Genomic DNA, 252357 nt, shown 5'->3' with positions numbered 1-252357 from the left:
ATGAGGTCTTCCTGGACCAGGGCTTGAACCCATGTCCCCTGGATTGGCAGGCAGATTCTTAACCACTGTGCCGCCAAGGAAGTCCCTGCCCCCTTGTTGTGAGAGATGATTTTGACAGATATAGAATTCTCGGTTGGCAAGTTTGTTCTTTCAGCACTTGGAATATGTCATACCACCACCTTCTGGCCTCCATGGTTTCTGGTATGAAATCTTCTGTTAATTTTATTGAGGACCACTTATATGTGATGAGTCACTTCTCTCTTGCTGCTTTCAAGATTCCTTTTCTTTGCTTTTCAACAATGTATAATGTGTACAGGTGTGGACCTCTTTTACTTCATCCTGCTTGGAGTTTTTTAACTTCCTGGATGTGTAGATCCATGTTTTTCATCAAATTTGGAAAATTTTCAGTCACAATTTCTTCAAATATTCTTTTTGCCCCTCTTTCTCCTCTGCTCCTGAGAATTATGTATAGGTTGGTATGCTTAATGGTGTCCCACAGGTCTCTGGGGCGCTGTTAATTTTTCTCTCTATTTTTTTTTTCTGTTTTGCAGACCAGACAATCTCAACCGACCTAACTTCAAGTTTGCTAATTCTTTCTTCTACCTGCTCAAATCTGCAGTAGAACCCCATAAGTAAAAATTTTCAATTGCATTATTGTACATTTCAACTCCATAATTTCCATTTGGATCCTGTTTATAATTTCTTTTTACTGACATTCTCTATTTGATGAGATATTATTCTCATACTTTCCTCTAGTTCTTTAGACATAATGGTTTCCTTTAGCTCTTTGAACATATTTTTAAATTTAATTGTTTTTTATTAAAATTTTTTATTATTTTTTAAATTTTTATTGGAGTATAGTTGATTTACAATATTGTGTTAGCTTCTGCTGCACAGCAAAGTGAATCAGTTATACATATACACATATCCACTCTTTTGTAGATTCTTTTCCCGTATAGGTCATTACAGAGTATTGAGTAGAGTTCCCTGTGCTATACAGTAGGTCCTCAGTCCTCATTAATTATCTATTTTATACATAGTAGTATGTATATGTCAATCTCAATCTTCCAGTTTATCCCCCCAAACATATTTAAATAGTTAAGATTCCCTAGAGATAGTTTCTATTGATTGGTTCTTTTTTCCCTATTTATAGGCCAGACCTTCTTGTTTCTTTGGATGTCTCATAATTTTTTGTTGAAAACTAGACATTTTCAATGATATAATGTGGCATTTCTGGAAATCAGGTTCCAGGTTTTGTTGCTGTTGCTGCTATGGTAGTTGTGTTTGTGTATTGGCTTTTCTGAACTAATTCTGTCAAGTCTATTATTTGTCATGGGTAGCCACTGAAGTCTCTACCTGGTTAGCTTAGTGGTCAGATAAATGATTGGACAGAAATTTCCTTAAGTGTCTGGAACCAATAAATCTCTGTCATTCCCAAGTGGCTCTGTGTGTATGTGGGACATGCTCTCGGAATTCAGCCAGGCAGTTTACAACTCTGCTTTAGGCTTCACCTGTGCACAGAGACTCAAGGTCAGGTCTTTCATGAGTATATGCACAGCCCTTACTTATGTTTTTGACCAACGGTATTCCGGAAGTTTGTAGGGCTTTTCAACGCCCCTGTGGACAATGTATTCCCCAGTTCTTCCTTTTAAGCTTTTTGGTTAGTCTGTTATTTGCCCCAGCTGTTCTCCATTGCCTCAGGGAGATTACAGCTTTGAAACTACAACACTTGCCAGTAATTGCCTTCAACAGCCTCGGGGAATAGGCTACTAGCACTGGGCAAGTTGAGTGGGCTCGGCGAGAGGGGCCTTCCAGGGGATCACCTGACTGGTTAAGTAATATCAGTGCTTTGCAGTGAGGGTGTTCTGCCACTGAGCCAGGTCTGGAAATGTTGCTGGACGAAAGCGTGCGATGCCTTCGAAAAGCGGTGGATTCCGGGTTGGGGGCGTCCGGGCGTGGGGGGCGCAGCACCGCTGAGCCCCGGAGACCAGCGGCGGGATCAGGGAAACCAGGGTTGTTGGGAGTTGTCACGGCAACAGAGAGACGCAACGAGGACCCGCCCAACCGCTGGTTTCCACGACGACCGGAGTAGCGCGGCGAGGCGGTGCCCGGCCCTGACTGACAGAGCCCCGCCTCGCCCCCGCCCCGCGCCCTCCCACGCTCCCCGGTTCTCGCGATGTTTAAGCTCTTTCGGCGCCGCAGAGGCCCACGGTAGCGGCGGCCGCGCTGAAGAGGGGCAATATGGCGGCAGCGGCGGTGGCTTCGCTTCGCGGGTTAGGGCTGGGCCCGCGGGGCGCGGGGCTGCCGGGCGCGCGGTCCCGGGGTCTGCTGAGCGGTGCGCGGCCCGGGCAGCTCCCACTGCGAACACCCCAGGTGAGAGCTGGTCTTAACCCTGGCCGCCGCGCGGACCCGCAGGCCGGTGAAGGTCACCGCTGGGAGGCTCCGGGCGCGGGCCGGGCAGCGCGGGAGCAGCCTTCGCACCCGGCCCCCCGCCCCGGCCGGACCCCCGCTGCCTGCCGACCTTGGGAGCAGGGCTGCGCTCCCACCCCTCCGAGCAGCACAGGCACCTGGTGCCGAGCGTGGGGGGCGGCGGGGCGGGCTCGCTGCCGGCTCGGGACTGGGCGCTTCCCCGGGGGGCGCGCCCAGGCCCGCTCCCCTCTCCGGCCTTCCAGACTGGGCCCGCGTCCTAAAGTGACCTCAGCCTGATCTCGGCCAGCTGCTTGTGACCTTGGCCTGCCCCAGCACCCTTGCTCACTTCGGCCCGATTCCTGGCGCAGGATCTAAGAACACGCCTCACAACCCCCCCCCCCCGCCCTCAGGGCAGAATTCCGGTCGAGGGGTCCGCAGCGGGGAGGGTGGGGAGGGCAGTGGCGCGGGAGGTGGCCGGTGCTGGGTGCCTGAGTTGGGAGAGGTAGGCGCTGAGAGTCAGATCCCCAGGTAGGGCTGGGTGGTGTTCTGGCAGGCGCTGAGCGGGACTCTTGCAGGCAGTGTCCCTGTCGTCGAAGTCTGGCCCGTCCCGGGGCCGGAAAGTGATTCTGTCAGCGCTTGGCATGCTGGCGGCAGGGGGTGCAGGGCTGGCTGTGGCTCTGCATTCAGCGGTGAGTGCCAGTGACCTGGAGTTGCACCCTCCCAGCTATCCGTGGTCCCACCGCGGCCTCCTCTCCTCCCTGGACCACACCAGGTGTGTGGCTGGCTGGGGGAATTTCTGGGTGGGCCGGGTGGGGTGGAATCCTCGGCGCCCTTAACCCTTTCTATGTCTCTAGCATCCGGAGGGGTTTCCAGGTGTACAAGCAGGTGTGCTCCTCCTGCCACAGCATGGACTACGTGGCTTACCGCCACCTGGTGGGCGTGTGCTACACAGAGGATGAAGCTAAGGCGCTGGCTGAGGAGGTGGGGACGTGGGGATGCCGACGACCCACAGATCGGGGCTCCTGCTGTGCTGGACAGCAGGGTTGTGATGGGGCTCTTGGTGGCAGGTGGAGGTTGAGGACGGCCCCAACGAGAACGGGGAGATGTTCATGCGGCCGGGGAAGCTGTCTGACTACTTCCCCAAACCATACCCCAACCCTGAGGCTGCACGAGCGGCCAACAACGGAGCACTGCCCCCTGACCTCAGCTACGTCGTGCGAGCTAGGTACTGGCCTGCGGTGGCCGGGTGTGTGTGTGGCGGGGGACGGCGGGAAGGGCTGCCTCATGCCAGGGGCTGAGGAGACCCCAATCTGGTCCCAGGCACGGTGGTGAGGACTACGTCTTCTCCCTACTCACGGGCTACTGTGAGCCACCCACTGGGGTGTCGCTGCGAGAAGGCCTCCACTTCAATCCCTATTTTCCTGGCCAGGCCATTGGCATGGCGCCTCCCATCTACAATGAAGTCTTGGAGTTTGACGACGGTGAGAGGCCCCCACGCTGGGGGTGGGCAAGCTGGGTCCTACTTTCCCCACTGCCAGGGATGCTCTCCTGGTGTTCTTGGCCCAAGAGTGCCTGCACCTTCCTTGGCTGGGACACTGTGTGTTTCTGAGGAGGCTCATGGGCAGCCTTGAGGCCATCTGTGTGCTGGCTGGTGGTAGGGTGGGTCCCATCCCTTTTGAAGCTGTGGGCAGGAACCCGTCTCTGCCCCATGGTGGAGGATGCAATTTGGGGTAGCCCAAATTGGGCAGGGACCCCCACGGGCAGCTCGTACCACTTGTCCTTGGTCCAGGCACCCCAGCTACCATGTCCCAGGTAGCCAAGGACGTGAGTACCTTCCTGCGCTGGACATCTGAACCAGAACATGACCATCGCAAACGCATGGGGCTCAAGGTGAGAGGGCTGGGCGGAGGGGCACAGTGGGCCTGGGGGAGGGGCTGGGAGCTGGGCAGGGCTCCTTCCTGCCTCCCTCCTCTGAGCCTGCCTCCCCCCCCAGATGTTGATGATGATGGGCTTGCTTTTGCCCCTGGTCTATGCCATGAAGCGGCATAAGTGGTCAGTCCTGAAGAGCCGGAAGCTGGCATATCGGCCACCCAAGTGACCCTGCCCAGTGTCTGCTTGCTGTCCTGCCTGAATGGGTCCTCAAGCCAAGGAGCCACCCTGGGCCTGTTCAGGTCCCAGCTGGCCCTCCTGGCCAAGCCCCTCTTCCTCTGGGACAGAGAGGAAGGGGCAGGAGACGGGGTTCCAGCTCCAGATCGTTCAGCGCCCATCATGGAAATAAATTAAGTTTCTCAATATACCCATTTGAGCTATTGTGTGATGGGAATACAGGTTTGCAGAGGACTCTGGGACGAAGATCCCTGCCCTCAGAGCTCCCGGGGTGTCCAGTGCAGTGTGGTCAACATTGCCCTGAATGCTGGGAGTCCAGCCAGCAGTGAACGTGGGACAGGAAGCAGAGAACTAGCTGTTAGAGAAAGCGGCAACACTGACCGGAGTGGAGAGAACCTGGTTCCAGGTGGAAAGGGCTTCGCTTGGCCGGACACGGCCCAGGGACCCAGGGCCCTGCTGCAGTAACCCACCAGAGTCCGTGTATTGAACCACTTGGCCTTCATCCTGCAGGCGGCAGGGAACCCTGCATAGCATTTCAACCAGGGAGAGGCTGGCCTAAAGTAGGAGCTGCAGGAGCTGTTCCTGGGGCTCAGGGGCAGGCAGGGCTGGGCGGTGGCCGGGAGAGGAGGGGCAGCGCTCAACCTCACCAAGGAAGCAGAGAGGCAGGCGGAGGCCACCCAGAGGTGCTTCTGGTCTCTTGGCTGGGCAGCTGGAGGTGCTGTTGACTCAAGGGTCACGGTCTTTGTGAGGGGACAGCACCTCCTAGCAGTCTACAGGGCGGCTGGGAGTGGGCTCAGGCCACACGGCCAGACAGTGGCTGGGCTAACACAGCCATGGACCTGTCAGTAGCAAGAGGGCCATGGCGGTGTTTTCTTAGTAGTAGCCCTGGGCCCTGGCTTGGGGCTCTTATCCTCTGAGCTTTTCTTGTCCCCAAGCAGGGAATGTAAGGGCAGCCTGGTGGGAATAGCCCAGAGGAGTGGGGACCAGCGTGGGGAGGGCAAGAGCAGAGAGGAGAAAGGCAGAGGGAGGGTGTGTGCCTGAAAAACTCTGGTTGGAAAAGGAGGGCCAGTCAGCTGAGGGCTGGGTGGGGCTCAGAGGGCCCAGCCCAGTGGTCAGCAGGCAGGGGGTGTCCTAAGCACCCTTGGGGCCTGGGAGACTTCAGGGGACTTGCGTCCCAAGTATGCTCTTCAGTAGCCACCTGGGCCCAGCTCGGGAGCCGCCACCCCTGCCTCTGCCACTCAGTTTCATCTGAGTGGGGCTGCACCCTGCTCTGCATTCTCCCAGCAGCCCAGTCTGCACAAGGGCACAGTAAAGGGGCACCCAGCTGGCTCACAAGTGTATTTAATGACTCCAGCTCACAGCCCCTCCCTGGCAGCCCCGGTTTTGTCTCCAGCGAGCGGTCAGTCAGCAGAGGTTCCCTGAGAGGTTCAGGAGGGGGTCCAGGGACCTTGGGCCTGGAAGGGAAGGGCCATCCTCTCTCCTTGTGACCTGGGGGCAGGGGCAGAAGATGGGTCATTCTGCTTGTTTTGCCCCCCTGCCCCCATCCCCTCCCCTGCCTCTGCCTCTGCCCCTGGTACCTTTGGTAGCTGCTGGGTGGAGGCTGTGGGAAGGGGGTCCCAAGCACAGGGCCTCTGGGTGCTGCACATCTCACAGCCGGGTCGGCTTGGGGCATTGATGAAGGTGCAGGAAGGGCAGGGCCAGCCGGGCTGGGGAGGTGAGGACACAGTTACTGCTTACCCATTCCTTCAATGCCCACAGCCTCCTAGGCCCTCCCTGCCCAGTCCCTTGCCCACCTGAAGGGGGTTGGGCAGGCTGGAGCCAGCTGGCTGAGGGGCTTGGGGCAGCCCCAGTGACTGAGGAAACAGGCGGCCTAGTTCCCCATCCATCTTCTGGGGGTGCTGAGGATTGCGTCCTGCCATAGAGGGAATGAGGCTCAGGACCATGTCAGGCTGCACCCCACCTTCCTCATCCCACTCCAATCAAGGACTGACCTGGGGCCTCTCGGGGGGCTGAGAGCAGGTAGAGGAAAGCAGGATCCCCATCCCGCCGGACCCCATAGAAAGCAAGGCTGTATTCGGGGACACACAGGCACCTCCCGATGACCCAGCGCTGCACAGCCGGTGGGAAGCCAAACTCCGAGAATACCTGGGGCCAGAGTGTCGGAATGTCACTCAGGTCCCCCCAGCAGGGCTCCCCAGACCCCGTGCTCACCTGCTCCTGGAGGGCCCCGATGGTGGAGTGGGGGTGGACTGCCAGCGAGATGTGGGCAGAGGACGCAGCATCTTCAACTGTAACCTGTAGCCTGGGCCAGAGTGTAGGTCAGCGGTAAAGACCGGGGACCTGACAGGACTGGGAGGGCGGGTGAGATGGAAGCCCCAGGCCTTACCTGATGGGGCCGGGAGGGAAGCAGGCCTCCTGGAGCTGGATGCTGAGGGCCACGTGATGCTGGGCCAGGATGGCTGCTGCGTGGGCTGCCCGCTTCTCATCCCCACCCTCTATGGCCCGGGTCAGGTGCCCTGCTAGGTCCTCTACAGGGGAGAGAGGGCCGTCACAGCCCCCCGCGGGCTGCCCCCCAGCCCCTCCAGCCCCCTGCCCTTACCTTTCTCCATCAAGTCTCCAGGGCGCCAAGGAAGATCCACCTTGGGCTTGGGGGCCTTGGTTGCAGGTACTTCAAGGAGACTGGGCGGGGAAACAGGGCACGTTTCTGAGCCTAGGGCTGGGGTCAGGCTGTCACTGCCTAGGAGGGAAGATGTGGGGTGGGCTGGTGGTCTGAGCTCTAGCCCCCAGCTGAGTACTCACCCAGGCCTCTGCTCTCTGACCTCAGGTTTCCAGTACCTTTGTCTCCTCCCTCCTCAGCTCAGCCCCTGCCAGGGCCCCGCCTTGGCCACACTTAAAGCCAGGCCTTTTCCCCAGCCTTGGCCCTTGCAAACTCCAGAGGTCCCAGCTGACTCCACTCAGAGCTGCACCTGGCTCTTCCTTGGGCTCTGGAGTCCTTTTGGTCCCTTCTGCTGCCCAGTCCCACCCGTGCCCCTCCTCCACAGAGGCCGGGCCCCTTCTCTTGGCCTGTACAGGCCCTCTCAGCCAGCCAGGAGGCTCCCTGGCCTCGCAGCAGAACCAAAGGAGGTCCTCAGAAGGAGCCCACCCCATACTGCTCACCAGGAGCCCTGGAGTCAAGATGGCCTCTTTTTTTTTTTTTTTTTTTTTTTTTTGCGGTACGCGGGCCTCTCTCACTGCTGTGGCCTCTCCCGTTGTGGAGCACAGGCTCCGGACGCGCAGGCCCAGCGGCCATGGCTCACGGGCCCAGCCGCTCCGCGGCATGTGGGATCTTCCGGGACCGGGGCACGAACCCGTGTCCCCTGCATCGGCAGGCGGACTCCCAACCACTGCGCCACCAGAGAAGCCCCAAGATGGCCTCTTTGTTGTCCTCGGGGACCTCCATCCCCTCTCTTGGCTCTACCATCGTCACAGAACACCTTGGGCTGCCCCCATGCCAAACCCTCTCCAGCCGATGCCTGCCCTGGGCATGCTGCCATCTCTGCTTCTTACCACCCACTTGAGGCCCTGCCCACGCGGTGCTGATGCAGCTCCTGTGGTGGCCTCAGTATTCTGAGCTGTCCTCCCACCGAGATAAGCAGGGCTCCCGAGCACCGAGCCCGAAAGATGTCATGCATACTGTTGCCTTGGGGCTTCTGTACCTGCTGCTCCCAGGACACATGGTTCACCCCATGATCTTTAAATTTCACTCAAGGGTCACCTTAATGAGGATTTCCCTGCCACCCTATTTTAAATTGCAAACCCCTCCCTTCCAGCGCTCCCATCCTTTCCACCATCTGGCAGAATTTATTTTACTTATTTCATACGTCTGTCTCCTCTCTGGAAATGCCAGCTCCGAGAGAGCAGGGATTTAAAGTGTTGTTCATGCTGAATCTCTAAGGCCTTAAAAGAGCGCTTCCTACAGGTGCTGGACACACATTTGCTGAGCCAACGGGCAACGAGTGAACGAAAACAAAGGCCTTTCCTTCTCTGCAGATGCTGTCGTCTGGACCTCTCTTCATCTCAGTGTATGGTTTTCTTCTCACCTCTGACGGCTGTTCTGATGCATCTGTGGACTTTTCCTGGTGCACTGTCTGCCTTCCCGACCCTCTTCTCTTCCCACTTCTCTCTTCTGGTGACCTTGGTTGACCTTTTCTACCCCCAACCTTTACCTCTTTAGAGCCCCAGCCCCAGTCCAGATCCACCTATCTCCCTTCCCTCCCACATGTTTAAGAACTTGACCACCTCTGTGCCCTCCCAAAAAGGTCCTCTATCTGGGAGCTCCCCAGTGTCTGTTCCTTGCAGCTTTCTGTCTCAACCACTCACTCTTCCATTTAAACCTCAAGGAAATCCAGCCAATTCCATCTCCTAAGCATCTCTGAAACATCCTTCTTCTCTCCGGCCCTATCTGCACCACTCACACGAATGCAGGTCTCAACCAGTCTTAAGTAGCTCGAATCTGAGCCTGTCACTCTCCCACTGAATACCTTCCCAAAGCTTTTCATATAGTCCGTCTTCTCACCCAGGTCCTGAGGGCCTGCGTGCTCTGCCCCTCCACATTGTCTGGCACTCCAGGCTCCAGCTCTTCGGTCTCTGTTCCTTTTCTCTACTTCCTCCCTCCTGGGAGTCCTCCCAGAACCCCAGCAGTGGGTAAGGTGGGCTCAGCTTTCCCCACTACTCCCCCCATCGAGACCTGGGGGGTCGGGGCTACTCCTGTTCTCTTGCAGAACTAACACTATCCCGGTCCCAGTGAATCTTCACTCCAGGGCACTGACCATTCTGTCCTTCCACGGTGGCACCTCGGACCAGGGCTGCCCACCGCCGAGCTTCCTGAGGGTTGGCGAAGTGCAGGCTGAGAGTCCCAGGCCCTCCTGGTGGAGGCTGCAGCTCATGCTGGCTGGGGCCTCGGACGGTGTAGGAGACGGACTCCAAGGGCCACTCCAAACCGACCTGAGGAGGGGGAGAGTCCGGGCTCAGTGCCTCCCCCAGCACATACTGCATGATGATCAAAGGAACACGAGGTAACATTTGCAGGCCACTTTCACTGTCCTAAGCCCTTTACACGTATTACCTTATGAAACTCTCACACTAGTCCTACGAAGGGAGGTACCAGCATTATCCCCATTTAACACACAAGGAAACAGAAGCAAAGAAAAGGTAACTGCTCAAGAGCACGCAGCTGGCGAATGGAAGGGCATGGCCTCGGGTTCAGCGGCCAGCCCCCGCCGCCCCCACTCACCGCCCCGGGCCCCGCGCCAAGCAGCTCCAGCCGGAAGCGCCCTGGTCGCTCGGGGTCCGCGCTCAGCTGCAGCCTCCGCAGCTGCGCCTCTGCGTCCGGCCCCGCGCCCAGCGGCCTCACCGCGGCGTGCACGGCCAGGAGCACCGCAGCCGAGCCAGCGTCGGAGGCCGCAGCCGCGCCGTCCGCCGGCGGCGCCATCTCCGGTCCGGTCCCGGCCCGGCCCCACGAGCCCGCTTCCGTGGCCTCGGGCCGCTGAGCGCCTCCACCGGCCGGAAACTGGGACCGCGAGCCTGGGGTTCCGGGCGCCGCCCGAGCGTTGGAGCCGTCTGACCCTCCCGCTTCGCCCACGATGGACATGGCCAGAGGGTCTTCGGACTCCGGCGGGCGAGGCTGGGCTTGGAGGCCTGTATTCTGGGCAAAGCGTCAGGGACTGAAGCACCTGCCACAACTGGAAGGCCCTAGAGGCTCGGCTGGGGGCTGCAGCCCGGCGGCCCTGTCGACCCCCGCGTCTGGCGGGAGCCGGACGCGCTCCTAGGCTCCTTCTGGGCCGCCGCCCGCCTCTCGCCGCCCACCGAACACTCAGTTGCCCCCTCTCGCCCACACCTACAGCACCCGGGGCGGAGCCGGCGAGGGGCCGCGACCAATGAGCGCCAGGGAGGAAGGCGGGTTCGCACGGCCGAGAAGATGACGGACATGCGCCACAGCCAGTAGGAGTGGAAGACGGGACTGAGCGGCGGGTACTGCCCCCAATGGCTCTGCGAGCTCCCGGTCCCGGCGTCTGGAGCGGGCCATTCAGACGCGTGGGGCCGGGCCTGGCGGACGCTTGTTGTTGTCCGGCCCGGGGAGGTAGAGGTCGTTCGCTCGCTTGCTCGGGCCTTCTGTGGCGGTCGGCGGGCTGGTCGGTCGCGATAGTCGGGCGCCGTGCACGGGCGAGGCTATGTCGCGGTGGCAGCTCGGATGGGCCGGCGGGGCCGGGAGTAACGGGACGTCGCTGCGGAGCTTCTTTCCCCGGATACAGTGCGGCCCGAGCGGAGGCCGCGGCGCCGCACTCCGGTCCTGAGGCGTCCGCGCTACCCGGGGCCCGCACCGCCTTCTCACCCGCACCGACGCCAATCGACCTGACCCTGCCTGGTCCGGTCCGGCCCGATTGAGCGCAGAGTAAGCAGGTAGGGGTACGCCCTGTGCCCGGCGCCGACTCGGGCCCTCCAGAACTACAGCCCCCAGCAGGCTTCGCGCTGGAGCGCACGCGCGCCTCCCAAGGCGCACGGCTTCCTGGGACTTGTAGTTCGCGCGGCTTGGCTGGGGTTCCCCTTAGACCCGGCAGACGCTGTAGCGCCCTAGCTGCCCGGCTGACAGGCCCTCCGGGGGCCGCGGGGCCTCCCTCCGCTCCCTGTCGTACTTTCGGAGAAAAACGGAGGCGCTCACTAGAAAGCAGCCTGTAGAACAGGAAAGAGCGCCGCGTCCAGGTGACGGCAGGGCCGAGCCCCAGGTGATCTGGTTCCTAACTGGGTGCGGTTCTTACCCGGGCTGAGGATCCCGGCCGGAGGGGCACCGCAGGAGTCACGTCCCTTCGCGGGCTCGCAGGGCCCCCCTTGGTGGGTAGGGCTCTTGTGTCGGGATGGGGGCTGTTGAGGGAGAGACTAACCCAGCAGCCCCGGGGTTAGCAGGATCCCCGGTGGGTCCCCCAGCCTGGCCCAAGAGCTCCTGTGAGGTGCAAGAGGTGTGGCTGATCTGGGGCCTGGACGTGCCGCTCTCATCACCTCTCCCGCCAGTGCTGAAGGCCTGGGAGCAGGCTGCAGGAGGGACCCAAGTTGTTTGCAGCGGCGCCACTTACTGGGAGGAGGGCTGAAGGTGGAGCCCCAAGGGCCAGACACCCATGGACTGACCTGCATCCTCAGGCAGCAGTAGCCCTTTGGAGCACAGGACCTCCTCCCCGAGGACATGAAGCTGTTGGAGAACTCCAGCTTCGAGGCCATCAACTCGCAGCTGACCGTGGAGACGGGAGATGCCCACATCATTGGCAGGTGAGGCCGGGGCTCTGGGGCTGGCGTCTCAGAGGTCACTCTGCCCTGTCTCTGGGTTGAGCCTGCGGGGGTGGCGTGCTTCATGGTTGTGCCTGCGTCTCTAGGATTGAGAGCTACTCGTGTAAGATGGCGGGCGATGACAAGCACATGTTCAAGCAGTTCTGCCAGGAGGGCCAGCCACATGTGCTGGAGGCGCTGTCCCCACCCCAGACCTCGGGCCTCAGCCCCAGCAGGTGAGCCGGGCAGGGCCTGCCCACTGTGCACTGGCAAACGGGGCAGTGCCAGGCTGACGCTTCTCTCTGTGCAGACTGAGTAAGAGCCAGGGTGGCGAGGATGAGGGCCCCCTCAGCGACAAGTGCAGCCGCAAGACCCTCTTCTACCTGATCGCCACGCTCAACGAGTCCTTCCGGCCGGACTACGACTTCAGCAGAGCCCGGAGCCACGAGTTCAGCCGAGAGCCCAGCCTCAGCTGGGTGAGGGTCGGGTCGGGGAAGGGACCTGTAGGCCCACAGCCATCCTTGGCATCCTCCCTTACTCACTGGGGCTCGGCCCGGTTCACGCCTGCTGCCCTGGGTCCTCGTCAGCCCTGACTGTGACCATCCTAGGTGGTGAACGCAGTCAACTGCAGCCTGTTCTCCGCTGTTCGGGAGGACTTCAAGGCCCTGAAGCCACAGCTGTGGAACGCGGTGGATGAGGAGATCTGCTTGGCTGAGTGCGACATCTACAGGTGAGCTGGCGTCCCTGCAGGTGGGTCCTGGGCGGGTGGCACTTGGGACCTAACACCACATCTCGCCCCACACACCCCAGCTACAACCCAGACCTGGACTCAGATCCCTTCGGGGAAGATGGCAGCCTCTGGTCCTTCAACTACTTCTTCTACAACAAGCGGCTGAAACGGATCGTGTTCTTCAGCTGCCGCTCTATCAGGTTGGCCGGCACCTGTCCACCTCCCTTCCTTTACCTCCCTGTTTGGCTCACACACCGTTTCCCCAGCCTGGCCCACCCCATTCCTAACTTTGTCCTCCCCAGACACCCTCCCTGGGGTTAGCACCAGGCTGGGGGTAGGCGGTTTTAAGACTGGTCCCCCCACCCCCAGTGGATCCACCTACACTCCGTCGGAGGCAGGCAATGAGCTGGACATGGAGCTCGGGGGAGAGGAGGAGGAGGAGAGTGGAGGTGGAGGCCGCGAGGGCGGCCACGAGGAGACCAGCACCATGGAAGAGGACAGGTGCGTGACGGTTGCAGTGGCCTCCCTCCCTTCAGCCTGGGGTGTGCAGGGCAGGGTGGGGCCCCCTCTGCCTGGTCTCCTGAGTGTGGGCTCCTCAGAACTCACTGTGTGCCACCCGTTGCCCAGGGTTCCGGTGATCTGTATGTGAAGAGGAGGAACAGAGGCCCTCGCTTCACCCAGCTTCAAACAGTGCCTGGACCTGCCCACCTGAGGGGCCGCAGGGCCTCCACAGCTGCTGGCCAGATCCTGGCGCTACCACAGCACCAGCGCCACTCCAGGCCACACCTGCCTAGCCCTTTGGCTGTAGCCTGTGGACGTCCCCTCAGCCCCACAGGCTCCCGCTGCCCACGCTGTGGCTGGACTGGACAGCAACGGTACAGGGCCTGGTGGGAAGAGCCACTGCCCCGCCCAAACGAACTGACACGGGCAGGGACAGCTGGACCACAGAGTTTATTTTTGTATTTTGTGCAGGGTCAGGCCTGGACCTGCACACTCCAGCCCAAAGGGCCGGAGACCCAGCAGGCGGTCCCCAGGGGTCATCCGCCCACTTGTACTCCCCACCTTGCCCATCGGGCAGCGTGCACTGAGTGTCACTTTGCTGCAGCTGGTTTGCTTCCAATAAAAGTTTCTGTGACTCAGTGCGCACGGAGGCTCATGAGGCGTGGGGGCGGGGCCTGCGTCGAGGGCGGGGCCTGCTGCGTTCGGTATCCTAGCAACGGTCCTAGAGGGCTGTTGAGCCGCCTGGACCCCGCGGCTCCTGAAATGGAGCCAGAAGTGTGGGACGCAAGCAAGCCCTTTACCATAGAAGGCGACCACCTGATTCCAGACCTGGACCTGTATGATGCCGACATCTACGACGTCCCGGACCCGGGACTGCTCAACGAAGAGGATGGTGAGGTGTCCTGGCCTCGACCCCCAGATGGCCGGCTTGGCCGCAGGCCTCACTCAAGCTCTGGTTCTGTCCTCTGGGAATGCAGCACTCCCCGGGCAGTCCCCTAACCTGGCAGGGCCCTCAGGAGGGGCCTTGGCTGCCCACGACCTCCAGGGTTAGGGGCCCAAAGGCCACACCGACAGGGCTTCTGCTGCCGGTTCGCAGAGCCATCGTTTAAGGAGGCGGCCCCACGGCTTTTTATCAGCAACTCTCGGTGGCAGAATGTGACCCCGAGCGCCCGTGCCCGCCAGCTGTGGCTGCTCCTGCGCACAGGCCTCCAGACTTTGGTGGAAAAGGTGCGGCTTGCCCGTGGCATCCGTCTCAAGGCCTCTTTCCGGCCCAGCCCTTCCCCTAGGGGTCCCCTGCAGGACCCCAGCCCAGATCCTCTTGGCTCCGCTAGGTGGGTGCCGCCTACAGCCCCGCCCCCCAACCCCTGGCCCCCGCCAAGTTTACGGCAGGCTTGCTGGTCCCGGTCCGCAGGAAAAGAGAGCCGAGCTGCACGTGGCGCGCTTGACGCACGGGCTAGAGCTGCTGCGGCGCCTGGAGGTGGCAGCCGGGCTGTGTTCGGTGGCACAGGACCCCATGGGCAGACGCTTCGTGGTGCTGGACGGTGCCGGCCGCCTGCACCTGCGCAGAGAGGATGGCTGGGCACAAGAGAAGCTGCTAGCTCCGGTCGCGCTTACAGGGCTGGTGGCAGTGCCGGGCGAGCTGGGCACTGTGGGCCGCTTTGTGGGCTGGGGCCCAGCGGGGTTGGCCATCCTAAGGTCCGACCTCAGCCTGCTGTGGCAGAGTAAGCCAGTGGAGCGCAGGGTGCCGGGCCGCGAGCCAGTCTGCTGCCTGCCGGTGCCCGACGCCGGGCTGCTGCTGGTGGCGGAGGCGGGCAGAAGCCTGGTGCTCTGGAGGTTCCGTGCAGGGGGTCGCTGCCTGGTTCCCCATGGGTCCCCTCTGTGGCTGCCGCCAAACCTCTCGGGTGCGCTTGCGCGTCTGGCTCTCGGGCCTCAGCATCCCCCTCACGTCCCACGCTGCTGCGCAGCCTACGGCTCAGCCGTGCTCACCTTTGATCTGCACACCTGGGCTGTCACAGATGTGCGTCGGGATCTGCACAAAACGTGAGGAGGGGCCCAGGGGCTGGTGGGAAAGGGGAAATCATGAGGTGAGTCCGCGACACAAATCCGGTCGTGGTAGGGGTGCCGGCGCGTGCGCACGCGCGCACACACACACACACACAGCAGTCCTGAGTCCACGGGCCTCCCTCTCCCCCCTCAGCACCATCTCCGACCTGGTGTACTGTAGAGAGGTGGGGGCCATGGTGACAGCTTCCCGGGACAGCACGGTGAAGGTGTGGGAGGCTGACTGGCAGATCCGGATGGTGTTCGTGGGACACACAGGTGCGCCGTGTGTGGCTATTGAGGCCTGGTCTCCCCTCACTCTGGGCACAGCCCTGCCTTTGAGAGCTCCGGGCACAGGATCTCCACGGGCTTCTGGCCAAGCTTCTCCGCCCTGGTCATGACCCTGACCGACGGCTCCCCTTCCCTCAGTCCCTGGTGCTCAGGAGTGACCCGAGCCCCTCCCGCAGGCCCGGTGACTGCGGTGGCCGTGCTCCCGAACACGGCCCTTGTGCTGTCGGCTTCTCAAGACGGGACGCTGCGCACGTGGGACCTGCAGGCAGCGGCGCAGGTGGGTGAGGTGGCGCCGAGCCGCCGGGGCCCGAGCGTGCCGTCGGAGACCGTGAGGCATCTGCTGGCTCCCGCCGGCCCCGGCTGGCCCTTGCTCGCCTTGCGCTCCCGCAGCGTGGAGCTGTGGCGCGTGCGGGAGCTCTACTCGCCATTGGCCCAGTTGTCGGCGCCGGTGCTCCACCTGCAGGTGGCGCCGGCGCTGCCCTCGCCCATGGCCCCGCAAGCGCAGCTGCCCACGCGCCTCGTGTGCGCCTGCGCCGACGGCTCGGTCTACCTGGTGTCGGTCTCCAGCGGACGCACCGTGAGCGCGCTTCTGCTGGAGCCTGAGGACTGCGCGGCCGCCGTGGCCTACTGCCTGCCCCGCGAGGTGCTGTGGCTGATGACGCGCGCCGGGCACCTGCTGTGTGCCAACGCAGCACGCTGCCCCATGCGCGTGCTGCACCGCCTGTGCCCGCCGCCGCCCCCGGCGCCCCGGCCTTGCTGCCTGCACCTCTACAGCCACCTCACGGACCCCGGGAGCGCGTTTGCCGCCTGGGAGATAGTGCGCCAGTACAAGGGCGAGCTGTGCCGCAGTGACGTGGCCGGGGCCTGGAAGGACAAGAACCGGTGGGTGCCGGAGCCAGCCAGGGTTGGGCAAGGCGGCCGGGTCCACACCAACAGGCTGTGGTCACCCATAGGTACCTGCTCGTGGTGGGGCACACTGATGGCACCCTGTCCGTACTTGAGTTGCGCTCCTCGAAGACGGTCTTCCGTACGGAGGCGCACGGCCCAGGCCCCGTCACCGCCATTGCGTCCACCTGGAACAGCATCGTGTCCTCCGGTGGGTACCTCTCCTCCCTCCACGGCCGGCCTGGGAACCCCTTCCCTCCCCAAAGGCCCCACTGTGGCTCCCGTCCCCACAGGGGGAGACTTGACCGTGAAGATGTGGCGCGTCTTCCCGTATGCCGAGGAGAGCCTGAGCCTCGTGCGCACCTTCTCCTGCTGCCGCCCGGCGCTGGTGCTCTGCGCCCTCGGGAATCGCATCACCGTGGGCTTCGAGGACCTGAACAGCGCCACCTATGGCTTGGTGCAGTTTGGCCTGGGCAACAGCCCTCGCTTTGATCACCGGCCCCAGGACGACCCCACGGACCACATCACCGGTGAGCGGGCAGGGCAGAGGTGAAGTCCAGGCCGCCAGATGGCTCTGGCCCCTGACCCTGAGTCCTGGCCCCCCAGGCCTGTGCTGCTGTCCCACACTCAAGCTGTACGCCTGCTCCAGCCTGGACGGCACCATCCGCATCTGGACCGCGGAGAACCGCCTGCTGCGGTGGGCTGGGGGTGGGAGAGGGTTGGGGGCTTGCCTCTGCTGCTGCCTCCGTGTTCTGTTCCAAGGAGCAGGGCCAGACTGTCGGTCTGAACAACCCTCCAGGCTCCTGCAGCTGAACGGTGCCCCTCAGGCCCTGAGCTTCTGCAGTAACAGTGGGGACCTGGTGCTGGCCCTGGGCTCCTGCCTCTGCCTGGTGGCCCACAGGCTCTACCTGCCCACATCTTACCTGATTAAGGTGTGCACTGAGCACAGGTAGGCAGGGTGGGGCTGCTGTGGGCAGACCAGCCACCGAGGCCAGGGCTCCAGGCTCCTTTCCCCCGCTCAGAAGCTGTGCCAGGATGTCCCTGATGTGGTGGATGACCCTCCACTGCCGCTGACCAGCCAGGAGTCGCTGACCTCAGCCCAGCTGCAGAGGCTCGCCAGCCTGCGCGGGGTGGCCAGCCTCAGGTCTGCCAGCAGGCCCAACCGAGCCATCCCGGAGGCCCCGACCTGGCTCCCCTGGGTCAGGGCCTGGCCGAGTGCTCCCAACCTGAGACCCCAGAGCTCCCAGGCCCCTTGGCCACCCACCGCAAGCCCGTCCCAGTGCCGGCCTTCCCACTCGTGGCTGTTTGTGGTTCCCCGCCAGGGGCCTGGCCACCACCCCAGGTCCCTGGCCCAGCCTCTGCCCTATCCCACTGGTAATGCCACCCAGTGTCCCACCTGTGTCCTTCCCTGTCTGCAGCGCAGCCTCGTCTTTCATCCACTGCCCGACGGCCACGCCTCAGCAGCCAGTGTTGGAGAAGGTGGGGTGGCTCCTGACCCCTTCTCCACCTCAGTGGCCCAGCCCTGCCCCCCGACCCCGGCTCAGGCCCTTCCCCTTCAGTCCCTGGGCCAGGCCTGGGATCCCTGTGCTTGTCTAGGGGCACGCAGCAAGGCTCAAGGAAGAATGCGCTGACCCCTGACCCTCACCCCAGGACTTGGAAGCCTTCATTGCCCGGGACCAAGACCTTCAGCAGCTGAAACTGGGGCTGGTGGGCCCTGCAGCCCGGCCCTCACCCTCCTGGCAGCAGTGCCAGGAGGCCTTTGATAACTACCTCCGTCTGATTTATGGCCCTGGTCTGCTGGTGAGTGTGGGGCCTCCCCAGTCCCTCCCTTCACCCGGAGCCTCTGACACTGCCCGTCTGCCCTGCCCTCCCTGCCAGGGCAGGTATTCCGGAGGAGAGTCCCAGCAGTGGAGCACCGTGACCCTCACAGTGGAGAGACAGACCTGGGACGTGTGCGCCCTGCCCAGAGACGTCCCCGATCTCGGGGGCGTTGAAGCCTCGCCACCACAGGATCTTGGGACCCTGGGCCAGCGCTTTGCCCGACCACCTCAAGTCCCCTTGCCTCCCCCCACCACCCACCGGAGGTTGCACAGCAGAGCACCCCAGGTGAGGCTTACCACCACTCCCACCCCTCTGCCTTCACCTCATGGTCCCCACCCCACCCCCTGACGACTCCTTCCACCCCAGCTGCTGGCCCGCTCCTCCCCGAGCCACGAACTGGGCCTTAGTCTGCAACTGCAGCTGCAGTTGGAGCGGCTCCACGGGGAGAAGCCTGTGGCCCCGGATCCACTGTCCTCCCACCTGCAGCGCAGGGTGAGGGGCCCAGGTGGGTGGAGGCTGCCGCCCGAAGGCAGAACTGCAGGGACACTGGAGTCCAAACTCGGCTCTGATCCCTGTCCCATCCCCAGATCCCCCTGCTGCTGAAGAGGCGGCCCCAGGAGCATCTCTCCAACCCCAGGGGCTTCTTCCCTGCCGCTGTTCAGCCCTATGAGGTGAGACCCCTCGCTGTCCTGAGGCCCTTCCCTCCCCGGGGGGGCCCTCCTTATGTACCCCATGTCCCCTTTGCTGTAAGCCTTTGTGCCCAGCTCTGACCCGAGGGCCAGGCCCACCTGCACCCCTCACCCCGGGCCTGGTTTTGCCACTGCTGCTCTCCGTGTGCCCTAACTCCTCACTCCGGGAACTGGCTGCCAGAGGGCCAGGGACTTCGGAGCTGGAGCCAGGCGAAGCCAGAGCCTCTGCCAGCGGTCGCTCCTGCAGCCACTCCCTAGCGCGAGGGTCGGGGGGCTGGGGCCTCTGTGCACTTTGTCTGCGAGACCAGAGTCCCCTCCCTTGAGGGGAGCAGAGTCGGTGGGAGCCGGCCTTCCCACTCTCTCCCCCTCCAGATGCCCAGACAGGCCCAGCCCCTTCTCCCCACACATCTGGCACTCTTACCTTCCCAGGTGGGTAACGGATCCTTCCAGCTGCTGCTCCATCTACCCAAGCCCCCAGTAACACCCCCTCGAGCTCCCATTGTCCCCTTCTTTTTTTTTATTTTTTGGCCGCGCCGCGTGCCTTGTGCAATCTTCGTTCCCCGACCGGGGATTGAACCCCGGCCCAGCAGTGAAAGCACGGAGTCCTAACCACTGGACCGCCGAGGGAGTCCCTCCTACTGCCCCCTTCTTATCAGCGTCTCTGCTCCAGGACCGGGGGCTGAGTCCTGTGGAGACCATGTGGGTGTCAGGGCTCCCCAAAGGCCGGCTGTTACCCAGATCTCCGTCCTCAGTTACCACAGCTGATGCCACACTCACTGCCTGCCCTTCGGCCTGATTTCTAGAGATTCTCTCTTCCTGTCTGTGTGTCGTGGGCAGGGCGTGTGAGCCCCACTCAGCTCTTGGACGTCAGGCGGGCAGAGCTGGGCTGGTGGCGGGGGTGCCCTGCCAGCGTGGTCTCTGGGGCAGGTGGAGTCCAGGCCCTCAACCTGCCCCGCTGTGCTCCACCTGCAGTACTGGCGGCGGCCCATCCGCTTCCCGGGCTGCGTGCCCAACTCGGTGGTGCTGCAGCAGATGTGGCTGCCTGTGGAGGTCAGCGGCCTCGGAGCCCTGGGCCCGCGCCGCTGCGAGAGCAAGGCAAGGGGCGGGGCGAGGCGGGGCGGGGTCTGCAGGGGGCGGGGCCGGATCCCTGCCGCGCCCGTGGCCACGCCTCGCTCTCCACTTCGCAGCCTGGAGGGAGCCGGGACGACCCGTGGCTGCCGCGGCAGGAGAAGCTGACCCAGTTGTTGGGAGGGGAGGGGGAGGAGGAGGGCGAGCAGGGTCTGGACTGGGCCTCGGACTCGCAGCGCCGCCACACGCAGCTCTCCGACCAGCTGCCGGAGCAGGAAGCTCAGGTGGGCGTCCGGGGCTGGGCTGGGCAGCGGCGCAGGAGCTGCCTGAGGCGGGCAGGGTCTGCAGCTGCTGCCGCTGCCCCTAGAGCCCCGAGGGTCGCATCCCGAAGCCCATGGGCTCCCGCGAGGACACCGCCAGGGCCGAGACCTGTCTTCACTGCCCCCAGTTCCACTATGGGCACTCGCTCTGGGAAGAGCGCTGCGGGCATCTGCCTAGGTTCCTGCTTTTTTTCGTCGGCCAGAACTGGTTCAGAAAGCTCTTCCCTATCTTCACTCTGCAGGTTCGGGGGAGTTTGGGAGGCACGGGCTCAGGTACGGGAGGGGGAGGCTGGAGCGCCCGGGTGCGGCGCAGGGGGCCAGGCCTCAGCACCAGATCCCTGCAGGCGTACCCCGAGGTGGGCACGGTGGAGGGCCTGGCCTCGCTGTTCATGGACCTGCTGGACGAGGCCTCTTGGGCAGACCGTGTGCACATCCTGCACGCGCTGCTGAGGCTGCTGCCCGACGTCAGCAGAGACCTCTGTAGCCGGCTGCACGGCATCCTCGTGCGCTTGCTCAACCTGGACCAGCCCCCCAGCCTCCAGGTGAGCCCCTAGTCCCGAGACCCGCCCCGCCCCGCCCCACCCCAGGCCTCGGGCCCCAGTGTCGCTCCCCCTGCGCTCAGGACAGGATGCAGAAGCAGTTTGTGATGCTGGCGCTGCAGCTGCTCCGGGCCTGCTCCCTGGAGTCCCGCGAGGTGGTGCTGGAGCTCCTGTGCTACGTCCTTTACTCGCCAGCCTCCTGCTGGTGAGTTCCGCTCCCTTCCCTCCCTCCTCCCCGCTGCTGCCAGGGAGGCCGCCCAGAAGCCTCCCACGCCTGTACACCTGTCCCAGGCCGGACCTCAGGAAGCTGCTGGAAGGACTCGGCCTTCAGGACCCGCACGGCCTCCTGTTCAAGGAGATGATGACCTGGGTCCAGGGCCCGGAGCGCGCCTCCAAGGCCGCACTGCGCAAGCGCTGCTGCCAGAAGCTGGAGGAGATGGTCGGGCAGCTGAAGGTCTGGGCGGGGGCGGGAGTGGGGGCGGGGCGGGGGCGGGCCACCTGCCCGCAGAGCCTCTCGCCTTCTCCCCAGGCTTTTCCCAAGTGCAGAGGGGAGAGCCAGGTGAGGCCAGCGGGCTCCTTGCCCCGCTCTGGCTCTGCGCCTCTTCCATCCTCCCCCATCCCTCACCCCTCCCCCATCTCCCGGGATCTTCCTGCGTCTCCCCAGGAGGGAGTCTGGGATGGGGTCTCAGGCTTGGAGCCATGGGCAGCACCTCTCCAGCCTCCACTGGCCAACTCCCCAGCAGATGGAAACTGTGCCGCCATCTGTAGACAAGTCGTCAGAGATGCTGCCCGAGGTCTCAGAGACCTCAGCACTTCACCCTCCTTCGAAGGAGACCCTGTCGCAGATTTCCATGGTCTCTGGGGCAACTGTTCATATCTCTGTGATGCCCTCAAGCGTCTCCCGGACGCCCTCACCGGTGGTCTCACCCGGAGAGCCGGACTTGGCCGCCCTGGAGTTGCAGGCCCAGCAGACGCTTGCACAGATGCGCTTTGGGGGGACCCAACGTGCACTGTCTGGGACACTGACGCACTTCTGCCCCTTGCCTGAGGCCCACTTGGGATCCTCCGCGCCAGCTGCACTGCCTGATGAGCCACTGCCTCTGGAGCAGACGACCTGGTCACAGTCAAAAATGCTGGACCTGGGGCCCATCAACGCACTCAACTTCTTCTGCGAGCAGCGTGGGGCTCCGCAGCAGGACCCCCTGCAGGAGGAGCCCAAGACCCCGTCCCCTCGCCCGTCCCCACGGACGCCCAGCATGGTGGTGCCACAGCCCCGGGAACCCCGGTGAGCACGCCACGGGTCCCTGGAAGAGGCTGGGGCAGAGCCTGTGTGGAACAGCTGAGGCGTGGGCTTAGCCAAACCCGCTTCCTTATCCTTCAGGCACTACTCCATCCTCCGGCTTCAGGAGGCCAAGGTCCAGAGGTCTCCAATGAAACTGAGGGGTGAGTAGGGACAGGGGTAGAAATCGGACCTGACCTCTACCCCACCCCAGCCCAGTTCCCGCGGAGCACTGACCCCACCCCAAGGCCTCACTATACTGCTGGCCCCCAGGCCGAATGCTGTCCCGGCTCTGGGCGGGCCGCACCCTGGATGGTGCCGTCCGGACGCTGAAGCTGCCACTGCCCCGGGTGGAACTGCAGCCTTTCCCCCCAGACTGGCCCAGGCCGGCCCATCCGCTGCCCCCGCAGCTCCTGCAGACTGCCCTGCAACGCTACTTTCTGCCAGATGACGCGGACCCTGACAGCTACAGCTGAGCTGGCTGGTGACCCTGGCCTGACCTTGCCTCCCCCTTTTCCCTCCAGCGTGGAGTCAGGACATGGCTCTCCAGCCGGCTGTTCACCCCAGCCAAGGCCCAGGGCCCGAATAAAGTCCAGAGGCCACGGCCAGCTCACTTTCACCTTTGGGGGCCCCTGATGTGGGCGAGGGGGGGGTCTGGCTGGTGTGTCACGAACCTGCTGGTGGCCAGCTGCATGTGTGAGGCAGGAGCTGGGGGACTGGTGGGGTCTGGGATGGGACAGGGTCTGGGCTCGGGTCAGCACGTGGTAGAGCAGCGTTCTCGGTGCGGGAGGGCCTGTCTGCCCAGAGAGGGAACCTGCCGCACGGGCGTGGCCCTGCTCAGGCACTCAGCCACGGTGCTCAGGAGGGGAGGGGGAGACTAACGGGTGGGCCGGGGAGAGGGGAGGGTCTGGGTGGTCGCAGGTGTGTGGGGAGGAGCTTGCAGTCATTTGATGCAGGTGAAACCAGGAGTCGGTCGGAGCTTCGCTACCTTTAGGCTGGAAAGGAGAAAAATTAATGAAGAGGCCCCGTCTGCTTTATCCGAGAAGCAGTAAAGGGGCAGTGTTCTCTGGACCTTTCAACCTAAAAGTCACCAGGAGATTCACCTTGTCTGTGAAGCACGGGGTCTCGGGGCCTCGGCCTTCTTCTGAACTGCCGTGACCTCAACGGGCACTGACCCAACCACACGTGGAGCCCACGTGCGCACTTACTAGGACGGCTTTTGTGACGGGCCTGTTCTAGCTTTCTGTATCCTGCTGCTGGGTTGCCTGAGCAGCGATCTCTTTCCTGTATTTTCAGCCTCTGACTTTGCGCATTTCTGCTCAATGGCTTTGTGGTTAAAATTGGTCTCCCACACCTTTCCCACAGCCCCTGACCTGCGCAGGGGCTCTTGTCACAGGGCCGCTGAGTGGGCCGCTCTTTCCTAGGCCAAGGAGGGCCAGCAGTGCCAGGTCCAGATAACTGAAAAACTTGACGTTTTTATAAAAGGAACTGTACCTGCTACAACAAGGACTGAGGCCCATAGTAGTCTGCATCTACTGGTGTTTCTATGTTTCGAATTACAGAAGCAATAAATGCTTTAAAAAATACAGACATGGGAATTCCCTGGCAGTCCAGTGGTTAGGACTCTGCGCTTTTACTGCCGAGGACTCAGGTTCGATCCCTGGCTGGGGAACTAAGATTCCGCAAGCCACGCGGTGCAGCCAAAAAAAACCACCAACATACAAGCGTGAGAAAGTAGGGCAAGAGTTTAAACAGGTCCAAATCCCCGCTAATCGTGAAGGAAAACACTAATATATTTATTAATACGTATTAATATATAACTTTTAAAATTAGGAAATATATTAATGAAAATATACCATTAAGAGAGTAAAAAGTCAGGCCACAGAGTGGGAGAACATATTTGAAATACATGTAACTAAAAATGGCTTGTCTCCAAAATATATAAAGAAGTTCTACAAATTAATAAAAAAAAATCACACAACCCAATTAAATGTACAAAAAGCTAGAATGGGATTTCCACTACAGATGTTAAAATACCAAATATATATATAGCAAACATAAATACATATTTTTTTCCACTTCCTGACTGTGTGACGTTAAACAAGTTACCTGTGTTCTCTAAGCCTCAGTTTCCAATCTATGAAATGTGGATAATAATGCTATGACACCTCACAGGACTGCTGTGAGGATTAAATGAATTGTTATATCTAAAGAACTTAGGAACAGTGCTGAGCACAGCGTAGGTAGATAGAAAACAAAGCCGGAACCCTTCCTCACATCATTTATGAGAGTAATTTTCAGATGAAGATTGTAATGCAGAAAATAAAACTATAAATATATCAGAAGGTAATTTAGAAAAATAATTAACTTAGAACACTCAGAAAAGACAGATATATTTGCTGATTAAAAAAAAAAGTTATGGCAAAGACAAAACTCAAAGCAGATCATACATGTAAATGTAAAATTATAAAAATTTAGCCTTAGAAAACAGGCAAAAGAAACAAAACAGACATTTCACCCAAGAGAAGATGAAGATGGCAAACGAGCACATGAGAAGATGCTCCACACACCATCCATTAGGGAAGTGTAAATTAAGAATGGCTCAGATTTAAAAAGGGACGCCACCAGATGCTGGAGATGTGGAGCAGCTGGATCTGTGTACGATGCTGGCGGGAATGTAAAATGGTCCAGACGCTGGAAAGCAGTTTGGCAACTTCTTGAAAAGCAGGACTCAGCAATCACACTGCTGGGCATTTATCCCAGAGAAATGAGGACTTACGTCCACACGAAACCATACTATGCACCACTGTTTACAGCAGCTTTATTTGTAACAGCCCCAAACTGGCGATGACACAAAGGTCCTCAACAGGTGAATGGCTGGCCAATCTGTGGCACATCCACACCATGGAATACTTCTCAGCAATAAAAATAAATTATTAACGCAACAACCTGGACGAATCTCCAGATAATTACGCTGAGTGAAAAAAGCCAATCTCAAAACATTCCATTTAGATAACGTTCCTGAGATGACAAAATTATAGAGGTGAAGAACAGACTAGTGGTTGCCTGGGGTTAAGGACGGGCAGGAGAGGGCAGAGCAGGAGGGAGATCTCTGTGGTGATGAAGCTATTCTCTATTTTGACTGTGATATTGGTTACACGAATCTACACAAGGGATAAAGAGGCATGGAAGGACTTCCCTGGTGGTCCAGTGGTAAAGAATCCGCCTTACAATGCGGGGAACGTGGGTTCGACCCCTGGTCAGGGAACTAAGATCCCACACGCCGCAGGGCAGCTAAGCCCGTGCGCCACAACTACTGAGCTCGCGCGCCTCAACTAGAACCCGCGTGCCGCAAACTACAGAGCCCGTGCACCCTGGAGCCTGTGTGCCACAGCTAGAGAAGAGAAAACCCGCATGCCACAACTAGAGAGAAGCCAGCACACCACAACGAACAGCCCGCATGCCGCAACTAAGACCCGATGCATCCAAACATAAATAAAATAATTAAATAATAAATCTTTAAAAAACAAAAAAAAGAGGCACGAATCTACACACACAATTTCATTTTGACACTGTATTATAGCCTCATAAGAGTGACCACTGAAGAACCTAGAACAGGCAGCTTTGTAGAGACAGAAAATAGCCATGAGGTCACTGGAGGGGTTGGGAGGTTAGAGTTTCTGCTCTGGGGGGTGAAAATGTTTTGGAAATACACAGTGGTGATGGTGGCAGAATGTTGTGGTGGTGATTAATGCCACTAATTATACACTTAAAAATAATTAAATGGGGAATTCCCTGTTGGTCCAGTGGTTAGGACTTGGCGCTCTCGCTGCCGAGGGCAAGGGTTCAATCCCTGGTTGGGGAACTAAGATCCCACAAGCCGTGCAGCACAGCCCAAAAAATGGTCAATTTTGTTACATGTATTTTACAACCGTTTACAACAGTTAATGTAACACACCAGAAACCACTGAATTTAAATGGATGATCTGTACTGTATGTGGATTACATCTCAATATGCTACCGAACGGAACTTGGGTCTGCCTGCCTGATGCACAGTGAAACCAATCTGCTGACACTGGGCTGTAGTGAAGGAGGGTACAGCGTTTATTGCAGGCGCCAATCAAGAAGAGCTGGCAGCTCATATTCAAAAGACCTGAACTCCCCAGTGGCTTTCAGGGAATGGCTTTTAATGACAGTGTGAGGGAGAGTGTCATGGGTTTTGTGATCAGCTCGTGCACAGTTCTCTGGTTGGTTGATGGTGAGGTAACAGGGTACTAGGTATTTCGGAAATCTCAATTATCAGTTTTCTGCGGTCTAAGTGCTGGTGGTCAGCATGCAGTTAACTTCTTCCACCTGCTGGGGGCTTTAGTATCTGCAAAACCACTCAAGGATATGGCTCAGGATATTATCTGTAGCCTTCAAGTACAGCTAAAGGTCCTTGACTTTGTTTTATGGCTAAACTATTATTACTTTGTCTAGACTGCTCTCTCTTTTTTGCTACCTTTTCCCACTTCTCTGATTCAATTTGCTCTTTGGAACTCAGGGACAGCCTAGGAGGCTAGAGGTGGTGGGACGTGGCGGGTGTCTCTCCCCAGGAAGGCCCTGCAGGGTCCTGTTTGGTTTCAAATAAAGCTATTTTAAAAAACATGCAGAAGGGACTTCCCTGGTGGCACAGAGGTTAAGAATCCGCCTGCCAATGCAGGGGACACGGGTTTGAGCCCTGGTCCGGGAAGATCCCACATGCCGCATTGCAGCTAAGCCTGTGCACCACAACTACTGAGCCTGCACTCTAGAGCCCACAAGCCACAACTACTGAGCCCACGTGCCACAACTACCGAAGCCCGCGTGCCTAGAGCCCATGCTCCACAAGAGAAGCCACCGCAATGAGAAACCCACGCACCACAACAAAGAGTAGCCCCCGCTCGCCACAACTAGAGAAAGCCCACGCACAGCAACAAAGACCCAACGCAGCCAAAAATAAATAAATAAAAATAAAACAAAATTTAAAAATTAAAAAAAAAAACAAAAAAACAGAGAAGGGCTTCCCTGGTGGCACAGTGGTTAAGAATCTGCCTGCCAATACAAGGGACACAGGTTCCAGCCCTGGTCCGGGAAGATCCCACATGCCACGGAGCCACTAAGCCCGTGCGCCACAACTACTGAGCCTGAGCTCTAGAGCTCGCCACAACTACTGAGCCCACATGCCACAACTACTGAAGCCTGCATGCCTAGAGCCTGTGGTCCGCAACGAGAAGCCACCACAATGAGAAGGCCGCACATCGCAACCAAGAGTAGCCCCTGCTGGCCGCAACTAGAGAAAACCCACGCACGGCAACGAAGACCCAACACAGCCAAAAATAAATAAATAAATAAATTTTAAAAATAAATAAATAAAAACACACAGGAGCCTCCTTAAAGGGGCTTCCACTGGCCAAACTGAGGATCAAAATAATGACAGTAAAGTATTATATTTCTATGAATAAACTAGGAATCCATGAGACTTCATTGACATAAATAGGTAAAGAGAAAGCTTTTTTCCCTACAATAAATGATAAAATTAGAAAATAGCCATTTGGAAACCATCACAGTAATAACTAATTCAGAGAAAAAAAACAATACATGCAAAAACTAGGGAGTGAAAGGTGGATGAGGAACGGAGTGTTTACATAGCCTCAAAGTATCCCCCCATAAAATACTTATTAAATACAAGATGAAAAAGAGTAACCTGACAGGGAAGAAGCTTAGGCCACTCCATCATAATTAAGTAATCAAAATAAGCCTCTCCCGCGCTGAGACACACTGACGTTGTGCCACCTGATTGGACAGGATGAAAAGAACCCAGGATTTCCTCCAGAGCATTCCTGCCAGAAATGTACAACCTGAATCTAATCAGGAGCCAACCAGACAAATACAAATCGAGGAACGTGCTCCACAATAGCTGGCCGGTGGTCTGTGTCAAGGGCATGAAGAGCTGTTCCCACCTGGACACAAAAGGTGAGACAAAGGTCATTACAGGGGTGACCTGGGAATTTGAGGTCTCTGGGTCAAGGCTATAAGGGGGTTCTTTGTACAGTTCATGTACCTTTAACTTTGAAATCACTTCCAAACACTTTGGATCTTTTAATTCACCGTGGGCATATTTAAGGCTCCCTAGCTGCTGATTACTGTAAACACATCCTTGATGCAGTCAAATCACGGGCCTGCTCATTAGTCCCCTGCTCACGCAAGTGGGCCCTGAAGGTGCACATTTCTGTCTCAGTCAAAAGTACCCACCAGAGGGCATCATTTACCTAGGTTATCCACAATATTCTAATTCCATACCTTGAGGAATTTTCAACTCTTATGGCCTGGCCGGGATCTGTGTGTCCCGAGCATGTGGTTGCCTTGGAGAGGTGGCACGTCCTTGGACTCATCCATCCTCTTCCTCAATTTCCATGGGACTTTCAGGAAAGTTTAGGTTGGGATTGAGGCTATGGGTCTCAGGCGGGGCAAGTCCCGGCTCTTGGACGTTATGACCTCCTGACTTCAGGGCCATATTTTTCCCTGTAAGTGGCTCTTCTGGGCATCGCTGCCCCTAGAGGCTTTGTCCTAGCCCTTAGTGTGAAACAAAAATAATATCTATTAAGAGGCTTATAACCTATGTAAAAGTAAAGTACATAACAAATAACCCATGAGTCAGGTAATAATTGTGGGGAAACCCCTATATTAGAAAAGAAGAAAGGTTTCAAATCAATGACCTCAGCTTCTACCTTAAGAAACTAGAAAAAGAACAGTAAATTAAACTCAAAGTAACCAGAAGAAAGGAAACAGTAAGGTCAAAGTAGAAATCAATAAACTTGAAAAAGAAAACAATAAAGAAATGAATCCAAAAGGTGGTTCTTTAACAAGACCAATAAGGTCTTCCGTGGTGGCGCAGTGGTTAAGAAGCCGCGTGCCAATGAAAGGGACACGGGTTCGAGCCCTGGTCCGGGAAGATTCCCACATGCCGCAGATGCAACTAAGCCCGTGCGCCACAGCTACTGAGCCCGCGCGCCTAGAGCCCGCGCACCGAGACGGAGAAACCATCGCAATGAGAAGCCCGCGCACCCGGACGAAGAGTAGCCCCCGCGCGCAGCAACAAAGACCCAACACAGCCAAAAATTAAAAAAAATTTTTTTTTTCTTAAACTGAATACAACCACATATAAAACCGAAAATATATCACGATCAAAGGGAGAGTATGCCAGGGATACACTAGAAAGGCAATCACTGTAATTGATCCTGCTTTTCTTCCCGCGAAGACGGATGTTTGCCAATCATGAAGGAAGAGGGAATGTAATCGGTCTGCTATCAGCGGCTGGCAGGACCCCCAAGGGACGGTGCCATGCCGGGGCCCAAAGCTTGTCCCTGCACGACCCCCACCACCGCGCAGAGCCCGAAGTCCCCGGCTTCTGGCCGGCAACCAATCCCACAATCCCCCAGGCCTTGGCGTGGCCCCGCCTCCGCGCGCCGGTCCCGCCCCTTGCGCGGAGTCGGTAGCCTCGGATTGGTCACCGGGGCTTCCGGTACCCTGGTGAGCGGGGCCGCTGCCCACCTGCAGGCGCATCGCAAAGCTGAGCTTGCGCAGCGGAGCACGCCGACAAGCATGCGGGAGGACGAAGGGGTCGTGGGTGGGTCAGCCGGTGGCCTCGCCTCCGTAGGGTCGCCGATAGTGGAGGCCGGCCCGAAGGCGGAGGCGGCGAAGCTGCTGCCTTTCCTGGCGCTCGGGGCGCGGGCTGACCTGCAGGCGGCGGCGGCGCAGCATGTGCTGGCGCTGACCGGCTCGGGGCCCGGCCGCACGCTGCTGGCCGGCCAGGCGGCACTGCTGCGGGCTCTGGTCGAGCTGGCGGTGGCCCCTCCTCCCGCCCCGGCCCGAGACGCCGCTCGCGCGCTAGTCAATTTGGCCGCCGACCCTGGTCTGCACGAGCCGCTGCTGGCGGCCGAGCCCGGACTACCTGCCCGCCTGCTGGGCTGCGCTTTGGACCCACAGTGGCCCTGGGCCGAGGAGGCGGCCGCCGTGCTGGCTAACCTCAGCCGCGAGCCGGTGCCATGTACTGCGCTGATGGCGGCGCTGGCGGCCGCTGAGCCCGGGGAGTCGGGCCTGGAGCGGCTGGTGCTCGCGCTGTGCACTCCCGGCTACAACGCCCGCGCGCCCCTGCACTACTTGGGGCCGATGCTCTCCAACCTCAGCCAGCGTCCTGCGACGCGCGCTTTCCTGCTGAATCACGACAGGTGAAGCCCAGGGCGCTCGCGGGGAGGGCGTGGAAATGAGCAGGGACGGCACTGAGTGGTTTTTCCCTCCAGGTGCGTGGTCCAGCGGCTGCTGCCCCTTACCCAATACCCGGACTCCTCGGTGCGCAGGGGCGGGGTGGTGGGGACACTGCGAAACTGCTGCTTCGAGCACCGTGAGTGGTGGTGAGGAAGTTGCCGTGTCGGGGAGTGGGAGGAATAGACGACCCTGGGGCCCCCCTGGACTGGCCTCCATTCCTGTTTCTCCCCAGGACACCATGAGTGGTTGCTTGGGCCTGAGGTGGACATTCTCCCCTACTTGCTACTGCCCCTGGCTGGGCCTGAGGACTTCTCCGAGGAGGAGATGGAGCGTGAGTGGCTTGGGTCGAGCCTCAGGGTTGGTCTGGCAGGAGGGGAGGCCACTGGGGGAGAGGCAGAAGGAAGTGTCCAGATCAGGGCCCCTTCTGAAACCTTCTAGCAGGGAGTTGCTGAACACAGATGGGCCTTACAATGGCAGGGTCTTGCCTAGCAGACCAGGGGCCAGCATAGGGACCCAGTGAATTCACTCCTAGGGCTGCCCGTTGACCTGCAATACCTGCCACAAGACAAGCAGCGAGACCCTGACGCCGACATCCGCAAGATGCTCATTGAGGCCATCATGCTGGTGAGCCGGCGTGCTGCTACATTAATGTCACCCCCACACACTTACATATTAGCACACTGACGTCTGGATAATCTCTGCCCTCTCCCAGCTGACGGCCACGGCACCTGGTCGGAAGCAGGTGAGGGACCAGGGAGCCTACTTGATCCTGCGCGAGCTGCACAACTGGGAGCCAGAGCCCGATGTGCGGGTGACTTGTGAGAAACTCATCCAGGTGGGTGCAGGGTTGGGGGAGTGGTGGATGTCCACAGTGTGCCAGCCAGCTGCTCACCTGCTTCCCCTGCCTGCCCTGCTGGCAGGTTCTCATTGGGGATGAGCCAGAGCATGGCATGGAAAACCTGCTGGAGGTGCAAGTACCTGAGGATATTGAGCGACAGCTGCAGCAGCAGGACCGCCAGGAGCAGAGCAGCGCGAGCGGTGCGGCAGCAGCTGGAGCTGTGGCCCCAGAGACGCGCGCAGAGGGAGCTGCACCCACCTGAGGCCCGCGAAGCCTGCCGCCAGCCCTGGGCCCACCTCTGCTCGCCATCCGTCCAGGCCTCCCAGACCGGGTCTGTGTGCAGCCGCCCGCAGGCCTCTGGGTCCCCTGGCTCTGAGGGTGCGCCTTGCTGAGAAGCAGAGCTGTTCTTAAGCTCCAGGTCTTTGCTGAGGGTTGAGGGTGCCTCCCTGTGCCCTGTTGGCTCCAGCAAGAAGGCTGGTTGCTCAGAGGAGGACTGTTCAGCCAGAGCTGGCCCAACCCTGTGACTTGCTCAGGTATCTCCACGGGGATGGCCAGCAGGGCCGGACAGAAAAACACTGCAAGCCCGAGGGGCTAGCTGGAGCTTCCCAGTCCCAACGGTGCTACGGGGCTCTGGGCATAGGGGGGCACCCAGGTGCTTGCAGTGCCCCTTGGTACCAGTCCCACCCCAGGCCCCTCCATCCTGGGGCCCTGCCGGAGACCCAGCCTCAAAGGGCTCACCTGTTGAGGTTTTCACCAGCCACAGCCTGTCGTGGGGTCTAGCCAGGGCTGCACCCCTGTGGCCTGTCCTCGGAGCACTTGCTGGGCGTTGCCTCCCCTTCATGCTCCCCACCTTTCTACTTGACCTGTGCCCAAACCTGCCCTCCGCTCTTTGCAAGCTCCTCAAGTCCTATTTCCCAGTCCTGGACTGAGCTGATGCCCTCGCTCTCCCCCGCTAGCTGGGCCCTCTCGCTGGTCAGCCTGCCTGAGCCTCAGCTCCCCAGAGCCCCTCGCCTGCCGAGCTGAGAGCCTCCCTGCTGTGCCTGCAGCCTTGCCCTGGGCTCTTCTTTCCCCTGACCACCCTCCAAAGCTGGAGACCGTCCCCTGGCACGCCCATCAAGGCTGGCTTCTTCATGGGTGCCGGGTGCCTCCCTCCTCTGCGGTCCCCTCTCTCTTCCCTCCCTCCCCCCAGATAAGTGAAAGCTCTGGCCTGGAGGTGTGTGGACTGTTTTCCAGATGCCCCAAGGCCCGCGGCCCTCTTCCCGCGTTGAGAAGTCCACACCGTTGGCTCCACAGAATAAACGCTCTGTTTGGCCTTGCCCCCACCGTCCCGCCCGCCCTCAGTTAACCAAGTAGTGTCCAGGCACGGTCCGGATGGCAGACATGGAGCGTGGCGACAGCGGACGCCTGGAGGGGCTCACCGCGCGACTGGCCGTCTCCGTGCTCCAGAGTCCCAGCCCGGCAGGGTCGCACCTCGTCTCGGGGGAGACTCCGTGGGCTCGGGCGCCGGACCAGAGGCACTCTCAAGGGGGGTGCACTGTTGCTGGGGTCGCCGCAGGTGCAGGAGCGGCCTTGGGGGATCTGAGTCCGCGCTGGGCTCCACGTTGTCCGGGGACGTTGGGAGCTCACACTCCTCGGGCTTCTTTGCAACTGACCAGAGTAGGAGGGTCAGGTGGGGCGCTGAGGAGCCGCCCACCTGCCCACACTGGTGGGCATGCAGCACCTGGTGTGACGCCGCCGAGCACGGTGCGGAAGAGCGTATGTGTGGCGGGCAGCCTCCCGTGCTGCGCGGCCACCTGCTGCAGGCCCAGGCGCGCTCGCGGGCGCAGCTGGCGCAGGCCTCGGATCAGGTCCTGGCACTCTGCGGGTGAGGGCTCAAGGATGTGGCCTACAGGTGCCACTGCCCTCTCGCGCCCCAGCCCGCAGCCATCACGGCCAACAATGCTGGCAGCTTGGAGGTGTCATCCCGTTCAGTCTTCCCAAACGGCCGTAGGGTGTCCGTGTTTCACACGTGGGGAGACAGGCAGAGAGAGGTGAGGCGCCCTGCCCTGGGCTAGCGCAGGGTTCAGGCTTAGCGGGGCCACCAACACATTTCCACCTCTCTGGACCCAGCTCTCTCTTGCCGCCCACCTGGGTGCGGGCTGGGACCGGGGAGGGACACAGGGTGGAGGCGCTCACCTGGGGACAGCCCTGGCCGTAAGGTGGGGCCCTGGCGCATCAGGTACCGCATGCGGTGGGGCTGGCGCTCCTTGAAGGGCAGGTTCCCGGTCACCATGGCGTAGAGGACGACACCTCTGGGGGCGTGGGCTTCCCAGGGCGTGCCCCCTCCCCTCCCCTCCCCTCCCCTCCCCTCCCTAGGGGTCCTGGAGCCTGTGAGGTGGTGCTCCCCGGCTCCACGGGTCAGCCTGGTCCCCGCTGTACTTGCTTGTGAGGACCTCCAGGGCTGTGTAGGCCACAGAGCCGCAGAAGGTGCTCAGCCGCGAGTTCTTAAGCCCCTACCGATTGGCAAAGCCGAAGTCTGCAGGGGGCATACAGGGAGGGCGGGGGGGGGCGGGGTGTAAGTGGGCTCCTGTGGTGGGCATGGGGTGTGTGGGGTGACTGCAAGTGTGGCTCTGGGCGAGGGTGGGGTGTAGGCCTCCTAGGGGGATTGAAGGACAAGGCAGGCTGGGGTCAGAAGTTTGGAGCAAGCAGTGTAGACACTGGGTGCCTGGCTGGGGCGAGAGTGGGGAATGTGGCCCGCAGAAGTCGAAGACCTCAGTCAGTTGGCGCAGGCTGGGGGCAGGGTTGCGGGCTGGGCCGCAGGCTCACCGCTCAGCTTTAGGAAGCCTCGGTCATCTAGCAGGACGTTCTCACACTTTAGGTCCCTGCATGGGGAAGCGGAGGTGAGGCTGGGCCTGAGCTCAGGCGGCTCTCTCCATGTGGTGGGCGGGTGGGCTGGGCGGCGCCCTCAACTGCCATGCCTGAGCTGGGGCAGTGCGCCGCAGCACTGGCTAGCTGCCGGCACAGCCTGTGGGCCCCCTGCTCCAGCCCCGGGCAGCGGCAGTCGTCGGACACGGCATTGATGTGCTCCGGCAGGTCACCACGGGCCGCTGGCTCCAGCACCAAGTAGGCGCGCCAGCTGTTCCGGTAGGTCTCGTAGAGCTGCACCTACTGGATCCCGCCCGCCTGCCATCACCCCGAGGAGGGGCCGTCAGGTGCACTGGATTGGGGTCTCAGGATGGGGCTGGGCTCGAGCGTAAGGGTCCCAGGAGGGGAAGGCGGCAGGCCTGGGCTGGGCAGGAGGGGACCAGGATGTCTTGGGGTCTCTGCCCACCACGTTCAGGTGCTTGTAGGTAGCACTGAGTGACGAGATCTCACAGGGCAGGAACTTGCAGGAGAACTCCACAGAGGCCTCAGCGGTGGAGACGATCTTGATAGCCACCTGCGGGAGTGGAGGGTGGCCACTGTGCGAAGACCACAGCCCCTCAGGGGCGGGATGTGGCAGAACAGGCCCTGTGGCCTTTGTGCATGTTGCTGAACTTGGCCGGGGCAAGGCTCGGTGAGCAGCGTCCTTGGGGGGCAGCTCTGGTCTCCTGCTCACTCCTGTCCCAGGCACTTATGTGTTCAAGGGGTCCAGGAACTGGGAGTGATCAGCCTGCCCGAGCCTTGGCCTTCAGGGAGGATGCAGGACCAGGAGGGGGCCAGAGCACCTGGAAAGTGCCTGAGTGGGGTTAGGACAGGGGCCTCAGGGCTGGGCTGGAGGGTGAACCACGGATCCCCCACCCCATGGGGAGGAGGTGGCCTGCCTCTCTGTGGTGTGGCACGTACCCCGCAGGTCAGAGGCCAGCTTGGAGTTGTGCTGTGTGCGCTCCTGCGTGGCATAGGCCAGGCGGACTTTGGAGAAGGCCCCAGAGCCGGTCTTGGAGGAAGGCAGGTAGCTGTTGTCTCTGCATTCGCATACCTGCTCCACGAAGGCTCTCTGGTCCGTGAAGGTCTGGTCTGACCTTCCGGAGGTCAGGGCACTGCGGAAGGGGTTGGGGCCATCCAGCTCACCGCAGGGCCTTGGGGATGGGGGGCGGGAGGCGTGACTGAGGCCTGACCTGTTAGCGGGACAGGGGTGATGGGACTGCAGGAGGCCAGCTGGGACCTGCGCCCCCTCAAGGCTGCAGCCGAGTTTCTGAAGTCTTCCTGGGACTGGGGCAGAGACACGGGAGGGCCCAGGACTGAGAACTCGGGGTGGGAGGCTAACACAGCTGCACAACCATAGACTGGCACGGGGAAGGCAGGCTCTGGGATAGCGGGGGCAGATTCTAGAGTGGAAGGTTCTATAGCTGCACCTGCAGTGCGCCCTCGAAGGGGGTGTCCTATCCCCCAGGACTTGCTTGCCCTAAGAACATCTTGCTGGAACCAGCCCTGCCCTGCCTGAGGCCCATTCTCTGGGGTGAGAACCCCAAGGGCCAAAAGAGGCGTTTTTTGGACGGTGCTGTGAGGCTTGCAGGATCTTATTTCCCTGACCAGGGATTGAATCCAGGCCTTTGGCAGTGAAAGTGCCAAGTCACATCCACTGGCCTGGGGACTTCCCTGGTGGCACAGCGGTTGAGAATCCGCCTGCCAATGCAGGGGACCCCGGTTCAATCTCTGGTCCAGGAAGATCCCACATGCCACGGAGCAACTAAGCCCGTGCGCCATAACTACTGAGCCTGTGTTCTAGAGCCCACGAACCACCACTACTGAAGCCCACACGCCTAGAGTCTGTTCCCCAATTAGAGAAGCCACTGCAATGAGAAGCCCACGCACTGCAACGAAGAGTAGTCCCTGCTCGCCGCAACTAGAGGAAGCCCACATGCAACACTGAAGACCCAACGCAGCCAAAAAACAAAAACAAACAAACAAAAAAACCACTGGCCAGCCAGAGAATTCCCAAAGCCACCCAGCCTTCCTCTGCTCAGGCCTGGAAGCTTCTGCTCAGGCCAAGACCTGCTGCAGAGGCCTTTCCCCCAGAGCTGTCTACACACTTGATGACACATTCCCAAGCAAGCAAGTAACCCTCGCCCCCGCCTGGGTCCACCTCAAACCCCAGCTCCAGGAGAGATGCGCCAGCATGGTCCCTCCCTTCTCCTGGCCCCTGGAGTCTTCTGTGAGTGCCTTTACCATGGGGAGCCAATGTTTCCTAAGTGCCTGCTGTGAGCCAGGTGCTGTTCTAAGGGGCAACTACCAGCTCCCAGAGTCCTGCTCCTGTGCACAGACCGCACCCGATGTGCCTGTCCTGTGGCAGGCAGTTCACACCCAGGATTTCAAATCTGAGTAACACCAAGCGATGCCCCCTTTCCAGACGACACTACTGAGGCCCAAGTCGTAGTCTCTCTTCTGTGAGCTGGACGGCACAGTGGCTGGGGGCTGCCGTCCTGGCAGTGGCTGGGGACTGGGCTTGTCCCCGCCGGGATCCACGGTCCACAGGGTGCTCCCACTGCAGGGAGAGCCTCGGAATGCTCGGAATTGAACTGCTGCGGCACGTTTTGTCATCCCTGTTGGACTGTGAGCTGCTTGAGAACAAGGCTGGTGTTTGATATTCCGTTGCTCACCCACAACCCTTGTCTAGCAAACTGCCTGGAGTATAGAAAATCTGGGCAAACTAACTGGTTTGCTACTGACCTGGGGGTTAGGAAAAGAGAAGCTGAGTCAGGTATTTCAAGGGGAGGGCAACGTTATACTTGTCTTCCTCTTTCTGACTTACTTCACTTAGCATGATAATCTCTAGGTCCATCCATGTCCCTGCAAATGCCATTATTTCATCCTTTTTTATGGTTGAATAGTATTCCATTGTATACATGTGCCACATCTTCTTTATCCACTCATCTGTCAGTGGACACTTAGGATGCTTCCATGTCTTGGCTGTTGTAAATAGTGCTGCTATTAACACTGAGGTGCATGTATCTTTTCAACTTATAGTTTACTCCAGATATATGCCCAAGAGTGGGATTGCTGGCTCATATGGCAACTCTATTTTGGGTTTTTTGAGGAACCCCCATACTGTTTGCCATAGTGGCTGCACCACTTCACATTCACACCAACAGTGTAGGAGGGTTCCCTTTTCTCCACACCCTCTCCAGCATTTGTTATTTGTAGACTTTTTAATGATGGCCATTCTGACTGGTGTCAGGTGGTACCTTATTGCAGTTTTGATTTGCATTTCTCTAATAATTAGCAATGTTGAGTATCTTTTCATGTGCCTATTGGCCATCTGTATGTCTTTGGAGAAACGTCTTCTGTGCATTTGAAAAAAATAAGTGTATTTATTTTATTTATTTTACTTTTGACTGAGTTGGGTCTTCGTTGCTGCCTGCAGGCTTTCTCTAGTTGTGGTGAGCCAGGGCTACTCTTCCTTGTGGTGTGCAGGCTTCTCATTGCAGTGGCTTCTCTTATTGCAGAGCATGGGCTCTAGGCATGCTGGCTTCAGTAGTTGTGGCACGTGGGCTCAGTAGTTGTGGCTTGCGGACTCTGGAGCACAGCCTCAGTAGTTGTGGTGCACGGGCTTAGTTGCTCCGCAGCATGTGGCATCTTCCCGGACCAGGGCTCGAACCCATGTCCCCTGCATTGGCAGGCGGATTCTTTTTTTTTTTTTTTTTTGTACCCTTGTCCAAAGAGGTGTGCCCACAGGGGTATCACATTTGTAGTGAGGATGTGGCTTTCCCTCTTTGTGAATTCAAAGCTTCTACTGTTTGCAGAACCTAGTACTTTTTTTATAAATTTATTTATTTATTTATTTTTGGCTGTGTTGGGTCTTCGTTTCTGTGCGAGGGCTTTCTCTAGCTGCGGCGAGTGGGGGCCACTCCTCATCGCGGTGCGCAGGCCTCTCACTGTCGTGGCCTTCTCCTGTCGCAGAGCACAGGCTCCAGTCGCGCAGGCTCAGTAGCTGTGGCGCACGGGCTCAGCCGCTCCGTGGCATGTGGGATCCTCCCAGACCAGGGCTCGAACCCGTGTCCCCTGCATTGGCAGGCAGACTCCCAACCACTGCGCCACCAGGGAAGCCCGGCAGGCGGATTCTTAACCACTGCGCCACCAGGGATGTCCTTTCTGTGCATTTTTCGATTGGGGTTTTTTTTTTATGGATTTCTATGAGCTGTTTGTATGTTCTGGAAATAAAGCCCTTGTTGGTCGCATCATTTGCAAATATTTTCTGCCATTCCATAGGATGTCTTTTTGTTTTGTTTATGGTTTCAAAGCTTTTAAGTTTGATTAGGTCCCATTTATTTATTTTTGCTTTTACTTTTTTTTTTTTTTTTTTGTGGTACGCGGGCCTCTCACTGTCATGGCCTCTCCCGTTGCGGAGCACAGGCTCCAGACGCGCAGGCTCAGCGGCCATGGCTCACGGGCCCAGCCGCTCCGCGGCACGTGGGATCCTCCCGGACCGGGACACGAACCCGTGTCCCCTGCATCAGCAGGCGGACTCTCAACCGCTGCGCCACCAGGGAAGCCCTGCTTTTACTTTTATTGCCTTGGAAGACTGACCTAAGAAAACATTGGTACGATTTATGTCAGAGAATGTTTTGCCTATGTTCTCTTCTAGGAGTTTTATTTTTTAAAATAAATAAATAAATTTATTTAATTTATTTATTTTTGGCTGCGCTGGGTCTTTGTTGCTGGGCCTGGGCTTTTCTCTAGTTGTGGGAGCGAGGGCTACTCTTGGTTGTGGTGCACAGGCTTCTCATTGTGGTGGCTTCTCTTTGTTGCGGAGCATGGGCTCTAGGTGCTTGGTTTCAGTAGTTGCAGCTTGCGGGCTCAGTAGTTGTGGCTTGCGGGCTCTGGGGTGCAGGCTCAGTAGTTGTGGTGCACGGGCTTAGTTGCTCCGCTGCATGTGGGATCTTCCCGGATCAGGGCTGAAACCCGGAACCCGTGTCTCCTGCATTGGCAGGTGGGTTCTTAACCATTGGGCCACCGGGGAAGTCCCTAGGAGTTTCATTGATGCCTGCTCATCTTTTTTTTTTTTTTTTTTTTTTGCGGTACGCGGGCCTCTCATTGTCATGGCCTCTCCCGTTGCGTAGCACAGGCTCCGGACGCGCAGGCTCAGCGGCCATGGCTCACGGGCCCAGCCGCGGCATGTGGGATCCCCCCGGACCGGGGCACGAACCCGTGTCCCCTGCATCGGCAGGCGGACTCTCAACCACTGCGCCACCAGGGAAGCCCTATGGCTGCTCATCTTGATTCCCACGGTCTGTTGGCATACTGGACGTGTGCCTCCAGTTTGCGTGTGTGTACCTTTTTGCGGAGGGTTCCTCGGCCCTGGGTCTCTCGGGTGTTGGTTGGGTGTTCAGTGTGTGTGCATGTGTGAGAGATATAGGGCATGACAGTGCCTGTGTGTGTCCCGGTCAGGCCCACCTGGCGTGCGTACCTGGACAGGTATGTGCTTGTGAGAGGACCGGCTTTGGGCGCACTGACGCGCCGAGCCGGCGTCGCCGATGCCTCTCCCGGTATGTGGGGCGGTGTCTGTGTGCCGGGATCATCGCGGTGTAAATGTCGTACGAGGACACAGCAGAGTGGGAAGGGAGCCGCGTCCTGCGCCTGCGCAGTGGCCGGCCGCACGCCTTGAGGCCGACAGGGCTGCCCTACTGGCGCCCAACAGTCAGGTGTGGCGGTCACGGGGCGGCAGGGGGCGGGGCCGAGCGCGAGGCGGAGTTTGCGCACTCTCACTCTCTGGGGTTCGGGGGACCGGGTGGAGAGGGCGAGAGGGACGCACCTCCGACCAGTGAGCGCAGAGATCGCTTGGGGGCGGGGCCGGGCTGCCGCGCGCCGGGCCACGGTTGGCGGGGGGGGCGGTGGCCTCGCCGCGTGGCCCCGCCCACTCCGGTCAGCGGCAGGCGGGAGGGCGGATGCCGGGCTGCGGCTGCCGCGGCTCCTCAGGTAAATGGGGTCGGGGCCCGGGATTGGGGCTGGCGGCGGTAACTCGGCGAGGCGCCCCTCGGGGAAGCCTGGGCTGCGGACTCTCGGGCCGCCCCCTTGGCCAGGCCGCCGCGGGAAACCGAGTCAGGGGGCGCCTCTCCAAGGTCACCGGGCGAGCGCGGAAAGGGTCCCGGGCGTCGCGGGGCCGAGCCCACCCCCTTCCCCGGGCTCAGGTGCGCCCAGCTGCGCGCGGAGCCGCATTTGCCGCGTCACAACCCGGAAGAGCGCCCTGGGAGCCGAGCCGCTCACATTCTTCGTCGCAACGGCATGGGGAGCCCGGCCCCCGTGCCCGTCCCCTCCCAGGGTGGGACTCGGAGTACCTGGTCTCTGTGCCCGTCTCCTCCCTGGGGGGCGCTCGGTCCCCAGTCCTAGCGCCTGTCACTCCGGAGGCGTGTGGTTCACGCCCTTGCTTCCCCGGGGGGAAAACGGGGTCCTCCCTATGGGAAGCTAAGCCTAAACCCGAGAGTCCCAACGCGCAGGGGCCGTTGTATTCGTTCCATTTTCTCTTTGACTGTAGAGCAGGGAGGTACTTTGTCCACAGTCCTGAGGATTACTGGTCATGTAAGGTAGGCGTGAAGCTGGAGGGCTGCAGGACGCCCCGCTCTCAATCCAGGTGAGAGCTCCGTGGTGCTAGGCCAGGGCTGGCTCCCAGTCAGCCCCTGGGCCCTTAGGCCCAAGTTTGGGTTCTGGTTTTCCTGGAGCGCCAGCACAGCTAGGGCCTGAGGTTCCCCGTTGCCGGCCCAGCCGGGGTGGGGGCGGGGCTGCCTGGTAAGCTCAAGGGCAGTGAGGCACAAAAGGGTGCGGGGGGCAGAGGGGGCGGGTGTGGGGATGTAAGCGGGAGCGGCTGCCTGGTGCGAGGGGCAGGTGGGGTTGGGGTGGAGGCTGGCTGAGGGGACCACCCTGGAAAGGGATGGTGGTAGAGGTGGGGAAGAAGGTGGTCAGTGAGTCACTGTAGGGTGTGGGAAGGGAGATAGAGGAACAGGAGGGGGTGATGCTGACCTCTGACCCACGTAGCTGAGTGCACGATGACACAGGAAAAGAGGCAGTTGAGGTGGGGGTCGGGGAGAAGTCGGGGTGACGATGGTGTTAGAGCCGTTGAGTGTGCGTGGCGATGGTGGTCCAGATGGAGAAGGCCAGCAGGCGCTGGGCCCCAGGAGACCCATGCGGGAATCATCAGTGTGGGACACTTGAGTGGTGGCATGATTGTGACGTGGTTGCCCCTGTGGTCCTGGCAGCCAAAGGGCCTGGGGATGCTGTTGTCAGCAGGGTCTTCGGCCATCATGGCTCACGCAAGCACGTGTCTCTCGTCTCTCTTTGGTGTCAGAATAGGATCACCTGGAGTTGAGCTGTCTTGGTTACCTTGACACCGACGTCCATGCTGCGGTGGATTGTTTGGACCTGCGTCTTGCAGTTTCTCACTCCTCCAGGGCTGTTTGCTGCCTGCTGAGGGCCCTCAGGGGATCAGAGGTGGAGCCCGTGGCTGCTTGCCGGCTCCCTCACCTTCACAGCTGCCGCCTGTGCCTGGAAGCAGGTGTCTGTGCTTAGTTCGGACCAGGGTCCACCGAGGCCCAGGTGGGCAGCCGGCTCGCTGCTTGTCTGTGATCAGCAGCCCCAGATCTCGTGAGCCCCTTTGTGGAGCTGAGTTACTTGATCTTCTCGAGGTAGGGCCCCAGGAAGGCTCCTGCTCGGTGCTCAAGGAATGGTGGCTGCTGGACGTCGTGAGAAACGTGCTTTCTCCACTGAGCTGGAGGGCCACCCAGTTCTGGGGGGACACCGCTTGGCATGGCTTATGTTGAGAAACGGTGTTCTCAAAGGACTGTGCTTCCTGGGTCATCTGCCCAGGTTCTTGTCGGTGACTCTGGAAGCTGATTCCTTCTCTAGCTCCTGTGCTAAGAGGGGAAGACCCTGGGCCTTGTGCGTGGGTGGGGGTGGGGAGTTCCTGCGACCCCCCAGGGCCTCCTGACTTCCCAGTCTCCCCTCACACACCTACCCTCCAGACCAGCTCCTGGCTGCCTCTGGGCTGGGCTGTGTGTGGCCTCCTTGGCCTCCCACACCCACTTCTGACCCCTCTCCGGCTCAGCAAAGTTGGCCCAGCACCTCTGTTAGCGTGTGCCAGTTCATGTGGCAGCCATAATACAAGTGGGCATCTTTCAGGCCAGGGGCTCTGTGGGTGGGGGCAGCACCTAGTGGGCATTACTAAATGCCATTGAATGAATGCTGAGTACAGGTGAGCGAGGAGGAGGGGTGGGAGAGGGAGGAGGGAGCTGCTTCCGCGCTCACCCACAGCGCGTCCAGCGTGGGAAGGAGGACCCTGTTGGCCCTGCTCCGTGCCCTGTGCTGGGAGCATCTGGGCAGGTGTGGAGGAGGGCAGTGCAGGAGCCAGTCCCGGCGGAAGTCCCGCCCCATCGCTGACCAGCTGCTGACAGCACGTGCCTCGCAGACCTGCTTGGCCGTGCAGATTAAAGGAGATGGTGCCTCTTCAGTGCATCCTGTGGGACGCGGGGAGCCTCCCAGACTCGTCCCCGTCTCTGCACCCCCTTCCCCTGCAGCGTGTTCACCTCGATCTGCCGTCAGCTCTGTGCTCACAGGTCTGTCTGCTCCACAGACCTCCTGGCCTGGGGCAGGGGCAGCAGGTGGAAACTTACAAAACCGGTCAAGCCCGGCTCTTCCACCAGCCAGGTAGTTTATACTTACTTGACAGCCACCTTTTTCCAGTGCTTGTTTTTTAAAAAGTCTAACCAGATCCCTGATTGACACGTGTGTTTTCTAACATCTGCACTCACGGGAGGGCTTCTGTAGACGGATGTCGAGAGGTGGATGATCCCGTCACGCAGCGCGACCATTTGGGCTTGTGGGGGACACTCCACAGGCTCTGCTGGTTGTCCGCACCTGTGTGGTGGCCACAGCACTGACAACGTCTGGTGCTGGCAGAGCGCAGCTGTGTGCAGGCCTCACTCCCAGCGGCTCACTCGTGACGCGGGCAGAGCCCAGTCCTGGACTGGCCGTCTGCATACCGCCCTCCTTCTTGTTCGTCTTGTTGGTGCGGATGGGCTCCTTTGCGTGTTAGTAGGAGACAGATTCGCCTCTTGATTATGAACGGTTATGAACGGTTGGACCTGCTTTGTCTTTTAGTTACTTTATGCTCCACTGAGGATGGGGTGAGTTGTGAGAGTGTGGGGTTGTGGGCTTAGGTGTATGTGTATGGATGTGGTCTTCAATTTATGTGTGTTTTTGACTTTCAGAAATTAAAAAATTTTATATAGTCCAACTGAACAACATTCATCAAGGTGTGTGGGTTTTTGTGTCTGGCTTAGGAAGTCCTTTCCTACTCCAAGACTCTAAAATGTGTACTTGTATTTTCTACTTAGGACTTACATTTCATTTTTACATGTAACACTTATATCCATCTAGCATTTATTTTGGGGTAAGGAAAGATGTAGGGAAGACTAATTTTTTTCCCCAAGTGCCTAACTAGCTGTTCCAACACTATTGGCTAATCTGTCTTCATTATTTAAAATCCTCCTTTTCTTCCTTATTGGTGTTTATTTCTGGACTTTCTGTACAGTCCTGTTGATCTGTTCACCTCTTCTTAGAACAATAGCATAGTTTTAATTACGGTAGCCTTTTAATACGTTTTAACATAACATAGGACAAATCCTGTTCACATACTTTTCAGAATTTAGTTGGCTACTTTTGTCTGTTGATTCTTCCATATGAACTTTGGAACCATTTTATCAAGTACCCTCCAGTAGCCCGACTCACATATTTGTAGATGAAGGAAAATTGACAGTTGTATAATACAGAGTCTTATGGGAGGATTTTGGGTCTTTTCCTTCAATGAACAGCTTTTGTTTGTTTTTTGAAATTGCGTGCATATTCAGGATATAAACCACAACTTTTCTCCCCACTCACAGTGCGCTGGAGTGGACTGGCACGCACAACTGTCACTGTTTGGAACTGATGCCACAGTCCCCGTAGGAGCCAGGGCCGCAGGAACACTGGGTCACCCGCTGGAGGGGTGCGCTAAGGGACTGGCCCTTGAGGAATGAGTGGGTTTCCCGGGGTGGAGGGGGCAGGGCGGGGCAGGGTACTCGTAGGGACCAACAGAAGCAGAGGTGCGAGAGCCGAAGCCCTGGCCCAGGGCGTTCAGGTGCTGGACGCCTGCAGCGTGAGGGGCGAGAGAGAAGCAGAGAGGGGCTTGGGTCTAGGTTGCGACAGCCCTCGTTGAAGGTGTTGGTTTGATTCTGTGGGCAACAGTGAAGATCAGTGAGAAGTGGTGTGACGTGATGTGACCTGCGTTTGACAAAGGCCAGCACTCAGCGTGGAGGAAGTGGCCAAAGGCAGGGTTAGGTGAGGCGGCCGCCAGGGATCAGCTCTCAGAGAAGGAGCAGGGCATCTGCTGTCTGATGTGCAGTGTGGGGGTGGAGTGAGGAGGGTGGGGGGGCGCTGACGTTGATCATGGCATGTCTGTCACTGAGTGGTGGCCTTAGAGGTGTTCACTCGTTCAGTTGCCACTCCCTTAGTAGCATATTCAAAGAGCAGTGCTTGGACAAATGTCAGTTTATCAAGTTTTTCTTTTATAGATTTTGCTTTTGGTGTCAGTCATGGATATTTTCTTCTATGTTTCTTTCCAGAAGTTTTATAGTTTTAAGTTTCACATTTAGGTCTGTGGGTCATTTGGAGTTTTTGTGTGTGGTGTGAGGTATAGATTGGAGTTTACTTATTGTATGTGGGTGTCCAGTTGTTCAGTACTGTTTGTTGAAAGACTGTCTCTTCACTCAGTTGCCTTTGTACCTTTGTTGAAAACTGGACGTATAAGTCCTGAAGCCAGGTAGTGTAAGTTCTCCAGTTTAGTTTTGGTTTGCTTTTTTTCAGAGTTGTCTTGGCTAGTCTAGGTCCTTTGCATTTCCATATGAGTTTAGAATCAGTCTGTCAATTTCTACAAAAAACATTCTGGGATTTTGATTGGGAATGCCTTCAATCCGTAGATGCATTTGTAAAAAGTTGATATCCTTGTACCGTATTTCTCTCCATTTATTTAAGTTTTCTTTACTATCTCTCACCAGGTCCACCTTTTGTCAAATTTATCCCCAAATATTTCATATAATTTTTGCTCAGTGGCAAATGGTGTGGCTTTTTCAATTTTTGTTTATTGTTAGTATATGGAAATACAGTTGCTTTATTGTTCTTAATTTTTTTTAAATTTATTTATTTTTGCCTGTGTTGGGTCTTTGTTGCTGTGCGCAGGCTTTCTCTAGTTGAGGCGAGTGGGAGCTACTCTTCATTATGGTGCGTGGGCTCCTCACTGCGGTGGCTTCTCTTGCTGCGGAGCACGGGCTCTAGGTGTGCGGGCTTCAGTAGTTGTGGCACGTGGGCTCAGTAGTTGTGGCTTGCGGGCTCAGTAGTTGTGGCTCGTGGACTCTAGAGTGCAGGCTCAGTAGTTGTGGTGCACAGGCTTAGTTACTCTGTGGCATGTGGGATCTTCCCAGACCAGGGATCGAACCCGTGTCCCCTGCATTGGCAGGTGGATTCTTAACCACTGCGCCACCAAGGAAGCCCCATACGTTGCTTTTTTAATGTTAATTTTATATCCTGTGATCTTGCTAGCTGACTTATTGATCTGGTCCCACTTGTAGGTTCTGTAGGATTTTCTGCATAGATGGCCACATCATCTGTGAATAAAAACAGTTTTACTTCTTTTTCAATTTGGATGCCTTATAGTATTGTTTTCCTTACCTTGTTGCATAGGCTAGAGCCTCCAGTATGATAGTGAATAGAATGGGTGAGAGCAGACATCCTTGCCTTGTCCCCCATCTTACAGGGATTGCATTTAGTCTTTTACCATTAAGGATGTTCTTATAGGTTTCCCTTAGGTGCTCTTTGTCAGGTTGTGGAAGTTCCCTTCTATTCCTGTTTGTTGGTAATTTTTATTATAAGTGGATGTTGGATTGTGGCAAATGCTTTTTCTGCATTTATTGAGATGATTATATGGTTTTTATTTTTTGGTCTGTTAATGTGACTTACATCGGCTGCACTTAAAATACTCAACCAACCTTGCATTCATAGGATAAACCCAATTTAGTCATGATGTATTATCCTTTTTACATGTTGGATATGATTTGATAAAATATTGTCAAGAAATTTGTGTCTATGAGGGGTATTGGTCTATAGTTTTCATTATTTGTAGTATCTGTGTCTGGTTTTGTTATCAGAGTTATGCTGGCCTCAGAGAATCAGTTGGTAAGTGTTTTTATTTAGTTCGTTATTTAGTTTTGGCCGCATTGAGTCTTCGTTGCTGGGCGTGGGCTTTTTGCTAGTTGCGGTGCGCGGGCTTATTGTGGTGGCTTCTCTTGTTGCAGAGCACGGGCCCTAGGTGTGCGGGCTTCAGTAGTTGTGGTGTGCGGGCTCAGTAGTTGTGGCTCGTGGGCTCTAGAGCGCAGGCTCAGTAGTTGTTGTGCACAGGCTTAGTTGCTCCGTGGCATGTGGAATCTTCCTGGACCAGGGCTCGAACCCGTGTCCCTTGCATTGGCAGGTGGATTCTTAACCACTGTGCCACCAGGGAAGTCTTGGTAAGTGCTTTTTATTTTCAGTTTTCCTGGAAGAATTTGTATATAGTTGGTATTGTTTCTTCCTTAAATGTTTGACAGAATTCCCCAGGGAAGTCATCTAGGCCTAGAGTTTTCTCTGTGGGAAGGCTTTTAACTACAAGTTCAATTTCTTTATTAGATATAGGGCTATTTAGGTTATCTGTTTTTTCTTGAGTGAGGTTTGATAGTCTGTCTTTCAAGGAACTTGTCTATTTCTCTTATTTACTTATTTTTTGCGGTACGTGGGCCTGTCACTGCTGTGGCCTCTCTCGTTGCAGAGCACAGGCTCCGGACGCGCAGGCTCAGTGGCCATGGCTCACGGGCCCAGCCGCTCTGCGGCATGTGGGATCTTTCCGGACCGGGGCACTAACCCACGTCCCCTGCATCGGCAGGCGGACCCCCAACCACTGTGCCACCAGGGAAGCCCTATTTCTCTTATTTTTTAAATTTTTATAATTTTTTATTGAGATATAATTGACTTGTCTATTTCTTTTAAGTTGTCCAATTTACTGGCAAAAAGTTATTCAGAATATATTCTTACTATCCTTTTAATATCTGTAGAATCTGTAGTGATGTCACCGTTCTCATTCATAAGATTGGTAATTTGTGTTTTCTCTCTTTTTCCTGATCAGTCAGGCTGGAGGTTATCAAATTTATTGATCTTCTCAAATAACTAGCCTTTGGTACTTTGATTTTTTTTCTGTTCTTTGTTTTTTATTTCTTTGATTTATGTACTGATACTTATTATTTCCTTTTGCTTCTTTTGAGTGTCTAGTTTCTTAAGGTGGAATTTTTTTTTTAATAAATTTATTTATTTATTTGGCTGTGTTGTGTCTTCGTTGCTGCACGTGGGCTTTCTCTAGTTGCGGCGAGCGGGAGCTACTCTTCATTGCGGCACGCAGGCTTCTCATTGTGGTGGCTTCTCTTGTTGTGGAGCACTGGGTCTAGGCACACGGGCTTCAGTAGTTGTGGCATGCGGGCTTAGTAGTTGTGACTCGCAGGCTCTAGAGTGCAGGCTTAGTAGTTGTGGTGCATGGGCTTAGTTGCTCCGTGGCATGTGGAATCTTCCCGGACCAGGGCTCGAACCCGTGTCCCCTGCATCGGCAGGCGGACTCTCAACCACTGCGCCACCAGGGAAGCCCCGAGCAGGCAGATTCTTAACCGCTGCGCCACGAGGGGAGTCCCTTAAGGTGGAATTTGATGTTGTTGACCTTAAAACTAAAACAGCCAGTTATTTTACCAGCAAAATGTGTTTATTTGGGAATAGCAGAGAATTGCAGCCATGGTATAGCAAAAACTATAGGCTAGTCCAGCAAACAAAGGAGAGGAAGTTACTTTGCAGAGAAAAAGGAGGAAGTTGGGAGGGGCTGCTCTGAAGGAAAGTCCACCAGAGGGATGGGAGAGTTGAGGATGGTGATGGCTTCCCAGTGCCTGAGCTGAGAGGGTTCCCATCTGCTGGGCTTGTTGCCGGGCAAGGAGAGATCTTCCTTCCTCTTGCCAGTGTCCTAAAGTAGAGACATCTTCCTGCGGGGAATGCAAGTCATGACTCTTCCTGTTGGGTCTGTGATTCACCTGGAGTGGCAGTGCACAGGAGCTCCCACTCTGGCCTCCGCACTCCCTGCTAAATTAGGTTTCTTTTATTCAAATTCACAAAGTCATTCTTCTTTTCTAATACAGACATTTAGTGCTATACATTTCCCACAAATTTTGATGTCTTCATTTTCATTCACTTCAAAATGCTTTCTAATTTCATTTTTGATTTCTTTTTTGACTCATGCATTATTTTGAAGCATATTAAGCAGTTTCTAAATACTTGGGGATTTCTCAGATAGCTTTCTCTTATTGATTTCAAATTTAACTCCATGTGCTCAGAGAGCATACTTTGTATGACTCGAATTCTTTTAGGCTTATTGAGACTTGTTTTATTGCTCAGAATATGGTCAGTCTTGGTAAATGTTTCATGTGATTTTGGAAAAAATACATATTCTACTGTTAATGAATACAGTGTTCTATAAATACTACTTAAGTTGGTTGACGGTATTGTTCAGGTCTCCTGTACCTTTAGCAATTTTCTGTACACTTGTTCTGACAATTACAGACAGAGGGGTGCTGAATTTCTACTGTATTTTGGATTTGTCTCTTTCTCCTTGCATTTTTATTAGGTTTGATTTTGTGTATTTTGAAGCTCTGTTATTAGGTGCATAAATGCTTAGAATTGTTGTGTCTCTGTAATCCACTTTGTCTACTATTAATATAGTCACTCCAGCTTTTTTATGACTAGTTGTCAGCCTTGTTTTTCTTTTCCCATTCTTGTACTTTAGCCTCTTTATGTTAACATACTCAGTGTTCCCTGTGGTTTCTTGAATATATGAAATGCAATTATAATCTAAATGTCCTTAACTACTAATTCTTTCCTCTGCATCATTTCTGGGTCAGTGTCTATTGATTGATTCATCCTCATTATGGGTTGAGTTTTCTTGCCTGTTTGCATGTCTGGTAATTTCTTTTCTTTAATAAATTTATTTATTTATTTATTTACTTTTGGCTGCGTTGGGTCTGCGTTGCTCTGCGCAGGCTTTCTCTAGTTGCGGCGAGTGGGGGCTACTCTTCGTTGCGGTGCACGGGCTTCTCATTGCGGTGGCTTCTCTTGTTGCGGAGCACAGGCTCTAGGCGTGCAGGCTTCAGTAGTTGTGGCACGCAGGCTCAGTAGTTGTGGCACGTGGGCTCAGTAGTTGTGGCGCACCGGCTTAGCTGCTCCGTGGCATGTGGGATCTTCCCGGACGAGGGATTGAACCCGTGTCCCCTGCATTGGCAGGAGGATTCTTAACCACTGCACCACCAGGGAAGTCCCTGCCTGGTAATTTTTGATTGGATGACAGACATTGTAATTTTACTTTGTTAGTGCTAGATGTTTTTGTGTTCCTATTACTATTCTCAAGCTTTGTGCTGGGTTGTGGCTAAGTTATTTGGGAACAGTTTGATCTTTTCAGGTCTTGCTTTTAGCTTTGTTAGGTGAAACCAGAATGGCATTTAGCGTCAGGCTAATCTTACTTGTTTTTTTTCTTTGTCTTTTTTTGGCTGCATGGCACAGTTTGCGGGATTGAACCCGGGCCGTGGCAGCGAAAGCCTGGAATCCTAACCACTAGGCCATCAAGGAACTCCCTAATTTTACTTCTTTACTGAGCTGAAATCTTTTTTAGTGCCCTTCCCAGAACCCTGTGAGTTGTGGTGTTTCCCCCGATTGCTGGGAGCAGGCCCATTCCTGCCTCATTGTGAGCTCCAGGGATTATTTGCTGCTAATCCTTTTGGGTGGCTCCTTTCCTGGCCTTGTGTAATTTCTTCTTCTTTTTTTTTTAAAAATAAATTTATTTATTTATTTTTGGCTGCATTGGGTCTTCGTTGCTGCGCGCAGCTTTCTCTAGTTGAGGCGAGCGGGGGCTACTCTTCGTTGCAGTGCACAGGCTTCTCATTGTGGTGGCTTTTCTTGTTGCAGAGCTCGGGCTCTAGGCACGTGGCCTTCAGTAGTTGTGGCACACGGGCTCAGTAGTTGTGGCACGCGGGCTCAGTAGTTGTGCCTCGCGGGCTCTAGAGCACAGGCTCAGTAGTTGTGGCGCACGGGCATAGTTGCTCCACGGGATGTGGGATCTTCCCGGACCAGGGCTCGAACCCGTGTGCCCTGCATTGGCAGGCGGATTCTTAACCACTGCGCCACCAGGGAAGCCCCCGTAATGTCTTCTTAAACATCGTGCTTGTATTGGTTTTCTATTGCTGTTGTAACAAATTACTACAAACTTAGTGGCTTAAACAACACATATTCATTATCTTAAAGTTCTTAAGATCAGAAGGCTGACGTGGATCTCATGGGGCTCTAATTGGGTTGCTAGGGCTGTGCTCCTTTCTGGGGACTCTGGGGAGGATCTGTTTCCTGCTGTTTCAGATTGTTGGCAGAATTTGGTTCTTTATGGCTGTAGGACCAAAGTCCGTGTCTTCTTGCTGACTGTAAGCTGAGGGTTGTTCCCAGCTTCTATAGGTGCCCACATTCGTTGGCTCAGAGCCTCCTTCCTCCATCTTCAAAGCCAGCCATGGTGGGTTTTCTTCCCATGCTTTGATTTTCTCCCCCTTTTTCCATCTCAGCTCTCTGACACAGCTGGGAAAGGTTCTCTGCTTTTAAGAACTTAGGCTGGTCTCACCCACATAATCCAGGGTAATTTCTCCACCTCAAGGTCTGTACCCTTAATCCCATCTGCTAAGTCCCTTTGCCAGATAAGGTAACATATTCACATTCTGGGGATGAGGGCATGGGCATCTTTGGGGACATTATTCTGTTGCCCCTGTGCTGGCCAGTAAGTCAACTGAGTGACCAGGAGACCCTCTGCAGGTCTCTGGACTTCTCTCTGGCACTAGACCCTCCAAACTCCAGCAAGACTCAGGCCTCCCAAGATGCTCCCCGTCCTAACTCTGGGCCTTCCTGAGTGTCCTCAGCTGGATGTGCCCTATAGGTGACGAGCTGGAGTGACCTCAGGGTTTCCTGCCCTTCGTTTCCTGTTGACCAACAGCCTGAGAACTATGGCTTCACGTGTTTTGTTCAGTTTCTTAGTTGTTTTGGTTGAGATGGCAAACGGGTCCATCCCTCCCAGGTGGGCTGGGGGCTGACGTCTCTTATGCTTGTTTGCGTTTGCTGCGACTCGAGCCGAGTGAGCACAGCTGTCTGCACTTGTGTGAAGGATGTTCCAGCTGGAGCTGGTTAGCCCCTTTGCTCTGAGGCGTGGACATAGCTGTATCTTTCCACAGGGCAAAGCCTCTGCCCCAGGAACTGGCTGCTTGCCTTGTAAACTCAGACCGGTTCTGGGAACTCAGGATGTGGGTTCCATGTGCGGGGGTGCCTGCCTCTGAGAAGTGTCCTGTGGGCTTTCTGAAGCCTGTGGCCGGTGCACCTCACACCTGCCTGCTGGCTGTGGCGCTTCCGCCTTTCAGCTTTTCAGGGGGGCGGTTTCTGCCACCTTCTTGCTGTGCTGCCAGTGGAACATGTGTTTTTATTTCTTGTTTTCCTTGTTATTTTCAGATGCTTTCCAGAAAGGGGAAACACCTTGCTGATGCCACCAGCTTCAAACCAGTCCTCTCCATCTGCTTTCTGTCTGCCTGGGATTCCTGGAAGCTTCTGGTCTGCTAATTTTATCTTTTCTTGTTTTCTAGTGCTCTTGTGGGTTTGTTCTTTTAAAACATGCATCTTTTCTGTCATTTCACTGAGGTTTTGGTGGGATGGGTGAATGCTTAGGACCAGTGTGCCTTCTTGATCTAGAATTCTCACTTATTTTTTAAAAATTAATTAATTAATTAATTAATTTTTGGTTGCATTGGGTCTTCGTTGCTGTGCGCGGGATTTCTCTAGTTGCAGAGAGCCGGGGCTACTCTTCATTGTGGTGCATGGGCTTCTCATTGCAGTGGCTTCTCTCCTTGCGGAGCACGGGCTCTAGGTGCGCAGGCTCAGTAGTTGCAGCATGCAGGCTCAGTAGTTGTGGCTCACGGGCTCTAGGCGCACAGGCTCAGTAGTTGTGGCGCACGGGCTTAGTTGCTCTGCGGCATGTGGGATCTTCCCGGACCAGGGATCGAACCCGTGTCCCCTGCCTTGGCAGGCGGACTCTCAACCACTGCGCCACCAGGGAAGCCCTCTCACTTATTTTTAATTCCACCCCCTAACCCTGTCCCCGCATTAGGTGACTTCTCACTGCCCCCTTCCCGTGTGGCTGCAACCACATGAGCATATCCTCCATGCTCGGGAGCAAGGCCAGGCGTCTCTCCTTTGCTGCCTCCACCTTCAGCCTTTTCTGAATCGGTGGTGACTGGGGAATGAAGGGTGGTGACCAGCAAATCGAGAACACTAGTGTGAGAAAGCAGCACCGTACAGGTCCTCGGAGAGTGTGCCGTAGGGCAGAGCATGTGGCCACGTGCTGAAGTGGGGGCCGCTTGCGCATTTCATGGGCTTTATCCTTTGGGCCCATCTGTTGCAAGTGGCGCTTCGAGGCGTGTGGTGTTTGGATCCCGTGTGCTGTTTGGATGGTTGGTTTCAGGCGCCAGGGAGCCCACCAGGTCCCTGTGCTGCCCACCCAGTCTCTCGGCCAGCAGGAGGCTCATTTAACGTTGTGCTAGGATCTCAGGCATGGGGAGTCCCAGCCCCGCAGCCACCAAGGCTGTTGCTCTTGGCTCTCAGGGAGGGTGTCCCTGCTCCGCACAGGCCGCCAGCGACACCAGACCTGATGCGCACGGAGTGAAGGGAGATGCTGTAGCTGGGGGTGGTAACACGCTTGCCCAGGCCACCGTGGGCCAATCAGGACCAGCCCTGGTGGGCCGGCCACGCATCGGCGGGGCTGACAGCTGCTGGGGTGGAGGAGAGCCGGTGACCATTGAGGGGACGGTGCCTCCCGTCCTCCACACGCCTTTCAGCCAAACTGTGGCAGAGACAGTTCCCCCAGGGCGAAATTGTTTAAACCTTGTGTTTTACACAAACACAGTAACTGCTCAAAAACTGAGGAGGCTTATGACTTAAATGTTGCGCGTCTGGTTGCTCCAGGTTTGAAGACAGCTGTCCATGTTCACACCGGGCGAGAGGAAGCCACGGCCACAGCAATGAGCGAGTCATACGTGAAGAGTGAGTGTGTGGGGCTCTTGGCAGGTCTCCACGTCATGCCTGCCGGTTTCTGAGTTTGGGACACAGAGGAGCCCGTGGCATTGAGTAAATGTGCTTGGAAGGAATGACGCTTGCACGAACACACTTTCTCTAAGTTTCCATTAGAAAAAAAAAAGAAAACAAAGCTCTCGTCTCTGCAGATGCTGACGCAGAGGTCCAGATCTGGCCACAGGCTCAGTCTGGCGTGGGGGACGGCGTTTGCCTGGCACAGGGGGCTTCGTGCTCCATGTGGGAGGGTCCCTGAGCCTTCGTCCCTTCTTACAGAAGCCCCAGGGCCGGCATCCACTCTGGCTGGCCGCTCTGCTTGCAGCCAGGGCCAGCTGTTTGCTGAGGGCATGGCCCCGGGCGGGGCAGAGGCTGGGAGTGGTGTTCCTGCCCCACAGCTTCCACCCCCAGGGTGAGGGTCTGCGAACCGCTGGCGGGCACACGCCCGGAGCTCTCGGGGCACTGAGGATGGGGGGTCCTGTCCGTGGGGCGGAGGCCTGGATCTGAGTGTGGGGAGTTGCCAGGGTGAGGAGTCTGCGAAAGCAGCTGGTGGGACTGAGGTGCCGCCTGGCAAGCACAGGGCAGAGTGTGGGCCAGAGGGCCACCTGGGGCAGCTTCCGAAGGGGCCCTGAGTCTGCACCGCCTGCCTTTTATAGGAGCTCGGATCCAGCGGGGCCGGAGACGTGGAGCAGACGTGGCCTGGGCTGGAAGGTCGGGGTACAGGTGGCTGGAGTGACCTCAGAGCAGGCGGCCAGTGGGTCCCAGAGATCCCGGCCAGCGCAGTGGAGGCTGCAAAGCGGCCAGGCCGGCGCGGCGGTCTCCTCCAGCTGTGGGGCCGAGTCCTCAGAGGCTGAGCGTAGCGATGGTGGGGTCAGGGCCGGGCCTGACTACGCCACTGGGCTTTGTCACGGCAGGGCTGTTCACCATTCTGCTGGACGCTGTCACCGACAAGGACCCTCAGGTGCAGGAGCAGGTGTGTGGCGCCCTGTGCGCCCTCGGAGAGTCACAGCCTGAGGAGGCTCTCCGTGCCTGCGAGGAGCACCTGCGGCTGCATGACAAGGTATTGCTGCTCCTGCCGGGCGGGTCTGCGGGGCGGGGCCTGCGGGGCGGGGTCTGCGCCAGGGGTCTGCCGGCTGGCTGGGTCCGGAGTGCAGAGCCGTGCTGCTGTGGGCAGAAAATCGTACCTGCGAGTCCAAGCCCCCTCGAGGCGGGCAAGTCCAGCATAGATGACCCTCTTTGCCTCGTGGCCTGTGGGCTGGTCCTGTCGTGGAGGGACCGGGTGGTGAGCACTGCAGCGTCCAGCCGCTCGCTCGCAGGCCCAGTGCCGCCATCCCCTTTCGCTGACCCGCTGGAGCCTGGACAGCCGTCCTTGCCGATGAGAGAGGGCAGCTCGCGTCCACCGCGGTAACGGGAACACGTGGACAGGCCTTGGAGAGGGGCTGTGGCTGGGTGGGCGCGCCGACTGGACTCTGCAGAGATGGCTCAAGGCTCTGCAGAGATGGCTCAGAAGGGGCTCTGCCAGCTCCCCCTCTCCTGGGTCTCGGCTCCACGGTTCTGTGACGCTCTCAGCTCCCTGTGGTGGGAAATTATTTCAGTTTTCCCCAGTGCGTGTTTTAGGCTCATTCCTGGGAGTTAGACTTTCGGTCTCAAAAGACCATTTTTCTTTTTGTTTTTGCCATTTGATCAGTAAAAGAGGATCCCTATACAATATAAGTTATTTCTCTCTCATCTGTCAACTGCCCTCTCCTGGGGGAAAGAGCCGCGTCCTGCTGAGCGGCCTGTGCTGTGGCTTGATGGCCTCTCCTCTCGTGGGGAGGGTCCCCTGCCCCCACCCCGCTGTCCTAGCTGTTCTGGGCCTTTTACGTGTTCGTGGACTGCTGTTGGGACTGGGGGTACACAGGACGGGAAGGGCACCCTCACGCTTGGGCACGTGTGTGTCTACCCAGGCTCCTCGGCTCACGGAGCTTCACGGTGCGTGCACGCTGGGCGTCAGGGCCCTTCTCTTCGTGGCCGAAAGGCTCCATCAGCGTGACCTGCTGAATTTAGACAAAGCTTAGGGCTGCCCTGGCTGTTTGAGGAGATGGCCTGAGAGTACTAGAGGTGGCTAAAAGCCTTTGTTGTTTCTAACAGTTCACAGCAGAATTTACGTGTGCTTCACACTTGCCATTTTCTGGCTCATTTATGATTTTACCCCTTTTCTAGCCTTTTTAGTTTCTTCAACCAACTGTAAAAACCAGCTTCCTTCACAGTGGCCCTTTACAGTAAGCGTGTCTGGAGTTGGAAGCCCTGTCCCTCGCAGTGGAGCCCTTCCTAGCGCCTCTCCCCCACCAGCCACCGCCCCGTCCACACCCTGCTGCCGGCAGCTTTGTGCCACTCACTCGTGTTTCTTTCACTCACTCGTGTGCCACTCACTCGTTGGGCTGCATCTTAGCATGTACATTTCGAATCCCCTTGACTCTCTCTCCAAAAAGATGGGGGCTAGCAGAAGAAAGGTGTACAGCACTATCTGGTCAGCGTAGGTCGGTGCAGCGTTTTGAGATGCGTGCCATACTTTGTAGATATCAGCTTCTCGAGGCTTCCGTGTGCCTGGGGCGCTGGGGCATGTTCGCTGCTCCTCCAGCTGGTCCTGGTCTGTGTTCCTGGACGGTGGGGGGCCGCACGGTTTTAGACAGATCCAGTCTCCTTCCTGTTGGCCAAGTCTCAGCATAGGAAAGGTGAACACAGGGGCAAGCAGGCTCCTTCGCAAGGGCTGTCAGGCCAGTGGGCAGGGAAGTGATTTGGGGAAGAGAGGCAGAAATAGTTGTCTTAGCCCCCTCTGGCTCCTAGGACAAAATGCCACAGACTGGGCGGCTCTGAGACAGCAGACTTGTGTCTCCCACAGTTCTGGAGGCTGGAGGTCTTAGGATCAAGGTGCTGGTGGGTTCGGTGCCTGGTGAGCGCTTGCTTCTTGGTTTATAGGTGGATGTGTCCTCCCTTTGTCCTCACCTGGCAGAAGGGATGAGGGAGCTCTCTGGGGTCTCTTCTATAGGGGCACAAATTCCATTCATGAGGGCTGCACCCTCGTGGCCTAATCACATCCCAAAGGCCCTGCCTCCTAACGTCGTCCTGCCCGCAGGTAGCCTAGTCATCCAGTTCGTCCATTTAGTGGACTCAGTCAGTCCTGGGGGTGGGGGAAGGGCAGCAGGCCACCCGCCAACACATCAGAACGGTTGAGCCGGAAATCTCACACACTCCTGCCAAGGGCAGGTAGCATCAGAGAGCTGCCCCCACCCCCCCAGCCCCGTTCCCTTCCCAGTGTGCTACCTGACGGGGCTGCGGCTACATCATCCTGCGTGAGGGCCTGGGCGAAACCCCCTCCCTCAGAGGGAGTGCTGCACATCTTCCTTTGACGTGGTTACTGCTCTGCTCATTGAACTCTCAAGAGCAACGTAAAGTGGAAATAAAATCTTAAAAAATAAGCAGCGGTTGCAACTTTGTAGAAGTAGAAGAACCCATCCTAAAATTCATAGGGAATCTCGAGGGATCCTGAATAGCCAGAACATTCCTAAAGAAGAAGAACGAAGCCGGAGGCCTCCCAATTCCTGATTCCAAAATTGACCAGGAAAGCTACGGTAATCAAGCCAGTGTGGCACTGGCGTAGACAGACGCATAGACAATGGAGTAGAATAGAGCCTAGAAATAAACTCACATATACGGTCAAACGCTTTTCAACAGGGGTGCCAAGATAATTGAACGCGGAAAGGATAGTCTTTTCAACAAATGATACTGGGAAAACTGGATCTCCATTTGCAAAAGAATGAAGTTAGACTGCTACCTCACATCATACACAAAAATTAACTCAAGGGGTCAAAGACCTAAACGTAAAACCTAAAACTGTAAAACTCTTAGAAGAAAACATAGGACAGAAGCTCCTGGACGTTGGACTTGGCAATGATTTCTTGGATATGACACCAAAGGGACAGGCAACCCACGGCATGGGAGAAAATGTTTGCAAATCATATATCCAATAAGGAATTAATATCCAGGATATATAGAGAACTCTGAAAACTGAGCAACAAAATACCAAACTACTCAATTCAAAAATAGGCAAGGGACTTGAATAGACATTTCTCCAAAAAAGATACACAAATGGCCACTAAGAACATGAAAAGGTGGTCAGCATCCCTAATCATTAGGGAAATGCAAATCAAAACTACAGTGAAATACCACCTCACATCCATTGCAATGGATACTATCAAAAAAAGAGAAAATAACAAGTGTTGGTGAAAACGTGGAGAAACGGGAAACCTTGTGCAGTGGTGGTGGGAGTGTTAAATGGTGCAATGGCTATGGAAAACATTATGGAGGTTCCTCAAAAAATAAAAATAGAATTATCATATGACCCAGCAGTTCCACTTCTGGGCATATACCCAAAAGATTGAAAGCAGAGTCTCAAAGAGATATTTGCACACCCATGTTCATAGCAGCATTAATCACATTAGTCAAAAGGTGGAGGCAGCCCAAGTGCCCATCAGTGGGTGATGGATAAGCCAGATGTGGTCCATCCACACAACGGAATATTCAGCCTTAAAAAGGAAGTGAATTCTGGAAACTCCCTGGCGGTCCTGTGGTTAGGACTCAGCCCTGTCACTGCTAAGGGCCCAGGTTCAATCCCTGGTCGGGGAACTAAGATCCCACAAGCTGTGGTGCTGCAAAAAAAAAAAAAAAAAAGGGAATTCTCACACATGCTACAACATGGAGGAACCTCTTTTTAAAAAAAAAAATATTTTTATCTAGGGATACATATGACTTTTAAAAAATAAATTTATTTTATTTTATTTATTGTTTTTGGCTACATTGGGTCTTTGTTGCTGTGCGCGGGCCTTTCTCTAGTTGTGGCGAGCGGGGGCTACTCTTTGTTGCGGTGCGCGGGCTTCCCATTGCGGTGGCTTCTCTTGTTGCGGAGCCTGGGCTCTAGGCGCACGGGCTTCAGTAGTTGTGGCTTGAGGGCTCTAGAGCACAGACTCAGTAGTTATGGCACATGGGCTTAGGTGCTCCATGGCATGTGGGATCTTCCCGGACCAGAACTCGAACCTGTGTCCCCTGCATTGGCAGGTGGATTCCCAACCACTGCGCCACCAGGGAAGCCCCTGAATGAACCTCCTTGAGGACATTTTGCTCAGTGAAATAAGCCAGTCACTAAAGGACAAATACTGTATACTTCTACTTCTGTGAAGTGTCTAGAATAGTCAAATTCAGATACAGAAAGTAGAAAGGTGGGTGGCAGGGGCTGAGGGGATGGGAATGGAGAGTTAGGGTTTAATGGGACAGGGTTTCAGTTTTATAAGATGGAAAGAGCTATGGGGAGGGATGGTACTGACGGCCACACCACCAGCTGAATGTATTTAATACCACTGCACTGTATGCTTGAGAATGGTTAAGATGGTAAACTTTGTTATGTGTATTTTAACACAATTTAAAAAAGCGAAAAACAGAACAAAACAAACCAGTAGGGCTTCCCTGGTGGCACAGTGGTTGAGAATCCGCCTGCCAATGCAGGGGACACAGGTTCGAGCCCTGGTCTGGGAAGATCCCACATGCCACGGAGCACCTAAGCCTGTGCGCCACAACTGCTGAGCCTGCGCTCTAGAGCCCGCGAGCCACAACTACTGAAGCCCGCGTGCCTAGAGCCCATGCTCTGCAACAAGAGAAGCCACCGCAGTGAGAAGCCCGCGCACCGCAACAAAGAGGAGCCCCCGCTCACCGCAACTAGAGAAAGCCCGCGCGCAGCAATGAAGACCCAACGCAACCAAAGATAAATAAATAAATTTTAAAAAACCCAGCAGCTGTGAATGACCCCATTAGTAGGACATTGTACTTTCCCCAGGTATAAGCTGTATGTTTCTACTTGAAATAGAGGGGTTCCTGCCCTCCCCTCTCGCATGCAGGGCTGAGTGACCGGGTAGTGTGGGCCACCCCCGTGAGGGCTGCTAGCAGCCTCTGCAGGAGGGAGCGTGGTGGGGACGTCGTTGGTGGGGGGCCCGAGGGTCACGAGCACCTTTTCTCAGGCCTGAGCAGCTCTGCAGAGTGCAAGCAGCTCTGCAGAGTGCAGCCAGCCTGAGTCGCGCCCTTTCTTGCCCTCTTTGCTCCCGTCACGTGGCCTGGGCACTCCAGCTGCACTGAGGTTGTGCCCCCTGGTCTGCACCCGCTGTCTGGACGCTGCATTCCCAGGAGGAGGGGGGAGGGTCCTCAGGGAGCAGCGGGTCTTGGTCTTTCCTGGCTCCCTGAGTATTTCCTGTCCTCGCCGCCGGTCTCTGTGACGCCCGGGACTCCCGCAGGATGAAGCCCTTCCCTTGGCTGGGCTCTGCTCACGTCGCGGGGTTTTCTGTCATCACCGTGACATGCCCCCCACCTGTCACGGCCTCCGCTGTGGTCTGCGTGTCCTCAGTGAAGGCAAGGATGATGCGTGCTGGACGGGGGCGCTGCAGGGACATGGCTGAGGAGAGGGCTGCACCAGGACATATGGAGAGCTCCCCAGGAGGCGGGCCACCCAGAGCGACGCCGTCAGGAGACCAGGGCTCTTTCTTAAGCTCAGAGAGGAGCCGTGAGAGACAAGCAGGTCCTGGCCCTTCCTCCATGGTTCTCTCCTCAGCTGGCGCATCCGTACCGGACGATGATCCTGAGGGTCATGGAGACGGTCGTGAGCAGTCACCTCGGCGAGCTGGACAAGGGCTTGGCCAGGGCCAGCATCCTCCTGGCCTCCAGCGAGATGACCAAAGTGAAGGTCCGTGGGGCTGAGCAGGCCCTGGCTTGGGAGGGAAGCTGCCTTCCGAGACCTTTCCTCCCAGGTGCCTTAAGGGTGTGGGTTTGTGTCCGGCTGCCTCAGCTTGGCCCCTGGGTCCTGTGCACTGACTGCCCTCCTGGGGTGGGGAGGGTCACCCCACAATGGAAACTGACGCAGAGAGCAAACTCCCCGAACCCTCAGGGCAGACGCGGGGGCGGTGGTGCCCGGTGTGTGGAGGCGCTGAGAGCAAACTCCCCGAACCCTCAGGGCACACGCAGGGGCGGTGGTGCCCGGTGTGTGGAGGCGCTGAGAGCAAACTCCCCGAACCCTCAGGGCACACGCAGGGGCGGTGGTGCCCGGTGTGTGGAGGCGCTGGGCTCAGCAGGGAGCCCTGCTCCCAGCAGCAGCAGCGTGTCCCCTGGCGTGACTGAGGGCAGAGTGTCTCGTTTCGCTTCCTGGGCGGTTTCAGGGAGAGGTCTGCCTCCTTCAGTCTGGGTGCCAGTTCAGGTCTTTTGGGGGGATAGGAACTGGTTTGTGACTGGCAGCAGGCCGCCAGCAACGTCCTGGTGGCTTTGGGAAAGCGTTTCATCAGCAGCGTGATGGAGGAGATACTGAGCAAGTTCCAGCCCGGGGTCCTGCCGCACCATTTTGTCGTGCAGACGCTCGCCAACCTCTCAGTTTCCAATGGTAGGTGGTGGCCCGGCCCCTTCGACCCGTGCTCTGAGCGGTCGTGAAGACCTCTGAGAGCCCGCCGGCCTCGGTTCCTTGTGTCCCAGCAGTTCCACCGTGAGCCCCAGGCTGTGCAGAAGGAGCTCAAGGCGTGTGGCCGGGGTGCCCTCTGCCTCCCCTGGGGCACAGGGCCCGAGGGAAGGACAGGCTGGGTGGGGATGGCAGTGGGGCCCCCGTGACGTACCCCTCTTGCAGTGTTCGGCGTGGTGCCCTTCCTGACGTCCATCCTGAGCACCATGCTGCCCATGCTGAGTGCAGCCAAGCCCGACTCGATGAGGGTGGTGTTCTGCTGTGGTAAGACGGGCCTCCGCGGGCAGGGGGGCCTCCGCGGGCAGGGGGGCCTCCGCGGGCAGGGGGACCTCCGTGGGCAGGGGTGCCTCCGAGGGCAGGGGGGCCTCTGCGGGCAGGGGGGCCTCCGCGGGCAGGGGGGCCTCTGAGGGGCAGGGGGGCCTCCGCAGGCAGGTGGACCTCCGCGGGCAGGGGGGCCTCCGCGGGCAGGGGGCCTCCGCGGGCAGGTGGGTCTCTGCGGGCAGGTGGGCCTCCGCGGGCAGGGGGGCCTCCGCGGGCAGGTGGGTCTCTGCGGGGCGGGTGGGTCTCTGCGGGCAGGTGGGCCTCCGCGGGCAGGTGGGCCTCCGAGGGCAGGTGGGTCTCTGCGGGGCAGGGGCTGGGTGCAGCCTGTCCACTCCTGGACCTTTTGTCTCCGGTGCCCCTTTGTGGGGCTGTGGGTCCCCCAGGCTGCAGGAAGAGGGCGGGACATTTAGAGGAAGGGTGACTGCAGGCGCGGGCTGGGTGGGCACTGCTGCAGATAGAGACCTGGCCTCTGCCGTCTGAGTGCTTTTCTCTGCTGCTGGGGGCCCCCTGCCCAGGACTCCACACTGCAGTCCCTGAGCCCCGGACGCTTGATGTGGGGCGGGAAGAGACTTACCCAAGGCTGCAGCTGCTTCCCATTTCTCTCCCTGCCCCGTGCTGGGAGCGTGACTGTTCCCTGGGCATCTTGGGATGGGGCATTCACTCTCCGACCTTCTGTGTGCGGCCCTCCGCGTGCCTGGCCAGGGGACGGTGCCTTGCGGCATGACTCTTGGGGGAGAGGAGGGCACTCGTGTGGGAGGGAAGCAGAGGGTCCTGAGACCCGGGGGCTGAGGGGTCCTGGGCCTCTTCTAGCAGCCACCACGTTGCCCTTGTCCTTCAGCTTCCTGGTGTCCCTAGTGTCCCCACCAGGCTCAGGGAGACGCTGGCCGGTACTGAGGGGAGGGAGAGGGAGCAGCTAGGCCCGCATGAGGACTGGACCCTTTTTAACCCGCAGCCCAGCCTGTTAGCAGGTGCTGGGCTTCCACCCCAGGCTGCCAGCTAGGGAGCATGTGGTGAGGGCGTGGCCGCACTGGGCAGGGCTCAGGGTTGGGGTTGGGGGCTGGTAGCTAGAGGATTGGTGTCTGGGGAGGGTTCCTAGGGAAGCTGCGTATCTTGCACACACCTGGGGACTTTCCTAGCCAGGGCCTAGAGCTTTGGGCCCCAGGCCTCCCTGTTCACAGTGGCTTTGGGTTCAGGGTTCCCCTGCTTTCAGGGGGCCCTAGGAGGGGCTCCAGCCCCTGCCAGCCCCCCTCACAGCCCCCCGCGTTCCCCATTCTCTCCATTCCCTGCCATGGTCTCTTTGGTGCCTCTTGCAGGCTCCTCCCAACTGTGCGTGATTGGCAGCCTGCGTGGGCTGAAGGGCAGAACCCTCCTTGACCTAGTTTTGGCTGAAAAGGGGAATTGTGACAGGATCCCCGATCAGCTGGGTGGGAATCACCGCTGAGCTGGGAATGCAGGAGCAGGTCACAGAAGGGGCCGAGGCAGAGCTGAGGGGCTGGGGCTGTACCTCAGGTGCGCCGCACACGGGGAGAAGACCAGCCTAGGACAGAGCCCGTGTCGGAGCCGAGGGCTTAGGTACCGGCCCCAGGCAGCTCCTCTGGGAGGCACTGGCCTCGCTCCGGGAGGTGCAGGGCCCTGCACAGAGAGCTGACTCGCGCTTCTCAGGCGCTCTGGTCCCAGCCCTTCACGGGCCAAAGGCCCCTGCAGTTCCCACCTGTTGGTATGTCGTGTATGAAGCAAGTGCGTGGGCCAAGAGACCTGCCCGCAGGCCGCCCTCCTGCTGAGGTGTGCGCCCCTCACCGCAGACAGAATGTTCAGGGTCTGCAGTTGGAGGGAAGAGTGGTCCTGCCTGCTGGAGGGGCCTCAGTCGGGCCAGGAGGGTCCACAACAGCCCATCAGCGGCCTGGGTGGGCCACGAGAGGGCTGGGGCCTCCTGTCCTTCCAGACAGCCTCTGGTTCTGGGCAGATGTCTGTGTCCACTGCCGGAAGGCGGCACAAGTGGGCAGCGGTGCTGGGCCAAGAACAGGAGCACGTGCACACTTGAAGCTTCTCGTCCAGTTTGCAGTACGCTGTGGCCAGGGAGACCCAGAGACCGTGTTGACATGCCCCAGACAGCAGGGTGCACGGCTGGCCTGGCCACACTGTCCAGCACCAGTAGCGGCCAAAAATCACTGCCCACGAGGAAAGTCTCTGATAGGAAAGGTGGCCGCAAAATAAGCAGAAACCGAGACTTGGGGAAAGCCGACGGTTCAGGGAGGAGAAGACAGGCAGGAAAGGAAGTCTGTGGTTAATGTCCTCTGGGAGCTAAGGGAAGATGCGTTCAGGAAACGAGCGTGTGGCTGTGAAGAAGCTACATTCGGAGAATAAAATTAAGCTTCTGGGAATTAAAAACATGATGAAAATGGAAGGCAGAAATGGAACAGAAAGTTGAGGAAATCCTCCAGAAAGTAGAGCAAAAATGCAAATATATGGAAAATAGGAGAGAAAAGAATTAGCAGGCTAGGCCATGAAGCCAGCATTCGATTGAGACAACCTGGAAAGAACGAACGGAGAGAGTGGAGTGGGGGCGTCGTGCAGTAATCCCCGAACCTGTCCTGCAGCAGGAGCTGTTCCTGGTGGAGACGCCCTCCAGGCACCGCACCAGGAAGACTTTGCAGGGGGGTGGGCAGGGATGGGCCAAGGGGAGGCTGAGGAGATAGGTGGCCTTGCCTTCTCTCGCTCAAGTGAGAGTGCCAGAAAGCTCCGGTGGAAGGCACCCTCTGAGAATCAGAGCCCTGCCCAGATGCTGCTTGAGCAGGAGGTAAAGGCTCTTGTGGAGAAGCCAGGATCAGGAAGGGTGCGGTCCCACGTGGGGCCGGGGGAGCCCCAGGGTGTGCGGCAAGAGATGTGGAGGTCGCCTTGGTGACTCGTGCCTGGAGAGCCAAGGAGACTCAAACCGCAGGTGGTCGGTGACTCTGGGAAACAAAGCTGCTCATGGACGGAGTGGGTGGGCTCTGGCGGCGTGGGTCTGGAGGGATGGACGGGAAGGACGGGCCCCGTCCTTGCGGGGAGTGGGTGAGGAACACCGTGGACGCGTTATTTATCGAGAGAGAGATCAAACCCCATGTTTGCTTCTGGAGCAAGGGAGGTTGGGCTGGCGGAGGGTGTGTGAGGAGTGCCCTTTACTCTGTGCCCGTGTGTGTACCTGATGGAACACTCAAGCCTAGTAACAGGTCGGGGGATGGGCTTCTGCTTCTGGCCGTATGGTAGCCTGTTACCCTGAAAGACCTTCCCACGCAAAATACCTAGGATCCCTGATCAGTTTGACCAACAGCCTGACTGAACAGCTCAAGGAGGCAAAAGAGTGGGGGGACGAAGGGGCCGTGGAGGAGTGGGGGGTTGAGAGAGGAGCTGAGGGTTCTCGGGGCACCTGCAGCCCCGGTTTTAGCAGCCGTGTGGCAGGGAGGGGACCAGAGCCCACCTCGCCAGACCCTCCAGGGGCCCATCCTCAGTGGAAGGACTGCCCATGACACAGAAACCTTCCCCCAGGAGGTAGTTTTCTTTGAGAATTTCTTTATGTTCTGTCTTGAGCACGTGTGAACATGGCTGCCCTCCTGTAGATGGAGGGTTAGGGTTAGTCTTTCTGCTGGGCTGCAAAGCCCAGGCTAAGAAATTAGCCTTACAAGTGGGCCAGGTTTGAGGTTGTGAGCTGGAGCAAGTAAAGACCCCCGGGGCAGCTGCTGCAGCCCCTGCCTGGGCGCCGGGCTCTGCCCTCGGGAGGCCCGGCCGGGAGCCGCCGCCTCTCCGGGCCATTGCATCCTCATCTCCCCCTCCACTGCCCAGGCCCGTGGCCAGGGCCTGGCCTCCGACTCTCCTTCGTGGCCCCATCGTCTCCCCTGACCCAGAGTCCAGGTCCTGCTGACCACTCGCAGGTCTGCAGCAAAGCGAGTCCCCAGGCTTACCCGCCTGGTGTCCACAGCACAGTCCCTTCCACAGACACAGACCCCCAGGCCAGCGCTCCCCACCCTCGGCACCCCGCCACCGTGCCCCCAGGTCTTCTTCCTACACGTGTCCTGGGGGGCCCACGCCTGCCCAGCACAGCGGCCCTTGAAAGCGTGTGGCACGCATCTCTGTGAGGGGGGAGGTGGGCACAGCAGACTGGAGTGGGCCAGACGTGGTAGCCTGGGGGCATTTTGGGGAGGTTGGTGCCTGTACTGGTTTCCTTGGACCACCTCAACGAAAGACCACAAATTGGGGGGGTTAAAACAACAGAAATGTGTTCTCTACGGCTCAGGAGGCCAGGATTCCGAGAGCAGGGTGTTGACAGGGCCGTGCGCCCTCTGCAGCTCTGGAGAGAAACCTTCCAGGCCCCCTGGCGTCTGGAGGTGCCTGTGCATCCTGGCGCGTTGGCTCGAGGCTGCAGCAGTGCAGCTCTGCCTCCGTTGTCCCCGCGTGTCTGTCTCTCTTCTTGTGAGGACACGGTCCTGTTGGAGTTGCCCCCCACCCACTGTGACCTCGTCTTGACTCATTGCATCTGCAAAGACCCTATTTCCGAAAAAGGTCACGTTCTGAGCTTCTGCGAAGCATGCGAGTTGGGGGACCCTTGACGCCCGCACAGCGCTTTGGTCCCGAGCCTGGCCGGGTGCTCTGGAGGGTGTCTCGCAGGCAGCATGGCATGTTAGAAGGGGCAGGTGTCGCGCGGAAGCTGTGCGGCCATGGGCCGGCCGCCGCTTACCGCATGGGTCGCCACAGCTCTGCAGCGCTTTAGCGAGAGCACCCTGGAGTACCTGGCCGACCTGGACCAGGCCCCCGACCCCACGGTCAGGAAGGATGCCTTCGCCACTGACATCTTCAGCGCCTACGACATCCTCTTCCACCACTGGCTGCAGAGCCGGGAAGCCAAGGTATGTGTGGCCCTTAGGGACCTGTGGCCTCACCTAGCTGGCTTTCCTCTCCCACTCCCAGCCTGGAGGTACTGCTCCAGTCACCTGGGCCTCTTCTGGGGTCCTGCGGGTTCTCGGGTGTGGGGGGGAGATCTGTCTACATGTGCTCCTCCCTCCCCCGCCCCACAGGTCCTCACAGAGTAGGGCTAGTTTTCTGGGGCCCCAGCGCTGGACCTCTCCCTGTAGGCCCACTCCCTCCACCCCTTTAGGACCCCCGCTCGCGGTAACCCGGGTCTTCGATTCCAACTGTGGGGTCCTTGGGGAAGGGCTCTTTGCACATCTCTGCCCCGGGCTGACGGGCGTTGCCGGCCGGTCCGCACGCGAGCGCCTGTCCCTGTGTCCCCCCAGCTGCGGCTCGCTGTGGTGGAGGCCCTGGGGCCCATGAGCCACCTGCTGCCCAGCGAGAAGCTGGAGGAGCAGCTCCCCAAGCTGCTGCCTGGAGTCCTCGGCCTCTACAAGAAGCACGCCGAGACTGTCCACGTGTCCAGGGTGCGTTCAGGAGTTCAGCTGCAGGGGGCACGGGGTCGGGGGGAAGCCCTGGGGGCAGCCAGCCTCAGTGGGGGGCGCGGACAGGAGCCGGGGAGCCAGGCCCACCTGGCCTTGCCGCGCGCCCCCTTCCCGGCCCTTCCCCACGAGCGAGCGCTGGGGTGGAGGGCTGGGAGACTCCCGCAGCCAGCAGGGGTGGGGCTGGGCCAGGAGGAGGCCCTGACGGCCCCTCTCCTCCCTCCTCGAGCAGAGCCTGGGCCAGATCCTCGAGGCGGCCGCAAGCGTGGGCAGTCGCACGCTGGACGTCCAGCTTGACTCACTCCTGGCTGCCCTGCATGCTCAGGTGGGCTGGGGGCCCAGGGAGGGGTGGGAGCACGCTGGGAGGTGCCTGCTGAGGGTCAGGGAGCAGGAGGCGGGGCTGAAGCGCCGTCTGCCCAGCGCTGGGGCTCGGGCCGCGCGACACAGCACAGCCCCGCCGTGCAGGGGCCGGAGCGGGCAGCCAGCAGGCCAGGGGCAGCTCTGGGGCCATCTGCACTGGCCGTGCGTCCCGAGGGCCCGGGCTCAGGTGGAGACCCCCTCCAGCGGTCTTGATGGCTTTGATGGAGAAAGGGCTTCGAGGAGGCTCCGCAGCCGTGCACACCCTGCCCCCCCAGGTCAGATGAGGGGCATGGAGGTCACGGGGAGCTCTGGGGGGACGTTGCGTCCGTGGGACTTTCTGAGTGGGAGAGAAGAGGGCCGGAAAACTAGAGAGAGCGTGGGCAGGCGGCTCTGTGAGAAAGAGAAGCAGGGAGAGTGGACTTACTTCCTTGCTCCCCCCACCCCCTGGGGCATCTCTGGGCCTGCTCCACTCCCACACCTGCTGGGATGCCAGCCTGGCCCGCCGGCCTGAGCCCTCACCTGCCACACACACGGACAGCGCCCTGCGAGGGCCAGGGGTCGGGCTATGGTAGAGAGATTAAATAGTAATTTTAGTGTGTGAGCAATGGTAATGAACCTGAAAAACTGTATGAAGTGGATAGATTCCTAGAAAAATCTTAAAAATGTCAAAATTGGCAGAGAAGAAATAGAAAACTTGACTAAACCAGTAAAGAAATGGAAACAACATTCCAAGCCCTTCCTTTCTGAAAGCAAACCCAGGACCCACGTGGTTTGAAGGTTGCGTTCTTCCAAACTTTTGAGGGACAGCTAATTTCCACCATACACAGGTGGGCTTGGAAATGAGAAAAGGATCCAGAGCTGCCTGACGGATTCTTTGAGGCTGGTCTTGATTCCAAATCCAAGTCAGGACCACACAGAAAAATCTAGGTCTACTACTGTGAGGCTGGATGTGAGAATCGTGTGCTCAGTGAAGGGAGTTGCCCCGCACTGCGCTCCCAGCACTGCACCCTCAGCACTGAGCTCCCAGCACTGCACCCTCAGCACTGCGCCCTCAGTGCTGTTCCCTCAGCACTGCACCCTCAGCACTGAGCTCCCAGCACTGCTCTCCCAGCACTGCGCCCTCAGCACTGCGCCCTCAGCACTGTACCCTCAGCACTGTGCCCTCAGTACTGCTCTCCCAGCACTGCACCCTCAGCACTGCGCCCTCAGCACTGCGCTCCCAGCACTGCACCCTCAGCACTGAGCTCCCAGCACTGGGCCCTCAGCACTGCGCCCTCAGCAACGTTCCCTCAGCACTGCACCCTCAGCACTGAGCTCCCAGCACTGTTCCCTCAGCACTGCACCCTCAGCACCATTCCCTCAGCACCGAGCTCCCAGCACTGTTCCCTCAGCACTGCGCCCTCAGCACTGCGCCCTCAGCACTGCGCCCTTAGCACCATTCCCTCAGCACCGTTCCCTCAGCACTGCACCCTCAGCACTGCGCCCTCAGCACTGTGCTCCCAGCACTGCACCCTCAGCACTGAGCTCCCAGCACTGCACACTCAGCACTACACCCTCAGCGCTGCGCCCTCAGCACTGCGCCCTCAGCACCGTTCCCTCAGCACTGCACCCTCAGTACTGCTCTCCCAGCACTGCAACCTCAGCACTGCACCCTCAGCACCGTTCCCTCAGCACTGCACCCTCAGCACCGTTCCCTCAGCACTGCACCCTCAGTACTGCTCTCCCAGCACTGCAACCTCAGCACTGCACCCTCAGCACCGTTCCCTCAGCACTGCACCCTCAGCACTGCACCCTCAGCACCGTTCCCTCAGCACTGTACCCTGAGCACTGCGCCCTCAGCACTGCGCCCTCAGCACTGCACCCTCAGCACCGTTCCCTCAGCACTGCACCCTCAGTACTGCTCTCCCAGCACTGCGCCCTCAGCACTGCACCCTCAGCACCGTTCCCTCAGCACTGCACCCTCAGCACTGCGCCCTCACCACCGTTCCCTCAGCACTGCACTCCCAGCACTGCGCTCCCAGTACACGAGGGGTGTAGGGCCCAGCCAGGGGGGCTGCACAGCGCTGAGGCCAGTCAGCTCACCTCACCATGGAACGAGATTCCCGAAAATATTCTCTGATATCAGTCAATGCAGAAAAAGCTTTTGATAAAGTTCAACACCTATTTGTCGCTAAAGCTCTTAGCAACCAGGATCAGAAAGGAACTCCTCTAACTTGGCGCAGTTTAAATGCCCAGGCCCTCCGCGTGCATCATGGTGAACGGGAGACAGGTGCGCTTCCTCTAGTGTCAGGACCAGAAAGGAACTCCTCTAACTTGGCGCAGTTTAAATGCCCAGGCCCTCCGCGTGCATCATGGTGAACGGGAGACAGGTGCGCTTCCTCTAGTGTCAGGACCAGAAAGGAACTCCTCTAACTTGGCGCAGTTTAAATGCCCAGGCCCTCCGCGCACATCATAGTGAGTGGGAGACAGGTACGCTTCCTCTAGTGTCAGGATCAGAAAGGAACTCCTCTAACTTGGCGCAGTTTAAATGCCCAGGCCCTCCGCGTGCATCATGGTGAACGGGAGACAGGTGCGCTTCCTCTAGTGTCAGGATCAGAAAGGAACTCCTCTAACTTGGCGCAGTTTAAATGCCCAGGCCCTCCGCGTGCATCATGGTGAACGGGAGACAGGTGCGCTTCCTCTAGTGTCAGGATCAGAAAGGAACTTCTCTAACTTGGCGCAGTTTAAATGCCCAGGCCCTCCGCGCACATCATAGTGAGTGGGAGACAGGTACGCTTCCTCTAGTGTCAGGATCAGAAAGGAACTCCTCTAACTTGGCGCAGTTTAAATGCCCAGGCCCTCCGCGTGCATCATGGTGAACGGGAGACAGGTGCGCTTCCTCTAGTGTCAGGATCAGAAAGGAACTCCTCTAACTTGACGAAGTTTAAATGCCCAGGCCCTCCGCGTGCATCATGGTGAACGGGAGACAGGTACGCTTCCTCTAGTGTCAGGAGCAGGAAGCAGCCCCACTCTCAGTGTTAACGGGGAAAGGAACAGAAATGGGGGGCGTGAGGACCGACCTGTCGTTTATCTTCTCCCGGCCACCCACCCTCTGTCCCGGTCCCCTCTTTGCCTTTCCCGAGGCCCCGAGCTCCTCTTAATACACTTAGCGACGGGTGGGTTGCCACTCGGGTCTCCCGAGCGAGAAGGCACAGGCCTGAGGGGGAGGGTTCGCTCTGTTCCGTTCCCTGCTGTCCCAGCACCGGTGCATGTTACCCGTGAGCACTCAGTAGATGTTTGTTTTATGGATGGTTGATTTATTCATCCAGAAATGCACTCATTTATGAACTGAGTCGGTTCACAAATACTAGAACTAAGTTCAGCAAGGTTGCCGGTTACAAGACCACCCTGTAAAAATCAGGAGCGTTCTTCTCCGTCAGTAGTGACCAAGCACAAAAAAACGAGCCTTTACAACAGCAACAGAAACTTATCGTGAAGTGTCTGGGAATTCACCTAACGAAGAATGCCTAAGATCTCTATGGAGAAAAAGCTTACAACTCTGAAAAAAAGTGAGAGATGTAGCACAATATCATTTACTTAATATAAAAGTGATTGCGTTAAACTGTAAAAACAAACAATGATTATCTATGGGATGGGGGTGGGGTTTAACGGGAAAATAAATATATAAAAGCTGAAAAGGCAGGAAAAATGTGATATTTCCTTCTCTTAGAGCTTTCCATTCATGTCTTTTGTTTTTCTATTGGTTTTTAGAGGTTTTTTTTCATATTGATGTGTAGCAGTTATTTATAGTCTCATATCATGTATGTATAAATGTTTGTTTCTACTTTGTCCGTTATCTGTGGCTCTGTTTATGGTTTTTTGTTTGTTTGTTTGTTTTGCGGTACGCGGACCTCTCACTGTTGTGGCCTCTCCCGTTGCGGAGCACAGGCTCCGGACGCGCAGGCTCAGCAGCCATGGCTCACGGGCGCTGCGCGGCATGTGGGATCTTCCCGGACCGGGGCACGAACCCGCGTCCCCTGCATTGGCAGGCGGACCCTCAACCACTGCGCCACCAGGGAAGCCCTGTTTATGGTATTTTTTGCCATGCAAAATTATTTAGTTTTTACACCATCATTTATTCATCTTTTATGTTACAGTTCAGCTTTTGCTATACTTGGAAAAGGCTTTCGAGTTCTGCAATTAATTTTTAGCTTCTCTCATTTTCCCCTATACTTTTACTGTTTAATCCGTTTGGAGTTTATTTTAGGGAAAGAGTGAGAATCTAGTTTTATCTTTTTTCCAGATGACTACCCATTTGCACTAGTTATCTATTGCCCTTTGACCGATCACTCCAAAACTTAGTACGTGAAAACAGCAGCGGTTTACTCTCTCCGAGTCACTGCGGAGTCCTGAGCAGCTCAGGCTTCCGCGTGGTCACGGTCACGCATCTTCTGAAGGCTCCCCGGGGGGCGGGGGTTCTGCTTCCAAGCCGGCTCCCTGCTCCGAGCGGCTGAGCGAGCCCGGGAGCAGGTAGGAAGCCGCGGTGCCTTTTATGGCCAGGTTCGGTCTTTGCAGTGGAAGTGACAAGCAGCACCCTGGGGGCCTGGAGCAGAACCCGGCCGCCTGGCACTCACCTGGTCCTGCACTCACCGCTGGTCACTTCTCACCTTAGAGCCCTGTGCCTGGAGGCCCTGTGGGTGTCCTTTGTTGTGACCTTGAGGGGTTGAGTGGGGACTGGGGTGCCACCCAGAGCTCAGCCCCCGGTGAGTGTCACCCGCTGAGGTGCAGTGGAGCCCAGGGACACATGTGCCAACAGCCTCTGTTTTTACTTTTACCAGTGCAGCTCCTTTTTCTTTTACAATTTTGAACGAATGGACTCGAGGTATTTTGGTTTCCAGTGCTTTCTGCATTCTAGAGGTCCGCGGTTTCCAGCCCAGGATGTCATGCCCAGGAAAGCGGGAAAGTGTCTCCTTTCTCGTCAGGGAATGTGTTTTGGGAGTTTGTTTTCCTGGCTGGTGGTGGGAGGGGTGGGGTGTAGACGGAGCCAGGACTCTTTTCCCTTGAGAGGGCCAACTGTAAGGTGTGGGCTGAGGTCCCCAGGGCGCTTCCAGCCACAGGCGAGGGGCTCCTGCCCCCAGGTGAGAGAGCGCCTGAGGGACCTGCCCTCCCATGGCCTTGCTGGGCCCCGTGACTGTGCCCTCTGTTCCCGGAGCAGTGCCCCTGGGCCCAGCATCGTCAGGGGGCCTGCCCCTCCCGTGGCCTTGCTGGGCCCCGTGACTGTGCCCTCTGTTCCCGAGCAGATCTGCGTGCCCGTGGAGTCCTCGAGCCCCCTGGTGATGAGCAACCAGAAGGAGGTGCTGCGCTGCTTCACGGTGCTGGGTACGAGGCCGGCGGCCTGGCTGCTCTGGGGGGCGGGGGGCCCTTTGTCTCGTGTGCTGCCCGCCCGTGTCTCTGGGGAGCACACAGCCAAGACCTGGCTGGGCCGCAGCCCCGAGCGTCTGGCCTCCCTGGCCGCCGGGCCTAGCTTGTCTTGGAGGTGCAGACAGCCAGCAGGGAGCATAGGACAGCTCGTTACAAACAGTTCTTTGATGAGCGCTTGCCCTGCAGCCTGCTGTTCGCCTGACCGCCTGCTGGCCTTCCTGCTGCCCAAGCTGGACACCAGCAACGAGAGGACCCGTGTGGGCACCCTCCAGGTCGTGAGGCACATCATCAACTCGGCCGGTAAGTGCCCTTTGTGACGCAGAGATGGAAAAGGCAGACATTGTCCAGCTTTTAGGTGAAAAGGAACATCTTGCTTTGAATTCTTTAAATATTTTCCCCAACTTTCTAGTTTGCAAAATTCCAAACTTTTTGAAAAGTTGCAGCAGTAGTGCTCATCTGCCTCCCAGCAGGCGTCCATCGCTGACCTTTGCCCTTGACAGCTGGCTGTGGACGGTGGGACACGGCGCCCCTGACCCTGGGCCCGGCAGCTGCCACATGCCCGCCGGTCGGGTGGCTCAGTCCCGCTGCCCCGTCACGCTGTCTGCCGCAGCTGCCCCTCAGTGTGGGGTCTGTGCACGGGCATATGTTGCCTAGTTGTGTCTTAGACGTGGACCTTTGAGAAGAGTTGAGGCCGGTTCTGTAGACAGTCCCTCCATTTCCGTGTGTCTGATGATTTCCTCACAATTGGATGGAAGAATTCGGGTTACTTGCTTTTAAGGCTAATTTAATCAGCAATAGGCTTGAACAGTTTTCGCACTTAAGTCTGTTTTTTCCGGTGAGCTTGGTTGCTAAACAGTGGCCGTGGCCGTGGGCCACGCCAGGCCTGCAGCCTGCTTCGGTACAGTCCTGAGCTGAGAGTGGTTTTCACATGGCAACGGGCCGTACAAGCAAACAAAGAAGAAGATGTGACGGAGGCCGCTTGTGGCCCTGGAAGCCCAAGTGTTCTCTGTCTGACCCTCTATGGAACGAGCATGTGGACCAGGTGGCACCTGTGGACTCGGCAGCTCTCGGGTTTGGGGAGTGAGGGGGCAGCACTCGGCGGGCAGGGCCGGATCCTGCCGTGAGCCCAGGAGCACGTGGCTGGTGGCTGCTGGGGAAGGGTGGTGCTGGGACAGAGAGCAAGGTCTCTCACCTGAGCCACAGCGCCCTTGGGAGCCCAGGTGCCTGCGGGCCTCGGCTGGGCCTTCGCTTCCTCTCTGATCTGCTGTTTGTGGTCATTAGCGGCGCTGGACGTTTTTTACGCGGTTCATGGTCATTAGCGGCGCTGAACGTTTTTTACGCGGTTTAGCCTCGCTTGCCTCTCCTTTGTTAATTCTTCTCTCACGATGATGTTCCAGAGTCACTTCGTATCCACTTGTCTTTCATTTTTTCCTTTAAGTTCTTTCTCTGGCCATAAGTGTATATACGTATATATGGTTAGGACTCGGTGCTCTCACTGCCCAGGCCCCGGGTTCAATCCCTGCTCAGGGAACTAAGATCCTGCAAGCCACGCGGCGTGGCCAAAAGAAAGATGTTGTACATATAAAAAATGGAATGCTACTCGGCCATAAAAAGAATGAAGTAATGCCATTGCAGCAACATGGGTGGACCTAGAGATTATCATACTAAGTGAAGTAAGTCAGAAAGAAGACATACAATATATCACTTTTATGTGGAACCTAAAATATGACAGAAATGAACTTACTTACAAAATAGAAACATACAGACAGAAAATTGTTACCAAAGGGGAAAATTGGGGGGAAGAGATAAATTCGGAGTTTGGGATTAACAGATACTACTATATATAAAATAGATAAACAACATACTCAGTATCTTGTAATAAACTATAATGGAAAACAATCTGAAAAAGAATAGATACATAGGGCTTCCCTGGTGGCACGGTGTTTAAGAACCCGCCTGCCGATGCAGGGGACACGGGTTCGAGCCCTGATCTGGGAAGATCCCACATGCCGTGGAGCAACTGAGCCCGTGTGCCACAACTACTGAGCCTGCGCTCTAGAATCCATGAGCCACAACTACTGAGCCCACACACCTAGAGCCCGTGCTCCACAACAAGAGAAGCCCCCACGATGAGAAACCCGCGCACCGCAGGGAAGGGTAGTCCCTGATCACCACAGCTAGAGAAAGCCTGCGCGCAGCAACGAATGCAATGCAGTCAAAAAAAAAAAAAAAAAGAATAGATACGTTTATGTATAACTGGACCACTTTGCTGAACACCAGCAACACTGTAAGTAAGCTCTACTTCAGTAAAAAAGTAAAATTTTTTAAAATTATATATATATAGATAGATTTAAATCTCTCCCTTTTGGGGGGCTTGGCCCTGGGTGGTTTACTTTGCTTGTTTACAATTGTGGTAAAATACACATAACATAAAATTTTCCACGCTCGTCGTAGGTGCACACTCAGCAGCGTTAAGTACGTTCACATGGCTGTGCAGCCGCCTCCAGGACCCTTTTCATCCTGCAAACCTGAAACTCTGTCCCCACTAAACAACACTCCCCACATTTCGGTCCCTTTTAAACCGCAGGTCTCCTGTGCTCTTTTCTTTCCCTTGTAATTTATCTGTGGAAGAGCCTAGGCCATTGGACCTGTGGAGTTTCACACGGTCAGCTTGGTGGGCTGTGTTCTCGAGGTGCAGACTGAGGTTTCCTCGTCCGTCTGGATTTCTTGCAAATTGGCAAGAACTCAGACTCCAGTCGAGTCCCTTTGGCAAGACTGTAGGGGGCACAGTGTGTACCGGGCGGCCTTGGCAGCGCTGCCGCTCGCCGCCTGGGGCACAGCTTGTGCTGCGCCGATTCGCTGGGTGCCGTGATGAAGAGACGCTCTTCACCTGCCGCTCAGCCATGCAGAAGTGTGGCTCATGCAGGAACTGCAGGCTCAGCTGTTGGCTCCTTTGTTTTGTCAGTTTTCAAGATAATACACTGGTCCCCTGTCATCTTCTAAAGGTGACCATTGCTCTCTAAAAATATCATAGGGACTCATGAATTCAAACATATTTGAGAAATTTCAGTTCATTGCAGTTATCACCATTATTTTTTAATTAACTTTTATTGGAGTATAGTTGATTTACAGTGTCATTTTAGATTCTGCTGTACAGCAAAGTGAATCAGCAGCATGTATCCATATATCCCCTGTTTTTTAGATTATATTCCCATCTAGGTCACCACAGAGCACTGAGTAGAGTTCCCTGTGCTAGACAGTGGGTCCTTATTCGTTATCTATAGTTGTTACCATTATTGGAGCTCAAATTGTGTCACCTCCGGGGAGTGGGGAGACTTCTTCAAGTTCCGAGTCCTTTGATGATGAACTAAGCTCGTTGTGTATATTTCTTGCCCCAGACCTGGAATCAGCCATTCCAGGCTGTGAGGCCTCCAGTTCCCTGCGGGAGGTGGGATCATGACACACCCCTCCCCTGGGGCTGTCCTTGGAGTGACAGCGCCATCACTGTGCTCCCAGTCTCTGTTTTCATTAAAAAAAATTGTTTTTGGCCGCACCACGTGGCTTGCAGGATCTTAGTTCCCGACCAGGGATCAAACCCGGGCCCTCGGCAGTGAGAGCGTGGAGTCCTAACCACTGGTCCACCAGGAGGTCCCTCTTTGTTTTTATTTTTATTAATCTCATGACCACTTCTTGGTATTCACTTTTTACCCCCATTTAAATGTCAGAATGCGACTTCCCTGGCGGTCCAGTGGTTAGGACTCCTCACTCTCACTGCCGAGGGTCCGGGTTCGATCCGTGGTCCCGGAACTAAGATCCCACGTGCGGCGTGGTGCGGCGCCCCCCCCCCCGAAAAAAACCTAAAATAAATAAATATCAGGAAAGGAAGGGTTATACAGCTGGTTCTCAAAGTGGGGTCCTCAGCACCAGCTCACCTGGGAATGTGTGAAAAGTGAACGCCTGAGCCCACCTGGGCCTGCAGGTTGGAGTGGGGAGAGGGGACAGCGGCTGGTGGTGCTTAACGAGCCTGCTGTGATTCTGATGCCCCAGGAGACCCCCTGACCCTTGCACTTGAACTGGGATACCTGCTCAGCCCGCTCTTTCTCTGCTGCCCTAAACTACAAACCTCCTAGCTTTTTAATTGGGTGAAATAATGTTATTTGCTGAAAAAGGTCATTTCCCCCTCCCGCCCACCGGAGAGAAATGGGTGGGCCTGTGCGTATGCGGCCCCCCCCTGCCACGTGGAGGGCCACACTGAGGCCAGAACCCCAGCAGTGTGGCCTTGGGCCTTGTGGTGGGGGGCGGCCTGAGCCATCTCTCTGTTTCCTGCAGCTGCGCAGATGGAAGTCAAGCAACCCTTTATTCTCTCCTCCATGAAGCTTCCTCTTCTGGACACCAACAGCAAGGTAGGTCAGCGGGCAGCCCTAGCTCCGCTGTGAGCAGCTGCGGGCAGTGTGGCCACCAGGGACCCGGCAGCCACCTCTCAGCCAGGCCAGACCTCAGTGGGCGCGTGCAGGCCTGGGCATCTGGGACCCCCAGCTTCCTCCTGACGCAGTTAACCAAGTATGAAGTTAGGAAGTGGTCCCCCAAACCACCCTGGGGTTCAATCGTTCTCTAGAAGAACCCCCAAGCTCACAAGAGTCGTCATACCCACGTTATGGTTTACTACACCAAAAAGACACAGGCTAACATCGGCCACAGAAGAGGCACGAGGGGCAGGAGGCCCAGGAGGGTCTGAAGTCGGAGCCCCGCTGTCCTCTCCCCGTGGAGCCGTGGGCAGCCTGGGCTCCCTGGCAGTGCTGTGCCGGCTGCCCCCCAGGGAAGCCCCCAGCCTTGTGTCAGGGGTCTCTGTCGGTCCTCCATCGTGGAGACCTCAGAGTCCAGCCCCTCCTGGCCCGAAGCCCCCACCCTCAACCATCAGGTGGTTAGGTGATTCAGCGTGGCTGAAGCCTCAGGGAAGCGAGGACCCGGGGCTCAGGTGGGACATCCAAGGCCTTGGGGGTGACGCCCAGAGCTGGGGGCAGGGCTGCTCCTCCCTCCTGGGCTCAGCGGCAGCAGGGCCCCTCGGCTCTGTCCTGGGGCTGCCCCAGCCTTTGTGCTCATCCTGGGGCCCTGTTCTTTGGGACCTTCTGTGAGAGTTGCAGAAGCTACTGAAATGGACCTCAAACCACCTGCATCTGTTTCAGGGCCCCCGTGCCCTGGGTCACCCCCAAGGGGCCGCACCGCGTGCCTCCAACAGTGTCAGTGGCCAGACGCACTCAGCCTGAGCGGCCCTCGTGCTACCACATCGCTCACTCCCTCCAGACCTGTCAGCCCCACGGTCCCTCAGGACACACGTGTAGCTGGGGGCACAGGGCAGCGATGTGCGACCTGAGATCCGGGGGAGGAGAGGCGTCACCGGGACACAGGGAAGGGTCCCCAGGGAGGGGCATCGGGCCGGCGTCTGATGGAGCGTGGGAGCAGGGGGCCCTGGAGGGGGCGCCAGCCCCGGGAAGAGGGTGCTGCTTCCGGCCGCGACGGCCCAGCCATTCCTTGGAGCCGCCAGACAGAGTTATCGAAGGGGCTGGACAGCAGGACACTCAGAACTCTCAGGAGTGTTTGGGTGACAAGTGCAGACCCAGGGCCCTTGCCCAGAAGGGCAAAACGGGGTCGGGAGATGCCCAAGGAGGCGCCGGGAGGGGAGGGGCTGCGGGAAAGAGGAGGAAGAGGCCTTCCCCTGGGGGTGTGGGCATGGCTGCAGGCTGGCCTTCGTAGCAGGCGTCTGGGGAGAAGGTGGGGGCAGGTGCAGGCGCAGGCAGAGGGAAGGGTGAGATTCCACCGCCCAGCTGGGCCGGCGTGCTGTCCGGCGGTTCTCTGAGGCCCTTGCCGCTCTCCCTTGGTCCGGGCAGGTGAAGCGGGCTGTGGTGCAGGTGATCAGTGCCATGGCCCATCACGGCTACCTGGAGCAGCCTGGAGGCGAGGCCATGATCGAGTACATCGTGCAGCAGTGCGCGCTGCCCCCCGAGGCGGAGGTAAGGGCGCGGCCTCACCCTCCTGCTCCTGGGCCCCTGATTCCCCACTTCCGTCGGGGGCGTTGTCACATGTGCCAGTGATTGGTTCTCTTACTGCTGAGTAGCATTCCGTGGTACGGACGTGCCAGTCTGTTCTCCACTCTCTAGAGGAAGGAGACTCCAGTTGTTTGCAGTGTGGCAGTTACGAAAAAAGCCACTGTGATCGTGTGGGTACAGGTTTCTGTGGGAGCATGCGTTTGTACACCTGGGTAAGCGCGAATGGAGAGTGTGCATTTAATTTCATAAGAAATTTCCAAACGGTTTTCTGAAGCGGCTGTGCGGTCTCATGGCCCCAGCAGCAGCGGGTGAGAGGCCCTGTGGGTACTTGCAGGCTCGGGTCCAGGCTGGTTGTTTCTCAAGCTGTCCTGACGGGCTGGCATCTCACCAACGACCAATGTTTGCCATCCCCATGTCTTCCTTAAGTGTCTGTTCACAGCTTTTGCCTATTCTTGAGTTGTGTACTTTCCTATTATTGAGTGCAGAATGTTCTTTATATATGTCGGATGCAAGTCCTTTATCAGATTTATGGCTTGTAAATATTTTCTGACAAGTGTGTTGCGTCATACTTATCTTTTTATTTTCTTCAAAAGGTGGATATTTTAATATTTTAGAAGTCCACTTTATCAGGTTTTTATTTATAGCTCTTGCTTTTGGTGTTCTAGCTAGTAAATCCTCTCTTAACCCAAGGTCACAAAGATGTTCTCCTCTGTTTTCTTCTAGAAGCTTTAACTTCGAGGTTTTACATATAGGTTTGTGATCCACTTTGAGTGAATATTGTTTAATGGGAGGTGTGGTTGTTGTTACGGCTCATTATTTTGCACGTGGATGTCCAGTTGTCCTAGCACCATCTGCTGAAAAACTCTTCTTTCCACGTGGATGAGTTGCCTTTGCATCTTTGTCAAAATCAAGTGACTGTGGACTCTGTTTCGCTCCACTGTCTGCGTCTGTCCTTTTGTCGGGACCACGCTGTCTTGCCTGAAGCTTTACAGTAAACTCTGGAGCGAAGTAGCATGAGTCCTCTAACTTCAGTCTTCTTTTCTAATTCGTTTGGCTATTATAGTTCCTTCACTTATCCATATAAATTTTAGAATCATCTTGTTGATTTCTACAAAAATAAACCTATTAGAATTTTATTTGTTGGTTTATTTATTTGTTTTTATTTTTGGCTGCATTGGATCTTCATTGCTGCATGCGGGCTTTCTCTAGTTGCGGCGAGCAGGGGCTACTCTTCGTTGCAGTGCGTGGGCTTCTCATTGCAGTGGCTTCTCTTGTTGCAGAGCATGGGCTCTAGGCGCGCGGGCTTCAGTAGTTGTGGCGCACGGGCTCAGGAGTTGTGGCTCACAGGCTCTAAAGCGCAGGCTCTGTAGTTGTGGCACACAGGCTTAGTTGCTCCGCGGCATGTGGGATCTTCCCGGACCAGGGCTCGAACCCGTGTCCCCTGCATCGGCAGGCGGATTCTTAACCACTGCACCACCAGGGAAGCCCAGCTATTATAATTTTGACTGGGATTGTGTTGAATCTGTAGACTCTTCGGGAAGAATTGATATCTTTTGATGAATTGATGTTGTCTTCCCATCTATGAAAATGGTGCATTACATTTACTTAGGTCATCTTTGATTTCTTTCGTCAGTACTTCATAATTTTAAGCATATAGATTCTGCACATATTTTGTTAGATTTGTAACTATGGTTTTAGTGCTATTGTAGTAGTATCGTTTTGTTAATTTCAATTTCCAATTGTTCATTGCTAGTGTGTAGAAATACAGTTGATTTTTGCATATTGACCTTGTATCCTGTGGCCTTACTTTTTATAGATTCTTTGAGGTCTTCTACATGGAACATCATGTTTTCCAATAGACAGCTCAGTCTTCCTTTCCGATCTGAATGCCTTTTATTTCTTTTTCTGGCCTTACTGCCTCGGTTAGAATCTCCATTACAATGCTGAATACAAGTGATGAGTGCAGACATCCTTACTTTGTTTCCGTTCTAAGGGGAACGCGTTCAGTCTTTTAACATTCAGGATTCTGCTTTCAATTCTTTTCAATTTGAAATGGGCATAAGTGATTGCTTTTTAGGTGTTGAACTCCTCGCAGCGCCAAGATAAGCCATGCTTGGCCATGATTTATAATGCTCTCAATACATTGCTGGACTTGATTTCCCGGTGCTTTGCTGCGGGATTTTGCGCCTCTTCACGAGTGTTATGGGCCTGTACTTTCCTGTAATGTCTCTCTGGTGGTCCTTCACTAGGTGAGTTTGGACGCGTCCCTTCCTCTTCTAACTTACGGAAGAGTTTGTGAAGATTTGGTATTTTTTCCTTAAATCTTTGGTAGAATCCCTCAGTGGAACTACATAGGCCTGGAGGTTTCTTTGTTGAAAAGCTTTTAGCCCTGAATTGTTTACTAGACAAAGAACTATTTAGGTTGTCTGTTTTCTTGAGTAAGCTTTGATGGTTTGTCTCTGGGTAAAGGGTCCTAAGACCACCTACATGCTTGCTGGTTCACTAGAAGGACTTGTAGGACTCAGAGGTAACTGTACTCATAGCTAAAATCCCTGTGCAGGTTTCCTGTGTGCTCCCAGGAGGGGCCACACAGAGCACACTCCCTCCTGCATCAGAGAGGTGCAGCCCAGGGAAGCCCATCTGACAGCCTGAGTCACGGCTGTCACTGGAGGTGGGCGCCTTCTGCCACAGCCAGCCTCCCCGGGGGAGCCTGTGTTCGCTGCTCAGGCAGCCAGAACAGCCTTACTTCTCACTTAGGGAAGTTTCAAAAGATGAGCTCCCGGATGTAAAGTGTTTCAGGTGCTGTGGACAGAATTACCATATGATCCGGCAATTCCACTTCTGGGTATTTACCCAAGAGAAATGAAAGCGGGATCTTGAAGAGATACTTACACGCCCATGTTTGTAGCAGCGTCATTCACAATAGCCAAGAGGTAGAAGCAGCCAAGTGTCCATCAGGGGATGACTGGGTGAACGCGGTCTGCTCTCTCTCTATAGTAGAATGTTACTCAACCTTAAAAAGGAAGGGGATTGGGACACGTGTTACAACACGTGTAAACTTTGATAACTTGCTGATTAAAGTTTTCCCTACTAGTTTTAGCATCAGTTGTTCATTTTCTAACTCCATTAATTCTCTATACTTATTTTTTTGGCCTTCTGTTGTAACAAAGAGCTTTTTGCTAGTTTTTTTTTTTTTTTTTTTTTTTTTGCGGTACACGGGCCTCTCACTGTTGTGGCCTCTCCCGTTGCAGAGCACAGCCTCCGGACGCGCAGGCCCAGCGGCATGTGGGATCTTCCCGGACCGGGGCATGAACCCGTGTCCCCTGCATCGGCAGGCGGACTCTCACCCACTGCGCCACCAGGGAAGCCCCGGCTTTTTGCTATTTTTATGTTCATATATAATATCTCAGTGCGGATTCATGGGTTACTCTTTCATGCATTTCTGCCATTGGTTTTGGTGGTCAAATTGTTCTGAGTTTGGCCTGTGGGAGCCCCCGTGGAGCGGGCTCCTGTGTCCTTGAGGCAAGGTACGTCTCCATCATTTTTTGAGTGAGCCTTTCCTTGTTTTCTGGCACAAGAAGATGTTCCAGGCTCACCTGACCTGTCCTTACCTCTAGCTCTGTGGACACTTTTCAGATGAGCTCTTTTTCTCTTTTATTTCTGGGGGGAATTAGTCTCCTTTATCTCTTTAATTTTTTCTTGTTCTCCGTTTTTCTGTCTCTCTCGTTCCGGCACTTCTGTTATCTGAATGTTGCACTTTAATATCTTTCTTCTTCATTTCCCTGAAGTCTTCAATCTGTTCTTCCACGTCAGTGATTTCTTTCTTAACTATTTCACTATTAATTTCTTGAATCACATTCTGTGTTTAATTGTTACACTCTTTCACATGCTTTTCTTGTTCTTGGTTCATATTAATATTTTCCCACCGATAGTATTTTTCAGGTTCAGTTGATGTTCTTGGTCTGTGGGTCCCGGTAGTTGCGCCTTTGTTGGGCTTTGTATGCGTCCTCAGCGTTCACTCTTGGGTAGTTTGCGGTTTCTGTGTGGATTCTTTATTAACCCAAGGTTTCTTTTAGGATGTTTAAAGTTTTCTAGGTGACTCGCTTTTCGTGGCTACTGTGGGTTTGTAATTTTATTGCGTTCTCTACGTTGAATCTGGCCACAGGTTTATTTTTGCTTCTGAGAGTTTGTTGAGATCTTCTTTTTAGCCTAATAGGTGGTCAGACTTTCCAGTTGTTTGTGTGTATTTGGTATTAAGATTTATCTATATTTTTAGAGCATGCTTTAAAAATTGCTGTTTAGGCCCTATTAAATACCTCTATTTTTTCTACTCCATCTTTGATTTCTCAGGGAGAGGTGTTAAATGTCTCCTACAGTCATTGCAGTTTTCCCAATTTCTCTTGGTTTTCAGTGTTTGCTTTTTGGTATTTCAAAGCGTGAGTTGAAGACTCAGAGTGTTTGGAGAGCAGAGTCCTTTTCCGCGTGGAAGGTTCCCGGGGAGCCGGGCCCTGGAACACTGTCTGCTCAGGTCTGAGAGAAGCCACTGGCCCAGCGGGTTCCAGAGCTTGTCTCTGTTCTTCGTAGAAAATGCCATTTTCTCAGCCTATTATCAGGTCCACAAAGGGCCTCCGGTTTCTGTGGACGTCGGCATTGCCCATCAGGACGGAGTCAAGGTTCCCTCTGTTCTGGTGGCTGAACCGAGCCTGGTGAGCCGGCTTCCTTGGGTGATTTTGGTGCAGAGTGACAGGTGGCATGGGCGTCCCCTCAGCGGGGGCTGGCAGGGTCTGTCCTGCTTCGCTCAGGCCGTGTCCTCAGGGCCAGAGCTCACGATGGTGTAACCTGGAGAGCAGAGAGCACACCCTCCGCCCTCCCCTCCTGCAGCCTCAGAAGCTGGGCGCCAACAGCGAGGCCCTGGCGGCAGACAGCGTGCGGGCCATCAGTGTCAGCACCCTCTACCTGGTCAGCACCACTGTGGACAGGATGGGCGATGTGAGTGCCGCCCACCCACCCCCTGGGACCCACCGCGCCCCTCCTGACCCCTCGGCCCCGGGGGTCTGCTGCCCGCCCACCTGGGAGCAGACTCCCATGCCGCTGCCCCCAGGTCCTCTGGCCATACCTGTTCGAGTTCCTCGTTCCCGTGCGCTTCACCGGGGCGCTGACCCCGCTCTGCAGGAGCCTCGTGCACCTGGCCCAGAAGAGGCAGGAGGCAGGGGCCCACGCCCTCCTCATTCAGTACAACGGCAACGGTGCGCCCCCGGCCCTGGCCCGGCCCCCCAGCCCACCTTGACCCCAGGGCGCGGGCGGCCCTGAGTGTTGCATGTCTGTCTCCCCCGCAGTGACCCTTCCATCTCCCTACGCCATGGCCACCAGGCTCCTGGTAAGCAGCGCACTGGGGGCTTGCCTTCCCAGAAGCATCACGTCCCCAGGCAGGTGGCCGCTGGGCAGCCGCACTCTGGGGATGGCGGGGAGGAGTGGGCTCTTGCCTTTGTCCCCGTCCTCACGCTGTCACTGCTGTGAGAAGGACACTGTCTCGCAGTGGGAACTGTCAGGTGCTCCAGGCGGAGTTTTGGGGAGCTGCATCTCTGGGGGCTTCTTGCCCCACCTGGGAGGCCGTGCTCGGCCTCATGTGGGGCGTTGGGGCGCTGTGGCCCTGGGCGCCGGTGGAGAACCCACTTCTGGCTCCTCCAGGCCGTGTCTTCCAGCCCCTACCTGGGGGACGGTCGCGGGGCGGCCTCACTGCGCCTCCTGAGCGTCCTTCACCGGGACATCCATCCTATGCTGGGTCAGCGGTGGGCGACCGCCATCCCCCTGCTGCTGGAGCACCTGGACGGTGAGGCCCAGAGCGGGGCGGCGCCACTCGTCCTCTGGTCGCGTTTTTTCAGCCAGTCGGCACCAAGCCTGGCCAGTGGGGACCAGGGTTTTGAAAGTTGGAAGAAATGGCCTCTGCTGTGGTTCAGGAAAGGGCCTGGACAGTGGGGCTGAAAAGATGCCCCCTGCTGGTTGTCACCTGGGAGCACACTGGATGTGGGCGCAGCCCTTTCTTCCTCTGTGCTAGCGTTGATGGGCCAGGCTGGGGGCGGGGCTCTGAGCACTGCACTCCTGCCTGTGGGCATGGGTCTGTCTGCTGGGCTGAGTGAATGACTGGTCGTTTCAGGATATACGGAGGAAACCCTGTCGCGGAAGGAATGGGAGGAGAAGCTGCTGATGGTGAGAGAAGGGAGAGGAGGTGGGAGCGTAGCCTGTCTTGGACCCAGGGGCCCTTTCTGGCCTGGGCGGGGAGAGCTTGGGGCAGCCACGCTAGGGGAACTGTACCTTCCCAGGGCTGTGATGTTTGCCTTGGCCTAACGGTGTGGCTGGGGGAGGGGCAGAGGGACAGGTGGGTGTCTCTGGGGGGGAGCCCTGCCTACTGGCCTCACAGATTGTCACCCTGCTGTGATGGAGTCAAATTACAGGGGCTTTGAGCTGCTCTGGCCACTGGAGCCTTCTCTCCTCTCCCCTGCTTGGCTCAGAGCTGTCTGTGCCCCTGTGTGGTGCGTGTCTGACCCCCCAGAATTTGTTTTGTCTGGGCTCGAAAGTGATCCACAACCCTTCAGAGCCATGGCACAGGGCCCTGAGGTCCGTGCCTGTGACACCGCCAGGCATTGGGTCCCTCCCCGGCCAGCGCGGTGAGAGGCCGAGCTCCGGCCCCTCACTGGTAGAGCTCCTGCCCACAGTTCCTTCGCGACACTCTAGCTGTTGTGTCTGACAACACGTGGATTTGCCAGCTGAGCCTGGAGATGTGCAAGCAGCTACCCAGCTACAACGGGACGCCCCTGGAGAAGGTGCAGGGGGAGGGGGAACGCCCCAGGAGGAGATGCAGGGGGAGGTGTGGGAGGACAACCCGCGGGGCGCTGTGGGCGTGGCCCTCAGCTCCTGTTCCTTGGTGCTGTCACTCGCTCCCTGCGCCTGTCTCTGGTGGCCCCTGTGGTCCTGGCAGAGGCTGGACGGGAAGGCCTGGGAGCCTCCTCGTAGTGGCTGACGGCTGGGAGATGCAGGGGCTCCGCACCCACCTCCTACTCCTCAGACACCGCCCAGAGCTCGTCTGGTCCTTGCGGCGGTCAGTGTCGTGGGTTCCCGCGTCCGCTGGCAGCGCGTACTCTGCCAGGGGCGTACTCTGAGTACTCAGGGCGTACTCTGCCGGGGGCAGCGCTTTGGTAGTGCTGGGCACCCCTCTACTCGGGAGCCAGGCACAGCCCTGTTCTCTGACTTCGTTGCAGAACTTCCTGTATAAATGCATAGGAACTACCCTGGGTGCTGCTTCAAGTAAGGAGGTGGTGAGAAAGCATCTGCAGGAGCTGCTGGAAACCGCCAGATACCAGGAGGAGAGCGAGCGTGAGGTGGCCGCCCCTTCCCCACGGGAAGCCCGGGTGCCCACAGGCTTGCTGGCAGTGGTCACTCTCTGTCCTCTCAGACGTGTAGCCAGCGTGTGTACCTGTGTGTGTGTGTGGTGTGCACAGATGCACCGGATGGTGTGCGCATGCGTGTGTACTCTCTCCGTCCCCGACCTTGCCCAGGTGTGAGTGCACCTGTGTACCTCCCCAGGGCCTTGCCTGTTGCTTTGGGATCTGTGCCAGCTCCCACCTGGATGACACCCTGGCCCAGCTGGAGGACTTCGTAAAGTCAGATGTGTTCAGAAAATCCGCCGGCATTTTCAACATTTTTAAGGTACAAAGGTCAGGCTGACAGCTGAAGGGGAGGTCTGGGGTGGGCCTGGCCTGTGATTTGGTCTTAGCCGTGGTACCTGCATTTCGAGGTTCTGTGGGGTGGAGGGTTGGGCCTGGCGCTTCCTGGGCTTTGGTGCCTCGCACGTTGGGGGTGGGTCAGGGAGCTGGCGTCCGGTCGTGGGCGGGGCTGGCGGATGAGGGCTCCCTCCCAGCTGCTGACTGGGGCAATGAGAGGGTCTCTGGGCAGCAGGGATGGGGCGGCCACCTTCCTGTCCCACCGCCTATCTGTGCGTCTTCTGCCCCCTGGTGGCCAGTGGAGGCTGTGTGCTCGCTGAAGCCCCGCTGGGGGCTGGACCCCCGCTGTGGGCCTCCACCCCAGCCCTTGTCCCTAGGTTTTCAGTCTCCCTGTGCCTGGGTCAGCCAGTGACAGAGTCTCAGGGCTGTGTAGTGTGAACAGGCCCTGAGGACGGAGGGGGGCTCCTGGGCAGCCCCCAAGCGAAGGCAGGGACCCCACCTCTGGCCCTTCCGTTGCTCTCAGCCCCCCAGCTCTTCCTCCTGCGTGCCCCTCCCACCTTGGTCCCCACCAGGCCCGAGCCTGCCCAGTCCTATCCTGTCCTGCTGTTCCCGACCTTGGGGCTCTCTGGGTGGGGTGGCGCCTTCCTCCCAACCAGCTGTGCCCTTCTTCCCGCGCACGTGGGGTTGGAGTGCTGGGCTGCTGCTGGGGGGCGTGACTGTGTCACAGCCCCGCTGGTTCCTCCGGCCTCTCAGGATCGGAGTGAGAACGAGGTGGAGAAAGTGAAGAGCGCGCTGATCCTGTGTTACGGGCACGTGGCAGCGCGGGCCCCCCGCGAGCTGCTGCTGGCCAGGGTGGAGTCGGACATCTTCCGGAACATGTCCCAGTGCTTCAGCACCAAGGTGGGTGCCCGGCCGTGGCACGGGGAGGGAGAGAGGGAGGGGTGCCGCCACTGGGGCCTCACGCGCTAACTCATGTCACCTCTGTCGTTCAGGTTCTGGGGATAAAGGTAGAGACCAAGGTACAGTGTGCAGGAGTGGAGCGGGGCTCTGCTTTCCTCTCTCCTCCGGGCTGGGCCGTGAGCTGCCGGGGCGGCAGCCAGGAGTGCTCACTGGGGCTCCCTGGTCCCAGTGCAAGGGCAGAGCATTCGGGACATCCCTCCGGGGCCTGTCCCCACCGCCTCGGAGCAGAATGGGGGCCCAGGAGCTCCTTCTCTGGCCCAGGCCCCGGACGGTGGGTGGGAAGGAGGGGGAGGTGAGGGCTCGCAGGCGGGGCGCGGGGCCTTGGCCGCAGCCCCTCTCCTGGCTCTGCTCCCTGACGCCCACGGCTGCCCTCTTGGCAGCGCCGGGGAGGGGTGCGTTCTGCAGCCAGTGACAGTGGCCTCTGGCCTCACTAACGTGTTTCCCTCTGGACTCTCCGGCACTAACCTGGAAGCCCCCTCTGGAGCGGCTGGGTCTCCCCTTAAAGAGCAGACCCTCCACCCCGGGTCTCCTGCAGTCTGCCGGGTGGTGGGGCTGTGCTGAGAGTGGTCGCTCTGACTGAGTGGGGGGCAGCCCCCCTCTGCCGGGGCTCTTCTTGGGCAGCAGGCTTCCCCTCCACCTTGGGAGCATCTCCAGCCACCCCACTGGTGGATGGAGTGGGCGTCTGCCTACTGCGTCTGCCCGGGGCTGTGACCCGGGGCCCCCCAGGCCCAGGCCGGGCAGACAGCCGAGGGCCCCGGGTTCCCTCACAGACCCCCCGTGGCCCACGTGCGGGGCTGGCCAAGAGCCCCAGAGTGGAGGGGAGCGTTTCTGGCTTTGGAGGGAAGAGCGGGCCGGTGGTCTGGTCTCGCTGCTGTGGGCAGCCCCCATCCTGGCTCAGCCCCACGGGCCTAGAGGGAGCGGCTGCTGCCTCGGGCCTTGGTGCCTTCCTGCAGCCCAGCGTCCCCGCAGGACCTGGGCCTGAGGCTGTGCCTCGCGCAGAGCGTTTGCATGGCCAGCCAGGCCGTCCGCAGCAGCTCCCACGGCAGCTCCTTCCAGCTCCTGAGGAAGCCGGAGCTGGTGGCGCAGATGATGGTGAGCGCCGGCGGGGCCTGGGGAGGGGCCTGAGTTCCCCAGCGGGTGAGGGGCGGCAGCTGACTGGGAGGCAAGCCAGTGCTGTGGCCAAGGGCCATCCCGCGGCTGCTCCCCCAGGAGTTCATCAAGGCCGAGCCCTCGGACTCCCTGAGGACGCCCATGCGGAAGAAGGCCATGCTCGCCTGCACTTACCTGGCGTATCCTTTCCTCCGGGGCCTGGGGGCCCGGCCGGGGGGCCCCTCTGCGTGAGTGCTGGGCCCTTAACTCGAGACTCAGCTCCCTGGAGCCGGCGCTGGAGGGGCAGGCGCAGGCGGACCTCATCCACAGCTGCCTACACAGCATTATGGCCGTGCTGCCTGAGCCCGAGGGGGTGGACAGCCACCAGGAGGTATGAGCATGGCCCTGGCCGCGTGGGTGCCCGTGCGCGGGTGGCAGGGTCACGGCGGGACCGGCCGCTTCTCTCGTTCCAGCCCCTGTACCTGGACACCATGCAGGCCCTCAAGGACTTACTGACAAGCCTCCTTCAGCGAAACATGACCCCCCAGGGCCTGCAGGTCATGGTGGAGGTGTGCGGTGGGTGTGCGCTTCCCCGGGGCAGGGGCGCCGTGGGGACCCTGTGGTGTGCTATGCAAGGAGGTGGGGGGGGGGTTCTGTGAGCGGCGGGGGGACCCCATCCTGCCTGGGCAGGTATGCAGATGGGTGCAGTCCCCGACCCAGATGGGGGCCCCAAGCTGGTTCTCCCCGCCCCCCCATCACATGGTGCCGGGATGGAGAGACCCTGAGGTGCCCCGGACATGCCCTCCTGGCCTGCAGTGGCCTGCGGCATGGCTTCCTGCCCTTTGCAGTACTGCGGTGGGCTGGTGCAGGGCCGACCCACTCCTAGGAACACCCTGTCCCTCTGTATGCCTGGCTTGCTCTGGGTGGCCGTGGCCATGAGCCAGGCCAGCAGGACGGAGTGACGGGGCGGGGTGCACTGCACAGGGGGCTTGCTCTGACCTGGCACGCTGGCCCCCCCACCCAGAAGGGTGGCTGTAGGCAGGGCACCTATATGAAGCCCCCTCTTCCCCAGCACCTGAGCCCATGGATCAAGTCCCCGAGGGGCCACGAGCGGGTGCGGGCGCTTGGCCTAAGCGCCTGCCTGCTTCAGCACTTCCTGAAGCACCTGCACATCAGCGTGAGTACCAGGTGGCGACCCGCATGGCCACTCCCTTGCCCTGTCCCCGTCCTGGCCCCTCGGCTTGGGGACCACTGCCTGCGGCCCTTGCGTCTCTGAATGCCAGCACGCTCTCTGCCCTTCGCCCAGCTGCTGCCTGGGCTCATCCCGCGTCCCAGCGAGTGCCACCGTCCTCTTCCTGAGCCGTGGACGGAGAGCCATGAGGGCCAGGAACTGTCCTCAGGGCTGGCCACCCGGTGTCGATCTGATGGGCACCCTCGTCCTTGGGAGCGGGATCATGGGCCGGGACTGGCGCCTGACGTGCTCCCCGGAGGAGGGAACGGGTGATGGGGACCTGGGTGTGAAAGGAGAGAAGGAGGGCGTTCGCGGCAGAAGCAGCAGTTTGGGCAAAGGCAGGGGGATGTGAACCCACGAAATGCTGCGGAAAAGGCAAGTATTATTCGGTGGTTGGAGCGGGGGAGAAGGAGCTTGGTCCAAGAACCGCGCGGTTATTATGCGTTTTAATATTTGCTAAGAGTAAGCAGCTTTTTACGTTTTCAGAACTTCACGGTTCTTTCAAGGCCATTAATCAGGGGGTTTTAGGGTAGATTGGACGCAGTCCTCAGATGCTCCCAGCGCGGCTTTGTGGGGGCACGCACCCCACATTTTCGTGTGTTGAGCAGTAACATCTTTTAATAATGGACCTTTCCATCCAGGTCCCCCTGGGCCCCTCAGAAGCAGGTTCTGGGTCGCAGGTTCTGTTGCCGTTGTCAGCGTAACTTTTTCTTCCACTGTATTTAATAATTTGCTGATTGCTGGTAGGCAGGAAAACTATGGACTATTGGGTATTTAGGAACTGGCTAGTTTATAAGATTCCGTTGTTGTTTCTAGTGAATTTTTGGTTAGTTCTCTGTACTCCTCAGATACAGTCATCATAGTTTACAAATGCCGCGACTTTGGCCTTTCTCCCCCGATGTTGATGCACGTTAGTCCGTGCTGAAGATGAAAGCTGGCGGCAGCCCCGAGCCTTTACGGTCTCACTCTTAAGCGCGATGCTTGATTTGGTTGGCAGTATTTCTTTTTCGTCGTGTTCCAGAAGCATCTGTTTGCTCGCTTACACGGCTTTTCCCACCCAGGTTCCCCTGTGGCCTGTTTTTCATGTAACCCTGGTCCAACCAGAGTTCATGTTTGTTTGTGATGAGACAGAGCTCTGCCCTCTCTAAGAGAACAGCAGCTGGGGGGTCCTCTGTCCAGCGCTCCAGCCTCCCTGCCTTGTGCAGGTCCCCTCTAGTGACTTCTGGGAGAGCAGCAGCCTGGGAGCCCTGCACGTCCTTAGGAGCCCGTGCAGGGCGGGGGCGGGGCGGGCTGCTTCCCTGGGGAGGCCTCTCGTGTGGGGGGCTGACAGCAGGGTGGTGGGGCCGGGAAGGCCGAGGGCTGAGTGATGGCGGGGGCGGAAGTTGACATCCCCAGGTCCAGGGCATAGGAAACAAGGCCCTTTGCTAAGAGCAGGGTCGGGAAGGCTTAGTATTTGAGGAGAGCAGGAAAGGCTCTGAAAGGTGGGACCAGGACCCAGTTAGGAGGAGAGGGGTCTCACGCAGCAGCCCCCTTACCTGACGGGGGCCTTGCCTTCTGGGGCGGGGGCTTCCCATGTGTCTGCCGAGGCAGCAGAGCCCGACCGTCCCTCTGCCTGCACACACCTACTCGCCCGGCCCTCCTCCCCTCTTAGGGACCTGCACTTGGGGGGTGGGGCTCGCCATGCAGGAGGAGGAGCTTGACAGGGGCCCTGCTGGCCACAGGGGTGGACAGGGGCTGCCCTGCTGCTCACACCCCTGCCCGAATCTGGGTGTGGGTGGCACCTGCCCACCGCAGCATCTCCAGAGCTCCAGCCCCCATCTCTGGACCTCTGCCCCCGTGCCCCTCCAGCACCCGCACATCTGCCTCTCCAGGCCCTGGTGCCCTTCCACAACCTGGGCCTCCTCCTCGGCCTCTTCTCCCCACGGTGCGCGGACCTATGGCCTGCCACCCGCCAGGAGGCTGTGAGCTGTGTCTACTCCCTGCTCTACCTCCAGCTGGGCTACGAGGGTGAGCCCCTGGCTGGGCAGAGGTGCAGGGGGTGTGGTGAGGGAGCAGAGTCTGGGCCTCTGGAGGCCAGGGGAGGCCTCCACCCAGCCCTGCGCTCCCTCCCGCCTCTGCAGGCTTCTCCCGCGATTATCAGGACGATGTGGTTGAGCAGCTCCTCACCCTCAAGGACGGCCTGGGGCACCCTGACCCCGCCATCCTCTTCCACACCTGCCACAGCGTAGCCCAGGTACCTGCCAGGGCCTCTGCGAGGGAAGGAGGGGCCGCACCGTCGGGGCCCAGGGGGCCTCTGCGGCAGCTCCTCTCTTGCATGGGCTCCACGGGTGCCGGGCCGGGCACGCGGACGGGTCTCACTCAGAGAGTTCGGTGTCCAGCACCACCTCCCCCCCACTCCTGTGCTTGCTGGGGTCCCCCCTCCCTCCGAGGCCCAGCGGGGAGGGTGTGGGCAGGAGCTCAGCTCCGGCCCCAGAGGGTTGAGAAAGCTGCCCCTAGCCCACCCGTGAGCCCCCAAGCCAGGGCGGCGCTGTTATCCCACTTGGTGACTGGAAATGGCCCACAGGGGTCAGGAGGCTTTCTCTCCAGCCAAAGAAGGAAGGGGAGGGGGTCAACAGGGCCCTTTGTCGGGTGGGGGCGGGCTCAGACACTGGGAAGCGGAGGCCCCGCCCTGGGCGAGTCCAGGCACAGCGGAACTCTGTGTTTGGGATCAGACTTCATGGGTATTAAACCACTTTTATTTCTTCTTTGTACAAAGTTCATCTGCTTTAACTTCTGGTTGCTCTCTTTTATGTGGAGGGAAGGACAGGGGCTGCAGGGGGAGCTGAAGGTCCGTAGAGTCTTGGTGGCCGGGCGGTCCAGGGTGGAACATGCCACCATCTACCCTTGACTCTCTGCATTCTAGAGAGTTCTAGAGAGGCTGCACCACCAGGGCCACTCCCAGCCCACCCCACCGGTCAGGAGGAGCCTCAGGGAGGGCACACTGACCTGGGCCCTGCAGCTGCCCAGGGACCCCCCCCTTCCAGGGGCCTGGGCCTGGAGGCCCTGGAGGCTGCCTCCGGGACCTGGCCAGGCTTCAGTCTGGGGACAGGGGCTCCCGTGCATGGGCCACCGCACCCTTGCACTGGCAGGAGCTCCCGAAGGCGTACAGGGCTTGTATGAGGGTGGGAAAGGCTGGAGGAGGGATTTGAGAGGCGGAAATGTCAGCCCTTCCCAGGAAACTCGAGCCCCTGGGATGTTACGCCTGGAAGGTGTGCTGACGCTGTGCTCTCAAGTCTTCCTGACGCAACTGTCCTCCTAGATTATTGGCAAGCGCCTCCCGCCAGATCAGCTCATCAGCCTCTTGCTAACGCTGTTTGAGGGCCTGGGAGACCCCGACCAGAACTGTTCCCGAGCCGCTGCAGTGATCGTCAACTGCCTGCTGAAGGAGCGGGGCCACGTGCTCCTGGAGAAGGTGGGGCTGGGCGGGGCTGGGGCTCGGATGGGCGGGGGCGGTCAGGGGCGTGGCCGGCGCGGGGCTCGTCAGGGGCCAGGCGTGGGCGTGGTCTTGTCTGGGACAGGCCAAGAGTGTGGGTGGGCGGGGCTGGGTAACTTGGGGCGCCCCACCCCACTCCCTCACCCCCAACCCGTGCCCTGTGGAGGTTTGGCCCTCAGTGCTCAGCTCCTTTTCCCTGTGGGCCTGATTTGGACAAATCTTTCTCTTCTCTTTGAAGACAGAATTAAGTGAAAGTAACTGCTGAGAACTTAAGGGTAGAAAAGGCAATCGAGAGGGCAATGTCAGTGCTAGGGGCTATCACTTGGCGCCGAGCCAGCACTGGCTGAGCTCCCTGCTTCACCTGCTGGTGAAGACGCAGGTCCAGAGGGTCCCCAGGTGCCTGCACAAAGGGTTCCACGGCGGGTCTGGCCCAGAGCAGAGGTGCCCGGGACACTCAGGTGCTGCCCTGCCCATCGCCTCTGAGTCCTTCTGGCCGTGAGCTCACGTGGCTGTCCACATAGTTCCCAGACATGCATCGGCAACCACCATGACAGACGTGCCCAGGTCCTCGTAGGTGTAGGTCTGAGGCAGGCTCCGAGGATCAGGGGATTTCTAGAACGCGTGTCTTTGAATCCTGGAGAGCCGGTGGCCTGGCAGGTGGGGTCCCATGTGCCTAGAGGGAGAGTTAAGCTCCCCATTAAAGTGAAGCATAGCAGCAGAAAAGGGGGTTTGTCCTAAGTGCATGGCCTTGGGGGCTCGCACAGGCAGGAGCAGAGGTCCTACCCACTCCAGAGTCCCTTATACCCCAGCAGACGCTCTGCAGCACAGACCGTGCCTCGGCGCGCACCTCATGTAGAGGGGCCTCACGTCTGCCCCACATGGCGGTAGCCTGTGAGACGGCGCGTCTCCCGGCCTGGCCCGAGCGTTGCTCCTCCCCGCCGTGAGGGCAACGTCACGCACCCACCCACCTCCGTGAGCGCTTGGGCAGTTCCCAGTCTGAGCACTGAGAGTGCTGCCAGAGCGCGGGTCCGTTGGACCTGAGGGTACATTTTGGTTGGAGACACACCCAGGAGAGCGACTGGGGCCTGCAGGAGAGGGCCCCCCGCCCCCCCCCCCCCGTGCAGCTGTCCCAGGGCTGTCAGATGGCGCTCCGGGCCGTTCAGCTCCCGCATGCCACGCCCCTGCCGACGCCGTTTCTGTCCCTTCTGGTGGGTGTGTAACGGCTTCCTGGTTGGGTTTTGTTCGCGTTTCTCTGGCGGCTTATGCAGTGGCACGCTTTGGCACACTTCCTGGCTGTTCAGACGTCGTCTGCTGTGAGGACACCAGCCTTGCCCATCTTTCTTCCGGCTTGTCTGTGCTTTGCTTATTGATTTGCAGACGCACTTTGTATATTCTGGGTGCAGGGCCTGTACTGGGTGGATCCCAGGGAGCGGGGGAGGGGCCGCAGTGCACGGCGCGGCGCCGGGAGGGGAGCGTGCCATCGTGGCGCACTCCTCCTGGGAGTGGAAGCGGGCTGGGGGAGGAGGAGGGCGGCACAGGGCACGGCCGTGAGTCCTCGTCGGGGTTTGATGGGCCAAGGTTTGGATCTTATCTTGCACTCAGTGGGGCTTCCGGGTCAGGCTGGAGTGGTAGAGAGGTGCCCTGGAGGCTCTGTGTGGGGGGAGGGGACAGACCAGGCCGCAGGCAGTGGCCGCCGGTGGTCCTGGTGTGTGTGTACACACGGCGCATTTTGTCTGCTTGTTCATCTGTGGATGGACACTTGGGCCGCTTTCGCCTCTTGGCTACTGTGAATAATGCTGCTATGAACGTGGGTGTAATACATATCCCTTCAAGGTCCTGTTTCCTTTTGGGTAAATACCCAGAAGTGGATTTGCAGGATCATAGGGTAGTTCTATTTTGAATGTTTTGAGGAACTGCCGTACTGTTTTCCTTAGTGGCTGCACCAGTTTACATCCCCACCAGCAGCACACAGGGGTTCCAGTTTCTCCACATCCTCACCAGCACTTGTTAATACCTGTTTTCTCCTTTTTTAATGTTTATATGTATATATATATATATATATATTTTACATAACGAAAGTTCTTCAGGAATGGACATTTTCCCCTAAGCCTCAGAAGTACAATATGGCATATTATTTTAATTAGCTAAAAGAGGAAATGAACAGACCTCTATAATTATTAATATTGGTAATATTCTTTCATTTAATATTTTTGTATATCAAGTGTCTCTGTGTTAACTTGTATTCTATTTCTCTAATCACGGTTTCCTTTAAATACCTGTTGGTTCGATAGCCGCCACCCTGATGGGTGTGACGTGGTATGTCATGTTGGTTTTGATTTGCACGTCCCACGTAATTAGTGTTGTTGAGCGTCTTTTGATATGCTTGTTGGCCATTTGTATGTCTTCTTTGGAGAAGTTTGCGTCCTTTGCCCATTTTTAAATCAGATTATTTGATTTTTTTGTTGTTGTTGAATTGTAGGAGTTCTTTATATATTCTGGATATTAACCCATTATTGGATATATGATTTGCAGATATTTTTCCCATTCCATAGGTTGTCTTTTCACACTCATGACCGTGTCCTTTGATGCATAAAAGTTTTAAAGTTTGATATAGTTCCACATGCCTGTGTTTGCTTTTGTTGCCTGTGCTTTGGGCATCACATCCAAGAAATCATTGCCAAACCTAATGTCCTGAAGATTTCCCCCTGTTTTCTTCTAGGAGTTCCTTAATAGTTTCGGGTCCCACCCGTCCTTGATAAATCCAGGTGCCTCTCCTTGGGCCCAACACACCGAGCCTGCTCCTGGCCTCTCAGGGAGCTGCTGGGCTGTCTCCTCCTGGCTCAGGCTCCCAGACACACTCAGCACACCCACCCCGGGTGCTGTGTTCCTGACTTAAACCTTCAGCCTGTCTGCGACGTGCCACCTCTGTCTCATGTGGCATGGTCACTGGTATCGGTACCCATGGGGGCCGTGGGGCCACCCTTTTCTTTCCTGCCCTGAGAGCCTGGCAGGGGGACCCCCTAGAGACACCTGGACACTGTTGGACTTTGAGTTTCTCTGACACTAAATCAGAAAAAGTGGTCCTAGCAGGTGACCCGTGACCGGGCTGAGCCCCTCCGCCAGCAAGCCAGGCTGGTCAGGTGGAGGGCAGGACGGACATGCCGGGAAAGAACAGACTTCTCTTAATAAACAGCGGGCGTGGGAAGTGAAGCCGCTGCTGCAGAGAAGCCCGGCAGGCGTTAGACACAGAAGCGCCGCCCAACCCAGCAGTTCCACTGCTAGGCGTGTACCCGAGAGAGGTGGGCCCATGCCCATGGGAACCTGTACCGACACGTGCCTGGCAGCCCAACCATGGCAACAACGTAGACGCCCATCAGTTAGTAGCTGGATCTGTCCGTTCAGTGAAACATTACTCAGCAGCAGGAAGGAGTGACGGCTGATTCCTGCCGCAGCATGGAGGAGCCTGGAAAACACTTGGCAAAGTGAAAGAAGCTGGTCACAAAAGGCCCCATAGAGTGTGATTCCATTTCTCTGAAATGTTCAGAAGAGGCAAATCCAGACACGGAAAGTGGATTCGTGGTTGCCGGGGTGGGGCGGGGGAACTGGGGAGTGACTGCTGGTGGAAATGAGGTTTCTTTTCGGGTGATAGAAATACTCTAAAATCGTGGCTGCACAACCCTGTGAATATACGAAAACCACTGACTTGTACACTTAGAATGGGCGAAGTCTGTGGTGCGCAGTTACAGCTCCGTGAGGCTATTGCGAGGAAACAGCCTAGACCAGGTGTGAGGGGAGGTTAAAGGGCCCCCACGGGGCTTGCCACCGAGAGGCGCGGGAGCAGCCCTGCAGGCCTAGGGTGCGGCTCCTGCTCACCAGTCCTGGGAAGCCGAGAACCCGGTGCCGATGCAGCCCCAGAGCCCGCCACGCCTGAGCGCCCGGGCGCTGCCATCAGGGTTCGCAGGAAGCAGATTCAAGCTGCTCACGGGCGCCAGCGGGTACAGCTGCTGAGAAGCACATGCAACAGCGAGGACGACGTTAGAGAAGAAGATGGATGAGCCCAGGGAAACGATTAGGGAGGAAGCTCTGTCAAGACAAGCCACAGAAGGAGAACCAACGTCCAAGAAGGCGAAGTGAGGAAGCGGAACATTACGTAAGAGGCTCCACGTACCGCGAAGCATATCTACGGGCAACTGTACTCCAACGCTTGAGAACCTGGGGCGACAGGGACAGGCTTCTGCAGGGAGGCCGCTCTCTCCGCGTCTGCGCAGGAACCGCACAAGTGCGCGAGTCCGCCAGGCCTGCACATCTTCAGGCGACCAAGAAAGAGCCCGGGAGACTGGAGAGGAGCCGTGCCCCTCGCCCCAGAGACGGGCTGGCCTGTTTCAGTGGCAGCCGTGGACTGGAACGTCCCGGCGCATCTGTCTGCGAACGTCGCTGTGCCCACGGCTGGCGGGGGGCACCGGCCCAGCGGCGGCGAAGGCTGCTCCACTAAAGCACCACTTGCCCGCCCAGGTCCCCAGGCAGGAACACGGGGAGGCTCCTTAGTGCGGCGGCCTGTCTCGCCAGGGAGACGCGGCTGGGCCGGCCGAGGGGCTGGGCAGGCGGGCGGGGGCAAAGCAAAGAGGTTCAGGTCCTTAGAAGGAGGTGCGGATGCCTGTGAGCGGGGTTATCAACCTTCTGGACTCGAGGTCATAAAAAGAAAACAGCCTCGTTACGCTTACAAGTCCTTCGAGAAATGGCGGCGGCAGTGCCCCTCCCTGAGGCCCAGCCCAGGCAGCACTGGGCACGCAGCGCCGCCTCCCCTGCCGAGGACCACGCCCCGTGCCCCCGCGCCAGTCCCTTCCCGCTGCTCCTGCGGCCCAGGTCCCCGGGCAGGTTCCTCAGCCAGCCCTGCCCAGGAGCCCAGGGTTGGCGGAGCCCAAGGACTGCCAGCTGCCCGTCCCGGGGACCATGTCCCTGGGGCCGTGTCCAGTGCTGTCATCAGCTTTCACCTTGCACCAGGGTGCTTCCCAGCTGCGCAGCCCAGACCGTCGTGGGCAGCACCCCCGTGGCGCGGGGCCCACGCTGGCGACCGTGCCCTGGGTGCCCGTCTGTGGCCTCTGCAGCAGCTGCAGCCCATGAAGCCTGCCTGAGGCTGCCGGCCCTCTCCCGGCCCAGCTGTGGCCTCAGTCTAGGCACAGGGCTGCACGGGAGGTGGTGTGGGGCCGCGCAGCCCGTGTGTGTCCTGCCTCCAGGGACAGGCTGGGTCACCCCGTCAGCTTCAGCACTCACCCCGGGGCCTTCCCGTCCCGATATGCCCTGCACACGCCTGTGTGTGTCTCAGTGCCTCCTCCCGGCCGGCCCCTCTTGGGTCCCCGTCGCTTCCCGTGTGGAATGTGGGATTGGCTCTCTCGGCCCCGAGGGCTCTGGGCTCCGGCTCTCCATCGGGTGCCGGCAGCAGGGAGCTCTGATCTCACAGGACTTCCCTCCCCCCACCTTGGCCAGCCAGTCTCCCCGGGGCCCCTGCACCCTGGCCACGGGGGACTGGCCCCTGGTGTGGGCGTGTCCCCGCTGTAGGCCTAACCGCGGTTTCCTCGCCCACAGGTGCCCGAGATTGTGAGCGTGCTGTGCTCCAAGCTGCAGGAGACCCACGGGGAGCACGTCCTGCAGGCCGCACAGCACAGCGTGTACGTCCTGGCGGCCCGGCACCATGCTGCCGTGGTGTCCAGCCTTCTGGGCAGCCCCCTGCCCTTTGACAGGTACGTGGTGCCCACTAGCCTGCGGGGGCGGACGGGGCTCCAGCCACCTGGGCTCCACGTTCCGGGGTCACTCCCACCCTGGTGTGGTGTTCACGGGCCCCAGCCCCTCTGCATGGGAGCCTGGAGACCCCGGCCCTGGACTGGGTAGAGACAGGCTCACTCTCATGGGCTGTGCTGGCCAGTCCTCAGGGCTGGTTCTCTGGAGGGCGTCCACCATCATCTGTGAGCAGACCCCTGGGGCCAGGCCCCCTCCTTGAGCCAGGAAGGGGGAATTCATGGTTGCCAGGGGCGGGGCGAAGTGTGGGACCTCTGACCCGCCCCCCACTCGCACCCCGGTCCCCGAGCTCCCATCGGTGACCCTCAAGTCGCCATCCTCGGGCTCTCAGGGCAGGACTTCTCCGCGCCAGGGCCTGTGCCCGGCCCCGCCTGTGGACCACAGCCCCTGGGGTCCCTCCCCTCCTGCTCCGAGGCCTCCAGGTGGCCGTTGCTGTGGTCCCAGTGCTTCCAGAGCTCAGGGCCCGCTGCTCCTGCCTTGGTTTGCTGTCCACGGCGTGGGTGGAGGCCGGCACCCGTGGCCTCCTGGAGGCCCCTGTGCGGGGAGGCAGCACAGCCCTTCCCCGTGGCCACGGCCCGGGTGGCCGGACGCGCCTGCACCTGCCGTCAAGACGTGGGCTCGCGCTGCCTGCTCTGCTCTCACTTAGATGCCGGCGCCGCTCTGGGCCCCCGGTTCCAAGGTGTGTGGCTTCTCCCCAGGTCACGCCTGTCAGCGTCTGCCGCTGTCACCTCTCCGGCCCGTCACTGTCAGCCTTTCTTTGCCCTCGCAGTTTAGGTGTGTTCCTTTTCCAGGGTAAATAGACGCTCTCGGTTGCTGAGGTAGTTGGGGTTAAACTCACTGTCTTATTTTGTGTCTTCTCTTGGTCTTTTTTCTTTATCGTCTTCATTGTCCTTTTTAGATTGACAGGGTCTTTTTTACAATTTCATCTTCCACTCAGTTAGTCTGGAAGTTGCACACTCTGTGTTCTCCAGCGGTGGCCCTGAGAACGACCGCGTGGGCACAGCGTCCCTGGGCAGTGCAGGCCTCTGCAGGGGCGGCCCCCTGCCCTGCCCGTCATCGTCATGGCTGCTCTGCGCGGGCAGTGTGTCTGCCCACGCACCCGCCCCTCGGCTCTGCGTCCCTGCCTTTCATGGGTGCGGCTCACGCAGAGGAGCACGCACACGGCCACAGGCCCTGAGGGGGCCTCAGCCGCACGCAGCGGGAGATGGGGCAGGCATCCAGCCCCTACTGGGCTCCGTGCCTGCTCGGTGGAAACTCCCTGAAAGGTCGCCGCTGTCTGACTGCTGTTGCCAGAGGTGTGTTTTGCCTGACCTTGAACGTGGCGTCAGTGGAGCCCTCTGGACTTTCTCCTGCTTCTTTTGCTGTCCTCGGGGTGCAGGGTGCTGCTGTCCCTCCTTTCCTGCTGTGCCAGTGCTTTGCGTGTTCATAGGAGCGGGGTCGTCAGGGCAGGGTGGGCACAGTGCGGCCAGGGCCGAATCTGCCCACCACCCGCTGCCTCTGAGCCAACGATGGGCTTTACACTTGTAAACGGTTGGGGAAAAGTCCAAAGAATTATATTTCATGTCCAGAAAGTCACATGCAACCGGAACGTCCGTGTCCGGGGTGGCGTTCCGGGAGCGAGCACACCTTCGTTTCCTTGTCCGTGCCCGTGGCTGCCGTCGCCGCGTCACAGCAGAGCTGCCTGGTGTGCAGAGGCTGGGCGGCGAGGGGCCCTGGTGCCCTCCCGCTGGAGCGCACCCCCCAGAGCCCCGTGCGGCTCCTGGGGGCGACAAGCCCCACTTCGTGCGTCTGAACATGCATTTATTCAGCTGTCCTTCTCGGAGGTTATTTGCCAGAGTTTGGGACTCGAGCTGGGCGCGTGCTTTCTTTGAGTCTGAGTAAGAGGACGTGTCCTTTTCTGGCTCCTGTGAGTCCAGGTAGTGCCGAGGTCGTGAGGGACACACACCAGGTGCCCCTTGTCTATGGCGCTCTGCACCTTTGGGGGGTGGGGGTGGGTGGGTGTCCATTCCTTGTCCTGCCAGGTGGCTACCGGGCTTATTGAACCTGTGAGTTGGTGTCTGTCATCAGCTCTGACCGGTTTTCAGCCCTCCTCTTCAGACACTCTCTCGAATGTCTGCCAGACCTTTTCGTCCCACCCCCTACATGTCTGTTTCTGAATTTCCGCCGTGATTGTTATCTGCCGGGTTCTGGGTAACTCCCTCCATTTATCTTCCAGTTCATTGTTTCTCTCTCCTGCTGTATCCAGGCTGGTGCCAAATATGTCACTGAGTGCAGGATTAGGTGTCTCAATTCTTTTTTTTTTTTTTTGTCTTTTTGGCCACACCGCGTAGCATGTGGGATCTAGTCCCCCGACCAGGGATCGACCCCGGGCCCCCTGCATTGGGAGTGCAGAGTCTTGACCACTGGACCGCCAGGGAAGTCCCCGTGTCTCACTTCTAGAGGGCTGTTGGCTGGCTTCCAAATGTGCGCTATTTTTAGAATTTCCGGGTCCAGTTAGGTATCTGGAGTCGGTCACTTCTCTCCGTAAACGTGACGCACAGCCGCCTCCCGTGTGTCTGAGCACCCGGGGTCTGCAGGCTGCTCGGGCCTCCCGCAGCCTCCGCCTGACCTCACTCACATGCCTGCCTGCCTTGGCCACGTGCTGCTCGGTGCGGGAAAAGTGACTTGTAGGCGCCCCCGCGGCCTGGGGTGGCGCTGCCCCCCTCCAAGGAAGTCCAGTGTCTGCTCTGGCAGCTCCGGGGACGCCTCCTCTCCCTGGCCCTGTACCACCCTTTCTTGCCAGCTCTGCTCACCCCCGGGCCGCCTGATTGCAGGCCACTGGGTCAGAGGAAGGGGTGAGTTCGGGTCTGAGGTCAGGGTGCCGCTCGTGGCCTGGCTGGAGCTGAGGCTGCTGGGCACGACAGGGGCCGGCAGTGGCCTCGGGGTGACCGTCCTCCTGCCCCGCTCCAGCCACACCTGCACCCTGTGGAGGGCGCTGGCCGTGGAGCCCGGCCTCGCCACACAGGTCCTGGGGCTGCTCCTGGAGAAGATGAGCGGGGACGTGCCGTTCAAGGAGAGCCGGGCCTTCCTGCTGAGCAGCGCACCCGACCGCGTGGCCACCCTGCCGCCCCTTGCGGTGAGTGAGCTCTGGGGCGGCACGCCTGGCCCCTCCCCCATCCCCCCTCCCCGCTGCCGGTCCAGGAGGCTGGTACGGGGCCGCGTGGCCGCTGCGGGAGGGCCCCTGGGGGGGTGGGCCTGGGTGGCACCCTGCAGGCACCTGGCGGCTGACTGGGGCACCGGAGCAGGCAAGCTTGGAGCCCAGGCTCGTAAAGGCCCCGCAGGTGTCGGTCCCCGAGGGAGCGCCCTCTGTTTCACCCTGTGGAAAAAGAATAAACCCAGCTTGGCAGCGTGTCCACAGTACAGCAGCTGTGAGAGTTTCCTCCCCCTCCTGCTGAAGCACCGAGAGCAGATGCTGGGAGCCCGGCCCCCCGCGGCCACACTGCCCTGGGCCCGCCTCCTGCCCCAGTGCTGAGCTCCTCGTCCCGCCCACCCGGCCGCCCCTCAGGCGCCTCCTGCTGCTCCCAGGGCCCAAGACTTCTGGGGACACGGGGTACCTGCTAAGGAAGTGGGGCTTCAGGCTAGCTTGGGTCCTGGGGTGCAGGGTCCAGCCTTCGCTGTGGCCGGCCTCATTAGACCTGGCCTGGGGCGGGGAGGACTGAGGCTGAGGTGGCACCGTCCCCAGGCCACCTGTGCACTGTACGAGGTTGCGTCTGCCCCGGCGTCTGGGCCGGCGGTGCTGGAGCTCTACCCCCAGCTGTTTGCGGCGCTGCTGCTGCGGGTCAGCTGCACCGTGGGTGTCCAGCTGCCCAGGAACCTGCAGGCCAAGGAGAGGAAGAGCGCCAGCTCAGGCCTGGCCTCGCGGAGCCTCGAACCCTGCAGGTAAGCGGGCCCCGCCTTCCGCCCCTGGCACCCTCGTCTGTGGGCTGCTGTCCCTGCTGGGGGTGCAGCTTCCCTGGGCTGCAGGAGGGATGGGGACAGTCGGGGCGGGGCTTCCTGGGGACATCAGATGGGTTGTGAGCTGCGCCTTCTTTGGGAGGGCGGAGTGCGAGGAACGCTTGGGCACGGCAGGGTCTGCGCGAGCCCGCTCTGTGTTTGCGACCTCAGTCTTCAGCTCCAAATTCTGGCTCTTCCTACACTTGACTGGGGCCCCCCATCTTCGGACAGAAACTCCGCAGCAGCCTCCCTGCCTCCCCAGAGCGGCCTCTCACCTGGGTTGGCCCCGGCCCCCAGCCCTGTTGGGGAGGGCCCAGCTGCCACACGGGTGATGCCAGGTTGGCTCAGAGCCAGGCCCCTGGTGCCACCGGCCTGTGCAGGCACCTTCCCCTTGCCTCTCGTTGGGGTTTGGGGCCCTGGGTCCTGGGTCCTGGGGCAGGAGCCTGGGGACGGCAGGGTGGAGCTGTTTCAGCTCCTGGGGACATTCCTGGTCCCCCTGGTGGCTCTTCGGGGCTCCAAACAGCTGTCTGGGGCCACAGGATGAGCAGAGGAAGCTGACGCCCCGGGGCCACCGGAGCCTGAGTGACTGTCAGCCTGGCCGCCTCCCCACCCTTCCCCAGTGTCTGGCTGGGGACACACGAGGGACAGAGTCAGCTCTCCCCGCCCCACTGCGGGGCTGCCCCACCGCAGAACTAACGCGTCCACTCCAGCGAAGGCTGTGTGTCAGGAGGCCTGGACTGACTGTGCAGACCGGGTGGAAATGTGAACGGCCCAGCAGACACGGCCCAAGCAACCCCGGGCCTAGCACACCGGCTCCAGCACCGTGGTCTGAGCTGTGGGGCCTACAGCCCCATGGCCCAAAGAGGGGTTCTGGGGGGCCACCCCTGAGCCAGGATGCGTGCAGTGCCAGGCACAGGCCTTGGCTCTGACGGAGGCCATTCGTCAGCAAGTCAGACCCTTGCAAACGCCACACCCCCGGCAAGTCTGGGCAGTAGGGTGAACAGGCAGGGGAGGAACCTCCTCTGAATCGTCGACCTGCTCCTCGGCCAGACCTGCCCCTCACCACTGCCCGTTCGCTGGAGCCAGGGGCACCTCTTCTGGGCCTTGAGGCCTGGAGCAGGGTGTGGAGCCAGGGGCAGAGCTGCTGGGCCCTAGCTGTGGCCCGGCCCTGCCCACACCGTGCGGGACTCCTTGGCAGGCACCGTGGGCATCTGCCCGGTGACCGCGTGGCTGGAATGGTTTTCTGTGCCTGCAGTCGGTGTGGGCGCCCCACATCCAGGGCCCCCCCCCCCCCCCGTGTCTGGGCCTTTGCTGGGATTGCAGAGCTCCTGGGACAGTGGGAGCCACCTTCCAGTATCTTCCCTGGGGTGGGGACCCAGCTGGGTATAGTCTGTGGACGCACAGCCGGGGAGACTGTCCAGCTGTCGGTGGACACCAGATCCCTCCCCGCCCCCACCAGGGGCACCCCCACAGCCCTCATTCCACCCCGGGACGACCATGAGGCTGGAGCTGGGCCCAGGTGGGGGCAGGGGGTTGTGTGCATACGGCGGGCTTGGGGGAGTCTACCAGCATCTGCTTCCTGGGCTGCCGGGACCCCTGGGCCAGGACCAGTCACGGGGCCTCCAAAAGCGCGTCAGATGCCCCCACAGCCACCCCCGCCCCTCCCCAGATGTGAGGCCTGTGCTGCGCAGCTGGCGAGGCCTGGCCCTCACGCTCCAAGCGCCTAGGCCCCTGGCTGCCCCTGCACCCCAGCGGCTGAGCCGTCGAGGTCACAGGAAGACCCCGTGCAGCTGACGCCTGACCGCCCCGAGGACGGTCCAGCGCACTGCCCTGGGGTGGGCACGTGCCCTTGGGCCAGGAGCCCCGGGGACGGCGCCTACGTTGATGCGCTCACGTCTGAGGGCCCACACGGGCCCTGACACGGGAGGTGGTCGATGTCAGGAGAGAGGGGGTCAGCACGGGGCTGGGGGCACGGCCCTGAGGCCCTCCCTGTGCGGCCCTGGGGACCCTGACGTGCTGTCTCTCCGGGCCGCAGGTCGTGGTGTGAGTCTCTGCCAGGTCCATGTTGGGCCAGCACTGCTGTCCCCAGTGCTGTCTGGGGTCCTGCCCCTGCTGCCTGCTCACTGGCAGCCCTGCACCCTCTGCCTGAGCTGGGGAAGGGTTCATCAAATGAGGGGGGTGGACGCGCAATTCCAGCTGGTTTCTGCCTCCTTGGGCCCCTCCTACGAGAGAGAGGGCCAGCGGGGCGTGGCAGACGGGGCTGCCTGGCCCAGGCAGGAGTCAGGCTCTGGTCTGCCTCTTGAATTCATTTTTATGAAGGGTTTTCTCTATTTTCTTTTCACCTTTTTTTTTTTTTTAATTAAATGAAGGTCTTTAAGGCAGGTGAAGACAGCTGATTGTTACCCTAAAATTAACCTGAGGGCCTTAACTGCTCCAGGGGCCTTGGGGACACTACCTGCAGAGCCCCCAGCTGCCCCTCATGGGGGTTGGGGAGACAGGAGCAGTCTGCCTGAGACCAGAGGGTCCACAGTGGTGCCCAGATGAGGGGGAGGGGAGAGCCCAGAGCCTGCGCCCCACAGGATCCTGCTGGTAGGGAGCAGGCTGGGTAGCCCCGGGGCATGTCTGCCAGCAGGACAGGTGTGTGCCTGAGCTGGGAGCCCTGCCAGCCGCACCCGTGTCTCCGCAGCTCCGCAGTGGATGCGCTGCAGGCCGTGCTTCTCCGAGGCGGCAACGATGACGTGGTGCAGCGCATGGAACTGGAGGGGGGCTGGCAGCTGCTCAGGACCTCGGCTGGGCACGAGGAGGGCGTCACCCGGCTGGCCAGGTGAGCAGGCGCGGCCCGCGCACCCCAGTTCTGGTGCTGGCTGGGCTCTAACAAGCCAGGTACTGTTCAGGTACCATCCGGGGGCCCCCAGTGGCGCCTGGGAGGGGGCCCAGCATGAGGAGCAGGTGCGTGGGGGCAGCTGTGGTCTCTAGGCCCGGCGGGCTGGGAGGGGCGTGTCTGGAGGGGGAGGACGTGCAGGGCCCGGCAGCGGGCGGGGGGCTCACGGGCTGGAGGGCGCAGACAGTGCAGGCTGGGAGGCGGAAGTGCCCCCAGGCCCACATGGGAGTGGGACGTGCTCGGGGGAGGCCTGAGGCCCCAGCCCTGCCCAGTGTAGCCTCCTTCCCAGCGCCATGGCCAAGTTCGCGGGCCCCCGGCTGCCCCTGATGATGAAGGCGCTCTTCGCCACACAGAGCAGCGTGTACGAGATGCAGAGGGTCAGCTCCACAGCCTTCCTGGCCGAGGTAGGAGCCACGTGCTCTAGATCACGAATAGAGGCAGCGGGGACCCCTCCCCGACAGGCAGGCTCAGGCCTCCCCCTGGAAAACCTGCCCCAGGCCATGGCAGCAGGGGCCAGGGTGGGGCTGGGTCAGGAGTTCCGGGGAGGCCAGGAGCTCAGGCTTGGCATACAGGCCTCAGCTGGCCTTCGCCACGTCCCCTCCTCAAAGTGACCTGCGACTGGGAGGGCTGCCCAGTGCAGTGGTGGGGAGGGGGCGGGGCGAGCCTGGGGTTAGTGGGGCAAGGGCGGTCAGAGCACCTCTGCCCCCAGCTGCTTAGCAGCAACACGGTGAACGACCTGATGCTCCTGGAGTCCCTGCTGGACAACCTGCTGGCGCGGCAGAAGGACACGTGCGCCCGTGTGCGGAGACTGGTGCTCCGGGGCCTGGCCAACGTCGCCTCGGGCTCCCCGGATAAGGTGAGGGGCTGGCCAGCCCTCTGGGGCCCCGTCCCCGGGAGGGAGACGGCAGAACTGCAGCCAGTGAGGAGACCCAGGTGGGCACGGGGCAGGCGGTGGGCGTGGACGCGGAGGTGGCACCGGGAGGGTGGGGCGCTGGGCCGCTCCACAGCATGACCTGGGCACACAGGTGTGTGTGGCGTCCCCAGGTACGGGCCCATGGCCCCCAACTCCTGACGGCCATGATCGGTGGGCTGGACGACGGGGATGACCCGCACAGCCTGGTGGCCCTGGAGGCCATGGTGGGCCTCGCGAGGCTGCTGGACCTGGTGGAGGCCTGGGACCTGCGCTCGGTGCTGCTGCACGTTGCCATCCGCATCCGGCCCTTCTTCGACAGTGTAGGCCCCGCCAGCCCCGCCCCTGGCCACGCCAGCCTGGCTCCTGCCCCTTCCTCTCCGGGCCCCGCAAGCCATGTCACCACCGCACGCTCAGGGCCGGGCCCCGGGGTCGACGGATGGGCAGCTCTGGGGAGGGCCCCATAGGGTGACACCTGCCGCCCGCCACCCCGCCCCAGGAAAAGGTGGAGTTCCGTTCTGCGTCCATCCGCCTCTTCGGGCACCTCAACAAAGCCTGCCAGGGGGACTGCGAGGACGTCTTCCTGGAGCAGCTTGTTGGCGGGCTCGCGCCCCTGCTGCTGCACCTGCAGGACCCCCAGCCCCCAGTGGCTGCTGTGAGTAGCCAGAGAGCATGGGCAGGCCGGGCCGGACTCACTCAGGGACTCAGGGACTCAGGGCTCGACCTGTGCCCTGCAGGCCTGCAGGTTCGCCTTGCGCATGTGCGGCCCCAACCTGGAGTGTGAGGAGCTGGCAGCCATCTTCCAGAAGCACCTGCAGGAGGGCCGGGGCCTGCACTTCGGAGAGTTCCTCAACACCACCTGCAAGCACCTGGTGAGGGGCGGGGCAGGGCGGGGGCGGGGCGGCAGGGCGGGGGCGGGGCCTGACTGAGGGCCTCCTGCAGATGCACCACTTCCCCGACCTGCTGGGCCGCCTGCTGAGCACCAGCCTGTTCTACTTCAAGAGCAGCTGGGAGGACATCCGCGCCGCGGCCCCCATGCTCACAGGTGAGGCTGCCCTGGGCCCCCCTCCCGCTCCCCACGGCGCGGGCCCTGACCCCGGCCCCACCCCCGCCCCGCAGGGTTCCTGGCACTGCACGTGGAGGCTGAGCGCCGGCCGCAGGTGGACCTGGAACAGCTCCTGGCGGGTGAGCCCCAGCCCTGGGCCCCGCCCCCCACGGCGCGCTGGGCCGCGCTGACCCTGTGGGCACCAGGGGGGACTAAGTGATTTTCCTGGATTTCAAGGATTTTTTCCCTGTCACTGGTGACCTCATCGTCTCTAGTAATTCACGGAAACTTCTTGACTGTTCCAAAAGAGCTTAAAAAACACTAAAAAAGGAAAAACTATCTTTCCGTTGGCTCCTGAGCCCTCCCGGCAGAGGCCTGTCTTAGGAGGGCGGTGGGCGGGCGGCCCCCACGCACAGGGTGGGGTGTGAGCCTCGGGGGTCCTGGCCCCCAGGCTCAGCGCGCCAAGAAAGGGGGGGCTCAGCCTTAGCCGCAGCTGCTAGCGGGGTGTGGGCGGGACCGCGGGCTCGGACGGTCAGTTCTCAGAGGGCCGCAGAGGAGCCCCCAGCAGCGGCTCCCTGTCCCCCAGCGCTCCAGCTCCTGCTCAAGGACCCGGCCCCCGCGGTGCGCGTGAAAGCTGCGGAGACTCTGGGCCGCCTGGTGAAGTTCGCCTGAGGCTCCCGTGGCAGCGCTGCCCCTACACGCAATACCGGCCTTGCCGGCCTGAACCGAACCTCTGAGATGGGGCCCTAAGGAGCCCCCTGCCCGAGGGGAGCCCCCAGGCCCACACAGCAAGGGAGGGCCGGGGCCACGAGGGTGGGCACGTCGCTGTCCCCCCCCTCCCCAATAAAGCCATTTGCTGCTCAGCAGGTGCCGCAGTGACGTGGCCTCTCCTTCTGGGCAGGTCAGCAGGCCCCCTCCCCCGTTAGGCATCCTGACTCAGAGAAGGTCACGCCAGCAGGAGAAACGCCTCTATTGAGTGTCCGAGCACACACACAGCCCAGCCCCACCTGCCCCGCCCGGGAAGCAGGGCCGCCTAGGTGAAGAGGCGGAGGGTGCCGTCGGCCCCGGCGGAGAAGACCCACGGCTGGGTGGGGTGGAAGGCCACGTCCAGCACCCCCAGGTCTTTGGTCAGGCTGTGCCCCTTCAGCACCTTCACCGGCACCAGCAGCGGGTTCTGCAGCAGGTCGCTGTGGGGAAGGGAGAGGCTCAGGACGTGGGCGGCACAGTCCCCCCGGGGTGCGGGCGGGCGGGCAGGCACCGGCACTCACTTGTACACCATCCCGTGGCAGACGATGACACTGCCGTCGTCGGAGCCAGATGCAAAGAGCGGGTACCGGGGGTGGAAGGCCACGGCCCGGAGGGCCTTCTTGTGGTGCCTGAGGGGGGGACCAGGTTGAGGGGGGTGTGGGGGGGGTGAGTAGGGAGCAGCCTGCCACCCGCCAGCACCTCACCTCAGCACCCTGTACGGCCTGGTGGACAGGTCCAGGTCAAACCACACCAGCTTGCTGTCATAGCTGCCACAGATGACGTTGTCGCCTGGGGGAAGACGCGGTGGTAGGGACCTGGTGGCCCCCTCACCTGCCCCCCACCACCCAGGGCGCCCCCTCACCTGCCGGGTGCACTGCCAGGCTGGACACCCACTTGCAGTTGGGCGTCAGCTTCTTGGTGAGCTCCTGGCGCAGCAGGTGGTAGAGGCGGACGCTGCGCTGGGAAGCCACGAGCAGGAAGGGCCGCACGGGGTGGAAGGCCACGCGCTGCACCTGGCCGTGGCCGCGGCGGAAAGGGCTCTGGCTGCGGCGCCGGCTCAGCTGGTGGATCAGCACCTGGCTGCGGCCCGGGGTGGCCAGCACCACGGCCATGTAGTCCCCACGACCGTGCCACGTCGCCTGCGTCACTGGCTGCGGGAAGGGAGGTGGGCTCAGCCGCGCCCCCCCCGCCCCGCCCCGCCCTCCCCCTCCCCCACAGCCCCCGCACCTTGCCATGGCAGATGCGCAGCCGCAGGCCGACCCGGCGCTCCTCCTCCGAGGCTTCCAGCCAGTGGGCGGGCTGCGCAGCAGGCTCCGCGGGCGGGGTGAAGGCGCTCAGCAGCTGGTCCGTGCTGCCCACCACCAGCCGGTCCCCCAGGGCCGGGTTCAGCAGCAGGACCGCGTCCTCCCTGCGGCCAGAGCCCAGTGAAGGCCCCCGGGCACAGGACCACCCCCGCCGGCGCGGGCACCCCCGGCCTCATACTCACACTGCCACGGCCACCAGGCAGACGGTCGGGCGGGGGTTCCAGGCGACACTCTTCACCACGCCCCCCACGGGCACGGTCCTCACGCAGCGGGCGGAGGCCACCTCCCAGAGCCGCACCGAGCCATCGTCTGAGCCTGAGCACAGCGGATGGGCTCTCAGCACCCGGCCCCCAGCCCAGCCCCCATGGCAGGGCTGCCCCGCCCGAGGCCCACCTGATGCCAGCCACTGGCCACCCGGGGAGACACTGAGGCAGCGGACGAGGTCGCCGTGGCCCCTGTAGACCTGCAGAGAAGGGGCGGTGAGGGACGGAGCCCCGGAACTGTGTGCTACCAGCCGCCCCGCCCTGTCTGCTCACCAGGGCCTGGCACGTGGGGAAAGGCTGCAGGTCGCGTGGCCGGGGCAGTCTGGGGATGAGGTCCTCAGGGTCCACGTTCACCTGGGAGAGGAGCACGTGGGGTCAGCTGTGTCCACCCCCACTCCCCGCCCCCGCCCGGGAGCCCCACCGCACACCCTCATCTTGCGCTGCCGTGGGCACAGGTAGAGGTCAAGGCAGCGCTCGAAGCGCTCCTGGATGAAGCGGCCGTACGCAGGCACAGCCCGCAGGCTCGGGAACCGGCGCGGCAGGAAGTTGAGCCTCCTCTCCTCGGGCTCCCGCCGCTCGCAGGCCATGCGCTGTGAAGGCAGGAGTGAGCCCGGAGCGCGGGGCGGGCGGGGGCAGGCAGACCCCAGCCTGCACCAGGCTCACCTCCTCCTCGCCGGGCAGGTACTCGGGAGGTGGGTTGTAGGACTCCGCGTGGCCCGGCAGGGCCAGCTTGGGTGCGGGCACGTGCATTTTGTGGCGGCCCAGCACCGCGCCGGGGTCCTCGTGGGCCCACAGGTCGTAGAAGCTGGGGGTGGCGTCCCGAGGACGGCGAGGCTGGATCCAGCCCATCTTAATGGCGTGCACCATGCGGGAGACCTGCAGAGGTGGCAGGGTCAGGGCGGGGGCGGGTGGCCGGGGGCGGGCCGGAGGATGGGGCCGCACCCACCTTCTCCTTCTCCACCAGGGACGGGATAAAGCTGCGCTTGTCAGCAGGCCGGTTGGTCACCGGGTGTATCATGAGGTCCCCACTGAAGAAGTCCACAGCCGGCTGCGGGGACGAACAGAGGGGTGTGGGCCCGGGCCCCGCAGGTGCCCCCAGACCCTGGGGACAGCGGCTGCCCCTTACCTCGTACGGGTTGAAGCTCACATCCCCGAACTGGCCTCTCTGCAGTCGCCGCACCAGGGCCACCTGTTCATCTGTCAGCTGCACGCTGTGCCCCGTCATCCGGTCCCGCACCGTACGCCTAGGGGCTGCCCGTCAGCGCCGAGGCCCTGCCCCAGCCCGCGCCGCCCCAGCCCACCGGCCCTGTCCCACCCCACAGTCTCCGCCCCACGCCCGCACCAGTAGTCAGGGTTGTCCATCTTGTCCAGAAACTGGTCCAGCTCGTCAGGGGTGCGCAGGGGCTTATAGATGCGCCTGCCGTCCAGGTCGTAGCCCACGTGGGGGAAGTCATCGTACCACTCCAAGGGCACGTTGCCCACCGTGTTCCGGATGTCCTGGGGCAGGAGGCCAGCATATCGGCACTGGACACCCACTGTGCCCACCCGTCCCTCCAAGCCCCCCAAAAGATACAGACGAGGGGGAAAGGTGAGGGCAAAGGGACGGGCTTCAAGGCTAGCCAGGGGCAGCACCCGGGCACCCTGGCTTGTGCCCTCTCCCTGGGGTGTGACGTGGCAGGGCAGCCGGCACTGTCCCCCACCACCCCCTGGCCCTCAGAGGCGCCGGAGCTGTACCTTCACATTTTCCACTGAAGTAGCGCCAACGCCGGAGCCTCCCCCTGGATTCCTTGGCCAGGGCTCCGGGCAGCCACAGGCAAGGGTGACCTCATCGCCCGTGGGCTCCCTCCCCTGGCGGGGGGCCTCAGGCAAAACCGGGTAGCCACGGGCAGGGACTCGGGAGAGACCCCACCCACCCACCACAAAGGGACGCGAAGCCGCCGCACTGTGACCTGCAGGCGCTCAGGGACTCCCCAGCCCCCAGCCCTGCCCCCACCCCACCCTCAGCGGGCAGAGCAGCCACATTCCTGGACACACATTCCTTGGTCGAGGCCCCTGCCAGCCGCCACCCTCCCTCCACCCAGCACAGAGACTGCTGCCCAGGCGGCCGCTTCCTGCAACAGTAGCCCCGGGAGGAGTGGCCCCAACGAGACAGCACGGCCGGGAGCCTGGGAACCCCTCCCCCTTACAGCAGGACAGGACCCTCTGGGAGCTGCCCCTCTGCACCTGCCCCCAGCCCCCAACCTGCCGACTTCAGTTCTCCCCACTTGCCCATCCTCCAGGTGTGCCCCCGCGTGTCCCTGCCGTTGCTAGGAATGCCCTTCCTTCTCCTGTGACCCCCAAGTCTACACAGCCATCCCTGAATTGGACAGACTGGGGGTGGGGGGGGGGTCGGTGGCCCAGAGAAAAGGCCCACGGGAGCACTCAGCAGGGGAACGGGGTGCTGGTGGGGGTTTCTCCAGAGCAGGAGCGCAGGCAGGACCCGGTAAAGTGGGCACACACAGCCTGGGCCAGACCTGGAGATTGATGCCAGGAGGGGGCAGGTGCAGGAGACACAGGCTGTGTCATCAGGCGACCCCAGGCACAAACCTGAGAGAGGGCGGCCAAGGGAGCTGGGGCTGAACTCCAGCCCCTCAAAGCTGTTCTCTGCCCCCTCCTCCGGGCACAGAAGGCCCAAGTGTACATGGGAGGGAGAGACAGACAGGGTGTGGCTAGGCGCTGGGGCCAGGGCAGCTGGGTTAACTTGGTCATGCCAAGGAAGAAGGCCTGGGTCATGGGTCCTGCTTGACCCTCCTGCCCCCCCGCAAAGAGGGAGGAGAGGAGGCGGCACAGCCCCGGTACCACCCAGAAGGGGGCTCCCACTTTCCCCGCATCCCCCAAAGACAGCAAGATGCTCCAGGCCCCTTCACCGTGGCGCGAGAAGGCAGAGGGACAGAGGGCCCCTGCTCCAAGCGGCCTCCAGGGGCTGGGAGGCGGGGAGGAGGGCGGGCCGGCGCGGGGGAGGGGCCGCCTCGGCTATAAAGGCCCGGCCCGCGGCCCTGCTCCAGCCCGGGACGCACACGTGCGCGCGGCGCCGCAGCCGCCACCGCGGGAGCCCTGAGACCCCGCGCCCCCCTGGCCTGGGCGGCGGCGGCGGCAGCGGCATGCACAGCGCGCCGCGGAGCTGACGGCGGCCGCCGGCCCCATGTCCTTCGCGATGCTGCGCTCGGCACCGCCCGGCCGCTACCTGTACCCCGAGGTGAGCCCGCTGTCGGAGGACGAGGACCGCGGCAGCGAGAGTTCGGGCTCCGACGAGAAGCCCTGCCGCGTGCACGCGGCGCGCTGTGGCCTCCAGGGCGCCCGAAGACGGGCCGGGGGCCGGCGGGCGGGGGGCGGCGGCCCGGGGCCTGGGGGGCGGCCGGGCCGCGAGCCCCGACAGCGGCACACGGCGAACGCGCGCGAGCGGGACCGGACGAACAGCGTGAACACGGCCTTCACGGCGCTGCGCACGCTCATCCCCACCGAGCCAGCCGACCGCAAGCTCTCCAAGATCGAGACCCTGCGCCTGGCCTCCAGCTACATCTCGCACCTGGGCAACGTGTTGCTGGTGGGTGAGGCCTGCGGCGACGGGCAACCCTGCCACTCGGGGCCCGCCTTCTTCCACGCGGCGCGCTCTGGCAGCCCTCCACCCCCGCCGCCCCCGCCCCCCGCCCGCGACGGCGAGAACGCCCAGCCCAAACAGATCTGCACCTTCTGCCTCAGCAACCAAAGAAAGTTGGTGAGTGTTGGCCGCGGGTCGTCCCCAGAAAGGGAGGCGAGGAGGATGGGGCGCCCCCCACCTCCAAACCACCCGTGCAACCCACACCTGCCTGGCAGAGAGGGCGGGGCCAGAGGCAGGCAGAGCTCCCCAGCAGCACCTGTTAACCCACGCGCAACCCCGTGCCCGGGGCGGGGGGGGGGGGGGGGGGGCGCAGCACGAGGAGGAGGGCGCAGCTGGAGCAGGCGGGGCCGGGCCTTCCCTGGACGTTCTCCCCACGAGTCCTCTGGACACAGGCTCCCACGGGGACCAGACAAGGGCACCCAGGGCCAGATGGGGGAGGAGACTGAGGCAGGGCCGACACCAACTTGGAAGCTAGGGGACCAAACCAGGGTTGGATCAAGCAACTCTGGCCACCCACCCTGCCCCCGGGGGAAAGAGACTCAGGGGCAGTGGGATCCACTTGCTCTGCCACTGGCCTAAGGCTTATCGGGCACCTGCCTGCCCTCCCCTGGCCCCTGCCCCTGGGGCTGCCCACTCGGACACCAGTGCAGCTGTGGGACCCGCTGGCAGGAGCGGGCAGGAGACTGGGGGCTGGGGGAGAGGCCCCGCTGCGGGAGACGCTGGCTGGCCGTGATTTACGGCTTCTGCTGTGCTTGGTGGCACTGGAAAAGCAGGGTGAGCAGGCAAGGAGAAAATACGGCGCGGCTCTCCCCAATCCCCACTTCCTCTCCAGACGGCACGCGCGAGCTCCTGGGGCCTGAACATCTGGGAAATTTAATTTTACAATTTCGGCTGTGCAGCAGCGTACTCTCCTCCCCAAGCCGCTTGGGGAAGCTGGGCTGAGCGTGGAAGGGGGGTGCTTTCAGCACCCCACCACCCGAGACAGCACCCAGTGGGGAAGCCCAGAGGTGCAGGCTGGCACTGGTCTCTGCGCGGGCCCTGACACTGCCCTCCCCTCTGCAGAGCAAGGACCGAGACAGAAAGACGGCGATTCGGAGTTAGAGGCGGACACTGCTGGGCCATCCACGGAGAGCCCCCATGGACCTGACTCGGGCACAGGCCTCCCTGAGGGCACCCCCCAGGCCAGCCCTGCCCCAGCTGTGAGCGGGGCCGATGGACAGACAGGCGGTGGGACTCAGAGCTGGCCCAGCACTTGCCCAGCCCCACTGGAACTTTCCGTGCTGGCTCCCAACCTGGTTTTCTTCTGGTCGCTATGTGCTGGCATCTTTGATACGATAATATAAAGTCTGGAAACTTTGTATAATTAAAAGCAAAACAATTATCTTCTAAACACGGACGCACACTGTCCTCTCCAGCAATCGAGAATCCACGCTGAGCCGGAGCCCGAGCCCACCCTCCCACCCCTCAGGGCTCCGTGGGCCAAGGTACCCAGTTCTCGGGGAAGGTCCCCCACTTTCCCGGGCTCAGGGCCGGCGCGCCCAGCACCCCCGACCAGGGAACTACAGCGTGGGGTCCGAAGGAGACCTGTGAAGGGAGAGGAGGGCGAGGGACCGAGCAGGACACAGGCAGCCCAGGCCCGGGAGCAGTCTCGCCCCACCCCCGTTCCAAGAGCCTGCCTGGTGTCCCAGTGCCCTGAAGGGTCCTCAGTGCTTGCGGCATGCAACTCACTGGTCGCTCTTCAGGGCCTCGGCACCTCAGCCTCTGCCCACGGAGCCCCACGAAGGGGGCCTGTGGGGGAGGGTAAGCGAGGGGCACTGTCTGGCAGAGTGAGTGCCCAGGCCTGAGGGCATGGACAAGGTGGCAGCTGCCTGTGTGTACCCCTGGGGCCCACCCCTGCCCCCAGCCCTGCAATTGGCCCCGGCAGCACTGCTCACACCGGGAGGACCCCTGGCTGCCCACCACCCACCCACCCACCCAACTCCCCCAAAGGCCCCACCTGCCCATGAGGAGGGCAATCCAGGCTTCTCCCCAGAGCTGTGCACAGCTGGTGGACCACTAAAATCGTGCAGGTGACAATTATAGACTAGTGGCGCGAGCTCCACGGGCACAGCAGAGAAGAGAGGTGGGGGCGGCTCTGTGCAGGCCACCCCAGCACCCCCAGGCTGGCCAGCAGCCTGACTTCCGGCCAGCGGGCGGGGAATGGCCATGAGCGCCAGGTGCCAGCCCCGGGCCCTGCAAGCCCTCAGCGCAGGCTCAGGGACCCCGGGAGAGGGCAGGTGCCGAGGCCCACGTGGGCACCGCAACAGGGCAGGGCTAGAGCCGCCCCCTCCTCTGAACAGACGGGCTCCAGGGAACCGAGAAGCAGGAAGCGATGGTGTAATTTTGGAGGAAATTCTCAAAGCCAGAGCCATTAAGGACTAGAAGGGGGCTGTGTCCAATCTGACAGAAATATAACAGGATAAAAAGTCACAACGGCAGGTTCCACTCAGAGAGAAACCCAACCCCAAATTTCCTCTCCTTAATCCTGCAGGAGCTTACAGCTGGCCAGCCAAAGGGGGGGAGAGGGCATGCTCGGTCACCCCCACCCGCCTGCCTGGAGAGCCAGGACCCAGGAGGAATGTGGGGATCTGCCTGGGGGATGAGAAAGGCACCCCTTCCGCCCCAGGGCACTGAGGACACTGCGAGAACGCGACCCGCAGAGGGGCACGTGGGCAAGCAGGGACGCCCCCCAGGGTCTCCGGCCTGCCTCCCCTGCTCCCCAGGGCACCAGTGCAGTTCTGTGGGGACGGTCTGTGGCCCACCTGCCGCTCACCCACCGGCCTCACCTCTCCATACCTGGGCTAGGTGGGAGTGCACCCTCCCTCACAAATCCTCCCGAAGACGATGGGCGGCAGGGGGCAGGGGGCCGCATGCCCTGCACAAAGGCCTGAGAGAAGAGTGCGGGGTGAGGGGGACAGGCAGGGCGAGGCCGGAGGGGTATGGGTGTCAGGGACCCTTGGAGCCGGTGCAGGAGAGGAGAAGGGGCTGAGGGAGCCTCGGAGATGCCAAGTCGGTAGGAGAGGACAGGCCGTTGGGACGGTCCCCAGGGGCCGGCAGGTCCTGGCACGGGGCGCGTGGGCCAGGCCCTCGGCTGCTGGGCCTGTGACTCCGACAGCGGCTGCAGCTTGGCCAGCCTCGGGCCCGGGCAGTGGGCCCGGTCGCTCCCTGAGCTGCACCGGTAGCAGCAGAGGCTGAGAGCCTGGCCCGCCAGCCAGCAGGAGAGAGAGGGGAGGGGGCGGGGAGGGGCACGCCGTCACCCTCCACCGCTCCAGAAATTCAAACCAGACTGGGGGTGGCGGGCCGGCCCGAGCCCCTGCAGCCCCACGAGAGTCCACTTGGCTACTCACGGCAGCCGCCAGGCCCCCATCCACCACAAACCCCACTTCCTCCCCAGGACGCCAGCCTCGCCCCTCCACCGAGCCTCCGCGTGCCAGTGCCCCACAGAGGCGGCACGAAAGGAGGGCCCAGCCCGCACCCTGGGCCAGCAGCCGCCTCTGCAGGCCAAGCAGGCCTGGAAACGCTCTGATGGCCATCAGGGCCAGTCTGTCAGCTCCCTGTCCCCAGCCCGGGGAACGAGCTGCTGCCGGCACCACGTGATCCATCGCCAGGCCGCCTGCGCCCGCAGGCCAGCCGGCCCCCACCCTGCGCAGCACCTGCGGGCTGCCAGGAAGCACATGTGACCCCGTGGGGGCGGGAGCCCGCCGACCCCTCCAGGGCCCAGACAGCCCCCAGCCTGCGCTCTCCCAGGGGGCCGCCATGCCCCAAGGACGAGCCTTCGGCGGCAGGGGTCCCCCGCCCCCCAGGCTGCACCGGACACGGGCGGCCACCGGCTGATGTGTCGGCTGGGATTTTTCCGCTCTCGCAGAGCCCCCCCTCCCCTCCCCCTCCCCAAAGTGGCTGCAGCTGTCAGGACCGCAGATTGGAACTGCAGGTACGGCGCTGGCCCGCTGCCCACCTCCCTCCCGTGTCTGTCTGAGAGAAAGGAAGCCGGCCCACCTCTGGAATCCTTCACTCTCTCCTCGTTCCGCCTCTCCCACCTGTCCCCGGGGAGCGCGGGGTCAGCCGCCCTCGCTCGGGCTCTCTCTTCCCCTTGCCCCTCTCCGATTACAATGCCGGCAGTGTTCCCTCAGCTCCCCCGACACGGAGCCCCCCCCCCCCGCCCCCCGCCTTCCTGCGCCTCCTCTCTCCCGCACTCCATGGCGGGAGGAGGACAGGCCACGTGCCCCAGGCCACCTGCTGCAGCTGAACCCACACAAGGTGCTGGCAGGATGAGTCCTGAGTCCTGGTCGACGGGCCCAAGGGGAGAAAGCCAGGTCCCACTCGGCCTCTTCCTGCCCCAAAGACCAAAGCCAGCTGAGGGGATCCCGGCAGGGGTCGGGGTCAGAAGCAGGGCCCACCAGCTGTAGCCAGCCAGGCCAGGGTGGGGCGGGCGAGAAACTCGGAACCCCCTTCCCAAACCTCCTCCGTCAGACTGTCCCTCCCAGTTGCCGTCCTCACAGAAGTGCTGCTGGCCCGACCCACCCGAGCCGTCGGACGTCGTGTGGGCACAGGGCCCCTCCGAGGCCACTCCTTGACCCCTGACCAGTGCCTCCACGGCTGCTGGGGTAGAGAGAAGCAAGTCCACTCCCCCGCCAAGGGGTCCATGGGGGAGGGGGAGAGGGCACCGAGGTTGCCCCTGCTCTTGGGTCCTCAGATACCCAAGACCCCCACCCACCTGCCCCTCCCCCTCCTGGGGTTGGCCAGGGTCCAGCGGGCATTCCCACGTGGGACACCCGAATCTCGGCTCCCTGCAGGCAAGGGCTCCCAGAAACTCCCCTGGGAATGCTGGAGGTGGGCATAGGCTTGGGACCCCCTTGCTAAGTGCCAAAGGCCCACTACGCTGCTTCACACATCCCAGCCCCAGCCCCTCTAAGACCTCATTCGGGAGGACTCGCCCCGAGCCCCTGCCCACACACGGCCAGCCCCCCACCCCGAGCCCTGTCCTCAGCGAGGCAGCCGCGGCCTGGGCCGGGACACATGCTGGCCCTGCTCAGCAGCCGGCCGCTCACCGCCTTTCCTACACAGCTTGCCCCCACAAGCCTGCCCAGCCAGCCCCAGTCCACGGCCACACCTCCAGCCCTAGGGCGACACCCACCGCATCCCCGCCCCGCCCCAGGCCCAGGAAACTGGCTCCAGTGGGCACAGGGCAGGCCAGGGCCTCTACCACCCAGGTGCCCCAGTGAAAGGGAGGGTGCTGCTATCCTCCAACACCCTCCGCCCTCCCCAGGGGGAACCCTGTCTCCCAAGTGTGACAAGTGGACCCAGGGGGGGCGGCGCTGGCGGGGGGCACCCCACACACACCCAAACGCAGCGGGCCTGGCTGAGAGGTGGTGCCTGGCAAAGGCAGCCAGGGGCGCCCTGAGGTCACAGCCGCCACACCCACAGCCCCCCCACGGCCACCTGTGAGGCCACGGTGTCATCGGGCCCCTCCCAGGCCAGGCGGCCGGGGCGACCCGAGGGTCTGTCGGAGCCTGGCCGTGGGACGGGGGCCCGCCAGGGAGGCCGGCGGCCCGCGAGGCCGAGACGCACGCTCTGCGCAACAGCTCGAAACCCGAGCCGCGGCTGCGCTGCCAGCAGCAAGCGAGCGCCGGGGGCCGAGGGCCGCGCCGGGGGCCGGGGCCGGGGGCGGGGCCCGGAGGACGCGGCTGCCGCTCAGTAGCCGGGAGGCCATTAGCGGCGCCTGGCGGGAGAGCTGGGAGGACCGCAGCCCGGACGCAGATGCGCCCGCCGCCCGCCCACCCTTGCAGGGCCGGGACCCCGGGGGCTCGCAGCCCCGCCCCCACCCCACCCGCCCAAGGCCTCAGCTTCTCCCAGGCCAGAGGCAGGGTGGGGGAACCCCGCTGCTGCGAAGGCCGCCCAGCCCCCCGCCCCCGCCCCTCCTCCCGGGGCGGCAGCTGGATGAGATCACGTCTGTGGGGGAGGGGTGCAGTGGACTTGTGGGAGCGGGGCTCCCCCCACTCACGGTGGCCAGGACCCCCGCCACGCGTGGCCTGGCAGCACGTTCAGGGGCTGCAGCCCTGTTGCTGCCTGGGATGTGAGCTGGGGGGAAGGTACGGAGAAGGCCAAGGTGCGGAAACAGGACCCAGGTCTCCCGAGAAGGAGGACCGTTGCTCACCCGTCAGTGCCTGGGGCCGGGGTCCCCCAAAGCCATGCACGGCAGAGGCCGGAGGTCAGAGGGCCTAGAAAGTCCGGGCCTCAAGCCCAGGCCTGAGGGGTGGGCAGGACAGGGACTGGGGAGGGGGAGGTTGGGCACTGCCACACCGCAGGTTCTCCCCCAGGAGCATGCCTTGTCAGGACACCACTGCTGGAGGCTGGCCAAGGCCTGAGTGGAGTCCTGGCACCACCGGCCACCTCCAAGGATGCTGCGTGGAGGAGGCGCTGCCCGACACAATGCGACCAAGTGTTCGCGGACGGTGGCCCCCCCCAAGTGCCAACCACCCAGGGCACAGCCCCGGGGTGGGGGAGGCTCCCACGCCCCTCGCGTGCTCTTGCCCCTTGGGCTCCCGAGAGGACTGCTCGCCACCCCACCTCTCAAGCCTCTTCCCTGAAGCCCACCCTGCTTTGCACAGACGGCAGAGATGCGGCGACAAGTGTGTGTGTGTCGGGGGGGGGCGGGGGGGCCGGGGCAGCACTTCTCAGGGAGGAGAGCATCTGTCAGGCCAGCCTGGTCCCTGAAAGCCGAGCTCTGCCGCCCCCTCGAGCCACAGCCGGCTGTGCTGGCAGAAGTACGGCTCCCTGTCACTCAGGCGACATATGGGATAGTCATCGCCGGAGGAAGCAGCCCCCACCCCGGCGGCTCCAGCACAGCCCGGGCCAGGAGGAGCGCCTCCCCGCGGGCGGGCCGAAGCCCCTCCCCCGGCCTCTGCACTCCATTTACAATCATCATCGATTTCTCAAAATACCGAATATAAAAAAGTAGCCGACAGGATGTGGCTGCCGACAGCCAGAGCCCCTGGGAGGGGGGGAGACAGGCCGGGAGCCGCGCTGCACTGGCCCCCCTTCACCGAGCACGCCCGCTGCTCCGGCCAGGAAACCAATTTATTTTGTTTTGTCTCTGTTCTCTGAGCGCACAGAGACCGGGTCGGGCGCGCAGCCAAGGCTCCTACAGCCGCTGCCAAGAGAGCAGAGGATGGGGGTGGAAGCTGCGCGGGGGCGGGGGGGGGGGGGGGGGGGGGGGGCGGCGCGCGTGTCTCCCTAGCCGGGGACAGCCCCTGGCAGGCGGCAGGAAGAGCCACCGGGCGGCAGGGACCGCCGTCTCTGCAGGCCCCCCAGCCCGAGGAGGCACACACCGGGAGGGCTCACGCCAGGGCAGTGGGCACAGGGGCCGCAGCCCCGCCCGCCGGCCAGGACACATTAGGGAGGGGGCGGCTGGGCGAGCAGCACGGCCACGTCTACCTGGGAGGCTCCTCAGCCCCAGCGTCCCCCAGAACCCACGGGCAGCTCCGGGCAGCTGAGCCACAGCAGCCTCTGCCCGAGCACCCCTAGCCTGGCAGCAAGCTTTCCCCTTGAGAGCGTAAACGTGGGAAGGACGACCAGATTCACTGACGGCCCCTGCGGCCCAGGCCTCCAGGATGCCAGGGAGGAAAGGGGCAGAGAACCGGGGCCGCCCGTCTCCTGCCCTCAGTGCCCAGTGCAGGTGCCCGTGGGGCCTGTCACTGCACCCTCACCCCCGGGGCCCAGCCCAGGCCGGCTGGTGTCGGCGAAGCCTCCCCGGGCCTGTCGGTGCCCGCCCAGAGCATAGGGGCGCCCACCGCCTGCCAGCCCCGCCGCCCACCCCCAGGGCCCAGGGGTGGCTGCGAGGTGCCCAGTGCCCTCCCCTCCCCGCGATGACACACACTCCTGCAGTCACGTGTACCCGACCCTGAATCGCTCTTCCAGACGGGGACTGGGGCCCCAGGCCAGGACGCCCACTCAGGCCTCGCTGTGGCCTGACCCACCTCTGCCCAGGCAGTGCAGCCCACCCTGCGAGCGAGGAGGCCACGGCCCCAGCCATACCTCCTCGTCAGAGCTGTCCTCCACGTACTCGTCCTCAAGCCGCACACTCGCCACCTCCGTCCTCGGCGAAGGGGTCCCGGCCTGGGAAAGGAAGGGGAGAGCAATTATGTTATGTCAGGACACTGACGCCCTGTGCCTGGGGCAGATCGCAGGTCCAGGATGCCCGCCCCCTCCTGCCAACGCTGAGGCCTAGGTTCCTACACCCCAGTCTCTAAGCGGCTCCAACCTGGTCCCACCACAGGTCTAAGTGGGCCTCTCAGGGAGGGGGTCCCACCCAGGGTCATCCTCTGTCAAGGACTGGACCCATCATAACGTCCAAGCTCCGGGAGAGGACCCCAGGGAGGGGCTGACACCGGCAAAGGAGCACTTAGCCACCCCCGCACCCCTTAATGCGAACAACGGCTGCAGGGCTCCCGGCCCAAAGGCCCAGCCGAGCCCAGAGCCAGCCTGGGCTCAGGGGACGAGGCCTCTCAGCAGCCGTTCCACCGAGGGGAAGGCCATGTACTCGCTCTTGGCCACCGGCAGAGGGGCCACAGCCGACCCACTCCTAGGGCAAGACCCTTGCCCCGAGGAGGCCACATTCAGCGCAGCCAGCCAAGGGCCCAGAGAGGCACCCACACTCTCAGACTGCTGGGAGGACCCGGCCCCAGGCTGACCCCGCCCACCGGGCCAGTGAGTGGGTGCCACTGCTCACTCACACCCCAACCTGGAAAACAGATTCTCCCCTTGTGGGGCGGGGGGACCTGGTGCACCGGAACTGGGATTGATGGGGAGAACAGCCCATCTCTCCCCCCCGACTCCAGGGGCAGTAAAGTGTAGCAGGGGCCCCCCACCCCGAGCACGGGCGCCCCGCCCAGAGCCCCGCTCCCCCTGCCCGGGCAGGAGCCAAAGGCCCACAAGGCAGCTCTCCCTCCCTCCTGTTTTTCCCTCGGTGTAAGGAGGGTGGGAGAGTAACTTTCTTTCCAGGCCAGGAAAAGGCGAGATTCGGTTTCCACGTCTCTCCCACCCCTTGCTCCCCGAGCTGTGCGCTGCAGGAGCCCTGCCCTGAAAGTGGGTCAGCACTGCCTGGGGGCAGGGGCAAGCGGGGGGCGCAGAGGGCCAGCCTGGGACCCAAAGCTTTCCTGCCGTCCTCACCCACAGCAGCAACCAGCGGACACACCTGCCCCAGGCCCTGGGCTGGCAGGACCCCAGGCCGGGCCACTTGCAAGTCTCTCCACAGCCCCCTGATGCCAGCCCGTGGCTGACAGGCCACTGGTCGCAGCAGGGTCGGCAGTGCAGGCCACGGTGCTCCAAGGCTGCCAACTGCCAGCCAGTCTGATGCCCCCCACCAGGCACCGGACCCCATAAGCCCAGCACCACCTGCACGACAGGCCACCATCCCGGGGCCCTGGCCAGCCCCAGTGATGCCTGCGGAACCAGACACAGGCGGAACCTCAGCAAGGGGAGGGGACACCCAGCAGCGGGGCTCTGAGTTCCTGGGCAAAAGAGCTGGACACCCGGCAAGGAGGGCCCTCCCTCACGGCACCAGGGCTCTGAAGCCACATCCTCCCTCCAGAGGTGACGCTGCAAGGCAGATTGTGGCCACCAGGGGGCTGCCGTGATGCGGGGCGTGGCCCAGCTCCTGGGACCAGGAGGACCTAACAAACCCCGCCCCTTCAAAGTTTAGAGGTACCGAAGCCGGGCAGTGGCCACCGTAAAAAAGGGAGAACTCGCAAAGCGCCGCCCTCTCTCCGCTTTCTCAAGCGGCCCAGCCCCGGCCCCCAACATCCTCAGGCACAGGCACCAGGTGGCGAGGGACTGCCCAGAGCCGCCAGCGCCCACCCCAAGACGGGGTCAACGCCACGTGCTGCGGGCTCGCAAACGTGTCCATGTGGATGGCTGGGGGCCCACGGGCAGGACCAGAGGGAAGTGGGGTTCTGTAGGCAAATGTCCCAGACCAGGGGACCAAGGGAGGCAGGACGGGCCTCTCCTGGGAGGCGCTGCAGCCTCGCAACATGACTGGCAGCTCCACGGCCAGGTGCTGCTGCACGGCTTGCTTGCTCTTGGAGCCCTGAGTCCCGAGAGGGGGGACAGGCAGGCTGAGGTGAGATGCCCAGTGACAGCCAGCCACTCAGGTCACCCCACCCAGACGTGTGAGTGAAGCCCAGAACACGGGATGTGATCTGAGTGACCACCCTCCGAGGGCAGAACATACTAGAAACCTGGGGAGGGTACAGGAGAAGCTGACGTGCTTCACAGCTGAGGGGGGGCTGTGCGATCTCCCAAACCCACTGATCATGTCACCCCAGATGCGACACCACCCCACCTGCCCTGAACTCTGATCCCCAGAAATAAGAGTGTCTGACGCTGGGCCACGGCCGGGGCTCTCTGGGACAGGCCCGGGCACATCCTGCCTGAGGTGGCCTCCACTGACGGGGCCCACTCCCTCCCCAGGAGCCAACGCCCAGACCCCACAGTGCACAGGTCTGGGACTCACAGCTGCTACTGGTCTCCTGGGGGCCCTGCCCACCACTCCCCAGAGCTGAGCTGAGACCCAGATGGGCTCCTCCTGCCCAAGGGTTTGCAGTAAGCTCAGTGCACAGACAGTACAGGCAGGACTCTTAAGTTATCTGGGAGATGCTAGTTGCACATTAGGCATCGCTACTAGGTCTTCTGTTACATTCCTTTTTTTTTTTTTTTTTTTTTTGCGGTACGCAGGCCTCTCACTGTTGTGGCCTCTCCCGTTGCGGAGCACAGGCTCCGGACGCGCAGGCTCAGAGGCCATGGTTCACGGGCCCAGCCGCTCCGCGGCATGTGGGATCCTCCCGGACCGGGGCGTCCCCTGCATCGGCAGGCGGACTCTCAACCACTGTGCCACCAGGGAAGCCCTGTTACATTCTTGAACGTGGCAAGCAGATTCAACTAATGAAGATGGGAACTTCTGTACAAAAGAATAAGAAAACAAAATACAGGAAAACCCACACAAATGAGAAAGCACCAAACCAAACAGGACAAGCAGAAGAAAAAACGGATCTAAACAAGCACAAAAATGAAGAAATGGCCGTCAGCACCTAAATCCACTCAAGATGAGAAATCAAGAGGAGGCCCAGCAACGCGAGACCTATGGGACCGGAAAAGCCCACCCAAAAGCACCACCAAGTGCTACCGGGGGGACACAGGGAAGCAAGAGGCCCTGGGTGACTGGGGGTGCCCGGCGGCAGGAGCCACCACCTGAGGGTGGAAACAGGAGGCGTGTGGGCGGCCAGTGGGGAAGGGGCCCAGGGCTCCCCTCCAGCTTGCTCGCAGGGGACAACCCACGGGCTGGGGCAGGTGAAGGTGGGTCGGCAGACCCTCGAGAGGGCCCTGAACTAGCGGAACTCCCCAGCGTGGTAGGAAGGTTCTGCAGGTTAGCAGCCCTGCCGTAGCTGCAGGATGAGAGGAACAGGCTGACTCGGGGGGCCCCGATGCAGAGCATGACAGGGCTGTCACGGGGGCCGCTCCTGGGTGTCTCGTGCGGCCAGGCTCGGGGGGAGACAGGAGAACACACAGGAAGCACTGACTGGCCTGTTCGTGAACAGGAGACGTGGAGAATCGCCAGCTACACCAGGTGGAGCGGTGGATGGCTTCTGAGGAACGGGTGGAAGAAAAGGGGAGATGGGGGACTTCCACCAGGAGTCAAGAGCACCCACCTCTTCAGTTCCCGTTCTTGGCCTGGACGAATTCCAACCCAGTACTGAGGTCCCCGCTTTAGAAGAAAATACTCCAACACCCCTCAGCTACAGCACGAAGAAGCCAGAGACGTGAGTGCCCAGGCCAAGCAGGTTCCAGGGAAGCTGGCAGGGCTCCAGGACGACCCACAGGGCATGCGGATGGGCGCTAAGAGCCTGCGCACGCGCGGGGAGGGGAGCACGGCACTAGCGGGAGACAAGGCGGGGTGAGGGAGCACCACCGGCCCAACGGAGCACGGAAGGGAGGGCCCGAGGGCCTGGCTGCCAGTGGGGGACGCCTGGGGAGGGCGCAGAGCCACAGGCAGCCTCACCCCCTCTGAGGACGCCCCCACCCAGGTGGCCTGGGCTGACTTCCTCAGACAGAGGGCTCAGAGGGCACCCCGGAGGGCCGAGGGCCAGGGGCGAGGACGGCTCCCCACCCTCTGGAGAGGGTGGGCATGGAGTCTCTGCTGAGCTGCAGCTCGGCACCCGCTGAGCCGGCCGCCAGCAGACCCAGGACGGCAGCACAGGTACCTCTGCGGAGCAGCACAAGCCCAGTGGCTCGCGGGGCACAGGTGGTCAGCCTCGAGATGCCTGTACAGCAGTACCTCACCTAGAGAATTTCAACTAAAAATTATTTTTATTAAAAAAAGTTATTTAAAAAATAACTTTAACTTTTAAAAATCATTCCTAAAATTTTGCTTATAAAAGAGGATAAAAATCCTATTTTAAAGGAAAAAACTTAAGCGTGTGGACCCTTAATTTTTTTTTTTTTTTTTTTTTTCCGGTACGCGGGCCTCTCACTGTTGTGGCCTCTCCTGTTGCGGAGCACAGGCTCCGGACACGCAGGCTCAGCGGCCATGGCTCACGGGCCCAGCCGCTCCGCGGCATGTGGGATCTTCCCGGACCGGGGCACGAACCCGCGTCCCCTGTATTGGCAGGCGGACTCTCAACCACTGCGCCACCAGGGAAGCCCCGATCCTTAATTTTAAAAGAGGAGGAAAAGATCCAGGAAGATAATTTAACCATGAACTGTGCTCACCAAGGAGAGTGAAGGCAGCGAATGGAAACGTCCTTTACCGAATAGTGTTGATGTAAGATTTAACGTTTTGTCAAGGAGGGAATATTTTGTAAATTTAAAAAGTTAAGGGACTTCCCTGGTGGTCCAGTGGTAAAGAATCCGCCTTCCAATGCAGGGGATGCGGGTTCGATCCCCGGTCAGGGAACTAAGTTCCCACGTGCCGCGGGGCAACTAAGCCCACGTGCTACAAACTACAGAGCCCAGCGCTCTGGAGCCCACACGCCACAACTAGAGAGAGAAAACCCGCACGGCACAACTAGAGAGAAGCCTGTGAGCCGCAACAAAAGAGCCTGTGTGCCGCAACTAAAACCCGATGCAGCCAAAAATAAAATAACTAACTAAATAAATAAATAATGAGTCTTAAAAAAAAAAGTTAAAAAGGAGAAAAATCTGCCCATAAGCCCATAAAGCACGGGCAAGGCAGTCTGTGGACCATCTTCTCTTTGTGCACCAGCGCTACAATTAAAGCTTGAATGGGTGGAGAGTTTAAATTGGATTTAAAATCTTGTCTTCCTAGGAAACAGATCAAATAAGTGTGGCTTTTGGTTTCCATCACGGTCCTAACCTCCAGGACACCACGGCCATTCAAAGTATAAACAGTTACAAGATCGTTTCTAGGATGCTCTGAACAACCAGTGTTGTGTTTTACTTAAATTAAGCTTTTCTGTCATTTTCCTCACTTAAGACAAGAGTGGGGTTTGCCTTTCCCCATCGTCACAGCAACAGGCAGGACAGCAAAGCCTCACGCGGCGGCCAGCTGGCTCCTGTGCCCCCGAGACCAGGCCAGGTGGATGGAGCTCCACTCGCTCCCACAAGTGCGGGGCCACCAGCTCCCCCCAGGCAGTCCCCTGCAAACAAATCCCACCTTGGGCTTTGCCCCTAGGAAACCCAGCCTACAGCTGAGTCTAGCAAAGCGGCCTGAGCCTCAGGAGAAGTGACATCAGAATCACCGGGGTAGGTGTGGGGGCCCAGGCAGGTAGATTTTGGGGGTTCCTATGAACAGAGCACATGACTATGCTTGAAAACTGGTGCTCTAGAGCTCAGAGCACCTCAGCTCCAAGAAAGCGTCCTACCCAGCCCCCACCAGCAACACCCACCCCCTCCCCTGCCCCGCTGCACCAGAGGAGGAACGAGGGCCTTGGGGTTCCCAAGGAACGGGAGAAAGCACTGCCGGGAGCCCCCAGAGAGCCCGATGCCTGCCAGGCACTTTCCTGGCCATGGTCATCCAGGGGGAGAGCCCACCAGGAGGCTCCTTGCCTACGCACCTGCTGCCCGGGGGGCTTCTCCGTCCCGCTGTGCTGCTCATCGCTGCTGGCCCCATCCTCCTCCTCAGCCGCAGTGTCGGCCTCACTACCGTCACTGCCGGAATCCTCCAGGCCTGAGAACACACTTTCCTCGCTGTCGGAGAGGCCAGGATCGCTGCCAGGCCCAGGGCTGAGACCAGGAGCACCGAGGAGAGAAGGCTAAAAGGAGCATGGCGTCAACGAGCCCACAGCCCACGCAGCGGGCACCCTGCGCTGACCCACAGCTCTGTGTGGCCGGCCTCCAAGGCCACAGCCCTCAGGCCACAGCCTCCACCTCCACCAAAACCACCCACCCAACCCAGGCCTCCCTCACCACCCACCTCCGCCGACAGCAGGCCGCGTGCACTCGGAAGAGACATTCAACTCCTAGCATCTCACAAGGCAAGGACTCTTCAAGGAGCTCAGTTCCCATCACATCCCCCACACCGGCCCCCTATCCTCCACACCCCACCCTGGCACTTAAGAGACCCAGAGCTATGAGGACACTAGGGCGGGGTCTGGGGCAAGCAGAGGACCCCAACCTGAGGGACTTTTCCCACCTGAAGCAGAAGACTCTGTATCCAACCAGATTGGGACCGACAGTTGATCAGTAAATTGTAAAGGTTGGTTGAAAAGACATAAAAACTACACAAGCTTTACTTAAAAGCAAGTGTTTCCATTCACCCCCTCAAGGGGTAGGACCAGAGCTTCCCCCGAGCAGAGCTCTGCTGACCAGACACTCCCCGATCCCTAAGTCTACAGGACGCAGTGCACGGTGTGGACCTTTTAGAACTGCAACAAGAACTTGCAGACTTTTAGCAAGCGTTTATCTGAACGGAGAATTCGCTGCTTTTCAATTGTTAAGAAGTCTCTCACCTAACTGGACAGCCTGCACTCACCAATTACTTGGCAGCACTCAACTCAGCTTCCACAGAAACGACTCTGACACACACTAACTACTCCAACACTTAGTAAGCCATACAATTAAAACAGCAAGTGAAAACGGCATAAATGATTTGGGCACAAGTACAAATGGCTGCTGATGGGTACAGAGCCAGGAGGACTTGTCGCAAAGTGAGCGGGCAGCCGGACAACCCAGCAACGTGGAGTCCCGGCTCAGAGAGGCTCGACTGTACAAGCCTTCGGCGGCTTTCTACCACCGAGATTTGATGACACCCCACAACCCAGCTGGGGTCCAGCTGGAAACCAGGAGTGGCCATGAGTCCAGTTGAAACGATGCATCCAGTGCAGAAGGCACTGCCTTACTATTCTCGTACCCTCTTTTACAATGCATGCGACGTATTAGTAACGTATCAACAGACAAGTGGTTACTGCAGGCTCAAATCCCTTTAACGCAGGAAGCACAATTCAAAGGGCTAGGGAGGCTGCCGCACAGGATGCCAGCCCTCCTTCCTAGCTCTCTCCAGCCCAGACGTTCTTCCAACCGCAGAACAGCCCAGCCCCACACCGGCTACCCCTCGCACAGGGGGTGCTCCCTGCCCAGGACGCCCCCACAAGGCCACCACCAGCAGAGGACAGGCGACCCTCCTCCCCGCTTTCCCCGGCCTGGCTCCCCGGCGCTGGCGGCCGAGGAGCCGCCACGTGCGGCCCAGATGCACCTCCCCGTCCCGCTCGCGCAGCCCGCGGTCACCTCCTCCGGCTCCGGCGGCCGCTTCCCCGGCAGCGACCCCGCCGCCGCCGCCTCGCGCCCCACGCCCCGCGTGCCCGCCATGCTCCAGGCCAGCCCCGACCCGCGCCGCCACTTCCGGCAGCGACACGACCGCGTGGGCCTGGGGGCGGGGCCCTCAGGGTCAGAGGGCGCAGGGCGGGCCCTGGGTGGGGCGGGGCCGGCGTGCGCGCGCCGTGGGGACGCGGGCGGGCGGCGCCGGCGGGAGCGCGCCCGTCGCAAGATGGCGGCGGCCATGCTAGAGCTCGGGGCCGTGTGTGCGCAGCGAGCGGCGGCGGCGCGGCCCGAGCGGGAGGCGCGGCGGCGGCGCTAGCCCGGCCCTCAGCCCCTCCTCGTGATCGCTACCTCCGTTTCTCCCGCCTCGCCCGCTATGGATCTGCCCGTGGGCCCGGGCGCGGCGGGGCCCAGCAACGTCCCGGCCTTCCTGACCAAGCTGTGGACCCTCGTGAGCGACCCGGACACGGACGCGCTTATCTGCTGGAGCCCGGTGAGGGGCTGGGCGCGCCGGCCCGGGGCTTTTGGGGGCGGGCAGCAGGGCGTCGGGAAAGAGCGTCCGAGGCCGCCCCTCGTCGCTCCTGCCGCGCGCTCCCCTGGGCTGGGCAGGAGGGGCCTCTCCTCCTCGGTCTCGCGCCGACTATGTGCGGGACAACTGCGGAAGCGCGTCTGGCCTTGGGGCAGCGCCCAGTTTCGCTGGCGAGCGTTGTGCCCAGGTGGCCCCCGTAGCTTCTTAGATGAGTTACCAGGGTGGTGGGGTCGGCAGCCTTTGGGAAGAAATCAGGGCTTGACACAGGAATTGGAGGGCGTTACTCTAGTGGAAAAGGAAAAGGAGCGAAAACAGAAAGCAAAACGTCATAAAGTTCCAGTGGGTCTCGAGCCCGTGTCCGGAGACCAGAGCCGGGTTTCCCAAGAGCGACTTTGTTTTTCATTCCTCTCGGGACGTCTTCGTTCGCGTCCCTGCCTCCAGTTGCCTGGCAGCAGGCTCGTTTCCGTGGTCTGACCCTGCAGACCGGACAATTCAGGCTTGCAGAGGTACAGCAGAGACTGTCTGGAGTTGCGGCCGAGAATCTGCCGTTCACGTCCGGGCTGTGACGTCGTGTCCGGGGAAGGCCGGAGCCATAGCTCAGGGCCGGCAGATGGGTGGCTTAGGCCGCCCTGGGCTGCGGAGCCTCTGGGCGCCTTCAGACATGCTTGCTCTCCTGAGGGTCCAGACGCTGGCTTTCTCAGACTCTCCTAAGTACTTGTCTTTCATAGTCTTAAGCCCTTAGGAAGGAAGCAGTCAGGGCTGAAGCGAGCCCAGAACTGGAGGCTGGGTCCTCGTTCCTGGGTTGTCTGCTGAAGCTCTGCCTCAAGAGGGGGAGAGGGAGTAAAGAGACTAGAAATCCTGCCGCGTCCTTGTGGGGGACACTTCGTGTTGGTCCAAGTAGCACATCCATGTGGCACTCTGCCTTCCCACTGCTTGTCTCTGTGATGGTGGGCAGCATTCCCAGAGAGGGGGCCGTGCTTTCCTAAAGCTTGTCCTGTTACCACCATCCCTTCGTTGCAGGCCTTGAACTTTGCAGACCCGAGGAAATGACCCCATGTTTCTGTCATCCTTCCTTCTTCCTCTTTCCCCTTTCCCTTAACTCCCGGGCAGCACTCTTACCCGGTTTGGGGAGGGGCATCAGAGATCTTTTGGGATGTTCCGAGCTTAGTCCTACTGGGGTGATCGCCCCACCTTTTGACCTGCTCACTGCTTCTGCTTAAAGATCGTGAGGCAGCGGGCGAAGCCGCACCAGCAGGTTCTCCAAGTCCCACTGCCTGTGCTCTGGGCAAGGCCTTGGAGCAGGAAAGCGGGAACCATCAAGCCTGAGACAGCCTCGTTCACAGTGGCTGCGCCCCCCGCCGGCCCTGCTGGCACTTCCTCCCCGGGGGTAGAGGGGTGCTGACTGGAGCCTGTGCATTTGAGCCCCCCTGGTCTGTCCACAGGCCGAGCAGGGTGTGCTTGGTGCAGGACGCAGCGGGCGGGCTGGCTCTGCCAGGCAGGACAGAAACGGAGCCCTTTTCTGGGTTGGGCACGGTCTGCAGAGCTGCCCAGCCCCGAGAAAGGAGACAGCCCCCTGCCTAAGGCCTCAGTGATGCACACACAAGCCCCGGGCCTCTGTCAAAAAGTCCTCATGGAGACTTCTGCAGACTTGCAGCCCAAAGTCCAGCTTCCAGAGACCTTGGAAGGTTCTGGCATCTGTGCTCTCGGTGCCTTCCCCCTTGTGCTGGAAGTTTTCTCCCCATTCTGCCGAGGACTCTCCCTGCGTTTGACCCAGGGGACCAGGGAAAGGCGGTGGTGGGGTGGCTGACCCTCAAGGCTGATAATGTGGGGGGGTGGCTTCCGGCCCCAGAAACTCTGGCCGGGGGGCCAGTCCGGCAGTGTTGTGCGGCCTCTGCACAGCCCAGCGGACGGCCAGCACGTCGCTGCCCAGAGAGTCGTGTTGGCTCCCCCCCTTCCAGACCCCCTGCCAGTTACCAATGCGCTTGGTGTGGGGCCACTGCTGAATAGGCCGGGGCTGCCCTGCAGGACCCGAGGCTCCACCGCCCTCGGGAGGGAAGCTGGCGAATGCAGCGGCTCTCCTGACCCCACTCCCACAGGACAGGGACCGGGGGGGGGGGAGCGCGCAGGGGAAGGAGGCTCTGCTTTTAGGCTGCAGGCACCTCGCTGGGGGCCTGGAGGCTCCCGGTGCCCCCTGCACCTGCCAAACAGGACACGGCTGTCCCTATCCAGTCCCTCTGCGCAGCGGGAGGCCCAGCCCCTCGGGTATCGGTTCCCCTCCTTCCACAGCCCCACGTGGAGGTGATAGCCGGCCTTTTAGAGACACGGGAACTGAGTCCCAGAGACATCAGGAAACAGACAAAGAGCTGGGGGACTGCTGAGCAGGACCCGAAGTCCACGGTCTCTCGCTCACCTCTGGAGCCAGAGGCGTCCAGCTCTGGCTCACGCCTGCCCTCGCCATGCTCCGCGTCTCCCGGGTAGAGGGCAACGCGAGGCCTCCACCTGTGGGGTCCGGGCTCCGGCTCCACCCCACCTGCTTGCTTTCTTTTCTTTTTTTTTTAAATAAATATATTTATTTATTTTTGGCTGCCTTGGGTCTTCGTTGCTGTGTGCGGGCTTTCTCTAGTTGTGGCGAGCGGGGACTACTCTGTTGCGGTGCACGGGCTTCTCATTGTCGTGGCTTCTCTTGTTAGGGAGCATAGGCTCTAGGCACATGGGCTCAGTAGTTGTGGCTCGCGGGCTCTAGAGCGCAGGCTCAGTAGTTGTGGTGCACGGGTTTAGTTGCTCCGCGGCATGTGGGATCTTCCCGGACCAGGGCTCGAATCTGTGTCCCCTGCATTGGCAGGCGGATTCTTAACCACTGCGCCACCAGGGAAGTCCCTACCTGCTTTCTTAGCTTGACCCCGGCCACACTCGGACTAACCAGTACTTGGTGCTCATAGAACTGTAGTTTGTATTTTTACACTAGAGTCCCCCCCCTTCCCCTTCCGTAGAGATATATAGGTAAATGTATAGATGGATGGATGGATGGACGAGACGGGCAGAGATCTATAAACGGCAGGCTATGTGTGTGGCCTCCTGTCTCTTTCCTCCCTCCACGGTCCTGGGGTGGGCGGGGGGGGTGAGGAGGGGCACAGGGGTCTCAGAAGGGGCTGGAGGGAGGGTAGATGGGCACAGCACACCTGAGCCTGAGCCTGCCTGGCTCCACTGGGCTGTGTGTGGTCAGAATTCTTTATTAAAGGACCAGGGAGTGGTCAGCAGGGTCCTTAGGACCCACCCTGGAATGAGCGGTCAGCTCCCATCAGATATCACGGGAGCCGGGTGAAGACCTCAGAGCCTGCACCTTTGGCTGCAGGGTTTCCTTGAGATCTGCAGGGCTCGCAGGGGCTGGCTTTGCAGGCTGTGGAAGGAGGGAGGCCGGCTCCCTGAATGTTTCCCGATCTTGGAGGCGCTGGCAGCTGCCCCACAGTCTCCTCCCACTGGGAGGGCGCCGGCAGTTACTGAGTCAGCAGTCACCCGTGTGCAGATGTTCAGCTGGGCCTGGAGACCTGAGCATGGGGCCAGCGGCTGGACATGAGCGGGGATGCTTTGGTCATGGGGCCTGTGCTGCGTCCCTGAGCAGAAATAAGAAAATGACGTGAGGACGGTGCAGATGGTCCTATCCTCAGTTGAGGACAAGACAAAGGCCGGGGAGGGGACCGAAAGCGAGCTCCCCTCTGCACCCCGCCTTGTGCCTCCCGTGTCCTCCCGCCAGGCTGCGTTTCTCTGCTGCTGCGTCCACGCGGCTCTAGTGCTCACACTGCACGTGGGTGCCAGCGACACGCCCACTGCTCCTGGAGCACATCACACACACCAGTCTCTTTGGCTGGGGGACTAAAACGGGCCTTTTTTTCTGGGAATATACTTGAGAAGTACCGGTAGGCCTCTCATGGAATTACCGTGGATGTTAATCCTGTTGAGTTGTGGGCGCTTTGAGAAAATATTCAAAGACAGAGATCCTCCCTCTGTAAAAATGTACTTACATGCAAAACTTTGTATACGTTTCAGGTTGTTCACAGTTGTGTAGGAAATAGGGCCACAGACTCTGAATTTACAGTAAGACTTGATATTTACTAAGAACTGCATCGCAGGGGCAAGGGCATTGCTCACCAGCCAGCAGCTGGGCAACAGCTGCTCCCTGGTCCTGCCGTATTTCCCGTCACTGGTTTCCGTTATACCCAAGGGTAAGCCAGGACTTCCTGCAAGAATTGCACGTGGTCAGCAGAGGAGGAGGAGGCATCGGGCTCTGCGATGGACTCACCAGAAGGCCCTCTCAAACTTCTAACACACCTTAAGGTCAGGCTGGCAGGACACATCCAACATGGACTCAGCCCACCAGCAGTGTTCAGGATTGTTAAACAGGAAGGACAGGTGAGCCCTCCAGGTGCCTAGGCGTTCTATCTGGAAGCAGTGTTCAGACTCTGAGAGCCCGGCCTTCGGAGAGACTGAGACAGCCAGAATTTGCAAGGCCTGGTACCAGAGAGGAGGAGCTGCACGTGAGCCCGAGGATCTTGGTCGAGTGCTGCTTTGCGCATCCGTGTGGGCGGCCTGGGACGCCGCCCCAGGACTTCCAGGGAAAGAACCGCCGCTGAGGAGCCGCGTGGTGAGCGATCACCAGGCTCACCTAGAGCTGCCGAGTCATCTGATTCCTCACAGCCAGAGCGGAGAGGCCGCCCTAACATACAGAGCCTTTCACGGACCTCAGAACAGCCACGCCTTGAAAGTGGGGCTGGATTAGCCCCAGGGAAAAGGCTACCCAAATGCAGTGTGAACGAGCTTAAAAACAAGCCTTAAAAGGATCAGGGCTTCCCTGGGGGCGCAGTGGTTGAGAGTCCGCCTGCCGATGCAGGGGACGCGGGTTCGTGCCCCGGTCTGGGAGGATCCCACGTGCCGTGGAGCGGCTGGGCCCGTGAGCCATGGCCGCTGAGCCTGCACGTCCGGAGCCTGTGCTCCGCAACGGGAGAGGCCACGACGGTGAGAGGCCCGCGTACCGCAAAAAAAAAAAAAAGGATCAGGCTGATCCTTTCCTGCAGAACTGAGGGTGCAGTACTCTTGAAAGGAAGACAACTAAACTCAGACACAATGTAGTAAAATTCTTCGTGTCCAGGATCTAGTCAAAACTAATAGATGATCCACTTGGCATGAGAATGTGACCTGTAACAAAGAAGGGAAGAGTCATGGTAACAGATCCAGGCGTGATGGAAGTGGCGAGCAAGGACATTAAAGGTGTTACTAAGATGCTCTGTTTGCTCAAAGTAGAGAGAAAACGTTAAGACAGAAATGGAAGATATAAAAAGGAAGGAAATTGAACAGAATACCTCTGGAACAAGTGTCCCATGCAGAAGAATTCCACATTATTTCTGTTGACTCCCTTCAAAGAGGTGACACGTAATTCCCACCCTTCAGTGTTGGCTGCACACAGACTTCCTTCTGAGGAGTACAGGAGGGGGTGGGGGGAGAGACTGTACAGTGGAGACGCCTGACAGACAGGCCTCCACCAGCAGTGATGAGTCACGTTGACGGGTGTGCCCTGCCGTGCTCTGATGGGCAGTGCAAGCCACCTCTGTGGTCTTCCTCTCCAAAAACTTACATAACCCCAACTCCTCATGAGGGGAAAACATCAGACGAATCCAAGTTGAGCAACATTCTACACAGAAGCAGCCCCGTCCTCAGAGCTGTCAGGGGCGTCAGGAACCAGGAAAGTCTGAGACTGTCGAGAATGACGTAAGGAGACGTGCATGGAATGGAATGTCTCAGATGATTGTCCTGGAATAGAAAGACCTATCAGGTAAAAACTAAGGAAATCTGAACAAACTGGGGACTTTGGTTAAAAATAAACTATCAACATATTGATTCATTACTTGTGGCATATGCACTAATGCAGGGTGTTAATAATAGGGAAATGGGGCGTGGGATATATGGGAACTCTGTACTGTCTAGCTTTTCTGTAAATCTAACTTTCTAAAGTTTAAAGCTTGTTTTTATAAGTCACTGGAGGGGATTAAACAGCAGATTAGAAACTGCAGAAGAAAAGATCACTGAACACTAGACTAGCAAAAGAAACTATGCCTGGTGATCACAGAGAGGAAAAAAAGACTGAAAAAAGTGAGCAGAGCCTTACGGGGATAATGTCACGTGGTCTGACACACAATTTAAGTTCCAGAGTAAAGGAGGAAGGAGAATTTTAGAAATACTGGTTGAAATTTGCCCCAGCTTTTTTTTTTCTTTGAAAGCTGTAAACCCACAGATCCAAGAATTTCAATGATTCCCAAGGAAGATAAAGCACAAAAATAAAAATGATAACCAATGCACATCACAATCAAATTGCTGAAAACAAGTGGTGAAGAGAAAATCTTAAAAGCAGCCAGACGGAAGAATAGGATAAGAATGAGACTGACTTCCGATCAGAGACAGCATGAGGCCTGGGACTGGAAGGGGCCCTGTAGGTGGAAGTCTGGTCAACACTCAAGACCTAGTGTAACTCACCACATCAACAGAACGGGGAAGAAAAGCCACACGATCTTAACAGAGGCAGAAGAAGCATTTGACAAGATTCAATATGCATTTCATGATAAAAACTCAGCAAGGGACTTCCCTGAGTGGCGCAGTGGTTAAGAATCCACCTGCCAGTGCAGGGGACATGGGTTCCGTCCCTGGTCTGGGAAGATCCCACATGCTGCGGAGCAACTAAACCCATGCACCACAACTGCTGAGCCTGAGCTCTAGAGCCCGCAAGCCACAACTACTGAAGCCCGCGCGCCTAGAGCCCGTGCTCCGCAACAAGAGAAGCCACCACAATGAGAAGCCCACGCAGCGCAACGAAGGATAGCCCTCACTCGCCACAACTAGAGAAAGCCTGTGTGCAGCAACGAAGACCCAACGCAGCCAAAAATAAATAAATACATAAAATTTTTTTAAAAGCTCAGCAAACTAGGAAGGGAAATTCATCAATCGCATAAAAAGCTTGTACCAAAAAAACCCTACTGCTAACATTATACTTAATGGTGAAAAACTGAATACTTTCCCCCAAGGCTGGAAAAGAAGGCAAGGATGTCTGCTCTTACTGCTTTTCCTTAATATGTTTGGGATGCCCTGGTCAGGCAATATGGCAAATCCATAAGTAAAAGACATCAAGATGGAGGTGCAAGAACTAAAACTCTATTCGTAGAAAACATTATTGTTTACTTAGCAAATCCCAAAGAACCTACAGAGAAGTTATTAGAACTAATGAATGAGTTTAGTGAGGTCACAGGATTCAAGGCCAATATACAGAAATGGAATATATTTCTATGTACCAGTAACGAGCTGTTGAAAATGGAAATACTTACAGTGCTACAAAAACCACAGAACACTTACTGGTTGTATTATCTGTGGCTGTGTAACTAGTCACCTCCAGACTAACTGCCTAAAACAACAAACCCTTGTTATCTCCCAGTGTCTGAGAGCCGTGAGCTGGCTGCCTCAGGATCTCTTGTGAGGGTGCAATCATCTCAAGACTCAGCTGGGGGGACTTTCCTGGTGGTCCAGCAGTTAAGACTTCGCCTTCCAATGCAGGGGGTGCGGGTTCAATCCCTGGTCGGGGAGCCAACGTCCCACATGCCTCTCGGCCAAAAAACCAAAAGATAAAACAATTAATACTGTAACAAATTCAATAAATACCTTGAAAACGGTCCACATCAAAAAAATCTTAGAAAAAAAATAGACTCAGCTGGGTGCTGGCAGCCTCAGTTCCTCACCCTGTGGACCTCTCCTTAGGGCTGCTTTCAGCATGTCACCTTGCCTCTCCCAGAGCAAGCGATCTGAGAGAGCGGGAGCCCAAGGTGGGCTTGTAATGTGTTCTCAAATACCATCATGTCTGCTGGATGCGGCTGGTCATAGAGAACACTTTTGGTAGATCATGGAAGGGGACAGCACAAGCTGTGAACTCCTGGAGGTGGGGGTCCTTGGAGGCCATCTGTAGGCTAGTTATCGTGGGGTAGATCTTGCAAAATGTGTATATGTGTATATATATATGTATATACACACACACACACACACACATATATACGTGTGTGATTTATTCATTGAAAACTGTAAAACATGGCTGAGAAAAAGAGGTAAGTAGATTCCACACAACCCCAGTGAAGTCCAAGCAGAAATTTTTGTGTGCACTAACCTTCAGTTTATATGAAAAAGCAAAGGGCAGAGAATAGTCAAACTTTTTTTTTTTTTTTAAGGAGAACAAAGTTGGAAGACTCACACTATCTGATATCAAGACATACTGTAAAGCTATAATAATTAATACTGAGTGATATTGGCATAACTATAAACATACAAATAAGTGGAACAGACTAGAGAGTCCAGAAGTAGGCCCACCCATTCAAGGTTATTTGATTTTTGACAAAGATGCCACTGTAATTCAATGGAGGAAGAACTGTCTTTTCAACAAATGGTGCTGGAATAATTGGACTTCCACAAGCACAAATGTGAGCCTGTCCTGTGCTTAATACTATATACAAAAATTAAACATAGACTGAAATATAAGAGCTAAAACTGTATAACTTCTAGAAGGAAAAAACCGGGACACAAATGTTCGTAGCAGTTAGTTATAATAGCCAAAAACAGGACACAACCCAAATGTCCATTAACTGGTGAGTAGAAGACAAACTGTGGGACATCCCTACAATGGAATACTACTCAGCATTTAAGAGGAACAAACAGCTTACCCTTGCAACACTACGGCTGCATCTCAAAGGCATTATGCTAAGTGAAAGGCTACATACAAACACAAAAGGCTACATACCCTGTGATTCCACTTACATGACATTCCAGAAAAGGCAAAACTATGGGGACAAAAGATCAGTGGTTGCCTGGGGATGAGGGAGGGGGTTGACTGCAAAGGGACATAGGGGTGGTTTGGGGGGTAGATGGAAATGTTCTCTATTCCTCGCTTGTGCGAGTAAACAGCTGTGTGTCAGAAATGGAGAGCTGTTCATTTAAAATGGTAAACTGTATATAGATTATAGCTTCCTTTTCAGAGATACGGAGGTACATCCCAGACGGCCAGCCATGTGGAGACACCCAATCAGTCAGCAAGGGTAGAGCTCAGCAAGCAGTCTGGCCTAGGGTGAGACAGGATGTGCTTGAGGTCGTGTGGGTGAATGGTAGATGCCACGTGGGGAGACTGAGGCACAGTGGCAGCCTGCAGATACCACCATCAAGACTCGCAGGAGTGCAGACTCCAGAGGAGCAGTTTTCTCCCCCATTTCCATCTGACAGGACATCCATCTCCTGTGCCACAGACATTCCCCAGCAGCCCACCAAACTCTTCCTGTCTGAAAATGTGTGAGATCCACGTAAAGCAGTGCTAAAAGGGAAATCAGAATGGCGTCTGAGCTTCCACATTAAAGTAAAAAAGAGCAAAATAAGCCCAAAGCAAGCAGAAGGAAGGAAATAATAAAGACAACAAAAATCAATGAAATTGAAAACAGTAAAACATGATAAATGAATTCAAAAGCTGAATCTTTCAAAAGATTGAGATCGGTAACTTGTGGAATGACTGACAGAAGAAAAAAGGTAAATTACTATTATCAGGAATCACAGAGGATATATCACTACAGACGCCACAGGTGGTAAGAGGATAATAAGGAAGTACTACAAACATCTCTATGCATGTAAAGTTGATAAAATGGACCAATTCCTTGAAAAGCACAAACGGCCAAAACTCACCCAAGGGGAAACATAACTATTAGTGGCCCTGAGTCTATTGGAGAAATAGAATTCCTAGTCATAAACCTTCCTAGAAAGAAGTTTTCAGGCCCAAATGATTAGACAAAAACAGTCCAAGAAAATTACAGGCCAATATCCTTCATAATGTCTTCTATAAAATTTTAGCAAATCAAATTTGGCAGTACATAAAAAGAATAATGTCACAACAAATGGGATTTATCCCAGGAATGCAAGGATGGTTCAAGATTTTTAAATCAATATAATCCACCATGTTAACAATCTAGAGAAGAAAAACCACATGATCATATTATTTGATTCAGAAAAAGCATTTGACAAAATTTGACATTCGTGATATTAAAAAAAAAATTCCTCAGGAAACTAGGAAAACCAGGGCTAGCAGGGACCTTCCTCAGCTTGATACAAAAGGATCTCTAAAAAAAAACAACACACACACAAAAAATCCCACACCTAATATCATACATAATGGTAAGACACTGAATGCTTTGCTCATAAGATCAGAACAAAGCACAAAGTCTGTTTTCACCAGTTCTAGCTAATAGTGTACTGGAAGTCCTACCCAGTACATTAAGACAAGAAAAAGAAATTAAAGGCTAACTGGGGTGAGGGTAATTGAAGCCCCAGTATCCTCAGCCTGCCATGCCTGGGGTAGAGCCTCCATTCTATAGGCGGGGGCAGAATGGGGAAGAGGACCCTCAACCTCTTGGCTGCAATCACCAGGAATTTAGCCTCTTCACCTTCAAGTTGGACAGGATGAGAAATGCTGGTGGCCTGCCCCTCAGCAAGATACAGAAAGCCTTGGTTGTAAACTGAGGGGAGAGGAATCCCCACCTCTAGGCCATAGCCTCCCAGAGTGTCATATCAATCCAGGTGAACTGATGTGAGAAAGAGGGAGTAAGTTATGGCTAAAATGCTACAGACTCACTGTTCCTACTGAGTTTTAGGTTTTCTTGAATAAATGTTTCTTCATTTGTTATATGCCTTTAGGACAATTTCCAGAGACTTTAGATGACTTAAATAAGCTTCGTTTTTTTTCTCCTTGGAGTGGTTCACTGGATCTCCTTAGCTGCCTTCGCAGACAGAGAAACCTTGCCTTTATCTTTAGAGGATAGTTTTGCTGGATATCGAATTCTTGGCTGACAGGTTTTTTTCTTTCAGCACTTTTGGTATGTCATCCCACTGGCTTCTGGCCTGCATGGTTTCTGATGACAAATTAGCTGTTATTAGGGATTCCTTGTACATGATGGGTCTATTCTCTCTTAACTGCTTTCAAGATTCTTCCTTGGTCTTTTGCTTTCTTCAGTTTGATTATGGATATCTAGATGTGAATCTCTTTGAGTTTCTCCTTGGAATTTGTTAAGCTTCTTGGATATTTTTCATCAAATTTGGGAAGTTTTCTGCCATTATTTCTTCAGATATTCTTTCTGTCCCTTTCTCTCCTCTCCTTTATGCATATGTTGGTCTTTGGTGGCGTACCACATTGTCTCTGAGGCCTGTTCACTTTCTTCATTCTTTTCTCTTTCTGTCTCTCAGCCTAGGTAATCTCAGTTGAATATCTTCCTTCACGATTCTTTCTTATTCCTGCTTGGATCTGCTCTTGAGCCCTCTAGTGAATTTTAAATCTGAGTTGTTACACTTTTCAACTCCAGGATTTTTTTTTGTTCATATTTATAACTTCTATCTTTATTGTTATTCTTTGTTCTAAGAGATATCATTCTTATGCTTTCCTTTACTTCTTTAGATGCCATTTTGTTTTGTTCTTTGAACATATTTCAAATACCTGATTTTAAAGTCTTTGTCTAGTAAGTCCAACATCTGAGCTTCCTTAGGGACAGTTTCTTTTGGTTGCTTCTGTCCGATGTATGGGTCATACCTTGTTTCTTTGCATGTTTCGTAACTTTTTGTTGAATGTTGGACTGTCCATTAATATAATGTGGCATTTGTTAAACTCAGTATCAGATTTTCTACGCTCGCCAGGATTTGTCGCTGTTTCTTGCTGTTGCTGTTTGTTTGTTTAGTGACTTTTCTGAACTAATTCTGGGCAGTTTGTGTTCTTTGTTATGTGTGGTCACTGAGTTCTCTGCCCAGTTAGCTCATTGGTCAGGGAGTAAAGGGAGCAGGAACGTCCTTCAATGCCTGGAGACAATAACCCTCCCAGCCTCTGCAGCGGACTCTGTATGTGCTGGGCGTGCCTTCACCTCCCAGCCAGGTAGTTGACACCTTGACTTTCTCCTCCACTTCCTGCTTATGCAGCGCCTCAGTCAGCCAGAGGTGAGAGGGCCTTTTCAGGTCTCTCTCAGGTGTGCACAGAGCTCTACATGGGCATGTGACTTCTAGATCCCCTGGAATATTTTGGAGCTTTTCAAAGCTCCTCTTGATATCTCATTCCCCAGCTCTTCCTTTTAAGTTTTCTGGTTAGCTTGTTTTTCCCCGTCTGCTGTCCACTGTCTTAGGCAGGCACAGGTTTCAAAATTGCCTCTAGATGTTTTCAACAAACATCCCTAGGAAAAGGCTTTTTATACTAAGAGAGCTTCCAGTCAAATCAAACAAAAACAGCCTTGCAAGTGGAACCTTCCAGGGAGTTGCCATACAGGCCTTGAAGGAGCCCCAGCCCCATCCTCACCCTGTGGCTGCCAGAATGCTGGTTCCCCCACGATTTCAGCTGTTGGTTTTCACAGCTACGGGAAAGGAGGCGGGAACAGGGCGAGTTTGAGTGCCGCAGCTCACTGATCTTGCTGAGATTCAACCATTTCTTGAATAAACTCTCCCCATGTTGGTGCAGTCCTTTGGGTGAGTGTCAGGGTTCTGAAGAAGTTGACTGAACATTTTTTGCTCGTTTTCTTATTGCTTCTTTGGAGGAAGAAAGCTGTAGAGGTCTGTCTTCCACCATTTCTCCTCACCTCACACTTACATCTGTTTATTGTCCCGTCTTTGTCCGTGTTGAGAAACGTTGCTGCGTCCTGGTCACCGCCACGGGGATCTTCCGGCTCTTCCCTGTCCCTCGTCCCAGGGGAGGACTGCACCCGCTCCCGGGCCCTGCCAGCACAGAGGGCTGCCTTGTCGCCCTTCCAGTAGCTTTTGGACTGAGGGCAGGAAAGAAATGGAAGAGCAGCGTAGCAATTTTTTGGGTTTTTTTTTCTGCGGTACGCGGGCCTCTCACTGTTGTGGCCTCTCCCGTTGCGGAGCACAGGCTCCGGACGCGCAGGCTCGGCGGCCATGGCTCACGGGCCCAGCCGCTCCGCGGCACGTGGGATCTTCCCGGACCGGGGCACGAACCCGCGTCCCCTGCATCGGCAGGTGGACTCTCAACCACTGCGCCACCAGGGAAGCCCAGCGTAGCAGTTTTGTTCATCTCTGTTTTTTGTCTCTGTTGCCAAAAGAAAAACAAAGCTGCGTTTCTGAACGTGACTGTGTTGTTTTCCTCCAGAGTAACAGAAATCAGGTTCCCGTTTTCTTGGCTGCCTCCGTTTGGGGTCTTGGCTGTTCTTAGGGGAAATTTGCTGATTAAAGCTAGCACGAGGCCCCCTGAGGGAGGGGCCTGCCGTGCTCTGAGGTGCTTCCTGAACGGCCCTCTGCAGCCCGGGTGAGCGGGCCTCGGCAAGGGTGCTGGGTCCTAGGGAGACCTCCACCCTGGGTGGGGGCACAGCACCTGCACGGAGGCAGCTGCGTGACCCCCACGTCTCCTGGCAGAGTGGGAACAGCTTCCACGTGCTGGACCAGGGCCAGTTCGCCAAGGAGGTGCTGCCCAAGTACTTCAAGCACAGCAACATGGCCAGCTTCGTGCGGCAGCTCAACATGTGTGAGTGCGCCGCCCCGGGGCCCCACTCGCTGGCCTGGTGCAGCCCCCAGGCTCTGAGCCCTGGGTAGCCCGGGGGCGTGGCCCGGATCCCGAGCACCTGCAGGGGGAGGGGGTGTCGTGGGGGGTGTGGAGCCTCCCTGAGACCGAGACCACCCAGCCACCTCAGGCAGGGCTCCCAAGAGGGCAGTGCTGGGCATTTCCCCACTTCCCCAGCCTCCCTCGTTCTCCAGCGGGGCGGTGGCCGTGCCGGAGTGAGGGCTGGGTCCCCAGCCCTGAGGCAGCACTGCCCCACCCTGTCGCGCGCAGATGGCTTCCGGAAGGTGGTCCACATCGAGCAGGGCGGCCTGGTCAAGCCAGAGAGGGACGACACCGAGTTCCAGCACCCGTGCTTCCTGCGCGGCCAGGAGCAGCTCCTGGAGAACATCAAGAGGAAAGTGACCAGCGTGAGTAGCCCTCCTCCCTCCCCCACGTCCTCGGACTTCCCTCCAGGCCATCAGCAGGAGCAGCGTCCACCCCCTGTCCTGCTGGCCTGGCTGCACCGAGCCCTCTTCCTGCTGGCAGCCCCTCCTCCGTCAGCCACCACAGCGAAGGCCCCTCCAGACCGGCAGCCCCTTGGCCCTTTCTGCTGTATCCCGCCCCCCCCAGGCCATCTCAGTGACTGCTCCCCTGGGGACCCAGGTGTCCACCCTGAGGAGCGAGGACATAAAGATTCACCAGGACAGTGTCACCAAGCTGCTGACCGACGTGCAGCTGATGAAGGGGAAGCAGGAGAGCATGGACTCCAAGCTGCTGGCCATGAAGCAGTAGGTGCTGGGACCAAGAGGCCTCCTGGGGAGCAAGCAGAGGAGGGGGAGGGGGCGCCAGCGGAGGGTCTCTCCCCCCAGTCCCGCCCCACAGGCTCCAAGACAGACGCTTCAGGCCTTCCACTCTCCAGACAGAGCTAGGTTCAGGCTTGCACAGCCTCCCACCCTGCCAGGTTGAACTCGTTTCCAGAAGGTGGGGTTGGACCCGGTTCCCATGGCAGCAAGCAGAGCTGGGCCCGGAGCAGCGGCCACGCCCTTGGGCTCCTCACGCAGCCCCCGAGCGCGTGCCTGGCATCACTCAGCACGGGTGTCACCTCTCCTCAGGCCTGGGAAGCAGGAAACACTTTGGGTTCTTTCTGGAACCCCTGCCCCTGGGGCATGTGTGGCCATCACAGAACCAGCTCTAGGCTCCCCCGAGCCAGGACCCCTATGGAGGCTGGCTTAGGTCTCCTCCCATGTACTTGGGGCCCTGGGGACCTCAGGAACCCCAGCCCGGGGTGGCTGGCCGTGTCTCGGTGAGGCCTCAAAGCCGCTCAGAGGGCCGGCCGTCATGCCCCCCAGACCATGGAGGATGCTCCTGGGCCCCGACTACTCACATCAGGGCCCAGCAGAAGCCCCTGGCTGGGTGATACCTGGAGATGGAACCAGGTGAACTTGGCCTCTGGGACATGGACACCTCTCAGGGTGAAGCCAGGAGGGTCTCTTGCATGTCAACAGGACATGCTGGGGGCTGAGCAGGGCTGGCCCTCTGGAGTGGCAGACCGTGGGCTGCTCAGGTGGCCCTTTCTGCTCCTCGAGGCCACCTCTGGTCCCCTCAAGGCACGGGACAACCCCCCCACATGCTGCCCTGTGGCCTGAAAGCTGTACTGCCCCCTTCCCCTGGACTCCCCTCCCATTCTCAGCCTCAGTCTAGGGAGAGTCGGCCAAGGGTGGGGGCCGCCCTCAAGGCTCTGCCACCTCGACTGTGACCGAGAAAGCCCCGGGGGTCTCGGCCCAGATCCTGGGGCGCACCAGCGGGCCCTGCCCAGGTCTCCACCACAGCCCCGCTGCCCCCGCAACTGGCACCCCTGCGCATCCTCCCTTCGCAGCGCAACAGCGCGAGGAGGGGCGGGGGCCCTGGCCTGGCCCCCAGACCGTCCCACAGCCTGTGCTCGGGTGGGGTGGGGATGGGCCGGCAGCTGGCCCTGCTCCTGCCCGGGTGGGGTGGAGTGTCCGTGGGGCTCCCTGCAGCCCCCCGACGGCGCCTGGTCTGTTGCAGTGAGAACGAGGCCCTGTGGCGGGAGGTGGCCAGCCTGCGGCAGAAGCACGCCCAACAGCAGAAAGTCGTCAACAAGGTGCGACGCCGGCGGGCGGGGCGCGGGGTCCCTGTCTGCAGCCAGGCTGACCACCTCTCCCCTTGCAGCTCATCCAGTTCCTCATCTCGCTGGTGCAGTCGAACCGGATCCTGGGGGTGAAGAGAAAGATGTGAGGCACTAGGCATGCCCACCTCCTGTTGGCTGTGTCCTGGGGGCCGCCGAGGCCGGGGACGCAGCTAACCTGCCTCTCCCCACAGCCCGCTGATGCTGAACGACAGCAGCTCCGCGCATTCCATGCCCAAGTACGGCCGGCAGTTCTCTCTGGAGCGCATCCATGGCCCGGGGCCCTACTCGGTGAGCGGTGGGTGCCGTGCGGGGCGGGGGGTTGAGGCGGCGGCAGGTGCTGCATGTGGTCACCTCCCTCTGGTGGCAGGCTCCGTCCCCAGCCTATAGCGGCTCCAGCCTCTACCCCCCAGACGCTGTTGCCAGCTCCGGACCCATCATCTCCGACATCACCGAGCTGGCCCCCGGCAGCCCCTTGGCCTCCGCAGGCGGGAGCGTAGCTGAGAGGTGGGTCCGGCGCCTTCCCAGCAGGCGGGAGCGGGTGGGGCTGGTGGAGGCGCCTGCTGACACGTGCGCCCCCTGTGCAGGCCCCTGTCCAGCAGCCCCCTGGTTCGAGTCAAGGAGGAGCCCCCCAGCCCACCTCGGAGCCCCCGGGCAGAGGATGCCAGTCCCAGCCAGCCGTCCTCCGTGGTGGAGACGCCCCTGTCCCCGACCGCCCTCATTGATTCCATCCTGCGGGAGAGCGAGCCTGCGCCGGCTGCCTCGGCCCCGGCCCTCGCCGATGCCGGGGGCCGCCCCCCCTCGCCCCGGCCTGCCTCGGCCCCCGAGAAGTGCCTCAGCGTAGCCTGCCTGGACAAGTGAGTGCCATCCGCTCACCCACCGGCTTCTGGAAGCACGGCCGGGCCTCTGACGAGGGCTGGACATGGGCGGCCGTCAGGCCTGCGGCTTAGGGCTTGCTGGGGATGAGCTCGCGGACCTGGCCCTGAGCACAAAGCTCAGGGCTGGGGAGGGAGACAGATGCCAACCAGGTGGTCCCACAGCCCTTCCACTGCAGGAGCCCAGGCGTGTGGCCAGGCCGCCCTCTCCTGCGGCAGGCTGCTGGGTCCCTGTGTCTGTCCTGCTGCCCCAGAGGTGGGCAGGCGAGGGTGGGGCCTGGGGGTCTGCCTGGCCCCCACCTGCAATCCGGGGGCTCTTGTCTTTCTATCTTGCAGTGTGGCTCGCGCTCCACAGATGTCTGGGGTCGCCCGCCTCTTCCCCTGCCCCTCCTCCTCTCTACATGGCCGAGTCCAGCCAGGGTTAGCGCTGTCCCACTGGGGAGGGAGGAGGGCTCTGCCAGAGCTCGGGCCCCTCCCCAGCCGCGGACCAGACCCCAGCCCGGCTGGGAGCACTCAGCCCTGCCTGGTGAATGGGCGCCCCAGGCCCTCTGCGACAGGGACTGGCCCCCCGGGCTCTGGGGCCCCAGCCAGCACCCTGAGTTGCTGACTGACAGAGGGTGGCCCAGGTGTTGTGCTGACTGGCCTCCTCTAAGGAGAGGGCAGGGCCTTTTGGTTCGCAGCCGCCAGGCCTGGTCTTTCCTGGCGGGCACCGGGGGAGAGGCTGGCCCAGCCACCGCCGAGCACGGCTCCTCGCCGCCTCCTGCTGTCTTCCGGTGCAAAGGCCCAACCTTACCGAGCCTGAAGATCTGGGCGCCCACCCCATTCTGAGCACTGAACTCCTCCTTGGCCCTCCTGCCATCTTGACCCAGCCTAAAGTGCTGCCAGAGGCCTTACGGGGCCTCACGGTGACCGGGGACGGCAGGGCCTGAGCCACTCCCCCGGGGTGGCCAAGGATCCCGGCCCTGTGCACACTGCCCCGCCGGGCCCGGGCTGGCAGCGCAGAGGGGCCCTGCCTTGGAGGGCCTCCCGTGTGCCCGAGCAGGGTGGGTGGTGGCCGAGGGGAGCCCTTCTCTGGCAGGCGGGTGTGAGCGCTGGCAGGAAGGTGCCTGGGTGGGGACGCCCAGGGTGCCGCTTCACCCGATTCCCTCCGTCTGGCCAGGACCGAGCTCAGCGACCACCTGGATGCCATGGACTCCAACCTGGACAACCTGCAGACCATGCTGACAAGCCACGGCTTCAGCGTGGACACCAGCACCCTGCTGGACGTGAGTCCCGGCCCCGCCCCGGCCCGGCCCCGCCCCCCGCCCCGCCCACAGGCACAGCCTGACTGCCCTCCCTTCCCTGCAGTTGTTCAGCCCTTCGGTGACAGTGCCTGACATGAGCCTGCCCGACCTTGACAGCAGCCTGGCCAGCGTGCGTAGAGCATGGGGGTGGCGGGGTGGCGGGGGAGAGGATCCGGGAACCCTCACCACGCTCCCTCCGCCCCAGCAGATCCAGGAGCTCCTCTCTCCCCAGGAGCCCCCCAGGCCTCTTGAAGCAGAGAGCAGCAGCCCTGACTCAGGTGAGCTGAACCTGCCCGCCCCCGCCCCCGCCCCCGCCCCGTGCCCTCGCGCCAGCACGCTGACCTGCCCGCCCCCCCCCAGGGAAGCAGCTGGTGCACTACACGGCCCAGCCCCTGCTGCTGCTGGACCCTGGCTCCGTGGACGTAGGGGGTGGCGACCTGCCGGTGCTCTTCGAGCTGGGAGACGGCTCCTACTTCTCCGAGGGGGATGACTACACAGACGACCCCACCATCTCCCTGCTGACGGGCTCGGAGCCCCCCAAAGCCAAGGACCCCACTGTCTCCTAGAGGTCCCAGGAGGAGGGCCGGCCTGCGCCCCACACACCCCCACCCCACCCCCACCCCCCAGTGCAGGGCTGGTCTCAGTAGTACCGGGCCGGCTGGGCGGGCATGGCCCCCAGTCAGCACCGAGGGCCCAGCCTCATGAGCAGTTGCCTGCTGGGGCCTTCACGGCCACACTCGGACTGACCGGTACGCGGGTGCTCATAGAATTGTATTTTGGATTTTTACACGAGAGTCCCCCCTTTCCCCTTCTGTAGAGATATACAGGCATATACGTGGACGGACGGACAGACGAGACAGAGATCTATAAACGACAGGCTGTGTGTGTGGCCTCCCTGTCTCTTTCCTCCCGCGGGGGTCCTGGGGTGGGTGGGGGGGGGTGAGGAGGGACACAGGGGTCTCAGAAGGGGCTGGAGGGAGGGTAGATGGGCACAGCACACCTGATCCTGAGCCTGCCTGGCTCCACTGGGCCATGTCCATGCAGAAGTCTTTATTAAAGGACCGGGGAGGGGTCAGAGGGCCCCTAGGAACTCCATTGCCAGGTCTGCACCAGCTGGGACACAGGTGGGTGCACCGTTGTGTATCTGCCCAGCAGAGCCACCTCTGCTCTGCACTCATGTCACGAGGGGCCGGGCTGGCTTTGGCAAAAGGGAGGCGCGGGGTCTGGCAGAGGGAGGCGGTGGGAGCACAGCACCGCCCCTGCGTCAGGCAGCCACTGGTGAGCACGTGCGTGCAGCACGGGGAAGGGGCCAGAGCAGCGCACCCGACGTCCTGCCCCACCCGGCTCACGCGCTGCTCACCATTCTCCCAGCAGCCGCCAGGAGGCAAGGGTCGGGGAGATGCGGCCTGTAACCCCTTGGACTCAAAGGGCACCCCCAGGTGGCCTCCCTCTCCCCAAACCACCACCATGACCCAGAGGAGGCGAGGACCCGGGGCTGAGCAGCTTCTGGTTGGGGCAGGGGCAGCATGGCTCCGAGACCAGCACCCAGTCACCTCCTCAGACGCCCACCTTGTTGGGCTGTGGCTGTACGTCAGGGCACACGTGGCCCGGCACAGCCTCGGGGTTCCACCAGAGGTGGGAACAGGAGCCCGGGGCTGCCCCCACCTCCCTGGCAAGCTCTGGGAGCAAGGTATCCCGAAGGCCACACTCAGGATGTATCAAGTGGACCATCCAGCCCAGTCAGGGCCAGGAAAACTGGGCAGGGCTGGGAGGGGGCCGGGGAGGCCTCAAGCCAGCAGTTATCAGGGAGGCCACTGAGAGGGAGGCCCAGGACGAGGGTTGGGTCGGGCCACCTGCCTCATCCCAGAGGCCCAGAGCCCACCCCAGGTGAGCGCCCCAGCACGTGGCTGCCCCTCCCCAGGGGCCTGGGCACTTGGCCTTTGTGTCCTCTGCAGCCTTGCCTTGGAGTCTCGAGTCAGTCCTGATTCTCGGCCCTCTCGGCCTCCGGCCCCACCCCAAGCTGAAGTCCACTTCTGGGGAGCCCTCAGGCACACGGGGCCTGGGAGTTCTGAGGCCCCACCTTGTAGGACAAGAAGTCTTGGGATGCAGGGAGGTTGTGTCCTATGCCGCGCACCCCCTCCCCCCAGCCCAGCCACAGCCGGGCAACTGCTCCAGGCCCTGGGATGCCGAAGGGACCCAGATCCCCCTCCCATGGTCCAGCCCAAGGAAGGCCGCCCCCGCGGGACTGGGACGGCCACCACCTCCCAGCAGCCCCGTGCCCCGGAGGCTGAGGGAGCTCACTGTGGACAGCGCTTTATTGACACATTCAGACCCCTGGGCAGGATCGGCACAGCTCCCGAGTGCTGGCACCTCCCACGGGCCCAGTCTGCCGTCCCTGAGGGGGCAGGAGGGTGCCCCATAGGGGCAGAGAGGCAGCATCGAGCAGCCAGGCCTCTCCCCAGCACACAGGTGGGGGGCCGGCTCCAGCCACGGGCAGTGAGGCAAGGCGGGCAGCCGCAGCAGGGAGGGCCGGCCCGGAGCGGCTCAGGCCGCGGCCGTCGGGGCCTCGTGGTTGAGCACGTAGTAGTCGTGGACGTACATGAGCACCGCCACCGGCTGCCCGATGATGATGGTCAGCCACACGGCCGCGTTGCCGTAGTTGCCGCGGAAAAAGCGGCCCACTATCCAGGCCAGTGGGATCTGGGGACACGGGGGCCCGGTTAGCAGGCCTCAGCGACCACGGGGCTGGCTCCCGGGCGCGGAGCGGATGCCCGGCCACGCGGGGTGCTCACCTGAGCCATCATGCCCGTGAAGGCCCAGAGGCGGAACATGCGCAGAGGGACGCTCACCAGGTACTGGGTGGGGGTGAGAGGGGCGTCAGCTTACCCCTCGGCCAACCCCCGCCCGAGGTGGGGCAGACGCGCCCACAGGGCACTGACCTCGTGGAAGAAGGCCGAAGCCAGGAACACCCCCGTCCTGGCTACCCACTTGCTGCTGCCCTTCCGGAGCATGGGCTTGTAGAAGTGTCTGCAAAAGGGAGCAGCCGTGGGGCGGGCGGCCGTGGGGCGGGCGGCCGTGGGGCGGGCGGCCGTGGGGCGGGCGCCCGGGCCATGTGCCGCCCGCCTGCTGGCTGCAGCGCCCACACCCACCTTAGGCACCACTTGTGTACGGGGATGTTCCAGTTCTGCCAAAAGTAGGTGACGGACTCAGAGTTCCTGGGGGTCGGGAGACAGCGGGTGACCGGGCTGCGCCAGGGCCCTCCCCCCCCGGCCCCCGGCCCCACACCCAAGGCCACCCACCACCAGTCCCGATAGAACTCCCGGTCTCCGAAGTGCATGAGCTCGGCCACGGCGTTAAGGCAGGAGTGGAACAGCCAGTAGAAGAAGATGAGCCAGATGAGGTGGTTGGGGACCTGCGGGGAGGCGCGTGCCAGGTTCCAGAACACCACCACCCCGCCCCCCACATGCCCCAACCCGCCAGGCTGCTCACCGCCAGCTTCAGGAGGCGCTCGATGATGCGGGAGTGGTCCATGTCCTGCAGAGACAGGGTGCAGCTGGCTCCCTCGGCCCCGCCCTCAGACCCCACCCCGCGAGGGCCTGCCTGCTCACCTTGAAGGGCTTCATGGAGTTCTGGATGGTGGGGACCATCCACTGCAAAGAGGGCAGGGTGTCAGCTCGCTGGCCGCCCGAGCTACCCTCCTCCAGCAACTCCCCCACCCCGCACAGCGCAGCCCCCAGCCCAGCCCGCGTACCTGCTGAATCAGCCCCACCATGAGCTGCGTGAGGAACAGCTGGAGGAGGAAGCAGAGAACAGCGGGCTGAACCCCCAAGTGCCCCGTGGCCCCCCAGCCCGCGAGGGCCCCAGCCTCCAGCCTCACCATCTCAAGGAGCCGACGCAGCAGGAAACGCTTTCGGATGCGGGCGGAGCGGGGGAAGTTGAGCTCGTAACACAGGGTGGGGGCAAAGAGGAAGTAGTACAAATCTGCAACGGGAGGGTGGGGCTAGCAGGCCGAGGCCCCGGCCCCCAGCAGCGCCCCTCCCCCAGGCCCTGGCAGGGTTCTCACCTCGGTAAGTCAGGTTGTCAGGGTAGCTCACGGTGCACTGGGCGGCTCCCCCGTTGGCCTTCTTACCCGCAGCAGCTACGAGCAAGTGGCAGGGCGGGGTGAGGCTGCGATGCTGCCCGGGTCCAGCCCCACAGCAGGTGGCAGCCCCGGGTGGCCCCAGCCCCAGGCAGCCCCTCACCAGCCTTGGCCTTGGCCCTAGCCCTGCGCTGCTGTCGGCACCACAGGTTGACGTCCCGATAGGAGAACAGCTTGAGGAAGAGGATGGTGTACGCCATCAGAGCCAGCACGGAGCCCACTGCAGGAGAGGCAAGCTCAGGCCATGCACCCCCCACACTGGCCACAGGGGAGCCACGGCCACAGGGGCAGCCCCTGTGGCTCGCCTGGGTCTCTCCTGCGGGCCCCAGAGACAGGTTGGGATGGGCTGAGATGGGTGGCCCACCTGGAGTGATGGACTCAAGCAGTAAGGCCACAGCCGCCGGGAAGCAGAGAATAGTGGCCAAGTTGACCACGTGCAGCAGCAGCCCTGCTGGCTCCGTCAGGGCACCCTGAGGTGGCGGGGGGGAAGCACAGCGCTCAGCCGGGGGCCCTCACTCCCCGGCCAGAGGGTCTCCCTAGGGCATGGCTGCCAGGCCTGTGGTGCAGCCCCTCCCGGGAAAGCCACACACAGCCCCAAAGCCTGGATGAGACACAGTGGGCCGGGCTGCTGGTCTGCCCTAAGTCTGGCTGGAGAGGAGCAGACCTCCGGGCAGGGCGAGGGTGGGCGTGAGGGTGCTGCTCACCACAGCCAGGCGCTTCTCCACCTGGAACGCAGCCACGGCAAAGACGTTGGCCACTGAGGACAGAAGCACCACAGGGCAGGTTCAGGCTCGGGTCAGCCCCGTCCCCACCCGAGGCCTCCTGGGCACTCAGCTCACCAATGACCAGGCACAGGGCGGGCCAGCTGTAGGGGTCCTTCAGAAACAGAGACACCACCTGGATGGGATCCACCAGGATGCCGTACCTGCGGATGGGCAGGTGGGGGATGAGGGTCTGAGCGGGGGAGAAGGGCGGGGCCTGAGCCGGCAGTGGGCGGGGCAGGGCCAGGGCCCACTCACTTGATGAGGTTCTCTAAAAATAACCGTGCATTGCTCAAGACCTGCGAGAGAGAGGGGGACACGACTCCGTCACCTCTGGCCCCGGAGCAGCCACCCCAGCTCCTCCCGGCACCCCTGGGTCCCAGCAGCAGCCTCCACCCTGCAGGCCCAGCCCTGCCTGACCTCACGCCAAGCTCCAAGACTCGCCAGCCACCCCGCAGACGCCAGCGCAGGGGCGGGAAGCCCCTCGGCACTGCCCCCGGCACGCCAACAGGAGCCGCCCCGACACCAGGCATCTCCCAGATGCCTGTGTCTTCAGCAGCAGACAGAGACCCACGCCGTCCAGCAGCCCGCACCCATCCCACCGAGCTGGTGAGGGCCCCAAGGCCACAGCAACAGTCCCAAAGTCCAAGCCTGCCGGATGGAGCCACGACCCACGCCCAGGGCGCCGCCCTGCCAGTCAGGCCCCGGCTGTGTGGCAGGCGCTGCACCGGGAGTGCCCATGCCCTGTGGGCCAGAGTCCTGAGGGGCCGGGGGAAGCTGGGCCTGGAACGCCACACTGTGACTCACGCCCCTGCCCGCCTCGGCCATTCCTGCGGCAACAGCAGCTGAGGATGGAGCCCCATCACAACAAGCTCTTGCCTTAGCCGGTGGCTGGGGGCCTGGCTTTCCTCTGCAGGGACGGGGACCTGCTCCCTCACCCCACAAGGCACAGGCCCCGTGCAGGTTACGGAAGGGTCCGCAGAAAAGTGATGCCTCTCCAGGGGACACTGGTGGGGTCCCTTACCTGGCAAGGTTCACGAGGAGGTGAACAAGCTCAGAGATGCAGGGGCCAGCTGCCACACCCTCTCCCAGTCACACGCCTGAGCGGCCAGCTTACCAGGACACACGCGGTCCTACAGTGTCACCCCACCTGGCGGTGGCCTGTCCTGAGAGCTCACAGCAGGCGAGAGCTGGAGCTGCAAACAGGCAGCACCCACCTGGAGGCCCAGGCTGCAGAGGGGACGCAGCGCGGGATGCGCATCTCCTACAGGAAGGGTGTGGCAGAGGTACCAGAAGCAGGGGGAAGGCTTTGGGGCAACACCGAAGGGCCAGGCAGGCCCAGGGGCTGCAGGGGAGCAGACAGTGCCGCCCAGGCAGCTGAGGGCCCGCCCCACACGACCCCCTCTTCACAAACCCAGCCTCGGCCGGCAACGGCCTCCAGAGACCAGGGACACGTCATCTCCTGGGTCTGGGCTGGCCAATGGCCCGCCCTCCCCTTGCCCAGCCAGCTTCTCACCCACCAGGCTGCATGGTGCCCCACAGCTCCCCAGGGAGCCTCCTGGGGCCACAGGCAGGGAAGGTGCGGGAGCCCCTTGCACACGGGCAGCCGCGGGAGCCACGCCCAAGACAGGCAGACACGTCGGGTGGAGGGTCAAGGGTGATGTGCCACGTCAGCCCTGAGTGGCGGGGGCAGAGCCCAGAGAGGCCCCTGCCCCCTGCCCCGCCCGAAGGCTGTACCCTGGAGCGCTGGACTCTAGCTGCCAAATGCCGGGGGAGCGGGGCCCCTGAAGCAGTGGCCTCGACCAGGCCGCAGAGCGAGGCAGGCGCGGGGCTCCCCACTCTCACCCTCCTGAGACTGAGGGAGGGGAGCCCGGGGCTAGAACCGTATTCTCACCCCTGCTCCTCCAAGTCCAGGCCTGCCCGGGGGCTCCACGCCCATGAGGGCCATTTGGAACAGAAGAGGAAACTCTTCGCGGAGCCCCAAGACCACTCACACGCGCTGCCAGGAGGCCCTGCGCCCACAGCACCCCTTCCACAGCCCCAAGGCCCACCAGCCCATCTACTCCTTCCTGCCCCCACGCCAAGCCAGAGAAGCCCCTCAGGAGACCCCAGCCCCTCGGGCACAGCCCACGGCACAAAGGCTCCCACGCTAGCCCTGCAGGCGTCTCCTGGGATTCAACAGGGACAAGGGTTGAGTGTGTGCCCTCCGGGAGCCCAGTATACGGCCGCTGCAGGCACCGCCACCGCGATCCCCCTCCACTCAGCCCAGCCACAAAAGCTCTGGCCACCCGCCCCAGGGGGCAGAGCTCGTGCCCCGCCTGGCCACAGGGACACCTGCTCCAAGATGCCACCCTACTTACCAGCATCACCACACACCAATTCAGGATGCCACGGTAGTTGTTGAAGCCACTGTCAGAGCTGAACAGAGAATCCTGCAGGCGGTGGCACCTGGAAAGCAGGAGTGGGCACCCGCAGAGCCCAAGGCAGTGAGAACCTCGAGCGAGGCCCAAAGCAGGCCCATGCCTCCCAGCACTGGCAGACACCTGTGAACCTGGCCACACCCAGCCCCTCACTCTGGGCAGCGCACGCCCATCTGCCCACCAGCCTACTCCCCAACTGTCACCAGAGAGGGGCCAGGCCGTGCCAAGCTCTCAGGAACACCCAGAGGCCTGCCGCTCCACACTGCGGGTGGGCGGGGCACGCCACAGGCAGGAGCTGGCTACGGGGCGGCTGGAGTCCCCCAGGCTGGGAGCACCCCTCCCCCCACAGCTGCCTCTGGTTGCCGCCACCCTCGCTGGCTAAGGAGTGCTGATGGCCCACAGGAAGAGTCCACCCCAGGGGTCCGGGGGCCCATCCGGCAATGCTGGACAGATGCGGGGGTGCGAATCTGCCTTTGCAGTCAGCCCAGCCCACCACCCAGTGAGCCAAGGGCCCCACTCCAACCGCCTCCTCCCTCCATCTGGCCCACACAGGTCCCAGCGGGCACCGGCACTCAGGCACTGGACGCCTGATGGCAGGGAGGTCTACAGTAGAAGCCAGCGGAGGCGCTTTCGGTGCCCCCCGCCCTTGAGCGCTCCCACCCAGCGCCAGGGCTGGGGGACACAGACGCAGACCCTCACGTCCCTGCCTGACCCTCAGGGCGAGGCAGAGGTGGAGGGGCCACAGCACAGCGGGGCAAGGCTCAGACCTCGTGCCGGTCCTTGGCGGCAGCCCCGCCTCACCCCGAGTGCCCTGCCACCAGGAGGCCTTCCACGGCATTGAGCAAGGCCTCCGGTTTTGTAAGAGAAGCCAGGGCCTCCCCTTCCCTCCTGTGGACACAGCTCCACCTCAAGAGGCAGCTGGGGCACAGGAGAAGACAGGGCCTCCGGGGGTGGCCCTGCCTCTGTGGCAGGCCTGGCTACGGCTGGGGTCAGCACTCAGACAGCCGCACCCAGGAGATGAGGGCCAGGGAGGACGAGACACCACTCAGCATCTTCAGCCAGGGCAGTGCTGACGGTCTGACCTCTGCCTTCCCAGACCGAGGTCTGCCCCCACCTGGCCCACCCGCCTCTCCCAGTCACAGCCCTGGCCTCCTCGCACCTGCCCTCCAGCGCCATCCTGGAGCACGCGCAGCAGGGCTGTGAGCTCCACCCCAGGCGCTCTGCCTTTCGAAGAGGCAAGCAGAGCTCCAAGGCCCAGCTCCCCAGACAGGACAGTCTCTGGGCCTCTCCACTGGCCGGGCTTGCCCAGAACCCTCCCCCAAATTCAAGCCCAGTCGCTTTTACTGGAAGCGTCCCAAAGCCACCTCATGCTACAAGCTGCCAACCGCCATCTGCATGTCCACGCCCGGCTCGACACGCCCAGGGGACTGTTTCACAACAGCGTGACCCCTGCCCGCTTTGGGCCACCGAGAAGACCACGCTGACTTTATCTGCAGCAATCTCTAAGATGAAACTGGGGGTGAGGGAGCGGTGGCATTTTCCAAACCTGACAACAAGTAACATTATAAAAGCTCTCCCAGATCGCTGCTGTCAAGCTCCTAAGGCCTTCCCCAAGCCACCCACACCCGCCCCTCAGGTCCCTCCACCGGCCTTCTGACGACCCCCAACCCAGGCAGCTCTGTGCCCCCAGAGGTCGGAGGGCCCGACCCAGGGAAGGAAGCCCACCGCCCACCAATCCCCCCAGAGGTCCAGCCTTGCCGATGCAGTCAGCTGCAGTGGACCAGAGGGCACCAGGCATGGTTGGCATGGACGTGGGGCCTGGCCGCCTTGCCCAGAGCTCTGTCACCCTCTCCCCTACTGCAGGCGCTGCCCACGCCTCTGTGCCCTCCAGCGGCCTGCCCACCTGCTCCCAAGTCCCACCCAGCCAGCAGGGCCATTCTAACTCATCACAGGTATCACCTCTTTCACCACCTCACACCAGCACTGGGAGGCGGGCACACAGGGAAACTGAGGCTCACTGAGGTTCAAAGTCTGCCCAGAGGCACAGCCCCAAGTGTGGACCACACACGCGGGACCACACGGTCCAGCTCCAGGGCCAGTTAGAACAAGGAGGGGGCAGGGTGCCAGCTCGCCTCCCAGCTGCCACCCCCTTGGCACTTCCTCCAGTTGGGTGGGCTCCCCGTGTCCTCAGTCCCTGCTAGAGAGGGAGAAACAGAGGACACCCCAGAGACAAACCCCTGGGAGAGCCCCACGACAAGAAGGCCCCGCCTGGAGGGCCCGTGAACCAAGGGCTGGAGAGCGCACAGGCGAGTGTGGTGCACCTGAAAGGAATGAGCTGAGAGGCAGGGCTAGAGGGGCGGCCCTCCTTCCGGCCCCACCCAGAGCGTGACCGCCCCGGCCAGGCCAAGGTGAGCAGGAAGTGTCGGGAGGGGAGGGAGGAAGAAGGGGGAGGAACAAGCAGGGAGGAGAGGCGGCAGGTGAGAGGAAGATGACGGGGAGGAGGGGCGGCGGAGGCCAGATGCCAAGCGGGCAGACAGAGCAAGGCCTGGTTCTGCCCCAGGAGACCCAACCCCTGCGGTATCTGGCATGAGGGACAAGAGCACAGAGCCTGTGTGTCCTGCAGACCCGAGGGGACTGTGGCCCATCCCTGCCACCTCCAGCTCCTCTTCCCAAGGGTCCCAGCCTTGACGGTGGGCAGTCGGGGCTCCTGCTGGCTCAGCCCAACTAGCAGGAGTACAGGGGAGGCTTCTGGCCACCTGACCTGCGTAGAGCAGGAAAGTGACTGCCCGCCCAGGGTGACAGCTTGGCCCAAAGCTGGCACACTCCCCCCATCTCATACAAAATGACCCCAAATCCCACCCCCTCCAGAGGGAGATGGAGCCAGCCACGCCCCTGCCTCCTGGAGAGGATAATGTGGGGAGGTGGCAGAGGGGACTCCAGGACACTCCTATCCTTTGCATCCTCCCTCAGTCCCACCTCAGGCCCACAGGAAGCCAGCACCCCTCAGGAGAGCCGCCCTCATGAACTCTGCGCCAGACCTCTGCCCACACTGCTCAGTGCTGAGATTATCTTATCTCCCAGGTGAACTGTGCGCACCCCAAGGGCAAGGACAGTGCCTGCACCACAGCTGCCTTTGCCCATCCCCTCCCCACAGTACCCAGTGAAGAAAGCCTCGGTTCTTCTTTCATGAGAGAGCAAATCCTTGCCAACCCACTGACAGGTTGCCCACTTCCTCCTTGATAATCTCTAGCTCTGGAGCTGCTTCCAAAGCCAGAGTCCCTGAGGGCCCCTGGGCCGGGAAGGCTCCGGTGGGGGGAGGGGGCGTGGAGGACGGCAAAGCGACCGCCTGGAGCCAGCTGCAGGACTTAGCCAATGCCCAGGTGGGCCAGGTCCTCGCCATCAGCCACAGCTTGCTCCCCACCCGCTTCCCATGAGTCCTTCAGCTAAGCAGGGAGACCACCTGTGGGTGTGCCCACTTCAAACCCTTCTCCTGTACCCCAGCCAGGGGTGAGAGTCCCAATACAGGACCCATCTCTGACCCTAGAGCAGGCATTTGTGCTGGTAATATAAGCAGGACCCCAGGCCAATCAATCGCTGGGTAAAGGATGAGGGACCTTTGTGAAGACCATTCTTGGGAGGGTCTGCAAGGAATGAGAAACCCTCTCGCATTGCCCCCTGCCCCTTTCCTCAGGCAGTCCCAAGCTCCTGCTGGCCCACTCCCCAGCCAGCCCACCCTCCTCTGGGAGCCTTATCTACCCACAAGGCACCCCTCATAGCCCTCAGGAGGGGCCCCCTTCATCACACACCGCCAGACGCCATCCATCTCCTTCCAGGAAGAAGACAGTACGGGTGGCTGGAACCAGCCCACCTCGGGCTCCAGGTTCTGGGCTCACCCTGGGAAAGAGCCTCAGGACCCACCTAAAGATGGGCAGGGGGGGGCGTCTGGAAGCTGGGCCGGCTCCCCTCGGCGCCCCCACCTGTGTGACTCTGTCAGGCGACCCTCCACCCCTAACCTCTCCCTAAGTTTCCCCGCGGAGGCCCAAGGGGCACACCTGTCCACGCAAAGTCCGGAAGCCAGGCTCTCGGGCTCGGAATCCGAGCTGCGGCGGACACGCCTGGGGGAACAGCGAGGGTCGCGCAGGCCCCGGGTCGGGGTCAAAGGTTAGGGGTCAGGCGCACCGCTACCTCAAATCCCACTGGCCGCTGCCCACGTCGACGTCTCCGTCCTTGTCCTTCTCCGGGGCAGGCGCGTCCCCCCCGGCGCCCACGTCCCGTACCTCCTCTTCCGCCGCTGCCGCCGCGGGCCCGCTGCCGCCCTGGCTCGAGGGCCGCGACCCCGTCCTCCGGCGCCGGGAGCCGCTCGCGCCGCTGCGATCGCCCATGGCCTCAGCCCGCACCCAGCCGCGGCGGAATCGTGGTCCACCGCGCTCGCAGCGCCCGAGGCCCGAGGCCCCGCCTCCAGTCCCTCGGCCAGAGGCCGCCACCGCCCCCTGTCGGCCGCCGTAGCCTGCGCCGCCAATCAGCGCGCAACCGCCGGGTCCTCCCCAAGCCCGCGGCAGCGTCGCTCCCGGAGCTGCTAACTGGCCCGTGGCCGCGGCGCGCGTCCATTTGTAGTCCGCTGGCGCGCGGGGCACGCTGGGAGTTGTAGTCTCATGGCGCAAGCCGGAGCGCGGAGGCGGGCGCGCAGCCAGGGGCGGACGCTGCTCCCCGAGGGCCTCGGCGGAAAACGCGCGGCTTCCTGGCAGCTGGAAGCCCCTCCTGACCGCTGCCTGACCCTTGTCCCGCTCTTTCAACGCAGGGTTTCGTCATGCCTCAGCCCAGGCGCGGGGTGGGGGATGTGGGTTATTTATGAAGTGCCTCGTGCGTTACTGTCAGACAGACACCTAGGGCGTTGATGCTCCGCGAGCCCTCTAGTTGCTACCGTAGGCCCCCGCTTTTCCTCCGCTTAGGTTGTTCAGACAAGCGCCAGGCCAAAGGATGGAGCGAGAGAAAGGCCCCAGGCCCCGCGTCCCGGGTACCTCCACCTGGCCCGCCTACGCCCAGGGCAGCACTTCTCCCCTGCAGGCCCAGGACGGGGAAGGGCAAGGGTGCTGCCCTCGCCCCCACAATGGGCACGCCCGGCCCGCCTCTCCACCCAGCCCCCTTCTGCCCTCGTCCGCAGACTTGCAGAGCTTCCCGCCTTTCGCACCCGGGCCAGTTTTGCCAGGGCGTGGGGATCCTGAAGTGCCAGTTCGCGGCGGCCCAGAGGCTTCTGTGTCATTGCACAGTCTGCAGTCATCCAGTCGTTAAATGAAGCAACTAATACACCATAACAACTGCACGGGGAGAACCGTGGGCGGGCAAGTCCGGTCCCACTTGGCTTGACCTGCATTTTGCAAAGAGCATGGAGTGTGAGTATCCTGGATTTCCGGATGCGAGGGTTCACTGGGGGCTCAGGCCTGGTTTACCCAAGAAACACCCCTAGCCGCAGAACCCACTCCATTCACTCCTCTGAGGTAAGCAAGGCCGAGAAGATCACCTCTCTGAAAGCAAATAAACCCAGAGGCTCAGCCTGAGGTCAGCCCTCCTTCCCGCCCGGCTTGCCCTGGATCCATCACCTCCACGGACAGGCACCTGGGCCCCCTGGTGACACGCGCTTCTGCCACCGGACCATTTGCGACTTATAGCAGCCTGGCATCCCTTCCTGGCAGGCTGAGGCTAGCTTGCAGGTGTTTTCGAGTAGCCTGCTAAAGGGGCCGCCCTCATTGGGCGCCAGAACCCCTCCTGCGTGCCCACATGGCCCAGCCTCGGCGGGTCAGGACCAGCCCCGTCTCTTATCCAGTGTCCAAGAACGTTCGTCTGTTCCTAGGCAGACCTGAGCCAGGGGGAGCTAGGCCTTTCTGAGTACTGATCCCAAGGGAGGTCGGACGCAGGAGAGGGTCCTCTCGGGAGCCCGCAGCGTAGGGGTGAGCCCTGGGAGCTCTGGCCCTCCCTCCCAATGACCTCTCCCAGGCAGCTAGTGGTAAGCTCCCCACCCACGCCCACGTGTCTCCGCGCACCTTCTGGCCCTGCCATCCTCCAATAAAGAGCCAAGACTAGAGGGCCGGCCCGGACTGGCACGCTGATTGGTAGAGGAGAAGATCGACGGCTCAGGCTGCCAGTAGGCCCAGAGAGGCTGAGCGCAGTAGCCAACGAGGAGTGAAGGGCCGTGTTAGAAGCGGCTGCCTGTGTCCGCGTCCAGGCTCCAAGTCGTCGGCAGACAAGAAGCAGTAGGAGTGAGGGGACCAGGGTGGACTGGGGGCCGCCAGAAAGGACCGATCTGACCGGGGCCTGTGGGGGAACCAAGGGTTCCACCACCGAAGTTGAGAGCAAGATGAAGGCCTCGAGCCAATGGGAAGGCAGGGGCTGTGAAGGCACCAATAAGGAAGAGCCCCTGTACCAGCGGGGTGCAGGGCCTGTCTGAGGGAGGCGGAGGCCTGTGGTTGATAGTGGACGGGACTTCTAGGAGGGAGGTGGGGCCTACGCCAGCCCCGCCCACAGCCCCAGCACCTCAGGATCCTGGGTGCGGTGCGGCCCAGACCCACAGGGGAGAGGCAAAAGGTCAAGGTAGGTGAGGTTGTTTGGGGACAAATGTGTGCATGAGGAGTTGTCGAAGAAAGCTTAGTGGCGAGCTTCCCTGCTGGTGGAAGCAACACCTGGCCCGGGGTGAGGAACCTGCAGGTCTGGTCGAATAAAGGGCTGGAAGGGTTTTGGGGTTTAGAAAGGGCCTCGAGCTGACACTAGGTTGGAGGCACCGCGGGCAGGCCAAGGAAGCCTGTGAGGGAAGACACTGGACATGGTGACCAGCAGCCTGTTCTCTGGAATGCAAAGTTCTGTCCATGGACACCTGTGGAGACAAGCGTGGGCTCGTCCCAGGCACCGGGGAGGCAGCCTCCATCCTTCCACCCCCACTGCCCCTTAGAGTCTTACAGAAGCAGAAACAGTCAATCCAGACCCCGAAGCTGAGGAGCCCTGGGGAGGAGTGGACCTCTGAGAGCCTTCCTCCCTGCCATTGGTGCCCACCCAGGTGTGAATCTGAGTTTAGGATGGGTGGGGTATTGGGCAGGGCTTAAGTCAAAGGCAGCCCTTGGACAAGTTGTTCCTCCCCCTGAGGCTCAGTCTTCATATGCAAATTAGGCAATGCTTCCTACCTATCCTCTACCAATACTGGGGGCTTTCCTGAGGTTGTTAAGGCTGATGACGCTCCCCAGAAGGGGGCGCCCACCTCCAGGTGAGCCCCACCCTGAGCAGCAGGCCCACAGGCTATGGTCTGTTGCAGGTCAGTCTCCCCTGCTGTCCATACCAGTGGAGTCTGGGTGGGCCTGTCCCCTGCCAGTGTGCAGACAGCTGCTCTGGGCCTGGGATGACCTGGTTTGACCACATGTCTCCAAAGATGTGGGACCTCTCAGCTCATGCCTACCTCCCTGGGTGCCGAGGGCATTTGCTGCGGTAGGAGTCCCTGTCCCTGGGCTCTCTGAGCCCAGCACAGCCCTGCCCCTCATCTCCTCAACATGACGTCCTGTCTAGAGCCCGAGGGCTGTGGGTGGCTGTGGGCGGCTGTGGGAACTCCTATGACCCCTGGGCACCTCCTCCCCAGAGCCAGCCTGGCCCAGCTACCTATGGAGGGCTCCTCAGTGTGGGAACATATCCCCTGAGTCTGGGAGTCAGGATGTGGACAGCAGGCTGCAGGAAGGGGTCAGACCCCACACCCTCTGCTGTCCCCATGTTCTCCAGTGGCATCGAGGAAGGCTCGCTGGTGGCTGTCAGGCCTGTAGGGACAGCAGGAGCCCCTACAGGAAGAGTGGGGGTGTCCCAGGCCACAGGATTACAGGCCCTGCTGCACCTCCTCTGGCCATTCTAGATCAGTCCCGGGCCAGATCTGACTGTAGCCTCCCCAGTTCCTGGCACAGAGCAGAGTCACCTGCCACAGGAGAAATGCTAACTGCCTTGCCTTCAGGGGTCTGACAAGCCGGCCCTCCAGGGTGGAAGACTGCCTTCTCGCAAAAGAAGACACGGGCGCACCCCAGCAAAAGGCAGCGGCGCGACTCCAAGGCTGTGTGGGTAGGGTGCCACTCCCAGCGCTGGGCCTGCGCCTGCCCCGACCTCTTACGAGCGGCAGGACCCGGAAGACGCCTCCTAGGTGACCCCAGTGCCCCCTGCTGCGCGGGCCCAGCCCTGTATACATCAGCCCGACACTCCGAGTTCTATCAAGAGTGGCATTTATTCTCCTCGTGGAGGTGCGGTGCTCCGGGGAGCTGGTGCTATTGTGCTTAGGAAGGAGGTCTGTCCGTCCGTCCGTCTGTCCGGCCGGCCCGGCCCCAAACGGGGGCGGAAGAGGGGCGCGGCCCGAGTAAAAATCCCGGCCTGTTCCGGGTGGGAGTATGTACAAGGCGGCGGGGCGCAGGCGGGGGTGGGGGCGGGGCGGGCCGGCGGCCGCAGCCCCCACCCGAGGGCCCCCGCATCTCGGGCCCTACTCGTAGAATCAGTACAAAATAGGTGCTACCTAAACGTTCCTTCTACCTGAATTCGCTAAGTCGGTTATTGTGCTGCTTAGTTATGGGGGCGGGAGGGGGCCCATGGCTTTCCACGGCGGCGGCGGGGTGTGGGGAGAAGCGGGAGACCCTGGCCGGCCCACAGCCCTCCGGCCTTCTCCTTAGGTAGGTAGATAGGCATGTGGGGTAGAGTGGGGTGCCTGTGTGTGCGTGTGCATGCAGGTGTGCCCAGCGCAAGCGGGGCAGGCCCCAGCTTGGGAGCTGTGTGAACACCAAGCTGGGATGTAGGGGTCTTGGACGTGGGCTCTGCTGTGCTGGCCTCTCAGGTCCAGGTGCCCCGCTGCAGGAGCAGCGGAGTAGCAGCTGGGCTTGGTACCCACGGGGATGGGGCTAGCCAGGTCAAATGCTCCAGCGTGCACCTTTTCTTCTGGCCTGGAGCCCTGGACTGACGTGACAGAGCCCTCATTGCCAGGGGATGGAAGGAATGGGATTCGGTATGGGTGGCCCTGGTGGCGCTGGGCCTTGGGGCCCTCGGTCTGTGCCACCTGAGCTGAGAACCCAGGCCCAAGTCAAAGGCAGAGCCCCACTGCCCCCAGCACTAGCTCGGCGCTGGGGCGGGGAGGAGTGAGGGGCCACGGTTAGGTCTAGGGACCGCGGCTCTCTCTGCACCTGCGGCCATCCCTGGCCCACCCAAGCCCGTTGGGCCCGTCACAAACGTACACACACACACACACACACACACACACCCCCCGCAGGTCGCCACGTCCCTAGCGGACTCAGAAGGGGGCCTGGAACATAGTTGGTGCCTAATGAAGGATTGGTGGGTGATGGACGACTGAAGGAGGGGTCTTGGGGGGCAACCACCCCGCCCCGCCCCTGAAACCATTACACCCGCCGGCCTCTGCCGTGGGGGGGAGGAGGAGGAGGAGGGAGAAGGAGGGGGAAGAAAGTCTGCGCGTCCGGCCCCGCGCAGCGTCCCTGATCTAGGGGCCTATGGGGTGGGTGGGGCAGGTGGATACCTGATTCTCAGTAACTCTAGAGGCGGCGGCAGCTTCGCATGCAGTGCGCATTATTGCTCTATAGTCGGCTTCGGACTAACTAAGAGGGACAGGGAGCGGGCAGCCCCGGGAAGGGACGGGAGGTGGGTGGGGCTGCATGCAGTGACGTCACAAAGGCGGCGGCCAATGGGGCGGGCCCTTGGGGCGGTGTCGCCGCCGAGGCTTTGGCATAGACGGGCGTAAGTTGGCAACAGAGTGAGGGCGGGGCCTGGGGTTCCAGGGAGGGGACCGGCCTCTGAGAGGCGGGGCCTGAGGCTCCCAAGAGGCGGAGCCCGGGTGGGGCGGGGTTCAGGGGCGGGGAAAGTGATCCAGGACATCCCAAACCCCTGGCGTCGGCGGGAAGGATAGGGGCCGCAGCGCCCCTTCCCTGACCCGAGTGCAATCCGTTCATAAATATAACGTACAAATACAGAAAGAAACCCGACGCATCCGCAACCCCCCCCCAGGGGGCTTTACCCGCAAAGCGAATACAGAGAGGTGTGTAGAGGGCTGTGCCCAGGCCTGCCTGCCGGGCCCCAGAAATCCGTCCTCCAACACCGAATGCCCGGGTACGAGGGAGGGGGCCCCGGGGCAGGGCGGGAGCGGGTTCTGAGGAGGTCGGATAAGTCCATGCGATTTGATATGCGTCATTATTATTCGTTATGGAGGACAGAGCCCGGGAAGCTGGGCTGGAAGAATTCGGATTTGGCAGGGGATGCGAGGCGAGGGTAGGAGAGCGGCTCGGACTGAGGCCCCAGAAGGAACCCAAGGGAGAGAGGTGCCGCCATCCGCCCCCCTCCCCGATCCCCAACGCGTCTAACACTCCTGGGGTTCAACGAACACTGAGGAGTAGGGACGCCTCTGCAGCCCCCCATCCTGCCCCTCCCCCGCCTGCTGCTGGGGAGGGACCGGCTCCCTGGACGTCTAGGCCGCAGGCCTGGCCCTGGAAGGCTTGGGAAGGGGTGGGGAAGACCTGAGTCTCTGCGACACGATCCAGGGGCGCAGAAGAGGGAGGAAGGGGGCGCTCCCTACCTCACCCCACCCCGGTCTTCAGAGACCTAACTCGGAGATGAGGTTCGGTTCTGGGTCTCCTCGACCCTATTGCTGGGAAAAAGCCTGGGGCACCCTGGAGGGGAAGGGAGGGGGCTCGGGGTGGGTCTCCCCTCGGGACCCTATTGCTTGAAGGGGCCGGCAGGGCCCCCGGCGGGCGGGGCGGGGCCGGGCCCCCTCCCCCTATTGCTGTGAGGAGGGGCCCGCCCTCCGGCCCCTCCGCCCGTTCGCCGGCGGAGACCTCCCTGGGGGCCCGTATTGCTGAGAGCCGACCCGGCCGGCGGAGGCCACGCCGCCCTAGGCCTGCACGGGGCTGAGCTGAGGCGCCGCGGCGGGCGCCGGGGCCGGGGGGCCGGCGGCGGCGGCGCCCTTGAAGCAGGCCGACTCGTAGTGCTTGTTGAGATAGGACTTGAGCGCGAAGCTCTTCTTGCAGCGCTTGCACTGGAAGTGCTTGAAGGCCGAGTGCGTCTGCATGTGCGCGCGCAGGTTGGAGCGGTCGGCGAAGGCCTTGCCGCAGTGCGCGCAGCCGAAGGGTTTCTCGCCGGTGTGGGAGCGCATGTGGCCCTGCAGCAGCCAGGGCCTGGAGAAGGCCTTGCCGCACACGCCGCACTTGTGGCGCAGGTCGTGCGTGAGCAGGTGCATGGCCATGGCCGGCATGGACACGTACACCTTGCCGCACGTCGGGCAGCGCCGCGCCAGCTGACTGTCCAGGCTGCGGTGCGTCTGCTTGTGGCGGCTCAGGTTCGACGACGTGGCGTACGTTTTGCCGCACTCGCCGCACGCATGCCGGCCTCCCGCGCTGCCGGCCCCAGGCCCCGCACGCGCCTCGGTGCTCGCCCCCGCGCGCGCGCCTCCCCGACCCCCGGCCCCCGATCCCGCACCGCGCGTGCCTGCCCCGGCCCCGCCTCCGCCGTCGCCGTCGGGGGCCGCCGCCGAGGCCGTGGAGGGGGCGGCGGCGGTATTGGCGTTGGCGGCCTTGCGGCGGGAGCGCCCGTCGGTGATGAAGAAGGCGTCAGCAGCGTAACCCTCGCTGACCGCCGCATCGCCGTTGATGTAGCCACCCGCGGCTGTGGCCAGCTCCGGGCGCGGGGTGGGCGGCGGCGCCGAGCCCGCAGCCGCCGGGCCCAACTCTCCCCGCACGGCCGCAGCGTACATGGGCTCCGGGGACGGCCCTTTGAGCAGGGCCGCCTCGGCGTCGCCATCGTAGACAGAGGCAGGCCCCGCGTAGTCGTTGAGGTATCCTAAGGGCCGAGGCGGACAGACAGAGAGACAGAGGGAGAGGAACCGGGCAGCGGGCGAGACACACACGGGAGGGCGGCGGGAGACAGCGGGGTCCGGGAAGGAGGGAACAAGGAGGACAAAGAATAAGGGGCCGAGGGACCGCGGGGCAGGGAGGATGGAGACGGCAGGGAGGGGAAGAGAAGAGAGGAGAGATGAGACAGGGCCCGGCCCGGCCCCGCCCCACCCTCGCAGGAGGAGGAAAAGAGTCGCATCTTCGGGCGCGGCTGCCCCCCCCCACCTTCCGCGGAGCTTCAAGGTCAGGGGGGAGGGGCGGCGCTTCCCTCGCCCTCCTTCCCCTCCTCCCCCCCTCCTCCCCTCCCCCTCTCCCTCCCCCTCGGGTTCTCCCCACTTCAGCAGTTTTCCCTGATTATGCAACACACTGCAGACCCGCAGCGCACAAAGCCAGGACCGCCTGTCCAGGGACCCCGTCGCTCCCGCTCTCATGGCTCCCAGCGGCTTTTCCACTGTGCTGAGAACCCGCGCCCAGCCTTGATGCCGACCCTCTCCGGTGCTCGAGGTCTCCCCACAAGCCCTGGAGAATTCTGCCTCCCGCAGACCTCTAGCACCTCCCTTTCATCTCCCAGCTCTCCCACTACTCACTAGATTTGACCACCTTCAGCTCCAGCCCTATCTCCCTCCATCCACTCTGCTTCTGCCCCCACTCCCTTCAGTCATCCTGCAGCCTTGGGTCCTACCTTGTTCCGCATTGCCCTCTTCCCCCAGGCCCTAATCCTTTATGGGGGCCTTCCTCAGCCCCAGGACAGACGACCAGGAAGATGCTGCATTGGAGACAGTGCCGGGGCGTCCACCAGGGGACACCTTCACAGGGACAAACTGCAGGCAGGCAGCATTATTCATGCCGGTAACTGCAGCTGTTCTCAAGGCATGAGATGGGTCTCACAACCTCAAAGTCACAAATGCACACCCCACACAATACAGGCTCTGGCTTCTTCAGGGTTACACTCAGCCTCTCAGACACTGTCAATCCTGGAGTCCCCTCAGGGTGGGCTGCATGCTGACCCAGGCCTGTGCCACCTACTCGTGCAGGGTCAGACATGCAGCCACCCAGACACTCTCAGCTAGGGTCACCAGTCACATGGGCGCAAAGCAGCCTCAGAGTCACATGGTCCCATGTAGTGGCACACAGGCAGGCACACACTCATACAGGGTCACACACAAGCGCACACAGTCACATGGCCACACGCAGTCACATGGGCACACACAGGCTCGCACACAGGCTTATGCTTCTTCAGGTCACACTTGTTTTACCACCCTAGCTGCTGGCACTCTCAGACCCCTTGCCTGCGTGCTAACAGTTGTCCTTGAATTTGGACGCCCTTACACAAAGAGCCTCCCCCTGCCTCCAGCACTTTGGACTTCCCGGCCCACAGCCCACCTGCCCACACCCTTCTCCCTGACCCTGGATTCAGGGAAGAAGACACTGCTGCTGCCTCGGCTGGGACCTTTGCCCTGACAGGTGGGCCGCCCCCACTGGACCACATGGCTACTCCCTGGAGCTCATAGCACTTCCCTGATGGCCCTAGCAGGGGGTCCTGGAGGTGTAGCCAAAGAAGAGGAGAGGGCTCCGAAGCAGGCTCAGCTTCCTGAGTGTGGGTTTGCATGCATCGCTAAGTCCTGTCATGTCAGCAGGTGTCCATGCTGTGTCGGTCAGGGTGTGGGTCAGTGTGTACCTTCAGGTACCTCCTGTTCCTGCCCCCTGTTCCCCACAGTCTCTCCTGCATTGACACTCTCGCTGCCCAGCCTTGGCTCCGTTCTGGCCTACCTCTGCCTTCCCCTCTCCCTACCCCCCATCTCCCTCCCCTCCAAGCCCCACTCCAGCCACTGCCTCCTGCTGGTTCTGGTTCCCTCGGGTCTATTTCCTGGGGCCCCTGCTCCCTCCAGCCCCACACTCTGGCCCTCTACCCCTTCCGGCCCTGCCCTGGGCCCCTCGCCGCCCCCAGCCTCATCCCAGCTCACACCTTTCTCCTGCAGTCGCTCGCCGAGGTCGCTTCGGGCGCGCCCGTAGGAGCTCTCGAGGTCTGCCGAGGAGAACGTGTCAAGTTTGACCTTCTTGACCAGGAAGGATCTGGGCATGATTCCTGCGGGGCTCCGGCGCTGTGGGCCTGCGGAGCCGGGACGCGGGGGGGCTGCGGCCGCGGCGGGGCCCCGTCACCATCCGAGGGGCGGCGGAAGCAGCACGGGTCCCCACTCTGGCCTTTGGGTGCTGCCGCGCGAGTGCCGTCCTCTCTTCTGCCTGCCTGTCCTGCGTTTCCTCCTCTGCTCCTCGGGATCCCTTTTCTTCTCCTTCCTTCCTTCTCTTCTCTTCTTCTATTCTCTTCTCTCTTCTCCTCTTCTCTCTTCTCTTCCTTCCTTCCTTCCTTTCCTCCTCTGGTCCCGGCTCCCCAGCCCGCAGTGCCGCCCCTGGACAGGCGGGGGAGGAGGCTGGGAGGGCGGGGAGGGGGGGAGCGGCTCCGTCCCGGGCCCGGAGGCTGCGAGTGGGTGCAGGGCTGGCCCGGCTCCGCGGCCCCCTTCCCCTCCCCCCCGCCACCGCGGCGGAGCCTCAGTCAGCGACCCCCCATGCCCCCGGAGGTGGCGGCGCCGGGCCCGGAGAACGGGGCGGCGGCGGGAGTGCCGGCAGCTTCAGCACCGCGGCCAGCGCCGGCCCGGCCAGCACCTCGGCCAGCGACCGGGCGGGTAAAGCCGGCGCGAGCTGCGAGGGGCGGGCCGCGGGGGCTCGGCCGCCGGGCGGGGGTCCTCGGAAGGGGGTCTCTGGGAGGCTTGCTTTATTGTTCTGCAGCCGGAGCGAGCGGCGGCGGCGGCGGCGGGCGGCGGGCGGCGGGCGGCGGGCGGGGGTCCTCGGGGGGAGGGGTGCGCTGGGAGGGCGGGCCGAGGGAAGGTGGGAGGGAGGGACGGGGGCTCCGGGGGCGGGGCTCGGCCCTCCGACAGCTCCTGGGCCCGGCCTCCTGCACCCGCGGCCGCCTCTGCCTGCGGCCCGGCCCAGCCTCCGGCTTTTAAAGCCCAGGAGCTGAGGGAGGGGGTGGGAGGAGTGGGGGAGAGGACGGCGGAAATGGCTGCGCTGGGCCGGGCCCCCGCCAGGATCTCCTGGGAGGGGTCTTGGGGATGCCGCGGCCCGGCTTGTGTGGAGTTCCCCCGAGAGACTCCAGGAACGGAGGCCCAGCTGTCCGCGGCATTGTGGGGCGTGGGGGGAGAGGTGGAAACAGGCCTGGGACCCACGAGCCCGGACTTGGGATCTTTGGGGGAGGAACGCAGGGCGGACCCCAGAATGGTCCGGCCAGTCTAACTCTCGGGTGTGGAGGCGAAGGATCTGCGGGGGCAGGTGGGGGAGGCGGGAGGCGAAGGAGCGAATGCTGAGGCAGCGAAAGTGCAGTGTGGAAGTGCTGCGCTCGCCCTGTGCCGCAGTGGCTCCCTGCCACTCGGTCACCCGGGCTGACCCCGCGCCCGCTGGAGAGGCCTCCTCCACCCCCGCCTTCCTCCCAAGGGCCGGAGGTCGAGCGCAGCGGCGACGCACCGAGCGGGATGTGAAGGGGGAGAGGGGCTGCTTTGCCCTTGCTCCAGAAATTCGGTTTCACTGGTGGTTTTCCGCCCTCCCGCGCGCCTGCAGCTCCCCCACGCGGCCCCGCAACCAGGCGGATAACCCTTCCCCCGGCCGCCCGCCCCGAGTTTGCAGCCCCCATGACGTCAGGCCCAGCAGCCAATGGCTGGCGCGGGGGTGCGGGGAGTTCCGGGCCGCACAATGGCCGCGCGCGAGGACATATGTCCCCAATTAGGGCCCGGCGCCGCCATTGTCCCCTCACCCTCCCCCGCCCGGAGGTTCGGGTCTCCACGCTCCGAGCGCTCCCCAACGCAGCCCTCCGTCCCTGAGGACCAAGGTTGCAGGGGTGGCTCCGGGAGTATCCGGGCGCGTCCGAGCCGGGAGCGCGTGCGCACCCGGCGCAGAGAGCGGTGACCTTGTGCGGGGCGGCACGGCGGTCCCGCGGACACCTGCCGGGAGCGCGCGGCGGGAGGGCCGCACCGGGGGCGCGCGTTCGGGGGCGTGCCGGGCGCGCTGAGCTCAGCGCCCCGCCGCCTGCCCGGCTCTCCGGTTCCTCCCGCATCTCAGCCCAGGAGCCGAGTGAGCGTGGCTGTGAGCGAGCCAGCCCGGCGCGGGGGCGCGGCGGAGACCACAGGCCCGCTTTGTGGCGGCGGTCCAGGCCGCGGCAGTGGCGGGATATTCATCTTGCGTGGCAGTTGCTCCCAAGGGGCGGGGGCGGGGCGCGGCTGGCCCCTTATCGCAGAGCCGCAGCCGGCGGGCCCCGCAGTGGGGGCGGGGACGGGGATCCCCCTCGGCCGAGCCACTCGTCCCTGCCCCCTCCCAGGGGGGCCAGGCAGAGGCGCAGCCGGAGGCACGGGCCCAATTAGCATTTTGATTGCGGGACTGGGGGGCCCATCTGGACCGAGGCCTAATTACCGGGCTAACCCTCGGGGCGCCAGCGGGACGGGCCAGGCGCACTCCCTTCACCCTGGGTTCCCCGCCTCCCGAACAGTCCGCCCCAGTACTGCTCTCGGACCACGTCCCTGTCCCCCTCCGTTTTCCCAGTGGCCCTGTCGCTCTGTCCGTGTACTTTTGCTCCTCCACCCCTTCCCTCATTCTTCCACTCCCCTACCCTGTCCTTTGTCCCTCCCTCTGCACCTGTTTCCTCAGTCCCATTCCTCCATCGCCCTTCGCTTTTCCCTCATTTCTGTTCCTTCATCCAGCTTCTCGATTCTTCCATTCCTGGCTCGCTGTCCCAGACCCTGCCTGTCTGTCAATTTCCCCGTCCCCGAGGCTCCCAACCCTCTTGACCGACCGGGCGTCAGAGCACCGACACATGTGTCCTACGGCCCGGGCGCTCCCAAGGGGATCATTTAGGCCGCCCTCGCGCTCGCACTCGTTCGGGGTAGAGCCTGCAGCCCCTCGGGGCGCCCAGCGGGGAGGGGCAGCTGGGCCTAGGCCTTGGCCATCAGTCCGAAAAGGCCAGGTTGTGGAGCACACATGCGGCTCGGAAGCAATTACTTAGTCCTCTCCACCCCACCTCCTTTCAAGCACCCTGAGGTCGAGGTCACTGTGTTGCAGGAAGGGGGACCCCTCCCAGGGCCTGAGAGCGGGCTCTTGTCTAATACTCAGAAATGAACTGTCCGAGGAGACACATGTGCTGACAGAGCAAGCGACTTTATTGGGAAGGGGCGCCCAGGCGGAGAGGAGGAGGGTAAGGGACCCCAGGAGGACTGCTCTGCCGCGTGGCTCGCAGTCTTGGGCTTTATGGTGATGGGGTTACTTTCTGGGTTGTTTCTGGCCGATCATTCTGACTCGGGGAACTTTCTGGTGGCACATGCAACCGCTCAGCCAGGATGGGTTCCAGCGAGGAGGATTCTGGCGTCTCCTCTCTCCTTTTGACTTTTCCTGTATTCTTCCGGTTGGTGGTGGCTTGTTAGTTCCGTGTTCCTTACCCGGATCTCCTGTCGTAAAATAACTCATGCAAATTGTTACTGTCTTTGCCTGGCCAGGGCAGGCGGTTTCAGTCAGTGTTTCCCCTAACAACTCCCCCTTGAGAGACTTCGTACTGAAGATACTTCTTGGGAATTGGGGCAGAGGTCTCTTTCTTCTGTAACTACTTCCTGCTGAGAGGGGGCGTAGTGTTGCCTCATAGAGTAAAAGTCTGTCTCCACCTGATCAAAGTTTGGGGTGCGGGCTGCAGGGTGTGTGACTTTCAGCAATACAAGGACTTGTCTGAAATCACACCCATAGTGTCACCTAGTTATTTCCTTGGATGTCTGAACCATAGCTACTCCATTTTGACTTTTTTTTTTAAATCCATTTTGACTTTTAATTGTAATTTTCTCCTTCATAGCCAAAGCAGATGTCACCATTAATGATGTTAGTGTTTCTCTAGGTATGAGAAGATGCAAGAGTTTGGACTCATAAAATCTTCTCCTGAAAATATCTCACTATCTGAAGGCCTGTCCTGCCAGGTTTTCTCAGAGCACAGAGTGCCTCATTCCTGATCTCCACCCTGAATTTCTTTCAGGGGGTGTTGAAGCTCAGTGGCTGTAGTGGCCATTGACTTAATCCTTGCAGAGGCAGACGGCAATTTTCAGTTGGCAGATCCCCTTCAGGGTCGTAAATTTCAGCATGGTTTGGGGGGCATTTCATGACCATTTCATCCCACGGTGCTAGGAATGCGTATTCCCAGGTCAGGTGAAGATTTCACTGACAGGCCACTCAGTGTGCCGCTATTATTGGACTAGGCCTTACGAGTAGCCCAAAAGCCTCTGGACTACCTGTCTAGTCTAGTCTCTTATGGTGCAGGACAATGTTCCCGCTTGCTGCTTCTTCCCATATCCAGACTTGCACTATTGCCGTCGTTGATCTTATGTGGAACTATATATTATCATTCTGTCAGAGGCTCAGTCACACATTTGGTAATGCAAGAAACAACAATTTTGTAAAACAGGCAATATAAACAAATTATATAGCTAGCAGATTAGTAAGCTCATAAGCAAGAATATAAGTCAAGAACTTCCATTAGGTGCAGCCCAGCATATCCCGGTTCGTCTGACTTAGTCTGTTCTGTACCAATCCTTATCTTTAAGGGAAGTTATATACTGGCGTTGTCCATAAGGCCCCAGGCCAGTTTCCTAGTGTTACTAGACTGATTATCCTTAGTATGATTTAAGTGTTCCCAACATAGAGGAGCCTCTAACTTAACTTACCACAGCCTGGTGTTAACTACATAAATCCAGCCCATGATTGCGGGAGGTCTCATTCCTTGGCGGAAACTCTGCTTGTTGCTCTGAACGAGCTTGAGTAACAGAAGAAAACTCGTGTTTATGGCCAGGGTCAGAGCAGGCATTACTAATGGGCCAGGTGAAGGGATTCTACCTAGTAATATCAATAGTTACCTGAACGTGGCTATAATTTTTCTTTGAAAGTAAATTTCCAGGTTTCCCTGGTGGCGCAGTGGTTAAGAATCCGCCTGCCAGTTCAGGGGACATGGGTTCGAGCCCTGGTCTGGGAAGATCCCACATGCCGTAGAGCGAATAAGCCCATGCGCCACAACTACTGAGCTACTGAGCCTGCACTCTAGAGCCCGCAGGCCACAACTGCTGAGCCCCTGTGCCACAACTACTGAAGCGCACGCACCTAGAGCCTGTGCTCTGCAACAAGAGAAGCCACTGCAATGAAAAGCCTGTGCACCGCAACAAAGAGTAGCCCCTGCTCACCACCACCAGAGAAAAGCCCGCACACAGCAACGGAGACCCAATGCAGCCAAAAATAAAAATAAATAAAAATAAAATAAAATAAATTTTTAAAAATTAAAAAAATAATAAATTAAATTTATTTATTTATTTAAAAAATGTTTTAAAAATAAATTTCCTCAGGGCCAACCAATGGGCCTTGGAGTGGAGAAATTCACCAAGGTAACCCAGAAGTACTAGACACAGGTAATTGGTCACAAACCCAACAATTGGACTGATTTTTAAAACTAGCATAGGATCGTGCCCATGATAGGAGAACATTTGATTCATATGCAAGAAGTCAGGAAAACATTAGAAATGATTGTATGAGTCAGGTCGAGGATCTTGGGCAATCTGTCTACTTCTGATGTTGTCGTCTTCTTGTCCTAGTGTGAGTGTAGTTTCTCCTCTGAGCATTGTTTTCAGGTGAGTTTTTTTTTTCTTTTTTAAATTTATTTATTTATTTCCTTTTACCGCGTTGGGTCTCCATTGCTGCACCCGGGCTTTCTCTAGTTGTGGCGGCCAGGGGCTACCCTTTGTTGCGGCGCGTGGGCTTCTCATTGCCGTGGCTTCTCTTTGTTGCAGAGCACGGGCTCTAGGCGCACGGGCTTCAGCAGCTGTGACACGCGGGCTCAGTACTTGTGGCTCATGAGCTTAGTTGCTCCGCGGCATGTGGGATCTTCCCGGACCAGGGCTCGAACCCGTGTCCCTTGCATTGGCAGGCGGATTCTCAACCACTGCGCCACCAGGAAAGCCCCTTAAGGTGGGTTTGAGGTCAGCCGTCCTCTCTATAGGCCAGTCCAGTGCAGGGACCCTTTATGAGTGGAAATTAATCCGAGTCAATTCCCTTCAGTTTCACTGTGCATGAGCTAGTTAAGAGTACCTGATAAGCGTCCTTCCGTCCAGGTTGGAGATAGTTTTTTAAATTATGTCTTTTCCGGTATGCATAATCCCCCAGTTGCAGGTTGTGGTGCATCTGATCTTCATCCAAAGATAGATTACTGAGATATGCTTCAGAAACAAACTTAGAGTGTCCTTCAATTAAATTTTACATTAATATAACATAACAGCAAAGAACTATCTGGGAGGTGAGTCTTAGTAAATACAGATCTCCATTAACAAAAGTGAGATTTAACATTCATTGAAACATAATCTTTTTCTCTCTAAAATTACCCTCTTTTCTACCAAATGTAACCAAATTAAGACTAATTTGTTTGCAGAATAAGTCTGGTCTCAGTACTTGGCCTGATGACTTATATAACTGTAACTGATCATATAGACTTGCTGAAATTTTTATAAGGAGTCTCAGACTGGACTTTTAAAAGACCTCTCAGGGCTAGGAAAGTCATGCCAAGGGCTTATCACAGATTTTTGCCTAACAAATACAGGTGAATTCCTCCCTTTTCGAGGTCTCCAAAATACCTTGGGATTTCTGTACCTGCTAGTGAGGTAGCCTTCCTAATTTATCTGACAAAGCTGCTGGGAACCTAAGAGTTTCCAGTCTCTGGAGGGAGCAGATAGAAAAAGATAATGTTTCAATTCTGCTTACAAGAGTATAATTTACCAAATTTCTGTAAGTCAATGAGTTTGAGGGGAAAGTTTCTGTATACCTGGAAAACACAGATTTAAACCAGTAATTTTTCAGATAGAAACCATAAAAATTATAACCGTATTCACCAGTTCACTCAGTCCTATGTAACTAACCCTTTTTGTTAACAACTTTATGAAGCCATCAGGTTTTTCATTAGAATTCTTCAGTTTGTTACCCAGTTCAGCATTATGGTCTGAAAGTCAGAAACCTGTATTTATCCAAAAGTCCTTTCTATAAATCTTGAAGAGGAAGCATTTCTGCAAAGGCATTCGAGTGAAACCATAACTGTCTATAATGACAAAAGACTTAAGAAGGCACGTTTAAATCTGATTACAATACAATTGACAAAGAAACTTGATTACTGCTGTGACATACAACACTTTAAGATAATAACTAGCATTATGACTGATAACATTTTACCAGGACATGTCAGAATTTTAGGAACTGCCTATAATGTCTAGGATATCTATATTAGTAACATTTACCATACAATATAACCTAAGAAGATTTATTACTCATTTGACAATACTTCCCATGTAACTTAACATACCAGATGAACTTAGTTTAATATTTTCCTTTGGGATGTTTCAAGGGCCCTTTGAAGCATCCCAAAGTTAGCTAGAGGTAAAAAAAGGACTTCATTAGAATTTGATTTAGGAAGTTTTGTCAAAAAAAATTAAAAAGGGTTTAGAACACTCAGTCACGAAGGATGAAAGGTCACTGTGAAACAATAGTTATTCACTTAGCCAAAGTAACAATAAAGACTTCAAAGGCAAATACAGAACAGATCACTTAAAAGGTAAAGAAACTTGAAATCTGTTATCAAACGCAGTTCAACATTTTAAGAAATCTTGTCCTCTTAAGAGAGAGAAAAGCCAAATTCAAGTTTTGCTCCCACTTACATTTAAAATTCTTTTACTTGGGCTTCCCTGGTGGCGCAGTGGTTGGGAGTCCGCCTGCCGATGCGGGGGCTGCGGGTTCGTGCCCCGGTCCGGGAGGATCCCGCGTGCCGCGGAGCGGCTGGGCCCGTGAGCCATGGCCGCTGAGCCTGCGCGTCCGGAGCCTGTGCTCTGCAACGGGAGAGGCCACAACAGTGAGAGGCCCACGTACCACAAAAAAAAAAACAAAAAAAACACACACACAGGCCCGGCCATCCTAGTCAGACACTCCCTTAAATACAAGACTGAAGACTCTCAGAAAACCTCCTATGGAGACACAGAACTTCAGATCCGAGTACTAACAGAGTAAATAGAAATATCTCAGGTCTTCAAAGATTTCAAAGGGAGGAGAGGAGGCCAGGTAAAAGATGAGGGGAAGGAGGGGGGACAAAAGGGGTGGCCTTACAGACGTCTCCGGCCACCTGCAGACGTCCAACCATTACGGGACTTTTCCCTGGGCTTCCAGGAAGGGAGGACGGGAACTTGGCCCTACCAGAAACCAGAGACCAGACCACACCCGAGCCAGAATTCGAGTTCTCTGCTCACTGGAGGTGATCAGACTCCGACCATCAGATCAGGCTGCGGCCCTTCAACCAGACTCCCGCGTCCAGGACCAGGACAGAAGAAAAAAGGGTAGGATAGGAGGGGTTGAAAGAGGAAAGAGAGCGGGTACGGAAGAGGTCAATAAAGTCTGTTGCTCCTTACCCGGTCGGAGCACTCTGGCCAGTCGTCCGCCTCAGGAGGAGACCAGGAACAAAAGGGTCCCAGTTGCGGCCGCTGGGTCTGGTCCATCTGCGGTCGAGCTGGTCCCCGAGTACCCCGAGTGGTCAGGATGTCAGTCGTAGCAAAGAAGGGATCCCACCAGAGTTGCCATTTGTTGCAGGAAGGGGGACCCCTCCCAGGGCCTGAGAGCGGGCTCCTGTCTAACACTCAGAAATGAACTGTCCGAGGAGACACACGTGCTGACAGAGCAAGCGACTTTATTGGGAAGGGGCGCCCAGGCGGAGAGGAGGAGGGTAAGGGACCCCAGGAGGACTGCTCTGCCGCGTGGCTCGCAGTCTTGGGCTTTATGGTGATGGGGTTACTTTCTGGGTCGTTTCTGGCCGATCATTCTGACTCAGGGAACTTTCTGGTGGCACATGCAACCGCTCAGCCAGGATGGGTTCCAGCGAGGAGGATTCTGGGAGGTTGGTAGGACACGTGGACTGGTGTCTCCTTTTGACCTTTCCTGTATTCTTCCGGTTAGTGGTGGCTTGTTAGTTCCATGTTCCTTACCAGGATCTCCTGTCGTAAAATAACTCATGCAAACTGTTATTGTCTTTGCCTGGCCAGGGCAGGCGGTTTCAGTCAGTGTTTCCCCTAACAACTGTGCCCCATGGTGGGGTCCAGCTAGGAGAGGCTGGGAAAGGACAGCTGGAGGTACTAACCCCTTTGGGAAGTTTCAGCTCCCTTGCACCGGAGGCCACCTTGAGTCTCTCCCGCCGAGAGCTGAGGTATAGTGGGCTTTGTTGAAGGAGAGGGGCGTGGGTCCCAAGGCAAGGCCACTTTGGCCTCCGGCGGAGCCAGTGGGTTGCGGGGCACTGTGGCACTCGAGGCCCACGCAGGGACCATACCCCGAGGAGCCTCTTGGCCTCAGGGTCTCTGTCCACCAGCCCCACCCTGCCCAGGTTCACACTGCAACAGCTGGGCCCAGCCCCTTATCCATGTCAAATGGGAAGGATCTGGTGTTGGTTCTATGTTCTGCCACCTTCCTCTGCTTCCGTGTGTGCCACTTCCAGGCCTGGCAGGTCGCATGTTACTGAAGAGCCAGACTTTAAGCGGGGACCCCCAGTGCTGTATCCCCAGCACCGTGCCCCAGCAGAGCCAGGGGCCCTGTGTGTGCCCACCCCTGGGCCCGTGGTCACCGTCTCACCCCCTCTGCCCTACTCTCTGCCCCAGTGGGCGTATCTGGAACCAGTTCTGCCTTCACCCCCCTAACCTATATTGAACATCAATCTGTGCTCTGAAGCAGGGGCAGCAGACACTGATCTCTGTGCTCCTAGAGCCCACAGTCCAGCCCAGGAAACAGAGGCGAACCAGTGAAAGCTTGGACGATGAGAGCAGGCACGGGAAAGACTGGGAGGAGACAAGCAGTGGAGGGCTACTGAGACCGAACAGTACTGGGGGAAACAACCCGTGCAAAGGTCCTGAGGCCACAGTGGGAGGAGTGTGGGCAGAAACCCTAGGCCAGAGAAGGGCAGGTGCATGAGGGAGAGCAGTAACAAGTTGAAGAAGGAGAGGAAGGGGGCAGAGACTAAGCCTGTGAGGTGGTTATGGGCTTTGGCCTCTATTCCAGAGGCGATGGGATTCTGTGTCTTTCAGGAACAGCAGGGAGGCCAGTGAGGGTAAGCAGAGGGGTCGAGTTTATCCAGGTGAGCTACTGAGAGAGGCATGTGAATCAAGGGGCGTGCAAGGGAGGGGTGGCAGTGATTGTGGAATCTAAACCAGATGAGAAGAGGGTGACGACACGTCATCCTGGGGTTCTGGGGCGCTGGAGGCAGCAGTGAGCTGGGAGGGGTGATGGGCAGGGAACCGGGTGTTGAACCGAGATGCCGGGGCGGGGTTGGGGGGGTTACTGGAGGTGACAGGGTCCAGGGCGTCGTTGAGGCAGAGGATGAGGTCACTGGCAGGAAGAAGAGGTCAACACCGAGGGGCAGGGAGCTGAAGGGTGGCACGGGAGTTCAGGCCTGATGCAGCGGTGCGGCGACGCCTCGGCAAGGGCTGGGGTGGGGGGTAGGTGCGGCCGAAGGGTGATGGATGCGTCAGCCAGGACTCTTGGGGGGAGCAGGGGGACGGGGCTGCAGGCTGCAGCAGGGAGAGGGGTCGTGGCACTTCCAGGCCTGGGGGTGAGGCGGGGAGAGGAAAAAGCAGCCCCGGAGAAGGCTGGCGGGAAAGGGAGCAGGGAGGAGGGGCCGCGGTCAGGGGAGAGCAAGGGCTGAGTGATGGGGCTGAGGGCGTGGGGGGATGCTGGAGCCTGGCCCCGGGGGAGGGTGTCAGGACTGGGGGGCTTTACTCCTAAACAAGTGATGTGTGCTGGGAGGGGCTCATTGGAACAAGGGCTTGAGGCGGACCTGCTGGGGTGGGAGGTCTGAGCCGCAGCAGGAAGGCCAGACCACGAGGCAACTGAAACCGGCTACCTGAAAAAGACCAGGAAAAACAAAGGGTGAACATCAAGGTAGTAGAAAATGAGTGCAGTAAATTCAGCAGTGGTTACTATTCTGATAGTAGGAACAAGTAGTATTAGGTGAACTTGTACAGAGCAGGAATGCTGGTACTCCCAAGGGGTTAACAGGAGATTTACCACACAAGAAATGAGGCCTCGCCAGAAAAGTCATGCAAATTAAACAATGAAAATGTAAATTCAGGGTTTTCGGGGGGGGGGGGGGGGTTTGTTTTTTTTTTTTTTTTTACATCTTATTATAGAAAATATCAGACATGCACAAAAGTGTAGAGAGTCAGACCATGTGACTGTCACCACCACCACCTAAGGCCAGTTCACGGCCAGCCTGGTTTCCTTTTTGCCCTCCCCCCATCGCAAAGCGCCACTCTTCTCTTAGGAGCTAAACAAAGACGGGAGAGCAGGCGGCCTGGCTGTTGTGTGATGGAGCCCCAGCCTCGTGCTCTGAGTCCGTCCAGCCCTACCTGGGGGCACCAGAGGTATGACTGGGCCCTGCCCCCTTCCTGTTGGGGGCAGGGTGTCCCCTTAGCCTCCTGCGTCCAGGGTCTCCAGCTGGCTATATGAGAGGCCAGCTGCCCCAAAGTGGCCCAGATCCCTCCTCAGTCCAAGGGATCCAACTGCCCGACTCGCTCACAGCCTTGGTCTCATTCAGCCTGAGCCTGAGCTGGAACCTCCCATACACTTCAGACACCTCCGTGTTCCCGAGTCAACACAGGCATCTGTCCTATCCAGACACAGGTCACTAGTGTCCCCTACAGGACTGTTCTTTGGGGAGTTTTAAAGGAGACACGGCGGGGGTGAGGGGGGGTGCGGCGGGCAGGAGAGTGAGCTCTGGGGGGGCGGAGGAAGCCGGGAGAAATTGACCAGAGGGACTGCAGGGCAGGGCTGCCTGGGCCACCAGGGGGAGGCTCTGGCAGCAGGGGGTGGCCTGCCACCCCTCCTACGCTCCACAGAAGCTTGGCATGTGGTGGCCTGGCAGCCCCGCACTTCCTGATACAGCGTGGACCTCCGTAACCTCACCTTCCTGTCCTCTCCATCGGGTTGCCACTTTCATTCAACCTTTGCTCTGGGACATCACGCCCCCATGGCTCCCCCCCGCAACCCCCTACCCCAGCTCTGCCCCAGAGAGATGACCATGCTCACTACATCCTCTCTGCTGCCCGTCCGTCCACCTTCTCACTCTCCCAGGAGCCCAGCCCCCTGAGGACTACACTTCCTCAGCAAGGGCAGCGGGTCATTCTTCTGAACACTAGCTAGCCTCTTCCCGTCCCGTAGCCACTCCTACGACTTTTCTCTGTGGTGCACACGTGACACACTGCCCTGATCGTCTACCCAGGAGGGACTCTGGTCCCATTGCCTGCAGGGGACAACTTCAGCTGTCAGAGGCTCCAGGGGTTGCCCCTGGCCCCATGTGCCAGCCTTCTCGCGATGGCTGGCATCGAAGGGCTGGGCGATGCAGGAGCCCAAGGCCTGGCGTCTCAGCCCGACGCGGGCGCCTCTAGCAAGATGTTCCGACCCCAGAGCCCTCGCAGTGGCACATCCTGCACACTCTGCTTCAGTGTCTCCCTCTTGGAGAGCCCGGGCAGGGAGTTGAAGTCAGGAGTGGTCCAAGACAGCCTGGACTGAGGCAGACTCGCTCGCTGCCTGGCTGGCTGCAGGTGGGGCACAGACAGACCGGGGCACAAGGCCAGGGTCCAGCGGTTCAAACTTTCCCCTGTAGTGAGCGGGCATCACACAGCAGGAACGGCTGCACCAGCGGCTGGAGGGCCTGGCGTTTCAAACGTGCAGGAGCAACAGTCGCGATCGAGGCCGTGGTTCAGCTCTGGTGAGGCTCCAACGGAAGGGTGATGAGAGGCCAAGAGCCTGGCCTAGCCACGGAAAGCCCAGCCCCTTGGTGGCAGCTCCCAGCTCTGCAGCCAAAGTGCAGAGTGCTGAGGGTCAGGCCTCGACTTAAGCGTCAGAGCAGCTGAGCTCCAGAGGAACTTGGACGAGTGTCCACTTCCAGCACAGAGTGCAGTTACAGGAACCAAATTTACCATCCTACCTGAAACAGCTAAAAAACTAGGCAAAATGGGGCTTCCCTGGGGGCGCAGTGGTTGAGAATCCGCCTGCCAATGCAGGAGACACGGGTTCAAGCCCTGGTCTGGGAAGATCCCACATGCCGTGGAGGAACTAAGCCCGCGAGCCACAACTACTGAGCCCACGAGCCACAACTACTGAAGCTTGCACGCCTAGAGCCCACGCTCCACAACAAGAGAAGCCACCGCAATGAGAAGCCCGCGCACCGCAACGAAGGGTAGCCCCTGCTCGCCGCAACTAGAGAAAGCCCGTGAGCAGCAACGAAGACCCAATGCAGCCATAAATTAATTAATTAATTTTTTAAAATAACAAAAGGGAGGAGGGACACAAACAGGTTCCCATTCAAAAAAAAAAAAACTAGGCAAAATAGATGAAGCAATGGATCTCAAGACATTGGGCATCAGCAATGAAGGACAGTGACCCCTGAGAGGTGACAAACAAGGTGAGCCCTATGATCCCCCAGGTCACTGCCTAGAGAGTGTGTCCAGGCTGTGGCACAGGTGGGCCACCCGGGCAGACTCCTCAAGTTCAGAGACGGAGCTGGGTGTCTGGGAAGGCCGGGGTGGCCAGAATTCGCAGGACAGAGTACCAGGGAGTACTTTCAAGAAGAATTTAGAGAAAATATTTACAATGTATATATTTTTTCAGATTAGTATTTTTCTTTCTTTTGAAAAATACTTGAAAGTGGAATTGCTGGATCATATGGTAGTTTTATTTTGAGGAAACTCCATACTGTTCTCCATAGTGTAGGAGGGTTCACTTTTCTCCACACCTTCTCCAGCATTTGTTATTTGTAGACTATTTTTAAAATTTATTTATTTATTTTTGGCTGCGTTGGGTCTTCATTGCTGCGCGCAGGCTTTCTCTAATTGCAGCGAGTGGGAGCTACTCTTCGTTGCAGTGCGCGGGCTTCTCATTGCGGTGGCTTCTCTTGTTGTGGAGCACAGTCTCTAGGCGCGTGGGCTTCAGTAGTTGTGGCACATGGGCTCAGTAGTTGTGGCTCGCAGGCTCTAGAGAGCAGGCTCAGTAGTTGTGGCGCACAGGCTTAGTTGTTCCGCGGCATGTGGGATCTTCCCAGACCAGGGCTCAAACCCATGTCCCCTGCATTGGCAGGCGGATTCTTAATCACTGCACCACCAGGGAAGCCCTTGTAGACTTTTTAACGAAGGCCATCCTGACCAGTGTGAGGTGGTACCTTACTGTAGTTTCGATTTGCATTTCTCTAATAATTAGTGATGTTGAGCATCTTTTCCTGTGCCTGTTAGCCATCTGTATGTCTTCTTTAGAAAAATCTCTATTCAGGTCCTCTGCCCATTTTTGAATCGAGTTGTTTGTTTTTGATATTGTGTTGTATGAGTTCATTGTATATTTTGGATATTAACCCCTTCTCAGATATATCATTTGCAAATATATTTTCCCATTCAGTAGGTGGCCTATTCATTTTGTTGGATGTGCAAAAGTTTTTTAGGTTGATGTAGTCCTATTTGTTTATTTTTGCATTTGTTTCTCTTGCCTGAGGAGACGTATCAAAAAAAAATTGCTAAGAATGATGACAAAGAGCATACTGACAATGTTTTCTTCTAGGAGATTTATGGTTTCAGGTCTTACATGTAAGTCTTTAATCCATTTTAGCTTATTTTTGTATATGGTGTGAGAAAGTAATCCAGTTTGATTCTTATGCCTGTAGCTGTCCAGTTTTCCCAACACCATATTGAGGAGACTGTCTTTTCCTCCTTGTATATTCTTGCCTCCTTTGTCATGGATTAACTGACCTTGTACACATGGATTTATTTCTGGGCTCTCTATCCTGTTCCATTAATCTATATTTCTGTTTTTGTGCCAATACCATACTGTTTTGATGACTGGAGCTATGTAGTATAGTTTGAAATCAGGGAGTGTGAATGCTCCAGCTTTGTTCTCTTTTTTAAGATTGTTTTGACTATTTGGGGTCTTTTGTGTTTCCATACACATTTTAGACATACTTTGTGAATGGGTATGTGGAGAATGCCATTGGTATTTTGATAGGGATTGCATTGAATCTGTAAACTGATTTGGGTGGTGTGGACATTTTAACAATATTAATCCTTCCAATCCATGAACACAGTATATCTTTCTACTTGTTTGTGTTGTCTTCAATTTCTTTTTTTTTTAATATTTATTTATTTATGTGGTTGTTCTGGGTCTTAGCTGCAGCAGGCGGGCTCCTTAGTTGCAGCTCGCTGGCTCCTTAGTTGCGGCTCACCAGCTTCTTAGTTGCAACAGGCAGGCTCCTTAGTTGTGGCATGTGGGATCCTTAGTTGTGGCATATGAACTCTTAGTTGTGGCATGCATGTGGGATCTAGTTCCCTGACCAGGGATTGAACCCAGGCCCCCTGCATTGGGAGCCCGGAGTCTTAACCACTGCACCACCAGGGAAGTCCCTCATCTTCAATTTTTTTCATCAGTGTCTTATAGTTTTCTGAGCATAGGTATTTTACCTTCTTAATTAGGGTTATTCCCAGATATTTTATTCTTTTTAATGCAATTGTAAATGGGATTGTTTTCTTACTTTCTCTTTCTGACAGTTCTTTGTTAGCGTATGGAAATGCAACAGATTTCTGTATATTAATTTTGATGTTGCAACTGTACTGAATGCATTTATTAGTTCTAATAGTTTTTTGGTGGTGTCTTAATAATTTTTTATGTATAGCATCATGTCATCTGTAAACAGCGACAGTTTTATTTCTTCCTTTCCAATTTGGATTACTTTTAAATATTTTTCTTCTCTGATTGCTCTGGCTAGGACTTCCAATACTATGTTAAATATAATTGGTGAGAGTGGGCATCCTTGTCTTGCTCCTGATCTTAGAGGAAACACTTTCAGTTTTTCACCGTTGAGTATAATGTTAGCTGTGGGCTTATCATATATGGCCTTTATAATGTTGAAGCAGGTTGCCTCTATACCCACTTTGTTGAGAGTTTTTATCAAAAATGGATGTTGAGGACTTCCCTGGTGGCACAGTGGTTAAGACTCTGCCTGCCAATGCAGGGGACACGGGTTCAAGCCCTGGTCCAGGAAGATCCCACATGCCGTGGAGCAACTAAGCCCGTGCGCCACAACTGCTGAGCCTGCACTCTAGAGCCCGCAAGCCACAACTACTGAAGCCCACGAACCACAACTACTGAAGCCCGTGTGCCTAGAGACCGTGCTCCACAACAAGAGAAGCCACTGCAATGAGAAGCCCATGCACTGCAACAAAGAGTAGCACCCGCTGGCTGCAACTAGAGAAAGCCCACGTGCAGCAATGAAGATCCAACGCAGCCAAAAATAATAAATAAATTAAAAACAAATACATTTTTTAAAAAAAGGATGTTGAATTTTTGTCAAAGATTTTTCCACATCTGTGGAGATGATCATATGATTTTTATTCTTCAATTTGTTGATGTGGTGTATCACATTGACTAATTTGTGGATATTAAACCATCCTTGCATACCTGGGATAAATCCCACTTGATCATTGTGTATGATCCTTTTAATATATTGTTGGATTTGGTTTGCTAATATATTATTGAGGATTTTTTTTAATCTATGTTCATCAGGGATATTGGCCTGTAATTTCCTTTTTTTGTAGTGCCTTTGTTCCTTCATTTGGAACATATTCCTCTGTAGCCTCATTTGCCTAATTCTCTGTTTTTATTTCTGTGTATTAGGTAGGTCAGTTATGTTTCCTGATCTTGGAAAAGTGGCTTATGTTGGAGATGTCCTATGCGACCCACCCAGCAGCACACTCCCCTCTGGTCACCAGAGCTGTATGCTCTAGGGCTGCCCTCTGTGTGGGCTGCAAGGGCCCTTCTGTTGTGGCAAGGCCTGCTACTGTGGGCACACTGGTAGATGGGGCTGGCCCCTGGACCAGTTGGCTGCCAGACCTTGCCTCATGCAGAGGGTGCAGGCTCACTGGTGGGTGGGGCTGGCTGTGGGCACAGGGGATCCCAGGTCTGGTGCCAACCTGCTGGTGGGTGGGGCTGGATGCCTACACACCTGGCTGTTCAGCCTGCTGGCTGGTGGGCAGGTAAGCCCCCAGCACTAACGGGTGCACTTGGTTTAATGCTCTTGTGCTGCCATCTGGAAATTCTTAATAACTTTTTAACAAGGACCTCTGCATTTTCAGTTTGCATGGGGCCCTGCAAATTATGCAGCTGATTCTGGTTCCAGGGACACTCAGCTGATACAATGCACAAAGACCTGGGTCGTGAGCATGGCCCTGAGAAAAAAATGCTGACAGGAAGACCCAGGTGCCTTCTCCGCTCCCACAGCAGCTTCCAGCACCCAGGAGGCAAGAACACCCGCTGGACAGGGAACATGGGACTGGGGTTCCAGCAGGCAGGCAGGAGCACGCTCCAGGGATATGGTGGGTCTACTCCCCAGCAGGCCTTGAGCTCTGGCCTAGAGCTCCGTAGGGGAAACTCCACTAGTGTCCAGTGCAGGATTCACCCCTAGGCACAGTGCTGGACCTTCAGCGGTGCCCCCATCCCATTGCTGACTGGACTAGAACAGCACCTGACCCAGACTGGACAGATCAGATTCTGACTCCTGGATTCTGCTCATTGGTCAGCACTTCCAAAGCCTGGAAGGACCAGTTCACTGCTACTGACCGAGAGAGGCAGTGTGTCCCACACGTGTTCTAGAGGCCTGGCTACTTGTCACCCTCAGTCCCACTGCGACCCCCATCTTCCAACCCAAACTCCGGGGTTGCTCCCTGAAAGGCTCCCGGAGGCCCTGCGAGGTGTGCACCACGGGAGGGCCCTGGGGCGGCAGCCCCCACCGCACGGAGGAAATGAGCAGGCTTGGAGCAGGAGGTCGCTTTATTGAGAAGAAGGCCAGTGGTCAGGTGGAGGCGGGTGACTGGAGGGGAAGGGAGAATGTAGTCCCGGGGTGGGGGAGGGGTGGGCGCCAGCTGGCAGCATCACAAGTCCTGGGCTGACTTGTGAGAGTTCCGCTTGTCCTAGGCACCGTTCTGGTGCAGCAGGATGCCCGGGCTGAAGGTGGCCCCCGGCGGCCTGTGGCGGACCACGTGCCGGTACGACGTGGCCAAGCAGTCGAAGTAGTTAATGTTGAGCTTCCGGGCAATATGACGGCCGAAGTATTCCATTTGCTGTGCGAGCGGGTGGCGGTCAGCTCTTGCCTGAACAAGAGCTGCGCCGGAGGCGTCCCCTCCCCTTGGCCAGACCGCACCTCCAGCCCTGCCCGTCAGCCCCGGCGCCCTCTCCGCTGGCTCCCAGCTCGAGGGCCTGGGCCAGGTCCCCGTTGTATGCACTCTCCACCTGCGAAATGGCCCTATCTTAAGACCCTAAACAGTGGCTGGCGTCATGTTGAACCAAGGAGGGGAAGGGAGCGTGTCTGGGACCCCGTGGCGGGCTGGGAGGGACCCACCTCGTAGCGCTCCGACAGCTGCACCAGCACCAGCGGCTCCAGCTTGTGGCCGCACAGAACCAGCTGGAAGAAGCACCTTCCGTAGGCTGGCAAGGGGCAAGCCGCTCAGCCCCAGGTCCCTGTAGAGCCGGGGGCGGGGGCTCCGGGGGCGGGGGCTCCGGGGGCGGGGACTCCGGGGGCGGGGGCTCCGGGGGCGGGGACTCCGGGGGCGGGGACTCCGGGGGCGGGGGCATGGGCCAGTTGTCTGCTCCTCCCCACTCCACGTGGCTTCCCCTTCCCCTGGACGCCATCCCCCAGTCCGCGGCCCGCCCCGTGCGTCACCATCGGAGCTGAGCGCCATGCGCACGTAGACCAGGTGCATGGGGGCCTGACACACGGTGCGGCCCTGGATGGAGAAGTGGTACACGCCGCGCACGTGGTTCAGCACCAGGCGGCGCCGCGGCAGCGACGAGATCATGAGCCACAGGCCCACGCCCACGCCGTAGGCAGGGAAGCCCCAAGTCTTCTGCTTCTGCACCTGTGGGCGCCGCGGGGACTTTCTGAGCCGCCGCGGGACCCGGGGGCGGGGCACCGAGTGGGGGTCCGGCCCCCAGGGTAGGAAGGCCGTGGGGGGCGGGCCCAGGAGCTCAGACCTCGCTCACAAGCCCGAAGCTGACGAGGAAGAAGCAGACGATGAAGAGCAGCGTCCCCTTCCACAGCGTGTCCAGGTAGTACTCGAGCACGAAGACTGGGGGCGGCGCGGCAGAGGCGCGTGAGGATACCGGGACCCTGCTCGCAGCCCGAGGTGGAAGTGCCAGGGCTTGGACCCGGAACTGCCCGCCGGCCGCAGGGCCCGGGGCCGCTGTCGGGGTCCAGCCTGCAGTTCCAGCGCCCGCGAAGGCCGCAGCCGGCCCGGCCCCGCCCCGTTCAGATTCCAGTCCCCGCCCCGCGTCGCCGCTCCGCCGGGTTCTGGTCCCCTGGCAACTGAGTGTCGCCCTCACCGTTGGGCTGCTGCTGCGTGAACGGGTAGAAACTGTTGTTCTTGAGGCGCTTGGCCAGGTTGCGCTCGGTGCAGAAGAGTCCTTGGGCCCAGAGCTGAAAGGGCTTGCTGCCGGCGGTCGTAGGCAGGCCGCTGAACCGGCCCTTGGGGGCCTGGGTCGGGGTACAGACCGTCAGCTGTGCGGCTTGTCTGTTGCCACTGCCCACTGCTCACAGCCACACTCATACCTGGGAGAATAAAGCCTTCAGGGTTGCGGTCCAGGAAAAAGCAGTTCTCAGGCGAAGGCAGGGGAGCGACACCGAGTGGCGGTCTAGGCTGGGCGACGCCGGCTTCTAGAAGCTCTGGGCTGCGCCGGCTTCTAGAAGCTCTGGGCGGTGGTTCTATTAGGGCCGTCCTGTTGATCTTCCCGTCTCCAGGGAGTCGCCCGGCCCGGCCCTGCGGTGGGCGTGCACTTCCCCCGCTAGGCCCCACCCCACCGGAGGCCCCCTGTACAGCCTGGTTCACAGTCCTCACCTGAAGGGTGGGGTAGTGGGACATCCCAGGCCTGAGCTGGAGAGGAATCTGTAGGCAGGGGCCCCACCACGAGCCCCGTGGCTGAGCATGGCCTCCCCTTCCCCACTGCCGCCTCTGCCCGGGTCAGAACCTCATATACAAACACAGACAGCTCACCTTAGTGTCCCTGAGGGTGGAAAGCACAGACACGCACGCACACACACACTCAGTCCAAGATTTGAGCCCAGGAGCCTCATATACAAACACCGACAGCTCACCTTAGTGTCCCTGAGGGTGGAAAGCACACACACACACACACACACACACACACACACACACACTCACTCACACTCAGTCCAAGATTTGAGCCCAGGATTGAGCAGGCAAGGCCCGGCCACAGGCTGACTCAGGAGCCCTGGGGGGCTGCCCCCAACGCCGCAACACACAGGTTCTGGGCCAGCTGTAGCCCCCAGTAGTTCCCTCAGGGACAACCCCTAGCCTCTCACTGGGATCCCAAAGACCACACATGAGTTCCTAAAAATGTTTTATTGTAACAAAACGCTCACACATTCAAAACTGGGAAAGGGGGCAGGGCAGGGCTGGCTGGCTGGAGCTGCCTAGCTGGGAGGGGCCAGGCTGGTGAGCAGCTGCCGCAGGCACCACTGGACTTCCTCTGCGCCCCGGTAGGCCCGCTTCAGGCCCCGGGGAAGGCAGCGGCAGGACTCCAGGTTGAGGTACAGCAGACCCGGGCAGTTGCTGATCACAGCGCTGTGGGAGCAGTGCAGGCCATGGGAGGTTGAGCCACTGGCCCCAAGAAGACCCAGGCACAGCATGGCTGAGCCAGTCTAAGGAGCCCTCTCTACCCTTGCACCGCGGCTGGCTCTGCCACCTACAGCCCAAAGGCCCAAGCCCAGTACCCTTGGTGTCCCTAAGGCCAACCCCAAGCAGGGGCTGGGCCAGGATGGGCTCCCTTTTCAGAGCCCTGGAGCTGGCGAGCCAGGCAGGACAGGGGATCAAGCCATACTGGCTCCAAGGAACTGGCGGGGGTGGGGATGCTGACCTGACTGTGCTTGCTGTGACCCGGGTGCCCCGGAGGTTGAGGGAGCACAGTGCCAGGTGCAAGCCCCCGGGGGCGCCTGAGAAGGCAGCTAAGGCCTGCTCCAGGTCCCTCTCACTGAAGCCCTGGCCACTCAAGTCCAGCTCCTGCAGAGTGTGACACCACTTCTGAGTTAACAGAAGGCTGCCCTCCTTGGCTAGAGTCAGCCGGTCTGACATGCCATACAGGCCCAGGTGAAGTTGCTCCAGCTCTGGAGGTGAGAGGAATGGGCATGAGCTGCGGGGTGGGCAAGAATCCCCACATCCCACCTGCCCAGCCACCACCCGGGGAGTGCTGACCCTGACATGGAAGGTCATGCAGGCCAGCAGGTGTGATTCGAGCACAGCCGCGGAGATCCAGCAAGCGCAGGTGAGGGGAGCCGTGGAGCAGGCGGTCCAGGACCTCGTTGCTCACAAAGTTGCAGGTGGAGCTGGCAAGGCAGAGCTCCTCAAGGCTGGGGAAGCCTGGGCCAGGAGGCGTCGCTCGCCCGGAAGGCTTGGGAAGCCACATGAGGTTCAGCAGCCGCAACACCTGGGAGCGAGGCCCAGGCTGCAGGTGGGGAGGGGGCGACAGGTGGAAGGGGTGGGGCGGCAGGTACCTGCAGCTGGGGGCAGCCTTTCTGCAGGGCCTCGACAGGCAGCTGGAGGGGAGTGCTGTTGTGGTTGAGGCCTGTGCTCACCTCCAGGAGCTGGAGTTGTGGGCAGCAGCTGCCCTGTAGAGGTGGGGGAGAACACAGGGTCGGAGGCCTGGCAGTCCCTGGCTCAGCACCCAGCTCTGCTCCTGCCCGTGACCAACATACCAACAGTGCACCCAAGATAGCTGTCGTCTGGGAGCTGTAGGTCAGCCACAGCTTCCGCATTCGGGGCCCCGCCTCCTCCAAGAAGCTTACCACAGCCGTGGACTCCACCTGGAGACCCAGCACAGAGGTACCGGTCAACGTAGCCCAGGCTTCCTTGGGGCCCCTGGGGACTCCTGGGCTCACCATGGAATGCTGTATGTCCAGGCTGTGGAGCTGGGGGCAGGCTTTGGCTAGCATGATCAGAGTGTCAGGGGTCACACCGTGGCAATCGGAAAGCTTCAGGAAGGTGAGCCGGGGACAGGACTCGCTAACCAGCTGTGGAAAACAGAGGGCCGGTTGGGGGAGGGCAGGCTGTGGTCCACAAGGGAAACGGACCAATGGCTGACACCAACCGCACTTTACTGCCTCAGCAATGGTCTCCTTTCTGGCCATGCCAGGCCTACCTGGGTGCTCCCACCTCTCACACCTCCCTGCTGGAAGACACTCCAGGAAAGGAGAACCAAGCAGGCATCTTCGTGGGGCATCGTTGGGTCCCACGGTACCTGACCCACTCCCTGGTGGGTAACCCCAGAGTGTCATGGCTGGCGTGCAGGGCAGCCTCGAGCTCTCACCTTCAACACAGGGTGTACCTGAGACTTCCAGTGGATGAGAGTCAGCCTCTGGAGCTGTGAGAACCTGGGCCGACAGCAGAGGCAGAGCTGCACAGTGTTCCCATGCTGCCCCTTCTGCCAGCCTTCTCCCCACCCATCACCTTCGTGCAGGGAGGCAGGAGGGGGCCTGGGGCATTCACACAACACACAAGCGGAATGAGGGGATAAGAAAAAGATGGAACTGCTCACCGACTGGGCATAAGCCACTCCAGGGATGTAAGAAGCTTCTTCTCAGTCTTGGTCCCACTCTTGGCGGGGCGGCCAACCAGCGGGGGTGACAGGGTGAGGGTGTGCCAGAGCGCTGGCTGGGAGGCGGCCTCGTGCCAGCGGCGGCACACGCGTGCAGCCCTGGGAGAAAATCTCTCCTGAGGGGCCGGGCCTTTTGTGGTCGATGCTCGCCCTCAATGGCTGTCGCTATGGGGTTTTCTAAGAGGAGGGACCTGCCCCCCGCCAACTCTCACAACGCTGCGGACCCCTCAGTTCAAGGTCGTGCCCCTGGGATTCCAGCTGGACGCCCTGAGAGACTGCGCTCTCTGAGACGCGTGTGTGGGCGCTCAGCCACCCGCTGAGTGCCTAAGAGGTCAGCCTGAGACCCGGCGCTGTGCGCGATGGTCCTGGGGTACCTGCCAAGGAAGGGTATAGGCCCATCCGCCGCCACCAGCAGCCCGAAAATCTGCAGCAGGATTTCCAAGGGAATGCGGTCGCCCCAGCCCGGGTCGGGCTCCTGCTGCGGTGCGGGCGCGGGTGCGGGTGCGGTCCTGGGCTTGGCCTTGGCCTCAGCGGCGCGGGCCCCGTGGAGCCGCAGCAGCTGAGCACGGCGGGCGGCGCGCCTCTGAGCGCGGCGGCGGGCGGGCCCCGGACCTGGCAACACCAGCAGCATGCTGTCCGACTGCAGCAGGTGGTAACCGGAGCCGCTCGGGGCCAGCCGATCCCACCACCAGTCCTCCGCCGAGCGGCTCCGCGCCCCGGCCAGCGGCAAGATCCGGACCCTTTGCCGGGCCCGCCGGGCCACACCCGGAGCCATAGCCACTCGCTGCGTTCCGAGTTCCGCCCAGGGGGAGCGGAAGAGGCGGAGCCTGCGGCGGAAGGGGTGTGGCCGGCGGAGGCGAGGCTTGCCTCGCGGGGCGGGGTCAGGGCCCCGGGCTGGCCCTACCCGCCCCTGCCCCTGGACTCCCCACTCGATTTCCGGAGCGGTATATCGGGCGCTGGGGCGCGCCGGCGGGTGGTTTCTGCGAGTCCCGGCGGGTGAGTTGGAGTCCTCGCTCCCCCTCGGCTGCATTTTCCGGCCCCACCCGTTCTGTGCTGGGTCCTCGACCCTGGGCCGGAGGCGGCGCCCTCGAAGTGTGGCGGGACGGCCGGTCGCCGGGTCAGGGAGCGCGCTCGTTCAGGACCGGGAGGCTCAGGCACCCCAGCGCACCGGTCGGCTCTCCGCCGCCCCCGTGGTGCAGCGAGGGGCGGTGCCCGCCGTGGCCACATCCCCAGCCCCGACTTGGCTCCGGCTGTCCGGGGTCTCGCAGAAGCCGTAGAGGTGTGCTTGGCGCCTGAGAGGTAGACCTGTCCCGGAGTCCTTGTCCCGTATCCGTGCGGGGTAGTGCTTTGGCGGTCTCGGTAGCTCACACCCGAAGATCATCTCCCTCTTTCATCATACTCTCCTGGGCTTCGGCGCCTTCTTGCTTCCCTGCCTGGCGCCGGCCTTTGCTGTGTCGTGACCCCGACACAGGCTGCCGGTGTGCTTTGTCCCTTCTCCTCCCCATCCCCCACCCCCGGCATCCACCCAGTTTCCCTGGTCTTGGCCGTCTGGTCCTTTCCTGACAACGGTTCTGTGTCTTTCCCTTGTGATTTTGCATGCATGTTACTTTTTTTCAAGCTAGACGAAGTCTTCAGTTCCCGGAGGAGCGGAAGGTCTTTTGTGAACCTACGTGGGGAAAGAAGAGCTGGCTGTGACCTCTGCCCTGTCCTGAAGGCTCCGGCCTTGGGCTAAATGGCAGCACCCCCGCTGGGCCGTCTGGTGCTGACCCACGTGCTGGTAGCCCTCTTTGGCATGGGCTCATGGGCTGCCATCAACGGGATCTGGGTGGAGCTGCCTGTGGTGGTGAAAGACCTCCCCGAGGGTGAGTTCATGTGGGCAGGGGGCGAGGCTGCGTGCGGGGGAGGTGGGTTGCAGCTGCTCTCTGGACCTGCGCATCCTGCCCCTGACATGGCTTCCTCCTTTTTTTCCTTGCAGGTTGGAGTCTCCCCTCCTACCTCTCTGTGCTTGTGGCACTGGGGAACCTGGGTCTGCTGGTGGTGACCCTGTGGAGGCGGCTGGCCCCGGGCAAGGGCGAGAGGGCCCCCATCCAAGTGGTGCAGGCGCTGAGTGTGGTGGGCACGGCCCTGCTGGCCCCCCTGTGGCCCCACGTGGCAGCAGTGGCGGGGCAGGAGTACTCAGTGGCCTTCCTGACTCTCTCCTTCGTGCTGGCGCTGGCCTGTTGTGCTTCGAATGTCACGTTCCTGCCCTTCCTGAGCCGCTTGCCGCCTTCCTTCCTGCGGTCCTTCTTCCTGGGTCAGGGCCTCAGCGCCCTGCTGCCCTGTGTGCTGGCCCTAGTGCAGGGTGTGGGTCGCCTCGAGTGCCCACCAACCCCCACCAATGGCACTCCTGGGCCCCCCATTGACTTCCCAGAGCGTTTTCCTGCCAGCACTTTTTTTGGGGTATTGTCCGCCCTATTAGTCGTTTCAGCTGCCGCCTTTCAGGGTCTCCTGGTGCTGTTGCCATCACCACCGCCTGTACCCACAGGAGGCCCAGGGCCTGGCCTGCAGGCGGGAGCCCCTGGAGTGGAGGAAGAGGAAGAGGCCTCACCCCTGCAGGAGTCTCCCAGCAAGGCGGCAGGCACCACCTGCAGCCCAGAACCTGCGGCCCATCGGCTGCTCTCCACCCGTAGTGTCTGCCTGCTGGGCCTGCTGGCCGTCACCAACGCTCTGACCAATGGTGTGTTGCCTGCTGTGCAGAGCTATTCCTGCTTGCCCTATGGGCGCCCAGCCTACCACTTGGCTGTGGTGCTGGGCAGTGCCGCCAACCCCCTCGCCTGCTTCCTGGCCATGGGTATTCTATGCAGGTATACGGGCAGCCCAGGCCACTCAGGGTGGGACTTAGGGGTGAGAGCCTGGGCCTGGCTCAGAGCCTGGGCCTGAGCCCTGAGTTTTTGCTCACTCCTGGCAGGTCCCTGGCAGGGCTGGGCAGTCTCTCCCTGCTGGGCATGCTCTTTGGGGCCTACCTGATGGCGCTGGCAATCCTGAGCCCCTGCCCACCTCTGGTGGGCACCTCTGCAGGCGTGGTCCTTGTGGTAAGTATGTTGGGGCACAGTGAAGCAAAGAGGGTGGCAGTAGGGAGGGGGTTCACCCTAGAGCAGGGGCATCTCACGCTCAGCCTGCTACTGTGTCCACCTTTCCAGGTGGTGTCGTGGGTTCTGTGTCTCGGCGTGTTCTCATACGTGAAGGTGGCTTCCAGCTCCCTGCTGCATGGGGGGGGCCAGCAGTCGTTGCTGGCAGCTGGCGTGGCCATCCAGGTGGGCTCTCTGCTCGGCGCCGTGGCCATGTTCCCTCCCACCAGCATCTACCATGTGTTCCGCAGCGGGAAGGACTGTGTGGACCCTTGTGGCCCCTAAGCCTGAGCAGGTGGGGACTCCGCTCCACTCCACTTGTCTTCAGGTTGGGGTTGCCACAGTGCCTGCGTGCCCACAGCCCAGGGAGGCCCACCCTACAAGCAGCCTGCTCACGGATGCCTGCGTACTCCACGGGAGAACCTGGCACTGCAGGCCAGGGTTGGGACCACAGAGCAGGCTCGGAGCCAGGGCCCAGCTGGGGATGTGGATTTGGCCCAGGCCCAGGACGTGTGTAGGATTTGTACAATAAAGTGTGTTCATTTCATGAGTTGGAGCTAACCCTAGGAACAACTCTTGCTGTGTAGATAGACCTCCCCTGAGCTAGAGCAGTAGCCTGACCTGTTCAACAGGGGCCTGTCCCACTCCCTGGGGCACTCATAGGTCCTGGAGGTCATAGAACCTCCTCCTAAACACAGATACACATAGAGAACTGCCCAGAGGGAGGGTGAAGGCCAGCCCCCAGGGCCTGGAGTGTAGGCCAAGGACCCACACAGGCTACGGCAGTCAGAGGCTGTCTGGTGGGCCGAGCCAGCCAGGCACGAGGGTCAGGCCGCATGGGCTGCCTCGTAGTCGCTGCCTTTGTGGCCTGGGTGTGGCCCACTTACCCGCTGCTTTATGGGAGGATCCTACTGGGGGATTTGTGCCCGGGGCTTGTTGCCAGGTCCTGGCACAGAAAGGGCTCAGCGAGTGGGACTTAGAAGAGACCAAGGTGTGAGGGTCCAGCCGATCTTGGGATTCTTCTGCCCAAGGACGTGGTCCCCTCCCCCAAACCACCAGCCTCGTTTGTAGCTCCTGTGATCAAACCTGCAAAGGCCCCAAACCCTTTATTCACACAGACGCGACAGTGGCTGCCTTCTCCCTGGGCTGCTGGCAGATGGCCCTGGCTCTGAGCAGCCCACGCTCTGTCCTCACCCTGGGACAGCAGTCCAGGCCTTTGCTTGTTGGTGTCTGCAGGGAGCTCAGCACCAAACACAGGCTGTCCTGCACCGGGGGCTCCCACACACAGGACTGGTGGGGACTGGAGTGCGCCCCGAGCCAGGAGGGCCGGGACGATCTGAGGGGATTCAGGCGGGGCTGCCGCAGGGCCGGGGCCTGGGCTTCTGCTGCCTCCTGGGCAGGTGGGGAGCAGAGGCCTGGGGGGGGAAACACAGGCTCCCCGGGGGGCAGGACACCTGAGCCGCGAGCCAGCGTGACTGGCGTGGTACTGAGCGCCCATTCTCACAGACAAGGGGCCCTGCAGCTGCCAGGGGCCGGGCGTGGGCTCCGGGGGAGCGGCTCCTGCCCTGCTGGCCAGCCCTCTCCGGATGCCGTTTCTAAGCTGCTGAAGCCGCCTGTCCTTGACTTGGGCTGCGCGGAGGCTTCTCAGGGGCTTCCTCCCCGGCCTTGGCAGGACCGGCTGAGCTGAGGGACTTCCTGGCGGGAGGGAAAGATCCCCAGGCCTTGACCCCCCCCCCCCCATCAGGCATGTGGTAGGACCAGGCTCCCAGCTGGCCCAGACACAGCCCAGCCCTTAGGGCAGAAGGCCACCCCCCTCCAGGGCGCTAACCACCCGGCCCCCTGACCTGATAGGGCTGGGGAGGGGGGCGCCGGCAGGCGGGTGTGAGCTGTGGAAGCCACCTCTGGAGAGTGGGAGGGAGGAGGCCGAGGGTGTGACGGGGGTGGTGTGGCCCCGGGCCTCTGCGTGCCCTCCCCTGGCCTCTGATGCTGCCCCTCCCCCCTCCCCTGCCCACCCTGGGGCCGGAGGCTGGTGGAGCCTTCCCCCAGTTCCTTCCTGCCTTCCCTCACGTTGGGCATGTGTGCAGCCTCCCCGCCGGCGTGTGTGTCTGCGCCACGTGTGCCAGGCGTGAGGGCCCCGGGAAGCAAGGCACGGTCTCCCGAGGGGGGCTGGCCTTGAGCCCCGGAGGCCAGGACTGCAGGGGTGGCTTGAAGGAGCCCCTGCCCTTTGGCGTCTCCAGGGCGTCCGGTCAGCTACCCGAAGGGAACAAGGCAGGAGCCCAAACAACCAGGGGAGGAAGACGCCTGGGGTCAAGTCCTAGAGGGCCGCGCGGCACGCCCTTCCCGCTCACGGCATCCGGGCACGAGGCCAGTGGCTGGGAAGCAGGGCGGCCAGCCACACCAGCCGCTCAGACCTGAGCGTCCCCCCAGGGCCCTATCCGGGCACCCACGCCTCCAGCTGGACAGCAGGTGGCCAGCCACTCAAGCTCACAGCCCTGCCCAAAGGGTCTCTCAGGCCCGGGGCGGTGAGGAACTAGAAGGAGACCCCAGAAGGGAGGTGGTGTCCCCTGTGTGAGAACAGAGCTGAGCCACGGGCCCTCTGCGGTCTGTGGCTCAGGTTCTCTCGAAACCAGAGAAGAGCCAGCCAGGGTGTGCCCTGCCACACGCAGCAGCCCCTCCGCAGGTGTGCAGCCACTCCCCCAAGACAGGGACGAGGCTCACCCGGCTCTGGTTGAGCAAGTAGAGGTGGGGCCTTCACCTTCCTTCAGTACCGGCTTCGTCAGCCCACCGGGGTCCCTAGGCAGGTGTGGGTTCCGACGCGGGCATGAGTGTGACAACACCTGGGTGAGGGGATGGTCACGCCCCTCATCTGCGCCTGTTCAGAGCGCCACTGCCTGACTCGGGGACAAGGGGTGAGTCCTTTCAGGGGCTCCCTCCCCTCCATGGATTCAAAGGGACCTCCTCGCTTTTGTGGGGAATGGGGCCAGAGGATGGGAGTGTGGGAGTGACTGGGCCTCTGGTGAGGGAGAGGGTGCAGTTATCAGCAACTCCAGAGTCGGCCACTCGGACCGGGCCCACACTGGCCTGGGGTGCTGCCCACCTCAGTGGGGCCACATGCTCTCCACTGCACCTTCCAGGGGCTGTCAGTCACAGGCCCCTGCCTTCCCCCCTTTGGCTGGGTGGGTGCCCAGCTAATCCAGCTGTGGTGCCCACCCTCCTGCCCATGGTGATTGAACTGGGAGCCCTGGGCCTGGGGAGCAAGTCGGGCGCTAACAGAGATTTGCCTCGGGGTGTCAGTCATCCCAAGAGCTATAAAAAACACCCAGACTACTCAGGGTGCACACCAGAGAGTGAAGGCGTCCCAGGGCAAGCAGAGCGAAGGGTGGAGAGAGGCAGAATTCCGAGAGCATTCTGGGATCTCCTGGATCCAGCTGTACCCGAAACTAAGCCCCTTGGACTTGCAAGTTATGTGGGCCCACAATTTCTTGCTTAAGTTGAGTTGGTTCTTGTCTGTCACAGCTGCAGGAGTTGTGAAATCCTCTTTCGTCTCCTCTCTGAAGCATTTAGGACTGTTCAGACTTTGCACGCACAGCACTGGTTAATCTTTCCTTGCCTGGGGGACAGTCGGTCATTCTCTTGGAGACGCTCCCTGTTGTACTCCCCATGACCCTTCCATCTCCCAGGCCGCCACTCCAGCTCCTGACCAGGGTGCTTCCCTGACCCACTTCCAACCTGCGTAGAAGAGTCTCCTGGACGTCCGACCCTCTGAGAACACCTCAAGCCAGGCCCGTGGGGGAGAAGGCAGGACCTTCCTCGGCAGGACCCCCCGGGAGGAGGTTTCTGTCTGCGTAACTGTATGAGCTAAATGAAAGGCAAGTGGCAAAGCGGCCTGGAAATTCCCCTCGTTTTGCAAGAGAGGCAGGAAAGCCGAGCTCTTTAGAACGCAGATTGCAAAAGATTCCCTACCTGATCCCTCGTTGATACCCCGAGCCAGCCCTTGATATTCCCTTTGCAAAACATTCTGTGGACAACACCCTCTGAGAGTGCTGAGCGGGTACATGTTGCGGCCGGGGAGACCAGGGCGCCAATCCTCTAAAGGCAAGTCGTGGGGAAGGCAGCTCCCCAGCGCCCCGCCCCCCGCTGCAGGTGTCCATGCTGCCCATGCCCCCCCTACCCCACCCCCACGCTGACTTAAGCCAGAGGGATGCGAAGAGTTGCTGAGGCCAGGGTGCTCGGGCTCCAGGGCCAGTTAGCACGTGGGCTTGAACATCCAGAGAGGAAAAGCAGGCAGATCCACAAACCAAGGTGTCTGCTCTCTATTGCACTGCAGGTCCTGGCAAGGGTAGTTAGGCAGGAAAAAGAAAGAAAAGGCATCCAGATTGGAAAAGAGGTAAAACTATCTCTATTCTCAGATGATGTGATTTTTTTAAACTGATTTTCTTTTTTTTTTTTTAAATATTTATTTATTTATTTGGCTGCGCCGGGTCTTAGTTGTGGCACGTGAACTCTTAGTTGCAGCACGTGGTATCTAGTTCCCTGACCAGGGATCGAACCTGGGCCCCCTGCATTGGGAGGGCAGAGTCTTAGGCACTGAACCACAGGGGAAGTCCCTCAGATGACACAATTCTATGTTTAGAAACTCATAAGGAGGGACTTCCCCAGTGGCGCAGTGGTTAAGACTCTGCACTCCCAGTGCAGGGGACCCAGGTTCGATCCCTGGTCAAGGAAAGAGATCCCACATGCACGCCACAACTAAGAGTTTGTATGCCACAACTAAGGAGCTCACGTGCCACAACTAAGGAGCCTGATTGCCTCAACTAAGACCCAGCACAACCAAATAAATAAATAAATATATTTAAAAAGGAAAGAAAGAAACTCATAAGGAATCCACAAAAAAACTAGTAGGACTAAGAAAACAAATTCAACCAAATTTTGCAGATTACAGCATAGATATACCAAAATCAGTTGTATCTTTATATACTAGAAGCAAAAAATCTGAAAATGAAATTAAGAAAAACTTTTCATTTACAATAGCATCAAAAGAATAAAATACTTAGAAATAAGTTTAACAAAAGAAAAGCAAGCGTTTTACATGAAAACTACAAAACCGTTGAAAAAAATTAAAGATGCGAGTAAATATTCATGGATCAGAAGACTTCGGGTGTTTATGTGGCAGAACTCTGCACACTGATCCAGAGATTCAAGTGATGCCTATCAAATTCCAGCTGGCCTTTTGCAAAAACCTAACAAACGGATCCTAATGTTCATAACAAGATGCAGGAGACCCAGAGTAGCCAAAACAATCCTTTGTTTTTTTGATCACACTGTTTGTGGGATCTTAGTTCCCCAACGAGGGATTGAACCCGGGCCCTGGGCAGTGAAAGCGCTGAGTCCTAACCACTGGACCGCCAGTTCCCCAAAGCAATCTTTAAAAAGAATAAAATTGGCTACAAAGCTACAGTAATCAAGACAGACACATAGATCAGTGGAACAGAATAGGGAGCCCAGAAATAAACCCACACACTTATGGTCAATTAATCTACAACAAAAGAGGTGAGAATATACAAAGGGGAAAAGACAACCTCTTCAATACATGGTGTTGGGAAAACTGGACAGCTACATGCATAAGAAACTGGACTACTTCCTCACACCATATATATACTTCCTCACACCTCATATATACTTCCTCACACCTCACACACAAAAATAAACTAAAATGGATTAAAGACTTACATGTAAGACCTGAAGCCATAAATCTCCTAGAAGAAGACATTGGCTGTACACTCTTTGTCATCAGTCTTAGCCTTTTTTTTTTTTTTTTTTTTGGCTATGTCTCCTCAGGCCAGAGAAACAAAAGCAAAAATAAATAAATGGGACTACATCAACCTAAAAAGTTGTTGCACTTTTACTTGATAGTAAAAGAAACTATCAACAAAATGAAAAAGCAGCCTATTGAATGGAAGAAGATATGTGCAAAGGTTATATCCAACAAGGGATTAATATCCAAAATATTCAGAGAACTCATGATGCAACCTCAGGAAAACAAACAACCCAGTTAAAAAAGTGGGTAGAAGACCTAAATAGACATTTTTCTAAAGAAGACATACATTCAGCCAGCAGGCGCATGAAAAGATGCTCAACATCATTAATTATAAGAGAAATGCAAATCAAAACCACAATGAGGTATCACCTCACACCTGTCAGAATGGCCATCATCAAAAAGCAACAAATAACAAGTGTTGGCGAGGATGTGGAGAAAAGCAAATCCTCGTGCACTGTTGCTGGGAGTGTCGATTGGTGCAGCCACTATGGGAAACAGTGTGGAGGTTCCTCAAAAAATTAAAACAGAGCCACCATATGATCCAGCAATTTCACTTCTGAGTATTTGTCTGAAGAAAACAACACTAAATAGAAAAGATATATGCACCCCTATGTTTATTGCAGCATTATTTACAATAGCCAAGATATGGAAACAACCTATCGGCAGATGAGTGGATAAAGAAGATGTGCTACATATATACAATGGAGTATTACTCAGCCATAGAAAAGTATGAAATCTTGCCGTTTGTGATAACATGGATGAATTTTTTTTTTTTTTTTTTTTTTTTTTTTTGGCTGCGTTGGGTCTTCGTTGCTGCGTGCGGGCTTTCTCTAGTTGCGGCGAGTGGGGGCTACTCTTCGTTGCAGTGCATGGGCTTATTGTGGTGGCTCCTCTTGTTGTGGGGCACGGACTCTAGGCATATGGGCTTCAGTAGTTGCAGCACGCGGACTCAGTAGTTGCGGCACATGGGCCCTGGAGGGCACGGGATTCAGTGGTTGTGGCACATGGGCTCAGTAGTTACGGGGTGCGGGCTCTAGGGTGCGCGGGCTTCAGTAGTTGTGGCGCATGGGCTCAGTAGTTGTGGCTCGTGGCCTCTAGAACGAGGCTCAACAGTTGTGGCTCATGGGCTTAGTTGCTCCGCGGCATGTGGGATTTTCCTGGACCGCGGCTCGAACCCGTGTCCCCTGCACTGGCAGGTGGATTCTTAACCACCGTGCCACCAGGGAAGTTCCAACTCTTTTTTGTTTGTTTTTAGATTTTATTATTTTGGCTGTGTTGGATCTTAATTGCGGCACGCGGGATCTTCGTTGAGGCATGTGGGATCTTTTGTTGTGGCGTGCAGTCTTCTCTCTAGTTGTGGCGTGCGGGTTTTCTCTCTCTGGTTGCGGCACATGGGGTCCAGGGCGCATGGGCTCTCTAGTTGAGGCGGGCAAGCTCAGTAATTGTGGCACGCGGGCTTAGTTGCCCCGCGGCATGTGGGATCTTAGTTCCCTGACCAGCGGTCGAACCCGCGTCCCCTGCATTGCAAGGCGGATTCCTTACCACTGGACCACCAGGGAAGTCCCAACATGGATGGACTTAGAGGTTATTGTGCTGAGTGGAATAAGTCAGACAGTGAAAGACAAATACTGTGCGATTTCACTTATATGTGGAATAAAAAGCAAAACAAACGAACAAACATATCAAAGCAGAAACAGACTCATAGATGCAGAGAACAAACTGGTGGTTGCCAGAGAGGAGAGGGGTGGGGGATGAGTGAAATAGGTGAGGGAGATTAAGAGGTACAAACGTCCAGTTACAAAATAAATGAGTCACAGGTATGAAACATACAGTGTTGGGAATATAGTAAATAATATTGTTGGGGCTTCCCTGGTGGCGCGGTGGTTGAGAGTCCGCCTGCCGATGCAGGGGACACGGGTTCGTGCCTCGGTCTGGGAGGATCCCACATGCCGCGGAGCGGCTGGGCCCGTGAGCCGTGGCCGCTGAGCCTGCGCATCCGGAGCCTGTGCTCCGCAACGGGAGAGGCCACAACAGTGAGAGGCCCGCGTACTGCAAAAATAATAATAATGATAATAACAATAATACTATTGTAATAACTTTGTGTGGTGATGAAACGAAGCAGGACCCTATGGTCCTTGCCCACCATGTCCTCAGCCTGCCTTTTGTCTGTGGAAAAACTTTAGCCAAAGAATAAGTTTAATCAGAGAGAAGTGAGAAAATGCAGAAAAAAAGGAAACAGTCAAAGGAGACCAAATAATAATAGTTTAGTCATTAAGCAGAGTCAGATTCCTTTAGTTCCTTCTCCAGGGCTATAGATCATGTTCTGAGCCGTATCCTGTGAGCTGTCTTATAGATACTGAAACCCCCGCCAGGTGGAAGAAGTTAACTACATGATGACCAGGCTGTAGCCATGACATAAGCTGCCACAATTCCAAGAACTGGCCTCAAAGGAAAGGGAACAAACAGACCCTGGAACTGAAGATTAACCGTGCTTAAAACAATCAAGATGATGCCGGTCAGACCACCAAAGACTAATTTCAAGATGACTGTCAGAGACTGTGCTGTTTCTACACGTAGCCCCTCCGTCTGTCTATAAAAGCTCTTGCCCCCGGTTGCGGGTGGTGGGGGGAGTCGGCCTTTGGACAGGTGCGCCCCCCACACCAGTTGCTGGCATCCAAAATGAAGAAACTTTCCTCTCCACCACGTTGCCTCTTTATTGGCTTTTGAGCAGGGAGCAGCTGGACCCCACTTTTGGTTACAGTGGCCGCTGGTAACTAGACTTATCCTGGGCATCATTCTGTAATGTGTAGAAATATTGAATCACTCTGTTGTTCACCTGGAACTAACCTAGTGTTGTAGGTCAATTATACATCGAAAGCAAACTCAGAAAAAGAGATCCGATTTGTGGTCACCAGAGGCAAGGGGTGGGGGGAGGGGGAATTGGATGAAGCTGGTCAAAAGGTACAAACTTCCAGTTATAAGTGCTAGGGATGTAATGTACAACATGATTAGTATATTCAACTGCTGAATGTTACATACGGAAGTTGTTAAGAGGAAATCCTAAGAGTTCTCAGTACGAGGAGAAAAACGTTTTTTCCTTTTTCTTTTATTTTGTATCTATATGAGATGATGGATGTCCAGTAAACGTACTGAGGTCATCATTTCATGATGTGTGGGAGTCTAATCATTATGCTGCACACCTCACACTTATCCAGTGCAAACATCAATTACATCTCAATAAAACTGGAAGAAAAAAAGAAGAGCATTTGCTTTCAAAGCATATATGTATGTATGATAATATAAAAATGTGGTCATATATAATATAGAGGGATGCAATAAAATATTAAACGCACTAAAAGAAAGAAAAAGAATAATGTTGGAGGAATCTCTCACAGTTCCCAGTTACAAAGCTTATTACAAAGCTACGCTAATTGAGGCAAGGTGGTGCTGGATATTCAAGACACATGCATCGATGGAACAGAATCACAGGTTCAGGATGAAACTCTTACGTTTATGATTAATGGATTTTTGGCAAGGTGCCAAGACAATTCAATGTTGAAAGAATAATCTTTTATACAACTGAATATCCACATGCAAAAGAACGATGTTTGACCCCTACATCATACCATATACAAAAATTAACTCAAAAGTGGATCGTAGACAAATTTAAGAGTTAAAACTATGAAATTCTTGGAAGAAAACGTAGGATTAAATCTTAACAATCTAAAAGCATAAGCAACAAAAGGAAAATTAGATAAACTGGACTGCATCAAAGTTAAAGACTTCTGTGCTTCAAAGGACATTATCAGTAAACTGAAAGGACAATCCATGGAATGGGGGGAAATGTTTGCAAATCATCTATCTGATAAGGGACTTGTATCCAGAATATATAAAGCACTCTCACAGCTTTACAGTAAAATGACAAGTAACGCAATTAAAAATGGGCAAAATATTGAGTAGACATTCCGTAACCGAGCAGGACCTACGGGACCTTCTTGGAGCAGACCCCCGCCACACACACACATGTCCTCTGCCTGCCTCTTGTCTGTAGAAAAACTTCAGCCTCCTAATCCTTCCCTGAGTTCTAAAGAGTAAATTTAATCAAAGAAGTGATAAACTGCAGAAAGAAAGGAAAACAGTCAAGCAAAGTCAAAACAAAATAATAATAGTTTAGCCATTAAAGCCAGGGACCTTTAGTTCCTCCTCAAGGACCATAGAGACTATTCTGAGCCATGTCCTTGAGCTGATCTGCAGATGCTGAAACCCACACCAGCTGGAAGAAGTTAACTGTCTGCTGCCCACAAGCCCATGGACCTCAGACCAGTTGGAACCAGAAAGTTGATGATGTTGACTCCCGGTTACCTCACTACCAGCCAATCAGGAGAATGTCCACAAGATGACCACTCACCGCACAACCCTGTCCCTCACCCTGTTTTTTTTTGTTTTTTTATATATTTATTTATTTATCTTATTTTTATTTTTTGCGGTACGCGGGCCTCTCACTGCTGTGGCCTCTCCCGTTGTGGAGCACAGGCTCCGGACGTGCAGGCTCAGCGGCCATGGCTCACGGGCCCAGCCGCTCCGCAGCACGTGGGATCTGCCCGGACCGGGGCACGAACCCGCGTCCCCTGCATCGGCAGGCGGACTCTCAACCACTGCGCCACCAGGGAAGCCCCTCACCCTGTTTTTAAAAACCTTTCCCTGAAAGCCTTCGGGGGGGTTGGGCCCTTTAAGCACTAGCCGCCTGGACTCTTTGCTTGGCGCCTGCATGAACTCTTTGTCTAAGTTTTTTAAAAATTGGTTTTACTGGGGACTTCCCTGGCAGTCCAGTGGTTAAGACTCCGTGCTTCCGATGCAGGGGGTGCGGGTTCGATCCCTGGTCAGGGAACTAAGATCGCATGTGCCACGCGGCCAAAAAAATTTTTTAATTTGTTTTACTATCTTTGCATGTCACAGAAACAACCAAATTTTTTTGTCAGTTGCATCGTTCTTATTTTGACCCTCGTCAGACCTCTTCCATTTGAAAATGTTAGGTAGTAAATTAGCCACACCCACTGAGTCTCTCACCTTTTGTTTCACCTGAGGCTCTGCCATCAGCCACAGGAGAGAGACTGAGCCTTCAATGGAGGATAGCCCCAGAGTCCCTGAGAAAAAGTTGGGACCATGTCCTTCAAACTATTGACCTATCCGAGGATGGACATTCGGATGACCTTTGGACACCTCGAGGCGGATTCCCCATTTCCAGCCTCTCATGGAGAAGAAGCCTGTGCTTTGGACTGCTCACCCCAAACCCAGCTAACCAGAAACTGATAACAGGACAGCGTGAGCAGGTGAGGGAAATGCTTCCGTGGTCATTTGCCTGAACGCCACTGATGTTGTTTCAATGCTCTGTTTCCTGGTATTAAAAAACAAAAATTCAACCAACTGAAATCTGAAGGTCTAATTGGTGTTACTGACCAATTAATGAATTGGGCAGCATGCCATCCAGCAAGTATAGGGGAGTTCCAAAGGGCTCCAGAAAGGGGAAGGTTTTTAAAAGCAAGACAAAAAACTCATAAACGAAAAAGACGATGTCAGGCTTAGGTCACCTACTTATGGGGGATGGAAGGGGTCATTGTGGCGGATGACTTCCTCTTCCTCTGTGGGTGGAGAGGGCCCATGTGGCAGGTAACCTCATTGGTGCCGACCAGAGAATTCCCGACTGACCAGTTAAGACTGCATTTCTGGGGGAGGTTGAAGCGTCAGTGAGCGTTGGTGTTAAGCCCTGGTTTAGTGGCCTGGCCGAGCATAAGTGATTCCCTTTGGGGGCTGTGGCTTTCTTTTTAACACTGGGTACGGTACGTAGAGAAGCCCTTTCTCTCTCCTCAAGCTATCTGTAACCCATAGTCATTTAGTAGACTCTTTTTGTTTTTGTTTTTGCGGTATGCGGGCCTCTCACCGCTGTGGCCTCTCCCGTTGCGGAGCACAGGCTCCGGACGCGCAGGCTCAGCGGCCATGGCTCACAGGCCCAGCCGCTCCGCGGCATGTGGGATCTTCCCGGACCGGGGCACGAACCCGTGTCCCCTGCATTGGCAGGCGGACTCTCACCCACTGCGCCACCAGGGAAGCCCTAGTAGACTCTTTTTGTAAACTGAAACGCAGCCTTTTAAAATGACACCTGCGGGCTTCCCTGGTGGCGCAGTGGTTAAGAATCCGCCTGCCAGTGCAGGGGACACGGGTTCAAGCCCTGGTCAGGGAAGATCCCACGTGCCGCGGAGCAACTAAGCCAATGCGCCACAACTACAGAGCCTGCGTGCCACAACTACTGAAGCCCGTGCGCCTCGAGCTCGTGCTCCGCAACAGGAGAGGCCACTGCAATGAGAGGCCCGCGCACCTCAACGAAGAGTAGCCCCCGCTTGCCGCAGCTAGAGAAATCCTGCGTGCAGCAACAAAGACCCAACGCAGCCAAAATTAAATAAATAAAATATATTTAAAAAAACAAAAACAAGCAATACAGAAATGTCTTACTTAAAAAAAAAAAGTATCATGCTGGTATCTCCAGTGTTGTTTAGCGCGTGCCCTTCCGGGTTGTCCAATTCTGACTTCGTCGGGTCCCTGCCGTTCATTGTCTGTGAGCTATTTTATAGCTCTATAAATTACCCGTGACCAAGAGCAATGAAAATACTTCCTTTTTATAGACATGCAAATACATTTGGTCCAGTAGAGGTTCACTTGTATTTTTCCTGTGAAAAAAGCCGATCTCCATCTATTTTAAAGTTTATTTTAGCATTCCTTTACTCCATATAAATTTGTGGTTTTCGAACCTCTTTTTTTGAATTTGTAACCCCTGGTTCTCGCATTAGTTAATGAGTTAAGTAAACCTTTGACACACTGTACTAGTTTTCTAGGACTGTTGGAACAAATTACCACAAATCTGGTATCTTAAAACAACAGAAATTTGTTCTATCACAGTGCTGGAAGTCAGAAGTCTGGAATCAAGATGTTGGCAGGGTTGGTTCCTTCTGAGGGCTGTCGGGAGGATCTGTTCCAGGCTCCCGTCCAGCTTCTGGTGGTGCCAGCCATCCTCGGTGTCCCTTGGCTTGTGGCCACATCCACAATCTTTGCCTCTGTCTTCACATGGACTTTTCCTCTGTGTCTCAGATCTCCTTCTCCCTTCTCATGTAAGTACACCAGTCATTGGATTTAGAGCCCATCCTCATTCAGGATGATCTCAACTAGGGAGCCTTAACTTAATTACATCTGTAACAACCCTATTTCCAAAGAAAGTCACATCACAGATTCCAGAGGTTAGAACTTGGACAAACCTTTTGGGGGAACGTTGTTCCCATCATGTCTGTGTGTCATGCTTCTGAATATACACCTGCACTCTTTTTCTTTAAGGGCAGCTTGAAGATTCAAGGCCCTGGAAACACAGGGTGCTGGGAGATTGTGCAGATATGCTTGGGGGTGGGGGATCCACTGGAGGAGACTGTGTCTGGGGTGTGAGTGGAACGGGAGTGGTGGTCACTGCGGGAAGGTTGCCTTGGTGCCCCTGGGGCCCAGCAGTCCCAGTCTGAGGGAACTGACCCCATACAGCACCGCCAGGGGTGGGGTACCCCTGATTCAGTCCAGGGGCTTGTGTCCTGCCATGCAGAGGGAGGACCTGCAGCCCTCAGCCCTGGTGGGAGCCCAAGCTAGTACCAGGGTCCTCTGATGTGGAAATAGGTCAGAGTTCATTCCTTTGTTCATCTGGGGTCTGGGAAACAGCTATAAACCCTCCTCCCACCCCCATTCCCAGCCCAGGGCAGTTGATGGCCCAGGCTTCCAGTGCCATCTGTACCTGAGTACCCGGTCAGCTCATCCTGCTACCTTGCACCTTGCTTTTGTCCCTTCTCAATGGTGGCATTCCTGTGTCAGCTACACCTACCCTATCTCCTGGAACTGGTTCATTAAATGTTATGGGGTTAGGTGGGGAGGTCCAATGTGTACAACTGGAAACTTTCCGGAAAGCCTGGCCCTGGGAGGGGCTCCAGATCCACTCTGTCAGGCCCTGGCCTGGACACTAGGACACAGCAGTGGAGATGAGAGGCCACATTCTTGTCCTCCTGGCAAGGCAGGCAAAAAATCAGTGCCTGAATACAGCCATCTGTACTCAGCCAGGGTAGGGAGCCCAGCATTTGTTACACTGGGGACAATGGGAACGAGGTGATTCAGGACATTGAGGTGCATCGCAGCAGAAGGGAAGGAAGGAGGCACAGGCCTGCCTGGGCCCAGGGATACCCAAACGAGCAGGCACCATTGGGAGGAGGGGCCATGTGAGGGGGGAGGGGTCATGTGGGAGGGGAGGGGCCACGTGGGAGAGGGAGGGGCCACGTGGGAGGAGAAGGGACTGACAGGAGAACTGCCAGATGGGACCAGACTTCAAGGAGAAAGCTTCCTGAGGCATCAGTGTGAAGGTGGGGTCCTAGTACGTGTGGGGTAGGGGACACGAGGCCCAGGGCATCCACTGCAGAATGGCCAGGCCACAGGAGCACTCGGGACAAACCCCTGTCCCCGACCCTGAGGGCGTGAGCTTCGCAGAGGTTAGCACATGGCTGGCTGGTGGATCTGCCCTTGAAGAAGTTATGCGGAGTGGGACCAGGGGCTGGTGGAACCTCGGAAAGGGGGCCGCGACGGCCAGAGGAGAGAACCTGAGGGAGTGGGTGCTACCTGTCAGGGTGACAGGGAAGCAGGCGAGGGGAGGGGAGAGAAGGTTTGGCATCAGCTGGGAGGGCCATTGAGCAGAGAGGACGGGCCCTGCCCTCCCAGAGGGCAGCAGGAGAGGAGGGGCGGGGGAGGCTGGCAGGCCAGTGACGGAGGCAGAAGCTTTCTCCGCGGGCCTTGCCTCCCCTGTGCGCACTGTTCACGGCGTGGTTACTGAGTGTCCACCTCCCCGGTCGCCCACCCGCACACAGCAGGTGCTCGCATCAGTGGCGTAGATCCAGGTGAACAGCAGGCATTGCATGGATAGGGAGCTCTATTAGCTTGTGACTTATGACCTCATTTTGCAGCGAGGAAAATGAGGCTTGAGCAGTTAGAGAGATTCACCCTAATCCGTGGCACGGAAGTGCTGGGCCGGACTGGCCGCCCCTCCCCCTCCCCAGGTCCAGCTCCAGCCCTCGGCGCTGACCTCCTAGTGGGGTCCCTTCTCTCTCTCAGCTTCCGCCCGTTCTGTGAGCTCCTGGGCAACAGGTGAGCTGACCTCCCCGAGCCTCACTTCTATCGGGGGTGGGAAAAGACACCAGCGGCAGGAACCGATGGCGTGCCGGCCGGAGGGACTCGCCGCGGTCCTCAGCCTTCACGAGGGCCGGTCCTTGCCCTAAAGCTAGGTCGCCGGGGGCCGCCAGGGGGTGCTGCTCGGCCGCGGCCGCGGGCCCGCTCGGGGCATGGCCTCCAGTTCCCGCCCACTGGGGCGGTGCGCGCGTGCGCACTGCGCCCCGCCCGCAGGGACTGCTGGGCCGGCGACGCGAGCGTGCGGCCGGCGGGAGCGGAGCTGCGGCCCCGAAGATGTGGAGACCTGTGAGCCCCCCGCGCGCCCGCGCCCCTCCCGCGGCCCGGCCGGGACCCGCAGGGCCCCGAGACCCTGCCCCCAGAGGTCCTCTCGCCCGACAGGGACCCTCAGGGCTCTAGGAGGAGCCCGTCACAGCCCTCAGAAGTCCTGTCCTTCGGGCCCCCGCTTCAGCCCCCAGGCCCTGTGGGGAGATGCCGGGAGCCACTTAGGGGCCCACTGGAGAGGCTGCCTTCCCGACGCACCCCACAGCCCCCCTTCTCAGAAGCACGTTCTCCCTGGTGGAGCCTTGTCTCAGAGGCGGCCTCTCCAACCGCGCGAGGGATGACCCTCTAGTCCCCTCACGGGCTCCCCTCCCTAGGGAGACACTGCCCAGCGCCTGACCCCTCCTCCCGCCCCGTGTCTCCCTTGGACCCGTCGCTGCTGCAGACTCTGCCAGAATCCCAGACCGGATGCCCCGTCTGTCTTTCTGCCTGCTCCCTTGGGCACCCTTTTCGCCTGGTCACCAACCCCCACGCCCTGGGTCATCCTGGGCTGACAGCTGCCCCCCTGCTTCTGGGGAGACAGAGGACTTTGGGGGCTGGGAGGGGCGCAGAGCCACCCCTCCTCCCACGCTGTCTCCGAAAGCCCCTCTCAGGCCTTCCTAGGCTTCTGCCTGGCCCTGGGCTGCCCTCCTAGCTCAAGCTTCTTTTGATCCTGAACGTGGCAGCTGACTTTCCAGTTTTGTTCCTGGTCGGGCCTCCCCGTTTTATCGCGTTTCTGCAGTTTGGATTAGCACCTTTCAAACCGGGTGTCATAGTCATTGACCCAGATCTTAGCCACTCCCTCCCCAGGAGTCTAGCCCTTTTTTCCTGTGGTTGGTTTAGAGCTGAAGAGACTGAGGGGGGCCCATCAGCGTTTCAAATTGGAATTTTCTGTAGACCTTGTCTTTTTCTAATAAGCCTAGCCTTGTGGGTTTAGGTATTAATACAAATAAACGCCCATTACCTCTTGTGGCTTGCAGTGAACAGCTCCGTTACATAAGGGTGTTTTATGGGCTGAGATGGTGAAGCAGTCTGAGAGTAAGTCTGAGAGTCAGGCAGAGAAACACTGAGTTGGTCTTTTATAGTTTATTTATCTTTTTATAGTTTATAAGGCTGCTTCACACAGTTCACTCAGTCCTCCAGGCGGCTTTAGCCCCTGATGAGGAGATGCCCATGACCAGTAAGTGGAGCGGGGCCCAGTAGCCTTCTGAGTCCTGACTGGTGTTGAGAAGGTCACAGACCCTTGGAAAAGGAAAGGACAGGGCATTCATGGTCATCTCCACACCTCTTCTGGGCCCAGATTCCAGTCTCTCTTCCTAACCATGAGAACGTTTCTGCGCTTTGGCTTCCTCTGCTGGTGTGGGCGCAGGGCTGTTGACCTCACCATTAAACTGCCCAGGTTCTTGTCACCTCTTTGTAGTTTCTCTGTTTCAGGCCTCATGAGACTCAGCAGCTGCTTCTTACCGCTGGGGGCTGGTTTATCCTGCAGTGACCTTTCGTCTTCCTTCTAATCTGCTGTGTCTAATCAATGGTGTGTTAGAAAAGCAGACAGCTCAGCTTGTGCCTAAAACACGAGTGCTGTGTTAAAGTACACACAGGGTTTGTGAGGGTTGTAGTAGCTGTCCGTGTTACCACTCAAGCTCTTTCTGCTACTTTGTAGATGGTTAGCTGAGTTCCAGATGGGCACTCCGTTTCTGCTGACCGACTGTTCAGGCACTCTTGAAAGCGCTAGAGGCTGGGGTAGAGGAGGCCCATCTCATCTTGTCCCAGCTGGGAGGCTTTTGGAGTGAGAGGGGTGCTGGGACAACCCCTATAAGCCAGGACCGCCCCAGGATAGCCGCGTGCGTGGTCACCCTGGTGAGAAGGCACGGTGTGCGGGGTGTGCCTGGGGACGCACAGCCCTCTCTATACATGTTTCCTGCCACGCTCTGGTGCCTGAGCTCTGGGTATGGTTGGGTTACATGTGATGTGGTGGAAACTGTGCCGGACTGGTTCTTGGAAGGTCTGGCTGCGGGCTCTGCCCCACATTTATAGCTACGTGACCTCGTTGGGCTCCAGGGATGTCTCCCCTGTGATGGGGACATTTGGGGAGTCGCTGGGCACCCCGGCTGGAATGAGCCGGGCACACTGGGGGCCCTGTGGGCACTCTGGCGTCGTCAGCAGGAGGCCTCATCCTTGGAGGCCGGCCCAGGGCCAGGCTGCGGTCGGGGCTGGGGCTGTCTCTCGCCTGACCGTGGCCTTCGCCCTGTTGCTCAGTGACATCCTCGCTTGGGCCATGTGGGGTTCTGGCTCATTCACCGTTTATCTTAGTTCGGCGAGCATTCGTGGAGTTCCTGCTTTATCTTAGAAAGCACAGGGCTAGTCGAAGTACAGAGATGATTGACTGGTGGGCCCTCCTCAGGCTGGTGGGGAGAAAGACCGCGAACTACCAGGCACAGTCCTGTGTGATAAGGACAGTGGGAGAGGGATGGGGGGGGATGGTAACCGTGGTGAATCAGGGTGGGGGAAGGGCCTTCTAGGCAGAAGGGCAGCCTGGGGAGCAGGCCTGGCCAGGCTCTGCGCGGCTCTCCAAGGTCTGCCAGAGGGATGTTTATCCCGGGAGAGTGAGTGAGGAGTCAGTGCTGGGAGTGATGAGCTGCAGCCAGAGCTCCTGCTGCAGTGGTGGCTTCTCAGAAGACAACAGAAAACTGTTACGGGGACTGTGGTCAGGGGCGGTTACTTTTCTGGCCGTGCCCCCTCTGCGTCGGCCGTGTGTTCGGAGGCTGTGGACTCTGGTCCTCAGCTTCGCTACCAGAGCCCTGCTGGTGGAGGATAGTGGTTAGGAGGCTGCGGGCGCAGCGGGGGCCTCGTGCCTTAGATGATTCAGGTTCAGCATCCGCCTGTAAAAGAACTGTAAGTTTTAACATGGTCGTGATGTGTCAACTTATTTGTCAGTTAGGTGACTTGACTTTTCCTCACCAGACCCTTCCTACTAATGGCTCAGGGGGACAGTGTGCTCCGCCCTGTGGCTGTCAGGACCTGCCACCTGGGGAAGGAAAGGGTGACGACTGGGGCAGCGGTTTGACTTGGGCTCCACCCCCAGATTCACCAGGCACTTCAGCTGTGGACCACGTGAGGAAATATGTGTGAAAGTCCCACCGTCAGAAATGCCCACCTTTTGTTGAACACCTGTTAGGTGTCAGACCCGGAGCGAGGTACTTTATTTCTACCATGTTTCACCTTCCCAGCCTGGCAAGGTGTCAGCGGGGAGTCGCCCCCAGGCAGAGGGTAAAGGCACAGAGGCTTGCGGGCTGGGCCTGTGTTGCTGCAGCGCAGCGCTCGGCCCTCGTGGGCTCTGCCCGACTCCACGGCACCCCGTCAGCACGAGGGTGCTGAGTTCTGTGCCTTTCCACTGGGGTCACCAGAAAACCGGCTGGGGCTGCACACACTTCTCCTCTGGGGTGTCCTCACCGTGTGCCCCTCAGGGTCTCCCTGATGGACTCTGGTCTTTCCCCAGGTGGCAGGGCTTGGAGGGTGAGCCCTCTCTCAGGGGCGCCCTCCTCGCGCGCAGTCTTCCGCTGCTTCTAAGTCAGACATACGCAGAGCACGTGTGCGGGGCCTCTGGGGGAGGAGGTGTGATGCTGGGTCCAGCCGTGGTCTTGGAGCAGCTGTGCCCGGGCTCTGGGAGTGACAGCCCCTGCCAGCCCTCACCTCAGCGTTGGCGCCCGCAGCCTCTTGACTCTGCCCCTCCAGGTGGTTGGCACGTTGGCTAGAATAACTCGTCGACCTGTCCTTTCTTTCCTTCTGAACGTAATCATTATCAATCAGCTTCGGCCATTTTCCTTCTCTGTCTCAGCGTGCAGTCCCCATGGGGCTTTGCAGCGAGGCCCACTCTGCTGCCCGTCCACTCCAGTAGCTGAGCATTTCCTCACATCTGTATATAATCTACTCCAGGCTTTTCCTAAGTTGGTCCCTGACTCATGATGGTTTGACTTACGATTTTTCAACTTTATGATGCTGCGAAAGTCATACACATTCAGTAGAAACCATGCTTCGAATTTTGAATTTTGATCTTTTCCTGGGCCAGCGATGCAGGGTGGATACTCTCTCCTGATGCTGGGCAGTGGCAGCCGCAGCTCCCCAGCAGCCCCGAGGTCACGAGGGTGCACAGCGGTGCCCTGACAGCCGTTCTATATTCACTTGCAATCAATTACATGAGATAGTCCACATTTTAGTATAAAACAGGCTTTGTGCTAGATGGTTTCGCCCACTTGTAGGCTAACGTGAGTGTTGTGAGCACGTTTCAGGAAGGCCAGTCTCAGCTCTGACGTTCGTTAGGTTCCGTGTATTAAATGCATTTTCGACTTACGATGTTCGCAGCTTACAGTGGGTCTGACCCTAACCCTAACCCCATCGTAAGTCGAGGAGGATCTGTAGTCTCTCTTCTGGGCTAAACAAACCCTTTTTTCCTTCTGAAAAAGCAGGGGGCAGCTGACGATCTTTCAATATAAATAGTTGGACTTCCCTGGTGGCGCAGTGAATAAAACTCCGCGCTCCGAATGCAGGGGGCCTGGGTTCGATCCCTGGTCAGGGGACTAGATCCCATATGCATGCCACAACTAAGGAGCCCTGGAGCTGCAACTAAGGAACCGACCTTCCGCAACTAAGACCTGGTGCAACCAAATAAATAAATACAATATAAATAGTTTAGTTCAACCCAGCAAATACGTCCTTCTTGTTAGGTGGGGTGGTCTGCAGAGCAAGGGGGGCAGGGTTGTTGGGAGGAGGGTTAGGGCATTGGGGACCAGCGGGCAGCTTAGTGCAGTGAGGAGGGCCTAGCGGCAGGTAGCTTCAGCGTGTGCCTCCGCCTGCCCTGCACGCTGGGCTGGACATTGCTCGAGGGCTTTGCAGATGTCAGCTCACTCACCCTCACTTCAGCAGTACAGCAGTCCCCACCTTACAGACAGGGAAACTGAGGCACAGAGGGAAGGCACTTACCCACGCTGCATGACTGGTAAGTGCTGGAGCCCAGATTCCAGCTCCAGCCCCAGAAGTCTGGCTCCAGGTTCTACTTGAGTCTCTGGGATGGGGCCTTCCAGTGTCTGGTGTTGAGTGGTGTCCCTGGCCTCTACCCCCTACATGCCAGGAGCACCCCTCCCCCAAGTTGTGACAACTAGGAGTGTCTCCAGACAGTGCCAGGTCTGCCTGTCCTGTACCAGCTACCTCGCCTTCCACATGCCGCCTTCCTGATAGGACTCTGAGAGTATAGCAGATGCATTGCACCTTTGATCATGAAAACATTTACACATAGGGACAAGCTGACAGCGTGGTCCCAGAGAGTTAATTATCCAGATGCCACCACCTAGATCTACCCGTTATTAACATCTTGCCCTAGTGGGCCTATTTCTATATGAAAGTATATATTTTGTTGTTGTTGGATCATTTGAAAGTAAGTCACAGACATTTTGACACATAATCTCTAAACACTTCAGTGTGCATCCCCTAAGCAAGGGTATTATGTAGCCGCAGTAACCGTCATGCCTAAACATCGTAATTTTTGTGCTCCCTGGTGTCTGGGGTCCCTCAAATGTTTCATAGGTGCTTTCTTTAAGACTGAGGTTTAGTCAGGGTTCATGCTTTGCACTTGGTGCAAAGTCATCCCACGTTTTTTCTCGTGACTTTTTTTTTTAACTTGTAAGGAAAAATTGCAGATATTTACAGAAGTAGAGAAACTGATAAATGCGGGTGCCGGGCACCAGTGGTTCTCAATGTGTGGATGCTAATGGCTTTCTGGTGAGGCCGGGCTGCTGTTTAGAGACACCCCAGGCTCGGGAATTCTCGGGGTCACTGATAAGGACGAGGAGCCCCAGGGCTGGCAGCTGCTGGCTGTTGTCATTTCTGATTCCGTGGGCTTGTGACCTCGCTGAGAAGACCAGAATCGCAGCAGAACGCTCGCTGGCCAGAGGAGCAGGCAGCTGGTGTGCGGGGCGTCCCGGCCTCGGCCGTCTTGCCTGGTTCCTCACGCTGGCCCTGAACCTACCCCACCCTGCACCCCCGCCCCCAGGCCACAGCTCCGCCTCGGGCTCCAGCCCTCTCCCAGGCTGACCACTCCAGCGTACGCCCCCTCCCTGCATGAAAACCCTGGGACACCCCTGCCCCCACCCCCCGGCCCCCGCTACAGCTCACTTTACTGCCCACCCTTTTCTGTCTGGGCGCCCCTCCCCACCTCTGACCACACATGTTCTCCAGTCACCAGCCGCACGGGCCTGTCTCCTCCCCAGCAACGCCCCCCAGTGTCCGGGTGGAAGACCCACTTGCTGCCAGGCCACAGGGTCCCTGACGCCCCCTCGCCTGGTGCTGCCCCTGCGTGCGGCGCGTGGGCCCCACCGCTAGGGTCTGGCCTGGGACACAGCCAGGGCTGTGGGCTCAGAGAGTGGGGGAAGGCGGGCCTGCCGGAGACGGGGCCAGAGCCAGAGGAGGGCAGCAGGGATGCGGGCAGGAGCGTTCTGCCTGCACGTGGCCCCTCACGGGCAGGGTGTGTTTGGTGGGTGTGTGGGGTACAGGGAGGGGTCTGGACACCTCGCAGAGAGCAGGCAGCGCCGGGCAGCCAGGCAGGGCTGCCTGAGGGGGAGGCCCGGTGTGGAGCGCCCCCCACGCCTGCTGGTGCCACAAACCCTTGTCATCTGTGGGGTGGGAGGTGACTGGGGTCCCAGCCTGCAGCCGCTGTGTGTGCCATGCCCCAGGCCAGGTCAGGTCGTGTGGGCCAGGTAGGGGGGCAGCGGGGTGGACGGCAGGCTGGGCCGCCCTCTGGCACGGAAGGCCTGGGGCTCTGCATGCCCGAGTCCACTCGCCACTGCCTCTCTTGCCTTTGCGGGGCTTTCCTTGAGGATCTGCCCTTGCTGTGTGGCCTTATGGGGTGGAACTTCCTGTCCTGTCTCCTCTTGGGACGGCAGGTCATGGACCTTTTCCTTTGACTTTTGTGTTGTTCTGCATCCTCGAAATCGCCTTCAGGGCTGTGTGCTTTGGCCAGAAAGTGATTGGAAAGTCAGTTCCCTATTTGGCCCATAATAATAATACTAATGTTCATGATAATAGTGTTAACGTCTGTGTTGTGGGCTATGACTTACTTTGCACAATCTTTTTTTTCCCTAAAAACTGAGAATTTAGAGTTGGGGAGTCTGTGGTTGAGGAACTCTTTAAGGTCTTATTCAAATAGGATTGGGAGACCAAGGCTGCCAGTGAGGGTCGAGGAGCCGTGATGTTTCTTCCGTGGCCCCTGAGACAGCGCAGCATGTTGGCCTGTCTCCCTGGCACTTGGCTTCTCTACCTGTCCCTCCCTCCTCCGGGCAGAAGCTTTCCGGGTCTGGCCGCTGGGGGCTCAGCAAGCACAGGTTCCTTGTGCCCTCGTTGGCTTTCGGAGCAGGCGCCACCCCGAGGCCCTCTGCCTCCTTTCTGATCGTGTGGTGAAGCATTCTCGACCCTTCCTTGGGAGGCCGCTGGTCTCCGCAGCGGGAAATAGGAAACGAGGGCTCTCGGAGCCCAGCAGAGTGTTAGGGGCAGGGACCGAGGGGCGTTTCCAGTGGCCTGTGGAGGGGCTTCCGAGGAGGACGCCCCATGCGCAGATGCACGTAGCCTTCCCTTCCCTGAGAGCCTTGCCCTTAACCCGGCGGAGCCTCTGCCTCCCCGCGCCAGACACGCGAGGGCCCAGGAAGCACCAGTGCTCTTCAGTGACGTGTCTGGGGCGGGGGGCGGGGGGGTTGGTCCCTGCCTGTGTAAGGCCGGGGGGGCATGTTCCCGCCGCCAACCCTGTGCCCTCTGCTCACTTCGCAGTCCCAGCTCTGCCACTTCCACTCGGCCCTGCTGCAGGGCAGGCTGAAGCCCTGGCCATCCCCCACTGCCTTCTTCAGGAGAAACCTCGGGGCACCGCCTGCAAGGTGGTGAGTTGGCCACGGGCACCCTCCAGGGCCTGTGCCCCTCATCAGGAGGGGCGACCTCCGTTGGGGGGCCGTGCCTTCTCTACGCCACCCGCAAGACGGGACGCACCTGCTCCCACGTGCGGTGCGCTGGCCGCCCCACCGCCAGGGTCCTGGCCTGGGCCTCAGCCAGAGCTGTGGGCTCAGAGAGTGGGGGAGGGCGGGCCAGAGCGAGAGCGGAAGCGAGGGGTTGGAGGGCCGAGTGGGCAGCGGGCAGGATGGAGCCCGCTTGGAGCCCTGGGGTCTGGGGGGCTGTGGGGCTCAGGCGAGGTGACTCGGACCCGGAGGTCAGAGAGCACTGCGGTGACCACACAGGCGTCCGGAGTCGGTGCTGCCTGCCGAGGTCCTGGTGAGGCTGCAGCGGCTGTGGGCTGGGCCCGGAGAGCCAAGGCCGGAGGGGCCGGGGCAGACGGGAAGTAACCCAGGCCGTGCGCCTGTCGTCTTCCAGGCCCTCGAGACCGCAGCCCCTGTGGAAGAAGGCACTCTCCGCCACGGTGCTGGGGGTGCCCCTGCTCCTCGGGGCGAGGTACCTCATGGCTGAGCCACAGGAGAGGAGGCGGATGCGGCTCATGGTGGACGGCATTGGGCGCTTCAGCAGGTAGGGGGCCAGCAAGGTGGCGGCTTCTCCCCACTGCGTCCCGTCCACAGGCGTGCGGGGCCTTGTGCGGGGGTTGGGAGGGGCAGCAGGGTTTTGCTGGGAACTCTGAAGCTGCCTTCCAGGGATCTCTTGTGCTGCCCGGTGGGGCAGCCGAGCGCTGCGGGGCCCACACTATCCACGCTGGGCACGGCCTCCGCAGCCTCATCTCCCTTCGGGCTGCCCACCACTCCCAAGGAGAGTTGGCATATCCAGACGGAGAGTTTGGGGCTCACAGCGGGGGCTCACAGGGGAGGACTGCCTCTCGCCTCCACTCCCGGTGTCCTGGACTAGTGACGGGCCTTGTTGGTCATTGGCGTCCAGGGCGCCTTAAGCAGAAGGGTTTCTCATACTCCTGTGTCTCCCGGGGCAGGATTCTGGGGGTGCGGGGCGGTCTTCCCATTGGAGCAGCTTGGGCAGGCATTCCTGCTCCAGTCAGATCCAGGAATTCCTACAGCCACAGGGTCTTGAGAGCTAGTTCTTGGCATTGAGTGAAACTTCAGCTTACCCAAACCCATGGTTGGACTGGGGGTGCACGATTGCCTGGGGAGGGGGCTCACATGAGACCTTGGTCGAGGAGGCCGCTGCAAGTGTCCTGCTCTGCCGGCTCTGAGCTCCTGCTGCCCTTTGGGAGCCTGGGTCGGTTTCCCAGGGCAGGCTCAGGATGCCAAGGACTTGGGGCACTTGGCCGGAGCTTTGCTGAAATTTACCCCAGTGGCAGCCATAGGTGGGCAGATGGCCAAACGCTTTACCTCATTCCATCTTCGGGATGAAACAAGGCCTTCTGTCCTCAGCTCGCTGGCAGCGGCTGCACCCACGCCGTCTTCCAGGGTGGTTGTTTGATGGGTTTGCCTGGAGCTCCCAGTGGCCCTCCTGGGCAGGTTCTAGGCAGTGGCCTCTGTGTCCTGCAGGGTTTCCCAGTCTCCACAGCCTAGAGATTGATGAGGGCAGAGCCTGGGGTTGGCTCTCCTGTGGCTTTCCACTATGAGGGACCGCACAGGACCGGTGGGGACTGTCCCCAAGCAGCCTGGTTCTGAAGATCACACTGAGCAGGTCTGGGCCATCTCACCTTCTGCTGCTGCGTATGCACTGCTGTTTCCCAGCATTAGATACCCCATGGCAGACTCGGTATACCCCTGCCTTCTCCACTTCCCTCCTGAAAAGGGTATTTTTACAGCTTGCTTTCAGAGGCTGAGCTAGAGCTATTTTCCCAACAATCTGTGCGGTCTCGTCAGCTCTCAGCCCTAACAGTTGCCAGGACAGGCAGGCCTGATGGAGCACCCCTGGCTGGGCGCAGGGTGACCACGGGGCCTCTGGAGACCTCGGGGCCCACAGCGCGTCCTGGGTAACAGGGCAACGTACGTGCAGGAGCCCAAGGAAGGAGCGTGGGTGGTGAGTAATTCAGGACCAGCTCGCCCAAGGGCAGCGGGGCTTATCCTGTTGTGGGAGGGGAGACCAGAATGTACCACACACGCCCAGGCTCACTCACAGGGGCTGGGGTGGTGGAGGGTGGCATCGGGGTCCATTTCTGCCCCCACCCCTTACTTAATTTTAACTTTTAAAAATCCTGTGGGCTTTTTTTTGACACAATTTCAAATGTCCAAAGAAGTTGGACTGATAACATAAAAGAACTTTTTTCTTTTTGAAACATTGACAAATAAGTTGTCAACATGCGCCATTACCCCTGAAACCTTGAGTTATTTCCTAAACAAGGACATTCTCCTCCACAGCCACAATCGGGAAGCTGACACATTGTGACCCTCTAACCCTCAGACCCTGTGTTACCAGGTGCCCCAGTAACAACCTTTTCAGCCCCAGGACCCCACCTGGGCCCATGTCAGTCTCCAGTCTGGAAGAGTCCTAATTGTCTCCTCAGCTCTCATGGCTAAACTCGAGGTCAGGGCATGGCCCCCCAGACCCCCACTTGCCCAGGGCGTCTGACACCAGCTGCAGGTTCCAGCGTCCCCATGGGTTCCCTCACCTCAAACCACTGGCTACAAATTGGGGGGGTCCCCACAGACTCCCTCAGTTTTGATAGTTCCCTAGGACAACTCAGGAGATACTGTACTTAATGATTATGGTGTTATCTTAGCAGAAAGATAAAGTTGGAATCAGCAAAAGGAAGAGATGCCCAGGGTGAGGTGAGGTCTGGGAGGGTCCTAGCCTCAGAACTTCATGTCCTCTGACACATCCCCCGCCTCTCATCCCCCTCTGACAGTACACGTGGGTCACCCCCAAGCTTTGGTGTCCAGAGTTTCATCTCATAGCCCTGATTGATTGAAGACCCTGAACTCTAATCCCGTGGTTGTCCTTTCTGGCTGGCAGAGCCCCTCCCTGGTGTGAACCGTCAAGGCTGTTATGCGGCTCCGATGCTGCCGTCACTCAGGAAATCTCATGGGTTTAGAGGCACCTCCCAGGAGCTGGGTAACGTTAATTCTTCGTCACATGATGACCTTGACATGTTTGTGGGCAGATAGGCCATAATATTGTACAACAGGGGTCAGCAGACTCTGGCCCTGTGCCAAATACAAGGGTCAGAGGTGCTGCCTGTTCTATAAATAGAGCTCCTTGGAGCGGCAGCCACGCCCCCCTCACCCTCCTGAGGCTGCCCCTAGGACCCAAAGTATTTATTGTCTAACGTTTTCAAGAAAAATTTTGCCGAGCCCTGATGTGGGTTTGTCTGATGTTTACTCCCAGTTTGTCCCATTGTTTCGCTCTTTGCTTCCCTTGTCCTTTGATGTGGGTGCCTGTGCCCCTTGCCCCTCCGTCGCTAGTTTAACGTCCCCAGTACTTCTCGGGTGAGCTCATTGCTACCTCTCAGCCGTCCCATCCACCCTGAGGGCTTGTGTTCCACCATAAGGGAAAACTCTGTCCTCCCACGTGTTCCTTCCTCTTGCTTGCGTCAGTCTGGACGGGGACATTTTACTCCGAGGGCTGCTCTCACTCAGCATCAGTGCTGTGTAGTTGCTGAGACTGGGTTTGGCTCATAGGAGGAGCCCCTCCACCTGGCTTTTAGGACCCTTCTCTCACTTTCTTTTTTTTTAAATATTTATTTAGGCTGCACCGGGTCTTAGTTGCAGCACACAGGATCTTTAGTTGCGGCACGCAGACTCTTAGCTGTGGCATGCATGCAGGATCTAGTTCCCTGACCAGGGATGGAACCCGGGCCCCCCGCATTGGGAGCATGGAGTCTTAACCGCTGCAGCACCAGGAAAGTCCCCCTCACCCTTCTCTCTTTAAAAAAATTTATTTATTTATTTATTTATTTTTGGCTGTGTTGGGTCTTCGTTGCTGTGCGCGGGCTTTTCTATAGTTGCGGCAAGCAGGGGCTACTCTTCGTTGCGCTGTGCGGGCTTCTCATTGCGGTGGCTTCTCTTGTTGTGGAGCATGGGCTCTAGGCACGTGGGTTCAGTAGTTGCAGCACGCGGGCTCAGTAGTTGTGGCTCACGGGCTCTAGAGCGCAGGCTCAGTAGTTGTGGCGCACGGGCTTAGTCGCTCTGCAGCATGTGGGATCTTCCCAGACCAGGGCTCAAACCTGTGTCCCCTGCATTGGCCCGCGGATTCTTAACCGCTGAGCCACCAGGGAAGCCCCTGACCCTTCTCTTTTAATCTCCAGCATCTGACTGTAAATTGTTTCAGACATACAGCAGAGCTGGTGAGTCTGGCTTTTATCAATAGCATCTCGGAACCCTTCCAATGCCCTCCGTCCTTTGAGCATTTTACTCCAGCTGGCAGCACAGTCACTCCAGGCTCAGCCTTGGAAGCAGCCAGTCTCCCGATGGTTCTTCGGGATGGAGCAGGGGCTCGGGGGCCACGGTGAGGATGCCGGTGTGCTCGCCACTCTGGGCTGTCTGCCCCAGGCTCCTCCATGGACAGGGGCTGCGGGTGTGCGTGCGTGTGTGGCTGTGAGCACACACGCCCAGGGCCATATGTTTGCTTCTGTGGGCAGCCATCGACGGCAAACCCGCTCTTCCATTTCCCACACGGGTCATTCTGGTTTTCTCCCTTTCTGTGTCTGTAACTCCTTCTCCAACTGGGAGAAGCCCGGCTCCCCTTGTCCCTAATTTACTGACCTGTTAGCTAGGCCACCCCGAGTATAGCCATCACCCCACTGCCCTCACCTGCACCCCTACCCTCACTCCTGTGCAGACCTTGCATTAGCTTTTGGACGAATTATTCAGGAAGGAGGGCAGCTCCTCTTTGGGTCTCAGGGTGCTCAGAGAAATCCTGTCTCCTTGCTCACCCTGCCTCACACAGACAGCCCTGTTTGCTTCCTGTGTCAGGCTGGGGTGGGTGGGACAGACCCGGTTCGTGGCACTCAGTCTGGGCTGACCTCATTGCTCTAAGACACCGGTCCCTACAGCTGCTGGGAGGGCAGGAAGCCTGTGCAGGATCCGGCAGCCTCTTCCTTCCCACCTTTTCATCCTGGCCCCTCGCGGCGGAGGGGCTGGAACAGGATATGCTGGGGCGGGCGGAGGCTTGGCCTGCACCGGGGCCCCGAGAAGCAGGAGCCCCACACCCTGCTCGTGACGGTTTGAGGGGCTGGGGTCTGCGGCACTGGAGGCCTGGGTTCTGGTCCTGGATCCTCCCTTCTCCAGACCCAGGGCCGCCTTGTCCGTAGCCTGGGGCGTGGGAGTGAGCGAGGACCCCTGCCCACACCAGAAGGCCTGGGCCTGCGGGACTTCCCAGGGCTGTGCCCTCAGCCGGGAGAGCAGGCCCCAGCTCTGGGGTTTGAGCCCCAGGGGCTCCTGTCCACTCCAGTCGGAGTGCAGAGGAGACAGGACCAGTGGTGCAGGGGGGCCTGAGCGAGGGCATGTCCACAGACGGAGCAGCCATTGCAGCTGTGCTGGCTCGTGGATGGATTTTCTTGTGTAACAAGTGTTATCAAAGGATGAAAAGAGCACGCCCGCTTGTTAGGGCCCGAGGCCTCCGTTCCCATCCCAGGCGCCCCTGGGTGCACGTTCAGGGGCTGAGGGGTGGTGTGGATGCAGGATGCCCAGTCCACAGCCCAGCGGCTGAGACTGACCTGCTGGCCACGCAGTCCCGAGAGCCCAGCAGCCCCGCCAGGTGCTCACAGCGGTCCGGGGTGCTGGCGGGGATCTGAGGCGAGTGCCCGCTGGGGCTGAGGGCAGCCTGTGCCCACAGGTCTTTGAGGGTCGGCCTGCAGATCTCCCTGGACTACTGGTGGTGCACAAATGTCGTCCTGCGAGGGGTGGAGGAGGTTTGTTCCTGCGTCCTGGCCTGGCTGGTCCTGGCCTGCGGCCTGCGGGGATGGGGGTGCCCAGGTGGAGGTGCCCGCCCGCCCCCATCCCTTCCCTCTATACCTGTGGTCAGAACAGCCCGGGGTACTTGGAGGTGATGTCTGCATGTCACCAGCGGGCGGCTGACGCCCTGGTGGCTGGGGCCATCAGCAACGGGGGCCTCTACGTGAAGCTGGGCCAGGGGCTGTGCTCCTTCAACCACCTGCTGCCCCCCGAGTACATCAAGACACTGCGGGTGCTGGAGGACAGGGCTCTCACGCGGGGCTTCCGGGAGGTGAGCCCTTCTCGCGGGAGCGTGGAGGCAGGAAGCGGCCGCAGACTGCTCCGAGCCATGCCCCCCACCCCACCCCGCTGTCCTGCCAGGTGGATGAGCTGTTCCTCGAAGACTTCCGGGCCCCGCCCCACGAGCTCTTCCAGGAGTTTGACTACCAGCCCATCGCAGCAGCGAGCCTGGCCCAGGTGCACCGCGCCAGGCTGCACGACGGCACCGTGGTGGCCGTGAAGGTACGCGGGGCCCCCGCGGGGCGCCGCGGGGGGCATCCGGGCGCCGGTGGCCAGTCCTCCCTGCAGCCTCCCGTGCAGGTGCAGTACATCGACCTGCGGGACCGCTTCGACGGCGACATCCACACCCTGGAGCTCCTGCTGCGGCTCGTTGAGCTCATGCACCCCAGCTTCGGCTTCAGCTGGGTCCTCCAGGTAACCGTGGGGGCCCGAGGGGGCCGGGGGTGGGCCGCCTCCTGACCTGGACCTCCAGCTGCCCATGTGGCCCCCAGGACCTGAAGGGGACCCTGGCCCAGGAGCTGGACTTTGAGAACGAGGGCCGCAATGCCGAGCGCTGTGCACGGGAGCTGCAGCACTTCCGCTATGTCGTGGTGCCACGCGTGCACTGGGACGTGTCCGGCAAGGTGGGCTGGGTCCCCTCCTGGGCGGGGGTGTGCAGGCCTGCCGAGCTGAGGCACCTGTCCTCTCCCAGCGCGTGCTGACGGCGGAGTTCTGTGAGGGCTGCAAGGTCAACGACGTGGAGGCCATCAAGACCATGGGGCTGGCAGTGCGGGACGTGAGTGCTGCGGGCCGGGGCGGGGGAGGGTGCGTGTGCCGTGGGCCCAGAACGATGGCCTGTGGCCTGGCCTGTCCCCAGGTCGCGGAGAAACTGATCCAGACCTTTGCCGAGCAGATATTTTACACAGGCTTCGTCCACTCCGACCCCCACCCTGGCAATGGTAGGCAAAGGCCGCAGGGGGTGGGAGTCGGGTCTGGGGTCAGGGTGCGCCGGTGTGAGACGGCGCGCCCTGTTCCTAGTCCTGGTGCGGAAAGGCCCCGATGGGAAGGGACAGCTGGTGCTGCTGGACCACGGGCTGTACCAGTTCCTGGATGAGAAGTAAGCTGGGGGTGCGGGGGCTGGGTGGCCACACCCCGCCCTGCAGGCTGGCCTCCCCCCCCCCCCCCCCCCCGCCGCTCATTGCTGGGCCCCCCCAGGGATCGGTCAGCCCTGTGCCAGCTGTGGCGGGCCGTCATTCTGAGGGACGAGGCTGCCATGAAGGCGCACGCGGCTGAGCTCGGGGTGCAAGGTGAGGCCGGGGTGGGTGTGAGGCGGGGAAGGGGGCACAGCCCTGGCTCAGGCCCCCCCAGACTACTTCCTGTTCTCCGAGGTGCTCATGCAGCGGCCTGTGCGCCTGGGGCAGCTGTGGCGCTCACACCTGCTGAGCCGTGAGGAGGCGGCCTACATGCAGGACATGGCGCGGGAGCACTTCGAGGAGGTCATGGCCGTGCTCAAGGCCCTGCCGCGGTCCATGCTGCTCGTGCTGCGCAACCTCAACACCGTGCGCGCCATCAACACCACCCTGGGCGCCCCAGTGGACCGCTACTTCCTCATGGCCAAGAGGTGCCCACCCCCACCCTACCCCGCGCGTGCGCACAGCAGGAGGGGCGGAGGCGGGGCTGATGGCCTGTTGGTCGGTGGTCTCTGTGCAGCGCAGTCCGGGCCTGGAGCCGCCTGGCGGGCGCCACGAGCCAGAACACCTATGGTGCCAGCCTCCTGCGCCACATCAGGGTCATCTGGGAGTCGTTCAAGTTTGAAGTGGCCCTGAGGTGAGCAGGCGCGCGGGGTCCGAAGGGTGGGTAGCCAGGGCCCACCCCCCCACCAACCTGCGACCCTTTGATACCCCCATCCCAGGCTGGAGACCCTGTCGATGCGGATCACTGCCCTCCTGGTCCGAGTCCTGGTCCACCTGGGCCTCATGCCCAAGACCAAGGGGCTGTACGAGTACCTGGAGATCTAGGGAGCCCCGGCAGGAGGACCACAGAGCTCGCCCCACTGCAGGCTGAGGGGCCGGCCAGGGCCAAGGCACAGAGGCCTAAGAAAGACCTGGGGGCACTGGAGTGACTGTGGCCTGGAGTTGGGCCTGCAATGACCACATGCTCTTCTCAAATCAAACAAATGTTTTTCTTTGTGTTTTGTACAAAAGTGGGGTGGGGAAAGTGGCAGTATCCAGGGGTCTAGAAGTGGGCAGTGACTCGGTCCGTCTCCAACAGGTCGTCCAGGATCTGTGGGGAGAGAGGTGGGTGAGGGCAGGGGGCAGGGGGTGGGGGGGGGTGGTGGCTGGGGGCGCGTGGAGGGGCAGGGCGGCGGGCAGCTCACGATGTCGGGTGTGGTGCCAATCTTCTTGGCCAGCTCCCCGCGCTCCATGGTGCTCAGGTACAGGTAGCGGTTGAGCAGCTCCCCATCCAGGACGTTGCGCACCGCATTCTGTAGGACGCGCCGGTCCACGTGCAGCATCCTGGGGGTAGGCACGGAGGCAGTGAAGAGTCGGGACAGATGCGGGGTGGTGGGAGAGGGGGGCGGGGGGCGGCAGGCTCACCGGAAGGCACGCGGGTTGAGGCCGGCGTGGTGGGGCAGCATGGTGGTCAGTGCGTTCTGCAGCATCAGCAGCCGCCGGTAGGTCTTCTCCTGCATGGGCAGCAGGAGGCCGATGCCACCGTCCAGTGTGGCTAGAGCGGACACGGTGTGAGCCCCGTGGACCCCCACCACACCCCACTGCCACCTTAACCCCCTCTGCCCCACGCTCACCAAACCACGTGATGTGCTTATTCTCCCACACAACGGACTTCTTGCTGGGCCCTTCAGCAGCCCCCCGGCAGGGGGTCCTCCAGAACGTGTTCACGTGGGCGCCCACGTGGAAGTCCGCCCGGCGCAGCAGCCGCATGCCCCCGAAGCTCTCCTTGGCTGGGCCAGAGGGACCTCAGGTCACTGCCTGCCCGGCCCCATGCCCGACCCCCTGCCCAGGAGCGGGTGGAGGGGGCACTCACCTTCTGGCAGGTACATGTAGACCATGAGGTTGCGGTCACGGTCGGACACTAGGGAACAGAGCCCACAGTCAGCCCCAGCCCCAGTGACGTCCCGGGGACCCCAGCCCCCATGCTCACCCAGGAAGCCCAGCTGTGCACTGTCCACCATGAAGTCCACGCTGTACACTTCCAGGGGTTTGGCGTCCTAAGGACGGGAGGGGAGGGGAGGGACGGACGTCAGGGTGGGCCTGGGGCAGCACTCACCCACCCGCCGTGCAGCCCAGCCCCTCAGTACCCGGGACACGAGGCTCAGCGTCTTGCTCTCCTCCTGGTAGCGCAGCAGCGAGATGCTCTTCATGACGTCCGCGGCCAGGATGAAGTTCTTGACGCTGATCATCTGGTGGATGTAGAGCTGTGTGTCGATGAAGGCCATGCCTGTCAGCTCGCTGGCCCGCAGGCTCCACAGGAAGATCTGGGGGGTGGGAGGGGTGGGCGGTGAGTGGTGGGCGGTGAGTGGTGGGTGCCGGGGTGGGCGGAGAGGGGCAAACCTTCTGGCCGATGGCCGACACCAGGTGGCCGTTGCAGTGGCACAGGGCAGTCACGGGCCCCTTCTGCTCCTTCTCGTACAAGACCTTGAACTTGTTCTTGGTCAGGGGCTGGCCGGGCTCGGGCACCACCTCGATCACGTCCATGATCAGGATCTGTCAGGGAAGGCGGGTGGGTGATTCACAGGGGCTGCGTGCAGGCCGCTGGGCACTGCCTGCCTCCCACCCCCTGCCGGCTGCTTACCCGCCCTCGGCACGTGACCTCCTCCCCTTGCATGAGGCAGGTCCCAGCGGCTACGTAGCCCTTGAGGCCCGACACGGTTTCCTCACTGCGCAGCGACACCGTCTTCATGCAGGTCACGTGCTCCCACTCCTCTAGCTCGATCCTGCATCAGCCCAGGTCAGGACAGCAGCCCAGGTCAGGACAACTAGCCCAGGTCAGGACAGCTGCCCAGGTCGGGACAGCTAACCCAGGTCGGGACAGTTAGCCCAGGTCGGGACAGGAGCCCAGGTCGGGACAGGAGCCCAGGTCGGGACAGCTAGCCCAGGTCGGGACAGCAGCCCAGGTCGGGACAACTAGCCCAGGTCGGGACAACAGCCCAGACCGGGACAGCTGCCCAGGCCAGCCACCAGCCCCGACCTGGGCCCAGCCTCACCTGGCGTTGGGGATGGCCTCCCAGCTGACCGGGGAGATGAGCTGGATGGAGAAGGCCTCCTGCTGAGGGTGGATGTAACGGTCATCTGCACGGACAAAGGGGTGACAGTCAGGGAGGGTGGCCCCGAGAACGGGCCCAGCCTGGGGCGCCTCGCACCTCTCTCAATGGTCTCAAACTCCTTCTCCTCGCCCGTCATGCGCGGGATGCGGGTGCACGGCGTGTTGGTGCTGGTGGCAACGGCATACACCTGGTGGGGGGAGGGCGGGGAGGGTGTCACATGCCAGAGGCCAGGCCCCCAGGCCCCAAAGGTCCCTGGTGCGGTGGGGTGGGGGGCGGTGTCAGACCTTGGACTCCACATGGTAAGCCACATAGTGGGCCGTGCAGCGCAGCGGGATCTTCCTGACAGGCCACGGGGCATCGTAGGACAGGTAGGCAGGCAAGACACTGATCCTCAGCTCGCCCTGGGTGGGGCAGGGAGTTAGCAAGGGCTGGCACACCCCAAAGGCCAAGCCGATGAACCCAGGCCTCCAAGGGCTCCCTTGGGTCAGCCCTCAGCTCTGCTGGAATGGGTGGCGAGAGACCGCAGCGTCCAGGCAAGGCCTTGGAGAGACCACGGCCCACTGTCCTGTGCTTTGTGGGCTTCCCATCCCTTCAGCCAAGCTCGCCCAGGGCTGGGACACTGGCCACAGCTGTGGTCTGGGCCGGGACAAGGGAAGAGCCAGGCTCAGGGGGTGCTGGAGGCTGCAGGCAAAGGGTGGGCGGCACACACACAGGCCACGCCAGGGTCTGCACAAACAAGCACGGGTGCCCTGCTGGGGCCCCGAGCCAGTTTCCTCCGCCCACAGTTGTAAGCACACCAGCACCTACAAAGCACCTACCACGTCACCATCACTGAGTCCTCAGAGTGCTGACACCTTGGTGACAGGTAAGGAAACTCAGGTTCAGAGAGGGTGAGCATCTCACCCAGTCACACGGCTTCTAAGGGGCAGAGCTGGGGTCCAAGCCAGCAGAGCAGTGACTGGACCCTGGTTGCCCAGGCGGGTGCCCTTGTGGGCTACAGCCTCCAGTCCCGACCTCCCCAACTGGGCCTTGGCTCCCACCACCCTCTGGACACCCCCTGACTCTCCATTCCAGGGTGCCCCCATCCCGAGCCACTGAGGGCCTCTTTTCTGGGGCCCCAGCACCTGGTCCTGCTTGGGCAGCATCGGCGAGCGTCAGAGAGCCAGGCTGGGCTGCATGGGGCCTCCCTACCTGTCTGTTGAAGTACAGGAAGCCGCGGGGGCAGTTGACGTTGTGGAATGGGGCGAAGGAGTCGATGGGGCCATCGATGCCCATGGGGTGCAGCCGCAGGGCCCCCCGGCCAGTCACCAGGAGCCAGTGGGGCGAGGGGCCGCAGATGAACACCTGGGGGCAGGCAGTGTGAGGAGGCTGCTGGGGCCGGAGCCCTGTCGGCCGCAGCCCAGGCTCCCTTGGAGCCGCCAGCCTACCCCCGAGTAGCCGTAAATGTCCTCAAAGTAGCGGAACCGCGCCACACGGCCTCGGGCCCCGGCACCCTCCTCAGCGCTGCCGCCTTCGGCCTTCTTCTTGGACGGCTTTGGCTTCTTCTCTCGGAAGTTGATGCTGTGCGGGACCTGGGGGGGGGCCGCGGCCGTGAGGGCCACGTCCTCCCCGCACCCCTGCTCCACACCCTCCCCACACCCAGCAGAGCCCAGACGCTGCACCTTCTTGAAGCGAACTTTGAGGTTCCCCTGGCCGAGCTGTGAGTCGTGGGGGAAGGCCTCGTACACGAGCAGCTCCTGGTCCACGTGCACCTGGGGGCGGGCGGGTCGTCAGGGGCGGGGGCTGCGCAGAGCCCGGGGGCGGGCGGGGCCACACTCACCAGCAAGTAGGGCCTGCGCTGGCGGCTCCCCAGCGCCACCAGCAGCACCTCCTTGACGAGGGGCAGCTCGCCCTGGCGCGTGGCCTCCTCCTTCCGGGCCTCGCCCTGGGTGGTGGGCTGACCAAAGGAGCTGTCCACCAGGACCCGCTGCCCCACAGGGAAGTTCTTCACCAGGAACACCAGCCGCCAGTCGGGGAGCTGGTAGATCTGTGGGGACAGCAGCAATTAGCTGGGCGGGGCACGAGTGGGGGACGGGGGCCACGCTGGACACGGGGCGCCACGCACCTCCATAGTTCCGTTCTCCCGCACCAGCAGGCACCAGTGGGTGGGCTCAGCCCGGAAGGGGGTGGGGTCCCGGTCAGCGGGGGGCTGGCTGCTCCTGCGGGCCTCCTCCTTGCTGGGGCTGAAGAGGGAGCCCGAGTCTCCGTAAAGCATCTCCTCCTCGTCATCCACCGTGGGGCTGGGGGCCAGCAGACACGTCAGTCACGGGCAGCCTGCCCCAGGGACCCCGGCCCCAGCCTGCAGCCCAGCCCCACACACACCTGGTCTCTGAGCCCTGGCACTCGGCCTCTGAGCCGCTGCGGCCGCCCAGCTCGTCGCGGGCCCCACCCAGGCGGCTCTCGGTGGTGAACAGGCCGCTGACGTCCCGGTACACGCAGAGCGTAATCACCTTGGACTGCTGCGGGGATAGGGGGGCTCAGTGGGGGGGGCGGGGGGTCAGCCGGCCCCAGGGACGGAGGAGGGAGCCTACGTGGTGCAGCGGGGGCTTGTGCAGCGCCAGGCGGTGGTGGCGGCCCCCGTACGAGTCACTCTTGAGCAGGAACATGGTGACGTGGCCCTCGGCACTCATGATGACCACGTAGGGGTCGGCCACGGCGCACTGCACGATGGGGGAGCCCAGGTCCACGGGGATGAAGTGCAGCTGGTTCACTGTGGACACAGGCTGGTCAGCAAAGGGCAGTCGGCACGCACTAGCCCCGGACCCCATCCTGCCTGCCCGTGTGGCCCGGCCCACCTCCTTCCAACAGGCGGATGCCGAGTGGCGACACTTGCACGATGTAGCGATTGTCCCCGATATTGCCAGCAAAGACTGTGGGGCCCTGCGTGGCAAAGCCGCTGGTGTCCAGCTCCATGATCTCCTGCCCCGTCTGTAGGATCTGTGGGTGACGGTGGGTGATGGTGGGTGAGGTGCAGCCCCCACCAGCGGCCCCCCCGCCCCAGGCTGCCGGGCGGGCCCCATCACCATGGTGGAGTCTTCCCGGCTCAGGATAAGGAACCCGTGTCTCCGCCCATCGTCATCTGCTTCGGGGGCGCTGGGCTCCTGCTCCGCCCCCTCCCCCTTGGTGCTCTCCTCCTGTGAAGGCAGACGGAGAGCAGGAATCCCACCGCCCAGCCCCAGGTGCCCGGAGCGCCGAGCCAGAGCAAGCCTGTGGCCAAGCCCGCCTGAGCTGCAGATTGGCAGAGCCAGTGCTGGGACCGGCAGCCTCTGGGCCACCCACACACGGGCCAGGTGGGCGGCAGCTCTGGGCCCCCGCACCGCCCAGGCCTCGCCAACCTGGGGCGCACCTACCTGCTCCTTCCGCACAGGGGCGATGACTGTCCACATGTCATAGCAGCCAGGAAGCTCAAAGGTTGTCACCACCTGGGGCCGGATGCTCTTCTGGAAGGACACGAGGGGTGTCGGCAAGCGCACCCGGGCCCGCCAGGAGGCGCCACCCCTGCCCCCCACACACCTGCAGCACCGACAGGGCCCCGTTCTTCCCGTAGCCGGAGCACACCACGATCTCCAGGTCTGGCTCGGGACTGTTCTGAAACTGCATGGCGGGCAGGGGGGTGAGGACGGCAGCTCCCTGCTGCGCAGCCTGCCCCCCACCACCTCGCCCCCGAGCGGGCACCTCTTCAGAAAGGAAGGCGGGCTCGCCCATGGCGGCGTTGGCACAGGGTCCGATGTTGAGGATGCTGTCACACACCTGCGGGCACAGCAGTGGTCAGGCGGGCAGGCGGGGCAGGCGGGCCGGCAGGCGGTGACCCCTCTATGCCCAGGCTCACCTCAAAGGAGTAAGTGGCCAGCTGTGTGCCTGACTGGGCCTCGCTGCCGTACACCTCAATCTCGTCCACCTCGTCCTGCGGCACTGACTTGCCCCCTACAGCATGTGGAAAGGCCACCTGAGCCCACCTGGCTGCCCAGTCCAGCCCCCGCCCTCGGCCCTCACCTCACGGCCCTCACCTGACCAGCCCGCTGTGGCGTCCACGCGCTTCTTCTTGGAGGGCGGCTCCTCCTGTGAGGCAGGTGGGGTGGTGAGCAGCCCCCGAGGCCGCCCCGCATGGGAGGGCAGCGTCCCCACAGTCCCCGCACCCACCTTGTCGGCAACCTCCCGGGCGGTGCCGGCCGGGGGCTCCTGCAGCTTTTCCGTGTACTTGAGGAGCAGGGAGTTGCCCAGGCGAGAGCCAAGGAACAGGTATCCGGGCTCCATGGTGACCATCTGAAGGCAGGACGGGGGTGAGGGCGGGGCCCAGTCCGGAGCCGGGGCCGCCCCCCCGAGACCCCACTCACACTAGTGGTGAGGACGCTGGCGGCGGCCTTGTCGAAGTGGAAGGCGCGGACGCTGCGCATGCCGTCCGTGATAAGCGTCAGCACGTAGCTGCCGGGAGGGACATGCTGAGCTGGCGTGGGGGACCCACACCACCCGCCAGAGAGGACGGGGCTCCCTGGAGTGGGAGACTCACATCTCGCCGCCCTTGAGGGAGATGACCATCTTGTCGTAGGAGATGAAGGCTGCCTGGGCACAGTCCAGGGTGATCCGCACGCCCTCCTGGGTGCCTGTGGTGGGGAGTCAGCCAGACCCAGCAGCCTCCCGCCCCTCCCCCCCCACACCCCTCGGCCCCGGCACCCCGACACTCACGCAGGGGGAAGGCAGTGGTGCCGGTGGTGAGGCTGTTGAGGGCCACGCCGTAGGGGGGGACGCTCTGGTTCAGGTACAGCAGCGAGTTGACAGCAAAGACCACCACCCCGCCTGGAGGTGGACACGCTGGTGGGTGGGGCCCAGCGCTCTCCATACCCACCCCCTCCAAGCAGCCCCACCTCACCTATGGGCTTGGGCACGGCAAGGGCCTGGGTGCAGTCAAAAGGCAGGCTGGTGAGGGACCAGATGACAGGGTGGACCTTCTGCGTGATGTTCAGCGAAATGGCCACGATGGAGCACGTGTCCTGCCGCACAGCCACCCGCCTGGGACCACGACAGCGCGTCAGTCCCCAGTCCCGCCCCACAGAGACTCGCCCAGCTCCTCCCTCCCTCCCTCCCCTGGGGCGGGCCTCTCCCCGGGTCAGGGCCACAGCCATGGCCACAGCAGCGCAGGACCTCACCCAGGCCAGGTCTGGTTGGGCTCAAACAGGATGAGCAGGGTGGGCTCGTAGTAGCCGTGCAGGAACTGCAGGTCAACAATGTTGAGAAGCTTCTCGTCCAGGGCCCTCACGTCAATGATGTAGCTGGGCAGGAAGCTGGACCTCTGCCTGGGGGCAAAGGGCTTCAGCTGGGGAGGGGTACAGGGAGGGAACCCCGGCTCGGCAGCGCCTTGCCTCCCCTGCCCGGGCACTCACCCCTCACCCACGAGCCCCTCGTGCTCCTCAGCCAGGCTCTCCCTGCGGAAGGGAAGGACCACCAGCCGCGTGCCGTAGATGAGCATGGCCGCGCAGCGCCCGTCGGGGTCCACGCGCACCCGCGGCGTGTGCACGTTCTGCACAAAGCCGTCCTGCAGGGGAGGGGCATCAGGCAGGCCCTGGCAGGGGACCCCGCGGGGAGCCAGGGGGCGGGGCGAGGCAGGGGTGGGGCGGGGCAGGGGCGGGGCTAGGCCTACCCGCAGCTCAGGCTCCTCAAAGTAGTGCAGAGACAGGGTCTTGAGATCGTGGGTGCCCGGGTCGTACTCCACTACCGACAGCTGGGGGCGGCAGGTCAGAACCGGGCCCGCCCACCGCAGCCCCCCCCCCCGCCCGGCTCCCGCCCCCACTGCCCCCCCCCGCCCCCCGCTTCCCACTCCCACCTTGGCATCCTTGAAGCTCAGGAGCAGGGCATCCCTCTTGGCGCCCGCCAGCTGCACACTGGCCATGGACATGACGTTGCCGAAGAAAGAGAAGGAAGCCACCAGCTCCAGCTTTTCCCGGTGCTCCCGGTGGGCCTTCCCCTCTGCGGAGAGCCAGTGGGTAGGGATCTGGGCCGCGTGCCCCAGCTGCCAACCCCCAGGTGCGTGGCCAGGCAGCCACCCTGCGCTCACTCACCTGCGCTCCTGTCATTCTTGGTCGGCACCTGTAGGAGGGAGAAGGAGGGAGGACAGTGAGGGGCCCACCTCATGGAGGGACAGGAGAAGATCACCCAAGGCCGGCCCTGCAGCCAGGAGCCCCACGGGGCTCGCCACAGTGGAGCGTGCGACCAGACACTGCTGGATACGGCCGTGCCCACAGACTCACACTGGCATCTGGGGTCCCCAGCCCGCCCCAGGGCTCCTCCTCAGGAAGCTCCCCACCCAGCTTCCCCAGCAGCCGTCCCGACACGGGACGCTCAGGGTCAAAGGATGGACAGCACTCTCTGTGCATCCCCAACCCACCCCAGACTCACCCTGGGCGCAGCCATGGCTGCCACCAGCTGCCAATGACTCGTGATTGCTATGAAGAAGGAACCCCGGCTCTGCTGACATGCCGGGCACACCCCTGAGCCCGAACTGGGCGTGACGGTGACCCCAACACAGGGCTATGGCCCTTGCCCCATCTGTGTCCTACCGACTACCTTCCCCAGGGCAGGAGGGTGTCTCCAAGTGAGCCTGGCGACATTTGAAAGGATACTACACCACAACCAAGTTGCTATTCCAAGCATACAAAGTCAGTTTACCACAAGAATGCCCATTGCTACAAGCTACCAAAGTCTCAAAATTAAGGAAAAAATCATGTATTGTTTCCAATGGATATGAAAAGCATTTGATAAAATGTAGAGCCATTCACGATAGAAATTCTTACTAACCCAAGAATACAACTTCCGTAATCAAATAAGGGTCATCCACAGTAAATCTATAACGAGTGTCGCACGTGAACTACAATGTGAAATGAGGACTGGGCCTGGACAGCCTCTCCCCTCGCCAGACACGAGGTCAAGACCCAGAGACCAACTGCGATTCTGTACAGACGCAAGACACGGAGTAAAAACGTAAATCCATTGTAAGAGACATAGGGACATACTCAAATGGTCTAACGCACCACTGGCAACACAGAAGGACGACGGAGGAAGGAAAAGGACAGAACCCATAACTGAAGAAATGACCAAAAATATTCCGCTAAGAAGCATCGGCCTACAGATTCAAGGCCAGCCAGCGCGTCCCGAAGCAGAGGGTAAATGCAAAGCACGTTGCAGCTGAAGGACAGGAAACCAAAGACAAAGACAAGTATCGTAACCGTGGTCAGAGGCAGAAAGAGACAACACCTTCATACAAACTCATACTCAGGGACTTCCCTGGTGGTCCAGTGGTTAAGACCCCCGTGCTCCCAATGCAGGGGGCCCTGGTTCGATCCCTGGTCGGGGAACTAAGATCCCATACGCGTGCCACAACTAAAAAGCCCGCATGCCGCAACGAAGACCCCACGTGCCGCGAGTAAGGCCCGGTGCAGCCAAAGTAAGTAAACATTTTAAAAAACAAACTGATTTTCAACAGAAACTACAGAAGCCAGTGCTTTAATGTGATGAAAGAAAAAAGTCAACCTAGAATTCTAAACCCAATGAAAATATCCCTCAAAAGGGAAGTTGAGGGCTTCCCTGGTGGCGCAGTGGTTGAGAGTCCACCTGCCGATGCAGGGGACACGGGTTCGTGCCCCGGTCCGGGAAGATCCCACATGCCGCAGAGCGGCTGGGACCGTGAGCCATGGCCGCTGAGCCTGCGCGTCCGGAGCCTGTGCTCCGCAACAGGAGAGGCCACAACAGGGAGAGGCCTGCGTACCGCAAAAAAAAAAAAAAAAAGGGAAGTTGAAATAAAAACATTTGCAGACAAACAAAAGTGGAACAAGTTCACTGACAGTAGAAACTCTTCAAGAATTGCTAATGGAAGGTCTTCAGGCTGAAGACCCCAGAGGATAAAAAAAGGCTACAACCTACTGAATAGAATAAGAATCCACGAGCCTGTGGTGTTATAAAGAAAAGAATGAATACAGGGAGAAAGGAGAGCCCACCAAGAAGGTAGCAGAGAGGGTGGGGTCAGGAAAAGCACCACAGTCGCGTCACCGTCACCATGGACGCTGACAAACACAATCACTGCTGCTGAAACTGGAAGAGGAAGGTCTGAGCAGTAAGACGGCACTTACCGTCTCAAAGTCCCAACATCCCAGTGGGAGAGCTGGCGGGCTGCTCACCCCACCGAGCCACCTGCGGCAGCACCCAGGGACTGTACCAAGGAGCACCACAGGACGCGCTGGCCAGGTGTGACCAGGCCTGAACCACACCAGCACCGGCATCCCGGTTCCGACCACTGGCCTGTGGTTCTGCAGAGACTGTGGTATTGTCTGAACACACGTGACATGCTGACCTCTAGCAGCCACGGGGTCCCTGCCTGCAACTTATCCTCCAGGTCCAGGAAAAAAAGACAGAGATACGGCACAATGTTCACCTTTGGGACCCTGGGTGAGTGCACGCAGGAAATCTTTGTGCTTTTGCAACTTTTCTGGGTCCGAAATTATGTAAAACCGAAGTGCTAACGACAGCAATAATGTTCTGCAGAGCTTCTAACCTACGCAGGGGCAAAACCTGTGACGACAGAACAAAGCGTGGGGGTCAAGAGGATAAAGGGTTACAAGGACTCCGTGTTGTTTGGGGAAGCTCAGTGGAGCCAGATTGTAATACACCACAGAGACCTGTTGCGGCCTCAAAGGTATCAGCTAATTAGAAAATAATGCAGCCTTCCCTGGAGGCGCAGTGGTTGGGAGTCCGCCTGCCAGTGCAGGGGACACAGGGTCGAGCCCTGGGCCGGGAAGATCCCACATGCCGCGGAGCAACTAAGCCCGTGCGCCACAACTACAGAGCCTGCGCTCTAGAGCCCGTGCGCCACAACTACAGAGCCTGCGTGCCTAGAGCCCGTGCACCACAACAAGAGAAGCCACCGCAATGAGAAGCCCGCGCACGCAACAAAGAGTAGCCCCGGCTCGCCGCAACCAGAGAAAGCCCGCGCACAGCAACAAAGACCCGACACGGCCAAAAATAAATAAATAAAATATAAATTAATTTTTTTAGAAATTTTTAAAAATAAACAAAATTACGCATTCTTGATTTGACTCTTCCATGTAAATCTCAGAATCAAGACTATGAAATCTTACAAGAAATCTTATGGCAACTTTGAGAAAAAGGACATGGTTTTTGGATTCATCTGAAGAGGGTATGACATCTCTACAATATCGAGACTTCCCATCCATGATACATTTTCTATTTACTTGAGACCGTGCTTAATTTCAAGGAAGTGCTATCCACTTTCTTTCCTCCCAAAGGTCACAGCTGCCCGGCCCTGCAAAGCAGCGAGACCTGCTGCTCCCGCAGCTGCCTGGGGTCTGCTTCCCCCAGGACTGAGGGACCAGACACACGCCCCACCCCCACCATCTGCTCCCCACTCTCTCCTTCCCTCCTGTCACCACGGCAGCCCCTGCACTCGCACTTGATTCCTTGGAGCAGACGGAGGACAGCCTCCAGAGGGGGCTTCCCACCCGCTCTTGAATCCGGGCTGGGGGTGGTGCTCTGAAGGGCCGTCAGTGACAAAAGGGATGCTGTGCCCCCAGGGTCTGGCCCTGGCCACGAAAGCAGCTCAACTACCTCAAGGCCGCCTGCCACGAAAACCAAGCCAGCCACGTGGAGAGAAAGGGGAGAGACGTGCCCTTCAAGTCACCCAGACAGGACCCAGAGCTCACAGAGCAGAGGCCAGGCGTCCCCACGGTCCCTGCTGTGCCACCCAAGCTCCCGGCCACCCACAGGTGTGCCACCCTGGCGACAGCGCTGTCTGAAGCTCCAGGGCAGGCTGTCCCACAGCAGTGACTAGGCTGACCCCCAACACGCTCACCCCCCCGAGGACTCCCCCCAGCCCGCACTGCATCTCCGGCTCCCACACACTCCACTCTCTGGTGTAAGAGTAGGCAAACTTTCCTATGAAGGGCCGGGAAGTATCTGATTCAGGCTTTGCAGCCGCATCTAGTCTGTCAAGGATCTTCTTGGAATCGTTTACAGCCCTTCAGAGGCATGCGAGCTCCCCTGGATCTTGGTGGGCTGAGAGTGGGCTGTGCGGGGGGCCCTGCACAGGCAGCTCCTTCCCTTCAGAGAAAAATGTGCCGTCTCACTCCCCTTAAAAAGTCCTGCTCTTCCTACCAGTTTCTGCTCCATTTCTTCTCTTCCCTTTGCGCAAACCTCTCCCAGGGAGCTGTCTCTGTCCACTGTGCTGACCCTCCTCCTGCACCAGGCTCTTGGCCTCACTGGCCCGCACCCCTGCCTGCCACCAGACTTCCTCGTTGGGGTCACCAGGGGCCTCCAGGCCTCAGGACCCACCTGAGGCTCAGAAACATGGGAGCCAGCATCAGGTCCCCAAACGCTGCCCTCCCTCGGCCGCCAGAACACTCTCTGGCTTGGCTGCCACCTCCCTGACCAAGCCGCTCCCGACCCATCCACGCCTTCTTCTCTTCGTCCCACCCCTTGATGCTGGGGCGCCCCAGGGGCCATCTTCGGGGTGATCGCAACCTGCTGCTACCGCGTCTAAACACCACCCACAGGCTGCAGACCCCAACCCTTCCTGGACATCGACTCCGGCTGTGGAGTGAGCACCTCAAAGTGCCTGTGGTGGGCCCAGCGGCTCCCTGCGCTGGAGGTCCACGGGGCCCTGACCACTTCTAGATCAGGTTACAAAAGACATGGGGCTTCCAACCCGGCAGACTGAGCCGTCCTCGGGGAGGCTGTGTGTGGTGCGCAGCCCTGTGGAGAGGCCACACGGTGAGGAACCGATGCCTCGAAAGAAAGCAGAAAACACAACCCCAGTGGGGCCTTCAGAGGACGGCGACCCCAGCCGACGTCTCACTGCAGCCCAAGAGACCCTGTCGGGGCCGCTCCCGGCTTCCCACCCCGAGACCCTGTGAGGCAGTGCCCGCTGCTTCACGCTGCTGAGCTTTGGGGCACCTTGTGATGCAGCAACAAGTAACTCCTACGATATCCAAAATGAGCTCCTGACCCCAGTCCCTACGCCCTCCCTGCAGCCTTCTCCCTTCTCAGGTGCCACAACTCTGCCCTGCAGGTGCCCTGCAGGCGCTCAGACCGAAATTCCGACCCAGGCAAAGCCTCGACCCTGAAGAGCCTCGGCATCGCCCTGGGCTCCTCTCCCCTGCCCACCCCACATCCCTCCGTCCTGACCCAGGCGCTTCCTGCCACCTCTAGCACCCGCTGCTCCTCCGCACAGCGGCCACAGCGACCCTGGGAGACACCGTCTGGTCAGCTCGCTCCTCTGCCCAAACCTTAACTCCCCATCTGCCTCAAGTCACCACTCAGTTCCCACAATGGCCCAGACGGCCGCGGTGCCAATGCCCCACCCCTGGCCCGTCACCCCTCTGACCCTCTGCTCTCACCGGCTCACTCCTCCCTCCCTCTCCGCCGCTGGGCTGGTCCCGGAACACTGGCCCCTTCTGCCCTGGGATCTTCGGCTCTGCCTGGAAGCTCTTCTCCCCACACCATCCTCCTGGCCCACTCAAATCTCACCTCCAAGGAGGGGAGCTTTAGGCCACGCCTGGCTCCATCCCATCCTGCTGGGGGGCGCAGGCACTTTCGCCTCCAGCATGTGACGTGCTGGCAGCGTGTGGTCCGCCCCCCCAGCCAGAACCAGAGCGCCACCCCGGCGGTGGCGCTCTGAGGCAGCGCTCACCGACCCCTCCCAAGATGCTGTGAACCCGTTTGTAAAGCACATAACAATGTAAAAACTTCCAGCCTGTCTCTGCAAGTTGACTGAAAACCCGTCTCAGATTCAGTAACAGCAAAGATCCTCCTGTTCAGTGTGAAACCATATATATTTATTTGCAAAATTTCTTTTTCAGTTTTGACTGAAATTTTGACAAAAGCCAAGTACTGACCTCAAAACTGCTGTAGCGCAAAAGCTTAAACTAAGATTTTTTAATGACACGTATTCAGTCGCAAAGCTCTCACATCCTTGTATATTTCACTTGCTTTGTCACGTGTGAATTAGTACAACAGTACACACGTTTAACACAAAACAAACACCCATGTCCTGAGGTAGGTCCCCAGGAAGGTGGCGTCCTCCTGGCTGCCCTCTGGCCCTGTCCACCTGCTGCCCCGCAGACGACAACCCCTCCCACCCCACCTCCACTCTGCACCCCAGTCCAACCCCTCCCCCCTCCCCCCCCTCAATTACTTCTGGCCTGCGCACAGGCCTTCCTTCTGCCTGGAACCTACCCCCTCCCCATCCTTGCGCCTGGCTCTTACTCCCGGCTCCTACTCCCCCTTCAAGAACAGATGAGAAGCCGCCTCCTGCAAGAAGTCCCCCTGGACCAAACCTCACACCTCCGGCAACCAAAGCACCCCTGTATCTCCTCTACTGATGGGTTCATCACACTTTACCGACCTCCGACCCACACCTACACCCAGCCTTGTTCTCTTTGCCAGGAAAGTTCTTCCCCCAACAAACTCCTACTCTGCCTAAAACAGGCTCCTCTGATCACTCATTCTCTCCTCCATTTCCTCAGCTGCCCCTTCTGCAGGCTGCAGTGTGTCTACAGGTGTGTTCGCACGTGTGCATTTGGTCAGCGGGTGTCCTCCTGCCCCAAGTTTTTGCAGGTTTTGTTCACTACTGCATCGCTACCACCTAGCACACAGCAGGTGTTCACGTAATTTGCTAAAAAGACGAAAGAGCAAATGAGACGCGCAGGGCAGGCCTCTGAGCCCGCCAGGCGTGGGAAGAGGTGGAGGAACGTGGCAGCGAAGAGAACAGGCTCTGGACACAACCAACCACGGGGCCCGTCTGGCCTGCCTCTCCGTCTGTACCGGGCAACCCTCCCGCGTGGCGCTGCGGTTGGAGCGGGCCTACCTACCTCGGCGTCGCGGTTGAGGCGGTACACGTAGAGCTGCGATGTCCCGGCCACCACGAGGTTGCGCTCGCTGTTGTTAAAAAAGTTGCAATACATCGAGAACTCGAGGCCGGTGGGCGGATGCGCCTGCTTGTATACGGCATACATGGCGCCGAGCCCGAGCTGCACAGGGCCGGAAGGCGACAAGATGAGCCGGGCCGCTGGCGCACGACCCCAGGACCGCCCGCCCGCCGGCCACCCACCTAGCAGTTGGAGCCGGGTGGCGGGGGACCCGTACGGCAGCGAACACGGTCCGGAAGGGCCCGGAAGCCGCGCGCCGAGGTTCCGTGTTTCTGCGCTTGCGCAGTGGCGCCAAGGCGCAGCTGCCGCGGGGGCGACAGCGGCCCCTGGTGGTCTGGGGCGGCCTCGAGGCTCCGCCTCCGGAGCCCCGAAAACCGAGCTCTCTCAAGATCCAGAGTCCCACTGCGGGCGAACGCAGGAGCGGGTTGGAAGCTGGACGGGGGCTGAGGCGGCTCAGAGCCGCCGGTCAGGGCCCTGCCCGCCCCAGGACCTCAGAATGGGGTCACCGCTGAGGGTCTCGCCCGCAGGAAGAGGCGAGGTCTTAGGCGCCCTGCCGGGTGCCGAAGCCCAGCTCAGCCAGACGAGCCCTCGCAGTGTGGAGGCCGGGAGGGCAGGGACCCCCGGACATAAACACTCGCCAGATTACGCCCCGGCAGGTGCTGCTACTGTGGCGGACGCCCGACTAGTCCAGGGAGAGCTTCCTGGAGATGCCGTGTCCCGTCCCTGCTCAGTGATCCCCCGCAGAGCGACCCCCCCGCCCCCTCCAAAACACGCGTACTCACGACGCACGGCCCTGACTGGCACTGGCGGTCGCGTAGCTGCCGGTGGCCCCGCCGGCCCCTCTACGAGCCCCTCCCCGCAGAACGGCGCTTTTCGCGCCTCTTGCCCACTGCTCCCTCCCGAGGCCTGGCGCAGGTGCCCACTCAAGGGCCTTGGAGCCAGGACCGTGCACAGCTAAGCAGCCCTCCCCTCACTTGGCAGGGACTCGCCCTAGGCGCCCGCGAACAGGTCTGGGATTTAGAAACAGAATGTATTTGGCCCCCCCGCGCGGCTCGCGGGGTCTTAGTCCCCCGACCAGGGATCAACCCGGGCCCGTGCAGTGGGAGCGCGGAGTCCTAACCCCTGGACCGCCAGGGAAGTCCCAAGAAACGGAATCTTAGGAAATAAAACAAGAAAGTACAGTCACAGCCGAGAAAATGGCATAGAATATGTGTTCATGTTGCATCCAGATGTGCTCACTTGCTCATTTCAGCAACAAGGCTTCAAATCTGGACCCTTGAGTGGTGGCCAAAGGGGTCACTTGGATGCCTGGGCAGGTGTGTGACCCCTAAGTCACAGCAAAGCTCTTTAAAAGTCATAACAAAACTGAACCCTGAAAAGAGGGGTAGGCTGGGGCAGAGCTTACCCTGAGCAGGAGAGAACACCCGCAGCCCATTTCTCTAGGAGCCCCGCGCCCTTTCCTAGAATTCCTGTGACGTGTAATTGTGTCAGCCGAGCCTTTGTGGGGAGCCTGCCTCCCATACTTGCTATTTTATGTAATGTGTTTATATGTATTTGTAGATGTGATAGAAGTCTTGGGGGAGTGGGGGCCAGCTGCTACTCTCCCCACTCAAGCCCCTTCTTGCTGTAGCAAAATAAGCCCCCATTCCCCTTTTCCCTTCAGGCCTTCTATTAATACATAGCCCCCTGGCAGGCTGGTTTAAGGCAGTTTGGGTATTGGGGTCAGGTACCAATGAAGAATCACGACTTACCTCGCTCCCTTGTAAACCATTATTTGAGTTTTCGTCCTCGTGTAATTACTTTATTCCTTGATTTTTTTTTTTTTTTTTTTTTTTTTTTGCGGTACGCGGGCCTCTCACTGTTGTGGCCTCTCCCGTTGCGGAGCACAGGCTCCAGACGCGCAGGCTCAGCGGCCATGGCTCACGGGCCCAGCCGCTCCGCGGCACGTGGGATCTTCCCGGACCGGAGCACGAACCCGTGTCCCCTGCATCGGCAGGTGGACTCTCAGCCACTGCGCCACCAGGGATGCCCTATCCCTCGATTTTTGAGAAACTGGTCCTTTTGTCATTTGTCATGTTTCCCTCCCTCCGAATCTTGATCTGGGAATAGCAGAGATATAGCCCCCGCCCCACCCCCACCCCTGCCCAACATAAAAGTGGTACCTGTTTGTCTCCATACAGAGCAGGGACTTCTGCTTCTGTTCTGGTCTTGACCCCAGAGACATGCCTTCCTCCGGCTGACCATTTTAAAATAATCTGAATTCACACTCAGAGATATTCAGCCTGTCAGCCCCAGAGACCTGCCTTCCTCTGGCTGACCACTTTTAAATAATCTGAATTCACACTCAGAGATATTCAGCCTGTCAGCTCTCCTTTTAAAAAATCAAAGATATGCTTTTGTCTCAGTGAAAGCATGTCTCCAAGCAAAGGCTCCTCTATTCCGGTCGTCCTGAACCAGGTGGGTGACTGCTTCAGAGGTTTTCTCTTTTGCCCAAACTCCACCTAATAAAGTTCTGATAGCATGGAAAAAAAAAAAAAAGATAACAAAAACTGTAGCCAGAGCCACGCTGAGGGTGTACTAGAGGAGGGAGCAGGGGCAGAGGTGGGGTTGTGGCCAGAACACTAACTCTCCTCGTCCAAGTCAGATGGGCATAGTCATGGCACCCACAGCGCAGGGCATCTGTGATGGGTAAACAGCTCAGTGGCCACAGAGCCCTCAGACTCGAGCCTGGCATGTGGCAAGCGCCCTGACAAAGGAATGAGAGTTTGTGTGTGGGAGAGAGGCGGTCGGTGCAGAGAGAGGCAGAGATACTGAAGGAGCACAGTCCTGGGAGAGCAGCAGCGGGTGGGGTGCAGCTGCATTCCAGTCACACAGGAGGAGAAGGTGGGCGGAGGGACTGGGAAGTTGTAGGGCTGCCAGCAGGAAAGCAGATGTGGGCCTGCCTGGTGGACGCACTTCTTCAATGGGAAATTTAGGGAGGCTGTCAGTGGAAGTGGTGGCTCAAAGCTGCTCGAAATGGACAGTGATGGGCTGGAGGATGGTCCAAGGCTGGGGGGTGGGAGGGGTGATGGGGCTGCCAGTACAAGAAGCCAGTAGAAGCTCACATAACAGATTCTTCCCTAGAGACTTCAGAGGAGCACAGCCTGCTGCCCCCTCGATTTCAGACTTCTGCCTCCAGAACTCGGAGAAAATAAATTTCGGACGTCCTAAGGCACCCAGTGTGTGGTGGGCTGTGCTACAGCCCTAGGAAACTACCACATGGGGACTCTGAGGATGGACACTTCTGCCGAGGACAGTGGAGCAGAGCAGTAGAGGCCCGGGCCTCACGGAGGGTTGCCACACACCCTGGTCTGATTATCTCCAGGCCCATTTTTCATGAGAGAGAAACAAGCCCTCACCTGTGTAAATGCTGCTGCTTGTTTTGTTTTTTCTGCTACAAGCAAACAAATTTGATTCCTGATTGGATCCCAGGTCCTCCCTGCGGCCCTCAGACCCTGGCCCATTTCTCTGGCTTCTCTTGCCATGCATTACAGATGAGGGGACTGAGGATGGCTACTTGGAGGTCCCTGAGCTCAGCTATACTGGCTCCTCGTCAGGCACCAGGCACTGCTATGGGGAGAGATACTGCCCCACCTGTCGACCTTTCTTGGTGGGAGACCCTTCCCTCCCAGCGAGGTGAGCAGGCTGGGCTCCGAGCACAAGTATCTTTATTGAAGATGGGCACTGGGGCTCTCCGGGTGGCTGCGGTTTCTAAGGGGCTGAGATAGTGCAGGGCCAGGAGCCAGAGTCAAGGGCTGAGACTGGGGCAGAGGCTATCAGAGTGTGATATTATCCTCATACAGCGACAACAGCAGCAGGACGGTCCAGCCGCCCAGCAGGCCCACGTTGTGCAGCAGGAAGAGGAGCCAGGGCCGCCGGTCCCGCACGTTCAGCATGGCCGGGAGCTGCGGAGGAGGTGGGCCCTGGGTCAGAAGTCAGCTCAGAGCTCCTGCTCAGCTGCCGCCCACTGCAGTCCCCTCCCGCACTCCGCACTGACCATGTCGCAGAGCGCCACGTAGAGGAAGAGACCAGTGGCTACCGCCAGGATCCAGGTCTCGCCGTCTTCGCCGACGCCTACCGCGAGCGCCACGTAGAGGCCGATGAAGGCCGTGAGCCCCGAGGCCAAGTTCAGCAGCAGCGCCAGGCGCACCGACAGCCCCGCGTGCAGCAGGGCCGCGAAGTCCCCTGGGGCGGGAGGGGCGGGGTCAGGCCGAGAGCCCCGCCCACCCCCGACAGACCTCGCCCCGCTCCGATAGTCCCTCCCAACTGTCCCGCCAACCAACCAACCGCACCCCAGGCAGGCCCCGCCCCGCTGGAACCCCTCGCGGCTCACCCAGCTCGTGCGGCACCTCGTGGCAGAACACGGCCAGCGAGGTGGACAGCCCCGTCTTCCAGGAGGAGGAGAAGGCGGCGCCCACGGCCAGACCGTCGGCGAAGTTGTGCACGGCGTCTCCCAGCGTGATCATGTAGGGCAGCAGTCTCAGCTCTGCGGGCGCGACCGGCGTGGGTGGGCATCTGCCTCGCACCTCCTCGCCCCCGCCCCCCACCCCGCGCCGGTGCTGCGCACCGAACCCCTGGCACCCAGTGCTTCCGGGGCCTCCCTCAGGGCTCACCTGGGCTCAGTCTCCGGGGCTCCGGGCTCAGCAGTTCAGGGCTCTCCTCCGCCACCTGTGGGGCGGGGGGGGGAATGCGGTCCGCGTAGATGAGCCTCTGGGCGGGGAGGTGAGGAGGGGCTCGCGGAGCTAGGTCCTCAGCTCAGGCCAGGGGCAGAAGCCTTGGAGTGGGGGCTGGGAGTGCAGACAGGGCTCCGCGTGGGGTAGGGACGTCCGGTAAGAGCCAGCTCACCAGGTCTGCGCGCGAGCCCTCGTGGGGCTGCTTGGGAGGCCGGAGATCGCTCGGCGCTAGCTGCAGGGACACGCCATGGCTGTGGCCGCCGTGACTGTGGCCGTGGCTGCAGGGCCCGTCCTTTCGGTCCTGCGGGGACAGCGCCTCAGGGTCCACCACGCCTCCCCCCCTCCTCCCCACACCGCGTCCAGCCCCCATGCACCTGACCTCCGGGTCCAGGGGCAGCAAGAGGTTGAAGAGGCTCTCGAACAGGAAGAAGGCATAGAGACCACCCAGCGCAGCTAGGAGGCGCCAGGTGGGCTGCGAGCCAAGGCCTTCGCCATCATGCGAGTGCAGCCCCAGCACCTGGGGGGGCAGAGGGCGCTGGGCCAGTTGCCCCAGGGCCTCCTCCCCCCAGACAAGGAGCTAGGGGTTAGGGATCAGGGAAGGGTCCCAGGAGGGTGTGCCTGGAAGGAATTCTGGGTAGGCGAGTCCCTGGTGGGGGAGGGAGGGTCCTGGCGGGCTGGGGGCCAACCTGAGGCATCAAGTGCAGAAGGGCGTCGCCTGTGAGCGCGCCCACAGCCATGCTCAGGAAGGTCTGGATGATGTAGTGGGTAGCAGTGCTGCATTTGGTGCAGGTGAGCAGCAAGAGCCCGAAGACGGAGCTGAGGCAGATGAGCAGTGTAGCCAGCGAGCCGTATAGGTACCCTGGGGGGGGACACAGCCTCAGCCCCCCAGCCCCCGCTTCCCAGGGAAGGGTGTCCAGGTGGGGTCCAGGAGCGAGCAAGACCCGCCAGGGCCGCTCCTGCTAGCCCTCCGGCCTCGAAACCCCATCCTCTTCCCTTTCAGGCCCCCATATTCCCTGCTACCCCTCTACGCCAGCCCCGGCCCAGCTCTCCCCGCCCCTCCCAAACCCAGCGGCCACTTCCTCCTCCCTTTTCGGTTCCTCCTCCATGCTGCCAGGCCCCTGGGCACAGCCAGGCACAGCTGGGGAGGTGGGCACTCACTCTGCACCTGACTGAGCTGGTCCTGGGTTGTCTGCTCAGGCTGGGGGCTGCAGGCCCCACTCAGTTGCTGCTGGAGCAGGGCAGGGCTCAGCTGGGCCCAGGCCTCCGGTGTCACCCCAGCCTGCTCAGACAGCCCATACACAGCCATCACATCTCCAGCACTCAGGCATACCTGGGGGGGTGACAGGCCTGGGGGTCAGGGACCTGAGCAGACTGGTGGGACCCCACCTCTCTCCAAGACTAGGGCGCATGGACTGCTCACTGTGTCCCACATGCTGGAGCTGCTGTTGGGGGTGGCAGGGGGCACAGGGCCCTGGCGGTTGGCCCCCTCTCCCCGATGACCGTGGTCACTGTGGTCACCATGGGTCTCGGTCTCTCCGCCCACCCCCAGGTGCTGCATCAAGGCTTCCAGCTCTGGCAGGGAGGACAGAGTGACAAAGTTTGTGTGGGCTCCAGCCCTGCACTCCCCAGGGGCACCGATGCTGGGGTTCAGGGCACTCCCTGCCCAGTGGCCCAGCTCAGGCCTCACCAGCCAGTGTGATGTTGGGGTTCTCACTGCTGTGCTGCCGGAACACGAAATCCACGAAGTACTGAGGGGTCGGCAGGGCTCGGAAGCAGGACCCGCTCCTGACGTGGTCCAGCAGGGCAGCCAGGACTGGGCCGGGGCTGCCGGGAGACCCCACCCCCGCTGCTTCCTCCAACAGCTGAGGCAGGTCTACACAGACCTGGGGAGGAGCTGGACCTCAGTCTCACTGGCAGTGTGGACTTCCTGGCCTCTAGCTCTGCCACTGCCCCTGGTGCCCCCTGGACTCCAGTGACTCTGGAGCAGCTTCCTGGGAGCACCACTTCTTCTTGTTCACCTCAGACCTGGGCTGGGCCCCTCCCCTGCTTGGGGCCCCTCCCTGGTACCACAGGCCTCCCCCTTCCTGGCCCAGTGGGTCCAGGCCCCCACCTTCCCCCAGGGCTCCTCCCTGTAGCCCCGGGAGCTTTCTCAGACCCTGTCCAGGGTCAGGCCCCTCCTGGGGCTCCTGCAGCCCTGCCCTACTCAGTGGGGAGCGTCCATTTGTGATTCCCCCAGCCCAGACTCCCCCAAGTGCCCAGAAAGGCGTTGAGGCCCAACCCCCTAAGGGGTCCCCCTCCCCCCAATCCCTCCTGGCTCCTCTTCACCCACCACCCCTGGCCAGCCCGCCCGGGCCCCCACCTCCGCAGAAGTGGGCCGGCCAGCGGCCTGGGCCTGAATCTTCTGCAGCAGCCTGGTCAAGCCTGGGGTCAGGGCCTCAGGGCTCTCGAGCAGGGCCAGGAGCTGGTCGGCGCGGGAGGCCCAGCGGCCAGCCCGGACATCCGCACAGGTGCCCTCCGGGTTGCTGAGGTAGAGGGCGGCGGCAGCGCTGAGGCGGGCGATGTGCCTGGGCTCCAGGGCCTGAGCGGAGTGGAGCCCTGGCTTCTCAGGCCTGCCCAGGGCCAGGGCGTCTTCCACAGACAGGCACTGTGGGCAGAGACAGGTGGGCGGGGGCCAGGTATCTGTGGCCCAGGAGCCGCCCCCTTCCCTGCGGGGGCCTCACACAGGGACCACCATCCTCTCCGTCCCTCTCACAGCGACACCCCTCCATCACCTGCTCACTCACGTGCTCTCCCCACCATCTCTCCCCACCATCCCCCCCCAATGACAGGACGGCGCGTGCGCATACGTACACACACGCATACGCGCACCCCCCCCACACACACACGTACACACACACGTACACACAGGGGTCCCGCCACCTCAGGGTGGTTTCTTCCTGGAACCACTGCCACTTTGCTGGCCTGGGGGCTGATGGGGTGGGGGTGGGGCAGCCCTGGGGTCCCGGAGCCGCGGGTCCCTACACGCCACCGTCCCACCAACAGGGAGGGCAGGTGGGTCTGAATGCGGAGTCGGGGAAGGTGGGCTCGGGCCTGCAGGCAGCGCCCGAGCGCCAGGCCACTGCACTCGGCCCGCCTCCTGGAGTTTGCCCGAGCCCTTTGCCGCTGGCCCTCGGGGTGGAGCGGCGGGCTGGGGCTGGGGCCGGGGGACCCGTCGGGTGGGGCCGTTACCTTTCCACACGGCCCGTCGGCGCAATGCACACGGACCGCTAGTGTATTTAACAGGCTGCCCAGCGCCTTGCGATCCAGAACACCCCGGCCTGAGGACAGCAGGGTCAGTAGACGGGCAGGTGGGGTCGCCGTCCCGGTCAACGCCAGCACAGCCAGCAAGGCCAGCAGCAGCCCCGGCTTGGGCCCGGCCGGGCCAGCCAAGCTGCGGCCCCCGGGTGCTCTGAGTTCCAGGGAGGCCATGGTCGCCTGGGTGGCTGCGGGCCCCGTGGGCTGCCTGGTGCCAGACTCTGGGCTGGGCTGGGACCCGCCCGCCCCGGCGAGGCTCTCCAGGCATTTCCTGCGGGGCCCTGTGATTGGCTGCTGGAGGTGTCGCAGGTTAACCATTCCAGGTCCTCCCCGAGCGAGCGAGCGAGGTGCTGCTGCCCCCGGGGGGCGAGCCCGGGCTGGACTGGGCGGCCCACTGAGCTGTGGCCCCCGGCCACCCACTCTGCTCCCGCGAGGATCTTGTTACCGAATGCAAGTCTGTGTGCCCGACACACAGTGAGGCCAAACAAACCGAAACGCCGGAGTCTGGAGCAGAGACGGGTTTACTGGGGGGCCGAGCAAGGAGGACGGGTGGCTCGTGTTTAAAAACCCTGAACTCCCCGACGGTTTCTGGGGAGCCTTTAATAGGCAAAATTTGGGGTGAGGGCAGCAGGGCATGTGACTTTCTCGGCGGTGCTCTGGGGTCCCAGCTGGTAGTCGCCATCTTCCACCTGGGTGGGGGCCTTAGTTCTGGCAGGAGAGCTCCAAGGGGAGCCAGGACCTTGCCCCAAGGCTGTAGTTTCTTGACTGCCCCTCCTTTGTTTCTGCATCCCCTCCCTTCCCTGATTAGCAAAGGTTTGAACCTGCCCTTTGGAACTCAGGGAAGGTCTTAGGGGGCTGAATGAAGCCCGTTTCCTACAAACAAGAAACGGGGGACGAGGGAAGGATTTGTACTCAGGAGGCCCCCCAGGGTCCTGCTCAGTTTCAATCCCCCCCCCTTTTTTTGGTACTCCTCAGTCTTGAGGGGAACAGGTGTCAGACAAGACAGGGAACAAGATTTGCATAGAGAGGCTGAGGAGGAACTTGGCAGAGGAACTCGGTTTTAGGGGAACTCTGTTTCAGTGTGGGTGTTGCTTCCCGGGGCCCTCTCTGAGAGCTGCCCCCAAGCCAAGGGGGCCTGGCGCAGAGGTTCCAAGACACCACTACAGGCCCGGTCCCCACATCCCACCTGAAAGCCCCCACACGGCCCCGCCCCACTCCCCTCCCTGCAGCATCCCCAGCAGGGCCCCCCCAGCCCCCTGGCTCAGGCAACTTAGACACCCCAGAGCCTTCGAGGGCCTCCCTGGGCGTGGGGTCCTGAGCTGCGATGGAATTCTGTGCTGAAATTCTTGCGGGGGCTGGAATCCGAGGGAATTGAGATAAGGTGCTGGCTGAGTCATGTGCCCCTCACCAAACCCTCCAGGGGAAACTCCCCAGGAAATGGCCAAAGCCCCACACAAACAAGAGCAAAGAGGAGGCTGGGCGCCCTGCCCATACCCCCCAGCTCACCGGCCAGTGAGGGGCTCCTGGGCCCTGAGGGCAGCAGGAAGCAGGAAGGGGTCACTAGGCTCAGGGAGAGGGGGAGAACTGTGGCTCCCGGCCCTGCCCCTCCCTGCGGCCTCCTGCTCCGGCCTTTGAACTTCTAGGCCTTATCTCTGCCTAGTTGGCAGTCTGGGGAAAGGGGCAGACCCCAGGGAGCTAGCCAACCCCAGTCTCGGGGCAGCCTTGCCTTCTAGAGGGAGTGTGTGGGTGGCTCCTTCCACACCTGGTTGGACCAACTGCTGACCCTGACCCTGTCCCTAGGGGGCGTGGTTGGGGTGGGGGAGGAGAGGCTCCAGGGGAGCTGGGAGCTCGGGCCCCAGGACTCTGTCCCCACCATCCTGTGCCACCCAGGGCGGGGCCTCAGGCTGAGGACGGTGTCCTGGGCCCGAGTTCAGGTGTGGCTCCTGCCCTCTCACCCACACACATGCTGGGTGGCACTGCAGTGTGACCTCGGTGGGGCCTAAAGGGGTATCAGGCAAGGGGAGGGGATGGGAAGAGTCTGCCAGGGGTTCAGATGACTCCTGGACCCCTGAGTCAATGAGGAGGGAAGCTGGAAAGATTTGGGCTACCCCCCGCCCCCAGTTGTTGGGCCCAAACTGGCCTTTTTCCTACCCCACCTTGTCAGGGCCGGGGCTGGCTGGAGCTGAGCCTGGCACCAAGCTGCTGCCTCAGGTCATCCACTGCTCAAGGCCTGCTTAGCTTCAGGGAAAATGTCTCAGCCCAGCCGTTCAGGTCCCCTGGTGGAGGCCTGGCACGCAGCTGGCACCCCCTCGGGCCTCGGCACCCCCCTGCGTGGGCCCACGTTTCCCTGCTTCGTGTTCCCCCAACCACTTACCCATGCCCTCCCTTCCTAGCCCAGGGCAGCCGCAGAGTGTGTCACCAACTCCCCTGCACATCTGCCTGTCGCCCGCCAGCGCTGGGCTTATCCCCAGGCCCCTCCTGCATCAGTCCGTCATCCAGCAAGCGCCAGACACCCGCATTCGTCGCAGGATATTCACAGAAGCCCAAAGAGGGAAGCAGCCCAAGGGCCCATCAGCGGGTGAACAGATAAACAAATATGGTCTAGACACACCACGGAATATTACTCAGACGTGAAAAGGAAGGATCCTGTCTCGCTAAAACATGGATGAACCTCGAGGGCATTATGCTAAGCGAAATGAGCCAGTCACAGAAGAACGAATTCTGTGTGATTGCATTCCTGCTTCGAGGTTTCGGGCGTCGTCAGAATCCAGGGGTAGAAGGTAGAATGGCTGGTGCCAGGGGCTGGGCGGGATAGGGAGCTGTTTAGCGGGGACAGGTCTAGTTTAGGAAGACGAGAGGATCCTGCAGACAGATGGTGGCAATGAACGCACGACGTGGTTAACGCACCCAATGCCGCTGAACCCAGAAATGTTTCAGGTGGCCAACTTCATGTTTTACATATTTCATTGCAATAAAA

The 252357-nt window shown here is 59.6% G+C and overlaps 17 protein-coding genes, 1 long non-coding RNA gene and 1 other non-coding gene across 67 annotated transcripts; 9 read left to right on the top strand and 10 right to left on the bottom strand.

Annotated features, from left to right (window-relative positions):
* The first annotated feature begins 2201 nt into the window (after positions 1-2201).
* CYC1 (cytochrome c1) lies at positions 2202-4705 on the top strand. Its single transcript, XM_067712596.1, has 7 exons — positions 2202-2373; positions 2985-3181; positions 3264-3390; positions 3477-3634; positions 3730-3890; positions 4199-4299; positions 4403-4705. Exons 1-7 carry the CDS (start codon positions 2242-2244, stop codon positions 4505-4507), a joined length of 981 nt encoding a protein of 326 aa, XP_067568697.1. The 5' UTR covers positions 2202-2241; the 3' UTR covers positions 4508-4705.
* A 1135-nt stretch (positions 4706-5840) lies between these two features.
* Positions 5841-10371, bottom strand: SHARPIN (SHANK associated RH domain interactor). Of its 3 annotated transcripts, none has more exons than XM_067712594.1 (9): positions 9788-10371; positions 9324-9498; positions 7115-7252; positions 6902-7043; positions 6727-6817; positions 6507-6660; positions 6309-6427; positions 6093-6221; positions 5841-6003 (listed from the first exon to the last, which is right to left on the bottom strand). In XM_067712594.1, exons 1-9 carry the CDS (start codon positions 10142-10144, stop codon positions 5920-5922), a joined length of 1389 nt encoding a protein of 462 aa, XP_067568695.1. In that variant the 5' UTR covers positions 10145-10371; the 3' UTR covers positions 5841-5919. The 3 variants fall into 3 exon arrangements, with proteins under 3 accessions (XP_067568695.1, XP_067568696.1, XP_067568694.1); XM_067712595.1 differs by having other exon boundaries at positions 9908-10371; XM_067712593.1 differs by having other exon boundaries at positions 6507-6817.
* A 203-nt stretch (positions 10372-10574) lies between these two features.
* Positions 10575-13678, top strand: MAF1 (MAF1 homolog, negative regulator of RNA polymerase III). Of its 3 annotated transcripts, none has more exons than XM_067712598.1 (8): positions 10579-10945; positions 11686-11811; positions 11916-12044; positions 12119-12284; positions 12417-12538; positions 12619-12738; positions 12908-13039; positions 13166-13678. In XM_067712598.1, the coding sequence occupies exons 2-8, from the start codon at positions 11729-11731 to the stop codon at positions 13185-13187; spliced, it is 774 nt and encodes a 257-aa protein (XP_067568699.1). In that variant the 5' UTR covers positions 10579-10945; positions 11686-11728; the 3' UTR covers positions 13188-13678. The 3 variants fall into 3 exon arrangements, with proteins under 3 accessions (XP_067568700.1, XP_067568699.1, XP_067568698.1); XM_067712597.1 differs by having other exon boundaries at positions 10580-10953; XM_067712599.1 differs by lacking the exon at positions 13166-13678 and having other exon boundaries at positions 10575-10953; positions 12841-12979.
* A 1104-nt stretch (positions 13679-14782) lies between these two features.
* On the top strand, positions 14783-23559 carry WDR97 (WD repeat domain 97). The gene is given in 19 exon segments (XM_067712592.1): positions 14783-15358; positions 15547-16252; positions 16324-16466; positions 16549-16785; positions 16862-16952; positions 17055-17187; positions 17278-17631; positions 17633-17734; positions 17906-18361; positions 18443-18568; positions 18664-18747; positions 19738-19860; positions 19953-20117; positions 20201-20395; positions 20498-20695; positions 20781-21146; positions 21433-21977; positions 22074-22135; positions 22245-23559. Coding segments are annotated over 19 exon segments (4743 nt in total). The 5' UTR covers positions 14783-14904; the 3' UTR covers positions 22448-23559.
* An 11-nt stretch (positions 23560-23570) lies between these two features.
* On the top strand, positions 23571-23643 carry TRNAK-UUU (transfer RNA lysine (anticodon UUU)). Its single transcript has one exon. It is a non-coding gene; the product is annotated as a tRNA-Lys (tRNA).
* A 5864-nt stretch (positions 23644-29507) lies between these two features.
* On the top strand, positions 29508-38231 carry HGH1 (HGH1 homolog). 2 transcript variants are annotated; one of them, XR_010936621.1, is made up of 7 exons: positions 29508-30220; positions 30293-30393; positions 30490-30588; positions 30790-30881; positions 30970-31092; positions 31178-37672; positions 38108-38231. XR_010936621.1 is itself a non-coding variant. In XM_067712590.1 (6 exons), the coding sequence occupies exons 1-6, from the start codon at positions 29595-29597 to the stop codon at positions 31355-31357; spliced, it is 1221 nt and encodes a 406-aa protein (XP_067568691.1). In that variant the 5' UTR covers positions 29508-29594; the 3' UTR covers positions 31358-38231. The 2 variants fall into 2 exon arrangements, 1 of the variants encoding a protein (XP_067568691.1); XM_067712590.1 differs by having other exon boundaries at positions 31178-38231.
* A 1596-nt stretch (positions 38232-39827) lies between these two features.
* On the top strand, positions 39828-108272 carry MROH1 (maestro heat like repeat family member 1). 14 transcript variants are annotated; one of them, XM_067712568.1, is made up of 44 exons: positions 39830-39969; positions 51658-51756; positions 53164-53241; positions 54180-54325; positions 59897-60028; positions 60553-60715; positions 60953-61051; positions 65837-65988; positions 66376-66516; positions 66764-66856; positions 72171-72249; positions 72478-72591; positions 76621-76694; positions 78177-78299; positions 83217-83324; positions 83437-83581; positions 83672-83712; positions 84024-84165; positions 84490-84542; positions 85049-85156; positions 85592-85711; positions 85917-86039; positions 86807-86953; positions 87046-87072; positions 87983-88105; positions 88223-88302; positions 88382-88493; positions 88576-88671; positions 89175-89279; positions 91205-91340; positions 91454-91566; positions 92632-92784; positions 98389-98543; positions 101548-101713; positions 102320-102516; positions 105257-105394; positions 105741-105855; positions 106161-106307; positions 106496-106684; positions 106861-107016; positions 107099-107233; positions 107304-107406; positions 107481-107546; positions 107993-108272. In XM_067712568.1, the coding sequence occupies exons 3-44, from the start codon at positions 53220-53222 to the stop codon at positions 108076-108078; spliced, it is 4923 nt and encodes a 1640-aa protein (XP_067568669.1). In that variant the 5' UTR covers positions 39830-39969; positions 51658-51756; positions 53164-53219; the 3' UTR covers positions 108079-108272. The 14 variants fall into 14 exon arrangements, 12 of the variants coding, with proteins under 12 accessions (XP_067568675.1, XP_067568677.1, XP_067568676.1 ...); XM_067712571.1 differs by having other exon boundaries at positions 88576-88678; positions 91182-91340; positions 105810-105855; XM_067712565.1 differs by having other exon boundaries at positions 88576-88678; positions 91182-91340.
* An 85-nt stretch (positions 108273-108357) lies between these two features.
* BOP1 (BOP1 ribosomal biogenesis factor) lies at positions 108358-129404 on the bottom strand. Of its 2 annotated transcripts, XM_067712578.1 has the most exons (16): positions 129132-129404; positions 127463-127660; positions 121431-121511; positions 111063-111217; positions 110847-110964; positions 110667-110768; positions 110384-110596; positions 110149-110310; positions 109994-110074; positions 109851-109920; positions 109640-109772; positions 109381-109561; positions 109016-109304; positions 108858-108942; positions 108675-108782; positions 108358-108593 (listed from the first exon to the last, which is right to left on the bottom strand). In XM_067712578.1, exons 1-16 carry the CDS (start codon positions 129402-129404, stop codon positions 108440-108442), a joined length of 2403 nt encoding a protein of 800 aa, XP_067568679.1. In that variant the 3' UTR covers positions 108358-108439. The 2 variants fall into 2 exon arrangements, with proteins under 2 accessions (XP_067568679.1, XP_067568680.1); XM_067712579.1 differs by lacking the exon at positions 127463-127660.
* SCX (scleraxis bHLH transcription factor) lies at positions 112759-114747 on the top strand. The gene is made up of 2 exons (XM_067712591.1): positions 112759-113474; positions 114420-114747. Exons 1-2 carry the CDS (start codon positions 112902-112904, stop codon positions 114456-114458), a joined length of 612 nt encoding a protein of 203 aa, XP_067568692.1. The 5' UTR covers positions 112759-112901; the 3' UTR covers positions 114459-114747.
* On the bottom strand, positions 115353-117355 carry LOC137210406 (uncharacterized). Its single transcript, XM_067712251.1, has 2 exons — positions 116193-117355; positions 115353-115796 (listed from the first exon to the last, which is right to left on the bottom strand). The coding sequence occupies exon 1, from the start codon at positions 117152-117154 to the stop codon at positions 116198-116200; it is 957 nt and encodes a 318-aa protein (XP_067568352.1). The 5' UTR covers positions 117155-117355; the 3' UTR covers positions 115353-115796; positions 116193-116197.
* Positions 129405-129519: 115 nt separating the features above from the next.
* On the top strand, positions 129520-148455 carry HSF1 (heat shock transcription factor 1). Of its 6 annotated transcripts, none has more exons than XM_067712582.1 (14): positions 129520-129654; positions 143143-143251; positions 143558-143694; positions 143930-144054; positions 145313-145388; positions 145457-145518; positions 145607-145703; positions 145783-145919; positions 146000-146269; positions 146624-146707; positions 147447-147552; positions 147635-147700; positions 147779-147848; positions 147931-148455. In XM_067712582.1, exons 1-14 carry the CDS (start codon positions 129538-129540, stop codon positions 148134-148136), a joined length of 1662 nt encoding a protein of 553 aa, XP_067568683.1. In that variant the 5' UTR covers positions 129520-129537; the 3' UTR covers positions 148137-148455. The 6 variants fall into 6 exon arrangements, with proteins under 6 accessions (XP_067568683.1, XP_067568682.1, XP_067568681.1 ...); XM_067712581.1 differs by having other exon boundaries at positions 143897-144054; positions 147803-147848; XM_067712580.1 differs by having other exon boundaries at positions 143897-144054.
* Positions 132092-143564, bottom strand: LOC137210584 (uncharacterized). Its single transcript, XR_010936622.1, has 3 exons — positions 134017-143564; positions 133837-133925; positions 132092-133301 (listed from the first exon to the last, which is right to left on the bottom strand). It is a non-coding gene; the product is annotated as an uncharacterized lncRNA (long non-coding RNA).
* A 1412-nt stretch (positions 148456-149867) lies between the features above and the next one.
* DGAT1 (diacylglycerol O-acyltransferase 1) lies at positions 149868-159353 on the bottom strand. Of its 4 annotated transcripts, none has more exons than XM_067712586.1 (17): positions 159075-159350; positions 154830-154917; positions 152728-152768; positions 152548-152633; positions 152413-152465; positions 152073-152178; positions 151812-151928; positions 151634-151708; positions 151448-151551; positions 151322-151360; positions 151179-151220; positions 151060-151104; positions 150870-150982; positions 150720-150785; positions 150510-150597; positions 150363-150425; positions 149868-150270 (listed from the first exon to the last, which is right to left on the bottom strand). In XM_067712586.1, the coding sequence occupies exons 1-17, from the start codon at positions 159269-159271 to the stop codon at positions 150115-150117; spliced, it is 1479 nt and encodes a 492-aa protein (XP_067568687.1). In that variant the 5' UTR covers positions 159272-159350; the 3' UTR covers positions 149868-150114. The 4 variants fall into 4 exon arrangements, with proteins under 4 accessions (XP_067568687.1, XP_067568690.1, XP_067568689.1 ...); XM_067712589.1 differs by having other exon boundaries at positions 158942-159079; XM_067712588.1 differs by lacking the exon at positions 159075-159350 and adding an exon at positions 156049-158892.
* A 3756-nt stretch (positions 159354-163109) lies between these two features.
* SCRT1 (scratch family transcriptional repressor 1) lies at positions 163110-169323 on the bottom strand. 2 transcript variants are annotated; one of them, XM_067712563.1, is made up of 2 exons: positions 168747-169323; positions 163110-166727 (listed from the first exon to the last, which is right to left on the bottom strand). In XM_067712563.1, exons 1-2 carry the CDS (start codon positions 168859-168861, stop codon positions 165784-165786), a joined length of 1059 nt encoding a protein of 352 aa, XP_067568664.1. In that variant the 5' UTR covers positions 168862-169323; the 3' UTR covers positions 163110-165783. The 2 variants fall into 2 exon arrangements, with proteins under 2 accessions (XP_067568664.1, XP_067568665.1); XM_067712564.1 differs by lacking the exon at positions 168747-169323 and adding an exon at positions 167463-168551.
* Positions 169324-186702: 17379 nt separating this feature from the next.
* On the bottom strand, positions 186703-188793 carry TMEM249 (transmembrane protein 249). The gene is made up of 6 exons (XM_067712755.1): positions 188733-188793; positions 188258-188464; positions 187910-188004; positions 187599-187794; positions 187278-187363; positions 186703-186999 (listed from the first exon to the last, which is right to left on the bottom strand). The coding sequence occupies exons 1-6, from the start codon at positions 188791-188793 to the stop codon at positions 186850-186852; spliced, it is 795 nt and encodes a 264-aa protein (XP_067568856.1). The 3' UTR covers positions 186703-186849.
* A 486-nt stretch (positions 188794-189279) lies between these two features.
* FBXL6 (F-box and leucine rich repeat protein 6) lies at positions 189280-192587 on the bottom strand. 7 transcript variants are annotated; one of them, XM_067712560.1, is made up of 9 exons: positions 191917-192587; positions 191483-191641; positions 191255-191318; positions 190827-190958; positions 190644-190751; positions 190443-190556; positions 190144-190375; positions 189809-190055; positions 189280-189516 (listed from the first exon to the last, which is right to left on the bottom strand). In XM_067712560.1, the coding sequence occupies exons 1-9, from the start codon at positions 192570-192572 to the stop codon at positions 189366-189368; spliced, it is 1863 nt and encodes a 620-aa protein (XP_067568661.1). In that variant the 5' UTR covers positions 192573-192587; the 3' UTR covers positions 189280-189365. The 7 variants fall into 7 exon arrangements, 6 of the variants coding, with proteins under 6 accessions (XP_067568661.1, XP_067568659.1, XP_067568660.1 ...); XR_010936616.1 differs by having other exon boundaries at positions 189809-189951; positions 190644-190958; XM_067712558.1 differs by having other exon boundaries at positions 190644-190958.
* Positions 192379-226301, top strand: ADCK5 (aarF domain containing kinase 5). Of its 12 annotated transcripts, XM_067712550.1 has the most exons (18): positions 192379-192538; positions 193161-193404; positions 193518-194385; positions 194490-194613; positions 217826-217932; positions 218417-218566; positions 223748-223823; positions 223937-224137; positions 224227-224367; positions 224446-224559; positions 224637-224768; positions 224837-224920; positions 225002-225083; positions 225163-225241; positions 225340-225431; positions 225493-225745; positions 225835-225951; positions 226037-226301. In XM_067712550.1, exons 2-18 carry the CDS (start codon positions 193275-193277, stop codon positions 226140-226142), a joined length of 2856 nt encoding a protein of 951 aa, XP_067568651.1. In that variant the 5' UTR covers positions 192379-192538; positions 193161-193274; the 3' UTR covers positions 226143-226301. The 12 variants fall into 12 exon arrangements, with proteins under 12 accessions (XP_067568651.1, XP_067568654.1, XP_067568646.1 ...); XM_067712553.1 differs by lacking the exon at positions 224637-224768; XM_067712545.1 differs by having other exon boundaries at positions 224227-224559.
* On the bottom strand, positions 226293-241673 carry CPSF1 (cleavage and polyadenylation specific factor 1). Of its 2 annotated transcripts, XM_067712543.1 has the most exons (38): positions 241557-241673; positions 241318-241476; positions 234502-234529; positions 234267-234409; positions 234084-234164; positions 233827-233978; positions 233593-233739; positions 233316-233455; positions 233132-233242; positions 232956-233049; positions 232783-232870; positions 232589-232711; positions 232456-232507; positions 232278-232372; positions 232124-232198; positions 231962-232042; positions 231799-231888; positions 231472-231582; positions 231244-231385; positions 230980-231158; positions 230771-230907; positions 230514-230688; positions 230229-230435; positions 230071-230160; positions 229837-229980; positions 229601-229753; positions 228694-228810; positions 228506-228596; positions 228350-228434; positions 227938-228079; positions 227697-227849; positions 227444-227620; positions 227287-227353; positions 227170-227217; positions 226931-227086; positions 226722-226851; positions 226502-226640; positions 226293-226407 (listed from the first exon to the last, which is right to left on the bottom strand). In XM_067712543.1, the coding sequence occupies exons 2-38, from the start codon at positions 241459-241461 to the stop codon at positions 226360-226362; spliced, it is 4335 nt and encodes a 1444-aa protein (XP_067568644.1). In that variant the 5' UTR covers positions 241462-241476; positions 241557-241673; the 3' UTR covers positions 226293-226359. The 2 variants fall into 2 exon arrangements, with proteins under 2 accessions (XP_067568644.1, XP_067568645.1); XM_067712544.1 differs by having other exon boundaries at positions 230771-230904; positions 241318-241604.
* Positions 241674-245046: 3373 nt separating this feature from the next.
* Positions 245047-250565, bottom strand: SLC39A4 (solute carrier family 39 member 4). Of its 3 annotated transcripts, XM_067712535.1 has the most exons (12): positions 249315-250565; positions 248446-248730; positions 247774-247969; positions 247507-247658; positions 247245-247416; positions 246773-246945; positions 246466-246603; positions 246259-246387; positions 246027-246081; positions 245747-245899; positions 245411-245598; positions 245047-245318 (listed from the first exon to the last, which is right to left on the bottom strand). In XM_067712535.1, the coding sequence occupies exons 1-12, from the start codon at positions 249696-249698 to the stop codon at positions 245190-245192; spliced, it is 2154 nt and encodes a 717-aa protein (XP_067568636.1). In that variant the 5' UTR covers positions 249699-250565; the 3' UTR covers positions 245047-245189. The 3 variants fall into 3 exon arrangements, with proteins under 3 accessions (XP_067568636.1, XP_067568638.1, XP_067568637.1); XM_067712536.1 differs by lacking the exons at positions 247507-247658; positions 248446-248730; positions 249315-250565 and having other exon boundaries at positions 245049-245318; positions 247774-247904; XM_067712537.1 differs by lacking the exons at positions 247507-247658; positions 247774-247969; positions 248446-248730; positions 249315-250565 and having other exon boundaries at positions 245048-245318; positions 247252-247385.
* Positions 250566-252357: the final 1792 nt, after the last annotated feature.

Source organism: Pseudorca crassidens, chromosome 17 (assembly GCF_039906515.1).
Source record: "Pseudorca crassidens isolate mPseCra1 chromosome 17, mPseCra1.hap1, whole genome shotgun sequence".
Lineage (NCBI taxonomy): Eukaryota > Metazoa > Chordata > Mammalia > Artiodactyla > Delphinidae > Pseudorca > Pseudorca crassidens.
Note: the sequence above shows the minus strand (reverse complement) of the source record. Positions and strands in the feature narration are given on the sequence as shown.

Bases quoted from the DNA above. Each gene is read 5' to 3' on its own strand.
- CYC1 (XM_067712596.1), top strand. From the start codon at position 2,242: ATGGCGGCAGCGGCGGTGGCTTCGCTTCGCGGGTTAGGGCTGGGCCCG. The intron at 3,391-3,476 runs GTGGGGACGTGG...TCTTGGTGGCAG, and splicing joins CTAAGGCGCTGGCTGAGGAG to GTGGAGGTTGAGGACGGCCC. The intron at 3,891-4,198 runs GTGAGAGGCCCC...TCCTTGGTCCAG, and splicing joins AGTCTTGGAGTTTGACGACG to GCACCCCAGCTACCATGTCC.
- SHARPIN (XM_067712593.1), bottom strand. From the start codon at position 10,144: ATGTCCATCGTGGGCGAAGCGGGAGGGTCAGACGGCTCCAACGCTCGG. The intron at 6,818-6,901 runs GTAAGGCCTGGG...ACTCTGGCCCAG, and splicing joins TTCCCTCCCGGCCCCATCAG to GCTACAGGTTACAGTTGAAG. The intron at 6,004-6,092 runs GTACCAGGGGCA...CCCTGCCCCCAG, and splicing joins CCACCCAGCAGCTACCAAAG to GTCACAAGGAGAGAGGATGG.
- MAF1 (XM_067712598.1), top strand. From the start codon at position 11,729: ATGAAGCTGTTGGAGAACTCCAGCTTCGAGGCCATCAACTCGCAGCTG. The intron at 12,285-12,416 runs GTGAGGGTCGGG...TGACCATCCTAG, and splicing joins GAGAGCCCAGCCTCAGCTGG to GTGGTGAACGCAGTCAACTG. The intron at 12,539-12,618 runs GTGAGCTGGCGT...CACACACCCCAG, and splicing joins GCTGAGTGCGACATCTACAG to CTACAACCCAGACCTGGACT.
- HGH1 (XM_067712590.1), top strand. From the start codon at position 29,595: ATGCGGGAGGACGAAGGGGTCGTGGGTGGGTCAGCCGGTGGCCTCGCC. The intron at 30,221-30,292 runs GTGAAGCCCAGG...TTTTCCCTCCAG, and splicing joins TTCCTGCTGAATCACGACAG to GTGCGTGGTCCAGCGGCTGC. The intron at 31,093-31,177 runs GTGGGTGCAGGG...CCCTGCTGGCAG, and splicing joins CTTGTGAGAAACTCATCCAG to GTTCTCATTGGGGATGAGCC.
- MROH1 (XM_067712569.1), top strand. From the start codon at position 39,939: ATGCCGGGCTGCGGCTGCCGCGGCTCCTCAG. The intron at 86,954-87,045 runs GTGGGTGCCCGG...TCTGTCGTTCAG, and splicing joins CCCAGTGCTTCAGCACCAAG to GTTCTGGGGATAAAGGTAGA. The intron at 88,494-88,575 runs GTATGAGCATGG...CTCTCGTTCCAG, and splicing joins GGGTGGACAGCCACCAGGAG to CCCCTGTACCTGGACACCAT.
- SCX (XM_067712591.1), top strand. From the start codon at position 112,902: ATGTCCTTCGCGATGCTGCGCTCGGCACCGCCCGGCCGCTACCTGTAC. The intron at 113,475-114,419 runs GTGAGTGTTGGC...TCCCCTCTGCAG, and splicing joins TCAGCAACCAAAGAAAGTTG to AGCAAGGACCGAGACAGAAA.
- LOC137210406 (XM_067712251.1), bottom strand. From the start codon at position 117,154: ATGGCGGCCCCCTGGGAGAGCGCAGGCTGGGGGCTGTCTGGGCCCTGG.
- BOP1 (XM_067712578.1), bottom strand. From the start codon at position 129,404: ATGGCCGCCGCCATCTTGCGACGGGCGCGCTCCCGCCGGCGCCGCCCG. The intron at 111,218-121,430 runs GTATGGCTGGGG...CTCCTGCCCCAG, and splicing joins AGGACAGCTCTGACGAGGAG to GACATCCGGAACACGGTGGG. The intron at 110,769-110,846 runs GTAAGGGGCAGC...TCGTCCCCGCAG, and splicing joins TGAGCTTCAACCCGTACGAG to CCGGCTGTGGACTTCTTCAG.
- HSF1 (XM_067712580.1), top strand. From the start codon at position 129,538: ATGGATCTGCCCGTGGGCCCGGGCGCGGCGGGGCCCAGCAACGTCCCG. The intron at 143,252-143,557 runs GTGAGTGCGCCG...TGTCGCGCGCAG, and splicing joins CGTGCGGCAGCTCAACATGT to ATGGCTTCCGGAAGGTGGTC. The intron at 143,695-143,896 runs GTGAGTAGCCCT...CGCCCCCCCCAG, and splicing joins TCAAGAGGAAAGTGACCAGC to GCCATCTCAGTGACTGCTCC.
- DGAT1 (XM_067712586.1), bottom strand. From the start codon at position 159,271: ATGGGCGATCGCAGCGGCGCGAGCGGCTCCCGGCGCCGGAGGACGGGG. The intron at 151,929-152,072 runs GTGGGCCACCCA...CCTCTCCTGCAG, and splicing joins GCTTGAGTCCATCACTCCAG to TGGGCTCCGTGCTGGCTCTG. The intron at 150,786-150,869 runs GTGGGTGGCCTT...CCCGACCCCCAG, and splicing joins GAGTTCTATCGGGACTGGTG to GAACTCTGAGTCCGTCACCT.
- SCRT1 (XM_067712563.1), bottom strand. From the start codon at position 168,861: ATGCCCAGATCCTTCCTGGTCAAGAAGGTCAAACTTGACACGTTCTCC. The intron at 166,728-168,746 runs GTGTGAGCTGGG...CTCGGCCCTTAG, and splicing joins CGAGCGACTGCAGGAGAAAG to GATACCTCAACGACTACGCG.
- TMEM249 (XM_067712755.1), bottom strand. From the start codon at position 188,793: ATGTCCCACTACCCCACCCTTCAGGTGAGGACTGTGAACCAGGCTGTA. The intron at 187,795-187,909 runs GTCTGAGCTCCT...CGGCGCCCACAG, and splicing joins GCTTCGGGCTTGTGAGCGAG to GTGCAGAAGCAGAAGACTTG. The intron at 187,364-187,598 runs GTGACGCACGGG...GCCCCTTGCCAG, and splicing joins CATGGCGCTCAGCTCCGATG to CCTACGGAAGGTGCTTCTTC.
- FBXL6 (XM_067712557.1), bottom strand. From the start codon at position 192,572: ATGCAGCCGAGGGGGAGCGAGGACTCCAACTCACCCGCCGGGACTCGC. The intron at 190,959-191,254 runs GTGAGAGCTCGA...TGTTTTCCACAG, and splicing joins AGGTACACCCTGTGTTGAAG to CTGGTTAGCGAGTCCTGTCC. The intron at 190,056-190,143 runs GTCAGCACTCCC...TCTCACCTCCAG, and splicing joins GCATGACCTTCCATGTCAGG to AGCTGGAGCAACTTCACCTG.
- ADCK5 (XM_067712545.1), top strand. From the start codon at position 193,275: ATGGCAGCACCCCCGCTGGGCCGTCTGGTGCTGACCCACGTGCTGGTA. The intron at 194,386-194,489 runs GTATACGGGCAG...CACTCCTGGCAG, and splicing joins GCCATGGGTATTCTATGCAG to GTCCCTGGCAGGGCTGGGCA. The intron at 223,824-223,936 runs GTTTGTTCCTGC...ACCTGTGGTCAG, and splicing joins TCCTGCGAGGGGTGGAGGAG to AACAGCCCGGGGTACTTGGA.
- CPSF1 (XM_067712543.1), bottom strand. From the start codon at position 241,461: ATGTATGCCGTATACAAGCAGGCGCATCCGCCCACCGGCCTCGAGTTC. The intron at 234,530-241,317 runs GTAGGTAGGCCC...TCCCTCCTACAG, and splicing joins GCCTCAACCGCGACGCCGAG to GTGCCGACCAAGAATGACAG. The intron at 228,597-228,693 runs GTCTGACACCGC...TCCCCCCACCAG, and splicing joins CTTACCATGTGGAGTCCAAG to GTGTATGCCGTTGCCACCAG.
- SLC39A4 (XM_067712535.1), bottom strand. From the start codon at position 249,698: ATGGTTAACCTGCGACACCTCCAGCAGCCAATCACAGGGCCCCGCAGG. The intron at 247,659-247,773 runs GTGAGGCCTGAG...CCTCCCTGCCAG, and splicing joins CCCCAACATCACACTGGCTG to AGCTGGAAGCCTTGATGCAG. The intron at 245,900-246,026 runs GTGAGCCCTGAG...TCGCGCCCGCAG, and splicing joins GCCCCGGAGACTGAGCCCAG to AGCTGAGACTGCTGCCCTAC.